This window comes from Hyperoodon ampullatus, assembly GCF_949752795.1.
Source record: "Hyperoodon ampullatus genome assembly, chromosome: X".
Lineage (NCBI taxonomy): Eukaryota > Metazoa > Chordata > Mammalia > Artiodactyla > Ziphiidae > Hyperoodon > Hyperoodon ampullatus.
In genome coordinates this window covers 70,753,283-71,041,640 of record NC_136913.1, presented here as the reverse complement: position 1 = coordinate 71,041,640, position 288,358 = coordinate 70,753,283, and the positions used below count along the sequence as shown (strand labels likewise).

The following is a 288,358-nucleotide window of genomic DNA, read 5'->3' as shown; positions in this document are numbered from 1 at the left end:
TGTTAGGCTAGAGGTTGGGTAACACGTGGGAAGTGGAGGGGTCCCTACCTTTTAAATTTAATTATTTTTATATTAAAGATTAATAAATGTCAGCACAAAAATCTTTCTGCATCATAATTTAGGAAATTTGTAATTAACTTAAAAAAAACCTAGCATGTCCTATTAAACCTGGTGAGGATTATTTCAATTATGTCTGCTCTCATATCTTTCTCCAGTTATATGTTTATTGTTTTAGCTTCTTTAATGTTCACTTAATAATTTTCTGGGCCCTTCTCTTCCAAGGCACATTTTCCTCATTTCCCTTTAAAGAAACATTGATATATATATATATATATATATATATATATATATATATATATATATATATATATATATATATAATGCAGTTTCAATGACTTCCCATAGTTCAGTGTTGACAAGACATGAAGTGTTCAAAAGGGGGGAATCTCAGTCAGCACAAACATTCAGGCTTATTGTAAGCTAGACCTTCAGGCAGAACTTTCATTTCTCTTCCTTCCTTCCTTCCTTTTCTTTCTTTCTTTCTTTCTTTCTTTCTTTCTTTCTTTCTTTCTTTCTTTCTTTCTTTCTTTCTTTCTTTCTTTCTTCTTTCATTCTTTCTTTTTTTTATTGGAGTATACTTGCTTTACACAATTGTGTTATTTTGTGCTGTATAGCAAAGTGAATCAGCCATACATATACATATATCCTTTCTTTTGGATTTCCTTCCCATTTAGGTCACCACAGAACACCAAGCAGAGTTTCCTGAGCTATAGAGTAGGTTCTCATTAGTTATCTATTTTATACATAGTAGTGTATGTATATATATATATATATATATATATATATATATATATATATATATCAATCCCAATCTTTCAATTTATCCCAATGCCCATTACCCTCTTGGTATCCATATAAGTCTGTTCTCTACATCTGTGTCTCTATTTCTGCTTTGCAAATAAGTTCATCTATACCATTTTTTCTAGATTTAACATATATGCATTAGTGTACAATATTTGTTTTTCTCTATCTGAATTACTTCACTCTGTATGACAGTCTCTATGTTCATTTAAGTTTCTACAAATGACACAGTTTCATTCCTTTTTACAGCTGAGTAATATTCCGTTGTGCATATGTACCACATCTTCATTATCCATTCCTCTGTTGATGGACATTTAGGTTGCTTCCATGCCCTGGCTATTGTAAATAGTGCTTCAATGAACACTGGGGTGCATGTGTCTTTTTGAATTACGGTTTCTCTGGGTATATGCCCAGTAGTGGGATTGCTGGGTGATATTGTAGTTCTATTTTTAGTTTTTATTTTTGTCGTTGTTGCAGAAAGTTCTTTTATTTATCTATCTATCTATCTATCTATTTATTTATTTATTTTAACATCTTTATTGGAGTATAATTGCTTTACAATGGTGTGTTAGTTTCTGCTTTATAACAAAGTGAATCAGTTATACATATACACATGTTCCCATATCTCTTCCCTCTTGCATCTCCCTCCCTCCCACCCTCCCTATCCCACCCCTCTAGGTGTTCACAAATCACTGACCTGATCTCCCTGTGCTATGCGGCTGCTTCCCACTAGCTATCTATTCTACGTTTGGTAGTGTATATATGTCCATGTCACTCTCTCACTTTGTCACAGCCTACCTTTCCCCCTCCACACATCCTCAAGTCCATTCTCTAGTAGGTTAGTGTCTTTTTTACCATCTTACCCCAGGTTCTTCATGACCATTTATTTTTTGTCTTAGATTCCATATATATGTGTTAGCATATGGTATTTGTTTTTTCTCTTTCTGAATTACTTCACTCGTATGACAGACTCTCGGTTTTAAGGAAGATTCATAGTGTTCTCCATAGTGGGCTCTATCAAATTATGTTCCCCCCAACAGTGTAAGAGGGTTCCCTTTACTCCACACCCTCTCCAGCATTTATTGTTTGTAGATTTTTTGATGAGAGCCATTCTGACCAGTGTGAGATGATACTGCATTGTAGTTTAGATTTGCATTTCTGTAGTAATTAGTGATTTTGAGCATCTTTTCATGTGTTTCTTGGCCATCTGCATGCTTTTTGACTGGGTTGTTTGTTTCTTGATATTGAGCTGCATGAGCTGTTCGTATATTTTGGAGATTATTCCCTTGTCAGTTCGTTTCATTGCAAATATTTTCTTTCATTCTGAGGGTTGTCTTTTTGTCTTATCTATGGTTTCCTTTGCTGTGCTAAAGCTTTTACGTTTCATTAGGTCCCATTTCTTGATTTTTTTTAAATTTTTATTTTCATTAACCTGGGAGGTGGGTCAAAAACAATCTTGCTGCAATTTATGTCAGAGTGTGCTGCCTATGTTTTCCTGTAAGAGTTTTATAGTATCTGGCCTTACATTTATGTCTTTAATCCATTTTGTGTTTACTTTTGTATATGGTGTTAGGGAGTGTTCTAATTTCATCTTTTACATGTAGCAGTCCAGTTTTCCCAGTACCATTTATTGAAGAGAATGTCTTTTCTCCATTGTATATTCTTGCCTTCTCCTTTGTCATAGATTAGGTGACCATAGGTGCATTAGTTTATTTCTGGGATTTCTATCCTGTTCCATTGATCTATATTTCTTGTTGTGTGCCAGTACCATACTATCTTGATGACTGTAGCTTTGTAGTATATTCTGAAGTCAGGGAGCCTGATGTTTCCCTTCCATTTTCCTTTCTCAAGATTGCTTTTGCTATTCAGGGTCTTTTGTGTTACCATACAAATTGTAAAATTTTTCATCTAATTCTGTAGAAAATGCCATTGGTAATTGGATATGGATTGCATTGAATCTGTGATTTCTGAGCGTAGTGTAGTCATTTTCACAATACTGATTCTTCCAACCCAAGAACAAGGTATATCTCTCCATCTGTTTGTGTCATCTTTGATTTCTGTCATCAGTATCTTATAGTTTTCTGCTCTTTCACCTCCTGACGTAGGTTTATTCCTAGGAATTTTATTCTTTTTTTGCAGTGGTAAAGGAGATTGTTTCCTTAATTTCTCTTTCTGATCCTTCATTGTTAGTGTATAGGAATGCAGGAAATTACTGTGTATTAATATCCTGTAAATTTACTAAACTCATTGATTAGTTCTAGTAATTTTCTGGTGGCATGTTTAGGATTTTCTATGTATAATATCATGTCTTCTGCACACAGTGACAGTTTTACTTCTTCTTTTCTGATTTGGATTTCTTTTATTTCTTTTTCACCTCTGATTGCCATGGTTATGACTTCCAAAACTATGTTGAATAATAGTGGCAAGGGTGGACATCCTTGTCTTCTTCCTGATATTAGAGGAAATGTTTTCAGTTTTTCACCATTGAGAATGATGGTTGCTATGTGTTTGTGTATATGGTCTTTATTATGTTGAGGTAGATTTACTTTATGCCCACATTCTGTAGATTTTTTATCAGAGATGGGTGTTGAACTTTATCAAAAGCTTTTTCTGTATCTATTGAGATGATCATAACTTTTTTATTCTTCAATTTGTTAAGATGGTGTATCACATTGATTGATTTGCATATGTTGAAGAATCCTTGCATCCCTGGGATAAATCCCACATGATTATGTTGTATGATCCTTTTAATGTGTTGTTTGATTCAGTTTTCTAATATTTTGTTGAGGATTTTTGCGTCTATGTTCATCAGTGATATTGGCCTGTAATTTTCCTTTTTTGTGATATCTTTTTCTGGTTTTGATATCAGGGTGATGGTGGCTTTGTAGAATGAAGTTGGGAGTGTTCCTCCCCTTACCATTTTTTGGAAGAGTTTGAGAAGGATAGGTGTTAACTCTTCTCTAAGTGTTTGATGGAATTCACCTGTGAAGCCATCTGGTCTTGGACTTTTGTATGTTGCAAGAATTTTAGTCACAGTTTTTAGTTCAGTACTTGTGATTGGTCTGTTCAGATTTTCTATTTCTTCCTGGTTCAGTCTTGGAAGGTTGTACTTTTCTAAGAATTTGTCCATTTCCTCCAGATTTTCCATTTTATTGGCATATAGTTTCTTGTAGTCATCTCTTATGATCCTTTGTATTTCTGTGGTGTCAGTTGTAACTTCTCCTTTTTCATTTCTAATTTTATTGATTTGAGTCCTTTCCCTTTTTTCTTTGATGAGTTTGGCTAGAGTTTTATCATTTTTTCTTTCTTTTCAAAGAACCAGCTTTTAGTTTCTTTGATCTTTGTTATTTTTTATTTGTTTCTATTTCATTTATTTCTGCTCTGATTTTTGTAATTTCTTTCCTTCTAATAACTTTGGGTCTTGTTTGTTCTTCTTTCTCTAGTTGCTTTAGATGTATGGTTAGGTTGTTTATTTGAAATTTTTCTTGTTTCTTGAGGGAGGATTTTATTGCTATAAATTTCCATCTTAGAACTCTTTTTGTTGCATCACATAAGTTTTGGGTTGGTGTGTTTTCATTGTGATTTCCTTCTAGGTATTTTTTTATTTCCCCTTTGATTTACTCAGTGATCAACTGGTTATTTAGTAGCCTCCATGTGCTTTTGTTTTTTACAGTATATTTTTCCTGTAATTGATTTCTAGTCTCATAGTTTGTGGTCAGAAAAGATGTTTGATACAATCCCCTTTTTCTTAAATTTACCGAGGCTTAATTTTTGACCCAAGATATGATCTATCCTGGAGAATGTTCCGTGTGCACTTTAGAGGAAAGATTATTCTGCTGCTTTCAGATGGAATGTCCTATAAATATCAATTAAGTCTATCTCACCTAATGTGTAATTTAAGGCTTCTGTTTCCTTATTAATTTTCTGTCTGGATGATCTATCCTTTAGTGTAAGTGGAGTATTAAAGCCCCGCACTATTATTGTGTTACTGTCAATTTCCTCTTTTATGGCTGTTAGCTTTTGCCTTATGTATTGAGGTGCTTTTATGTTGGGTGCATAAATTTTTACAATTTTTATATCTTCTTCTTGAATTGATCCCTTGATCATTATGTAGTGCTCTTGTCTCTTGTAATAGTCTTTATTTTAAAATATATTTTGTCTAATATGAGTATTGCTACTCCAGCTTTCTTTTGATTTCCATTTGCATGGAATGCCTTTTTCCATCCCCTCAGTTTCAGGCTGTATGCATCCCCAGGTCTGAAGTGGGTCTCTTGTAGACAGCATACATATGGGTGCTGTTTCTGTGTCCATTTAGCCAGTTTGTGTCTTTTGGTTGGAGCATTTAACCCATTTACATTTAAGATAATTATCAATATGTGTGTTCCTATTACCATTTCTTAATTGTTTACAGTTTGTTTTTGTAGGTCTTTTTCTTCTCTTGTGTTTCCCCACTAGAGAAATTCCTTTAGCATTTGTTTGAGAGCTGGTTTCTTGTGCTGAATTCTCTTAGCTTTTGATTGTCTGTAAAGCTTTAGATTTCTCCATCAAATCTGAATGAGAGCCTTGTTGTGTAGGGTAATCTTGGTTGTAGGTTTTTCCATTTCATCACTTTAAATATATCCTGACACTCCTTTTTGGCCTGTAGAGTTTCTGCTGTAAAATCAGCTGATATCTTTATGGGGATTCCCTTGTATGTTATTTGTTACTTTTCCCTTGCTGTTCTTAATATTTTTTTGTGTTTAATTTTGATTGTGTGATTAATATGTGTCTCTGGATATTTCTCCTTGGGTTTATCCTGTATGGGACTCTGCACTTCCTGGCTTTGATTGACTATTTCTTTTCCCAAGTTAGTGAAGTTTTCAACCATAATCTCTTCAAATAATTTTTCAAACCCTTTTCCTTTTTCTTCTTCTTCTTGGGCTTCTATAATTTGAATGTTAGTGCATTTAATTTTGTCCCAGAGGTCTCTGAGACTGTCCTCAATTATTTTTATTCCTTTTTCTTTATTCTCCTCCATGGCAGTTATTTCCTCCATTCCATCTTCCTGCTCACTTATCTGTTCTTTTGCCTCAGTTATTCTGCTATTGATTCCTTCTTGTGTCTTCTTAATTTCAGTTATTGTGTTTTTCATCACTGTTTGTTCATTCTTAATTCTTCTAAGTCTCTGCTAAATACATTTGTTTTTGTATCTTCTCAATCAGTTTCTCCATATTTTCCAAGGTGTTGGATCATCTTTACTATCATTACTTTAAATTCTTTTTCAGGTAGATTGCCTATTTCCTCTTCATTTATTTGGTCCTGTGGGTTTTACTTTGCTCCTTCATCTGCAACATATTTCTCTGTCATCTCATTTTTTTTTCTAACTTACTGTTTTTGTGGTCTCTTTTCCACAGGCTGCAGGGTCATACTTCCTCTTACTTCTGTTCTCTGCCCCTTGGTGGTTGAGGTTGGTGAATGTTCTTGTGCTGGCCTCCTGGTTGAAGGGACTGGTGCCTGGGCTCTGTTGGGTGGGGCTGTGTCTTTTCCCTCTGATGGGCAGAGCTGCATCAAGTCATGTGTTTTGGGGTGTCTGTGATTCTAGTATTACTTTAAGCAGCCTCTCTGTTGAAGAGTGGGGCTGTGTTATTGTCTTGCTGGTTGTTTGGCATGAGGTGTCCAGCACTGGCAGGCAGTTTGGTGGAGCCAGGTCTTGGTGTTGAGATGGATACATTATAAGTCAACAACCTTCACTATCAGACTTTCCATCTGATTTCCATCTAAATTAGTCTTGAGGGAGACTTGTCTTGGGCTGAGGCAAGATGAGTAGATCTCCACACACATCCACCAGAATCTTAAATACTCTTATATGGGTTAAGTCATGTATTTAGTTCAGATGATTTCAACACCACCTTACTTTCTCAAGGCTGCATCCCTGAAGCAGCTCTGGTTCTGGAATGTTTCAGTTATGCTACTTTTTGTAATGGTTCTTAATCTCTCAGGGCTTCAGTTTCCACCTGCTTTGATGTGGACATTTTTTCCTTCACCCAAGAGGTTTTTGAACCAGTTTTCAGATTTCTTTCATAGCAAGTTGTTCCACATGTAGCTGGAGATTTGGTGTGTCTGTGGGAGGAGAGTCAGGGGTCCTCTTCCATCCAGGCAGAGCTTTTAAAATATGTGATTATATGTAGCCCTATTGGACCACAAGTGTAAGCTCTGTTGGCCACCAGAGCCAGGTGATCTGGAGTTGTTCCCTGGGTGACAGTAATAAAAATAGGGTCTCCAGATGAGTATACAATCTCCTTTCTGGGAGACAGCAGTGAGCTATAGAAAAGCAGAGAGAGAGAGAGAGAGAGAGAGAGTTCAAAGACAACATTCATAAGTCTATGTTTCCAGAGAGAACCTTTGTAGTCTCTAGATATATGTAAAACCTGAAACCTGCCTCAGAGGTTGAAGCTCCAAGACAAACAAAAGGGGATCTTTCATAGATAGACGGGGAGTGTATTTCAGTCTGCTGTCTGTACAGGGTCCTAGATGTGGTAGTCTGCCAGGAATGGTCTCTCTAATTATTACAGTCGCATGGGATCAAGGTACACAAGCCCTTCTGTCCTCCAGAATCAGATGATCAAGGAATCTCCCCTGAGTGCCAGCCATAAAAACTGAGACACCAAATGTAAATACCAGAACACCAGATGTAAAAGCTCCCCTCTAGGAGATATTGACACTACAGTGTGGCAGAGGGTGAGTACACCTGATGACTGGAGAGAGGTAGAAGAATACTGCAAAGATAGTGCCCACCAATCAGCATGTCCCTAGATGTGTATTCAATTAGATTCCTGCCCCTCAGGCCTACGCTTTAAAATTAGAAAATGAGCCATTCTCACATAAAATCTGGGCACCTCTCAATCATCCCTTTCTGTGGGTGAGTCCGTGTATTAACCCTTTAAGAGCTGCTTCTCGGTTTGTTATACCTTGTGGGTCTCAAAGACATGAGCCCAATATATTTTCAATGCTAGAAGTTTAGGGGGCTTATTTCTCAGGATCAGGTCTCATAAGTTGGTGTTCCCAGTGTAAGGGTCAAATTCTTTTCTCCTCAGGGAGAAGCTACAGGTTTTGAGTTCTCTCTCAATTGTGAATTGCTGCTCTGGGGGTGGAGTATATGGTGAGATTGTGTCCCAGCTTTCCTACTCTCTTCAGTGTGGCCCTTCTCTCATTTGCCCAATATGTAGGAGTCACTCAGAGAGTTTTAACGTTTTTTTTTTTTTTTCAGAGGAAATTGTTCCATATGTAGTTTCAGATCTGGTGTGTCCATGGGAGGAGGTGAGTTCAGGATCCTCTTATGTCATCATCTTGAACCAGAACCATGATGTATTTTGGACAGTTTATTTTCTTCCTTTCATGACATTCCCCTGAGCTTTTATTTTTACATTGTACATAGGACTTGGACTCTGTACACATTTCTTACATATGCTGTTTCTTATTGTAGCATACTGCTTAGTGGCTATTAGAATAGCATGCTTTATCAAACCATGAAATATGCTCTACCCCTTCTAATATGTAACCACAAATGTTGCTACTAATATCATTCTTAATGTAATTTGTCTTAACTTTATGGCTTGAGTTTCTTTATAATTTTAATAAAAGCTCATTTTTGGCAAGACAGAAACTATTTCATCAATTTAATGGACATTTTCTGAGTGTCTCTTATGTACTAAGTACTGTAGAGGGATATACAGATGAGCAAAAAAAATGATCTCTGCCCTCAAGTAGAAGTGACAAAGTATACACAAAATATGTACAAAAAATTACAACACAAAGCAGAGTGTAACAATATAAGAGTGGTCTAAAAGTGTTTTTGTATCAATTAGGAAAGTATTGTTTAAATTAAATCCAGAAGAATAAGTAGGATTTCGACAAGCTGAGAGGAAAATATTTCAGGAGAAAAGGATATCATGAACAAATGCAAATTCAGGGAAGCTGGGGAAGAGTAGTCACAACATGGCAAATTATTTGATTTGACTAAAATGTAAGATAAGAATGCAATATGAAATAGGTAATAATGCTGAGAGGATAAGATGTTTGGGCCCAATCATTGATACCTTGATTTTTATGTGAAGGAGTTTAGACTTAATTCTGTAGTTAATTCAGAGATATTACATAGTTTCAAATTGTTTGGTGACATTATCAAAGAAAACATTTTAAAGAGATCACTCTGCTCATGATGAATAAGTTGTATTAGAATCATAGACCCGTTGAGGAGACATAAAAAAATCAGGTCAGAAGAAATTAAGATTGAATGGAGTGGGATAGATGACAAAGAGAATAAAGAATAAGGGATAGAAATAAGTGATATGATTCATATGCTCATCAATCATTCAATGCATTTCACATTCAAAAGTATTCTCTCAAAATAAATAAATAAATAAATAAATAAATAAATAAATAAATAAAGTATTATCTCTAGCATTGACCCTGAAAACCAGAATATGTCACATGTACTTCTTTCAATGGCAGACAGAAAATTATAGAGTAAGAGAGGTGCATGACAAGTTAGGCAGATACAAAGAAAGCAAAACCATTCTGCCCCCCCAGAAGATATGATATAAAGATGGAGGAAAGGTTATATTTATCTTTGGCTACATAATCTACTTTGACAGTGTCTCAGAGAGTATCACTAATCATAGACCCAGAGACTCTAGATTTGTTAAGGACCTTGCAGATATTTTAAGCAAATCACTTTATTTTGTTTGTCAAAAAATTTATTAAAGAAGAATGATGGTTACCAGGGGCTGAGAGATGGAGAAATAGAGAGTTTCTGTACAAGGAATATAGTGGTTCAGTCATGCAAGTTTCTAGGTATCTTCTGTGCAAGAATCAATGTGCATATACTTAACAATAGTCTTCTGTACACTTAATTTTTTTAATAGGGTAGATTTCTTTTTTTTTATTTACCACACACTCAAAAAGAAAATTAAATGTCTATTATCTGCTTAACCCTGTGCTAGGTAAAGTAGAGATTATCGAATAATTTTAAGACATGCTCATTCCTATCATCAAGTTATAGTCTGATTAAGAAAACAAAATATGTGTACTTGACTCAAAAGCAAAAAATATGATAAATAGGTGATAGCATAAGGTGAGCTGGTACTCTCTGGGGGGAGTTTTTGAAGTGTATGGAACTTGACACTGTATGTGAGGACTTGGTAAGATGTAGGTAGGTTGACCTTCAAAATTACATGTGAATAGTATTCTTACATTTTTTCAAAGTGCTTCACATCCTCTTACTCAAACGTTGTGTAAGGTAAGTTGGACAGGCATTATGATGCCCTTTTGATGATGAAATAAATATATGTATGAAGAAGTAAAGTGTTTTCTCGAAGTCCCTTACCTAACTTAAAATGAAGAAGCTTAATTGAAGAGTTAGGTCCAGAATGGAGAAAATGTTTTTGTGGTGACTAAATGGCTACTTTAGGCATTAAGACTTCAATCTGGGGTTTCACCTCAGTCAGTAACATCCTATATCTGAAAAATCTACAGGTAAAATAACTCCTTTATTATCATAGAATATGAAACGTACACCTTTGAGTTAACCTTATAATTGTAGTGATCTATGAAATCTTTTTAGGGGTAAAACTTTTCACATTTGTCAACAACTGCTTCTCAGATTTTTCATCTATGCACCTTTTAGTTTTGTTAGTGTGTCATTCACTCAAAAATCTGAACAAACGAGGTATAAAGTACAAAGTATAGTATAATTGTTAGAGGTTTGGGGAATTTATTAATTTGGATTAACTATGAAATTGAACTCTGGAATATGGCTATTTAACCATCAGTTTTTCCTTTCTTAACATACACACTTCTTAAAAGTATTTTCTCAACTTTACATAATTATGATTCATTCATCTTTGAAGGGTTTTTTTGATAATAAAAAGTGCAGGTTTAGAAGATCTATATTTTGTGGTAGAAGGAGACTGAATCACAGAGGGGTTAATCGACTGGCTCAGAGTCAAATAAAATAGTAATTTATAATGTAGAAAACTATTCATCAAGAATTGTAATGACACAAACACCTTGAGGGCAAAGTAGATTTTTACTGTTTTATTTTTGCATTACTTTATGAACCATAACTATTATATTGGATGTGCTTATTTCTCTTTTATCTCATCCATCTCACCCTATAATACTATGCAAATTCTATTTAAATACTGAGGGTTTTTTGCATATGCATAAAAAATTAAATCTTTTAACTTCATTTAAAAAAGTTGTTTCCTAAGTCAGTTCAGCAAAACAAGGACTTAATTATTATCTAGAATATTCAGAAAGTATTCTAAACTTTAAAAGCATTCAATACTTAAAATTGAATGCATCCCTTACCTCCTTAACTAAGGACTCAGCCATTACCTAAGAAACATCAAAATCAGTAATGAAAAATTGAAATTATATTTCAGATTAGAATTGGATCAAAATGAGTCAGTTAAATTCAAGTTTTGTTTGGACCAATTTCCAGTGGACTTGTATCATTGTATCATCTCAATTGTTTTACAGAATACACAAGCTTACTACGAATTTTAACCAGTTCAAAATTTTTTAGGTTGCATTTTTCTTAAATCATATCTCATTTGGAGTTCAGTAAGTAGGTTTAGTGTAAGGTTTATTTAATTATTTGCTTGATTTTTGGTATAAAATTCTGCTTGTTCAACTACTGAGGTATAAATTTATTTTAAAATATTGAGCCCTGAACTAGACTTCTTACTTAGAAGGACTGTGAATGTGGTCAAACATCTGGGCATAGACTTATTTAATTGCTTTCCTGATTGGTTTGGTCCACCAAGTCAATGAAAGTGTAGTTCCCAAAACTGGTATGTCTATGAGTGATTTAAGAAATCCATCCTACTATTTGTGTATTCTGTCAAATTTTAATTTTAATTTTAATTTTCCATAGTTTAGTTTTGTATTATCCATGGTGAATTTACAATCAGTATGAACCCCAAATACCATAAAATAAATATTTTAAAATATTTTAAAAACATGAGGGCTTTACAATGGTGTGTTCGTTTCTGCTTTATAACAAAGTGACTCAGTTATACATATACATATATCCCATATATCTTCCCTCTCACATCTCCCTCACTCCCACCCTCTCTATCCCACCCCTCTAGGTGGAGACAAACACTGAGCAGATCTCCTGTGCTATGTGGCTCCTGTCCAAGAGCTATTTATTTTATGTTTGTTAGTGTATATATGTCCATGCGACTCTCTAACTATGTCCCAGGTTATGCTTCCCCTTCCCTGTGTCTTCAAGTCTATTGTCCAGTAAATCTGCTTCTTTATTCCTGTCCTAACCCTAGGTTCTTCATGATTTTTTTTTAGATTCCATATATATGTGTTAGCATACGATACTTGTTTTTCACTTTCCGACATACTTCACTCTGTATGACAGACTCTAGGTCCATCCAGATCACTACAAATAAATCAATTTGTTTTTTTATGGCTGAGTAATATTTCATTGTATATATGTGCCACATCTTCTTTATCCATTCATCTGTCGATGGACACTTAGGTTGCTTCCATGTCCTCACTATTGTAAATAGAGTTGCAGTGAACATTGTGGGACATGACTCTTTTTGAATTATTATTTTCTCAGGGTCTTTTCCCAGTAGTGGGATTGCTGGGTCATATGGTAGTTCCATTTTTGTTTTTTAAGGACCCTCCATACTGTTCTACATAGTGGCTGTATCAATATGCATTCCCACCAGCAGTGCAAGAGGGTTCCCTTTTCTACACACCCACTGAGGCATTTATTTTTTGTAGATTTTTGATGATGGCCATTCTGACTGGTGTGAGGTGATACTTCATTGTATTTTTCATTTGCATTTCTCTAATGATTAGTTTTGTTGAGCGTCCTTTCATGTGTTTGTTGGAAATCTGTATATCTTCTATGGAGAAATCTCTATTTAGGTCTTCTGACTAGTTTTGGATTAGGTTGTTTGTTTTATTGATATTGAGCTGCAAGTGTTGTTTGTATATTTTGGATATTAGTCCTTTGTCAGTTACATTGCTTGCAAATATTGTCTCCCATTCTGAGGGTTGTCTTTTTGTCTTGTTTATGGTTTCTTTTGCTGTCAAAAATCTTTTAAGTTTCATTAGGTCCCATTTCTTTATTTTTTTTTAAATTTCCATTTCTCTAGGAGGTGGATCAAAAAAGATTTGCTGTCATTATTGTCATAGAGTGTTCTGCTTGTTTTCCTGTAAGATTTTTTTTTTTTAGTGTCTGGCCTTACATTTAGGTATTTAATCCATTTTGAGCTTATTTTTTGGTATGGAGTTAGGGAGTGTTCTAATTTCATTATTTTACATGAAGCTGTCTTGTTTTCCCAGTTTTCTAGTATTCCCACTTATTGAAGAGGCAGTCTTTTCTCCATTGTATATTTTTGACTCCTTTATCAAAAGTAAGTTGACCGTATGTGTGTGGGTTTATCTCTGGGCTTTCTATCCTGTTCCATTGATGACATTTCTCTTTTGTGTCAGTACCATAGTGTCTTCATTACTGTAGCTTTGTAGTATAGTCTGAAGTCAGGGAGCCTGATTCCTCCAGCTCCGTTTTCCTTTCTCAAGATTGCTTTGGCTATTCAGGGTCTTTTGTGTTTCCATACAAATTGTGAAATTGTTGTTCTAGTTCTATTAAAAATGCCAGTGGTAGTTTGATAGGGATTGCATTGAATCTGTCTATTGCTTTGTGTAGTATATTCATTTTCATAATGTTGATTCTTGCAATCCAAGAAAGTGGTATATCTCTCCATCAGTTTGTATCATCTTTAATTTCTTTCTTCAGTGTCTTATAGTTTTCTACATACAGTTCTTTTGTCTCCTTAGGTAGTTTTATTCCTAGGTATTTTATTCTTTTTGTTGCAGTGGTACATGGTAGTGGTTCCTTAAATTTTGTTTCAGATTTTTCATCATTAGTGTATAGGAATGCAAGAGATTTCTGTGCATTAATTTTGTATTCTGCTACTTTACCAAATTCATTGTTTAGCTCTAGTAGTTTTCTGGTAGCATCTTTAGGATTTTCTATGTAGAGTATCATGTCTTCTGCAAACAGTGACATCTTTACTTCTTTTCAGATTTGGATTCATTTTATTTCTTTTTCTTCTCTGATTGCTGTGTCTAAAGCTTCCAAAACAATGTTGAATTATAGTGGTGAGAGTGGACAACCTTGTCTTGTTCTTGTTCTTAGTGGAAATGGTTTCAATTTTTCACCATTGTGGACAATGTTGGCTGTGACTTTGTCATATATGGTCTTTATTATGTTGAGATAATTTCCCTCTATGCCTACTTTCTGGAGGGTTTTATGAGAAATATGTTTTGAATTTTATCAAATGTTTGTCTGCATCTATTGAGATGACACATGGTTTTGTTCGTCAATGTGTTAATACGGTGTATCACATTGATTGATTTTCCTATATTGAAAAATCCTTGCATTCCTGGGATAAATCCCACTTGATCTTGGTGTATGATCCTTCTAATGTTCTGTTAGATTCTGTTTGCTCATATTTTGTTGAGGAATTTTGAATCTGTGTTCATCAGTGGTATATGCTTGTAGTCTTCTTTCTTTATTACATATTTGTCTGGTTTTGCTACCTGGGTGATGGTGGCCTCATAGAATGAGTTTGTGAGTGTTCCTTCATGTGCTATATTTAGGAAGAGTTTGAGAAGGATAGGCGTTAGGTCTTCTCTAAATGTTTGATAGAATTCACCTGTGAAGCCATCTTGTCCTGGACTCCTATTTATTGGAATATTTCTAATCACAGTTTCAATTTCAGTGCTTTTGGTTGGCCTGTTTATATTTTCCATTTCTTCCTCATTCAGTCTTAATTTGTTGTACTTTTCTAAGAGTTTGTCCATTTCTTCCATTTTATCCATGTTATTGTCATATAAATGTTTGTAGTAATCTCTCTTGATGCTTTGTATTTCTGCAGTGTCATTTGTTACTTGTCCTTTTTCATTTCTAATCCTGTTGTTTTGAGTCTTCTCCCTTTTTTCTTGATGAGTCTCGCTAATTGTTTATCAATATTTTTAGTCTTCTCAAAGAACCTGGTTTTAGTGTGTGTTTTTTTCTTTTTTGGTTTGTTTCTTTTTTTTTTTTTGCAATTGTTTCCTTCATTTCTTTTTGATTTATGTCTGATCTGATGTTTATGATTTTTTTCCTTACACTAACTTTGGTGATTTTTGTTCTTCTTTCTCGAGTTGCTTTATGTGTAAGTTTAGATTGTTTATTTGAAGTTTTTCTTTTTTCATGAGGGAAGATTCTATAGATAAACTTTCCTCTTAGAACTGCTTTTTCAGCATCCCACAGGTTTTGGGTCAACATGTTTTCATTGCAATTTGTTTCTAGGTGTTTTTTGATTTCCTCTTTGATTTCTTCAGTGATCTCTTGGATATTCAGTAACGTATTGTTAGCCTCCTTGTGTCTGTAATTTTTACAGTTTGTTTTTTCCTTTAATTGATATCTAGTCACATGACATTGTGCTCAGACTAGTTACTTGATATGATTTAATTTTTGTACATTTACTCAGGCTTGATTTATGACCCAAAAGATGATCTATCCTGGAGAAAGTTCTATGAGCTCTTGAGAAGAAAGTGAATTCTGCTGTTTTTGGATTGAGCATCTTATAAATATCAGTTAAGTCCATCTTGTTTAATGTGTCATTTAAACTTGTGTTTCCTTATTTATTTTCATTTTGGATGATCTGTCCATTGGTGTAAGTGGGGTGTTAACCTCCTCTTCTATTATTGTGTTACTGTGAATTTCCCCTTTATGGCTGTTACCATTGGTCTTATGTATGGAGGTACTCCTTTATTGGGTGCATAAATATTTACAATTGTTATATCTTCTTCTTGCATTGATCACTTGATCATTATGTAGTGTCTTTCTTTGTCTCTTGGAATAGTCTTCTTTTTTAAGTCTATTTATTCTGATATGAGAATTGCTACTCCAGCTCTCCTTTGATTTCCATTTGCATGGAATATCTTTTTCCATCCCCTCACTTTCAGTCTATATGTGTCCCTAGGTCTGAAATGTGTCTCTTGTAGACAGCATATATGTGCTTCTTGTTTTTCTATCCATTCTGCCAGTCTGTGTCTTTTGGTTGGAGCAGTTAATCTATTCATGTTTAAGGTAATTATCAATATGTATGTTCCTATTACTTTTTTTGGTAAATATTTTTCTTCTTTTGTGTTTCTTGCCTAGAAAAGTTCCTTTTGCATTTGTTGTAATGTTCTTTTGGTGGTGCTGAATTCTGTGAACTTTTGCTTTCTGTAAAGGTTTTAATTTCTCCATTGAATCTGAATGAAATCCTTGCTGGGTAGAGTAATCTTGATTTTAGTTTTTTCCCTTTCATCACTTTAAATATGTCCTGCCACTTCCTTCTGGCTTGCAGAGTTTCTGCTGAAAGATCAGCTCTTAACCTTATGGAGATTCCCTTGTATGTTATTTGTTGCCTTTTCCTTGCTGCTCTTAATATTTTTTCTTTGAATTTAATATTTGATAGTTTGATTAATTTGTGTCTCAACCTGTTACTCCTTGGATTTATCCTGTTTGGGACTCATTGTGCTTCCTCAACTGGATTGACTCTTTCCTTTCCCTTGTTAGGGAAGTTTTCAACTATAATATCTTTTAATATTTTCTCAGGGCTTTTCTTTTGCTCTTCTTCTTCTGGGACCCTTATAATTCGAATGTTGCTGCATTTAAAATTGTCCCAGAGTTCTCTGAGACTGCCCTCAATTTTTTTCATTCTTTTCTCTTTATTCTGCTCTGTGGTAGTTATTCCCACTATTTTACCTTCCAGGTTACTTATCCATTTTTCTGCCTCAGTTATTCTGCTATTGATTCCTTCTAGAGAATTTTTAATTTCATTTATTGTGTTGTTCATCATTGTTTGTTTGCTCTTTATTTCTTCCAGGTCCTTGTTAAACATGTTTTATATTTTCTCCATTCTATTTCCAAGATGTTTGATCATCTTTACTCTCATTACTCTGAATTCTTATTCCAGTAGACTGCCTACTTCTTCTTCATTTTTTTATCTGGTGGGTTTTTACCTTGTTCCTTCATCTGCTACATATATCTCTGTCTTCCCATTTTAACCTACTGTGTATGTGGTCTCCTTTTCACAGGCTGCAGGTTCATAGTACCTGTTGTTTTTGGTGTCTGACCCGTGTGGGTGAGGTTGTTTCAGTGGTTTGTGTAGACTTCCTATTGGAGGGTTATGGTGTCTGTGTCCAGGTGGGTGAGGCTGTATCCTGTCTTTCTGGTGGGCATGGTTGCATCTGCTTGTGTGTTTATTTGTGTCTGTGAACTTAGTATTACTTTAGACAGCCTCTCCTAATGCGTGGTGTTGTGTTCCTGTCTTGCTCATTTTTTGGTATGGGGCATCCAGTACTGGAGCTTTCTGGCCTTTGGGTGAAGCTGGGTCTTAGCATTCAGATGGAGATCTCTGGGAGAGCCCTTGCTGTTTGATATTTTGTGGGTTGGGAGTTCTATAGTGATCCAATGTCCTGAAATTGCCTCTCCCATCTCAGAGGCTCAGACCTGACACCAGACCGTAGCACCATGACCCTGCCAGCCACATGGCTCAGAAGAAAAAGGAGAAAATATTTAATTAAAAACAAACAATAATAAAAATAAAGAGAACAACAAAAACTGTAAACAATCCACCAATGATAGCAAGTGCTAAAACTATACTAATTTAAACATATAAATCAGAAACAAGTCAGTCGCAGACAGCAAACCCCAAGTCTACCATTGTTTCCAAAGTCATCGCCTCAGTTTGGGATGATCCTTTTTCTATTCAGTTATTCCACAGATGCAGGGTACCTTAAGTTGACTGTGGAGATTTATTCCGCTGCTCCTGAGGCTGCATGGAGAAATTTCACTTTCTCTTCTTTTTTGGAACAGGTCCTGGAGTTCAGCTTCGGTTTTGGCCCCACCTCTGTGTGTAGGTCGCCCTCAGGCCTCTGTTCCCTCCCAGACAGAAAGGGGTTAAACAGTGGCTGATTAGGGAGTTCTTTCTTATTCAGGCCTTGTGGACAGAGGGGTACTGTAGTTATAATTGGAATGGAGGGCAAGTCTGGGGCAGCAGAAGCTGGCCTGATGTTGCAACAGCCTGAGGTGCACCATATGTTGTCTTGGGGAACTTGTCACTGGATCATGGGGCCCTGGAAGTGGTGTGCTGCACAGGCTCCCAAGGGGAGGGGGTGGATAGTGACCTGTGCTTGCACACAGGATTCTTGGTGGTGGCAGCTGCAGCGTTAGCATTTCATACCAGTCTCTGGGGTCTGAGCTGATAGCCACGTTGTGTGCCTGTCTCTGGAACTTGTTGATGGTGCTCTGCCTTCTGTGGGCAGACAGGGAAGGAATCCCATCTCCTTGTGCACCCCAAAACAATGGTCTCCTGCCTTTTAGGTAGTTCCAGACTTTTCCCCTGAAGCCCTCCCTGCTAGCTGTGGTTATCTAGCCCCCTTCAGGCTGTGTTCATACAGCCAACCCCAGTCCTATCCCTGGGATCTGACTTCCAAAGCCCAAACTTTAGCTCTCAGCCCCACCTGTCCTGGTGGGTGAGCAGACAAGCCCCTCGGGCTTGTGAGTGCTGGTGGACACTGATCCTCTGTCCAGGAATCTCTCCCCTTTGCCCTCTGCACCCCTGTTGCTGTGCTTTCCTCCATGGCTCCAAAGATTCCCCCACACCTTGCCCCATCTCTGCCAGTGAAGGTCCATCTTAGTGTGTGGAAACTTTTCCTCCTTCACAGCTCCCTCCCAGAGGTGCTGGTCCCATCCCTATTCTTTTTTCTCTGTTTTTTGCTTTTGCTTTGCCTTACACAGGTATGTGGGGATTTTCTTGCTATTTGGGAAGTCTGAGGTCTTCTGCCAGCATTCAGTCGGTATTCTGTAGGTGTTGTTCCACATATAGATGTATTTTTGATGTATTTGTGGGGAGGAAGACGATCTCCATGTCTTACTCCTCTGCTATTTTGAAGGTCCCCATCATTTTTTTTTGTCTCCTTTTGCTATCAAAGTGATGGTTTCCTCATAGAATGAGCTTGGGAGTGTTCTTTCCTCTGTAATTTTTCTGAAGAGTTTAAGAAGGATAAGTGTTAACTCTTCTCTAAATGTTTGATACAATTCATCAGGGAAGAAGTCATCGGTCCTAGACTTCTGTTTGTTGGAAGTTTTAAAGTTACAGTAATCAAAACAGTATAGTACTGTCACAAAAACAGAAATATAGATCAATGGAATAGGATAGAAAACACAGAAATAAACTCACTTACCTACTGTGAATTAATCTATGACAAGGGAGACAAGAATATACAATGGAGATAAGACAGTCCCTTCAATAAGTGGTGCTCGGAAAACCTGACAGCTATACATAAAAGAATGAAATTAGAATATCTTCTAACTCCATCCACAGAAAAAAAAGAAAAAATATATCTTGAAATGGATTAAGGACCTAAATATAAGGCTGGACAGTATAAGATTCTTAGAGGAAAACGTAATCAGAACCTTCTTTTACATAAATCATAGTAATATATCTTTTGATCCACCTATTAGAACAATTAAAATAAAACCAAAAAATAAACGAATGGTACTTAAACTTAAAATATTCTGGAATATTTTAAGGAAAGGAAAATATCAACAAAACAAAAAGATGACACAACCAACAAGGGATTAATCACCAAAATATACAAACAACTCATGCAGCTCAATAATAAAAAAAAATACAATAAAAAATGGGCAGAAGATATAAATAAACATTTCTCCAAAGAAGCCATACAGATGACCATCAGGAACATGAAAGCATGCTCAACATCACTAATTATCAGATAAATGCAAATCAAAACTACAATGAGATATCCCCTCATGCTGGTCAGAATGGCCATCAACAAACAATCTACAAAAAATAAATGCTGGAGAAGTTATGGAGAAAAGGGAACCCTCCTACTTTGTTGTTGGTGGAAACATAAATTGGTACAACCACTATGGAGAACAGTATGGAGGTTCCTTATAAAACTTAAAATAGAACAACCATATCATACAGCAATCTCACTACTGGGCGTATATCCAGAAAAAAACATAATCTGAAAGCATACATGCACCACAATGTTCATTGCAGCACTATTTAAAATAGCCAGGATATGGAAGCAACCTAAATGTCTATCGACAGAGGAATGGATAAAGAAGATATGGTAGATATGTACAATGGAATATTACTTGGACCTAGAAAAGAATGAAATAATGCCATTTGCAGCCACATCAGTTGACCAAGAGATTATCTTACTAAATGAAGTAAGTTAGATAAAGAAAAATATCATATAATATCACTGAAATGTAGAACCAAATTTTTAAAAATATACAAATGAACTTATTTACAAAACAAAAACAGACTTACAGAAATGTAAAACCAACTTGTTACCAAAGCAGAAACATTGTGAGGGAGGGAAAAATCAGGAACTTTGGATGAACATACACACACTACTATTTATAAGATAGACAACCAACAAGAACTTACTGTATAGCACAGGGAACTCTACTTTCTATTTTGGGGTAACCTATTTGAGAAAATAATCTAAAAAAGAATGAATATATATATATATATATATATATATATATATATATATATATGTAACTGAATCACTTTGCTGTACAGCTGAAACTAACACAACATTTTAAATCAATTATACTCCAATAAAATTAAAATATTTTTAAAAAGAGAGGGCTTCCCTGGTGGCATAGTGGTTAAGAATCTGCCTGTCAATGCAGGGGACACAGGTTCGATCCCTGGCCCAGCAAGATCCCACATGCCACGGAGCAACTAAGTCTGTGCGTCACAACTACTGAGCCTGCACTCTACAGCCTGTGTGCCACGCCTTCTGAAGTTCGTGTGCCTAGAGCCTGTGCTCCACAAAAAGAGAAGCCACTGTAATTAGAAACCCATGCACTGCAATGAAGAGTATCCCCCTCTTGCCGCAACTAGAGAAAGCCTGTGCACAGCAACAAAAACCCAGCACAGCCAAAAATAAAAACAAGTATGTATATATATATATATATATATATATATATATATATATATATATATATATATACATATGGAGAGACATTTGCACTCCTATGTTAATTGAAGCCTTTTTACAATAGCCAATATATTGAAGCAATGTAAATTTCTGTTTACAAATGAATGGACATAGAAAGTGTGATATACCATGGGATATAATTCAGCCATGGCAAAAAGGAAATCCTGCCATTTGTGACCAGACTGATGAAATTTAAAGGCATTATACTAACTGGAATAATTTACACAGAGAAAGATAAATACTATATGATTCACTTATTTGTGACATATAAAAGAATTTGAAATCATAGAAACAGATAGTAGAACGGTAGTTGCCAGGGGCTGCAGGGTGGGGGAAATGTGGATATGTCAGACTTAAGATACAAACTTCCAATCATAAGATGAATAAGTTCTGGGTATCTAATAGACAATGTGGTGACTGTAGTTAACAGTACCATATTATATACTTTAAAGTTGCTAAGAGAGTAGACCTAAAATATTCTCACCACAGAAAAGAAATAGTGATTATACTGTGTGATGTAGGTGTTAAAGTAACCCTACTGTGGTAATCATTTTGCAATATAAATGTGCAACAAATCATCAAATTGTAGACCTTAAACTTACACAATGTTATATGTTAATTGTCTCGGTAAAACTGGATAATAAAAAGAAAAAATGAAGATACAGAAGAAGGGTTAATTATAGGAGTTATACCTTAAGCAGAGAAGGCAACCCAGCATCTACGGTTGTTAGTTGACTTGTATCCCCTATAAGGATATATTCAATTCCTACCATTTGGTACCTGTGAACTTGAGCTTATTTGGAAATAGTGTCTTTACAGGTGTAATCAAGTTAAGATGAGGTCATTCTGGATTATGGTGGGCCCTAATACAATGACTGGTGTCCTTATGAGAAAAGGGAAATTTGGACACGTGCACACCCAGGCAGGAAAAATTTGCCATGTGTTCATGGAGGCTGGATGTGTCCAAGGTCTGGGTCAGTCAGCAAGGAAAAAACCTCAGGCAGTTATACAATGAACAGGCAACAGAAAGTGCTGGGAACATTCAGGGTACCAAGAAGCTCCAATTGTGTGTGTGGAATTTTGGTGAGAAACAAAGCTAAAAATGTGTAGTAAAAGATAGTTTATCAGTACCCAGTTTACATTTGATTTTTCAAATAAATTGTTCAGTGTTTCCACTTGTTTCAAACTAAGCAAATGTGATCTGCCTCTGAGAACTGCAGAGGGCAGTCTAACACTTACTACTGGAGATCAGAAACTAAAATGCAAATTCTTTTATTCTAAATAGCAACACTTTTTATGTATTACTGGGGTTGTGCTACAGATCACAGAAGCAACTAATACTTGTGCAAAATCAACAAAACCTCACCATCAAGTCACATTCTGAAAAATATAACTACAAATTTTCCTGAATATGTTTGGTCGTTGATCTGGCTATTCTCTGAAATTACAGAGAAAAGTATTCATAAGGAAATGGCTATAGATATTTTTGTTGTTATTAATAATGTGACTAATGGGGTAAATAAATAAAGGTAGGATTTTTGTTATAGTTCTAGTTTATGTTGTCTCCTAATTATAATATGGAACACTTAGCATTCACCTGCAAATTATTGGAATAAGGTGTGTCACTAGGAAAGAAAGATTGTTAAAAAGAAAGAATTATATTTTTATTGTTGGAAGTTATGATGTTTGGTTTAGTAATCCAGGTTTAGTACTGAAAATATTGTCCTTGTTAAGCACTTAAAAAAATACTGATGATAGGAATGAATGCAGCTCAAGCTGGAGTGGATACAGTTCAATTTAAATTCTCCCTCCAATAGTCTCCTTCATTCTGGGAAAGAGTCCAATTCTGACAATTTCATGTGTTCAGTGGAGTAGAATCTTTCATTTGAGAAGCATCAAAGCAGTCCTAAGGGGTTCATAAAAAAAGGACAGGACCCTGGAAAGGAGACTTCAAAATGTTGGCAAGGAGACAAATAAAATATACTTCACTTTTAAATGAATGCAAAATATTGTGAAACTGTGTCTTAGAGAATATTCCCAATGTGTAATTTAAAAAACATTGCCTTGTGTTCACAAAGAAGGGGTTATGCTTACTCATAACCTTCAAATAATAAGAATTCAAAATGTCCTTTTCATGAAGATTCTCATTCATAACTTTAGACAAACAACATTTACATATCTTGGGAAAATGGAAAAATAAAAATTTTTCTCTTCTATTTAAGTGAAATAATTGAAATGATTATCTTCCATTCATAATTTGAAAAATCTGTAGTTAATAGATTTTGGGAAAATGGGAGATGGGGTTCACATTTCTAAAGAAGCCTGTTTTAAACATGAATGTGTAGCTAATAGTTGAGAGTTTATTTTTATTCAGAGTAAAGAGAAACATAAAACTTTTTCTACTGCCTTAGTTTTCCACTAGTATTTTTCCTCTCATCATGCCCATGGGATTGTTTTACATACTAAAGAATGTGCATTGGTCAAAACTCTTCCCAGTTCATCAGTGATAATATCTCATTGGTCCAGAATGAATGTAGCTAGTTATAAAAAGTGCCTTGTTTCTCCTATCATTGACTTTTTACTAGATTTTTCCCCTTTGGGAGTTAGAACTGAATTTAGCAATGTTGATTTTAGGCAGATTCTCATAATTCCAAAGTTCTACAATAAATCTCTGCTTCTGAAAATTTCTGTGGATATAATCTCATTTACTGAAGTGAACTAGTGAGAGAAGGAAAAATAATCCTTAAAAATAGAAGGCAGAACATGTAGTACAAAAAGACCAATGAGTGAATAAAAATAAATTCTAAGGTAAGTCCTAATTGAAAAATACTAGACATAATAGTGTGGCTGGCCTGTTGTTATTAGTTTTTACTACACTAATATTATATATCTTTATCAAGCCTCCACTCTCTTCCTCTGACATAAGATGAGCTAATTTATTCATTTCAAAACTGAATTTGGCAGTATGTCAGCCTCCAAGAATCCACAGCAAAAAGGAAAGATTAAATTACATTATTTTTAGTTATATGGCCAATTAAGACACATGTATAAGATATTAGCATGGTGAAAATACTTTCAATTAGATTTTCAAGAGGCGAGAAAATATTATCTAAAGGGAAGACTTTCAAGTGTATTTCATTAAAATATGAGAGGGTTTCTATGAGGAGATTGAAATGAAATAATTTCAAAATACACCTCCATGTAGTTAAATGTTTTGACATGTTGAATGTAGTTAAGATTGATTACAAAAATTTTGGGTGAACACAAACCAAGTATAAAATAATCGTTTATGATAGGTTGATCTTTCTATTAACTGATCAACAGTTTCAAATATACCTAAGACTGCTTGTAGTACAGAAAATACAACCTGTTATCTGTACAAACTTATTAAGGTAAATATTAAAAAGAAAGTATGCTAGGATGCAATCGTTGTTAACACTGTTGAAGACTGAACTATTGACCTAATTTTATTATTGTCATGTTACTGTGAAAATGATTCCAATGAAAAATCTATAGCCTAAAATCTATTCTGAAGTTGTACAATTTGATTAGACCCATATATTTTCTTTCTCTGAAAAAAGGGATGGTAATAGATGGATCAGTGTCAAGCATAAACTAATTTTTAAAGAGTATTAGTGGGGTTTCCCTGGTGGTGCAGTGGTTGAGAGTACGCCTGCCGATGCAGGTGACATGGCTTTGTGCCCCGGTTCAGGAAGATCCCACATGCCATGGAGCGGCTGGGCCCGTGAGCCATGGCCTCTGAGCTGGCGCATCCAGAGCCTGTGCTCCACAACGGGAGAGGCCACAACAGTGAGAGGCCCGCATACAGCCAAAAAAAAAAAAAAAAGTATTAGTGATTATTTATCGATTTATTATGTATCAGGATGTGTGCTAAGCATTATAAATATATTATCTAAATTAATTCCTCTATAAATCCTATGAAGTGAGAATTGCAGTATTATAATAATATTAATTTACTAATAAGTAAAGGGAAGCATAGAGAGAGCAGTAAGATAAGAAGCAAATATATGTCTAGTAAGAGACAGTACCAAGACACAAACCCCAGTCTGTCTGGTACAAAAATTAATTTCTTCTGGAATAAGCTATAACAGACATTCACCAGTTTCTTGTAGAAAATATTAGTTTGAAAAATTTAGTGTTATTTTTTGATGAAAATTGGCATGAAGTTTTTAAGTAATCCCTAAAAATCTTAATGGTTCCTAACATAAGGGTAGAAGGAAATTTTTTTTTTTTTTATGTAGGACATCAGAGAAATGTCAGACTAGGAACACCCAGGCCTTTATTGCCACATGGAAACATTAAAAAAACACTAAAGGCTAGCTAAACTAATTTAATAAGAGTTCTGGAAAACAGTTAAAGTCTAGAATAATCAAGTGAATGTCTAAATAAGAAATAGCCACATTCAAAACTGTAGGAAATTTGGAGGAAATTTTAATTTACCTTTGCCTCATACCTCACTGATGTAGCGTGGTCTTGGTCTGGAGAAGGCAGCAACCCAGTTCGAAATTCATTCACTCCCTCAAACATGAGGGATCACAGCATACCTTATTTTCAAAGTTCTACCGGATCTGGGGGACTGCTTGAAAAACTAGTCTCCATATTGACTAAAGGAAAGATCAGGGGATGAAAGTGGTATAACTTAGATTTCAGGTTGTGAAAAGTGGCAGAAAGCAAGTGGACACTGCTAATAAAATCTTTAAGGGGTGTAAAGACTTACAGAGTACTGTGCCAAAATATTATTAGTAGAGACAAACAATAGAACTTCTAAGCTCCCGAGGAAAAGCTGGGGTGAGACTTTGGGAAATTAAGAAATACAAAACAGCCATGTGTATAGGGGAATTGCAAGAGCCACTCTCAGGCATGCAGAAACACACACAGGTGCAGGTAACACATGTTCAGAAAAGACACGAAATAAACTTAAGGCTTCACAACAGATCGATCTCAAAGCTTAAATAATATGTAGCTAATAATCAGAGAACTGTCCTTGCACAAAGCTGATATAACAATCCTGTAAGTGTTCATTTTTCAGATGCCCAATAAAAAGCACAAGGCAAACAAAGAAACAGGAAATCGTGGCCCACTCAAAGGAAGAAAATAAATTGGCAGAAACAATTGCTGAGGAAGCACAAACATCAGACTTACTGAAAATATATTTTATTATTAGTTAATTAATTTTTATTGAAGTATAGTTGATTTACAATATATTAATTTTGTGTGTACAACGTAGTGTTTCAATATTTTTATAAATCGTACTCCATATAATGTTATTATAAAATATTGGATACATTCTCAGTGCTATACAAAATATCCTTCTAGCTTATTTATTTTATATATAGTAGTTTGTACCTCGTAATCCCCTACCTCTATCTTGTCCCTCTTCCTTCTTTCCCCCAAATGGTAAACACTAGTTTGATCTCTGTATTTATGAGACTGTTTCTATTTTGTTATATTCTTTTATTTTATTTTTTAGATTTCACATATAAATGATAACATATGGTGTTTGTCTTTCTATATCTAAGTAATTTCACTAAGTATTGTATCCTCCATGTCCACTCATGCTGTTAAACATGAAAAAAATTCATTTTTAAGGCTGAATAATATTCCATTGTATATGTATACAACTTCTTCTTTAATCTGTTGAAAAACACTTAAGTTGCATCCATATATTAGCAATTGTATATAATGCTGCTATAAACATCAGGGTGTACTTATCTTCTCTAATTAGTGTATTAGTTTTCTTTGAATATATAGCAAGGGGTGAAATTGCTGGATCATGTGTAGTTTTGTTTTTTTGTTTTTTGAGGAACCTCCATACTATTGTCCACAGTGGCTACACCAATTTACTTTATCACTGATAGTGTACAAGGGTTCCCTTTACTCCACATTCTTCTCAGGAATTTTTACTTGTGATCTTTTTGATGGCAACCGTTCTGACAGGTATGATGTGATATCTCATTGTGGTTTTCATATACATTTCTCTATTGATTAGTGATGTTGAGCATTTTTTCATTTGCCTGTTGGGCATCTGTGTGTCCTTTTCGGGAAAAAAGTCTATTCAAGACTTCTGCTCATTTTTTAATTGGGTATTTTCTTTTATATTGAGTTGATGAGCTGCTTGTATATTTTGGATATTAAAAACCATATTGGGACCCGGAGGAAGATGGCGGAAGAGTAAGACGTGGAGATCGCCTTCTTCCCCACAGATACATCAGAAAGTCATCTACACGTGGAACAACTCCTACAGAACACTTCCTGAACGCTGACAGAAGACCTCAGACCCCCCAAAAGGCAAGAAACTCCCCACATACCTGGGTAGGGCAAAAGAAAAAAAGAATAAACAGAGACAATAGGATAGGGACGGGACCTGCACCAGTGGGAGGGAGCCGTGAAGGAGGAAAGGTTTCCACACACTAAAAGCCCCTTCGCGGGCGGAGACTGCAGGTGGCGGAGGGGGAAAGCTTCAGAGTAGCGGAGGAGAGCACAGCAACAGGGGTGTGGAGGGCAAAGCGGAGAGATTCTGGCAAAGAGGATCGGTGCCCTCAGGCACACACCAGCCCGAGAGGCTTGTCTGCTCGGCCGCCGGGGCGGGCGGGGCTGGGAGCTGAGGCTCGGGTATCGGCTTTCAGTCGGAGCGCAGGGAGAGGACTGGGGCTGGCGGCAGGAAGAGAGCCTGAAGGGGTTAGTGCACCACGACTAGCCCGGAGGGAGTCCGGGGAAAAGGTCTGGAGCTACCGAAGAGGCAAGAGACTTTTTTCCCTTTTGTTTCCTGGTGCGCGAGGAGAGGGCATTAAGAGAGCTGCTTGGGGAAGCACCGGAGACAGGCGCGAGCCACGGGTAAGGCGCGGACCTCGGAGACGGGCGTGGGACGCTGGGGCGGCTGCCGCCGCCACCGCCGCCGCCGCCGCCGCCGCCACGGGGCCTGTGTGCGAGCGCGGGTCACTGCCCGCCCCGCCTTCCGGGGGGCCGGTGCACCCCGCCACTGCCGGGGTCCCGGGACCCGGGGACAGCTTTCCCGGGAAAGCGCACGGAGCGCCACGGGCTGCTGCAACATCACGCTGGCCTCTGCCGCCGCAGGCCAACCCCACACTGCGCACCCCTCCCTCCCCTCTGCCTGAGTGAGCCAGAGCCCCCGAATCAGCGGCTCATTTAAACCCGTCCTGCCTGAGCGAAGAACGGACGCCCCCCGGCAACCTACGTGCAGAGGCGGGGCCAGGTCCAAGGCTGAGACCCGGGAGTTGTGAGAGCAGAGACAGGGAAATCTCTCTGTGCAGCCTCGGAGGCAGCGGATTAAAGTTCCATGGTCCATTTGGTGTGCCCTGCGTCTGTGGAGTGCATGAATGGACAGCGAATCATCCCAAATTGAGGAAGTGGACTTTGAGGACAAGATTTAAGACTTCCCCCCTTTTTCCTCTTTTGACAACGAATTATCCCAAATTAAGGAGGTGGACTTAGCAAGATTTCAGACTTCTCGCCCTTTTCCTCTTTTTACAACGAATTATCCCAAATTGAGGAAGTGGACTAGGAGAGCAAGATTTTTGATTTTTCCCTCTGCCCTCTTTTTGTGAATGTGTATGTGTAATCTTCTGTGTAAGATTCTCTCTGTATAGCTTTGCTTCCACCATATGTCTCAGGGTTCTATCGGGTGGAAGAAAGGCTCTTGGTGCTGCAGCCAGGAGTCAGTGCTGTGCCTCTGAAGTGGGAGAGCCAACTTCAGGACACGGGTCCCCAAAAGACCTCCCAGCTCCACATAATATCAAGCAGCGAAAATCTCCCAGAGATCTCCATCTCAACACCAGCACCCAGCTTCAGTCAACGACCAGCAAGCTACAGTGCTGTCACCCTAAGCCAAGCAACTAGCAAGGCAGGAACACAACCCCACCCATTAGTAGAGAGGCTACCTAAAAACATAATAAGGCCACAGGAACCCCCAAACACACCACCAGACGTGGACCTGTCCACCAGAAAGACAAGATCGAACCTCAACAACCAGAACACAGGCATTAGTCCCCCCCACCAGGAAGCCTACACAACCTACTGAAACAACCTTAGCCACGGGGGACAGACACCAAAAACAACGGGAACTACGAATCTGCAGCCTGCAAAAAGGAGACCCCAAACAGTAACATAAGCAAAATGAGAAGGCAGAAAAACACACAGCAGGTGAAGGAGCAAGATAAAAACCTACCAGACCTAACGAATGAAGAGGTAATAGGCAGTCTACCTGAAAACGAATTCAGAATAATGATAGTAAAGATGATCCAAGATTCTATTTCCAATATCCAAAATCTTGGAAATAGAATAGACAATATGCAAGAAAGAGTTAACAAGGACCTAGAAGAACTAAAGATGAATCAAGCATCTATTAAAAACAGAGTAAATGAAATTAAAAATACTCTAGATGGGATGAATAGCAGAATAACTGAGGCAGAAGACCGGATAAGTGAGGTGGAAGATAAAATAGTGGAAATAACTGCTGCAGAGCAAAATAAAGAAAAAAGAATGAAAAGAACAGAGGACAGTCTCAGAGACCTCTGGGACAACATTAAACACACCAACATTCGAATTATAGGGGTTCCAGAAGAAGAAGAGAAAAAGAAAGGGACTGAGAAAATATTTCAAGAGATTATAGTTGAAAACTTCCCTAATATGGGAAAGGAAATAGTTAATCAAGTCCAGGAGGCACAGAGAGTCCCATGCAGAATAAATCCAAGGAGAAATACGCCAAGACACATATTACTCAAACTGTCAAAAATTAAACAGAAAGAAATCATATTAAAAGCAGCAAGGGAAAAACAACAAATAACACACAAGGGAATCCCCATCAGGTTAACAGCTGATATCTCAGCAGAAACTCTACAAGCCAGAAGGGAGTGGCAGGACATAATTAAAGTGATGAAGGAGAGAAACCTGCAACCAAGATTACTCTACCCAGCAAGGATCTCATTCAGATTTGATGGAGAAATTAAAACGTTTACAGACAAGCAAAAGCTCAGAGAGTTCAGCACCACCAAACCAGCTTTACAACAAATGCTAAAGGAACTTCTCTAGGCAAGAAACACAACAGAAGGAATATACCTACAATAACGAACCCAAAGCAATTAAGGAAATGGGGATAGGAATATACATATTAATAATTACCTTAAATGTAAATGGACTAAATGCTCCCACCAAAAGACACAGAGTGGCTGAATGGATACAAAAACAAAACCCATATATATGCTGTCTACAAGAGACCCACTTCAGACCTAGAGACACATACAGATTGAAAGTAAGGGGATGGAAAAAGATATTCCATGCAAATGGAAATCAAAAGAAAGCTGGAGTAGCAATTCTTATATCAGACAAAATAAACTTTAAAATAAAGACTATTAGAAGAGACAAAGAAGGACACTACATAATGATAAAGGGATCGATTCAAGAAGAAGATATAACAATTGTAAATATTTATGCACCCAACATAGGAGCACCTCAATACATAAAGCAAATACTAACAGCCATAAAAGGGGAAATCGACAGTAACACAATCATAGTAGGAGACTTTAACACCGCACTTTCACCAATGGACAGATCATCCAAAATGAAAATAAATAAGGAAACACAAGCTTTAAATGATACATTAAACAAGACGGACTTAATTGATATTTATAGGACATTCCATCCAAAAACAACAGAATACACATTTTTCTCAAGTGCTCATGGAACATTCTCCAGGATAGATCATATCTTGGGTCACAAATCAAGCCTTGGTAAATTTAAGAAAATTGAAATTGTATCAAGTATCTTTTCCGACCACAATGCTATGAGACTAGACATCAATTACAGGAAAAGATCTCTAAAAAATACAAACACATGGAGGCTAAACAATACACTACTCAATAACGAAGTGATCACTGAAGAAATCAAAGAGGAAATTAAAAAATACCTAGAAACAAATGACAATGGAGACACGACGACCCAAAACCTATGGGACGCAGCAAAAGCAGTTCTAAGAGGGAAGTTTATAGCAATACAATCCCACCTTAAGAAACAGGAAACATTTCGAGTAAACAACCTGACCCTGCACCTAAAGCAATTAGAGAAAGAAGAACAAAAAAACCCCAAAGTTAGCAGAAGGAAAGAAATCATAAAGATCAGATCAGAAATAAATGAAAAAGAAACGAAGGAAACGATAGCAAAGATCAACCAAACTAAAAGCTGGTTCTTTGAGAAGATAAACAAAATTGACAAACCATTAGCCAGACTCATCAAGAAAAGAAGGGAGAAGACTCAAATCAATACAATTAGAAATGAAAAAGGAGAAGTAACAAATGACACTGCAGAAATACAAAAGATCATGAGAGATTACTATAAGCAACTCTATGCCAATAAAATGGACAACCTGGAAGAAATGGACAAATTCTTAGAAATGCACAACCTGCCAAGACTGACTCAGGAAGAAATAGAAAATATGAATCGAGCAATCACAAGCACTGAGATTGAAAATCTTCCAACAAACAAAAGCCCAGGACCAGATGGCTTCACAGGCGAATTCTATCAAACATTTAGAGAAGAGCTAACACCCATCCTTCTCAAACTCTTCCAAACAATATCAGAGGAAGGAACACTCCCAAACTCATTCTACGAGGCCACCATCACCTTGATACCAAAACCAGGCAAGGATGTCACAAAGAAAGAAAACTACAGCCCAATATCACTGATGAACATAGATGCAAAAATCCTCAACAAAATACTAGCAAACAGAATCCAACAGCACATTAAAAGAATCATACACCATGATCAAGTTGTGTTTATTCCAGGAATGCAAGGATTCTTCAATATACGCAAATCAATCAATGTGATACACCATATTAACAAGTTGAAGGAGAAAAACTCTATGATCATCTCGATAGATGCAGAGAAAGCTTTCGACAAAATTCAGCACCCATTTATGATAAAAACCCTGCAGAAAGTAGGCATAGAGGGAGCTTTCCTCAACATAATAAAGGCCATATATGACAAACCCACAGCCAACATTGTCCTCAGTGGTGAAAAACTGAAACCATTTCCACTAAGATCAGGAACAAGACAAGGCTGCCCACTCACACCACTCTTATTCAACACAGTTTTGGAAGTTTTAGCCACAGCAATCAGAGAAGAAAAGGAAATAAAAGGAATCCAATTTGGAAAAGAAGAAGTAAAGCTGTCACTGTTTGCAGATGACATGATACTATATATAGAGAATCCTAAAGATGCTACCGAAAAACTACTAGAGCTAATCAATGAATGTGGTAAAGTAGCAGGATACAAAATTAATGCACAGAAATCTCCGGCATTCCTGTACACTAATGATGAAAAATCTGAAAATGAAATCAAGAAAACACTCCCATTTACCATTGCAACAAAAAGAATAAAATATATAGGAATAAACCTACCTAAGGAGACAAAAGACCTGTATGCAGAAAATTATAAGACACTGATGAAAGAAATTAAAGATGATACAAATAGATGGAGAGATATACCATGCTCCTGGATTAGAACAATCAATATTGTAAAAATGACTCTACTACCCAAAGCAATCTACAGATTCAATGCAATCCCTATCAAACTACCACTGGCATTTTTTCACAGAACTAGAACAAAAAAGTTCAAAATTTCTTTGGAATAACAAAAGACCCCGAATAGCCAAAGCAATCTTGAGAACGAAAAACGGAGCTGGAGGAATCAGGCTCCCTGACTTCAGACTATACTACAAAGCTACAGTAATTAAGACAGTATGGTACTGGCATAAAAACAGAAAGATAGATCAGTGGATCAGGATAGAAAGCCCAGAGATAAACCCACACACATATGGCCAACTTATCTTTGATAAAGGAGGCAGGAATGTACAGTGGAGAAAGGACAGCCTCTTCAATAAGTGGTGCTGGGAAAACTGGACAGGGACATGTAAAAGTTTGAGATTAGATCATTCTCTAACACCATACACAAAAATAAGCTCCAAATGGATTAAAGACCTAAATGTAAGGCCAGAAACTATCAAACTCTTAGAGGAAAACATAGGTAGAACACTCTATGACATAAATCACAGCAAGATCCTTTTGGACCCACCTCCTAGAGAAATGGAAATAAAAACAAAGATAAACAAATGGGACCTAATGAAACTTCAAAGCTTTTGCATAGCAAAGGAAACCATAAACAAGACCAAAAGAGAACCCTCAGAATGGGAGAAAATATTTGCAGATGAAGCAACTGACAAAGGATTAATCTCCAAAATTTATAAAGAGCTCATGCAGCTCAATAGTAAAAAAACAAACAACTCAATCCAAAAATGGGCAGAAGACTTAAATAGGCATTTCTCCAAAGAAGATATACAGACTGCCAACAAACACATGAAAGAATGCTCAACATCATTAATCATTAGAGAAATGCAAATCAAAACTACAATGAGATATCATCTCACACCAGTCAGAATGGACATCATCAAGAAATCTAGAAACAATAAATGCTGGAGAGTGTGTGGAGAATAGGGAACTCTCTTGCACTGCTGGTGGGAATGTGAATTGGTACAGCCACTATGGAGAACAGTATGGAGGTTCCTTAAAAAACTACAAATAGAACTACCATATGACCCAGCAATCCCACTACTAGGCATATACCCTGAGAAAACCATAATTCAAAAAGAGACATGTACCAAAATGTTCATTGCAGCTGTATTCACAATAGCCCGGAGCTGGAAACAACCTAAGTGTCCATCATCGGATGAATGGATAAAGAAGATGTGGCACATATATACAATGGAATATTACTCAGCCATAAAAAGAAACGAAACTGAGCTATTTGTAATGAGGTGGATAGACCTAGAGTCTGTCATACAGAGTGAAGTAAGTCAGAAAGAGAAAGACAAATACCGTATGCTAACACATATATATGGAATTTAAAAAAAATGTCATGAAGAACCTAGGGGTAAAACAGGAATAAAGACACAGACCTACTTGAGAATGGACTTGAGGATATGGGGAGGGGGAAGGGTAAGCTGTGACAAAGCGAAAGAGACGCATGGACATATATACACTACCAAAGTTAAGGCAGATAGATAGTGGGAAGCAGCCGTAGAGCACAGGGAGATCAGCTCGGTGCTTTGTGACCGCCTGGAGGGGTGGGATGGGGAGGGTGGGAGGGAGGGAGATGCATGAGGGAAGGGATGTGGGAACAGATGTATATGTATGACTGATTCACTTTGTTATAAAGCAGAAACTATTAAAAGAAACATATTGCACATATCATTTACTAATATTTTCTCCCATTCAGTAGGTTGTTATCTCATTCTATCAATGGTTTCCCTTGTTGTGCAAAAGCTTTTAAGTTTAATTAGGTCTAATATGTTTATGTTTGCCTTTTCTTTCCTTTGCCTTAGGAGACAGATCCAAAATAATATTGCTGCAATTTATGTCAAAGAGTGTCTGCCTATGTTTTCCCTAGGAGTTTTATGGTTTCCAATCTTACATTTACGTCTTTAATTTTCTATATATATATAATATATAGTATATTGTGTGAGAAAATATTCTACTTTCATTCTCTTATATGTAGCTATCCAGTTTTCCCAGGTCCACTTATTGAAGAAACTATTTTTTCCATTGTATCTTCTTGCTTACTTTGTCATAGATTAATTGACCATAAGAGCGTGAGTTTATTTCTGAGTTCTCCATTCTGTTCCATTGACCTATGTATCTGTTTTTGTGCCAGTACCATGTTGTTTAGATTACTATAACTTTGTTGTATAGTCTGAAGTCAGGGAGCATGATACCTCTAGCTTTATTCTTTATTTCTCAAGATTACTTTGGCTATTTGGGATATTTTGTGGTTCCAAAACGTTTTAGGATTATTTGTTCCAATTTTGTAAAACAGTCATGAGCATTTTGGTAGGGATTACATTAAATCTGTAGATTTCTCTGGGTGATATGGATATTTCTACAATAATAATTCTTCTAATCTATGAACATGTATATTTTTTTCATTTTGCTGTATCATTTCCAATTACTTTCATCAATATTTTATAGTTTCCAGAGTATAGGTCTTTCACATCCTTAGTTAAGCTTATTCCTAGATATTTTTTTCATTCTGATTTAATTTTAAATGAGATTATTTTCATTCTTTCACTCTGATAATGAATTATAATTGTATAGAAGAGCACCAGATCTCTGTATATTAATACTGTGTCCTTCAACTTTACTGAGTTCATTTATTAGATCTAATAGTTTTTCTTGGAGATGGCAAGGTTCTCTCTATATAGTATTATGTCATCTGAAAATGGTAACAGTTTTACTTCTTCCCTTCCAATTTGGATACATTTTATTATTTTTTTTCTTGTCTGATTGTTATTGCTAGGATTTCCAACACTATGTTAAACAGAAGTGGCAAGAGTGGACATCCCTGTCTTGCTCCTGTTCTTAAAGGAAATGCTTTCAGCTCTTCACAGTTGAATATGATGTTAGCTGTGGGCTTGTCATATTTGAACTTTATTATGTTGAGATATGTTCCCTCTATACCAACACTGATTAGAGTTTTTATTATGATCAGGTGTTGAATTTTGTCAAATGATTTTCTGCATCTATTGAGATGAACATGTGATATTTAGCCTTCCTTTTCATAATGTGATATATCACCTTGATTGATTTGTGGATATTGAACCATCCTGGTATCCTTGAAGTAAATTCTACTTAATTATTGTGTATGATCCTTTTAATATATTGTTGAATTTGGTTTGGTAAAGTTTTGTTGAGGATTTTTGCATCTATATTCATCAGAGATACTGGACTGTAATTTTCTTTTTTTGTAGTGTCTTTTTTTCTAGTTTGGTATCAGACCAGTGATGACTTCATAAAATAAGTTTGGTAGTGTTCCTTTCTCTTCAATTATTTGGAATAGTTTGAGAAGATAGGTATTAGTTTTTCTTTATATGTTTGTTAGTGTTCCCCTGTGAAGCTGTCTGGTCCTTGACTTTTGTTTCCTGGGTGTATTTTTGTATTACAAAATCAATTTCACTACTAGTGATCAGTCTGTTCAGATTGTCTTTCTTCCTTATTCAATACTGTCAGGTTGTATGTTACTTGACATTTGTCCATTTCTTCTAGTTTGTCCAATTTGTTGGCATATAACTGTTCATAGCATTCTCTTATAACTTTTTGTTTCTCTGTGGTAACAGTTGTTATTTCTCCTCTTTTATTTCTTATTTTGTTTAAGTCTTCTCTTCTCTTTGATGAGCCTGGATAAATTTGTTTATCAAATTTGTTTATCTTTTCAAAAAAACAGTTTTTGGTTTAATTGTTTCCGGTTTCTCTATATATTTTATTTATTTTCTTTATGAACTTTATTATTTCCTTCCTTCTGCTGAGTATGGGCTTTGTTTTTTCCTTTTTCCACTTCCTTTTGATGCTAGGTTAGGTTGTTTATTTGAGATTTTTCTAGTTTCTTGAAGAAGGCCTGTATCACTATAAGCTATTATTTTATAATTGTTTTTGTTGTTATCACATAGATTTTGGTGTGTTGGGTTTACATTTCCATTTGTCTGGAGTTATTTTCTGATTTCCTCATTGATTTCCTCATTGAACCATTAGTTTTTAGTAGAATGTTGTTTAGTGTCCACATGATTCTGCTTTTCCCATTTTTCTTCTTATAATTGATTTCTAGTTTCATACCTTTGTGGTCAGAAACAAATGCTTGATATAACTTCTGTTCTCCTAAATTTGTTGAGATCTGTTTTGTGGCCTAGCATGTGATCTATCCTGGAGAATGTTCCATGTGCACTTGAAAAGAATATGTATTCTGATGTTTTTGGATGGACTATCCTGTAGATATGTATTAACTCTAACTGATCTATGGTGTCACGGCCACTGTTTCCTTATTGATGTTCTGTCTGATTATCTGTCCAGTGATGTAGGTGGGGTATTAAAGTCCCTTACTATTATTGTAATATTGTTAATTTCTGCCTCTGCCTATTAATATAGGTTTTATATACTTAAAGTCTGTATTGTGTGCATATATGTTAACAAGTGTAATATATTCTCCTTGTATTGATAATTTTATCACTGTATAATGCCCTTCTTGGTCTTTTGTTATAGACTTTGCCTTAAAGTTTATTTCATCTGATATGAATATTGCTAACCCCAGTCTCTGGTCATTTCCATTTCACTTTTAGTTTCTGTGTGTCCTTAGGTCTGAAATATGTATTTTGTAAGCAGCATATTATTTTTATCCAATCATCCACCCTATGTCATTTGGTTGGAACATTTAGTCCATTGATATATAAAGTAATTATTGACAGGTATATACTTATTGCCTTTTTGTTAATTGTTATCTGGTTGTTTTTGTAGTTCTTCTTTGTTCTTTTCTTTTTCTTTTAGTTTCTTCCTTTGTGGTTTGATGATTTTCTTTACGAGTATGCTGTGTTCCTTTCTGTCTAGGTTTTGTGTATCTATTACAGAATTTTGATTTGTGTTTATCATGAAGTTCATATATGTTGAGCTATAACTATATCTACTTGTTTTAAACTGACAATCATTCATGTTCAAACACATTCTGAAAGATCCACCTTTTTTTATCCCCCGCATGTTTTATGTTTTTGATTTTATATTTTACATCTTCATGTTTATCTCTTTACTGTTTATTGTAGTTATAGTTGATTTCACTTTTTTTGTTTTTTAATCTTCATAATAAATTAAGTGCTTGATCTACAGCCATTACAATATATTTGTCATTATTTGTGAGATTCTTTCCTTTCCTATACATTCTTACTTCTTGTTATATCCTTTTCTTTTCCACTTAGAGAAGTCATAGTAACACTTCTTGTAGTGTCAGTTTAGTTTTGTTGAATCTTTTAGTTTTTGCTTCTCTGAGAAGTTCTTTATCTCTTCTTCAGTGCTTCATGATAACCTTACTAGGTAGAGTATTTTACATTGTAAAGATTTTTTTCCCCTTTAAGCCCTTTAAATAGTTCATTTCACTCCTTTTTGGTCCACAAAGATTTTGCAGAAAAATCAACTGATAGCTTTATGGGGTTCCCTTGTATGTGAATATTTGTTTTTTCTCCTGATGCCTTTAAAATTCTCTATCTTTAACTTCACTGTTTTAATTATGATCTGTCTTGGAGTATGTCTTTTTAAGTTCATCTCCTTTGGAAACCTCTGTGCTTTCTCTACCTGGAAATGTGTTTCTTTCTTTAGCTTTGGGAATTTTTCATCCATAATTTCATCCACTTTTGACCACGTTCTCTCCTTTCTTCTTCTGGGATCCCTGTAATGCAGATGTTGGTATGCTTGATGTTGCCCCAGAGGTCCCTCAAACAGGTCTAATTTAGTAATTTTGTTTTTCTTCTGGTTGTTCCGATTGGGTGATATTCATTACTGTATCTTCCAGATCACTTATGCATTCCCCTGTATCACCTAGTTTGCTGTTAATTCCTTCTAGTGTGTTTTTCATTTCAGTTATTTGATTCTTTATCTCTTACTGGTTCTTTTATATATTTTTTAGTTTCTTGTTACAATTCTCACTGTGTAAATCTTTTTTTTGTTTTTCCTGGTTCAGTTAGTATTATTATTACTAATGCTTGGAACCCTTTATCTAGTAAATTATTTATCTCTGTTTCATTAGATTTTTTTTCAAGAGATTTTTCTTGTTCTTTTTTTTGAAACAAATCCCATGTTTTTTTTCCTTTTGTTTAACTTTTTCTGTATCTATGAAATTAGGTGTAACAGTTACCTATTCTGGTCTTGAAGGCGTGTCTTTCTGTTGGAGCATCGTTATGCAGTCTGCATTTGCCCAATGACTTTGGTGGGATAGATGAATCTGAAGTGAGTGTGAGTCATGTCTTCCCCCAGAGTGTGCTGGCAGCTATTTCCTAGGTGGGAGATGAGGCTGCAGATGGAGGGGCTAAAGCCAGATCCCGATGTGAGCTGTGTCTTCTCCTATGCTAGGTGGCCATCATCATCCTAGCAGGCTTGAGTTGTATTCAAAGTTCTAGAGCAAAAGACCAGGGTTGGGTCTGAGTTGGTTCCATTCCTTTTAAGTGTATGCTCTCTCTGCTCTTGGTATTAGCACATTTACCTCCATGGGGAGCAACACTGATGCAAGGGATGCTGGATTAGGTACCCAGTGCAGAAAGCAGTGCATGCCGGGACAGTCCCAACATGCTAGACAAAGCTTCAGACACCTCCCAATCCACCTCCCTTATGAACACCAGCAAAGGCCACGCTTGTCCTATTCAAATGCAGGGCTGGGTCCAAGTCAGCTTTTTCCCCACCATGTGTACACTATCCTCCGCAATTGTAGCCTCTTCCTTAGTGGAGAGCTGTGCCTGAGTAAGAGTGGTTGGGACAGTCCCATGCAGGGATGATCATGTGAAACTGGCCAGAGTCCCAGGAAGTTTCTACCTTCTTCCTGTGCCTTTTTCCAAGGAGTAAGCAAGCATGTGTGTATGTTCTTCATGAGTGGAGTCTCAGTTTCTTACATCACTCCTGTAAATCCCACTGGTTTTCAAACTAGCTTATGAGACTCTTCCTCCTGGGGTTGGGCCTCAGGATTGGGGAGCAACAATATGTGGCTGAAACTTCATGCTACTGGTGAGGATCTCTGAGCCCATGATATCTCCATCATCTTCTGTGTTTCCTGCAAGGGGCGCAGGTCCCAATCTGATCACATCTCCTCCCTTCTTACTGAACTCTATGTGGACTTTTCTTTACAGCCTTGGTTGCTGAAGAGTATTTCTGCCACTCTCTATTTTGTTTTCAGTAAGAGTTTCTCCACATATAGATGCATTTTTTGATGTGTTCATGGAGGGAGGTGAGATCAGTGTCCTCCTACTTCAATATTATTATCTCAGGTTTGCACCTATTTTGCCCCCACATCCATCTCCACTTTGGCAACCTTTGGTTCTCTATACCAGTGAGTTGGTTTTCATTTAGTTTTGTTTGTTTCTTTAGCTTTTTAGATTTCACATATAAGTGAGACAATAATATGGTGTTTGTTTGTTTTTCTCTGTCTGATTTATTTCACTTAAGATAATACCCACTAGATCCATCCATGTTGTGGAAAATGGCAAGATTTTATAATGGCAGAGTAATAACTAATATTCCATTTATATACACTGTATTATATATATCAATTTTTCTGTCAATGGATATTTAGGTTTTCCATATCTTGGCTATTGTAAAATATGTTGCAAAAACTTTGGTGTACATACATAATTTTAAATTACTGTTTTTGTTTTCTTCAGGTAAATACCCAGAAATTAAATTGCTCGTTCATATGGTAGTTCTATTTTTTTTATTTGAGGAAACTCCATATAGTTTTCTGTAGTGATTACACTGATTTACAATCCCACCAACAGTGCACAATGATTCTTTTTTCTCCTCATACTTGTCAGCACTTGTAATTTGTTTTCTATTGGATGAAAGCTATCCTGTCAGGTGTGAGGTTGTATCTCATTGTGGTTTTGATTTGTATTTCCCTAATGAATAATGACATTGAGAATATTTTCATGTGTCTGATGGCGATATGTATATCTTCTTTATAAAAATGTCTATTCAGGTCCTTTGTCCATTTTTAAACTGGATTTTGTTTCTTCATTTGTTTTGGTGTTTAGTTCTATGAGTACATTGTATATTTTTATATTAAACTCTTATTGGATATATTGTTTAAAATATCTTATCACATTTAATAGACTGCCTTTTCATTTTGTTGATTGCTTCCTTTGCTGTACAAATTTTTTTAGTTTGAGATAGTCCTATTTGTTTATTTTTGCTTTTGTTCCCCTAGTGTAAGGAGATATATTAAAAAAAATATTCCTGGAACAGATGTCAGAGAGCCTATATTTTCTTCTCAGAAATTTATGGATTCATATCTTACATTTAAGACTTTAATCCATTTTGAATTTCTCTTTTTATATGGTGTGAGAAATTAATCATTTTCATTCCTTAGCATGTAGTTATTAAGTTTTCCCAAACTAACTTAAGATGCTTCTTTCCCCATTGCATATTTTTACCTCCTTTGCCATAGATTAATTGATCATAAAAGGGTGGGTTTATTTCTGGGCTCTATATTCTTTTCTATTGATTTCTGCTGCTTTTTTTGCCAGTAAAAATCTTTTATGATTACTGTAGTTTTGTAGTATAGTTTGACAGCAGGGACTGTGATGCCTCCAACTTTGTTCTTTTCTCAAGGTTGCTTTGGCCTGGAGAACTTATTGTATGCCACTTATTAAAATATTCTCTTCATTGGATTGCTTAGTATGTCCAGATTATAAATCTTCGAAGATTAAGCCCAGATGTATCTGGACCATCGTGACTTTACCAAAGCAATATTACTTTGTGTAAATTCTTAATATCCAATTGGCCACATTATTAGTATGTAAAATTAATTAAGCTAAAAACAAAGAATAACTAGTACATTTGGTTACTAAGTGTATATTGGTAGAGCACCTAAATATATAAAGAAAATATTTACATACATAAAGGGAGATATTGAAAGCAATACAATAATAGTAGGAGACTTTAAATATATTGTACTGCTTGCTTTCATTTTATTTTTATTTTTGGCTGTGCCACACTACATGCAGGATCTTAGTTCTCCAACCAGAGATCGAAACTGTGCCCCCTGCAATGGAAGTGTAGAGTATTAACCATTGGACCACCAGGGAAGTCCCAGTTGGGGATTTTAATACCTCACTGACATCTTTGGATAGATCTTCAGACAAAAAATTCATCAAGATGGGTTCTCACTCTCTCTTGCAAGAGCACTGGAATCACAACGAACTGATGAACAATCATCAAGAAGAAGATAATGAAACTCACCAAAAAAGATACCCCGCATACAAAGACAAAGGAGAAGCCACAATGACATGGTAGGTGGGGTGCAATCACGATAAAATAAAATCCCATAACCGCTGGGTGGGTGACACACAAGCTGGAGAACATACAATAGAAGTCCACCCACTGGAGTGAAGGTTCTGAACTCCATGTCAGGCTTCCCATCCTGGGCCTCCAGCAATGGGAGGAGGAATCCCCAGAGAATCAAACTTTGAAGGCCAGCGGGATTTGATTGCAAGATTTCCACAGGACTAGGGGAAAAAGTGACTCCACACTTGGAGGGCACACACAAAGTAGTGTGCATGCCAGGACCAAGGGGGAAGGAGCAGTGACCCCATAGGACACTGAACCAGACCTACCTGCTAGTATTGGAGGGTGCCCTGTGTGGGGCACTCTTGTTGTGGCTCACCATAGGGACAAGGGCATTGGCAGCAGAACTCCTCTGAAGTACTCAGTGGTGTGAGCCATCACAAAGCCTACCATTAGACCCACTAAAGAGCCTGTAGTCTCCAATGCTGGTTGACTCAGGCCAAACAACCAACAGGGAGGAAACTCAGCCCCACCCATCAGCATACAAGTGGATTAAAGTTTTACTGAACTCTGCCCACCAGAGGAACATGCAGCTCTACTCACCACCAGCCCCTCCTATCAGGAAGATTTCACAAGCCTCTTAGATAGCCTAATCCACCAAAGAGCAGACAGCAGAAGCAAGAAGGACTAAAATCCTTCAGCCTTTGGAATGAAAACTGCAATAACAGAAAGACAGACAAAATGAAAAGGCAGAATCCTATGTCCTAGATGAAGGAACAAGATAAAGCACCAGAAAAACAACTAAATGAAGTGGAGGTAAGCAACCTTCCAGAAAAAGAATTCAGAATGATAGTGAAGATGACCCAGGACCTCAGAAAAAGAATGGAGGCAAGGACCAAGAAGATGCAAGAAATGTTAAACAAAGACCTAGCAGAATTAAAGAACAAACAAACAGAGATGAACAATACAATAACTGAAATGAAAAATACACTAGAAGGAATCAATAGCAGAATAACTGAGGCAGAGAACGGATAAGCGACCTGGAAGACAGAATGGTGGAAACCACTGCCATGGAACAGATTAAAGAAAAAAAGAGTGAAGATAAATGAAGACAGCCTAAGAGACCCGTGGGACAACATTAAATGCACTAACATTCACATTATACTGGTCCTGGAAGGAGAAGAGAGAGAGAAAGGACCTGAGAAAATATTTGAAGACATTATAGTCAAAAACATCCCTACCATGGGAAAGGAAATAGCCACCGAAGTTCGGGAAGCACAGAGAGTCCCAGGCAGGATAAACCCAAGGAGAAATACTCTGAGAGACATAGTAATCAAATTGACAAAAAATAGGGCAAAGAAAAATTATTAAACACAACAAGAGAAAAATGACAAATAACATACAAGGGAACCCCCGTCAGGTTAACAGCAGATTTGTCAGCAGAAACTCTGCAAGCCAGAAGGGAGTGGCAGGACATATTTAAAGTGATGAAAGGGAAGAATATGCAACCAAGAATATGCTACCCAGCAAGGATTTGATTCAGCTTTGATGGAGAAATCTAAACCTTTATACACAAGTAAAAGCTAAGTGAATTCAGCATGACCAAACCAGCTCTACAACAAATGCTAAAGGAACTTCTCTAAGTGGGAAATAAAAGAGAAGAAAAGGACCTACAAAAACAAACCCAAAACCATTATGAAAATGGTAATAGGAACATACATGTTGATAATTACCTTAAATGAGAATGGATTAAATGCTCCAACCAAAAGACACAGACTGTCTGAATGGATACAAAAACAAAACCTGTATATATGCTGTCTACAGGAGACCCACTTCAGACCTAGGGAGACATACAGGCTAAAAGTGAGGGGAAGGAAAAAGATATTCCATGATATTGGAAATCAAAAGAAAGCTGGAGTAGCAATACTCGTATCAGAAAAAATAAACTTTAAAATAAAGAATATTATGAGAGACAAGGAAGGACACTACGTAATGATCAAGGAATCAATCCAAGAAGATATAACAATTGTAAATATCTATGCACGCAATATAGGAGCACTTCAATACATAAAGAAAATGCCAACAGCTATAAAACAGGAAATCAACAGTAACGCAATAATAGTGGGGGACTTTAACACCTCACTTACACTAATGGAAAGATCATCCAGACAGAAAATTAACAAAGAAACACAAGCTTTAAATGACACAATAGACCAGATAGATTTAATTGATACTTATAGGACATTCCATCCAAAAACATCAGATTACTCTTTCTTCTAAAGTGCACACGGTACTTTCTCCAGGTTATATCACACCTTGGGCCACAAATCAAACCTCAGTAAATTTAAGATAATTGAAATCATATCAAGTATCTTTTGTGACCACAATGCTGTGAGATTAGAAATCGATTACAGGAAAAAAAAACTGTAAAAAACACAAACACATGGATGCTAAACAATACGGTATTAAATAACCAAGAAACCACTGAAGAAAGCAAACAGGAAATCAAAAATACCTAGAGACAAATGGCAATGAAAACACGATGATCCAAAACCAATGGGATGCAGTAAAAGCATTTCTAAGAGGGAAGTTTATGCAATGCAATCCTACCTCAAGGAACAAGAAAAATCTCAAATATACAACCCAAATTTACACCTAAAGGAACTAGAGAAAGAAGAACAAACAAAACCCAAAGTTAGTAGTAGGAAGGAAATCATAAAGATTAGAGCAGAAGTAAATTAAATAGAAACAACCAAAACAATAACAAAGACCAATAAAACAAACAGCTGGTTCTTTGAGAAGATAAACACAATTGATAAACTTTTAGCCAGACTCATCAAGAAAAAGAGGGAGAGGACTCAAGTCAATAAAATTAGAAATGAAAAAGAAGTTACAATGGACACCAGAGAAATACAAAGCATCATAAGAGAGTATTACAAGCAACTATATGCCAATAAAATGGACAACCTGGAAATAATGGACAAATTCTTAGAAAGGTATAAACTTCCAAAACGGAACCAGACAGAAATAGAAATAACATGACTAGAAATCAATTATAAGAATATAACCAGAAAAAAAACACAAATGTGTAGAGATTAAACAGCATGCTACTAAACAACCAATAGACCAATGAAGAAATCAGAAGGGAAATTTAAAAAAAATACCTTGAGACAAATAAAAATGGAAATACATAATTTCAATATCCATGGGATGTAGCAAAAGCAATTCTAAGAGGGAAGTTTATAGTGATACCGGCCCACCTAAAAAACAAGAAATGTCTTAAATAAGCAATCTAAGTTTTTATTTAAAGGAGCTAGTAAAAGAAGAACAAATGAAGCCCAAAGTTAGTAGAAGGTAGAAAATAATAAAGAGCTAAGTGGAAATATATGTAACACAGACAAAAAAAGAACAATGGAAAATGAAAATAAAACTATAAGTTGGTTCTTTGAAGAGATAAACAAAATTAATAATCCTTTAGCTAGACACCACGAAAAAAAGAGAGAAAGCTCCTTTCAGCAATTCTTGTAATGTAGGTCTAGTGGTAATTAATTCTCTCAGATTTGTTTCTGTAGAATTCTATTTCTCCTTCACTTTTGAAGGATAATTTTGCTATATAGAGTGTTATTGGTAGCCATTTTTTTTCTTTTTGCACTTTGAATATATCATGCCACTATCTTCTGATTTGTAAGGTTTCTGTTGAGAAATGCATTACTAAGCGTAATGAGGTTCCTTTGTAAGTCGAAATTTTTTCTCTTGCTGCCTTTAGGCTTATCTTTTGTCTTTGATTTTTGAAAATGTATTATAATTCTTGGAGAAGATCATTTTAGATTCAAATAATGGTATGAGCTATAAGCTTCATGAGCTGGGATGGCCAAGTCTCTCCCCAGGTTTGGGAAATTCTCAGCAACTGTTTTATTTAAATAAGCTCTTGACTGTTTATCCTTCTGTTCTCCTTCTGCAAATCCAAACATTCTGTAATTGGCTTTTATTTTTTCATATTTATTGGACTATATTTTCTTTACAATGGTGTGTTGGTTTCTGCTGTACAACAAAGTAAATCAGCTATATGTATACATATATTCCCAAATATCCTCCCTCTTGAGCCTCCCTCCCAAATGCCCTATACCACCCATCTAGGTCGTCACAGAGCATCAAGCTGATCTCCCTGTGCTATGGAGCAGCTTCCCACTACCCATCCATTTTATATTTGGTAGTGTATATAGGTCAATGCTACTCTCACTTTGCCCCAGCTTCCTCTTCTTCCCCGTGTCCTCAAGTCCATGCTTTGTGTCAGCGTCTTTATTCCTGTCCTGCCAATAGGTTCATCAGTAACTTGTTTTTTATTTATTTATTTATTTATTTTAGAGTCTATATATAAGCATTAGCATATGGTATTTGTTTTTCTCTTTCTGACTTACTTCAATCTATATAACAGACACTAGGTCCAGCGACCTAACTACAAATAACTCAATTTCATTTCTTTTTATGACTAGTATTCCATTGTATATATGTGCCACATCTTCTTTGTCCATTCATCTGCCCTTGGACATTTTGTTTGTATCCATGTCCTGGCTATTGCAAAGAGTGCTGCAATGAACATTGTGGTACACGTCTCTTTTTGAATTATGGTTTTCTCAGGGTATATGCCAACTAGTGGGACTGCTGGGTCATATGGTAGTTCTTTATTAAGGAAGCTCCATAGTGTTCTCTTTTGTGGCTGGATCAATTTATATCCCCACCAACACTGCAGGAGGGTTCCATTTTCTCCACAACCTCTCCAGCATTTATTGTTTGTAGATTTTTTGAGGATGGCCATTTGACCAGTGTGAGGTAATACCTCATTGCAGTTTTGATTTACATTTCTCTAATGATTAGTGATGTGGAGGATCTTTTCATGTGTATGTTGGCAATCTGTATGTCTTCTTTGGGAAATGTCTATTTAGGTCTTCCACCCATTTTTGGATTGGATTTTTTGTTTCTTTGATATTGAGCTGCATGAGACGCTTGTATATTTTAGAGATTAATCCTTTGTCAGTTGCTTCATTTGCAAGTATTTTCTCCCTTTCTGAGAGTTGTCTTTTCGTCTTGTTCATGATTTCCTTTGCTGTGAAAAAGCTTTTAAGTTTCATTAGGTCCCATTTGTTTATTTTTATTTTTATTTCCATTACTCTAGGAGGTGGGTTAAAAAGGATCTTGCTGTGATTTAATTCATAGAGTGTTCTACCCATGTTTTCCTTGAAGAGTTTTATAGTGTCTGGCCTTACATTTAGGTCTTTAATCCATTTTGAGTCTATTTTTGTGTATGCTGATAGGAAGTGTTCTAATTTCATTCTTTTACATGTAGCTGTCCAGTTTTCCTGGCACCACTTATTGAAGAGCCTGTGTTTTCTGCATTTTATATTCTTGCCTCCTTTATCATGTTAGTTGACCATAGGTGTGTGGTTTTCTCTCTGGGCTTTCTATCCTGTTCCATTGATCTGTTTCTGTTTTGGGGCCAATTCCATACAGTCTTGATTACTATAGTTTTGTAGTATACTCTGAAGTCAGGGAGCCTGATTCACCCAGATCTGTTTTTCTTTCTCAAGGTTGCTTTTGTTACTCACAGTCTTTTGTGTCTCCATAAAATTTTTAAGAATATTTGTTCAAGCTTTGTAAAAAATGCCATTGGTAATTTGATAGGGATTGCACTGAATCTGTAAATTGTTTTGGGTAATATAGTAATTTTCACAATGTTTATTCTTCCAATCCAAGAACATGGTATATCTCTCCATCTGTTTTATCACCCTTGATTTCTTTCATCAGTGTCTTAGAGTTTTGTGCATATAGGTATTTTGCCTCCTTAGGTAGGTTTATTCCTACTTATATTGTTCTTTTTGTTGCAATGGTAAATGGGTGTGTTTCCTTAATTTCTCCTTCTGATTTTTCATTGTTACTGTATAGTAATGCTAGCGATTTCTGTGCATAAATTTTGTATCCTGCTACTTTACCAAATTCATTGATTAGCTCTAGTAGTTTTCTGGTGGCATCTTTATTATTTTTTGTGTATAGTATCATATCATCTGCAAACAGTTTCAATTTTACTTCTTCTTTTCCATTTTGGATTACTTTTATTTCTTTTTCTTCTATGATTACCATGGCTAAAACTTCTAAGACTAAGTTGAATAATAGTTGTGAGAGTGGTCAGCTTAGTCTTGTTCTTGATCTTAGTGGAATGCTTTCAGTTTTCCACAGGGTGATAATGGCCTCATAGAATGAGTTTTGGAGTGTTCCTCCCTGTTGTATATTTTGGAAGATTTTGAGATATATTGGTTTTAGTTCTTCTCTAAATGTTTGATAGAATTCACCTGTGAAGCCATCAGGCCCTGGGCTTTTGATTGTTGGAAGATTTTAAATCACAGTTTCAATTTTGATGCTTCCGGTTCATCGATTAATATTTTATTTTTCTTCTTTGTTCCGTCTTGGAAGGCTGTATTTTTCTAAGAATTTGTCAATTTCTTCCAGGTTGTCCATTTTATTGGCATATCGTTGCTTGTAGTAATCTCTAATGTTCCTTTGTATTTCTGCTGTGACAGTTGTTACTTCTCTTTTTTCATTTCTAATTCTGTTGATTTGAGTCTTCTCCCTTCTTTTCTTGATCAGTCTGGTAATGGTTTATTAATTTTGTTTATCTTCTCAAAGAACCAGCTTTTATTTTTATTGATCTTTGCTATTGTTTCCTTCATTTCTTTTTCATTTATTTCTGATCTGATTTTTATGATTTCTTTCCTTCTGCTAACTTTGTTGTTTTTTTTAACATCTTAATTGGAGTATGATTGCTTCACAAAGGTTTGTTAATTTCTGCTCTATAACAAAGTGAATCAGCTTTGTTGTTCTTTCTCTTATTGCTTTATGTGTAAGTTTAGGTGCTGTATTTTTTTTGAGATTTTTCTTGTTTCTTGAAGTAGGATTTTACTGCTATAAAATTCTCTGGTAGAATTCCTTTTGCTGTATCGCATAGGTTTTCCATCATCCAGGTTTCACTGTCATTTGTTTTTTTGGTATTTTTTATTTCCTCTTTGATTATTTCAGTGACCTCTTGGTTGTTTATTAGCATATCATTTAACCTCCATGTGTTTGAATATTTTAGTTTTTTTTCCCTATAATTGGTATCTAGTCTCATAACATTGTGGTGGGAAAGGATGCCTGATACAATTTCAATTTTCTTAAATTTACCGAGGAGTTATTTCTGATGCAAGATATGATCTATCCTGGAGAATGATTTGTGTGCACTTGAGAAGAAATTACATTCTTTTGTTTTTGGATGGAGGGTCTTCTATATATCAGCTAAGTCTATCTGCTTCCCTAATGGTGCAGTTGTTAAGAATCTGACTGACAATGCAGGGGACATGGGTTCAAGCCCTCATCCAGGAAGATGCCACATGCCACATGGCAACTAAGCCCATGCACCACAACTACTGAACCTATGCTCTAAAGCCTGAGAAACACAGCAACTGAGCCTGTGTGCTACAACTACGGAAGCCCACATGCCTAGAGCCCATACTCTGCAACAAGAGAAGCCACTGCAAGGAGAAGTCCATGAACCACAACAAAGAGTAGCCTCAGGTCACCCCAACGGTAGAAAGCCCTTGCACAGCAATGAAGACCCAATGCAACCATAAATAAATAAATAAATAAATAAATAAATAAATAAAATTTTATTAAAAATATCAATTAAGTCGATCTCATCTATGGTGTTTTTAAAATTTGTGTTTCCATTTTTTATATTCTGTTTCAATGTGCTGTCCATTGGAGTAATTGCAGTGTTAAAGTCCCCTACTATTTTGTGTTACTGTCGATTTCCCCTTTTATGGCTGTTAACATTTGCCTTATGTATTGAGGTGCTCCTATGTTGGGTGCATATATACTTATTTATTTATTTATTTATTTATTTATTTATTTATTTACATCTTTATTGGGGTATAATTGCTTTACAATAGTCTGTTAGTTTCTGCTTTATAACAAAGTGAATCAGTTATACATATACATATGTCCCCATAACTCTACCCACTTGCATCTCCCTCCCTCTCACCCTCTCTATCCCACCCCTCTAAGTGGTCACAACACAGTGAGCTGATCTCCCTGCGCTATGTGACTGCTTCACACTAGCTATCTATTTTACGTTTGGTACTGTATATATGTCCATGCCACTCTCTTGCTTTGTCACAGATTACCCTTCTCCCTCCACATATCCTCAAGTCCATTCTCTAGTAAGTCTGTGTCTTTATTCCTGTCTTTACCCTAGGTTCTTCATGACATTTTTTTCTTAAATTCCATATATATGTGTTAGCATATGGTATTTGACTTTCTCTTTCTGACTTACTTCACTCTTTGTGACAGAATCTAGGGCCATCCACCTCAGTACAAATAACTCAATTTCGTTTCCTTTTATGGCTGAGTAATATTCCATTGTATATATGTGCCACATTTTCTTTATCCATTCATCTGATGATGGACACTTATGTTGTTTCCATCTGCAGGCTATTGTAAATAGAGCTGCAATGAACATTTTGGTAAATGACTCTTTTTGAATTATAGTTTCCTCAGGGTATATGCACTGTAGTGGGATTGTCAGGTCATATGGCAATTCTTTTTGTAGTTTTTTAAGGAACCTCCGTACTCTTCTCCATAGTGGCTGTACCAATTCTCATACCCACCAGCAGTGCAAGAGTGTTCCCTTATCTCCACACCCTCTCCATCATTTATTTTTTCTAGATTTTTAAATGATAGCCATTCTGACTGGTATGAGATGATATCTCATTTTAGTTTTGATTTGCATTTCTCTAATGATTAATGAGGTTGAGCATACTTTCATGTGTTTGTTGGCAGAATGTATATCTCCTTTGGAGAAATGCCTATTTAGGTCTTCTGCCCATTTTGAACTGTTTTTTTTTGTTGTTGTTGTTGTTGTTATTGAGCTGTGTGGGCTGCTTATAAATGTTGGAGATTAATCCTTTGTCAGTTGCTTCATTTTCAAATATTTTGTCCCATACTGAGGGTGGTATTTTGGTCTCATTTATGGTTTCCTTTACTATGCAAAAGCTTTGAAATTTCAATAGGTCCCATATATTTATTATTGTTTTCATTTCCATTTCTCTAGGAGGTGGTTCAGATAGGATCTTGCTGTGATTTATGTCATAGGGGGTTCTGCCTATGTTTTCCTCTAAGAGTTTGATAGTTTCTGGCCTTACATTAAGGCCTTTAATCCATTTTGAGCTTATTTTTGTGTATGGTGTTAGGGAGTGATCTAATCTCATACTTTTACATGTACCAGTCCAGTTTTCCCAGCACCACTTACTGAAGAGACTGTCCTTTCTCCACTGTGAATTCCTGCCTCCTTTTTCAAAGATAAGGTGACCATATGTGCATGGGATTATCTCTGGATTTTCTGTCCTGTTCCATTGATCTATCTTTCGGTTTTTGTGTCAGTACCATACAGTCTTGATTACTATAGCTTTGTAGTATAGTCTGAAGTCAGGGAGCCTGATTCCTCCAGCTCCATTTTTCGTTCTCAAAATTGCTTTGGCTTTTCGGGGTCTTTTCTGTTTCCATACAAATTGTGAAACATTTTGTTCTAGTTCTGTGAAAAATGCCAGTGGTAATTTGATAGGGATTGCATTGAATTTGTAGATTGCTTTGGGTAGTAGAGTCATTTCCACAATGTTGATTATTCCAATCCAAGAACATGGTATATCTCTCCATCTATTTGTATCATCTTTAATTTCTTTCATCAGTGTCTTATAATTTTCTGCATACAGGTCTTTTGTCTCCTTAGGTAGGTTTATTCCTAGATATTTTGTTCTTTTTGTTGCCATGGTAAATGGGAGTGTTTTCTTGATTTCACTTTCAGATTTTTCATCATTAGTGTATAGGAATGCCAGAGATTTCTGTGCATTAATTTTGTATCCTGCTACATTACCAAATTCATGGATTTGCTCTAGTAGTTTTCCGGTAGCATCTGTAGGATTCTCTATGAACTGTATCATGTCATTTGCAAAGAGTGACAACATTACTTATTCTTTTCTGATTTGGATTCTTTTTATTTCTTTTTGTTCTCTGATTGCTGTGGCTAAAACTTCCAGAAGTATGTTGAATAAGAGTGGTGAGAGTGGGCAACCTGTCTTATTCCTGATCTTAGTGGAAATAGTTTCAGTTTTTCACCACTGAGGACGATGTTGGCTGTGGGTTTGTCATATATGGCCTTTATTATGTGGAGGAAAGTTCTCTCTATGCGTAATTTCTGCAGTGTTTTTATCAAAAATGGGTGTTGAATTTTGTCAAAAGATTTCTCTGCATCTATTGAGATGATCATATCATTTTTCTCCTTCAGTTTGTTAATATGGTGAATCATGTTGATTGATTTGCGAATATTGAAGAATCCTTGTATTCTTGAAATAAACCCCACTTGATCATGGTGTATGATCCTTTAAATGTGCTGTTGGATTCTGTTTGCTAGTATCATGTTGAGGATTTTTGCATCTATGTTCCTCAGTGATATTGGATGTAGTTTTCTTTCTTTGTGACATCCTTGTCTGGTTGTGGTATCATGGTGATGGTGGCTTCCTAGAATGAGTTTGGGAGTCTTCCTCGCTCGGCTATATTTTGGAAGATTTTGAGAAGGATAAGTGTTAGCTCTTCTCTAAATGTTTGATAGAATACGCCTCTGAAGCCATTTGGTCCTGGGCTTTTGTTTGTTGGAAGATTTTAAATCACAGTTTCAATTTCAGTGCTTGTGATTGGTCTCTTCATATTTTCTATTTCTTCCTGATTCAGTCTTGGCAGGTTGTGCATTTCTAAGAATTTCTCTATTTCTTCCAAGTTGTCCATTTTATTGCTGTAGAGTTGCTTTTAGTAATCTCTCATGATATTTTGTATTTCTGTAGGTCCATTTGTTACTTTACTTTTTCATTTCTAATTCTATTAATTTGAGTCTTCTCCCGTATTTTGTTGATGAGTATGTCTAATGGATTATCAGTTTTGTTTATTTTCTCAAAGAACCAGTGTTTAGTTGTATTGATCTTTGCAGTCGTTTCCTTCATTTCTTTCTCTTTTATTTCTGGTCTGACCTTTATGATTACTTTCCGTCAACTAACTTTTTTTTTTTGTTCTTCTTACTCTAATTGCTTTAGGTTCATGTTTAGGTTGTTTATTTGAGATGTATCCTCTTTCTTACGGTAGGATTGTATTGCTAAAACTTCCCTCTTAGAACTGCTTTTGCTGCATCCCATAGGTTTTACATTGTCATGTCTCCACTGTCATTTTTTTCTAAGTATTTTTTGATTTTTCAGTGATCACTTCGTTATCAAGTAGTGTATTTTTCAGCCACCATGTGTTTCTACTTTTTACATGTTTTTTGCTGTAATTGACATCTCATCTCATAGCATTGTTGTCAGGAAGGATACTTGATACAATTTCAGTTTTCTTAAATTTACCAAGGCTTGATTTGTGTCCCAAGATATCATCTATCCTGTAGAATGTTCCATGAGCACTTGGGAAAAATGTGTATTCTGTTGTTTTTGGATGGAATGTCCTATAAATATCAATTAAGTCCATCTTGTTTAATGTATAATTTAAAATTTCTGTTTCCTTATTTATTTTCATTTTGAATGATCTGTCCATTGGTGAAATTGGGGAGTTAATGTCCCCTGTGATGAATGTCTTACTTTCGATTTCCCCTTTTATGGCTGTTAGTATTTGCATTATGTATTGTGGTGCTCCTATGTTGGGTGCAGAGATATTTACAAATGTTATATCTTCTTCTTCGATCCATCCCTTGATCATTATGTAGTGTCCTATTTTGTCTCTTCCAATAGTCATTATTGTAAAGTATTTTGTCTATTTTGAGAATTGCTACTCCAGCTTTCTTTTGGTTTCCATTTGCATGGATTATCTTTTTCCATCCCCTCACTTTCAGTCTTTATGTGTCTCTAGGTCTGAAGTGGGTCTCTTGTAGACAGCATGTATATGGGTCTTGATTTTGTATCCATTCCACCAGTCTGTGTGTTTTGGTTGGAGCACTTAGTTCATTTACATTTAAGGTAATTATGAATATTTATGTTCCTATTCTCATTCTTTTAATTGTTTTGGGTTTGTTATTGTAGGTCTTTTCCTTCTCTTGTGTTTCTTGCCTAGAGAAGTTCCTTTAGCATTTGTTGTAAAGCTGGTTTGGTGGTGCTGAAGTCTCTCAGTTTGCTTGTCTGTAATGTTTTTAATTTCCCCATCAAATCTGAATGAGATCCTTGCTGGGTAGAGTAATCTAGGTTTCAGGTTTCTCTCCTTCATCACCTTAAATATGTCCTGCCAGTCCCTTCTGCTTTGCAGAGTTTCTGCTGAAAGTTCAGCTGTTAATATTATGGGGATTCCCTTTGGTGTTATTTGTTTTTTTTTCCCTTGCTGCTTTTAATATATTTTATTTGTATTTAATTTTTGACAGTTTGATTGATGTGTGTCTTGGTGTATTTTTCCTTGGATTTGTCGTGTATGGGACTCTCTGTGCTTCCTGGACTTGATTAGCTATTTCCTTTCCCATATTAGGGAAGTTTTCAAATATAATATCTTCTAATATTTTCTCAGTCCCTTTCTTTTTCTCTTCTTCATCTGGATCCTCTATAATTCGAATGTTGGTGCATTTAATGTTGTCCCATAGGTCTCTGAGACTGTCCTCAGTTCTTTTCTTTCTTTTTTCTTTATTCTGCTCCGCAGTAGTTATTTCCACTATTTTATCTTCCAGGTCACTTATCCGTTCTTCTGCCTCAGTTATTCTGCTCTTTGTCCCATCTAGAGTATTTTTAATTTCATTTATTGTGTTTTTCATCATTGCTTGTTTCACCTTTAGTTCTTCTATATCCTTGTTAAATGTTTCTTGCATTTTGTCTATTTTATTTCCAAGATTTTGGATCATCTTTACTATCATTATTCTGAATTCTTTTCCAGGTATACTGCTTATTTCCTCTTCATTTGTTAGGTCTGGTGTGTTTTTATCTTGCTCCTTCATCTGTTATGTGTTTTTCTGTCTTCTCATTTTGCTTATCTTACTGTGTTTAGGGTATCCTTTTTGCAGACTGAAGGTTGGTACTTCCCTTTGTTTTTGTGTCTGTCCCCAGTGGGTAAAGTTGGTTCAGTGAATTGTGTAGGCTTCCTGGTGGAGGGGACTAGTGTCTGTGTTCTTGTGTATGAGGTTGGATCTTGTCTTTCTGGTGGGCAAGTACACGTCTTGTGCTGTGTTTTGGGGTGTCTGTGGACTTATGATTTTAGGCAGCCTCTCTTCTAATGGGTGTGGTTGTTTTCCTGTCTTGCTAGTTGTTTGGCATAGCGTGTCCAGCACTGTAGCTTGCTTGTCATTGGAAGAAGGTGGGTGCTGGTGTTGAGTTGGAGATTTCTGGGTGATTTTCACCATGTGATCTTACGTGGACCTGGGAGGTCTCTTGTGGACCAGTGTCCTGAAGTTGGCTCTCCCATATCAGAGGCACAGCACAGACTCCTGGCTGCAGCATGAAGAGTAATTCACCCACACTGCTCAGAATAAAAGGGAGAAAATTGGACAGAACACAAGGAAGAACTAATGAAATAAAGAAAGAAAAAAAGAAAGAAAGAATGAAAGAAAGAAAGAATGAAAGAAAGAAAGGAGGGAGGTAGGGAGGAAGGAAGGAATGAGGGAGGGTAGGAAAGAAAGATGATAAAGTAAAATAAAATAAAGTAAGATGAAATAAAATAGTTATTAAAATAAAATATAATTATTAAGAAAAAATTTAAAGAAATACACAACAAGAACAACAACAAAAAAATGGACGGATAGAACCCTAGGACAAATGTTGGATGTAAAGCTATGTAGACAAAATCTCACACAGAATCATAGACATACATACTCACAAAAAGAGGAAAAGGGAAAAAAATCAGAAATCTTGCTCTCAAAGTCCACCTCCCCAATTTGGGATGATTTGTAGTCTATTCATGTATTCCACAGAAGCAGGGTACATCAAGTTGATTGTGGAGCTTTAATCCACTGCTTCTGAGGTTGCTTGGAGAGATTTCCCTTTGTCTTCTTTGTTCTCACAGCTCCTGGGACTCAGCTTTGGATTTGGCCCCGCCTCTGCATGTAGGTCGCCGGAGGGTGTCTGTTTTTCACTCAGACACGACAGGGTTAAAGGAGCAGCTGCTTCAGTAACCCTGGCTCACTCAGGTCGGGGGGAAGGCAGTGGTACAGAGTGAGGGGCGAGCCTGTGGCAGCAGAGGCCAGCGTAACTTTGCACCAGCCTGAGGCGCACCCTGCATTCTCCCAGGGAAGTTGTCCCTGGATCCCAGGACCCCTGGAGTCGTGGGCTGCACAGACTCCCCGGAAGGGGGGTGTGGAGAGTGACCTGTGCTCACACACAGGCTTCTTGGTGGCGGCAGCAGCGCCCTTACCGTCTCATGCCCATCTCTGTGGTCCCCGCTTTTAGCCGCGGCTCGCGCGCATCTCTGGAGCTCTTTTAAGCAGCATTCTTAATACCCTCTCCTTGTGTACCAGGAATCAAAGAGGGAAGAAAAAGTCTCTTACCTCTTCGGCATGTCCAGACTTTTCACCGGACTCCCTCCTGGCTAGCCGTGGTGCACTATCCCCCAGCAGGCTGTGTTCATGCCGCCAACCACAGTCCTCTCCCTGCACTCCAACCAAAGCCAGAGCCTCAGCTCCCATCCCCTCCTGCCCCAGCTGGTTAGCAGACAAGCCTCTCGGGCTGGTGAGTGTCAGTCGGCACCGATCCTCTGTACGGGAATCTCTCTGCTTTGCTCTCTGCACCCCTGTTGCTCTGCTTTCCTCTGTGACTCAAAAGATTTCCCCCTCTGCCACCTGCAGTATCCACCCGTGAATGGGCTTCCTAGTGTGTGGAAACTTTTCCTCCTTCACAGCTCCCTCCCAGCGATGCAGTTCCCGTCCCTATTCTTTTGTCTCTGTTTTTTTTCTTTTTTCTTTTGCCCTACCCAGCTACATGGGGAGTTTCTTGCCTTTTGGGAAGTCTGAGGTCTTCTGCCAGCGTTCAGTAGGTGTTCTGTAGGAGTTGTTCCACGTGTAGATATATTTCTGGTGTTTCTGTGGGGAGGAAGTTGATCTCCGTGTCTTACTCTTTGCCATCTTCCCCTCGTCCTGCCCCATCTTCCCCTCGTCCTGCCCATATATATTTATAATTGTGATATCTTCTTCTTGGATTAATCCCTTGATCATTATGTAGTGCTCTCTCTTGTCGCTTGTAACAGTCTTTATTTTTAATTCTGTTTTTTTCTGGTATGAGTATTGGTACTCTGGCTCTTTTTATTTCCATTTGCATGGAATATATTTTTCCATCCCCTCACTTTCAGTCTGTATATGTCCGTAGGGTTGAAGTGCATCTCTTGTAGACAGCATATATACAGGTTTTTTTAATTTTATTTATTCATTCAGCCAGTCTGTGTCTTTTGGTTGGGGCATTTAATTGATTTACATTTAAGATAATTATTGATATGTATGTTCCTATTACCCTTTTCTTAATTATTTTGGGTTTATTTTTGTAGGTCTTTTCCTTCTCTTGTGTTACCTGCTTAGAGAAATTCCTTTAACATTTGTTGTAAAGCTGGTTTGGTGGTGATGAATTGTCTTAACTTTTGCTTGTCTGTAAAGCTTTTGATCTCTCTGTCAAATCTAAATGAGATCCTTGCTGGGTAGAGTACTTTTGGTTCTAGGCGTTTCCCTTTAATCACTTTAAATATATCTTGCCCGTCCCTTCTGGCTTGTAGAGTTTTGCTGAAAAATCAGCTTTTAACCTTATTGGAATTCCCTTGTATGTTGTTTGTTGGTTTTCCCTTGCTGCTTTTAGTATTTTTTCTTTGTGTTTAATTTTTGTTAATTTGATTAATATATGTCTCAGTGTGGTTCTTCTTGGCTTTATCCTGTTTGAGACTCCCTGTGCTTCCTGGACTTGATTGACTCTTTCATTTCCCATGTTGGGGAATTTTCCACTATAATCTATTCAAATATTTTCTCAGACTTTATTTTTTTCTTCTTCTTCTATAATAATTCTTCTGTATTTCGAATGTTGGCACTCTTAATGTTGTCCCAGAAGTCTCTGAGTTTGTCCTCAAATCTTTCATTCTTTTCTTCGTTATTCTGCTCTGTGGTAGTTATTTCCACCATTCTATCTTCCAGCTCACTTATCTGTTCTTCTGCCTCAGTTATTCTGATACTGATTACTTCTAGAGTATTTTTAATTTCAGTTAATGTATTGTTCATTACAGTTTTTCTCTTTAGTTCTTCTAGGTCCTTTTTAAAAGTTTCTTGTATTTTCTCTATTCTGTTTCTGAGGTTTTGTATCATCTTTACTATCATTACTCTGAATTCTTTTTCAGGTAGGTATTTGGCTTATTTTTTTTTTATTGGAGTATGGTAGAAAGGAACTCATTTACAAAACAGAAGTAGAATCATGGATGTAGAAAACAAACTTATCTTTACCAGGGTATAAGGGTGGGGAGGGATAAACTGAGAGATTGGAACTTACATATACAGAATACTATATATAACGTTGATAACAAATTAGAACCAGCTGTACTGGACAGGGAGCTCTACTCAATAATCTGTAATTGGCTTTTATTTATGGTTTACCATAGATCACATAGTGTTCACTCTTTTTCATTCTCTCTCTTTTTTTTCTTATTTCTACCCCACCTATTCTTTCTTCTATTTTGTCTATGCTGATATTGATATTCTCTTTTGCATTCTTCATTTCATTCATTGAATTCCTCAGCTCCGGAATTTCCCTTCAGTTCTATTTTATGATTTTTATCTCTTTGTTAGATTTCTCATTGTGATCATGTACTGATTTCCTGATTTTATTAAATTGTCTTTGTGTTCTTGTAGCTCATTGAGTTTCCTTAAAATACTCTTTGGAATTATTTACTATGTAAAACATAGATGTCTATGTTTTTGGATTTGTTTAGTGGAAGGTGATTGTGATTTTTGGTGTTGTCATATTTACTTGATATTTCATGCTTCTTGGAATTTTGGATGACTGTCTTTACATTTGATGTAGCAGTCTTCTCTTTCAATTTTTCCTGTTTTCAGCATAGAAATATCTTTTGTCCATCCTGATATACAGTGTTAGGGTTTCTCTAACCTTATATAGATACAACTACTGCACTTTCCTTGCTCTTTCTTGTGCTAGAATTCTTAAGTTTGTATGTCTTTTCTCTATCCTATAACACACCAGGCTAGCTGTTGATAGTCTTTCTTTTGTTTTCCTGAAGGTGGTTCTACAGTTTGAGTTTGTGATTTCTCCTTGCCTGCTTTCTGCATGTGCTCCTATCTATCAGAACTTTCTCTCACTACCACCCTTGGAAGTGAGCACTAGAAGCCGGCTGCAGAAAAGGGGAAAGTGTGGACTTGGCATGTGATGCACTAGAGATGCCCACAGGCCAGTTGAGGGGAGCCACAGATGAAGCTTTCCCTGTGGTTCATAGTCAGGCTTCTTGCTGGAGTCCAGAATGCAATCAGCAGGAAATGTTAATGCCCTCCAATAATATATGTGCTCTCCTGATTGCTACCTTACCTCAGCCTTTTTTTTTTTTTTTTTTTTTTTTTGTGGTACATGGGCCTCTCACTGTTGTGGCCTCTCCCATTGCAGAGCACAGGCTCTGGATGCGCAGGCTCAGCGGCCATAGCTCACGAGTCCAGCCGCTCTGTGGCATGTGGTATCTTCCCGGACTGGGGCACAAACCCATGTCACCAGCATCAGCAGGAGGACTCTCAACCACTGCACCACTGGGTAAGACCCTTAGCTCAGTCTTGAAGCTCCCAATTTTATACTCTGGAGGCTGTAAGAGAGGGAAATAAATTTCTATGACAGTGTCCAGCACAGGTGAGTACGTCAATGGTTTACTCACTTACTCTCTTTCTCCCATGAAGATGTCATCTCATTTAGCCTTAAGCTGATCTGCCTTTGGCCAGGGGTGATGCTGGCAAAGTCAAGCTTGTCACTTTTACCCACTCTAATGCATCAAAACTTTATATATAAATAAATAAATAAATAAATAAATAAATAAATAAATAAATAAATAAATATATCCAATGGAGTGCTGAAACTTTTACTCTGGAAAACTGGACCTTTGAATAAGCTTTTCCATCTATAGATGACTGCCCATGTCATTTGCTGCAGACACTCCCATACACACTCAAGAGAGCCCAGAATGAATTCATAGTTTCCTATAGATTCAATAGCTGCTAATGAAGTCTGTCTGCATATTACCCAATACTCAGGAGAGTGAGACTCCTCCCAGTCCATTGGTATATGATGCTGGTTCCCATAACTCCCACAGAGGCAATTCCACTCATGGGTGGATGTCAATTTTATGTTGTTGAAGGGGAGACAGAAACAAGGGATGTTTTATGCCACCATGATGCTGACATCAACCCTGCCAAGATCATTACTATGTGTTCCCACTTCTCCTTCTCATTGTCACTACATTAGTTTAAGCTTTTTGTTTGGAATTCTGCAACAGCCTCCTAAATAAACCCTTATGCCCAGTTTTCCTCATCTTTAGTTCACTCTTAGAATTGCAGTCTGAGTGATGTATCTAATCCAATCATGGAATTCTCCTCCAGTGTCTCTTTAATAATCTAGAGGATAAAGTCTAAACTCCTTAGAATGGCACACAAAGCCATTCATGTTCTGTAAGCATGCTTCCATTTTAGGATCATGTTAAGACACTGCATTCACACTTCAGGCACCAGCTACTATGAATTATTTAACAGTCTCCACACACCATGCCCTCTCTCTGATTCATGCTTCTGCACAAGCCAATATAATGCTTCACCCACCTAATATACATCTTTAATGCTTTCTTTAAGATATTCAAGGTTCCTTCTGGGAAACCATCCCTGAAGTATTCCCTTACACTGCACTCTCTTAATCTGAGTTAGATGCTCCTCCTCTGTGCTTTCTTCTAATATAGCACTTATAACAATAAATTATAAATAGCTCTCCCTTGCAGTAGATTTTGAGTTTTTGGGGTGAACTGACTTGTTATCTTTGTTTTTATATTTCCAAGGCAAAGCATAATAGTTGGCAAATAGTTGATACTGAATATATTTTTGTTGAGTAAATGTATGTTCAAGATATTGGAAAGTGAAGAGAAAAATTTTAATCCAAATGCCAATGTCCTCATGAAATTTGGAGAAATATTCTGGAATTTAACAGTTAAGATTAAGATTATGCTAAGAGTGATATAACTAACTAGAATGACACTTAAAAGTGAATCATACTTAATTGTCTAAAAACATTCACATTGAGAAATGGTATGCACAGTTCCTTGGGCATTAGATCACTTGAAATGTAGGTTTTAAAAATATAGCTTCCTGGGCTTTAGTCACAGAGATTCAGTTTCATATGTTCTGGAATGAGACCCAGATATCAGTATTTTGTGAAGTTTCTGAGTAATTTTAAGACAGTGTATTTGTTTGCTAGGTCTGCCATAACAAAGGACTATAGGATTGGTGGCTTAAATAACAGGAAATATTTTTTGTGCAATTACAAAGCTACAAGTCCAAGGTCAAGGTACAAGCAAGTATGGTTTATTCCGAGGACTCTCTTCTTCTATAGTAAAAGATATCTCTCCTTGTGCCTTCACATGGTCTTTTCTCTGTGTTTGCACAAAGTGTCTCTTTATATGTACAAATTTCCTCTTACTGTAAGAACACCAGTCAAGTAGAATTAGGGCCATCCCAATGGCCTAATTTTAACTTAATCACATCTTTAAAGACCTTATGTCTAAATATAGTCACATTCTGAAATACTGGGTTATGGCTTCAACAGTTTAATTATTTAGAGACATAGTTCAGCCCATAACAGGCACCCAATCAAGAGGGTAATCATTATTCTCTTTTTTGTTTTTATTTAACAGATTTATTGAGATTTAATTAACATGCAACATAATGCACATATTGAAATTGTACAATTTAATGAATTTTGAGGTAAGCATATGTTTGTTAAATCATCATCTGAATCAAGATAATGAATGTATTGATCACTCCCAACAGTTTCATTTTGTCACTTTGTAATCTATCCCTTCTCTGCTCCTCCATACTTCCAGGCAACCACTGATCGGCATTCTATTACTATAAGTTACTTTGCATATTCTAGAATTGCATTTAAAGTTTGTCAAACATTATGCACGTATTATCTGATGTTACACATATGAATAGTTCATTCCATTCTAAAATGAGAAAGAGTCAAAATAGACATTTTCCAAAGAAGGCATGAAAATGGTCAACAGACACATGAAAAGATGCTCAACATCACTAATCATCAGAGAAGTGCAAATAAAACCAAAATGAGATATCACTTCACACCTGTTAGTATGGCTATCATCAAGAAGACAAGAAACTACAGGTGGGGGAGCTGGGAAGATGGCGAAAAAGAAAGACACGGAGATCACCTTCCTCCCCACAGATACATTAGAAATACATCTACACATGGAACAACTCCTACAGAACACCCACTGAACGCTGGCAAAATACCTCAGACCCCCCAAAAGGCAAGAAACTCCCCACGTACCTGGGTAGGGCAAAAGAAAAAAGAATAAACAGAGAAAAAATAATTGGGATGGGACCCGCAGCATTGGGAGAGAGCCGTGAAGGAGGGAAGGTGTCCACACACTAGGAAGCCCCGTCATGGGTGGAGATCATGAGTGGCAGAGGGGGGAAACTTTGGTGCCTCGTAGGACAGCGCAGCAACAGGGGTGCAGAGGGCAAAGCGGAGAGATTCCCACACAGAGGATCACTGCCGACTGGCACTCACTATCCCGAGAGGCTTGTCTGCTCACCCACCAGGATGGGCAGGTGCTGGGAGCTGAGGCTTGGGGTTTGGTCAGATCATAGGGAGCAGACTGGTGGTGTGAACACAGCCTGAAGGGGTTAGTGCACCACGGCTAGCCGGGAGGGAGTCTGGGGAAAAGTCTGGCCCTGCTGAAGAGGCAAGATACATTTCTTCCCTTTTTGTTTCCTGGTGTGTGAGGAGAGGGGATTAAGAGCACTGCTTAAAGGAGCTTCCGAGACGGGTGCGAGCTGCAGCTATCAGCACAAAACCCAGAGACAGGCATGAGACACTAAGGCTGCTGCTGCCACCACCAAGAAGCCTGTGTGTGAGCACAAATCACTCACCACAACACCCCTCCCAGGAGCCTGTGCAGCCCGCCACTGCCAGGGTCCAATGATCCAGGGACAACTTAACTGGGAAAATGCAGAGTAAGCCCCAGGCTGGTACAATGTCCTGCTGGGCTCTTCCGCCACAGACTCGGCCAGCACTCCATGTCCCTCCCTCCCACGGGCCTGAGTGAGCCAGAGAACCCGAATCAGCTTCTCCTTACACCTGTCCTCTCTGAGCGAAGAACAGACTCCCTCCAGTGACCTATATGCAGAGGCGGGACCAAATCCAAAACTGAACCTCGGGAGCTGTGCAAACAAATAAGAGAAAGGGAAATTTCTCCCAGCAACCTCAGGAGCACTGGATTAAATCTCCACAATTAACTTTATGTACCCTGCATTGGTGGAAAATCTGAATAGACAACAAAACATCCCAAATTGAGGAGGTGGACTTTGAGAGCAAGATATGTTATTTTTTACACTTTTCCTCTTTTTGTGAGTGTGTATGTGTATGCTTCTGGGGGACATTTCATCTGTATAGCTTTGCTTACACCATTTTCCTAGGGTTCTGTCCATCCTTTTTTTTTTCACTTAAATAATTTTTATTAATTAATTTTTATTTTAATTATTTTATTTTATTTATCTTTATTTTATTTTACCGTCTTTCTTTCTACTCTTTCTCCCTTTTATTCTGAGCTGTGTGGATGAAATGCTCTTGGTGCACCAGGCAGGAGAAAGTGCTGTGTCTCTGAGGTGGGAGAGCCAACTTCAGGACACTGGTCCACAAGAGACATCCCAGATCCACATAATATCAAATGGCGAAAATCTCCCAGAGATCTCTATCTAAACACAAACACACAGCTTCACTCAACGACCAGCAAGCTACAGTGCTGACACCCTATGCCAAACAACTAGCAAGACAGTAACACAATCCCACCCATTATCAGGGAGGTGGTCTAACATCACAATAAGGCCACAGACACCCCAAAACATACCACCAAATGTTGGCCTGCCCCCCTAGAAATGCAAGATCCAGCCTCATCCACCAGAACACAGGCACTAGTCCCCTCCACCAGGAAGCATAAACAATCCACTGAACCAAATTAAACCACTGGGGTCAGACACCAAAAACAACGGAAACTATGAACCAACAGCCAGCAAAAAGAAGACCCCTAACACAGTAAGATAAGCAAAATGAGAAGAGAGAAAAACACACAGCAGAATAAGGAACAAGATAAAAACCCACCTGACCTAAAAAATTAAGAGGAAATAAGAAGTCTACCTGAAAAATAATTCAGAATATTGATAGTAAAGATGATACAAAATCTTGGAAATAGAATACAGAAAATTCAAGAAACATTTAACAAGGACCTAGAAGAGTTAAAGAGGAAACAAGCAATGATTAACAACACAGTATATGAAATTAAAAATACTCTATATGAGATCAATAGCAGAATAACGGAGGCAGAAGAACTGATAAGTGACCTGGAATATGAAATAGTGGAAAAAACTATTGCAGAATAGAATAAAGAAAAAATAATGAAAAGAACTGAGGACTGTCTCAGAGACTCCTGGAACAACATTAAAGGCACCAACATTCGACTTATAGGGGTCCCAGAAGAAGAAGAGAAAAAGAAACAGACTGAGAATATAGTTCAAGACATTATAGTTGAAAACTTCCATAATATGCAAAAGGAAATAGTTAATCAAGTCCAGGAAGCACAGAGAGTCCCATACAGGCTAAATCCAAGGAGAAACATGCCAACACTCATATTAATCAAACTGTCAAACATTTAATACAAAGAAAACTTATTAAAATCAACAAGGGAAAAACAACAAATAACACACAAAGGAATCCACCTAAGGTTAACAGCTGATCTTTCAGAAGAAACTATACAAGCCAGAAGGGAGTGGCAGCACATATATAAAGTGATGAAGGAGAAAAATATACAACCAAGATTACTCTACCCAGCAAGGATCTCATTCAGATTTGATGGAGAAATTAAAACCTTTACAGACAAGCAAAAGCTGAGAGATTTCAGCAACACCAAACAAGCTTTACAACAAATGCTAAAGGAACTTCTCTGGGCAAGAAACACAAGAGAAGGAAAAGACCCACAATAGCAAATGCAAAACAAATAAGAAAATGGGAATAGGAACATACATATAGATAATTACCTTAAATGTAAATGTATTAAATGCCCCCACCAAAAGACGCAGACTGGCTGAATGGATACAAAAAGAAGACCCATATATATGCTGTCTACTAGAGACTCACTTCAGACCAAGAGACATATACAGACTGAAAGTGAGGGGATGGATAAAGATATTCCATGCAAATGGAACCAAAAGAAAGCTGGAGTAGCACTTCTCATATCAGGCAAAATAGACTTTAAAATAAAGACTATTAGAAGAGACAAAGAAAGACACTACATAATGATCAAGGGATGGATCCTAGAAGAAAATATAACAATTGTAAATATCTATGCACCCAATATAGGAGCACCTCAATACATAAGGCAAATACTAACAGCCATAAAAGGGGAAATTGACAGTAACTCTTTCATAGTAGGGGAGGTTAACACCCCACTTTCACCAATGGACAGATCATCCAAAATGAAAATCAATAAGGAAACACAAGCTTTAAATGACACATTAAACAAGATGGACTTTTAGTTGATATTTATAGGACATTCCACCCCAAAACAATGGAATACATATTTTTCTCAAGTGCTCATGGAACATTCTTCAGGATAGATCATATCTTGGGTCACAAATCAAGCCTTGGTAAATTTAACAAAATTGAAATTGTATCAAGTATCTTTTCCGACAACAATGCTATGAGACTAGATATCACTTACAGGAAAATATCTGTAAAAAATACAAACACATGGAGGCTAAACAATACACTACATAATAACGAAGTGATCACTGAAGAAATCAAAGAGGAAATCAAAAAATGCCTAGAAACAAATGACAATTGAGACATGACAACCCAAAACATATGGGATGCATAAAAGCAGTTCGAAGAGGTAGGTTTATAGCAATACAATCTTACCTTAAAAAACAGGAAACATCTCTAAAAAAAACCTAACCTTGCACCTAAAGCAATAAGAGAAAGAAGAACAAAAAATCCCCAAAGTTAGCAGAAGGAAAGACATCATAAAAATTAGATTAGAAATAAATGAAAAAGAATGAAGGAAATGATAGCTAAGATCAATAAAACTAAAAGCTGGTACTTTGAGAAGTTAAAAAAAAATTGATAAACCATTAGCCAGACTCATCAAGAAAATAAGGGAGAAGACTCAAACCAATAGAATTAGAAATGAAAAAGGAGAAGAAACAACTGACACTGCAGAAATACAAAGATCATGAGATATTACTACAAGCAACTCTATGCCAATAAAGTGGACAAACTGGAAGAAAAGGACAAATTCTTAGAAATGCTTAACCTGCCAACACTGAATCAGGAAGAAAGAGAAAATATGAACAGACCAATTACAAGCACTGAAATTGAAACTGTGATGAAATATCTTCCAAGAAACAAAAGCCCAGGACCAGAAGGCTTTGCAGGCAAATTTTATCAAACATTTGGAGAAGAGCTAACACCTATCCTTCTCAAACTCTTCCAAAATATAGCAGAGGGAGGAACACTCCCAAACTCATTCTACGAGGCCACCATCACCCTGATACCAAAACCAGACAAAGATGTCACAATGAAAGAAAACTACTGGCCAATATCACTGATGAACATAGACACAAAAATCCTCAACAAAATAATAGCAAACAGAATCCAACAGCACGTTAAAAGTATCATAAACCATGGTGAAGTGGGGTTTATTCCAGGAATGCAAGGATTCTTCAATATATGAAAATCAATCAACGTGATTCACCATATTAACAAATTGAAGGAGAAAAACCATATGATCATCTCCATAGATGCAGAGAAAGCTTTCAAAAAAATTCAACACACAATTATAATAAAAATACTACAGAAAGTAGGCATAGAGGGAACTTTCCTCAACATAATAAAGGCCATATATGAAAAACCCACAGCCCTCATCATCCTCAGTGGTGAAAAACTGAAACTATTTCCACTAAGATCAGGAACAAGATAAGATTGCCCACTCTCACCACTCTTATTCAAAATAGTTTCGGTAGTTTTAGCCACAGCAATCAGAGAAGAAAAAAGAAACAAAGGGAAACCAAAATGGAAAAGAAGATGCAAAGCTGTCACTGTTATCAGATGATATGATACTGTACACAGAGAATCCTAAACATGCTACCAGAAAACTACTAGAGCTAATCAATGAATTTGGTAAAGTAGCAGTATACAACATTAATGCATGAAATCTCTGACATTCCTATACAGTAATGATCAAAAATCTGAAAGTGAAATTAGGAAAACACTCTCATTTACCTTTGCAACAAAAATTAAAATATCTAGGAATAAACCTACCTAAGGAGACAAAAGACCTGTATGCAGAAAATTCTAAGACACTGATGAAAGAAATTAAAGATGATACAAATAGATGGAGAAATATACCATGTTCATGGATTGGAAGAATCAACATTGTGAAAATGACTCTACTACCCAAAGCAATCTACAGATTCAATGCAATCCCTATCAAACTACCACTGGTATTTTTCACAGAACTAGAACAAAAAATTTCAAAATATGTATGGAAACAGAAAAGACCCCGAATATCCAAAGCAATCTTTAGAACGAAAAATGGAGTTGGTGGAATAAGACTCCCTGACTTCAGACTATACTACAAAGCTAAAGTAATATACCAGTATGGTACTGGCACAAAAACATATATATATATATATATATATATATATATATATATATATATATATCTCAATGGGACAGGACAGAAAGCCCAGAGATAAACCCACGCACATGTGGTCACCTTATCTTTGATAAAGGAGGCAAGAATATACAGTGGAAAAAAGACCGCCTCTTCAATAAGTTGCGCTGGGAAAACCGGACAGGTACATATAAAAGTATGGGATTAGAACACTCCCTAACACCATACACAAAAATAAACTCAAAATGGATTAAAGTCCTAAATGTAAGGTCAGAAACTCTCAAACTCTTAGAGGAAAACATAGGCAGAACACTCTATGACATAAATCACAGCAAGATCCTTTTTGACCCACCTCCTAGAGAAATGGAAATAAAAACAAAATAAACAAAAGAGACCTAATGAAACTTCAAAGCTTTTGCACAGCAAAGGAAACCATAAAGGAGACCAAAAGACAACCCTCAGAATGGGAGAAAATATTTATAAATGAAGCTACTGACAAAGGATTAATCTCCAAAATTTACAAGCTGCAAATGCAGCTCAATATCAAAAAAACAGACAACACAATACAAAAATGGGCAGAAGACCTAAATAGACATTTCTCCAAAGAAGATATACAGACTGTCAACCAACACATGAAAGAATGCTCAATATCATTAATCATTAGAGAAATGCAAATCAAAACTACAATGAGGTATCATCTCACACCGGTCAGAATGGCCATCATCAAAAAATCTAGAAACAATAAATGCTGGAGAGGGTGTGGAGAAAAGGGAACACTCTTGCACTGCTGGTGGGAACGTAAATTGATACAACCACTATGGAGAACAGTATGGAGGTTCATTAAAAAACTACAAATTGAGCTACCATATGATCCAGCAATCCCACTGCTGGGCATATACCCTGAGAAAACCATAATTCAAAAAGGGTCATATATCAAAATATTAATTCCAGCTCTAATTACAATAGCCAGGACATGGAACCCACCTAAGTGTCCATCATCGGATAAATGGATAAAGATGATGTGGCACATATATACAATGGAATATTACCAGCCATAAAAAGAAATGAAATTGAGTTATTTGTGCTGAGGTGGATGGACCTAGATTCTGTCATACAGAGTGAAGTAAGTCAGAAAGAGAAAAACACATACCATTTGCTAACACATATATATGGAATCTAAGAAAAAAAAAGGTCATGAAGAACCTAGGGGTAAGACGGGAATGGCGACGCAGACCTAGTAGAGAACGGACTTGAGGATGTGGGTGGGGGAAGGGTAAGCTGTGACAAAATGAGAGAATGGCATGGACGTATATACACTACCAAGCATAGAATACATAGCTGGTGGGAAACAGACACATAACACAGGTAGATCAGCTAGGTGCTTTGTGACCACCTCGGCGGGTGGGATGGAAAGTGTGGGAGGGAGGCAGATGCAAGAAGGAGGAGTTGTGGGAACATGTGTAAATGTATGATTGATTCACTTTGTTATAAAGCAGAAACTAAGAAACCACTGTGAAGCAATTATATTCCAATAAAGAAGTTAAAAAGAAAAGAATGAAATCATACTTTGTATATTGTTTTGAAGCTCTGCACTTAGTGTATCTTAGACATCTTTCTATGCAGTAAATAGAGATTTATGTAGTCATTGTTAAAAAAAAAAGGAAAGAAACTACTTGTTTTGGTAAGGATGTGGTAAAAAGGAGATCCTCTACATTGTTGGGAATGAAAATTGGGCCAACCACTATGGAAAACAATATTTCATAAAATTAAATATAGAATTACCATACAATCCAGCAATTCCACTTCTGGGTATATACAAAAAGAAATGAAAACTGAATTTTGACAAAATATATAAATAAATAAACTCTCATGTTTACTGTAGCATTATTCACATTAGACAAAATATGGAAATAACCCAAATACCCATCAGAAAATGAATGGATAAAAATGTTGTGGTGTATATATATATATATATATATATATATATATTCATATATTATTATATATATTATATTATTATTCAGCCATGAGAAAGGAGGATATCCTTTCATTTGTAACAACATGGATTGCCCTTGAGAACATTATGCTAAATGAAATAAGTCAGAGAAAGTCAAGTGCTGTGTAAGGTAGCTTATATGTAAAACCTAAAAAGTTAAACTTGAAAAAAACAGAGTAAAATGCTCATTATCAGGGGAGGAACAGGATAAGAGTGATGTTGTTTAAGTGTACAAACTTGTAATAAGTAGTAAATAAGCCATAGAGATCTAATACACAGTATAAAGAATATAGACAATAATATTGTACTATAATTATGTAATATGATAAATAACACTACATCAGCAATATTACAAAAAGTAACACACTTTACACCTTAAACATACACAATGTTACATGTCAAATTTATTTAATCAAAAAATGGTTCATTTATTTTTATTGACAAGTAGATTTCATTGTATGAATATTCCACGAATTGTTTACCCATTCACATGTTGATGGATATTTGGATAATTCCCAATTTCAATTATTACAAATAAAGCTAGTATGAACATTCTCACACAACTCTTTGTATGGACATATACATATGTTTTTTTTTCTCCTGGGCAATACTTAAGAATGAAACAATCAGATCATATGACAGTGTTTGTTTAACTTTATAAGTGTATAATTATTTTGCAATACTTGCCAAGTTCAATGCCAATAAGATATTTTCCTAGGTTTTCCTCTGGAAATTTTATAATTTTAGTCCTTACATTTAGTTTTGTGGTCCTTTTTGTTTTTTGAATGTGGTCTGAGATAAAGGTTTAGGTTGTTTTATTTATTTTTTGTTTTATTTTGTTTTCATATGCATAGTCCATTGTTTCAGCACTATTTCTTGAACAGATTATCCTTTGCCACTTGAATTGCCTTAGGACCATTACTGAAACTCAATTTACTATATATATGTGTCTCTGTTAACGGATTCTCTGTTTCATTGATCAGTATGTCTATATTTACATCATTAAGACACTATTCAAAATTACTGTAGCCTTGATATTAGGGAGGTAGTCTAAATCCTCTAACTTTGTTCCTTTTTTTTCAAAATTGTTTAACCTTTTTAGGTTCTTTGCATTTCCATATAAAATTTAAAACCAGTTTCCTGATTTCTGCAAAAAATAAGTGCCTCTGACGTTTTAATTGAGATTGCATTGACTCTGTAGATCATTTGGGGGGGCAATTAATATCCTAACAACACTGAGTTGTCCAATTCATGACCACACACTATTGTTCCACTTATTTTAGTCTCCTTTAATTTCTCTCAGCAAAGTTTTCTAGTCATCATTCCATCATTCATGCCTATCTTTTATCAAATTTTATTTTACACTTGCAAAACTCACATATTAACTCTGGTAGCTTTTCTGAAGAGTCTTTAAAAGTCCCTACATAGACAAACATGACTTAGGTGCGAAAAAAGTTTTACTGTCTTCTAATCTATATGTCCTTTATTTACTTTTCTTACCTTCTTGCAGTGGCTATGACATCCACTACAATATGAAATAAAAGTAAACAGACAGGAATTTTGTGCCTTGTTTCTGATTTTAGGGAGAAGTTATTCAGTCTCTTACAATGAAATATGATGTTAGTTGTAGATTTTTCATAGTTGGCCCTTTTCATGTTGAGACAATTCCTTTCTATACCTATTTTGCTTAGAAATGTTGATATGAATGGGTGTTTAATTTTGTCAAGTGATTTTTCTGCATTTATCATATCGTTTTTCTCTTTCAATCTGTTAATATGAATTATATTGTTTGATTTTCTTGTATGTGAAGTTAATTTTGCTTTCATAAGACAAGCCCTGCATGGTCATGGTGTGTTACCATTTTTATGTGTAGTTGGTTTTAATTTACTAGAATTTGTTATGAATTTTTGGGTCCATATTCATTATGGATATTGGCCTTCAGTTTTAATTTTTTGTACTATCTTTTTCTAGGTTTTTTGTTTGTTTGTTTGTTTGTTTTTTATGAAGGCAATGCTAGCCTGCTAGCTTAATAAAAATAAGTTGGGGATTTCCCACTTCTATTTTCTGGGAGAATTTGTATAGCATTTTTTGATCCCTAAATGTTTGACAGAATTCTACAGTGAAACCATATGATCTTGCAGTTTTCTTAACAAGAGGATTTTAACTAATAGTTCCATTTAAAAAATGAGATATAGGGCTCTTTATGTTATTTCTTCTTGAGTGAGCATTGGTAGTTTGTTTCTTTCAAGGAATTTCTCCAATGTCCTATATGCTGTTTAAAGTTATTAGCATTAGGTTTTCAATCTATTAGCTTTTTAATTTCTGTGTGGTGTATAGTGTCATACTTTCTCATTCCTAGTACTGGTAAATTTTATCTATCCAATGAACCAGCTTTTGATATCATTTTCTCATCTTTTTCTGTTTTCTATTTCATCAATTTCTCTCTTTTTTTGCTTTTTTCCAGCTTTATTGAGATATTGTTGACATATAACATATGTATGGTTAAGGTGTACAACATGATTAATTGATACACATATATACACATATATATCACAAAACAATTATCACAATAATGTTGGTTAACACCTCCATCACCTCACATAATTATCATTTTTTGTGTGTAGTAATAACATTTAAGAGCTACTCTCTTAACATCTTTCAAGTATGTAATACAAAGTGTTAATTATATTCACCATGCTATATATTAAAGGACCTAAGTTTTCATTTGGAGATCTGCAATGAGAGTAAGTTTGGACATCTTTAAGGTAATTCACAGGTGAGGAGACTCTGAATTAGTTGTCTCTGACTAGGATTAAATTTGCTCAGTTGGAGAGACAACTTACCATCTGTCCTTTCGTCCTTTTTGCTAAAGCAAAACTAAAGTTAAGTAGTCAATTTATTATCTTTTTTTTAATTTCTTAGTTTTACATATTCTGAGAAAGAATTTTCTTGGAAATAAATGTCTACCTCTAACAGGTATTTGATTTTATAATTTATTTTGCCAAGCTGATTTTAATTGCAGCACACAAAATATGAATATTAATGAAAATAACTGTAATATCTTTTTGTTTGTTTCATTTGCTGTTTTTGTTTTGGTTTGTCATTTTGTATGATGCCTTTGGTATTTCCTAGTTTTCTTTGGTTGGTCATGTAAAATACGCATCTAGAATTATCTCTTGATCCTGTATAAAACTACTCAATTTAAAATGAAAGTAGGAGCCTTTGGGAGTACTTTACTGTCCATCCTTTAGAGTCTAATATATATTTCTTAGTCACCACATTCCATGTGGCTTAATAGTATGGAAATAACTGGCATGAAATATTCTTCATAGTACACTTCCTGGTGATATTTTCCTTCTTCACTTTTAATCAAGCAAAAGCCTGAAAAAGGCCTTAACTCATAATAAAATACAATAGTAAAATAATTATTAAAATAACTATATTAAATAAACCATTTTGAATGTTAAAATAGTTTTAATGTATGTTTGAAACAATTGTATGCTTCTGAGGAAACATAACTCGTTAAAGTTAGTAAAAGGACAGACTTAATTAGTTACAAAACAATGACAGAGGAATTGGACAGCTGGGAATGTTCTTGTAACTTAAGAAAGCTGCTCATATATGTCTTGTTGTTTATATCCTTGCAGATTTTGAGAGCGTTAATATGGAAGAAAAGATAATTTCCTGAGGTATATCTAACTTTATACCAACAAACTATTGGACAACTCAGAGGAGGGTTATTCAACTTTTCCTCTGAATATATTTTACATACATTCATATTTAAAGCTAAATTAAACTGATAAATAGAAAGTCTACTTACAGTTCTAGTATAAATTGCTGTGGTTTGCCAAGTGATAATGTGTCATAGAAAGTGTACTTTGTAGAAAATCAAGGAATGAAACTCAGGGAATTATCCTAAACTACCCCTACTAAAATAACATAGAAAATGGGACTTCCCTGGTGATCCAGTGGTTAAGAATCCACATTTCCACTGCAGGAGGCATAGGTTTGATCCCCAATTGGGGAACTAGGATCCCACATGCTGCATGGTGCAGCCAAAACAAAAACAACATAGAAAAGAAAGCATTTTGAAATTAGATTTTTAAAATAAATCATATAGTAGAGGAGATGTATCTTCTTAAGTGCCTATATGTACACAAATCTCTCTTAAGAAATAACTCAAGTGAGAGAAACACAATTTCTAAAGACTCCCTTTAAAGGGCAAAACATTGAGCAAATACAAAGAAACATATATATATATATGTGTGTATATATATATATATATATATATATATATATATATATATATATATAGTTTGTGGGTAATATTTTTACTCCATTTCCTAGTACTTGTATGTGTATTATTTTCACTTGGTTGTTCATCCACTCATTAAATATATATTTGCTACGTATACAGAATCTCATATTTGTTGAATAATATTTGTTGAGAAAATATTTGATGAGTAAATAATTAATATGAAAAACGCTGCCAGAGGCTGGAAATAAAATTGTGAATAAGGGATGGCCTCTCTCTTAACTATTAAGACAAGATGACTGTAAACACAAAATTAACACAAATGCACAACTATAAGACAGTGTTGAAATACATGTATGCACAAATTGCTGTGAAGATTCATAGGAGGTGACCCGTTTTGGTGTGGACAACTGATGATGGCTGAGAGAAATTATATAAGGTAGTGAAGAGAAACTAAACTTTAAAGTCCCTGACATCCATATTTGCATCTTATTTCTGACACTGGCTTTAAAATTTTGGTCAAGGACTTAAAATTCTGATAATGTTCTTTTTCATCTGTAAGATGGAGGTGAAAAAAAATCTAGTATAGAAGGATTTTGTTTGCAGAGTGGAGTAAGAAAGTCCTTAGTACAATACTTGACACATGATCAATCAAATATTTCTTTCTTTCTTCCCAGAAGTAAGAGTATATTGGTTATCTATTGCTGAATAACAAGTTACCCCTAAAACTTAGCTGCTTACCAGGCACTTTTACTATCTCCAAATTTCTGTGTATCAAACATCTGGACTTGGCTTTGCTTGATATTCTACTTTATGGTCTATCATGAGGTTGCAATAAAGATGCTAGCCAGGAAGGGAGTCTTATTTGAAGTTCTGACTAGAGAAGAATCTGATTCAAACTCATTGATGTGGTCTTGGGCAGGATTCATTTCCTTGAGGGGTATTAAATTGAGGGCCTTGATTCCTCACTGTCTGTTGGTTAAGACTTTACTCATTTTCTTTCCATGTGGGTTTCTACGATATGGAAGCTTACTTCATCAAAGCCAGAAAGAGACAGAGTGTGCTAGCAAGACAGAAGTCACCATCTTATGTAACCTAATCACAGAACTGATATATTAAGGATGCCATATTCCATTGTTAAGAATCAAGTTATTAGGTTCAGCTTTTACTCATGGGAGAGGATTATACAAGGGTGTGAATGCTAAAGGCAGGGATTACCAGAGGTAATCCTAGAGGTTACCTACCACAGATTGCATTTAAAAGTTACCTTTTATTGTGTATTTGCTGTATGTCAGGCAATGTGTCAGTTAATTTATAGGAATAATCTCATTTCCCTCATTCTTTATTTAAAATTAATTAATTTTTTTTTATTTTTGGCTGTGTTGGGTCTTCATTACTGAACATAGGCTTTCTCATTGCGGTGGCTTCTCTTGTTGTGGAGCACAGGTTCTAAGCATGCAAGCTTCAGTAGTTGTGGCATGCCACCTCAGTAGTTGAGGCTCGCAGGCTCTAGAGTGAAGGCTCAGTAGTTGTGGCACATGGGCTTATATGCTCCATGACATGTGGGATCTTCCTTGACCAGTGCTCGAACACATGTCCCCTATGTTGGCAGGTGGATTCTTAACAACTGTGCCACCAGGGAAGTCCCATTTCACTCTTTCAACAACCCAATGAAGAACATATTACAGATATCGTTTAAACTGTTCTCAGTTTTAAATTTGTCTTTCTTTTTGCTGCTCTGATTGAGTGATTTCTGTCATTTTATCTTCCAGTTCATTTATGTGTTCTTTATCACCTAGTCTGCTGTTAATTTCTTCTATTGTGTTTTTCATTTCACTTATTGTATTTTTCAGTTCTGACTGATTATATATATATATATATATATATATATATATATATATATATATATATATATATATATATTCTAGGTCCTTGTTAGAATTCTTACTGTGCTCATCTATACTTTCCCCTACTTCAAGTAGCATTATTATTACTCATGCTTTGAATTCTCTATCTGGTACGTTGCTTATTTCTGTTTCATTAGTTGTTTTTTCCAGGGTTTTTCTCTTGCTCTTTCAATTGAGAAAAATTCCTCTGTCTTCTCATTTTGTTTAACATTCTATGTCTCTGTTAAAGGTAGGTGAAACAGCTACCTAATGCGTTCTTGAAGGGTTGTCCTTATGTGGTATTATCCCTATATAGTCCATGTGTGCCTAGTGGTTTTCGTGGTAGAGGTGGATTTGACATGAATTAAAGCAACATATTTCCTCAGGGTGTGCTTGCAGTGATCACTTTTGTAGGAGATGGGCATGGAGATGGTGGGGCTAGGGCTGGAATCAGTTGTGAGCTTTTCTTCTGCTCAGTGGCCCTCACCAGTCTATTTAGGGTGAGGTCAGTTCCTATGTTGCTGGAGCAGAAGCCCTGAGTATTGGGTTCAAACTGCCTCTGTTTCTTATAAGTGTGTGCTCTCTCCCCCTCCCAGCACTGCCATCCACATACCAGAGGGGAGCACCTCTGGGACAAGTGGGGCTGGCCTAGCCACTCAACATGGGTCAGGGTTCAGACTGGCAATCTAGCCAGGGTTAGAGACCCAGACTACTTCTAACACACTGCCTGTGTTAGCTCCAGTAAATGATGACCCTACTCTGCTCAGACACTGCTTGGGGCCTGAGTCTCCTTTGTCCCTCTCAGCTGGACTCTTCCCTCAGCCTCTGCTGCCCTCTGGAGCTGTGCTGCAGGACAGGCAGGGTCTGTGCTGGCTTTTTGGATGTGTCAGGGTGAGTGCTGTGGTGGTCCAGCTGCCATCAATCTGGACTGCTTCTGGTGTGTTGCCTGTGTAAGCATCAATAATGGCTGTCCCCACCCTACTCAGACTGCTTCATGTCTGAGCTGCCTCTGTGTCTCATGGGTAATCTTGTTCTGGGTTGTGGTATCCCTTTCTCCAGTGTGAAGTTGCACTGTGAAGCAAGCGGGTCTTCAGGTTTTGCTGAGCTCAAGCTGAGGTTCATGCCAGAGATGTTGTGGGAAACTAGCCAGCCACTCATGCATTCTCAATCTGCCCTCTCTGCTCTGCTTCAGGAGCAAGAAAGCATCCGTGTGCTCCTCAAGAACAGATCCCAGGCTTCCCACAGCCATCCTGTTTGTCCCACTGGCTGTCCAACCAGAAAAGGGTGCTCATTTTCACTGTGTAGGAGCTCAGTGCTGGCGTACCAATATGTGGCTCAAACCACTCACTCTCCAAGGAGGATCTCCACCCATGTAATCTCCCTTTTCCTCTGAGTTCCCCCCCCAAAGGCACAGGCTCTAATCTGATCACTTCTCTTCCCTTCCTACCTGACTCCATGTGGATCTTTCTTACATCCTTGTTTGTACAAGAGTCATTCTGCCAGTTTTTGGCTAGATTTCAGTGAGAATTTTCCACATGTAGATGTATTTTTGATATGTTCATGGGAGGTGGTGAGTTACGTGTCCTCCTACACCACCATCTTGATCTGACTCCCCTATGATGAATTTTTTTTCCTTCATTAATCTCTTTTTTGAAATGAATTAATAGACCAGTAGGGACAAAATCAAATTATCCAGAAAATGAATGTAAGCATAGTTTTTATTTTTCATAATTATAGAATATGTTGAAATAAGAACTATATAGTTATTTTGTATAGCTCCAGTGGGCAAAGATAGTATTAATTAGTGGAGTTACTCAGCCCAAGTTTATACTTCCTAATAAAATATATTTTCTTCAGAAGAAACTGACCTTTCCATGATGAGTCCAAGCAGACCCTGGATAACCAATTGTTAGAGATGTAGAATTGATTCATAAATCAATGTTCTCAGTCTGTGAGAAAGTTTTTATTAGAATTCAGTAAAATGAAAATCTTAAGGGGAGATTTATGATTTTATTATAGAATTACATATATTAAATTTCAAACTATCTTTTATTTAGATATTTGGAAATTAATTAACATTTATTTTATAAAATGATGATAACAATACAATTATTGTTGTGATTTTGCTTGCTAACATAAAATATTGTAGACTATATACTTGTTTTTCAAATTTTAATTTTTCAGTCTCACCTTTCTGTAAAATTGAAAAGTCTGCAAGCTTTGTGCTAAATGATTGCGAAGATCTCTGAAAATACTGAGATTCCTTGATTCCCTGATTTATTGGATTGGATTATTATCTCAAACGACATAGTCCAACTTCTAAACATAACAATAGATATTTTTTGTACATAATATGTAATAATAGAATTGATATTTATTATTGCCACAATTTTACAATAGATAAAGCAGAGACAGTGGAATTATGTAAATTGCATTCACAATTGATAAGAACTATAGCAATGATGCAAGAACAGATTTGCCTAATACTGATCTGTTCCATTCCCTTGATATACGGTTTCTCTTCAGTTGTATTTAAACTGCAAAACTCTGTTCCATGGCAGAGATTGCCACCATTCGGTCTTCCAGATCACTTATCCGTTCTTCTGCCTCAGTTATTCTGCTACTGATTCCTTCTAGTGTATTTTTATTTTCAGTTATTGTATTGTTCATTTCTGTCTGTTTGTTCTTTAGTTCTTCCAGGTGTATGTTAAAAATTCCTTGTATCATCTTGATCCATGCCTCCATTCTTTTACTGAGTTCTGGGGGAAAATAGCACAGAAATATAGATCAGTGCAGGAGGATAGCAAGTCCAGAGATAAACCCACACACCTGTGGTCACCTAATCTATGACAAAGAAAGCAAGAATATACAGTGGAGAAAAGACAATCTCTACAATAACTGGTGCTGAGAAAACTGGAAAGCTACATGTAGAAGAATGAAATTAGAGCACTTCCTAACACCATACAAAAAATAAACACAGAATGGATTAAAGACCAAAATGTAAGGCTGCATAATATAAAAATATTAGAGGAAAACATAGGCAGAACATTATTTGACATAAATCACAGCAATATCTGTTTTGATCTACTTTCTAGAGTAATGAAAATAAAAATAAACAAATAGTACCTAATGAAACTTCAAAGCTTTTGCACAGCAAATGAAACTATAAACAAGATGAAAAGGCAACCCCCAGAATGGGAGAAAATACTTGCAAACAAAGGAATCAACAAGGGATTAATATACAAAATATACAAAATGTTCATGAAGCTCAATATCAAAAACATAAACAACCCAATAAAATATGGGCAGAAGATCTAAATAGACATTTCTCCAAAGAAGACATACAGATGGCTAAAAAGCACATGAAAAGGTGCTCAACTTCACTAAGTATTACAGAAATGCAAATCAAAACTACAATGTGGAATCACCTCACAATTGTCAGAAAGGGTATCAGAAAATCTACATACAATAAATGCTGGAAAGTGTGTAAAGAAAGGGAACACTCCTACATTGCTGGTGGGAATGTAATCTGGTACAGCCACTATGGAGAACAGTATGGAGGTTCCTTAAAAATCTAAAAATATAGCTACCATATGATCCAGCAATCCCACTCCTGGGAATATATCTGGAAAAAAGCATAATTAGAAGAGATACATGCACTCCAATCTTTTTTGCAGCACTATTTACAATAGCCATGACACGGAAGCAACCTAAATGTCCATCAACAGAGGAGCGGATAAAGAAGATGTGGTGTGGTGGGACCTTCAAGATGGTGGAGGAGTAAGGCTTGGAGATCACCTTTCTCCCAACAAATACATAATAAATACATCCACATGTGGAGCAACTCCTACAGAACACCTATTGAAAGCTGGCAGAAGACCTCAGACTTCCCCAAAGATAAGAAAAACCCCGCGCACCTGGGTAGGGCAAACGAAAAAAAGAAAAAAAAAACAGAGACAGAAGAATAGGGACAAAACCTGCACCTCTGGGAGGGAGCTGTGAAGGAGGAAATGTTTCCACACAATAGGAAGCCCCTTCACTGGTGGAGACGTGGGGTGGGCAGGGGGAAGGCTTTGAAGCCATGGAGGAGAGCAGAGCAACAGGGGTTCAGAGGGCAAAGGGTAGAGATTCCTGCATAGAGAATCAGTGCTGATCAGCACTCACCAGCTTGAGAGGCTTTTCTGCTCACTCACCAGGGATGGTAGGGGCTGGGAACTGAGGCTCGGGCATTGGAGGTCAGATCCCAGGGAGAGGACTGGGGTCGGCTGCGTGAACACAGACTGAAGGAGGCTAGTGTGCCACAGCTAGCTGCGACGGAATCTGTGAAAATCTGGATTTGCCTAAGAGGAAAGAGACCATTGTTTCAGGGTGCATGAGGGGAGGGTATTCCTTTCCTATCTCCTCACAGAAGGCAAAGAACTACCTAAACAAGCTCCAGAGAACGGCGTGAGCCAGACTTATCAGCTCGGACCACAGAGTTGGATAAGAAATGCTAACGCTGATGCTGCAGCCACCAAGAAGCCTGAGGCAAGCACAGGTTACTATTCACAACCACCTGCAGGCCTGTGCAGAATCATGCCACTCCCAGGGTCGCATGATGCAGTGACAACTTACCCAGAAGAACACAGAGCATGCCTCAGGCTGTTGCAACATCACGCATACCAATTATAACTGCTCTACCCCTGCTTCTGTCTGCCCTGAATGAGCAAGAGCCCCTAATCATCCTCTGCATTAACCCCATCCTGTTTGTGTAAGAACAGATGCCTGAGGGCAACCTACACACAAAGTTGGGGCAAAAACCAAAGCTGAACACCAGGAGCAGTGTGAACAAAGAAGAGAAAGAGAAATTTCTATGTGCAGCCTAAGGAGCAGCAGATTAAAACCCCACAATCAACTATATCTACCTTCCATCTGTGGAAAACCTGAACATAAAATGAATCATCACAAAATTGAGACAGTGGACTTGGGGATAAACTGTACACTTGGGGTTTGCTGGCTGTAACTGATTTCTTTCTGATTTTTATGTTTATATTATTATAGATTTTATCACATATTATCATTGGTGGATTTGTGCATTGGTTTGGTCGTTCTATTCTTTTACTTTATATTGATATTTTCTAATTTTTTACTTTAATTTTTATTTTTTATTTCTTTAATTTTTTAACATATTTATTGGAGCATAATTGCTTTACAATGGTGTGTTAGTTTCTGCTTTATAACAAAGTGAATCAGGTATACATATACATATGTTCCCATATCTCTTCCCTCTTGCAACTACCTCCCTCCCACACTCCCTATCCCAACCCTCTAGGAGGTCACAAAGCACGAGCTGATCTCCCTGTGCCATGCGGCTGCTTCCCACTAGCAATCTATTTTACATTTGGTAGTGTATGTATGTCCATGCCACTCTCTCACTTTGTCACAGATTACACTTCCCTCTTCCCATATCCTCAAGTCCATTCCCTAGTAGGTCTGTGACTTTATTCCTGTTTTACCCGTAGATTTTTCATGACCTTTTTTTTTCTTAGATTCCATATATATATATGTTAGCATACGGTATTTTTTTTTCTCTTTCTGACTTACTTCACTCTGTATGACAGAATCTAGGTACATCCAACTCACTAGAAATGACTCAATTTCATTTCTTTTTTCGGCTGAGTAATATTCCATTGTATATATGTGACACATCTTCTTAATCTATTCATCCAATGTGGACACTTAGGTTGCTTCCATCTCCTGGCTATTGTAAATAGAGCTGCAATGAACATTTTGTTACATGACACATTTCGAATTATGGTTTTCTCAGGGTATATGCCAGTAGTGGGAATGCTAGGTCGTATGGTAGTTCTATTTGTAGTTTTGCTAAGGAACCTCCATCCTGTTCTCCACAGTGCCTGTATCAAGTTTCATTCCCACCAGCAGTGCAAGACTGTTCCCTTTTCTCCACATCCTCTCCAGCATTTATTGTTTCTAGATATTTTGATGATGGCCATTCTGACAGGTGTGAGATGATATCTCATTGTAGTTTAGATTTGCATTTCTCTAATGATTAATGATACTGACATTCTTTCCTGTGTTTGTTGGCAATCTATATACCTTCTTTGGATAAATGTCTATTTAAGTCTTTGGCCCATTTTTTGAATGGGTGATTGCTTTTCTGATATTAAGCTGCATGAGCTACTTGTAAATTTTAGAGATTAATCCCTTGTCAGTTGCTTCATTTGTAAATATTTTCTCCCATTCTGATGGTTCTCATTTGGTCTTTTTATTTCTTTTTTCTTTTTTTTTTTTTTTTTTTTTTTTGCAGCAGGGTTCCCTTTTCTCCACACCCTCTCCAGCATTTATTGTTTGTAGATTTTTTTATTAGTTTCTGCTTTATAACAAAGTGAATCAGTTATACATATACATATGTTCCCATATCCCTTCCCTCTTGCATCTCCTTCCCTCCCACCCTCCCTATCCACCCCTCCAGGTGGTCACAAAGCACGGAGCTGATCTTCCTGGGCAATGCAGCTGCTTCCCACTATCTATCACACGTACGTTTGGTAGTATATATATGTCCATGGCTCTCTCTCACTTTGTCACAGCTTACCCTTCCCCATCCCCTTATCCTCAAGTCCATTCTCAAGTAGGTCTGTGTCTTTATTCCTGTTTTACTCCTAGGTTCTTCATGACATTATTTTTCTTTAATTCCATATATATGTGTTAGCATACGGTATTTGTCTTTCTCTTTCTGACTTACTTCACTCTGTATGACAGACTATAAGTCTATCCACCTCATTACAAATAGCTCAATTTCGTTTATTTTTATGGCTAATATTCCACTGTATATATATGCCACATCTTCTTTATCCATTCATCTGATGATGGACACTTAGGTTGATTCCATCTCCGGGTTATTGAGAATAGAGCTGCAATGAATATTTTGGTACATGTCTCTTTTTGAATTATGGTTTTCTCACGGTATATACCTAGTAGTGGGATTGCTGGGTCCTATGGTAGTTCTATTTGTTCTTTTTTAAGGAACCTCCATACTGTTATCCATAGTGGCTGTACCAATTCACATTCCCACCAGCAGTGCAAGAATGTTCCCTTTTCTCCACACCCTCTCCAGCGTTTATTGTTTCTAGATTTTTTGATGATGGCCATTCTGACTGGTGTGAGATGATATCTCATTGTAGTTTTGATTTGCATTTCTCTAATGATTAATGATGTTGAGCATTCTTTCATGTGTTTGTTGGCAGTCTGTGTATCTTCTTTGGAGAAATGTCTATTTAAGCCTTCAGCCCACTTTTGGATTAGGTTGTTTGTTTTCTTGATATTGAGCTGCATGAGCTGTTTATAAATGTTGGAGATTAATCCTTTGTCAGTTGCTTCATTTGCAAATATTTTCTCCCATTCTGAGGGTTGTCTTTTGGTCTTGTTTACGGTTTCCTTTGCCGTGCAAAAGCTTTGAAGTTTCATTAGGTCCCATTTGTTTATCTTTGTTTTTATTTCCATTTCTCTAGGAGGTGGGTCCAAAAGGACCTTGATGTGATTTATGTCATAGAGTGTTCTGCTTATGTTTTCCTCTAAGAGTTTGATACTTTCTGGCCTTGCATTTAGGTTTTTAATTCATTTTGAGCTTATTTTTGTGTGTGGTGTTAGGGATTGATCTAATATCATACTCTTAAATGTCCCTGTCCTGTCTTCCCAGCACCACTTATTGAAGAGGCTGTCCTTTCTCCACTGTACATTCCTGCCTCCTTTATCAAAGATAAGGTGACCATATGTGTGTGGGTTTATCTCTGGTCTTTCTATCCTGTTCCATTGATCTATCTTTCTGTTTTTGTGCGAGTACCACACTGTCTTGATTACTGTAGCTTTGTAGTATAGTCTGAAGTCAGGGAGCCTGATTCCTCCAGCTCCGTTTTTCGTTCTCAAGATTGCTTTGGCTATTCGGGGTCTTTTGTGTTTCCAAACAAATTTTGAAATTTTTTGTTCTAGTTCTGTGAAAAATGCCAGTGGTAGTTTGATAGGGATTGCATTGAATCTGTAGATTGCTTTGGGTAGTAGAGTCATTTTCACAATATTGATTCTTCCAATCCAGGAGCATGGTATATCTCTCCATCTATTTGTATCATCTTTAATTTCTTTCATCAGTGTCTTATAGTTTACTCATACAGGTCTTTTGTCTCCTCAGGTAGGTTTTTTTCCTAGGTATTTTATTCTTTTTATTGCAATGGTAAATGGGAGTGTTTTCTTGATTTCACTTTCAGATTTTTCATTATTAGTGTACAGGAATGCAAGAAATTTCTGTGCATTAACTTTGTATCCTGCTACTTTACCAAATTCATTGATTAGCTCTAGTAGTTTTCTGGTATCATCTTTAGGATTCTCTATGTATAGTATCATGTCATCTGCAAACAGTGACAGCTTTACTTCTTCTTTTCCAATTTGGATTCCTTTTATTTCCTTTTCTTCTATGATTGCTGTGGCTAAATCTTCCAAAACTATGTTGAATAAGAGTGGTGAGGGTGGGCAGCTTTGTCTTGTTACTAATCTTAGTTGAAATGCTTTCAGTATTTCACCATTGAGGATGATGTTGGCTGTGGGTTTGTCATATATGGCCTTTATTATGATGAGGAAAGTTCCCTCTGTTCCCACTTTCTGGAGGGATTTAATCATAAATTGGTGTTGAATTTTGTCAAAAGCTTTCTCTGCATCTATTGAGATGATCATATGCTTTTTCTCCTTCAATTTGTAAATATGGTGTATCACGTTGATTGATTTGTGTATATTGAAGAATCCTTGCATTCCTGGAATAAACCCCACTTGATCATGGTGTATGATCCTTTTAATGTGCTGTTGGATTCTGTTTGCTAGTATTTTGTTGAGGATTTTTGCATCTATGTTCATCAGTGATATTGGCCTGTAGTTTTCTTTCTTTGTGACATCCTTGTCTGATTTTGGTATCAAGGTAATGGTGGCCTCATAGAATGAGTTTGTGAATGTTACTGCCTCTGCTATATTTTGGAAGAGTTTGAGAAAGATAGGTGTTAGCTCTTTTCTAAATGTTTGATAGAATTCGCCTGTGAAGCCATCTGGTCCTGGGCTTTTGTTTGTTGGAAGATTTTTAATCACAGTTTCAATTTCAGTGCTTGTGATTGGTCTACTTATATTGTCTATTTCTTCCTGATTCAGTCTTGGCAGGTTGTGCATTTCTAAGAATTTGTCCATTTCTTCCAGGTTGTCCATTTTATTGGCCTAGAGTTGCTTGTTGTAATCTCTCATGATCTTTTGTATTTCTTCAGTTTCAGTTGTTACTTCTCCTTTTTCATTTCTAATTCTATTGATTTGAGTCTTCTCCCTTTTTTTCTTGATGAGTCTGGCTAATGGTTTATCAATTTTGTTTATCTTCTCAAAAAACCAGCTTCTAGTTTTATTGATATTTGCCATCATTTCCTTAATTTCTTTTTCATTTATTTCTGATCTGATCATTATGATTTCTTTCCTTCTGCTAATTTTGGGATTTTTTTGTTCTTGTTTCTCTAATTGCTTTAGGTGCAGGGTCAGGTTGTTTACTCGAGATGTTTCCTGTTTCTTAAGGTGGGATTTTATTGCTATAAACTTTCCCCTTAGAACTGCGTTTACTGCATCCTATAAGTTTTGGGTTATTGTGTCTCCATCATCATTTGTTTCTAGGTATTTTTTAATTTCCTCTTTGCTTTCTTCAGTGATCACTTCGTTATTAAGTAGTGTATTGTTTAGCTTCCATGTGTTTGTATTTTTTACAGATCTTTTCTTGTAATTGATATGTAGTTCCATAGCATTGTGGTCAGAAAAGATATTTGGTAAAATTTCAATTTTCTTAAATTTACCAAGGCTTGATTTGTGACCCAAGATATGATCTATCCTGGAGAATGTTCCATGAGCATTTGAGAAAAATGTGTATTCTGTTGTTTCTGGATGGAATGTTCTATAAATATCAATTAAGTCCATCGTGTTTAATGTGTCATTTAAAGCTTGTGTTTCCTTATTTATTTTCATTTTGCATGATCTGTCCATTGGGAAAGTGGGGTGTTGAAGTCCCCTACTATGTGTGTGTTACTGTCGATTTCCCCTTTTATGGCTGTTATTTGCCTTATGTATTGAGGTGCTCCTATGTTGGGTGCATAAATATTTACAGTTGTTATAACTTCTTCTTGGATCGATCTCTTGATCATTATGTAGTGTCCTTCTTGGTCTCTTCTAATAGTCTTTATGTTAAAGTCTATTTTGTCTGATATGAGAATTGCTATTCCAGCTTTCTTTTAATTTCCATTTTTATGGAATATTTTTTCCATCCCCTTACTTTCAATCTGTATGTGTCTCAAGGTCTGAAGTGGGTCTCTTGTAGACAGCATATATATGGGTCTTGTTTTTGTCTTCATTCTGCCAATATGTGTCTTTTGGCGGGAACATTTAGTCCATTTACCTTTAAGGTAATTATAGATATGTATGTTCCTATTCCCATTTTCTTAATTGTTTTGTGTTCGTTATTGTAGGTATTTTCTTCTTTTTTGTTTCTTGCCTAGAGAAGTTCCTTTAGCATTTGTTGTAAAACTGGTTTGGTGGTGCTGAACTCTCACAGCTTTTGCTTGTCTGTAAAGGTTTAATTTTTCCATCAAATCTGAATGAGATCCTTGCTGGGTAGAGTAATCTTGGTTGCAGGATTTTCTCCTTCATCACTTTAAATTTGTCCTGCCACTCCCTTCTGGCTTGCAGAGTTTCTGCTGAAAGATCAGCTGTTATCCTGATGGGGATTCCCTTGTGTGTTATTTTTTTTTCCCTTGCTGCTTTAATATGTTTTCTTTGTGTTTAATTTTTGACATTTTGATTAATATGCTTCTTGCCGTATTTCTCCTTGCATTTATTTTGTATGGGACTCGCTGTGCCTCCTGAACTTGATTAACTATTTATTTTCCCATATTAGGGAAATGTTGAACTATAACCTCTTCAAATATTTTCTCAGTCCTTTTCTTTTTCTTTTCTTCTTCTGGAACCCCTATAATTCGAATGTTGGTGCATTTAATGTTGCCCCAGAGGTCTCTGAGACGGTCCTCTGTTCTTTTCATTCTTTTTTCTTTATTCTGCTCTACAGCAGTTATTTCCACGATTTTATCCTCCATGTCACTTATCCGTTCTTCTGCCTCAGTTATTCTGCTATTGATCCCATCTAGAGTATTTTTAATTTCATTTATTGTGTTTCTCATCATTGCTTGATTCATCTTTAGTTCTTCTAGCTCCTTGTTAACTGTTTCTTGCATTTTGTCTATTCTATTTCCAATATTTTGGATCATCTTTACTATCATTATTCTGAATTATTTTTCATGTAGACTGCCTATTTCCTCTTCATTTGTTAGGCCTGGTGCATTTTTATCTTGCTCCTTCACCTGTTGTATGTTTCTCTGTCTTCTCATTTTGCTTATCTTACTGTTTTTGGGGTCTCTTATTTGCAGGCTGCAGATTCATAGTTCCCATTGTGTTTGGTGTCTGTCTCCAGTGGCTAAGGTTGTTTCAGTGTGTTTTGTAGGCTTCCTGTTGGAGGGGACTGGTGCCTGTGTTCTGGTGGATGAGGCTCAATGTTGTCTTTCTGGTGGACCGGTCCAAGTCTGGTGTTGTGTTTTTGGGTGTCTGTGGCCTTTTTATGTTTTTGGGCAGCCTCTCTGCTAATGGGTGGGATTGTGTTCCTGTCTTGCTAGTTGCTTTGCATAGGGTGACCAGCACTGTAGCTTGCTTGTCGTTGAGTGAAGCTGGGTGCTGGTGTTGAGATGGAGATCTCTAGGAGATTTTTGCCATTTGATATTATGTGGAGCTGGAAGATCTCTTGTGGACCAGTGTCCTGAAGTTTGCTCTCCCACCTCAGAAGCACAGCACTGACTCCTGGCTGCAGCAGCAAGAGACTTTCATCCACCCAGCTCAGAATAAAAGGGAGAAAATGTAGAAAGAATTAATTAGTTGAAGAAAGAAAGAAAGAAAGAAAGAAAGCAGGAAGGAAAGGAAGGAATGAAGGAAGGAAGAAGGAAGGAAGGAAGGAAGGAAAGATAGAAATCAGGGAGGGAGGGATGGAGGGAGGGAGGAAGGAGGGAAGGTAAGAAAAAGAGAAAAAGAGAAGATGAAGTAAAATAGAATAATGTATGATAAAATATAACAGCGTTATTAAAATTAAAAATAATATTCAAAAATTTTTTAAGTAATTTAAAAAAAAGGTAGGATAGAGCCCTATGACAAATGGTGGAAGCACAGCTCTACAGACAAAACCTCACACAGAAGCATACACATACACATTCACAAAAAGAGAAAAATGGGAAAAATCATAAATCTTGCTCTCAAATTCCACCTCCTCAATTTGGGATAATTTGTTGTAAAAATAGGAAAAAGGGAAACTATCATATATCTTGTTATCAAAGTCCACCTCCTCCATTTGGGATGATTTGTTGTCTATTCATGTATTCCACAGATGCAGGGTACATCAACTTGATTGTGTAGCTTTAATCCACTGTTCCTGAGACTGCTGGGAGAGATCTCCCTTTCTCTTCTTTATTCTCACAGCTCCCGGGTCTCAGCTTTGGATTTGGCTCCGCCTCTGCGTGTAGGTCGCCGAAGGGTGTCTGTTCTTCACTCAGACAGGACGGGTTTAAAGAGCAGCTGCTTCTGGGACTCTGGCTCTCTCAGGCCGTGGGGAGGGAGGGGTACGGAGTGCAGGGGGAGCCTGTGGTGGAATAGGCCGGCGTGACGTTGCACCAGCCTGAGGCACGCCGTGTGTTCTCCTGGGGAAGCTATCCCTGGATCCCAGTACCCCAGCAGTGGTGGGCTGCACAGGCTCCCCAGAAGGTGGGCGAGGACTGTGACCTGCGCTCACACACAGGCCTCTTGGCGGGGCAGCAGAAGCCCCAGCATCCCATGCCCTTCTGTGTGGTCCGCGCTTTTAGCTGTGGCTTGCGCCTGTCTTTGGAGCTCCTTTTAGCAGTGCTCTTAATCCCCTCTCCTCGTGCACCAGTAATCAAACAGGGAAGCAAAAGTCTCTTGTCTCTTCGGCAGCTCCAGACATTTTCCCAGACTCCCGCCCAGCTAGCCCTGGTGCACTAGGCTGTGTTCACGTTGCGAACCCCAGTCCTCTCTCTTCTGACCTTGTTTATCGTTTCCTTTGCTGTGCAAATGCCTTTAAGTTTCATTACGTCCCATTTGTTTATTTTTGTTTTTATTTCCATTTCTCTAGGAGGTGTGTCAAAAAGGATCATGCTGTGGTTTATGTCATAGAGCTTTCTGACTAAGTTTTCCTCTAAGAGTTTGATAGTTTCAGGCCTTACATTTAGGTCTTTAATACATTCTGAACTTATTTTTGTGTATGGTGTTAGGGAGTGTTCTAATCGCATACTTCTACATATACCTGTCAAGTTTTCCCAGCACCACTTATTGAAGAGGCTGTCTTTTCTTCACTGTATATTCTTGCCTCCTTTATCAAGGAAAAGGTTACCATATGTGCGTGGGTTTATCTCTGGGCTTTCTATCTTGTTACATTGATCTATATTTCTGTTTTTGTACCACTACCATACTGTCTTGATTACTGTATCTTTGTAGTATAGTCTGAAATGAGGGAGCCTGATTCCTCCAGCTTCATTTTCCGCTCTCAAGTTTGCTTTGGCTATTCAGGATCTTTTGTGTTTCCATACAAATTGTGACATTTTTTGTTCTAGTTCTGTGAAAAGTGTCTGTGGTATTTTGATAGGGATTGCATTGAATCTGTAGATTGCTTTGGGTAGTGAAGTCATTTTCACAATGTTAATTCTTCCTCTCCAAGAACATGGTATACCTCTCCATCTATTTGTAACATCTTTAATTTCCTTCATCAGTGTCTAATAATTATCTGCATACAGGTCTTTTGTCTCCTTAGGTAGGTTTATTCCTAGATATTTTATTATTTTTGTTACAACAATAAATGGGAGTGTTTTCTTAATATCACTTTCAGAGTTTTCATCATTAGTGTATAGGAATGCCAGAGTTTTCTGTGCATTAATTTTGTATCTTGCTACTTTTCAAAATTCATTGTTTAGCTCTAATAGTTTTCTGGTAGCATCTGTAGGATACTCTATGTATAGTATCATGTCATTTGCAAACAGTGACGGCTTTACTTCTTCTTTTCCTATTTGGATTATTTTATTTCGTTTTCTTCTCTGATTGCTGTGGCCAAGACTTCCAAATCTATGTTGAATAAGAGTGGTGAGAGAGGGCAACCTTTTCTTGTCCCTTATCTTAGTGGAAATGGTTTCAGTTTTTCACCATTGAGGATGATGTTTGCTGTAGGTTTGTCATATATGACCATTATTATGTTGAGGAAAGTTCCCCCATGCCTACTTCCTGCAGGGTATTTATCATTAATGGCTGTTGTGTTTTATCAAAAGCTTTCCCTGCATCTATTGAGATGATCATATGGTTTTCCTCCTTCAATTTGTTAATATGGTGCATCACGTTAATTTATTTGCATATATTGAAGAATGTTTGCATTCCTGGAATAAATCCCACTTGACCATGGTGTATGATCCTTTTAATGTGCTGTTGGATTTTGTTTGCTCGTACTTTGTTGAGGATTTTTGCATCTATGTTCATCAGTGATAAGGGCCTGTAGTTTTCTTTCTTTGTTCCATCTTTGTCCGGTTTTTGTGTCAGGGTGATGGTGACCTCATAGAATGAGTTTGGGCGAGTTCCTCTCTGTGCTGTATTTTGAAAGAGTTTGAGAGGCATAGTTGTTAGCTCTTCTCTAAATGTTTGACAGAATTTGCCTGTAAAGTCATCTGGTCCTGATCTTTTGCTTTCTGGATGATTTTTAATCACAGTCTCAATTTCAGTGCTTTTGATTTGTCCGTTTTTATTTTCTATTTCTTCCTGATTCAGTCTTGGCAGGTTGTGCATTTCTAAGAATTTGTCCATTTCTTCCAGGTTGTCCAATTTATTGGCATAGAGTTGCTTGTCATAATCTCTCGTGATACATTGTATTTCTGAAATGTCAGTTGTTACTTCCCGTTTTTGATTTCTAATTCTATTGATTTGGGTCTTCTCCCTTATTTTCTTGATGAGTCTTGCTAATGGTTTATCAATTTTGTTAATCTTCTCAAAGAAGCAGGTTTTAGTTTTGTTGATCTTTGCTATTGTTTCCTTAATTTCTTTTTCATTTATTTCTGATCTGATCTTTATGATTTCTTTCCTTCTGCTAACTTTGGGGTATTTTTGTTCTCCTTTCTCTAATTGCTTTAGGTGCAAGGTTAGGTTGTTTATTTGAGCTGTTTCCTGTTTCTTAAGGTAGGATTCTATGACTATAAACTTCTCTCTTAGGACTCCTTTTGCTGCATCATATAGGTTTTGGGTCATCGTGTCTCCATTGTCATTTGTTTTTAGGTATTTTTTAATTTCCTCTTTGCTTTCTTCAGTGATCACTTCATTATTAAGTAGTGTATTGTTTATCCTCCATGTGTTTGTATTTTTTAAAGATCTTTTCCTGTAATTGATATCTAGTCTTATAGCGTTGTTGTCAGAAAAGATACTTGATACGATGTCAATTTTCTTAAATTTGCCAAGGATTGATTTGTGCCCCAATGTATGATCTATCATGGAGAATGTTCCATGAGCACTTGAGAAAGATGTGTAATCTTCTGTTTTTGGATGGAATGTCCTATAATATCAATTAAGTACATCTTGTTTAATGTGTCATTTAAAACTTGTGTTTTTTTATTTATTTTCACTTGAATGATCTGTCCTTTGGAGAAAATGGGGTGGTAACGTCCCCTATTGTGAATGTGATACTGTCGATTTCCCCCTTTAAGGCTGTTAGTATTTGCCTGATGTATAGAGGTGCTCCTATGTTGGGTGCATAAATATTTACAGTTGCTACATCTTCTTCTTGGATCGATCCCTTGATCATTATGTAGTGTCCTTGTTTGTCTCTTGTAATAGACTTTATTTTAAAGCCTATTTTTTTCTGACATGAGAATTGCTACTCCAGCTTTCTTTTAATTTCCATTTGCATAGAATATCTTTTTCCATCACCTCACTTTCAGTGTGTATGTGCCCCTATGTCTGAAGTGGGTCTGTTGTAGACAGCATATATATGGGTCTTGTTTTTGTCTTCATTCAGCCTTCTGTGTCTTTTGGTGGGAGCATTTCATCCATTTACACTTAAGTTAATTATTGATATGTATGTTCCTATTCCCATTTTCTTAATTGTTTTGGGTTTGCTATTGCCATTCTTTTCCTTCTCTTGTGTTTCTTCCTAGAGAAGTTCCTTTAGCATTTGTTGTAAAGCTGGTTTGGTGGTGCTGAACTCTCACAGCTTTTGCTTGTCTGTAAAGGTTTTAATTTCTCCATCAAATCTGAATGAGATCCTTGCTTGGTAGAGTAATCATGGTTGTAGATTTTTCTCCTTCATCACTTTAAATATGTCCTGCCACTCCCTTCTGGCTTGCAGAGTTTCTGCTGAAAGATCAGCTGTTAACGATGTGGGGATTCCCTTCTGTGTTATTTGTGGGGTTTTCCTCGCTGCTTTTAATATGTTTTCTTTGTGTTTAATTTTTGACATTTTGTTTAATATGTGTCTTGGCGTATTTCTCCTTGCATTTATTCTGTATGGGACTCGCTGTGCCTCCTGGAGTTGATTAACTATTTCTTTTCCCATATTAGGGAAGTTTTCAACTATAATCACTTCAAATATTTTCTCAGTCTCTTTCTTTTTCTCTTCTTTTTCTGGGACCCCCATAATTCGAATGTTGGTGCTTTTAATGTTGTCACAGAGGGCTCTGAGGCTGTCCTCATTTCTTTTCATTCTTTTTTTCTGTATTCTGCTCTGCAGTAGTTATGTCCACTATTTTATCTTCAAGGTCACTTATCCGTTCTTCTGCTTTAGTTATTCTGCTATTGATCCCTTCTAGAGTATTTTTAATTTCATTTATTTTGATGTTCATCATTGCTTGTTGCCTCTTTAGTTCTTCTAGGTGTTTGTTAAATGTTTCTTTCATTTTCTCTATTCTATTTCCAAGATTTTGGATCATCTTTACTATCATTATTCTGAATTATTTTTCATGTTGACTGCCTATTTCCTCTTTATTTGTTATGTCTGGTGGGTTTTTATCTTGCTCCTTCATCTGCTGTGTGTTTTTCTGTCTTCTCATTTTGGTCATCTTAATGTGTTTGGGGTCTCCTTTTTGCAGGCTGCAGGTTCGTATTTCCCATTGTTTTTGCTGTCTGTCCCCAGTGGCTAAAGTTGTTTCAGTGGGTTTTGTAGGCTTTCTGGGGGTGGTGCCTAGTGCCTGTGTTCTGTTGGATGAACCTGGATCCTGTCTTTCTCTTGGGCAAGTCCATGTCTGGTGGTGTGTTTTGTGGTGTCTGTGGCCTTATTATGTTTTTAGGCAGCCTCTCTGCTAATTGGTGGAGTTGTGTTCCTGTCCTGCTAGTTGTTTGGCATAGGGTGTCCAGCACTGTAGCTTGCTGGTCTTGAGTGAAGCTGGGTCTTGGTGTTGAGATGGAGATCTCTGGGAGATTTTTGCCATTTGGTATTACATGGAGCTGGGAGGTCTCTTGTCAACCAGTGTCCTGAAGTTGGCTCTCCCACCTCAGAGTCACAGTATTGACTCCTGGCTGCAGGCCCAAGAGCCTTTAATCCACACAGCTCAGAATAAAAGGGAGAAACTATAGAAAGAAAGAATGAAAGAAAGGAAGAAAGAAAGAAAGAGAATAAAATAAAATAAAGTAAGATAAAATAAAGTTATTGAAATAAAAAGTAATTATTAAGAAAAAAATAATTAAAGTAAAAGAAAAAAAAAAAAAAAAACGGACAGACAGATCCCTAGGACAAATGGTGAAAGCAAAGCTATGCTGACAAAGTATCATGCAGAAGCATATACATACACACTCACAAAAAGAACAAAAGAGTAAAAAATAATATATCTTTCTACCAAAGTCCACCTCCTCAATTTGGGATGATTCATTCTCTATTCAGGTATTCCACAGATGCAGGGTATATCAAGTTGGTTGTGGAGGTTTCTCCATTGCTCCTGAGGCTGCTGGGAGAAATTTCCATTTCTCTTCTTTGTTCACACATCTCCCTGAATTCAGCTTTGGATTTGTACCCGCCTCTGCATGTAAGTTGCCTGAGGGCATCTGTTCTTCGCTCAGACAGGACGGGGTTAGAGGAGCAGCTGATTGGGGGGCACTGGCTCACTCTGGCCGGGGGGACAGAGGGGTGCGGGGTGAGCCTGCAGTGGCAGTGGCCAGTGTGACATTACATCAGCCTGAGGCGCACCATACATTCTCCCAGGGAAGTTGTCCCTGGCTCATGGGACCCTGCCAGTGGTGGACTGCACAGGCTCCCAGGAGGGGAGGTATGTATAGTGACCTGTGCTTGCACACAGGCTTCTTGTTGGTGACAGCAACAGCTTTAGCATCTCACGCCCATCTCTGTGATCTGCGCTGTTAGCCACGGTTCACCCCCATCTCTGGAGCTCCTTCAAGCAGCACTCTTAATCCCCTCTCCTCGTGCACCAGTAAACAAAAGGGAAGCAAAAGGCTCTTGCCTCTTTGGCAGGTCCAGACTTTATCCCGGACTCCCTCCAGGCTACCAGTGGTGTACTAACCCCTTCAGGCTCTGTTCTCACTGCCAGTCCTCTCCCTGTGATCCAACCAAAGCCCGAGCCTCAGCTCCCAGACCCTGCTCTCCCCAGCTGGTGAGCACACAAGCCTCTTGGACTGGTGAGTGACGCTCGGCACAGATCCTCTGTGCAGGAATCTCTCAGCTTTGCCCTCCGCACCCCTGTTGCTGCAGTCTCCTCTGGGGCTCCGAAGATTCCCCCCTCCACCAACCGCAGTCTCCACCCACCTCTCCCATTCTGTTGATTTACCTTTTCACTTTGTTGATGCTTTCCTTTTCTGTGCAGAAAAATTTTAGTTTGATGTAGTTCCAGTTGCTAATATTTTCATTTGGTGTCAAATCTAAAAATCATTGCTAATATGGATGTGAAGGAGTTTACCACTGATGTTTTCTTCTAGGAATATTATTATTATTATTTTTATTTTTATTTTTTTTTTGCTGTACACGGGCCTCCCACCGCCGTGGCCTCTCCCATTGTGGAGCACAGGCTCTGGACATGCAGGCTCAGCAGCCATGGCTCACGGGCCCAGCTGCTCCGTGGCATGTGGGATCTTCCCAAACTGGGGCATGAACCCGTGTTCCTTGCATCAACAGGCAGACTCTCAACCACTGCGCCAGCAGAGAAGACCTAGGATTATTTTTTTAAGGTTTCATGTCTTATTTCAAAGCTTTGTTCCTTTTTCAGTTAGTTTTTGTGTAAGGTGTAAGATAGTGGTCCAATTTCATTCTTTTGCGGTGGCTATCCGTTTCTCCCAACACCATTTATTGAAGAGACTGCCTTGTCCCCATTATGTACTGTTGGCTCCTTTGTTGTAAATTAACTGATCAAATATGGATGGATTTATTTCTGGGGTCTCTATTATGTTTCATTGATCTATGTGTCTGTTTTTATGCCAATACCATACTATTTTGGTTACTCTAATTTGAACACAAGGATTGTGGTACCTCTAGCTTTGTCCTTCTTTCTCACGAGTGCTCTGACTATGTGAGGTATTTTAAGGTTTTATAAAATAGCTCCTTTCAGCATTTCTTGTGAGGCAAATATAGTGGTGATGAACTCCCATGGCTTTTCTTTGGGGAAGTCTTTATCTCATTTATGAAGAATGAGTTTGGTGGGCAAAGTGTTTTTGATTGGTAAGGTTTTTTCTTTTGGCATTTCACTATACCAGCTCACTTTTTCCTGACCTGCAAGGTTTTTGTTGAGAAATCCACTGATAGACTTATGGGAATTCCCTTGTATAATACAGCTCTTTTTTCTCATGCTGCATTCGAAATTTACCTTTGTCTTTAATATGAGACATTTTTTTATAGTGTGTCTTGGAGAATATTGTTTTGGATTGAAATTATGTTATGACCTCTTAGCTTCATGATCTTAGATGTCCAAATTTCTCCCCACATTGGGAAGTTCTCAGTCACTTTTTCTTAAGTAATCTTTCTGTCCCTTTATCCGTTCTTCTTCTTCTGGGATTGCAATAATATGTAGATTTTTCTCTTAAAGTAAGCCATAGGCCTTATTCATTCTTTTTCACTATTTTCTTGTTGTTGTTGTTCCTTTGTCTCTTTAACTTCAAATGGTCTGTCCTTGTGCCCACTGATTCTTTCTTCTGATGTTGCAAGCTGCTATTTACTCTCCTTGTTAAACTCTTCAGCTCAATCTTTATTCTCTTCAGTTCTAAGCTTCCTTTTTTTATGTTTTCTATCTTTTTGTTGGGCTTCTAATTGTATTCTTCTACTGTTTTTTTAATTTTGTTAAAGTGTTTATCTGTGTTCTGTTATAGGTGCTTGAACCTCTTTAGAATAATTATTTTGAATTATTTGTTGCACAACTCCTGTAGTTCCATTTCTTTGGAGTCAGTTACTGGATATTTACTTTGGTTCCTGGTGGTGTCATGTATTTTTTTTTTTTTGGATACTTTGTGACTCCAGTGGCTTTGTGTAGGTATCTGCATATTTGAAACAGCAATCACCTCTTCCAGACTTTATGGACAGACTTCAGTAGGAAAGATCTGTTGATGGAGGTATGCCGGAGCACCCTATGACCCCATGTCTATTAGTCTATTAGTAAATGGAGTCAAGTGTAGGGACATATGGGAGGCAACATAATGTCTCATCAGCAAGGCCACTGCAGTCCATAGCATTTCCAACTGTGTGGTTCTTGTCAAGTTCTATAGGGTTCCGTAATGGTGACTAGGACTGTTGGTGTCCTCAGAGTCACGTCCTTGTCCAATGGCAAGGCACCAATGCATACAGCATTGGTGGTTGAGACCAGTGGTGGTCAGACTCTCAGCTGTGGGTGTGTTATGACTTTGTTAAATTAACATTTGTTCAGTAGAGCACAGAATGTTCAACAGTGAGCCATGGTTCAACAATAGACTACAAAAAAAATGGAAATTGAGAAATTTGTTACTCACAGGTCCTGGTGGAAATACATAACATGCCTTGTTGGACTACATAAGAAGGTCAAGGCAGAATGTAGACAGAGAAATATGGGACCTGGGCCTCATGTGTTTATTAAGTTCCATAGGTGGAGTACATTGTGGTTTCCCAGCTATCCTGGGATGGTCAATAAAAGCCAAAAGAGAGGAGTTTGATAAGGTCCATAAGGGTCTTATTTAAGAAGTGTATAAGGCATACAGGCCCTAGGAAGCAGGGAAGACTGTTGATAACAAGGGCTGTTGGGGAAGTCATATCAGAAACTTAAATTTGCTTATGGTTCTGCGGCTGCTATCTAGGGAATGCACTTGCACGAGGGAGCTATCGTCAGTCTAAAGTGAACAGTTGGGGGTGATATCTGTAGGTGCACGCATTGGTATTGGCCAGTGACAGGAGATAAACCAAATCCAGGCCCACAAACAGCTGGTATCTTGGCTGTCAGCATGCACTTCCATAGTTATAGGGTCTCACCACTGGCATAGCACATGGCAGTAGAGGCTGATGATGAGAGTTAGAACAGCAGAATGTATGTGCACAGCTGGAGGGTTTATCCCCAAGTAAACTTTTGTTTGAAGGGGTCAGCCGAGGGTGGTCTAGGCTGGTGATTTGCACTCACGCATCTTCAGATGCTGCCTGCATGGATCATGTGCTCCAGCAGGGGTGAAAGGGAAAGGAAGTGAGAAGGGACTCAGGATGCTGGTGTCTGTGGTCAGGAGTAGTTCTTGAATAAAAGCAAACAAAGGGCTTCCCTGGTGGCACAGTGGTTGAGAGTCCACCTGCCGATGCAGGGGACATGGGTTCGTGCCCCGGTCCGGGAAGAACCCACATACCGCAGAGCGGCTGGGCCCATGAGCCATGGCTGCTGAGGCTGCACGTACAGAGCCTGCACTCCGCAATGGGAGAGGCCACAACAGTGAGAGGCCCACGTACCGCAAAAAAAAAAAAAAAAAAAAAAACAATAAAATCTGCAGTGGATCCATGGTGGCTGTGCTGGTCTTTGCTTAGTTCAGTGGTGACAATTGCTGGAGTCTTCTCCAAGACTGGAAACTTCTGCAAGAACAACCAACTGGAAACTGTGCTTGCTCCCACTGCATGGCTACTACTGGTAGTCTCTGCTATTCTTCCTTGTTCATATCTGTTTCTTTAAGTCACAGATTTGCCATTGTCTGGGTGAGGTGAAACCAAAGTAGGTCCTTCATGCTGTGCTCTAAAAGGTGGGCAAAGCTAGACACTCATCCCACTCTCCTTTTCTCAGTGAGGGTAATTCTTTCTAGCTGAGGAGTTCCGCCTAGGTGCTGAGACATGCTGGCCTGGGAGATGAAGTGATGCAGGCAAAATGAAACCGTTCCATCTTCCCTTTTTGTTCATTTATTCTCAGAGTTTTTTGTTCCACTGTGTTGCTGAAGTTTCTTAAATGGACGCCTGTGCTCTCACGGAGCTGTTTTGTTCATGGATAGCTGTCTAACTGTTGATATTTGCAGTGGAATAGAGGCTGGGGTCTCCTACTTTGCCATCTTGGTGACATCAAATTTTTTAATACTGACTTGCACTTATTCTAGTCTGCCTTTTATTCTTTATATGCTAAGTGTCTGTCTCCTTCCATTAAACCATAATCCCCTAGATGGAAGGGTTAATGAAACATTCCTTTCTGTGAGTTATATAGTGCCTCACATAATAGGGATTCAATAAATATACATTGAATTCAATTAAGTCAATGATTAGATAGGGAGACTGGGTGGGTTTTCCTATCAATGCTATTTAAACAAGAGTCTCTGTTTCTTTTGTGTAATCTAGTGTGATACATAAATATGTGGTTTCAATTATTTTATTATGGTCTCTATATTATTTTTCCCCAAAGCACATTCTTTCCAATTTGAAGCCAACAAAGTGATCAGAGTTGTTATGAGATTCCTCCTGCTTGTGGTTAAATTCATAAGGTTATGTTCCTTACATCCCTTTCTTAATGGAGATTATTTTTAAATTGATATGTTAACAGTATTCTTCAGAGTGTGGTATCAATGTCCCATTACCAAGAATTATTTAGAATCATTGCTTTTGAGAATGGAAGAAACCACAAAAGATAAATTCATTCTGAATCCTTCCCTCAAGGACACAAGGTTTTATTATCTCAATTTTACAGAAAAGGCAATTAATGCCTGGAGATGTTAAGTTACTTCAGATCATACTGCTGGTCAGTAGCAGATTCAGTTGCAGAATTCTCAATCAAAATTTCTTTCCCTAATAACACTTTACTTCCCTCTTGGGACAACAGAAAATCACTATTAAAATTTATGTTTCAGTGCACCAAATGATAGTGTTGGTCTGATGGGGCAATTGAGGTGCATTAAATGATACAATGGTTTGTTAGAAGAAAGAGCTACTTAAGGTTAAAGTATACTTGCTAAAAAAAAAAAGAAAGAAGAAAAAACTAACGAATAATACTCACCATAGTGTTAAATTCTGAAAAGGAAACCTAGTTTTTAGCTTTATATGATTGCTTTATATGATTTTATTTTAAAAAATATGAAATGTAAAATGTTCTTTTACTCTCATCTTATGGATAGTAAATATGTATAAATTTCAATCATTTATTCAATATTCAACATACAGGTATATGTCCTGTACAAGATATAAAATTGTAGAAGGCAATTTAAGGAGATGTGAACAAGAGGACTCACCATCAAATGCACATGAGACTAGACTACTTGTAAATGTCATTTTTAACTCTGATACCCTGTGAGCTTATGCATGTATAAACTCACTTCTGCTTTTCTGCTGTGTTTTTCTTTTTTTTTTTTTTGTTCTCTCCCAATACTGCCTGCTCAAATCTAGGTTACTGCATTTGCCAGCTTAACAATTTCTAGACTTTTCATACACTTTTTAAAAAACGGAAATATAGTTGTCTTATAATACTGTGTTAGTTTCAAGTATATAGCAAAGTAATTCAGCTATATATTTTTCAGATTGTATTCCATTATAGGTTATTACAAGGTATTTAACATAATTCACTGTCCTATATCATAAATCATTATTGTTTATCTATTTTATGTATGGTAGTTTGTATCTGTTAATCCCATACTGCTAATTCATACCACCTTCCCTCTCTCTCCCCTTTGGTAACCATAAGTTTGTTTTCTATGTCTGTGAGTTTGTTTCCATTATGTATATAGATTCATTTGTATTATTCTTTAGATTTCACATATAAGTGATATCATATAGTGTTTGTCATTGTCTGAATTACATCACTAAGTATAATATTCTCTAGACCCATCCATATAGCTGCAAAGGCAATATTTTATGCATTTTATGGATGGGATATATATATATATATATATATATATATATATATATATATATATATATACATATATATATATATATATATATATATGCCTCACATCTTCTTAAGCCAGTCGTCTGTTGATGGGCACTTGGGTTGTTTCCATGTTTTGGTTATTGTAAGTAGTGCAGCTGTGAACATTGGGATGCATGTATATTTTTGAATAAGAGTTTTCATTCTTTCCAGATATATGCCCAGGAGTGTGATAGCTGGATCATATTGTAGCTCTATTTTTAGTTTCTTAAGGAACCTCCATACTGCTCTCCATAGTGTCTGTATGAATGTATATTCCCACCAACAGTGTAGGAGGGAATCTTTTTTCTCCACATTCTTTCTAGCATTTATTGTTTGTAGACTTTTTGATAGTAGCCATTCTGACTGATGTGATGTGATACCTCATTGTGGTTTTGATTTGCATTTCTCTAATAATTAGCAGTGCTGAGCATCTTTTCATGTGCCTTCTGGCCATCTGTATATCTTATTTGGAGAAATGTCTATTTAGTCCTCCTGTTCAATTTTTGGTTGGGTGTTTGTTCTTTCAATATTGAGTTGTATGAGCTGTTTGTATATTTGGATATTAACCCCTTGCTGGTCACATCATTTGCAAATATTTTCTCCAAATGTATAGGTATCTTTTCATTTTGTTGATAGTTTGCTTTGATGTACAAAGGCTTTTAGGTTTGATTAGGCCCTGTTGATTTATTTATTTATTTTTTCTTCTATTTCTTTTGCCTTGGGAGACTGACATAATAAAATATTGGTATAATTAATGGCAGAGAAAGTTTTACCTATGTTCTCTTCTAGGAGTTTTATGGTGTCATGTCTTATATTTAAGCCTTTAAACCATTTTGAGTTTATTTTTGTATATGGTGTGAGAGATTGTTCTAATTTCATTAATTTACATATAGCTACCCAGCTCTCGCAACACCACCTGTTGAACAGTCTCTCTTTTCTCCATTGTATATTCTTGCCTCCTTTGTAGTAGATTAATTGAATGTAGGAGTGTGGGTTTATTTCTGGTCTTTCTATTCTGTTCCCTTGATCTATATGTCTGTTTTTGTGTCAATACCACATTGTTTTGATTACTATAGCTTTGTAATATATTCAGAAGTCTGGAAGAGTTATGACTCCAGCTTTGTTTTTATTTTGTTATGCTTTTCCCCCTTCAGGATTGCTTTGGCAATTCTGGGTATTTTTAGGATAAATTTTAGGATTATTTGTTCTAGTTCTGTGAAAAATTTCCTGGGCATTTTGATGTGGATTGCAATGAACCTGTGTTTGCTTTGGGTAGTATGGCCATTTTAACAACATTAATTCTTCCAATCCAAGAGCATGTGATACCTTTTCTATATTTTTTATATTTTTGAGGTGATTTTAACTGGGATTTTTTTTAACATTCTGATATTTCATTATTCGTGTAAAAAATGCCACAGACATATACACACACACACACACACATATATATATATATATATTAATCGTGTTTGCTGCTACCTTACTGAGTTCATTTATTAGTTCTAATAGTTTTTGTTTGGAGACTTTAGGGCTCTCTATATAGAGTATCATGTCCTCTGCAAATACAAGTTTTACCTCTTTCCTTCAAATTTGGATACATTTTATTTCTTTTTCTTTTCTGATTGCTATGGCTAGGACAGCCAATGCTATGTTGAATAGAAGTCATGAGAGTTGGCCTCCTTATCTTGTTCTTGATATTAGTGGGAAGGCTTTTGGCTTTTCACCACTATTTATTATTTGTGGGTTTGTTGTAAATGGCTTTTATTATGTGGAGATATATTCTCCTTATACCCACATTGGTAAGACTTTTTACCATGAACGCATGTTGAATTTTGTCAAATGATTTTTCTGTGTCTATTGAGATGATCATGTGGTTTTTGTTTTTCTTTCATTAATATGATGTATCACCTTGATTAATTTGCATATATTGAACCATTCTTGAAATCCCAGAATGAATCTGACTTGATCATGGATCATGGTGTATGATCCTTTTTATGTATTGTTGGATTCACTTTTCTAATACTTTGTTGAGGATTTTTGGATGTATATTCATCAAAGATTGACCTGTAATTTTTTCTGTTTTGCAGTCTCTTTGTCTGGTTTTGTTATCAGGCTGGTGGTGACTTCATAGAATGAATATGGAAGTCTCTTCTCTTTAATTTTTTAGAATAATTTAAGAAGGATGCATATAAGTTCTTCTTTGCATGTTTCCTATAATTCTCCGGTGAAGCTGTCTGGTACTGTACTTTTGTTTGCAGGAAGTTTTATTATTACTATTATTACAGATTCTATTTCACTCCTAGTGATTGATCTATTTAAATTATCTGTTTCTTCTTGACTCAGTTTTTGCAGGCTGTATATTTCTTCAAACTTGTCCATTTCTTCTAGGTTATCCAATTTATTGGCATATAACTGTTCATGGTATTCACTTATGATTTATTTTTACTTACGTAGTATCAGTTTTTATTTCTCCTTTTTCATTTTTTATTTTCTTTATTTGGGTCGTCTCTCTTTTCTTCTTGGTGAGCATGTTAGAGGTTTGATGATTTTGTTTATCTTTTCAAAAACCAGCTCTTGGTTTTATTGATAATTTTTATTGTCTTTTATCTCTGCTTGATTTAGTTCCTCTCTGATCTTCATTATTTCATTCCTTCTGCTGACTTTTTTTTCTGTTTATTTTAGATAGTAGGTCTGGTTGTTTATTTGGTTTTTTTTTTGTTTGTTTCTTGAGGAAGGCCTTATTGCTATGAACTTCCATCTTAGAACTGCCTTTGCTTTATCCCATGGATTTTGTTAGGTTGTGTTTTTACTTTCATTTCTCTTGAGGTATTTTCTGATTTCTTGTTTGATCTCAACTTTGACCCATTGGTTTTTCAATAGCATATTTCCTAGTCTCCATGTGTTTGTTTTTTTTCCCATTTTTTCTTTCTGTGCTTGATTTCTAATTTCATTCTGTTGTGGTCAGAAAAAAATGATTGAAATAATTTCTGTCCTCTTAAATTTCTTGAGAATTGATTTGTGACCTAGTGTGTGGTCTATCCTAGAGAACATTCCATGCATGCTTGAAAAGAATGTGTACTCTGTTTTGTGGGGGGATGTAGTGTCCTGTAGACATCAATTAATTCCAACTGGTCTATTGTTCCATTTAGGACTGCTTTTGCCTTACTGATTTTCTGTCCAGGTAATCTGCCCTTTGATTTCAGTAGGGTTTTAAAGTCTCCTAATTCTATTGTGTTATTGTCCATTTCTCCCTTTATGTCTGTTAACACTTGTTTTATATACTTAGGAGCTCCTCTATTGAGTGCACATATGTTAATGAGTGTAATATCCTCTTCTTGTATTGATCCCTTTTTCATTATATAATGTATTTCTTTGTGTTTCCTTATAGCCTTTGTTTTAAGGTCTATTTTGGCTATGAGTTTTGCTACCTCCACTTTCTGGTCATTTCCATGTGCATGAAATATCTTTCTCCATCTCCTCACTTTTTGTCTGTGTATGTCTTTCACCCTGAAGTGAGCCTATTGTAGGTAGCATATTATAGGTTCTTTTTTTTTTAATCTAATGTGCCATCCTATGTCTTTTGATCAGAACATTTAGTCCATTGAGAATGTGTAGTTTTGACATTAAATTTGTATCTTCATGCTTATCTTTTTACTGTTAATTGTCGTTGTAATCACTTTTAAAATATTTTTACTATTTTTTAGTCTATATATTTTTTTATTTAGGAGACCTTCAATCCTTTTATCAATTTCCTACTGTGATTTTCCCGTTTCTATAGATTGATGCTTCTTTTATATTTAGGGAAAACTCTTAAATATTTTTTTAGGGTAGGTTTAGCATTGTTGTATTCTTTTAGTTTTTGCTTGTTTAAGAAATTCTTTATCTGTCCTTTTATTCTAAATTATAATCTTGCTGGTTAGGCTATCCTAGGTTGCAGGGTTTTCCCTCTCAGGACTTTGAATATATCATTCCATTTCTTTCTGACCTGTGAAGTTACTGCAGGTAAATCAGCTGATAAACCTTATGGGGACCCTTGTAAGTGACTGTTTTCTCTTGCTGTCTTTAGAATCTTCTCTTTATCAAGTTTTGCCATTTTATTATGATGTATCTGGTATGGGTCTGTTTGAGTTATTCTTGTTTTGGACCCTCTGTCCTTCCTGTATGTGGATATCTGTTTCCTTCTTTAGTTTGGGGAAATTTTCAGGCATAATTCATTCAGAAGCATTTTTGATTTCTTCTCTCTATATTCTACTCCTGGAATCCCTTTTATGCATAAATTGGCACACTTTATATTACCCCATAGATTTCGTATGTTGCTTTAATTTTTTTTTTGTCTTTCTGTCTGCTGTACTTGTTGGGTGATTTCCATTATTCTATCTACTTATCACTTAATTGTTATTTTGTGCTGTTTAGTCTGCTGTTTGTTGTTTTTAGATTAGTTTTTATCTTGGAAATTTAATGTCTATTTTTGATTGGTCCATCTTAATAGTTTCTAGTTTCTTGTTAAAGTGATCTGCATTTCTATTGATATTTTTTCTTAATTTCTGTGGCATTTATATTACCTCCTTTTTGAACTCAGGTTTTAGTAGATTGTTGAAGTCTGTTTTGTTATTTGTTTTTCAGGGGGGTTCTCTTTTTCTTTTTTTTTTTTTTTTGTTTTTGTTTTGTGGTATGCGGGCCTCTCACTGCTGTGGCCTCTCCCCTTGCGGAGCACAGGCTCTGAACGCGCAGGCTCAGCAGCCATGGCTCACGGGCCCAGCCGCTCAGCGGCATGTGGGATCTTCCCGGACCGGGGCACGAACCCGCGTCCTCTGCATCGGCAGGCGGACTCTCAACCACTGCGCCACCTGGGAAGCCCTCCTCTTTTTCTTTTAATTGTGAATAATTCCTCTGTCTTTTTTCATTTTACTGAACTCTCTGTCTCTATGAATTTAGTTGAATTAGTTACCTATTTACAATGGAGAAAATACACTCTCTTCAGTAAATGAAGAGAATAAATGATGCTGGGAAAACTGGACAGCTACATGTAAAAGAATGGAATTAGGGCTTCCCTGGTGGCGCAGTGGTTGAGAGTCCGCCTGCCGATGCAGGGGACACGGGTTCGTGCCCCGGTCTGGGAAGATCCCACATGCCGCAGAGCGGCTAGGCCCGTGAGCCATGGCCACTGAGCCTGTGCTCCGGAGCCTGTGCTCCGCAAGGGGAGAGGCCACAACAGTGAGAGGCCCGCCTACCGCAAAAAAAAAAAAAAAAAAAAAAAAAAAAAAAAAAAAAAAAAAAAAAAAAAGAATGGAATTAGAACATTCTCTAACAACATACACAAAAATATATACACAAAATGAGTTAAAGACCTAAATGTAAGACAGGATACTATAAAATTCTTAGAGGAAAACTTAGGCAGAACACACTTTGACATAAATCACAGCAAGATCTTTTGTGATCCACTTCCTTAGAGTAAGGAAAATAAAAACAAAAATTAAAAAATGGGATTTAATTAAACTCAAAAGCTTCTGAACAGCAAAGGAAACCATAAACAAAATGAAAACCCGCATAATGGGAAAAAAATATTTGCAATTGATGTGATTGACAAGGGATTAATTTCCAAAATTTACAAAGAGCTCATTCAGTCAATATAAAAAAAAAAGAAAACAAAGAACCCAATCAAAAATGGACAGAAGACCTAAATAGACATAACTACAAAAAGACATACAGGGAGAGGAGAAGATGGCAGAAGAGTAAGACACGGACATCACCTTCCTCCATACAGATACAACAGAAATACATATACACGTGGAAATGCTCCTATAGAACACCCAATGAACACTGGCAGAAGATCTCAGACCTCACAAAAGGCAAGAAACTCCCCACATACCTGGGTAGGGCAAAAGAAGAAAGAAAAAACAGAGACAAAAGTTTAGGGATAGGACCTTCACCAGTGGGAGGGAGCTGTGAAGATGGAAAGGTTTCCACACACTATTAAGCCACTTTGCGGTGGAGACTGTGGGTGGCGGAGGCGGGAAGCTCCAGAGCCACAGAGGAGAGCGCAGCAAAAGGAGTGTGGAGGGTAAAGAAGAGAGATTCCCGCAGAGAAGGGGCAGCACCGAACAGCACTCACCATCCCGAGAGGCTTGTCTGCTCACCCGCCGGGGCTGGCAAGGGCTGGGAGCTAAGGCTCGGGCTTCAGTAGGATGGCAAGGAGAGGACTGGGGTTGGTGGCATGAACACAGCCTGAATGGGGCTACTGCACCATGGCTAGCCAGGAGGGAGTCTGGGAAAAAGTCAGCACCTGCCAAAGAGGCAAGAGACTTTTTCTTCCCTTTTTGTTTCCTGGTGTGCGAGGAGAGGGGATTAAGAGTTGTTGCACTGCTGGTGGGAATGTGAATTGGTACAGCCACTATGGAGAAGAGTATGGAGGTTCCTTATCAAAACTACCAATGGAACTACCGTATGACCCAGCAATCCTACTACTGGGCATATAACCTGAGAAAACCATAATTCAAAAAGAGTCATGTAACAAAATATTCATTGCAGCTCTATTTACAATAGTCCGGAGATGGAAACAACCTAAGTGTCCATCTTCAGATGAATGGATAAAGAAGATGTGGCAAATATATACGATGGAATATTACTCAGCCATATAAAGAAACCAAATTGAACTATTTGTAATGAGGTGGATGGATGTAGAGTCTGTCATACAGAGTGAAGTAAGTCAGAAGGAGAAAGACAAATACCATATGCTAACACATATATATGGAATTTAAGAAAAAAATAATGTCATGAAGAACCTAGGGGTAAGACAGGAATAAAGACACAGACTTACTAGAGAATGGACTTGAGGATATGGGGAGAGGGAAGGATAAGCTGTGACAAAGTGAGAGAGTAACATGGACATATATACACTACCAAACGTAATATAGATAGCTAGTGGGAAGCAACCACATAGAACAGGGAGATCAGCTCGGTGCTTTGTGACCACCTAGAGGGGTGGGATAGGGAGGTTGTGAGGGAGAGAGATGCAAGAGTGAGTACCTATGGGAACATATGTATATGTATAACTGATTCAGTTTGTTATAAAGCTGAAACTAACACACCATTGTAAAGCAATTATACTCCAATAAAGATGTAAAAACAAAAGAAGAATAGGAACTCTCATAAATTGTTGGTGGGAATGTACAGTGATGCAGCCACTGTGAAAACCACTTTAGTGTTTCCTTGAAAAGTCAAATAGAGTTACAATATGGCCCAGCAATTTCATCTGTAGGGATATACACAAGAGAATTGATCACTTACGTCCACACAAAAATTATACATGAATGTACATAGCATTATTATTCACAATAGTCAGCAAGTGAAATAACCCAAATATCTATCAACAGATGGATAGATAAAATGTGGTATATCCATACAAATGGATATTACTTAGCCATAAAAAGGAATGAAGTAAATATGCATGCTACAACATAGATGAACCTTGAAAACAGTATGCTAAGTAAAAGAACCTAGGAACAAAAAACTATATTTTATTATTCCATTTTTATGCAATGTCCAGAATAGGCAAATTCATTGAGACAGAAAGTAGACTATTAGTTGCCATGGGATAGAGGAATAAAGAATGGGGAGCTACTGCTAATGCATACAGTTTCTTTTGGGGGTGATGAAAATGTCTGGAATTATATAGTAGTAATTGTTATACAATTTTGTGAATTGTATGCTTTAAAGTGTAGATTTTATGGTATGTGAATTATGCCTCAATAGTAAAAAAAAAGTACATGTGTTGGAAACAAAAGTGTCAGCTATATGCTTAAGAGCCATTATTATATTATAATCAAAACAAGAAAGCCTTTAATATCTCTTCCCAAAGGGTGTATATATATATATATATATATATATATATATATATATATATGTATGTAATTTATACTCTTATCTACTTTCATATTTCATAGAAGGTTTGAAATGATTTACAATAATGACACATATTAAAATGGACATTTAAGACTAAATTTAAGGGACTGAAAACATAAAGAAAATGGAAATTTTTGGCAATTTTTCATCAGTTTCAGTTCTGAGATTTCTAGCAACCAAGACACAAAGGGAAATATTAAAGGCTATTATAGTTATTGTATTCAATACAAAGCATCATACTACTCATTAAAAGTGAGGAAATATCTCCTGGGTCCTCCTAAGACAAATAATGGATCCTTGTATTAGGATCACAGAGTGTTACAATAAATAGCTCATGTTATGGAGATTTTCAATTGAGTTGCAAAATTTTTCAAGTAACTATTTTTTTTCTTTTGCATTGATCCTTGATAAAAGCAGTTTTAATGAGTGAAATCAGATCAGCACATGAGTGGGTATTAGGCAGTAAAACAGTTGAATTGGGAAGTTCAGTTTGTACAGAAAGTGTCAGGTTGGGTATCACGTGTATACAGCTGGGACCCAGGCTGGGAATGCTGGTCAGTTTGTTCTGCCAGGTCCACTAGAGCCTTGAAGCATTGGTCTCCTATTTATTCATGGCATGAAGGGTGTGCCAGGGAGAGTAAGGCGTTCAGCAAACAGGCACCCTGCCTTTGGGAGGTGTCAGTTACAAGCTCCAAGTCTGTTATAAAGAGAGACGACAGGGTAAACACTTCTCTCCCAGAAACCCTCTTAGTTCTGATAATTAGGAAAGCAAGGGAGCTAGAAAGACCTGCCTATGAGGAAAACTGTGTCCTTTGAAGTTTGTCTTGAGGAGAGGAGAGATCGTTGAATCCAGGTTACTTTAATTCTTCATTAAAGTTAAACTAATATCACTAAAGGGACCTTCTCACTAACTTTCTGAAGTAGCCTCCCACTGACTTCCTTCTCCTGCAACAAGCTGAGCTATTTGTCCCCCTTAGTAACATCTAGATGTTGGATAAAAATAATTTGTGCACAGATAACTTCTTCTGGAGACTGATTTCTCCTAAAAATCAAGGTAACCACATTGTTCCAGAAGTTATCTGGAGTGGTTACTGAGGAAGACTTAATAGTTTATTGAGAACTAGGCTTGGCCCATCATTCTTCCAAAATTACCCAGCTTGGTGGGTTATAGTGGAAAGATGATAGCCTTTTCCAGTGAGCTGACATGAATAGCAAAATTTTCTTCTGGGACTGGAATGGGAGCTCTGTTTGGCAACTCCCAGAAGGGCCTTTGCAAAGTTGATAAAAGAAAAAAACTCAATACTCCTGAGGTTTTTTTTTTTAATGTCTGAATAGATATGCATTTTCTACTCTATATATGCATACCCAGCTGAATATAGACAATTATCAAACTTTAACCAGTTGCATACAGACTAGACTAAGCCTGTATTATTTTTACAACAGGTAACAGTGGTGATTTCAAAAACTTTAATATATCTCAATAATTTCATCAAAAGTTATCCGTGGGTGGTGTTAGAGGTTTATATGCAAGTTGGTCTCATTCTGCTGCTTGGATTCCTAGTGATAGTGTCATCAACAAGTGGTCACTGAGATCCATGAAGCAGATTTCGTCCCAGGTGTTGTTCTTCAATGGCTGACAAGGTGTCATTTTTCATGTGAAAATTCTCTAAAAGCCAAGTTGACATGTGAACCTGGAGTAGCTATCTGAAAACCCTCCTTCGTGCATCTCTCTTGCTCTTGCTCATCACATTGTACATGTGAATACAAGGCTCTGACCCCTTTATTTCTCAGAATTGAAAAATGCAGTGAGGAACTTGGAAAGAAGAGATCATCTCTCCCATTGAGACAACAAACAAGCTTGGTTCATACCTCAAATAAACTGAAATAAATTCCACAACCTCAGCATTCCTCTCCTGTAAGAAGACCCAGCATATGTGAAGACTCCACGTGGGCCCACGGATTCACCCCCGAGAGACTCAGGAACAAAGGGAACCAATACAAACAGGCTAACATTCCTTGAAGAAGGGAGTAATCAAGTCACAGGTCCAACAGGTTTGATGATGGAAATGTGCCTTTCTGGAAGAGGTAGAACAGTAGTGGCCAGGCTGGGTGGAAAGACAGAAAAGCATCTGGAATCCAGTAATGAAAACTCTTCCCCTAGATATTTGCAAGAAGAGGGAACAAGGATCCCTGCTGTCCTACTTATATTTTTCTTTTTTTTTTTAACATCTTTATTGGAATATAATTGCTTTACAATGGAGTGTTAGTTTCTGCTTTATAACCAAGTGAATCAGTTATACATATACATATGTCCCCATATCTATTCCTTCTGGTATCTCCCTCCCTCCCGTCCTCCCTATCCCACCCCTCTAGGTGGTCACAAACACTGAGCTGATCTCCCTCTGCTATGAGGCTGCTTTCCACTAGCTAAATATTTTACGTTTGGTACTGTATATATGTCCATGTCACTCTCTCACTTTGTCCCAGCTTACCCTTCCCCCTCCCCGTGTCCTCAAGTCCATTCTCTAGTAGGTCTGCATCTTTATTCCCATCTTGCACCTAGGTTCTTCATGACCATTTTTTTTTTAGATTCCACATATATGTGTTAGCATACGGTACTTGTTTTTCTCTTTCTGACTTACTTCACTCTGTATGACAGTCTCTAAGTCCATCCACCTCACTACAGATAACTCAGTTTTGTTCCTTTTTATGGCTGAGTAATATTCCATTGTATATATGTGCCACATCTTCTTTATCCATTCATCTGTTGAGGGACATTTAGGTTGCTTCCATGTCGTTGCTACTGTAAATACAGCTGTAATGAATATTTGGTACATGATTCTTTTTGAATTATGGTTTTCTCAGGGTATATGCCCAGTAGTGGGATTGCTGGGTCATATGGTAGTTCTATTTTTATTTTTTTAAGGAACCTCCATACTGTTCTCCATAGTGGCTCTGTCAATTTACATTCCCACCAACAAGGCAAGAGGGTTCCCTTTTCCCACACCCTCTCCAGGATTTATTGTTGGTAGATTTTTTTTTTTTTTTTGCAGTACGTGGGCCTCTCACTGTTGTGGCCTCTCCCATTATGGTGCACAGGCTCTTGATGCGCAGGCTCAGTGGCCATGGCTCATGGGCTTAGCTGCTCCGTGGAATGTGGGATCTTCTCAGACTGGGGCATGAACCCATGTCCCCTGCATCGGCAGGTGGACTCTCCACCACTTTGGCACCAGGAAAGCCCTGTTTGTAGATTTTTTGATGATGGCCATTCTGACCAGTGTGAGATGATATCTCCTAGTAGTTTTGATTTGCATTTCTCTAATGATTAATGATGTTGAGCATTCTTTCACGTGTCTATTGGCAATCTGTGTATCTTCTTTGGATAAATGTCTAGGTCTTCTGCTCATTTTTGGATTGGGCTGCTTGTTTTTTTAATGTTGAGCTGCATGAGCTGCTTGTAAATTTTGGAGATTATTCCTTTGTCAGTTGCTTCATTTGCAAATATTTTCTTCCATTCTGAGGGTTATCTTTTGGTCTTGTTTATGGTTTCCTTTTCTGTGCAAAAGCTTTTAAGTTTCATTAGGTCCCATTTGTTTATTTTTGTTTTTATTTCCATTTCTCTAGGAGGTGGGTCCAAAAGGATCTTGCTGTGATTTATGTCATAAAGTGTTCTGCCTATGCTTTCCTCTAAAAGTTTGATGGTTTCTGGCCTTACAGTTAGGTCTTTAATCCATTTTGAGTTTATTTTTGTGTATGGTGTTAGGGAATGTTCTAATTTCATTGTCTTACATGTAGCCGCCCAGTTTTACCGGCACCACTTATTGAAGAGGTTGTCTAAGGCTCATCAGTAAGTGTATCAGTAGTTATGTCAGTTTGCTTTTCCTGAATTTCTCAACCTTATACAACCCTTACTTTTTTAGTGTCACTTTATACACAGTGGACATTATGTGGAGTTTTAAAATACCGAAGTTTTTGCTATCCAATATTAAAATTATTTTTTCTTACTTAGAACATGTACTCTATAATATAATAGATTACTAATAAGTTTGAAAAAGAAAGTTATTTGTGGTAATAGCCTAAAATCATGATGTTTTGATAAAAAACAGATAAAATAACTGCATTATCTATGCCAAACTCAGCAGAGTGATGATACCCAACTCTGCTTAATTATGGTATAAGTATCTCAACACAGCAGAGCAGACAGGCAACCAGCAAAGGACATTTAACATATGCCCATGCTTATCAATCCTGTTAACATTAGTGTTTCAAATTTTCAAATCTAAATATAGAGGGGCATTTATAAATTTGCAGAATATAATATAAGAATTATAATTATATACAATCCTGTTTGAGGACAACTTGCTTTAGCTGGCATATGTAGTGGGGTTTTTCAGTAGAGTATTGATAATGATAACAATGACAATAAACTGTGTGTTTTAATAGTCTTTACAGTATAAAAGTGATGGGAAGCAACATGTGAACATTTGTTCATCTTTATTGCCATACACACACACACACACACACACACATATCTTCAGCAAGACTGAAGGGCTTGTGGTAGGCTAAATAATGGTCCCCAAACGTTATCCACTTCCTAATACCTGGAACCTGTGAATGTTACTTTATATAGAAAAAAGGACATTTAGATGTGATTAAGGATCATGAGATGAGGGGATTATCCTGGAGTATCTGGGTGGGCCCGAGGTAATCACAAGAGGCTATGAGAAGGATTCAGAAGGAGATTTGAGTACAAGAGATGAGAAAACAAAATGAACACAGAAACAGAGATTGGGATAATGCAGCCAGTAGAAGAGGCAAGGAACAGACTCACCCTGAAGCTGCCAGACTTTACTTTACCCTCATTAACACTCATTTTTTTACTTGTTCCCTTTAGAACTATAAGAGAATAAACTTTTACTGTTTAAAGCCACTAAGTTTATGGTAATTTGTTATAGCTTCAACAGGAAACTGATAGGGGGCTCAAGGTCACAGTGCCTATATTGCTACTTGCCCTTCAATGCTTTAACTTCAAATTCTGACTTCTGCATTATCCATCACACCAGACACTTGACAGAAAGCAAGCCAATATAATAACCCTAATAGATCAATCTGCACAAATTTAAAATTCACTTCTAATCTATTGGTAAGTATTGTTTAAGGAATAGCTATTTGGTCTTCAAAAATTTTAGAATTAATGGGTTAAAAACATGTTCATCCCTTGAAACATTGTAGCGTTTGAAATTAAGAAGCAGAGCAACTTTAATTTGATTTGCTCATACATGCTGAAGTGTATATGCTTTTAAACACAGCTTAGAATTAAGAGTTAACTTCTAATAAGTAGTGGTAAGGGCTATCCAACCAGTTTTCTATGGTACCACATATCAAAGTCTCTAAAATATGACAGTCTCATTTAGCACTCAGCACTTTAGGATGAGGGAGAGAGGCATGGCTAAAAGCAGTTGCAAGTTAATTTTTAAGAGCAGAAAATCTTTAAAGACCTATACAATTTTTCATCATCTCATATTCTATTCCAGAATACTTGGAACAAAGTCTTATTTCAATCAACTCAATCTATGCAAGCTATAAAATGCAAAAACAGTCCAAACCCTATAGTGTACAGAATATGCACTATTTAACACTCATTAAATGAAGTGCAGTCAATGAAGATTATTAAATAAGAAGCACACACAGCATTCTGAATTTTTAAATCACCTTAGGGCCACTAACTGGAGATTGTACAAATTACATGTGCAAGACAAAAAAAAAAAAAAAAGAAAAAAACAAAGAAACAAACTTCTCAGGGCATCACACCAATCAGGATAAAATGTATGACATTTTTATGATACTAATATTACATTATAACTGTCAATTTTAACTGGGAATGACAAAGAAATGAAATTCATATAAGAGCAAGAACCAGCCAATTAAAATGCTAAAATAAAACAGATCACATGTTTTCTTTGTAATAAACACTGAAAATGTAATGTGTGCAGGTAACTCACTAAAAATGTTCTCATTCATTTGCCCCCTAATAAAAGTGCCTTAACTTTTTTCCTGTAAATATTCTACCTGTTATAACAGTCTGATCTTAAGGCTTGTGTAAACTCTAATATGTTATTGAAACATAATATTTTTTGGCTTGATAAGAATGTCTTTATGAATAAAAAACATATCTGGTTATAAACCATAGAATAAAGCCCCCAAAACAAAAATGTGACATTTTCTAAGCTAGTGATAAATAAATTAAACCATGATGTATCAGTTTAAAATTATATCAATATTAAATGACATTTCTATGTTCGATTTTTTCCCATAAAATTAAACAGTGCAGAATAGGGCTTGGGCTACTATTAATCACTTTTGATTCTCTTAAAAACAAAATTTTATTTGCTATAAACAATTAAAAGACAATTATCTTCCTTCACAACACACGTGGACATTAAATGTAAGGTTTTAAAAATATCCACAACCTAAAAGAAAACTACTTTTAAATGGCTAAAAGGAATCAAAATACCAAAGTTTAGTGTACAGAAGAGTAGATATAAACAACACCAACATCATTGGTGTTGAATTTTGAGTAGCTCAAAATAACTTCCAAAGTTTTTCTACCTGTACAAATAAAAAAAAAGTGTCCTTTCCAAAGTTTGAGGCTATGCACTGCACATCACCCCCCAACAAGTGTATGAATAAGGTTTTAAAAATGTTGCCAGTATTTAGTTCTTCTGTACATAAAATTAGAGGACAGCAATAGTACAGTGATTAGGGTGCATGAATTCTCAAAACGTAGTTATGATCCAACATGAGTTGTGGTGGTTCTTTCAACAGAGAAAAACTTTTCAGAAGAAATACCAGCCCTATGATAACCACCAGAAGAATGCGGGCTTCTACTGACCAAGGACACTCTTATATTTAGATCCTTGGCTGGCTTAGGCCTTGAGCTTCTTTCAAACGGAAATGAGTCTGAAAGTTGATGACAGGCTTCAGAGTTACGTGAATTGAAACACAGGCATATTCCATCTGGGTAAGAACCCTGACTCAGTTCTCACTAGGAAACAATGGTGGGTCTTCTCCAACTTCAAAATTAAAACATACGATTTTATGGATTTTATGTGTCAAAGCAGAATATTCATTGTTGACACAAAATTTGTATCTCCCAGTTTTGGAGGCTGTTTCTTCATCTTTTTGTATAACACATTGCCATCAGGACCGTCAGATCGACAATCTACATCATAGTGACTGCCAGTAGTAGCCTGGAACTCGAGGGTGTACTTGGTGACAGGCGTAATGTCCTAGTAGAAGCACTGCTAGGCATAGTTGGGCAGTTTGAAGCTGATCTCAGTGCCAACAGGTGGGCACCATTAGCAGCAGTGGCCCAGTGACCTGCGGCACCCGCCCAGCTCTGTGCTGACACCATCCACGGCATCTGGAGAGGCTGTGGCAGCTGCCTCTACAGAGTTGTGGGGAGACTAGGGTCAGGTCTGCACCGACTCAGGGCACTCACTGCAGAGTCTCTCTGAGCCTAGGAGAGATTAAGGATGAGCAGTGATCCACTGGGTGTGGGTGAGGGGTGCTGAGCAACCAGGGTCTAGTGCTGGGAACAATCCGGGAACCAAGACTCCTGAGTTTTTAAAATGGATAACGTCCACAAATTTATGCTGACAATATGTACTCCATTTAAGAACCTAAAGGAAAACCATTTGTCAGTGAAGTCTGCTGAAACACAGAATACTGCAAGGGATTATATATATAAATTGTTAAAAAATAAACACGGAGCATTTTACAAAATAGGTCACAAATCTAAATCCAATCACTTATAATATACTGGATATGAAATAACACAGCTTTGAATCCAAAGTGGTTGGGTTTGAATCCAAGCTACATATAACTTTACCCTTATACCTGCAGTGTCTTTGTAAAATGAAAACAATAACATCTACCTTGTAGAGCTGTTTTAAAGATTAAATATGAAATGCTTATAATATTACCTGGTACTCAATATATGAAAATTATTAATATTACTAGAAGATGAAAAGATTAACTTCTTACTGCAACCAGGTAAGGTACAGAAAATTCTATATACAAACAGACACATCCACAATTGTCAAATGAAGTTTCTGGTCTTGGCTAGAGCATATTTGCAAGGAAACTTATCAGAGGGCAACATTGCAAAGAGAAGCTTATGATTAAGTCCAGAAAACTCTAAACAACTTTAAACTACTTCAATTATTTGAAGTCCTCCCTACCCAGCACCAAGAAGCCAGACAAATCAACTCCAACAATGTTCTTTCTGGTGCTTTCTGCAGGAGTGTACCTAGAGAGAAGCAAGAGAAGTCAATGTGTGTTCTGACTATTGAGTGATAGATTATCTGGAATTCACCAACTTGCTCAGTATCCTTTGACCTGTATTCTCCTTTTCAGGAATGTTCTTAGATAAATAGTTTGTCATCAGACTTTGTCCTACATCCTAATTTGCCTTCAACCCATTCCAAACTTCTCATTCCCAAGTCTATTCAGCTTAAAGGTTTACTAACAATTTCGGTGGTTGCTGATTAAGGACGTAAAACGTGAAGTATTTGTATTTCTACAGTGGACAATATAAGACTCTCCCTCTCTCTCTCTCTCACGCACACACACACACACACACACACACACACACACACACAATGTCAACATTTAACAGAATGATATTATACTAATGAAATGGCATATAATATGTATGGGTATATGTAGGCATATGAAATTTTATAGATATGTCTATTTGCATTTCTGCTTTATAAATATACCTGATATTTGCATTATTGCTTAGAAATGTACCTGAATTTTGATAGAAAAAATAAAAAAGAATTTCTAACCTGAGTTCTGTCTCAAAGAATCGCCCCTGAATAACTCAGAAGTCATTTAATCTATAGTAATGTCATTTTTTTTTTTTTTTTTTTTGCTGTCAAATGTATCCTTTCCTCCTCTCCTTAACCTTAAGGAGCAGCTGGGGTTCAAATTGCACACTTGCTTGCTTACTGGAATTTTGCTGTTAAAAATTTCATGCTCCCATGCATGGATTACACACGGTCCGGAGAAGAACATAGCCATGAGAATGCTATTCCCAAACCAGCCAGCGCTGCGTGTCTGTTGGAGCATTTGTCCATTTTCATTTGTTCTTCATAATGCTGTGTTTTTTGTCATTCACATACAACTTCAGTAACTGTCCAGAGTGATTTGGCACTGATAATACAAACCATTTCTCGACCTGCTTTAACATAGTTGTTTTTTATCCCTTTATAAAATTAGATTCATTGTTAAATTTTGCTGAAAAATAAAATGGTAGTGTTAATTTTTAGAAACATACTAATTAGTTCTGCCTTGAGTTACCTCAAGGTGTATTTATGTGTGTGTGTGCATATACACATGTTGTGTACATACTTCTAGGTAGGTTGAAAACTTAGGCTTCCATATAATTATGAATTGTTAAATTGACTGTATCACTTTACTAGGATTTCTGTAACAAAGTACCATAAACTGGGTGACTTAAACAACAATTTATTGTATCAACAGTTCTGGAGATTAGAAGTCTGAACAAAAGGTGTCAGCAGGGTTGGTTCCTTCTGAGGGATGTGAGGGAAGGATCTGTTCCATGACTCTCTCCTTGGCTTATAGATGGCTGTTTATATGTCCACCTAATATTCTCGCTGTGTATTTAATCCTGTCTCCAAATTTCACCTTTTTATAAGGACACAAGTCATATTAAATTGGGGCCAACTGCAATGGCCGCATTTTAACATGGTAAAGACCTATCTCTGAATAAGGTTGTATTATGAGGAACTGCAGGTTAGGACTTGAACATATAAATTTTAGAGGAATACAGTTTGGCTCATAACATTGAGTGAGATCTTCTTTTCAAAGATTATTTCAATGTCTTTAAGAAAAATTGAATAAACAGTTAGCCAGATTATTTAAGTATGAGTTCCATTTTTACTTTTAGGAGGTAGAGATTATGAACTCAGTCACCTGATCAGTGTTTTGAATACAATAAATATTCAATAAATATTTGGAGAAGGAATGAAAGCATCATAGTCCAGGAGAAGTAAATGGTGACATCATGAGCTTCCTTGATTTGTTTTATTTATTTATTTATTTTTTGAACCTGAGGGTATGGGTTGTTGATATTCTGCTATGGGGGCTTAAGATAGGAACCATATTCAATTACCAAAACTCTTATTTGGAATCATTTTTCCACAGAGTTTCCTGGTGTAAGGCTTAGAACAAGAAGCTCAACAGTTTTCCCTGGACTTATGGGTAAATTGGGTTTTGAAATGCTTTATTTTAGCTTCTTTCTTGGTTTTGTCTTTGACTGAAAGTCAATGTAAGAGGGTCTTGAGACTTATGGAGAAAAGGTTGGCAATTTGGCTGAAAAACTGAGGCAGCCAATTTTTGATTCCTGATCTTACAAATGGTAGATGGAGGCACTGCTCTAATTATGAGCCAGGAACAATTTGAAGATAGAGCTCACATTCAACTAATTAAAGTTTAATTTTGACTGAGAGTAAACCCAAGTAGTCATTCACTCCTCCCTATGAAATTTGTTAAAGTTACTCAATCAATCCAAAGGGAATGGGAGTACAGTGATCACTTCTACTATAGCCTCTCCTTGCCTGCTTGCTAAAATATGGAATATCCTTTGGAAAGTATGAGGCTTATGTGTTTGCCTGCAGATCTATTCTATGTCTTCTAAAGAGAAAACCCTCTTCTCTAAGATCTGCTTTCATCTGAAGTGAAACTATTATATCACTAAAGTTAATATATATATACATATTTATTTTATATTTTTTATTTTTTATAAATGTATTTATTTTATTTATTTATTTTTGGCCGTGTTGGGTCTTTGCTGCTGCGTGTGATCTTTCTCTAGTTGCAGTGAATGGGGACTACTCTTCATTGTAGTGCATGGACTTCTCATTGTGGTGGCTTCTCTTGTTGCAGAGCACAGGCTCTAGGCACACAGGCTTCAGTAGTTGTGGCATGCAGGCTCAGCAGTTGTGGTTCGTAGGCTCTAGAGTGAAAGCTCAGTAGTTGTGGCACACAGCCTTAGTTGTTCCGTGGCATGTGGGATCTTCCTGGACCAGAGATCGAACCCGTGTCTCCTGCATTTGCAGGCAGATTCTTAACCACTGCACCACCAGGGAAGCCCTATATTTTTATTTTAATATTTAGACATTCATGTGTTTTCCAAAACCCTCCAAATCTTCCTCTGCATTCTCATGTTTCTGTCATTCAAGATGATTATTGTCAGGCAGTATTTTAGATTAAGCAAATTAAAGAAAATAGTATTGGTGGTGGTGGTACATGCATGTTAGAAGTACATGTTTATTTGACATTAAACTTTTAAATATCTTCTCGATTTGAAATGAAACTTTAAAACAAAGAACCAAAAATGTTAGATCTAACTCAATACAATCCTTTCATTAGAATCCCTTAAAACTCTTAAGAAAGTTTGTAGGTACAGGCCAAATTAAAATTTTCCTTATGCTGTATTTGCTGTTTAAAGTTAGAATAACAAGTCTGATGAAATGGCCTACCTAGCATATTTACATATAATATTTGGATGTCACATGCTGCTCCCACCTCACTAACCTAGTACAAAATGGGATTGCACCTGTCTCTATTTAGAGGTGGAAAGGTAGCCTTGCATGAAAGTTTTAGAAAGTTGTCTGACAGCCTGAAGTTTTATGCACCCACCTTCTTCTGTAGAAACAGAGACAGGGAAATAGGCAAAATCCAATTTTTTTCCAGTAAAACTCTGCTTTATGAGCATGTGTTAGCAATAACAAAGCTAACATATATATGGCATCCACTCTGTGTCAGCAGAGCCGCCGTACTGTCCAAATCAAGGAGTTACCATTCACACTACATTCTATGTAAATAGCATCCACTGGAGTTATACAATGCAGAGGTACTGAATTTCAGGCTCTGTTCTAAGCACTTTACATATATTACTGCAATATAATACTCATAACAACTCTAAGAGGTAAGTACTATTATGTCGACTCAACAAATGCAGAAACTGAGGTACAGAGTATGTAAATACTTTGTTCATGATCACATAGTAAGTGACAGAAAGTAGATTCAAACTCAGACAATCTAATTGTAGAAGCCATGGTTTGTAACCACCACACATACTGACTCTGTGAAGCTTGGAAAGAGTACATGGCTTTGGAAATGAGGAGATAGCAGTGACTGAATAAAGAATGTCTGAATGCAGTTAGCATGCAAACTGCATGCTTGAAAATTTCTTCACATTTGCTAAACATGAGCTACAAATTTGATTCTGAACTTTTAAGCTTTCAATGCAAAGAAGGAAACCTTATCAGTTGTATGATTCACATTATCTAAATGACAAATATAGAAGCAGAGTTATTGCTACTGAGATCAGAAAACTATTGCTACGAAGATCAGAAAACTAGTCATTTTATGAGCAGTCTTGAAGAGTATGTTATGAACGATATCATCAACAGCACCTCCATAGTAAACACAGTAACATGTTTCTTAAGGCGTATTTCTATTAATATTGCTTACTGTAAATTGATGCCATAAAGCCAAAGTTATCTTCCCCCTAAATTATTATTGAGCTATACTTGGTCAAAGTAAAGTAACCCTGTCGTCCATATTCACATTTCTCTGGTGGTCTTGCTTAAGCCAACAGTAGACTGCAAAGCATCCAAGGAAAAGAAAGGGACTTCTGTGTAAGTATAAGCTCTTTCCATTCAGAATTTGAAAATGTTGAGCAACACAAATTTCCAGGTTATGCTCTGTGATGAGAAACTGATATGCAGGTAAAACATGTTAATTATATGCAGGTCCACCTGCTTTAAAAGTTGATGACCACTTTGTCATGGACTAGTTCTGCTACCAAGAACTCTGAGTGTGTAATCCAAGGAGAATCAGTGCAGTGTGAGTTAAGGTTAAGCATCTGAACTTTTGAGCAACTCATTCCTGATCCCAAGCGACTTAGTTACTATGTGACCTGGGATAAGCTACCAATCTCTTTAAATTTCCTTCTTCACTGGTAAAATAAAGATAATAATACCTATCAATACCTACCATTAAGTACTTAAAATTGTAGGGATATAAATATTTTTGTGTCAGAAATATATGATTATTGATTACTTTTTCGATATTCTGCACAAACTTTATATATAACAGGTAGAATCAGGCTTAGGAAAAATAGAAAAAAAGATCATTACCTTCAGTTCCCCACCCTCCTTCTTTCTAGTTCTAATTATAGTAATCCTCCTTGCTTCTACCAGTAAAAAGCAGAACAAAAATCATTAATACTGAGGCATTAGTGAGTAAGTGTGGCAGTATAGAAGAGAGATTTTTCTTTACTCCAACAGACACATTCTCAAACTCTGAAACTTACTTTTGTATTGTAAGCCCCAAATTTCTCATTTAGTAAACAAAGGCAATAAATCCTTCCCCACAGGTTTGTTGAAAGGATGGGAGGCAACCAATGTGAAAGTATTAAAACAGTGGTGCCACATATAAGGTGTTCAATAAATGGTAGTTATTACTGGTATTGTTATTACGCTGCTATAATATTTAGCCTTGGAGACATGAACTTTAGACACAATTGTTATCCTAACTCATGGCGTGTCCTTGGGTGATATATAAATGTACTTAATAAATTACAAAGAATCATTTAAGTAGTATAGTAGGTAGGATTTAGTTTTTAATAGTAGTAGTATTTGTATACATTCATTTTTTAATATTATTTTCTGTTATGGTTTATCACAGGCTATTCAATATAGTTCCCTGTGCTATACATTAGGACCTTGTTTATCCATTCTAAATGTAAAAACTTGCATCAACCAATACCAAATTCCCAAATCATCCCTCCCCCTCCTCCCCTCACCCTTGGCAACCACAAGTTTGTTCTCTATGTCTATGAGTCTGTTTCTGTTTTGTAGACAGGTTCATTTGTGTCATATTTTAGATACCATATATAAGTGGTATCATATGATATTTGTCCTCTTTCTGACTTTTGCATCCATGTTGCTGTAAATGGCATTATTTCATTCTTTATTATGGCTGAGTGGTATCCCATTGTATATATGTACCACATCTTCTTTATCCATTCATCTGCCAATGGACATTTAGGTTATTTCCATGTTTTGGCTATTGTGAACAGTGCTGCTATAAAAATAGGGTTGCATATATCTTTTTGAATTATAGTTTTTTCTGTGTATATTCCCAGGAATGGGATTGCTGGAACATATAGTAATTCCATTTTTAGTTTTCTGAGGAAACTCTATACTGTTTTCCATAGTGGCTGTACCAACTTACATTCCCACCAATGCTGTAGGAGAGTTACCTTTCCTCCATATCCTCTCCAGCTTTTTCTATTTGTAGACTTTTTAATAATGGCCATTCTGACCCATGTGAGGTGGTACCTCATTGTAGTTTTGATTTACATTTCTCTAATAATTAGTGATGTTGAGCATCTTTTCATGTGCCTACTGGCCATCTGCATGTTTTCTCTGGATAAATGTATTAAGGTCTTCTGCCCATTCTTCGATTGGGTTATTTGTTTTTTTGTTGTTGTTGAGTTGTATGAGTTATTTGTATATTTTGGAGATTAAGCCCTTGTGTGTTGCCACATTTGCAAATATTTTCTCCCATTCAATAGGTTGTCTTTTCATTTTTTTAAGTTGTTTCCTTTGTTGTGCAGAAGCTTGTAAATTTGAGCAGGTCCCCTTTGTTTACTTTTGTTTTATCTTTATTGCCTTAGGAGACTGACCTAAGAAAACATTGGTACTATCTATGTCAGAGAATATTTTGCCTATGTTCTCTTCTAGGAGTTTTACAGTGTCTTGGCTTAAGTTTCAGTCTTAAAGCAATTTGAATTTATTTTTATGCATGGTGTGGGGGTGTGTTCTAACTTCATTGATTGACATACAGCTGTCCAACTTTCGCAGCACCACATGCTGAAGAGATTATCTTTTACCCATTTTATATTCTTGCTTCCTTTGTTGAAGATTAATTGACCATAAGGGTGTGGGTTTACTTCTGGGCTCTCTATTGTGTTCCATTGACCTATATGTCTGTTTTTGTACAAATGCCACACTGTTATGATTACTGTAGCTTTGCACTATTGTCTGAAGTCTGTGTGAGTTATGCCTACTGCTTTTTTTTCCCCTCAGTATTGCTCTAGCAATTCTGGGTCTTTTATGGTTCCATATAAATTTTTGGAATATTTTTTCTACTTCGGTGAAAAATTTCATGGGAAATTTGATAAGAATCACATTAAATTTGTAGACTGCTTTGGGTATTATGGCCATTTGAACAATATTAATTATTCCAATACAAGAACATGGGATACCTTTCTATTTTCTTGAATTCTGTTTTATTTCCTTTATTAATGTTTTATAGTTCTTAGTGTATAAGTCTTTCACCACCTTGGTAAGTTTTATTCTTACTTATTTTAAATTTTGGAGTGCAATTTTAAAAGGTATTGCTAATTTACATTCCCTCCAACAGTTCAAGAGGGTTCCCTTTTCTCCACACCCTCTCCAGCATTTATTGTTTGTAGATATTTTTTAACATCTTTATTGGAGTATAATTGCCTTACATTGTTATGTTAGTTTCTGTGTATAACAAAGTGAATCAGCTATACGTATACATATATCCCCATATCCCCTCCCTCATGCATCTCACTCCCACCCTCCCTATCCCATCCTTCTAGGTGGTCACAAAGCACTGAGCTGAGCTGATCTCCCTGTGCTATGAGGCTGCTTCCCACTAGCTATCTATATTATATTTGGTAGTGTATATATGTCCATGCCACTCTCTCACTTCATCTCAGGTTACACTTCCCCTTCCCTGTGTCCTCAAGTCCATTCACTACATCTGTGGCTTTATACCTGTCCTGCCCCTAGGATCTTCAGAACAATTTTATTTTTTTAGATTCAATATGTATGTGTTAGAATGGTATTTGTTTTTCTCTTTCTGAATTACTTCACTCTGTATGACACACTCAATGTCCATCCACCTCACTACAGATAACTCAATTTCATTTCTTTTTATGGCTGAGTAATATTCCATTGTATATATGGGCCACATCTTTTTTTTTTAACATCTTTATTGGAGTATAATGGCTTTACAATTGTGTGTTAGTATCTGCTTTATAACAAAGTGAATCAGTTATACATATACATATGTTCCCATATCTCTTCCCTCTCACATCTCCCTCCCTCCTACACTCCATATCCCACCCCTCTATGTGGTCACAAGCCACCAAGCTGATCTCCCTGTGCTATGCAGCTGTTTCCAACTAGCTCTCTATTTTACATTTGGTAGTGTATATATGTCCATGCCACTCTCTCACTTTGTCACAGCTTCCCCTTCCACTTCCCCATATCTTCAAGTCCATTCTCTAGTAGGTCCGTGTCTTTATTACCATCTTACCCCTAGGTTCTTCATAACCTTTTTTTTTTATTTTCTTAGATTCCATATATATGTGTTAGCATACGGTATTTGTTTTTCTCTTTCTGACTCACTTCACTCTGTATGACAGACTCTAGGTCGATCCACAGCACTAGAAATATCTCAATTTCGTTTCTTTTTATGGCTGAGTAATATTCCCTTGTATATATGTGCCACATCTTCTTTATCCATTCATCTGTCAATCGACACTTAGGCTTCTTCCATGTCCTGGCTATTGTAAATAGAGCTGCAATGAACCTTTTGGTACATGAGTCTTTTTGAATTGTGGTTTTCTCAGGGTATATGCCCAGTAGTGGGATTGCTGGGTCAGAAGCAAGAATATATAGTGGAGAGAAGACAACCTCTTCAATAAGTGGTGCTGGGAAAACTGGACAGGTACATGTAAAAGTATGAAATTAGAACACTCCCTAACACCATACACAAAAATAAACTCAAAATGGATTAAAGACCTAAATATAAGGCCAGACACTATCAAAGTCTTAGAGAAAAACATAGGCAGAACACTCTCTGACATAAATCACAGCAAGATCCATTTTGACCCATCTCCTAGAGAAATGGAAATAAAAACAAAAGTAAACAAATGGGACCTAATGAAACTTCAAAGCTTTTGCACAGCAAAGGAAACCATAAACAAGACCAAAAGACAACCCTCAGAATGGGAGAATATGTTTGCAAATTAAGCAACTGACAAAGAATTAATCTCCAATATTTACAAGCAGCTCATGCAGCTCAATATCAAAAAAAAAAAAATCCAAAAATGGTCAGAAGACCTAAATAGACATTTCTCCAAAGAAGATATACAGATTGCCATCGAACACATGAAAGGATGCTCAACATTATTAATCAGTAGAGAAATGCAAATCAAAACTACAATGAGATATCATCTCACACCGGTCAGAATGGCCATCATCAAAAAATCTAGAAAGAATAAATGCTGGAGTGGGTGTGGAGAAAAGGCAACCCTCTTGCACTGTTGGTGGGAATGCAAATTTATACAGCCACTATGGAGCACAGTATGGAGGTTCCTTAAAAAGTGTTTGCCGATTTTTTTATAGAGGTTCCCTAAAAAAACAAAAATGGCACTACCATATGACCCAGCAATACCACTACTCAGCATATACCGTGAGAAAATCATAGTTCAAAAAGAGTCAGGTACCACAGTGTTTATTTCAGCACTATTTACAATAGCCAGCACATGGAAGCAACGTAAGTGTCCATTGACAGATGAATGGATAAAGAAGATGTGGCACATATATACAATGGAATATTACTCGGCCATAAAAATAAATGAAATTGAGTTTTTTGTAGTGAGGTGGATGGACCTAGAGTCTGTCATACAGAGCGAAGTGTGTCAGAAAGAGAAAAACAAATACTGTTTGCTAACACATATATGTAAAAGCTAAAAAAAAAAGTTCTGATGAACCTAGGGTCCTGACAGGAATAAAGACAGTGACATAGAAAATGGGATTGAGGACACGGGGAGGGGAAGGGTAAGCTGGGGCAAAGTGAGAGAGTAGCATTGTCATATATACACTACCATGTGTAAAATAGATAGCTAGTGGGAAGCAGCTGTGTAGCATAGAGAGATCAGCTCAGTGCTTTGTGACCACATAGAGGGGTGCGATAGGGAGGGTGGAAGGGAGGTGCAAGAGGGAGAGTATATAGGTATATATGTATACATATAGCTGATTCACTTTGTTATACAGCAGAAGCTAACACAACACTCTAAAAGAATCATACTCCAATAAAGGTGTTAAAAATAATAATTTATTTAAAAAAGGTATTTTTTTTTACATTCCCTTTCTGATATTCCATTGTTAGTGTAAAGGAATGCAACTGATTTCTGAATGTAAATCTTGTATCTTGCTACTTTGCTGAATTCATTTATTAGATCTCATAGATTTCGTGTGGAGTCCTTAGGGTTTTCTCTATATGGTATGATGTCATCTGCATATAATGACAATTTTACATCGTCCCTTCCAATGTGGATAGATTTTATTTCTTTTTCTTGTCTGATTGCTGTGGCTAGGACTTCCAATCTATGTTGAAGTGAAGTTGTGAGAGTGGGCATTCTTGCCTTGTTCCAGATCCTAGTGAGAAGGCTTTCTGTTTTACACCTTTGAGTATTATATTTGCTGTGGGTTTGTCATAAATTACTTTTATTATTTTGAGATATGTTCCCTCTATTCCCACTTTGGTAAGAGTTTTTATCATGAATGGATGTTGAATTTTGTCAAATTCTTTTTCTGCATCTATTGAGAAGATCATGTGGTTTTTGACTTTTGTTAATGTGGTTTATTATATTGATTGATTTGCATATGTTGAACCATCCTTTTGAACCTGGGATTTATCCCACTTGCTCGTGGTGTATGATCTGTTTTATGCATTGTTGGATTCTGTTTGCAGATATTTTGTTGAGAATTATTTGCATCTATATTCATCAAAGATATTGGCCTGTAGTTTTCTTGTTTGGTGGTCTCTTTGTCTGATTTTGGTATCTGGGTGATGGTGGCTACATAGAATGTCTTTGGTAGTGTTCCCTTCTCTTCAATCTTTGGGAAGAGTTTGAGAAGATTCGGTATACCTTCTTATTTGTATGTTTGGTAGAATTTACCTTTGAAGTCATCTGGTCCTGGATTTTTGTTTGTAGGAAGTTTTTTGTTTTATTACAGATTCTATTTCACTTCTTGTGATCGATCTGTTCAAATTATCAGTTTCTTCTTGATTCAATTTTGGTGGTATGTATGTTTCTAGAAAGTTGTCCATTTCTTCTAGGTTGTCAAATTTGTTGGCATATAATTTTTTATAGTATTCTCTTTAATTTTTTTTGTATTTCTGTGGTATCAGTTGAGATTTCTCCTTTTTCATTTCTTATTTTGTTTATTTAGGTTCTCTCTCTGTTCTTCTTGGTGAGCCTGGGCAGAGGTTTGTCAGTTTTGTTTACCTTTTCAAAGAACCAACCCTTGGTTTTGTTAATTTGGTTATTATTTTTTAATCTCAGTTTTATTTATTTCCTCCCGATTCTTTAGTATTTCCTCCCTTCTGCTGACTTTAGGCTTTGTTTGTTCTTCTTTTTAAATTATTTTAGATGATAGGTTAGGTTGTTTACTTGAGATTTTTCTTGTTTTTTGATGAAGGTGTGTATCGCTATGAACTTCCCTCTAAGAACTACTTTGGCTGCATCCCATAGATTTTGTATTGTTGTGTTTTCATTGTCATTTGTCTCAATGCATTTTTTAATTTCCTTTTGGACTTCCTCTTTGACCCATTGGTTCTTTAGTGGCAAGTTATTTAGTATCCAGGTAAATTTTTTTTTTCATTTATTTTCCTGTTTTTGATTTCTAGTTTCATGCCATTGTGGTCAGAGAAGATGCTTGAAACAATTTATATACTCTTAAATTTGTTGAGGTTAGTTTCATGCCTTATGATGTGGTCAATCATAGAGAATGTTCCGTGTGCACTTGAAAATAATGTATATCCTGCTATTTTTTGGATATGGTGTCCTGAAAATATCAATTAAGTCTCAATGTTCTATTGCATCATTTAAGACCTCTGTTGCTATATTGATTCTTGGTCTGAAAGATCTGTCCATTGATGTGACTGGGGTGTGAAAATCTACTATTATTGTATTCCATCAATTTCTCACTTTATGCCTGTTAGTATTTGTTTTATGTATTTGTGTGCTCCTATATTAGGTGCATGTATATTGATGAGTGTAAAATCCTCTCCTTGTATTGATCCTTTTATCATTATATACTGTCCTTTTTAAAATTTATTTTTATTGTGGTAAAAGTCACATAATATAAAACATACTATTTTAATCATATTTAACTGTACAGTTCAGTGGCACTAAGTATATTCACATTATTGTGCAACTCTCACCATCATCCCCCAATTTTTCACCTTCCTAAGCTGAAACTTTGTCCCCATTAAACACTAACTCCCAATTCCCCCTCCCCACACCCTCTGGCCCTTGGCATGTACCAATGTCCTTTCTGACTATGAATCTGACTATTCTAGGTACCTCACATAAGTGGAATCAAATGGTATTTGTCTGTGCCTACTGTATATTGGAATTCATTTTTAAGGTTAACTTAATATATCTCCTACAAACAGATTGTACCTTCTTTTTTTCCCCTGTGCTATACAGTAGGTTCTCATTAGTTATCTATTTTATACATAGTAATGTACACATATCCATCCCAATCCCCCAATTTATCCCACCCCCCTTTACCCCTTTGGTGTCCATACGTTTTTTCTCTACATCTGTGTCTCTGCTTTGCAAATAGGTTCATCTGTACTATTTTTCTAGATTCCACATGTATGCATTAATGTACGACATTTGTTTTTTTTTCTCTTTCTGTCTTACTTTACTCTGTATAACTGTCTCTAGGTCCATTCACGTCTCTGCAAATAGCATAATTTCATTCCTTTTTATGGCTGAGATTAGTGTCCTTTTTATCTTTCTTTATAGCCTTTGTTTTAACATCTGTTTTGTCTGAATGAGTATTGCAATTCCCACTTTCTTGTCATTTCTGTTTGCATGAAATTTATTTTCCAATCCCCTCACTTTCAATCTATATGTGTCCTTTGCACTAATGTAGGTCTCTTGTAGGAAGCATATTGTAGGCTTCTGTTTTTTTATCCAGTCTGCCACTCTATGTCTTTTGATTGGAGCATTCAGTCCTTTGACACTTAAGGTAATTATTGATATATATATTTATTGCTGTTTTGAACATTGTTTTCCAGTTGATTCCTTGTTTCTTCTTTGTTCCTTTCTTTTTCTGGTTTGATGATCTCTTTTTATTTTATGCTTCTCTTCTCTTTTTTAGGTTTTTGTGAATCTATTGTAGGTTTTTGATTTGTGGTTGCCCTCTTTTTCAAGTATGTTAACCATTTTCTATATCTGCTTGCTTTAGACTGATAGTCATATAGGCTCAAACACATTCTAAAAAAAAGAAAAAAATCTGCATTTTCTTACTCTCCTTCCCCACATTTTATGACTGTGTTGTCACTTTTTATATATTTGTGTTTATCCCTTTGCTGTTCCTTGTGTTTTTCATTGCTTTTACAAATAGTTTTTTTTTCTTTTTGATCTGTATGCTGGATAACTTAAGTGATTTATTTTCCAATTGTGATTTCCTCCTTCATATTTCTTCTTGATTCTTTTCTATTTGGAGATGACCTTTAAATATTTTTTTTAGGATAGGTTTAGTATTGCTTTATTTTTATTTATTTTATTTTATTTTATTTTATTTTATTTTATTTTTGGCTTGTCTGAGAAGTTATTTCTCCTCTTATTCTTAGTGATAATCTTGTTGGGTAGAGTATCCTAGGCTGCAGATTTTTCTCTTTCAAGACTTTGAATATATTTTGCCACTTGCTTCTGGCCTGCAGTCTTCTGTAGAGAAATCAGCTGATAGCCTTATGGGGGTTCCTTTGTAAAGAACTCTTTCTTTTTCTCTTGCTACTTTTTAAATCTTCTCTAACTTTTTTTTCCCATTTTTATTATAATATGTCTTGGTGTAGGTCCATTTGAGTTCATTTTGTTTGGTACCCTCTGTGCTTCCTGTATCTGAATATCTGTTTCCTTCTTTAGATTTAGGAAAATTTCAGCCACAGTTTCTTCAAATACATTTTCAATCCCCTTTGCTCTTTCTTCTCCTTCTGGAATCCTTATTATGCATAGATTGGCCCACTTTATATTATCCCATCAGTCTCTTATATTGCTTTCTTTTTTTTTTTTCATTTGGCTTTCTGTCTGCTGTTTTGATTGGGTAATTTTCATTAGCCTATCTTCCATGTCACTTATATTTTCTTCTTCATTATTCATTCTGCTATTCATTGCCTTAAGCTCAGCTTTCATCTCAGAAAATGAACTTTTCTCATTTTGCTTGGCTTCTCCTTATAGTTTCTAGTTCCTTTTTTCAGTAATCTGTATTTCTTTTGATAGCCTTTCTTAATTCCTTTAGTATTTTCATTACCTCCTTTTTGAACTCAGTGACTATTAGACTGAAGAGGTCTGTTTCATTATTTGTTCCTTCAGGGGAATTTTCTTGGTCTTTTAAATGAGAGTGGTTCCTCTGCTTCTTCCTTTTGCTTATATTTATCTTACTCTGTGAGTTTAGGAGAAACAATTATCTACTGTAGTCTTGGAGGGCTATTTAAAAGTGGGAGCATCCCTGTGTAGCTTATGTGGGTTTGATATTTTTTTTTTGACATGAGAGCTGTTTTTGGTTTGGATGCTTGCTGTCAATTTCCTCAGTGTGTGTTTGCTCTTATCCCCTTGATAAGGGGTGTGCAGGTGCACAGGTACATGCTCCCAGGAAGGCAGGTGCAGTGGTTGGCTCCAGTAGTGTGTCCCTATACAGCTACAGCAGCGAGGGTGGTGCACCCCTGGGGAAGTTGGTCTCAGATTGTAGGACCCTAGGGAGTGACAGCATGTTGCACACCCTGCAGGGAGGTGGGGGAAGTGGTTGGCACCATGTTGTGGGGCCCTCACAGCAGAAGTGGTCTGTTCACTCCTACAGAAATTGGGTCTGGATCATGGGACACTTGTCATTGGTGGGCTGTGCCGGCTCCCTGGAAGGTTGGGGTATTGACCTTTACCCACATTCACAGGGGTGGTGGCAGCAGCAGTCATCTGCATCAGCCTCTGGAGTCTGAGATGGCAGTCCACAGCTTGCACCTGCCCCTGGAGCTCATGTAAGTGTTGCCCTGACACCTGTGAGCATGCAGAGAAAGAAGCTTCTATGGCAGGCCTGCCCTTCTCCTTGCATGCCCCCTAAAATTATACCTTATTTTACTGGCAGGCCCAGGCTTCTTCCTGGACTCCCTCAGTTGTGGCACACTACACTCTAGCCCACTCAGGAGCTCAAAAACCTCAGTACCCTACCCCACCCGCTCCAGCAGGTGAGTGGACAAACATCTCAGGCTGGGGAGTGCCAGTCAGCCCTGATCCTCAGTGCAGGTCTCTCTCTGCTTTGCCCTCTGCACACCTGTTGCTGCACTCTCCTCTAAGGCTCTGAAGCTCTCTCTATCCCCGTTATTAAGAGGACTTCCTAGTGTCTGGAAACCTTTCTTCTTTCACAGCTCCCTGCCAGAAGTGCACATCCTGTCCTGATTCCTTTTTCTCTTTTTTTTTTTTCTTTTGCCATAACCAGTTATGTGGGTATTTTCTTGCCCTGGTGTCTTCTGTCAGGGTTCAGTAGATGTTCTGTGAGAGTCGTTCCACATGTAGATGTATTTTTGATGTATCTGTGGGGAGAAGGTGAGCTCTGCATCCTACTTCTCTGCCATCTTGATCTGGTCTTGTAGTAGTAGTATTTGGTAAAAAGTGAGTGAATGGGAAAACCAGCAACTACTGTATGCTGATAACTTTAATGTAAATTATCTTATTTAATACTTACAATAAGTGAAGTTGAGGTGATTTACTGCATATCTGTTGCGAAACCCCACACAGTTTCTCTATTGCATAGCCTCAGGACTCAAACTTAGATTAAAAGTCACTGTTCCCCTTCCTATCCTTCTTCTTTTCTTGTATGAGGCTTTAGGATGCTACATGGGGCCTACTTTCTGCTCCTTTAGGGGCTAGTACTTACCACTCTACCCAGTGATGTCCTTCTCTTATTTTCTCAAGCTTAGCTCTGAAGTGGAATTCATGTCTGAGTCAGTGGAGTTTGAAGAGATAGAGGTTGTGGTTCCATCTTGGAGAAACTGAGTTTCACCTAGGAACACAGTTCATCCCAGTTCAGGGAACCACGTTCTAGAAGGAGGGAATTCACTCGTCTATATGATGAGAAGATATAAGGTTCCTCCCTTCCTCTATTCTTTGCGTGTGCTCTAAACTTAGAAATGTTGAGGGTGGGAAAAGGGGAGCAGGGGGGATTCTCATATTTTTATGGTGCATATTGATCCTCTGGCCCCTTTATTCTATTCTCATGGAACAGTACATAGACATTTTATTTTAAGGAATTTACTACAGCTGGCACAGGGGAAACCGATGAAATAACAAAAAAGAAATAATTATGAGGAAGACTATTTAGTTTTTAAAATTACTTTTGTATAACAAGTCACCACAAATTTAGTATCTTAAAATAAAATCCATTTATCACTTCATAGTTTTTTAAGGTAGAAGACTGGATGGACCTGACTGAGTTTTGTTCACAGGATGAGATCGAGGTGTTGTGCAGACTGAGTTTTTATATGGGAGACTTAGGGGAAAACCATTTCCAAGCTCATTTTCATTGTTGACAGAGTTCATTTATCTGCAGTTGTAGAACTGAGGTTCCTATTTCTTTGCTGGCTATTAGCCAGAAACTGCTTTTATTTCCTAGAAGCCACCCATATTCTTTGACACATACCCCCTTCAAAGTTCAAGCCAGCAAACATGCATCAAATCTTTCTCATTCTTCAAAGTTTTCAATTGCTCTAAGACATATAGACTCAGAATTAAAGTGATAATATGAATAGATCAGGTCCATCCAGATAATCTCCTTATTTTAAAATCAATTGTGCCTTCTGCGCATTATTGGATTGGGTTGTTTGGTTTTTTTTGTTGTTGTTATTGAGCTGCATGAGTTGCTTATATGTTTTGGAGATTAATCCTTTGACAGTTGCTTCATTTGCAAATATTTTCTCCCATTCTGAGGGTTGTCTTTTCGTTTTGTTTATGGTTTCCTTTGCTATGCAAAAGCTTTTAAGTTTCATTACGTCCCATTTGTTTATTTTTGTTTTTATTTCCATTTCTCTAGGACGTGGGTCCAAAAGGATCTTGCTGTGATTTATGTCATAGAGTGTTCTGCCTATGTTTTCCTCTAAGAGGTTGATGGTGTCTGGCTTTACATTCATGTCTTTAATCCATTTTGTGTTTATTTTTGTGTATGGTGTTAGGGAGTGTTCTAATTTCATTATTTTCCATGTAGCTGTCCAGTTTTCCCAGCATCACTTATTGAAGAGGCTGTATTTTCTCCACTGTATATTCTTGCCTCCTTTATCAAAGGTAAGTTGACCATATGTGGGTGGGTTTATCTCTGGACTTTCTATCCTGTTGCATTGATCTATATTTCTATTTTTGTGCCAGTACCATACTGTCTTGATTACTGTAACTTTGTAGTATATTCTGAAGTCAGGGAGCCTGATTCCTACAGCTCCACTTTTCTTTCTCAAGATTGCTTTTGCTATTCGGGGTCTTCTGTGCTTCCATACAAATTTTGAAATTTGTATTTCTAGTTCTGTGAAAAATGCCACTGGTAGTGTGATAGGAATTGCATTGTATGTTTTGATTGCTTTTGGGTAGTAGAGTCATTTTCACAACTTTGATTCTTCCTCTCAAAGAATATGGTATATCTCTCCGTCTATTTTTATCATCTTTACTTTCTTTCATCAGTGTCTTATAGTTTTCTGCGTACAGTTATTTGTCTCCTTAGGTAGGTTTACTCTGAGATATTTTATTCTTTTTGTTGCAATGGTAAATGAGAGTGTTTTCTTAATTTCACTTTCACATTTTTCATAAATAGTGTAAAGGAATGCAAAGATTTCTGTGCATTAATTTTGTATCCTGCTACTTTACCAAATTCATTGATTAGCTCTAGTAGTTTTCTGGTAGCATCTTTAGTATTCTCTGTGTATAGTATCATGTCATCTGCAAACAGTGACAGCTTTACTTCTTCTTTTCCAATTTGTATTTCTTTTATTTCTTTTCCTTCTCTGATTGCTGTGTCTAAAGCTTCCAAAACAATGTTGAATTATAGTGGTGAGAGGGGGCAAACTTTCTTGTTCCTATTCTTAGTGGAAATGGTTTCAACTTTTAACCATTGAGGACAATGTTGGCTGTGAGTATGTCATATATGGCCTTCATTATGTTGAGGAAAGTTCCCTCTATGCCTTCATTCTGCAGGGTTTTTATCATAAATGGGTGTTGAATTTTGTCAAAATATTTCTCTGCATCTATTGAGATGATCATATGTTTTTCTCCTTCAATTTTTTTTAAATGATGTGTCACATTGATTGATTTGCATATATTGAAGAATCATTGCATTCCTGGGATAAATCCCACTTGATCATAATGTATGATCCTTTTAATGTGCTGTTGGATTCTGTTTGCTAGTATTTTGTTGAGGATTTTTGCATCTATGCTCATCAGCGATATTGGCCTGTAGTTTTCTTTCTTTGTGACATCTTTGTCTGGTTTTGGTATCATAGTGATGGTGGCCTCGTAGAATGTGTTTGGGAGTGTTTCTCCCTCTGCTATGGAAGAGTTTGAGAAGGATAGGTGTTAGCTCTTCTCTAAATGTTTGATAGAATTAGCCTGTGAAGCCATTTCTCCAAAGAAGATATACAGATTGCCAACAAACGCATGAAAGAATGCTCAACATCATTAATCAGTAGAGAAATGCAAATCAAAACTACAATGAGATATCATTTCTCACTGATCAGAATGGCCATCAGAAAAAATCTACAAACAATAAATGCTGGAGGAGTTGTGGAGAAAATGGAACACTCTTGTACTGTTGGTGGGAATGTAAATTTATACAGCCACTATGGAGAACAGTATGGAGGTTCCTTCAATAACTCAAAATAGAGCTACCATACGACCCAGCAATCCCAGTACTCAGCATATAACCTGAGAAGCCATAATTCAAAAAGTGTCACACACCAAAATATTTATTGCAGCTCTATTTACAAGAGCCAGGACATGGAAGCAACTTAAGTGTCCCTCGACAGATGAATGGATAAAGAAGAGGTGGCACATATATACAATGGAATATTACTCAGCCATAGAAAGGAACAAAACTGAGTTATTTGTAGTGAGATGGATGGACCTAGAGACTGTCATACAGAGTGAAGTATGTCAGAAAGAGAAAAACAAATACTGTTTGCTAACACATATATATGGGATCTAAAAAAAAAAAAAAGAAAATTGTCAGAAGAACCTAGGGGCAAGATAGGAATAAAGTTGTAGACCTACTAGAGAATGGACTTAAGGATACGGGGAGGTGGAAAGGTAAGGTGTGACAAAGTGAGAAAGTGGCATGGACATAAATACACTACCAAATGTAAAATAGATAGCTAGTGGGAAGCAGCCATATAGCGCAGGGAGATCAGCTCAGTGCAGTGTGACCACATAGATGGGTGGAATAAGGAGGATAGGAGGAAAGGATATGCAAGAGGGAAGAGATATGGGAACATATGTATATGTATAACTGATTCACTTTGTTAGAAAGCAGAAACTGACACACCATTGTAAAGCAATTATAGTCTAATAAAGGTGTTAAAAAAAAAAGACCTGGCACAACCAAATAAAAAAAAAATACAAAGGCATTCTGGAGATGGTTAGTTGTGATGGTTGCACAATAATGTGAGTGTACTTAATGTCACTGAATTGTTCAATTAATATGCTTAAAATGATAAAATTTTGTTATGTATATTTTACCACAATAAAAAAAAAGTTTCAGAAAAATCAATTTTGCCATATAACACAACCTAATCATAGGAGCAAGATATATAATATTCCCAGGTATTATTCAGGACCTTACATAAAGAAGCAAGGATCTTGCAGCCCATCTTAGAATTCTACCTAGAATAAAATGTTAATACATCATTATAGGTGTGTCTCTTATTTACTACTACTACTACTACTACCTTTCTTCCTTCTTCTTCACCTCCTCATAGTACAAACAATACCATGCCGTTGTGATAACAACAACGACAACTAACTTTTTTTGAGTGTTTACTACGGGTTCAGGCACAGTTGTAAGCACTTGGCATGTATTAACTTTTGCAACTCTCACATGACCTTATGAACAGTGAGGTGCTGTTCTTAACTACCAGCGGTCTGGGAGAGAAAAAGACCCCTGATGTGTAATGTTTCTGGTTTCTGTGGTACAAATATTCCACTATGGTCAATTTCAATCTAGCAGCATGATGTCGTTTAATTCAGATTTGGGAAGACATGTGCAGTAGCACACCATCATATAGTATTTCCATCATACGGAAAGAAGACCTTAAGAACATAGATAATAGTAAAATAATTAAGAAGTGTAGAAAATAAAAATTAACTTGGAATATAAAAATTCACCCTGCTATTCATCATGCTGGAATAAAAGACAGAGATAAAGCCAGCTGCAATGTTAAGAGAAATCAATGCTTTTCCCACCAACATCTGCAACTGTAAAATGTCATATCATCCCCCTTCTTTCTGTGTCTCCTGCTGTCTTACTCACTAGAGAACACTGTTCCCTAAAAGACTTTAGAAACTTGGTTGTTTGTAATTATATCATTAATAATGAAATATCCTACTCTTGCCTATGAAATCTAAGTCACTTTGACCCAGAGAAGCATCCTTGATTTTCCAGCTCAGATAAAGAGATTCAGATGAAGACTTTCTAGCATAACATCCCATATCTATCTTAGCATTATATTTCTAAGGAAACAGGACCCTGAGTCCACTTTGCTGTCCATACATGATGTTGGTCCCTTTACATGCAACTCTGCTTTGCTTTGAGACTATCAAAACACTCTTTCATTTAAATTTCACTTAAGCTCCATAAATCTATCTCCAAAATTCTGTAACTCCATCTTGTCCTCTGTTTGGGAGATGCCCCATGATTCCTCTGGTTTGTGATCTCTTTCATTGCAATGGGCCAGTAAGTCTGATTTTGTCAGACTGCAGATTTATTCATGGTGTCCATAGGCTTATTATACTGTGAAAAAGTGATGAGTTTTAAGTATTTATTCACTTTTTCTTAAATACTACTTATTTTATATTAAGTTTATATGATTCAGTTTTTAATAATGGCTATGTTTAACCTCCAGTTCACAAAATAACTGAAAATCAAATATTGATTCTTTATGAGCAGGTGTTATCCAGCTATATCACACTATGAGGTAGATTTTATCATCTCTATTTTACCGGTGAAGGAACTGACACTCAGACAAGTTATGTAATATGAACTGTGACCTGGGTCACACAGCTAGTAAATAGCAGAGCTGGAATTTCAACCCCAAATTTTAGCTCCCGACTCTGTGCTTTTAATCACCTGCTTCCTCTAATATGTTAAGTTAAAGTTGCATGAGGATTTTGTCCTTTGTTTTCATCTGTGAGAATGGAGCCTGTCAACTTTGTGGCCTCCTTTCTCCAGGAAGACTTTACTGTAGACTGGATAGTCTACAGATGAAATTCTTCCAAAATATCAGATATCATCTTTGCCCCAAGTGGGTGATTTGCTGCCATTAGGTTTCTGTCAAGTTCAAAACAGTGCTCTCTAGGAATTTACTGTCACTTTAAGCATCAATTTATTTATCTTTAAAAGGTAGCCTGTAATGCTAAGCCCAGAAAGAACCTTAATTCTAAAATGGTGCATTTTTTAAGGCCCACTAAGTGCCATGTGTTTTGTGTACATTATATCAGGGAAGGAGATATCATATCCCAATTTAACATTAGAAAATTCAGCATCTTGCTCAATATCAACCATTTAGCAAAATGGGGAAATTAGGATTCAAGCTTGGGTCTAATTAACTCCAAAGCTCATGTTCTTTAACTAGTTCAGATTTGGGAATATCTGACTGATTTCCCTCTCAGAAAAGCATACTGTAAAGAAAAACATAAGGAAAAAAAATAATGTGAACCTTCCTGAAAGGCTTGGAGTTTTCTGCAAATGTAAACTGTGTCTACAGGGGAGTTAGTCCCCGGTTAAACTTTTTAACACTGGTCCACTATAGTCACACTCATCAGTCAACCGATTCCTTTTTTACCTACAGCCTGAGCTTTAGCCTTGAGAAAGGAAAGGGTAAAATCAGACTCTGACTTTTGCTGCAATGTGAACTTGAACATGGATTAGTCATACTCATCTCTCCAATACATTTAGTCGCCTGAAGAGGAAGCAATTACCTTTTAAGTTGAACACTTACCCTGTGTACAAAGTTCTGGCCCAAGGAGGGAAAAACAGAATCTTAGTTTTTGAATGCTGACTACTTCACTGAGGTGCTTTTTCATTATATGCTTTTGTTTGTACACTTTGGAATGGTTTTCGGCTGCTAGTTAAATTCAGCCTTCTCTAGCCAGATTTTAGAGCAGAACCCTCTTTAAAATAAATGATTGCTTTTAAAATTTAGTATCAAAGTACCCAGACCTCAGCCACGATAATCTCAGCCTGGTAGAATTCTGGGAACATGCTGTCATCACTGCCTTCCATTTCTCCTGAAAGGTTGATTGCTCAAAGATTCCAGTAATAACACACTGCTGCCTGGAGACTTAAGTAATAACATATTTTAAATTTTGGTCTGAAAGCTTAGTAATATTAGTGATTTCACTCATTACTCAGCATTGTGATATATTAGAAGATGAGGTTAGCATAATCCAAAAGGTGGTGAATTGTGGTTTCTCACCATTGCATTTTAATAAGGAAGAAATATAAAAGTGAGCTTTTGCATTGTTTCATCTGCTCCATGAGTCACCTCAAAATGATTCTTTTAGTGTTTATCTCCTTTGAAAATCCAAAGGTCTATTAATGAAATGAGTTCTACTTCCAGTTTTAGATGTTGGTCTATTTAACATCCATTCCTCTTTAAGTCAGTACCCAGTTACTGTGATCAATGTTTTCAAATAAGGAAGGATGCATAATTGAATGATTAGAAGTTTGATTGAGAAACCTAAGATTGAAGTCCCTGGTTGTAGCTCTGATTGATAGAAGCAAAGTTTGGGAAGCCTTGTTTCCCATTTTTCTAAAATAAAAATAATTTCTATGCACCTACATTGTCAGAAATATTTTTAGGATGTTATTGAGTGGGCTTACAAGATGCACTGATATCCTACATTGCTAAGAATGTTCTATGTGTGAAATATTTTTAAATGGTCTGATGGAGAAAATCCAAGCCACAGATAGATTTTATTTGAAACCCAAGTATTTTGTCTTGAGCCGTTTCATAACTCATGTGTAGTTGAAGCTTTGATTGAGGTAATGTGTCATGAGAACAAGACCATGAGGCCCCAAATTCTCCTAGCTTCATGCTATTCTGAAATTCTGGAACCAAATTTTTTTTAAGTCTGAGAGTCCTGGTAAGGTTTCTAAGCTTTGTGTTAAAACAAATGTGTTACTGATCTTTAGAAATGAAAAACAACAACAACAACAACAAAACTCAGTCTTGTAAATAAGGCCCCTAAATCTACCTAAGTCATAAATTTGCAACCCAAATGCAAATATGAATAATGATAAATGTCTACAGAAGGGTGAACTATGAGTCAACATTAAGAGGAGGGAAAACTGAATGTATTACTCCCAGATAGGACTTCTATGAGCAAGAGGTCAACTACAACAAAGTTTCCCAACATTGGTACTACTAACATCTTAGATTGGATAATTCTTTGCTGTAGGGGCTGTCCTGTGCATGGCAGCATATAGCAGCATTCCTAGATCTCTACCAACTAGACACTAGTACCACCACCCCTGTGAGTTGTAACAACCAAAATGTCTCCAGATATTACCAAATATCCCCAGTGTGTGTGCAGTCACTCCAGGTTGAGAACTACTGATTTATAGCATATGAATAAGATGTTCTTTCTTCCCCGCCCCACTGTCTTAAATTTCAGCTAGTAGAGATTCCTTTCTTCAGAATAAAGCATTGCTTCAGAATAAAGCATTGTTTCATGTTTCATTTAAAATACAGATAATACAGACACACTTAGCAAAATCAGCAAATTAAGCTCTAAGTGGCCATTGGCGCATAGCAATGATCCATTCATAAAAATTATAATAGCTAACACCTTTTCATATATATTATCTTATATAGTTAAGAGTTTGAGTCATAGGAGCAGACAAACCTGAATTCCAGTTTGAGATCTAAAACTACCTAACTGACTTGGGACAAAATTCACTTAAGCTCTTCTTCAGTTTCTTCATTTGTAAAGTGAGACACTAACAGTATTAATCTTGTTTTTTACAGTTATAAATATTACACAATTAACTTAAGGTGTTTTGCACAATGTATGGATTAATACATTTTAGTTCTGATGTTATTAGTTTCATTTTTTTGTTTAATAGGGACCTTGTGAGGAAAATACTAGTATTATTTCCATTTGATATATAGGACATATATGATGATATATCTGAAAACAATTTGCATGTAGTAGGTTTTTACTTAGAGAGGTAAAACTTATTCAAGGATACAATTAACTATGAACCTGGGCTCAAATGTAGTTCTTCTGATTTCAAATCATTTTCTCTTACTTAACAGAACTTACAAATTTTAGGGAATGTAAACTTTGACTCAGAGAGGTGAAGGAAGATGGAGGCATAATTTGTAGATCTGAGAAAGACCTAGATAAATCAGCCCTGTTAGGAGCCCTGTGTATTGGGTAGCCAAGAGGAAGCACAGAGGAACCTAGTTAGGTATCCTAAGAAGGTAAGGTGAATAACACATTGCAGTTAAGCCAGGTCCATTCTCTGCCCTCTGACTGACTAGCAAAACTACATTGGCTCCTGAAGGTCCATCTTTAACATTGTCCAGGTCTAGCAAAGGAGTATAAATGGAGGCGTTTTGAGACACACAGTCCACCTTCCTTCTTTTCCCACCTCTATCTCTGCCCTGTACCACAAATATCTCTTTGGTTTGTGTGTATACACAACTTCCATATATTCAAGTCCATCCATCTCTTACAACATGCTGCCTCTTGGCTATCTCCAGGTCTAAGGTTAAACACACTTGTGGATCGGTCTGTTCTTGGAAAGATGGGCATAAGCAAGAGATGGTTTTGGTCCTTGACAGAAGATTCTGGACCGTTTGAGTAGGAAATTTTGTGTAATTGAAGCCTGATTCAGAAAAGAGAGTTAAATCTTCAATTGGAGTACATACCAGTGGACTTGTAGAGGGAAGTAACTGGAGAAGAACTAAAAGCAGGACATTTTAAAGCACAAGGGGAATACTGAACTTCTGTGTCTGGAGTTCTGTCTGTCTTTAATTTTTCCTCAGCAAATGTTGTACGTCTTTCAAGGTCTTACATTCTCTTGTGATATCTAGCTAAACTGAATAATAAACCTCTATTTTTGGGGGAAAGGGAAGTTGGACACAGAATTGCTAAAGGTTTACTGACTCTCAGTTGTCAGGAACTGTATTAGAACAGCAACCTTCTGGGGCCCAAATGAGTGCTTCAGATAGTGGACATTTAAATTCCTTAATGTCCACTATCAGGAGAAACACATTACTGGGAAGAAGAGAGCAGTTAATAATTCACAGATCTGGAGAGATTAGTTCAAGATGGCAGAGTAGAAGGATATGTGCTCACTTCCTCTTGCAAGAGCACTAGAATCACAACTAACTGCTGAACAATTATCAACAGGAAGACACTGGAGCTCAACAAAAAAAGATACCCCACATCCAAAGGCGAAGGAAAAACTGAAATGAGATGGTAGGGGGAGTGTAATCACGATAAAACCAAATCCCATAACTACTGGGTGGGTGACTCAGAAACTGGTAACAATTATACCACAGAAGTCCACCCACTTGAGTGAAGGTTCTGAGCCCCACGTCAGGTTTCCCAACCTGAGAGTCTGGCAATGGGAGGAGGAATCCTTAGAGAATCAGACTTGGAAGACCAGTGGGATTTGATTTCAGGACTTCAGGAGGACTGGGGAAAACAGAGACTCCACTCTTGGAGGAGACACACAACGTCTTGTGCAGGACCCAAGGGGGAGAAGCAGTGACCACATAGGAGACTGAACCAGAAACACCTGATAGTGTTGGATGGTCTCCTGCACAGGGGGTGAGGAAGTGGCTCACCATGGGGGCAAGGACACTGGAAGCAGAAGTTCTGGGAAGTACCCATTGGTGTGAACCCTCATGGAATATACTATTAACCCCACCAAAGAGCTCGTAGGCTCCAGTGCTGGTCGCCTCAGGCCAAAGAACCAACATGGAGGCAACTCAGCCCCACCCATCAGCAGAGAGGTGGATTAAAGTTTTGCTGAGCTCTGCCCTCCAGAACAACATCCAGCTCTACCCACCACCAGGTCCTCCCATCAGAAGGCTCGCACAAGCCTTTAGATAGCCTCATCCACCAAAAGGGCAGACAGCAGAAGGAAGAAGAATTACAATTTGCAACCTTCAGAATGAAAACCACAATCACAGAAAGACAGAAAAAATGAAAAGGCAGAGGATTTTGTCCCAGATGAGGTCACAATGTAAAACCCCAGAAAAAGAACTAAATGAAATGGAGATAGGCATCCTCCTAGAACAAGAATTCAGAATAGTGATAGTGAATATGATCCAGCACCTCAGAAAAAGAATGGAGGCAAGGTAGGAGAAGATGTAAGAAATGTTTAACAAAGACCTAGAAGAATTAAAAAAACAAACAAACAGAGATGAATAACACAATAACTTAATTAAAAAATACACTAGAAGGAATCAATAACAGAATAACTGAGGCAGAAGAATGGATAAGTGACCTGGAAGACACCAGGAAGAATGGTGGAATTCACTGGCTCAGAATAGAATAAAGAAAAGAGAATGAAAAGAAATGAAGACTGCCTAAGAAACCACTGGGACAATTTTAAAGGCATTAACATTTGCATTATAAGGGTGCCAGTAGGAGAAGAGATAGAGAAAAGACCCAAGAAAATATTTTAAAAGATGTTATAGTCAATAAATTCCCTGACATGAGAAAGGAAATAGGCACCCAAGTCCAGGAAGTGCAGAGACTCCCAGTCAGGATAAACCCAAGGAGAAACACGCCAAAACACATAAAAATCAAACTGACAAAAAATAAAGACAAAGAAAAATTGTTACAAGCAACAGGGAAAAATGACAAATAACATACAAGGGAACTCCCATCAGGTTAACAGCTGATTTCTCAGCAGAAACTCTGCAAGCCAGAAAGGGGTGGAATGATATATCTAAAGTGATGAAAGGGAACAACCTACAACAAAGAATACTCTACCGAGCAAGGATCTCATTCAGATTTGATCAAGAAATCAAAAGCTTTACAGACAAGCAAAAGTTAACAGAATTCAGCAGGACCAAACAAGCTCCACAACAAATGCTAAGGGAACTTTTCTAAGTGGGAAACACAAAAGAAGGAAAGGACCTACAAAAACAAACCCCAAACAATTAAGAAAATGGTAATAGGAACATACATATCACTAATTACCTTAAATGTAAATGGATTAAATATTCTAACCAAAAGACACAGACTGGCTGAATGGATACAAAAACAGGATCCATATACATGCTGTCTACAAAAGACCCACTTCCGACCTAGAGACACACACAGACTGAAAGTGAGGGGATGGAAAAAGATATCCCATGCAAATGGAAATCAAAAGAAGCTGGCGTAGCAATTCTTTATTTTTATTTTTATTTATTATTTTTTTTTGCAGTATGCGGGCCTCTCACTGTTGTGCCTTCTCCCATTGCAGAGCACAGGTTTGGCGGCCATGGCTCACGGGCCTAGCTGCTCTGTGGCATGTGGGATCTTCCTGGACCGGGGTATGAACCCATGTCCACTGCAACGGCAGGTGGACTCTCAACTACTGCACCACCAGGGAAGCCCCTGGAGTAGCAATTCTTGTATCAGACAAGATAGACTTTAAGAGAGACTATTACAAGAGATAAAGAAGGACACTACATAATGATAAAGGGATCAATCCAATAAGAAGATAACAAAATTCTAAATATTTATGCACCCACCATAGGAGCACCTCAATACCTAAGGCAAATGTTAAGAGCTATAAAAGAGGAAGTACACAATAATACAATAATACTAGAGGACTTTAAAATCTCATTTACACCAATGGACAGATCATCCAGGCAGAAAATTAATACAGAAACACAAGCTTTAAATAACACAATAGACCAGATAGATTTAATTTATATTTATAGAACATTCCATTCCAAAAGAGCAGATTACACTTTTTTATCAAGTGCACACCAAACAATCTCCAGGATAGATCATATCTTGGGTCACAAATCAAGCCTCAGAAAATTTAAGGAAACTGAAATCATATCAAGTATCTTTTGCAACCACAATGCTATGAGATTAGAAATAATTTACAGGAAAAAAATAAAAACAAAAACACATGGAGGCTAAACAATATGCTCCTGAATAACCAAGAGATAACTGAGGAAATCATAAAATACCTAGAGACAAATGACAACAAAATCATGATGTTACAAAACATATGGGATTCAGTAAAAGCAGTTCTAAAAGGGAAGTTTATAGCAATCCAATCCTACCTCAAGAAACAAGAAAAATCTCAATTAAACTATCTAACCTTACACTAAAAGGAACTAGAGAAAGAAGAACAAACAAAGCTCAAAGTTAGTAGAGGGAAATAAACCATAAAATTCAGAGCAGAAATAAATGAAATAGAAACAAAAAAAAAACAGTAGCAAAGATAAATAAAACAAAAAGCTTGTTCTTTGAGAAGATAAACACAATTGATAAACCATTAGCCAGACTCATCAAGAAAAAGAGGGAAAGAACTCAAATCAATAAAATTAGAAATGAAGAAGTTACAGTGGATTCTACAGAAATATAAAGCATCATAAGAGACAATTACAAGCATCTATATGCCAATAAAATGGAAAGCTGGAAGAAATGGACAAATTCTTAGAAATGTATAACCTTCCAAGACTGAACCAACAAGAAATAGAAAAGATGAACAGACAAATCACAAGTAATAAGTTGAAGCTGTGATTAAAACTCCTCCCAAAAACAAAAGTCCAGGATAAATGGCTTGACAGGTGAATTATATGTAACATATAGAGAAGAGCTAACACCCACCCTTATCAAACTGTTCTAAAAAATTACAGAGGAAGAAACATTCCCAAACTCATTCTACAAAGCCACCATCACCCTGACACCAAAACCAGACAAAGATACTGCAAAAATAGAAAATCACAGATGAGTATCATTGATGAATATAGATGCAAAAATCCTCAACAAAATACTAGCAGACAGAATCCATCAGCATACTAAAAGGATCATACAACATGATTAAGTGGGATAATTCTGAAGGATGCAAGGATTCTTCAATATATGTAAGTCAATCAATGTGATACACCATATTAACAAATTGAAGAATAAATACCATATGATCATCTCAATAGATGCAGAAAATGCTTTTGATAAGTTTGAACACCAATTTATTATAAAAACTCTCAGAATGTGGGCATAGAAGGAACCTACCTCAACCTAATAGAGCTCATATATGACAAACCCACAGCAAGCATCATTCACAGTGATGAAAAACTGAAAACATTTCCTCTAAGATCAGGAAAAAGACAAGGATGTCCACTCTCCCCACTATTATTCAACATAGTATTGGAAGTCCTAACCACAACAATCAGGGAAGAAAAAGAAATAAAAGGAATACATATTGGAAAAAAAAAAGAAGTAAAACTCTCACTGTTCGCAGATGACATGATACTATACATAGAAAATCCTAAAGATGTCACCAGAAACCTACTGGAGCTAATCAATGAATTTGGTAAAGTTGCAGGATACAAAATTTATGCACAGAAATCCTTTGCATTCTTATACACTAGCAATGAAAAATCAGAAACCAAAATTAAAGAAAGAATACCATAAAACAGTGCAACAAAAAGAATAAAATACCTAGGAATAAACCTACCTAAGGAGGCAAAAGACCTGTACTCAGAAAACTATAAGACACTGATGAAAGAAATAAAAGATGACACAAAGAGATGGAGAGATACATCACGTTCTTGGATGGGAAGAAATAATATTGTGAAAATGACTACACTACCCAAAGAAATCTACAGATTCAATGCAGTCCTTATCAAATTACCAATGGCATTTTTTACGGAACTATAACAAAAAAAATCTTAAAATTTGTATTGAGACACAAAAGACCCAAAATAGCCAAAACAATCTTAAAATAAAAACTGAGCTGGAAGAATCATACTCCCTGACTTCAGACTATAATACAAAGCTACAGTAATGAAGACAATATGGTATTGACCCCCAAACAGAAATATATATCAGTGGAACAGGATAGAAATCCCAGAGATAAACCCACACACATATGGTCACCTAATCTATGACAAAGAGATAAGAATACTCAATGGAGAAAAGACAGTCTCTTCAATAAGTGGTGCTGCAAAAATTGGACAGCTACATATAAAAGAATAAAATTAGAACACTCCCTAATACCATACAGAAAAATAAACTCAGAATGGATTAAAGATATAAATGTAAGGCAAGACACTATAAACCTCTTAGAGGAAAACATAGGAAGAACACACTATGACATAAATCACAGCAAGATCTTTTTTCACCCACCTCCTAGAGAAATGGAAATAAAAACAAAAATAAACAAATGGGACCTAATGAATCTTAAAAGCTTTTGCACAGCAAAGGAAACCATAAACAAGATGAAAAGACACCCCTCAGAATGGGAGAATATATTTGCAATGAAGCAACTGACAAAGGATTAATCTCCAAAATATACAAACAGCTCATGCAGCTCAATATCAAAAACAAACAAACAAACAAACAAACAACCCAATCCAAAAACGGGTAGAAGACCTAAATAGACATTTCTCCAAAGAAGACATACAAGTGGCCAAGAATCACGTGAAAAGCTGCTCAAGATCACTAATTATTAGAGAAATGCAAATCAAAATGACAATGAGGTGTCACCTCACACTGGACATCATCAGAAAATCTACAACCAATAAATTCTGGAGAGGTTGTCGAGTAAAGGGAACCCTCCTGCGCTGTTGGTAGGAATGTAAATTGATCCAGCCACATGGAGAATGGTATGGAGGTTCCTTAAAAACCTAAAAATAGAACTACCATATGACCCAGCAATCCCATTGGACATATACCAATAGAAAACCATAATTCAAAAATACACATGCACCCCAATGTTCATTGCAGCACTACTTACAATAGCCAGGTCATGAAAGGAACCTAAATGTCCATCGACAGACGAATGGATACAGAAGATGTGGTACATATATACAATGGAATATTACTCAACCATAAAAAGGAATGAAATTGGGTCATTTGTAGAGACGTGGATGGACCTAGGGACTGTCATACAGGGTGAAGTAAGTCAGAAAGAGAAAAACAAATATCGTATATTAATACATATATGTGGAATCTAGAAAAATGGTATAGGTGAACCAGTTTTCAAGGCAGAATTACAGACACTAATGTAGAGAACAAACATATGGACACCAAGGGGAGAAAGCGGGTGGAAGTTGATTGGCTGAATTGGGAGATAGGGATTGACATATATACACTAACACGTATAAAGTAGGTAACTCATAAGAACCTTCTATATAGCACAGGGAACTATGCTTTGCAGTAGAAACTAACACAACATTGTAAAACATCTATTTCCGAATAATAAAAAAAATAAGTATAATTCTCAGATCTGCCTAAATTAAAAAAAACAGATATTAATTTATAGGAAGCCTACTCAATTAATTCAACACACATTTAAGAAGCTTATACTTTATCAAGCACTGTTCTAGATGTTGGTCCTGCATGGAATAACAGAAGATGTTTAAGTGGAGTGGGGGAATGAGGATCACAGATTTCAGAGGATATGATGTTTAAAATGATATTTTAATAAATGAGCTAACCAATGGGAGTATTTGTGTGTGTATGTATGTGTGTGTGTGTATGTGTGTGTGTGTGTGTGTATGCATTCCTATTAACTAAGGGAAAGGATAAGACATTCCAGGTAAGTGGACCTCAACTTCAAATATTGATATTAATAGAAATACTTTTAATTCCATTTTCCAGATGCAGAAACCAAGGCTGAAGTGATTATTGGACTTTCCCAAGGCCACATAGCCACTACATTTTGGTGCCCCAAATCAAACCAAACAGGTCTATATAACTCCAAATTTGATCTTTCTACATTATACATTGTTCTTCCTCCAGCCAAGTCTTGTTATTCAAGGATCCTAAGCTAAAAATATATATTTCTGGGAATTTTTTGGTGGTATTTTCATGTTGGATTAAATCTTATCCTGTTAAGAACACACACATACATACATACACACAGAGCCACTTAATTCATGTTTATTAAATTAATGAATGAACAAATGAATAAATAAAATATTTGAGTTAGCAAACATTTATTAAAGTCTGCTGTCTGCAAATCAATATGCTTCTGATACATGCTGTGAGGGAAGCAGGCACTGTTCCTACTATTAATTCACTTACTATCTAATTAAGGAAATTACATATTTTCAAAATAACTGAAATATAAGGTAGAATATTATAAACTACACAAGAAAAGTTTAAAACACTCACACGATTAAAATATAAATAATAAATAAAGGTACAGGGTAAAATTTTTCTAGAAAATGTGCAATTTAAACTGGACTGAGAAGGTTATATAGACCTTCTCTAGTCAGATATTGAGAAATGGACAATCCAGAGAGAAGGAACAGTCTGGTGGCAATTATAAAAGTGGGAAAATAAGAAAGTAGCATAGAATAATAACTAAGCCCTCAAGGACTGAAGTTAGATCGGGCATGTGTTAAATTTCTAGTTCTGTCATTTACTAGCTACATGACCAGTGGATAATTACTTAACCTTTCAACATTTTACCTTTTTTATCATTAGCAATATAAGAATGAATTTTATAATAACTGAAAGGCACTTAACATGATGTCTGGCACCTGGCAGTTGGTAAAAAATTAGATAGTTTATTATAAAACATAAAGCATATAGAACATAAAGTATTTTATTTGGGATAGAAATAGTATTAAAAAGATGGAGATGAGAAGAGTACATATATTTAATTTGGTCTTATAAGTTATTTGTAGTTTGTCACCTAACCTAATGTTAATTACATTCTGAGTACACCCTGAAATTGAAGGCCTGGGCTACGAGATAAACTGTTTTACACAGGATAGTTAGTTATGAGGTGCCAGACAGAAGGAAAGATCCCTAAGGTCTGTCTTAAGCATTGAAGAGAAACAATAATTGCTTACTGCTTTGAAACCAAAGTGTTTTGTGTATTAGAAGTGGAGATAAAAACTTTATTTTATATTTCAGTCACGAAGGTTCATGAAATCCTTTGGCCCACAAAACCCAGGCAACATGCAAGCACCAGCTCTTCTGAAGTGTCAGAAAGAGATGTGTCATAAATAGCTTGAGGATACATTTTGCATTTTTATCAAACTGACTAGACTCTAACCAGGCTACTCTTCTGGACATGGGCCAACATTCATTGACAACTGGTTCCAGCCGTTGGCAGCAGTAAGTTATTCATCTCTTTAATTCTCTTACTTCTTGTTTCAAACTATCTCTCCCTTTCCTGGATGACATCACCACCACTCTTCTAAATCTAATTTCCCTCCTTTAAGCAATATCATGTTGTGATATTACCACATCCAGAGGCCTTTATAATTAAAAAAAATAAAGAAAAGAAGAAAGAAAAAGACAAACTATTTTTGCAATGAACAAACTCTTTAAAATCTAAAGAAAGAATCTTATATAGTAGATCTTCAGGGGCCTTTGCAGTGTCTTTTTAATTACACCATTTAGATGTAGTTCTCTACACCTTGCTAGATTATATAAAGTCACAACATTGTTTGTAGGGGCAAACTTGTTCATAAAATGGTAGGTGTGTTGCACAGACTTTATTTGCTTTCTAATCCACCAATATCTATGTTCCACCCTCCTCTACACTGCTCTATGCCACAGGAGAGTGATCTGTATGGACTGTATAACCAAGAGTCCCTTGACTTCTGATTTCAGTTGGATTAAGCAATAAGAGGCAAGGGATTGGGGTACAGGAAGAGAGAGAGATGTCATGACGTATCTTTACCTCTCTGCAACAACTGTGTGACCAGAGTTCCTGTTGGTCAGCTCCTTTTTGATAGCTTTAGTTCTTGCTATATTCTAGTAACACAGTTCTTTCTGAGGTCACTTCAAGCCTGCAAGTACTAAAAGCTTATTACTGCTTCTAGACACTATATATCTCATCATTCCTTATTGGTTCTTTAATCCTGTTCACAACTTTGCAAAAAGTACCTTCATTAAATCTCTTAAACCATTTTGTGTATGTTATTTGTTTCCTACTGAGATACTGAATGATACAGTAAAAATCATCTTGGCTTCTCTATCTACTAGGAATATGGGCTTGGATAACAAGAAAAAAAATAACAAAATTCAAAAGGCCTATACATGTTTTATATTTTTTTCTAAATATCACAAGTCTCAATCTGCCTGTTTAAGGCAGGATAAGCTCACACATGTGAAAGTGCTCTATAACCTACAAAGTATTGTGCAAGTCTAAAAGGATAATGATGATGATGATGATGCCCCCTCATATTTAATTATATTTTTAAATTTTAAACCATGATTAGATTTAGTCCCAAGATGGAGAAGTAGAAAGACCTTCAGCGCCCTTCTTTTCATGAGCACACCTAAATCACAACTATTTACAAAACAGTTATTGATAAAGAGTATTGGAACCTACCAGAAAATATCTTCTATGATTAAAAATATAAAGAAGGGAACTCAACTGAGATAGGTAGGAGGGGTAGAGTTGCAGTATAGTCAAGACCCATACCTCCAAGTGGGAAGATCCCAAATAGGAGAATAATTACATTGCAGAAGTTCTCCCCAAACAGTAAGCAGTCTGAGCCACACAAAAGCCTCCCCAATCCGGGGTTTCTATGCCAGGAATATGAATCCCCAGGATGTTTGGCATTGAAGGTCATCAGGGCTTACTTTTGGGAGACCCAGAGAGCTGTGGGAAATAGAGACTCCACTCTTAAAGGGCACATACAAATTATCACATGTTCTGGGACACAGAGCAGAAGCAGTAATTTGAAAGGAACCTGAGTCAGACCTACCTGCTGATCTTGGAGAGTCTCCTGGAGAGGCAGGAGGAAACTGAACATTATCCTGGGGACATAGACACTGGTGACAGCCATCATGGGGGCTCTTTCTACCATGTGGACAGTGTTGCTTGCAAACACCAGTTTTAAATTCTTCCTCTAGCTTATTTACCTCAGGACCAGCCCTGCCCATGCCCACCATCCTGTAGGCATTAGTGCTAGGATACCTACACATAGCTCCACCCAGCAGCGGACAGGCTGCCTTAACACCTCCTGAACCCAGAGCCACTCCTGGACATGGCCTGCCCGCCAAAGGGCCCAAGACCCAGCTCTAAACACTAATGCACAGGCACTATAATTGTTACACCCAGGGCTATACAGCCAGAGACACTGGGATCCAACTCTAACCACAAATGGGCAGTCAAAAGCCCCAAAATTCTCTGGACTCCATTCTCACAGACCAGAGAATCTGCTTTAGCCTGGTGACCAGCCTCACCCAACACTGGGCAGACACCAACACCAGGACAACCACAGCCCAGTAAAGTGCAATGGCAGGAGCCAAGTCATCTAACAGCAGGCCAGCACCAGCCCTGGTACCAGCTGGGCCACATTTGGATCATCACAGACACTACAGCTAGCTGTGTCAGGAATTGTCCACACCACCCCCAGCAGACTGACAACAGCTCTGAGACCCCTGGGACCTGCAGTCAGACCCCAGAACCAGATTCTTCCCACCAGTGAGCCAAAACAACCATAGGAACTGGCTTCACTCGCCAATGGGTGGACACCAGCCCCAGGATCTCCTGGACCATGATTCTGTCCATGAGTGAGCCAGAATTAAACCTGGCATACCCTGGGATACCTCTGCCAGCTGACTTGTAAAACACTTCCACCAACCAGTGGATGGCAACCTCCACAGAAAGCAGGGCTTGACAATCAACCAGACCCAGGGCCAGCCATAACTATGGGACAACCCACAGGAGTCAGACCACCAAAACAGAAGGACCCACACACCCACATAGGGAGCCCACCTATAGCATATAGCTCTGATGATGAGAGGGGCCTGTGCTGCTGGGACTCATATGACGTCACCAACAAAGGCCACTTCTCCAAGGTTGGGATATGTATCTACCAGGTACATTGAAATAAAAGCAGCAAGTTAGGCAAAACAAGGCAACAGAGAAATATGTTTGAAATGAAGGAACAAGATAAAATCTCAGAAGAGCTAAGTGAAGTGGAGATGGACAATCTACCTGAGAAAGAGTTAAAGGTAATGATCATAAAGATGATCAAAGAACTGAATGGATGAATAGAGTGAGATATTAGAAGTTTTAGACAAAGACTATGAAAAAATGAAGAACAACCAAACAGACATGAAGAATACAATAACTGAAATGAAAAATACATTAGAAGGAAACAACAGTAGACTAAATGATTCAGAGAAACAAATCAGTGAGCTTAAAGATGGAGAAGTGGAAATCACTGAAGCTGAATAGAAAAAAAGAAAAAAAGAATAAAGAGAAATGAGGACAGACTAAGAAACTTCTGAGACATCATCAAGTATATTAACATTCACATTATATGGGTACCAGAAGGAAAAGAGTGAGAGAAAGGGGCAGAGAACATATTTAAAGACATAATAGATAAAAACTTCCCTAACCTGGGAATGGAAACAGACATCCAAGTCAAGAAAGCACAGAGTCCCAAACAGGATCAGCTCAAAGAGGACCACACCAAGAGACATTGTAATTAAAATGGCAAAAATAAAGATAAAAAGATATTTTTTGGGGGGTGGGCTGAACTGTATGGATTGAGGGATCTTAGTTCCCTGACCAGGAATTGAACCTGGGCTCACAGAAGTGAAAGTGCCAAGTCCTAACCACTGGAACACCAGGAAACTCCCCATGTGAAGGAACAAGATAAAACCCCAGAGGAGATTGATTCAAGATGGAGGAGTAGAAGGATGTGTACTCATTCCTTCTTGCAAGAGCACTGGAATTACAATGAACTGCTGAACAATCATTGACAGGAAGACACTGGAACACACCAAAAATGTTACCCCATATCGAAAGACAAAGGAAAATGTGTGATGAGGTGGTAGGAGGGGCACAATCATGATAAAATCAAATCCCATAACTGTTGGGTGGGTGACTCACAAACTGGAGAACAATTATACCATGGAAGCCCACCCACTGGAGTGAAGGTTCCGAGCCCCACATCAGGTTTCCCAACCTGGGGGTCTGGCAATAGGAGGAGGAATCCCCAGAGAATCGGACTTTGAAGGTCAGCAGGATTTGATCGCAGGACTATGGGAAACAGAGATTCCACTCTTGGAGGGCACACACAAAGCCCTGTGCACACCATGCTCTGGGGGAAGAAGCAATGACCCCATAGGGGACTGAACCAGACCTACCTGCTAGTGTTCGAGGGTCTCCTGTAGAGGCAGGTGTGGCTATGCCACACCACGGGTACAAGGACACTGGCAGAAGAAGTTCTGGGAAGTACGCATTAGCGTTAGCCCTCCCTGAGTCAACCATTAGCCCTGCCAAAGAGCCTGTAGGTTCCAGTGCTGGGTGACCTCAGGCTAAACAACCAACAGGGAGGGAACACAGCCCCACCGAACAGCAGACAAGCAGATTAAAGTTTTGCTGAGCTCTGCTCACCAGAGCAACACCCAGCTCTACCCACCACAAGTCTCTCCATCAGGAAGCTTGCACAAGCCTTTGATAGCCTCATCCACCAGACGGCAGACAGCAGAATCAAGAAGAACAACAATCTTTCAGCCTGAGCGAAAAAAAAAACACACAATCACAGAAATATAGACAAAATGAAAAGGTGGAGGATTATGTCTCATATGAAGGAACAAGATAAAACCCCAGAAAAACAACTAAATGAAGTGGAGACAGGCAAACTTCCAGAAAAATAATTCAGAATAATGATAGTGAAGATGATCCAGAACCTCGGAAAAAGAATGGAGGCAGGATGGAGAAGATGCAAGAAATGTTTAACAAAGACCTAGAAAAATTAAAGAACAAACAAACAGAGATGAACAATACAATAATTGAAATGAAAAATACACTAGAATGTATCAACAGCAGAAAAACTGAGGAAGAAGAATGGGTAAGTGATCTGGAAGACACTGATGGAAAACAATGACATGGAACAGAATAAAGAAAAAAGAATGAAAAGAAATGAAGACAGCCTGAGACCTCTGGGACAACATTAAATGCACCAACATCCAGATTAGAGGGGTCCCGAAGGAGAAGAGAGAGAGTATGGACCCAAGAAAATATTTTAAGAGATTATAGTAGAAAACTTCCCTAACATGAGAAAGGAAATAGACATCCAAGTCCAGGAAGTGAAGAGAGTGCCAGGCAGGATAATCCCAAGGAGAAACACACCAAGACACATAGTAACCAAATTGACAAAAATTAAAGACAAATAAAAATTATTAAAAGCAACAAGGGAAAAACAACAAATAACATACAAGGGAACTCCTATAAGTTTAACAGCTGATTTCTCAGCAGAAACTCTGCAAGCCAGAAGGGACTGGCACAATATATTTAAAGTGATGAAAGTGAAAAACCTACAACAAAGAATACTCTACCTAGGAAGGCTCTCATTCAGATTTGACAGAGAACTCAAAAGCATTACAGACAAGCAAAATCTAAAAGAATTCAGCACCAACAGAACACCTACCTTTGCAACAAATGCTAAAGGAACTCCTATAGGCAGGAAAGAGAGTAGCAACTTAAAACAACGTTGTATATATACAGACTGCTATATGAAAACCTTATGGGAACAGCAAACACCAAAACTACAAAAGATACACCTACAAAAAAGAAAAAGCAACCCCAACACAACACTGAACATGGTCATCAAACCACAAGGGAAGAGAATAAGAGGAAGGGAAGAAAAAAGACCTACAAAAACAAACCCAAAACAATTAAGAAAATGGCAATAGGAACACACATATTGATAATTACCTTAAATGTAAATAAATTAAATGCACCAACCAAAGACATATACTGGCTGAATGGATATGAAAACAATACCATATATATGTTGTCTACAAGAGACCTACCTCAGCTCTACAGACACATACAGACTGAAAGTGAGGGAACAGAAGTTATTCCATACAAATGGAAACCAAAATAAAGCAGGAGTACCAATATTCATATCAGACAATATAGACTTTAAAATTAAGATTGTTATAAGAATCAAAGAAGGATACTATATAACAACCAAGGGATCGATCCAAGAAGAAGATATAACAATTGTAAACATATATGGACCCAATATAGGAGCACCTCAATATATAAGGCAAATACTAAGAACCATAAAGGGAGTAATCAACAGTAACACACTAGTAGTGGGGAAAGTTAACAGCCTAGTTTTGTCAATGGACAGATCATCCAGACAGAAAATCAAGAAGGAAACACAGACCTTAAATGACACATTAGACCAGATAGACTTAATTGATATTTATAGAGCACTCCATCCAAAAAGAGAAGAATACACAGTCTTCTCAAGTGTGCATGGAGCATTCTCCAGGATTGATCATATACTGGATCACAAAGAAAGCCTCAATAAATTTAAGAAATTTAAAATCATACCAAATATGTTTTCTGACCACAAGGCTATGAGATGAGAAATGAAATACAAGCAAAAAAACTATAAAAAATAAATATGTGGAAGCTAAACAATAGGATACTAAAGAACAAATGTATCACTGAAAATATCAGAGACGAAATAAAAAATACCTAGAGAAAAACGAAAATGAAAGCACAACGATCCAAAACCTATGGGATACAGCAGAAGCTGCTCTATGAAGAAAGTTTATAGCAATACAATCTTACATCAGGAACCAAAATAATCTCAAAGAAACAAGCTAAGCCTACACTTAAAGCAAATAGAGTAGGAACAACAAACAAAACTGAAAGTTAGTAGAAAGAAATCATAAAGATTAGAGCAGAAATAAATGAAATAGAGACAGAGAAAACAATAGCAAAGATCAATAAAACTAAAAGCTGATTCTTTGAAAAGATTAACAAATTTGATAAATCTTTAGCTAGACTCATCAAGAAAAAGACAGAGAGGACTCAAATCAATAAAATTAGAAATGACAAAGGAGAAATTACAGCTGACACACAGAAATACAAAGGATCATACTATATGCAACAGTATGCCAATAAAATGGACAACTTGGAAGAAATGGAGAAATTCTTAGAAAGGTACAATCTACCAAGACTGAACCAAGACGAATTAGAAAATATGAACAGTCCAATCACAAGCACTGAAATTTAAATTATAATTAAAAAACTCCCAACAAAATAAATGTCAAAGACCTGAGGGCTTCACAGTAGAATTCTCTCAAACATTTAGAGACAGCTAACACTTATCCTTCTGAAACTGTTGCAAAAAATTGCAGAGGAAGGAAAACTCTCAAACTAATTTTATGAGGCCACTATCACCTTGATACCAAAACCAGACAAAGATACCACTCAAAAAGAAAATCACGGGCCAATATTGCCAATGAACATACACACAAAAATCCTCAACAGAATACTAGCAATTTGAATCCAACAATACATTAAAGGAATTATACACCATGATCAAGCAGGATTTATCCCAGGGATGCAAGGATTTTTCAATATCTGCAAATTAAGCAGTGTGATACACCATATCAACAAACTGAAGAATAAAATCCATATGATTATCTCAATAGATACAGTAAAAGCTTTTGACCTAATTCAACATCCATTTATGACAAAAACTCTCCAGAAAGTGGGCAAAGATAGAACCTACCTCAACATAATACAGGCCATATATGACAAACCTACAGGTAGCATCATACTCAATGGTGAAAAGCTGAAAGCACTTCCTCTAAGACATGGAAGAGGGCAAGGATGCCCACTCTCACCATTTTTATTCAACATAGTTTTGGAAGTCTTAGCTATGGCAATCAGAGAAGAAAAATATATATAATGAATCTAAATTGGAAAAGAAGTTAAACTGTCACTGTTTACAGATGGCATGATACTATACATAGAAAGTCTTAAAGACACTACCAGAAAACTACTAGAGTTCATCAAAGAATTTGGTAAAGTTGCAGGCTACAAAATTAATATACAGAAATGTGTTGCATTTCTATACACTAACAATGAAAGATCAGAAAGAGAAATTCAAGAAACAATCCCACTTACCATTGCATCAAAAATAATAAAATACCTAGGAATAAACCTACCTTAGGAGACAAAAGACCTGTACTCTGAAAACTATAAGACGTTGATGAAATAAATAGAAGAAGACAGAAACAGATGGAAGGATATACCATGTTCTTGAATTGGAAGAATGACTCTACGACCCAAGGCAATCTACAGATTCAATGCAATCCCTATCAAATTACCAATGCTATTCTTCACAGAACTAGACCAAAAATCTTAAAATTTGTACAGAGACACAAAAGACCCCAAATAGCTAAAGCAATATTGAGAAAGAAAAATGGAGGAATCAGGCTCCCTGAGTTCAGAGTGTACTACAAAGCTATAGTCATCAAAACAGTATGGTATGGGCACAAAAATTGAACTATAAATCAATTTCACATGATGCAAATCCCAGAAATAAACCCATGCACCTATGGTAAAAAAAATCTGTGAAAAAAGATGCAAGACTATACAATGGTGGAAAGACAGTCTCTTCAACAAATGACACTGGAAAAACTGGACAGCTACATGTTAAAAAAGGAAATTACATCATTCTTTAACACCATACACAAAAATAAGTTCAAAATGGATTAAAGACCTAAATGTAAGGCTGGACACTACAAAACTCCTAGGCTAAAACTTAGGCAGAACACTCTGTGACATAAATCGCAGCAATATCTATTACAATCAGTCTCATATAGTAATGGAAATAAAAACAAAATAAACAAATGGAACTTAATTAAACTCAAAACTTCTGCACAAAAAGGAAACCATAAACAAAGTGAAAAGATGACCCACAGACTGGGAGAAAATATCTGCAAAATATGTGACTGACAGGGATTAGTCTCCAAAATTTACAAACAACTCATGCAGCTTAATATCATCAAAACAAACAACCCAGGCAAAAAATAGCCAGAAGACATAAATAGACATTTTTCCAAGGAAGACATATGGATGGTCACAAGGCACACAAAAAGATGTTAAACGTTGCTAATGATTAGAGAATTTCAAATCAAAACTACAATGAGATATCAACTCACACCAATCAAAATGGCTATCATAAAAACATCCACAAACAGTAAATGCTGGAGAGGGTGGGGAGAGAAGGGAACCCTCTAACACTGTTGGTGGGAATGTAACTTGGTACAGCCACTATGGAGAACAGTATGGAAGTTCCTTAAACTAAAACGTGAGCTAACATATGACCCTGCAATCCCACTGTTGGGCATATATCTGGAGAAAAACATTGTCCAAAAGGATATATGCACCCCAGTGTTCATTGCAGCACTGTTTACAATAGCCAAGACATGGAAGCAACCTAAATGTCCATAGACAGAGGAATGGATAAACAATATGTGGTATATATATAAAATGTAATATTACTCAGCCTTAAAAAATGAAATAATGCCATTTGCAGCATCATGGATGGACATAGAGATTGTCATACTGTGTGAAGTAAGTAAGACAGAGAAAGAGAAATATCATATGATATTGCATACATGGAGAATCTAAAAAGAAATGGTACAATGAATATATTTACAAAACAGAAGCTGTCCTTCAGACTTAGAGAATGAACTTATGGTTACCAGTGGGGGAAGGGTGGAGTGAAGGGATAGTTAGGGAGTTTGGGATTGACATGTACACACTGCTATATTTTAAAAGGATAATAAACAAGGACCTACTGTATAGCAATGGGAACTCTCCTCAGTGTTATTTGGTAGCCTAAATGGGAGGGGCTTCTTGGGGAGAATGGATACATGTATATATATGCCTGAATCTCTTTGCTGTGCAGCTGAAACTATCACATTATTAATTGGCTATATTCCAACACAAAATAAAAAGTTAAGAAAACACAAAAACAGAAAAACAACTAAGTGAGGTGGAGATGGACAATCAACTGGAAAAAGAATTCAAAGTAATGATAGTGAAGATCGTCCACGGTCACATAGAAAGAATACAGGCACAGATTGAGAAGATACAAGAAATGTTTAACAAAGACCTAGAAGAACTAAAGAACAAACAAACTGAGATGAACAACACAATAAGTGAAGGAAACACTAGAAGTAATCAAAAGCAGAGTTACTGAGGCAGAAGAATGGATAAGTGAACTGGAAGACAGAATGGTAAACGTCACTGCCCTGGAGCAGAATAAAGAAAAATGAATGAAAAGAAATGAAGACAGTCTAAGACACCTGTGGGATATTAAATGCACCAGCATTCACATTATAAGCATCCCAGAAATTGAACAGTGAGAGAACAGACCCGAGAAAATATTTGAAGAGATAATAGCTGAAAACTACCTTAACACAGGAAAGGAAACAGGCACCCAAGTTTAGGAAGAGCAGAGAGGCCCATACAGGGTTCACCCAAGGAGGAACACGTTGAGACACATGGTAATCAAAGTGACAAAAATTAATAACAAAGAGAAAATATTAAAAGCAATGAGCAAAAAACAGCAAACAATATACAAGGGAATTCCCATAAGGTTAACAGCTGGTCTTTCAGCAGAAACTCTACAGACCAGAAGGGAGTGGCAAAATATATTTAAAGTGATGAAAGGGAAAAACCTACAACCAAGATTACTCTACCCAGCAAAGATTTCATTCAGATTTGATGGAGAAATCAAAGGCTTTACAGACAAATGAAAGTTAAGAGAATTCAGCACCACCAAACCAGCTTTACAACAAATGCTAAAGGAATTTCTCTAGGTGGAAAATAAAAGGCCACTTCTAGAAACAAGAAAATTACAAATGGAAAAGCTCACTAGTAAAGGCAAACATAAAGTAAAGGTAGGAAACCATCTGCACACAGATATGATATCAAAGCCAGCAATTGTGAGAAGAAGAGAACACAAGTGCAGAATATTGGAAATACATTTGAAATTAAAAGACCAGCAACATAAAACAATCTTGTTTACATATAGACTGTTATATCAAAACCTCATCATAACAGCAAATGAAAAATATACAACAGATACACACACACAAAAGAAAAAGGAATCCAAACACAGCACTAAAGTTAGTGATCAAATCACAAGAGAAGAGAACAAAAATGGAAGGAAAGAAAAAAGACCTACAAAAACAATTCAAGACAATTAAGAAAATGGCAATAGAAATATACATATAGATAATTACCTTAAATGTAAATGGACTAAACTATACAATCAAAAGACTTAGACTGACTGAATGGATATAAAAACAAGACCCATATATATATATATATATATATATATATATATATATATATATATATATATATATATATATATATATATATATATATATATATATATATATATGCTGTCTACAAGAGACCCACTTCAGACCTAGGGATACACACAGACTGAAAGTGAGGGGATGGAAAAAGAAATGTTATGCAAATGGAAATCAAAAGAAAGCTCTAGTAGCAATATTCATATCAGACAAACTAAACTTTAAAATAAAGACTGTTGGAAGAGACAAAGAAGAATACTACATGATCATCAAGGTATCAATCCAAGAAGGAGATATAACAATTTTAAGTATACATGCGTGTAACATAGGAGCACCACATTATATAAGGCAAATACTAACAGTCTTTAAAGGATAAATTGATACAAACACAGTAATAGTGGGGGACTTTTACACCTCACTTACATCAATGGACAGATTATCCAGACAGAAGATCAATAAGGAAACACAGGGCTTAAACATCACATTAGACCAGATGGACTTAATTGTTATTTATAGAGCATTCAATTCAAAAGCAGCAGAGTACACATTCTTCTCAAGTGCCCATGGAATAATCTCCAGGCTTGATCACATGCTGAGCCACAAAGCAAGCCTCAGTTAATTTAAGAAAATTGTAATAATATCAAGCATCTTTTCTGATCACAACTCTCTGAGATTAGAAATCAACTACAAGAAAAAAATTGTAGAAAACACAAACACCTGGAAGCTATACAACATGCTACTAAATAACCAAAGTCTATTCCAACACACACAAAAATATTTAATCTATGAAAATTTACCTTATTAATTAAATGTGCTTCATGTGATCTGAATTTAATGTGTCCTACAGGGTGTGTGTCCATACTCCTTCGAGCAGTAAAAAAAAAAAAAAAAAAAGAATATAAATATCTGTTACTTGATGTAAAGGCGAGAATATTAAAGGTGACATGGGAAAAGAAATAAGTTACATACAAGGGCACTCCCATAATGCTATCTGACTACAAAGTGAAAACTATGCAGGGCATAATGGAATGGCCCAATGTATGGAAAGTGATAAAAGGGGAAAACTTAAAACCAAGAATATTCTACCCATCAAGGCTCTCATTCTGATTCAAAGGAGAGATCAACGTTTTAGAGAAAAGCAAAAGCTAAGAGTTCAGCAACACCAAAACAGCTTCATAAGAAATGTTAAAGGGACTTCTTTAAGCTAGAAAGAAAAGGCCACAACTGGAAACATGAAAAGTATGAAAGGAAAATCTTATGAGTGAAATCATATACAAAACCAATTTAGTACATTACCCACATTCAGAGCTACTAGGAAGGTTAAAGAACAAAAGTAGTAAAACTGTCTATATCTACAATAAGCAATTAAGGAATACACAATACAAATAGCTGAAAAATATGTCAAAAACAGTCATCGTGAGGGGAGGAGAGATAAAATGCAGGGTTGTTAAAATGCATTTGAAATTAAGAGGTCAGCAACTTAAAAAGTCATGTATACATATATAGATACCTATATATAAACTTCATGGTAACCACAAACCAAAAATTTATAACAGATATATATATATATATATATGTGTATATATATATATATATATATATATATATATATATATATATATATATACATATATATATATATATATATATATATACCCACAAAAAAGAGAAAGAAATTCTAACATAACACTAATGATAGTCATTAAATCACAAGGGAAGAGGAAAAAAGAAGGAGAAAGGAGCAAAAAAATAATAATAATAATTGCAAAAACAACCACAAAACAGCTAACAAAATGGCAATAAGTACATACATATGAGTAATTACTTTAAATGTAAATAGAGTAAATTTTACAATCAAAACACATAGGATGGCTGAATTGACAATAAAACAAGACGTGTATAATATTGCCTACAGGAGATTCACTTCAGTTCTAAAGACACACAGACTGAAAATGCAGGGGTGGAAAAAGTTATGTCATGCAGTTGGAAATTAAAAGAAAGCTGGGGGAGCAATATTTATATCATTTTATACCAAATGGACTTAACAGACTTATAGAGAAAATCCATCTAACAACAGTAGAATACACATTCTTCTGGAGCACACATGGAACTTTCTACAGTATGGATTATATGTTAGTTGACAAACAATGCTTAGCAGGCTTAAAGTTATTGAAATCATCCAAACTATCATTACCAACCACAAAACTATGAAGCTAGAAGTCAGTAAGAGGAGAAAAAGTGAAATTTTACTAATATATGAAAAATGAATAACATTTCTGAGCAACAAATGGGTCAATGTATCAAAGAAAAAATCAAAAGGAAATTTAAAAAATCTTGAAATAAACAAAAATTGAAACACAGTATACCAAAAACTATGGAATGCAGCAAAAACAAGTATAACAAGGAAATTTATAACAATAAACATCTACATTAAGAAAAATGAAAGACCTCAAATTAACAGCATAGTTTAATAATTCAAGGAATGAGAGAAAGAAAATGAAACTAATCTAAAAGGTAGCAGAAGAAAGGAAATAACAAATATCAAACAGAAATAAATGAAATACATACCAGTAAAACAATATAAATGATGAATAAGACTAAGAGCTTGTTATTGAAAAGATAAACACAATTGACAAACATTTAGTGGACTAAGAAAAAAAGACTCAAAAAATTATCACTACTAGAGGAGATATTATGATTGATATCAGAAAATTACAAAGGATTATATGAGACTTCCATGAACAGTAATGCTCTAACAAATTGAATATGCTATGAGAAATGGATTAATCCCTAGAAACAGAACCAACTAACACTGAATCATAAAGAAATATAAATTCTGGACAAATCAATAACAAATGAGGAGATGAAATTTTAAAATATATATATAAATTCTGCAACAAAGAAATGCCCAGTACAACATGGCTTTAAAGCTTAATGCTACCAATTAAAAATGAATTAATACCAATCCTTATCAATCTCTTCCAAAAAATTGAGTAGTAAAGAACATGTACAAACTAATTTTATGAGGCCAGGGTTACACTGAGAACAAAGCTTGAGAAAGACACTACAAGAAAAGGAAATTTCAAACCACTATCTCTGATAAATTTATATGCAAAAATTCCCAATATGATAGTAGAAAATATTATTCAACAGAACATTAAAATGATTCATACTCCATGATCAAGTAAGATAATCCTGGAACGCAAGGATGTTTCAATATATGCAAAACAATCAGTGCAGTATGCCACATTAACAGAATGAAGGATAAAAATCGTATGTTCATCTCAATAGATGCAGAAAAAGTATTTGACAAATTCAACATCCTTTCACGGTAAAACCTCTCAACAGATTAGGTATAGAAGAAATGTACTTCAATATAATAAAGTCCATATATGGCAAACCCACAACTAACATCATACTTACAGGTGGAAAGCTGAAATATTTTCCTTAAGATAAGGGGCAAGTCAAAGCTGTCCACACTAGGCACTTTTATTCCCCATAGTACTGAAAGTCCTATCTAGAGTAATTAGGCAAGAAATAGAATTAAAATCTATCCAAATAAGAAAGGAAATAGTAAAATTGTCTCTGTTTCAAAATAACATGATCTTATATATAGAAAACCCTACATATGGCAATAAAAAATGTTAAAGCTAATAAATTCAGTAAAGTTGCAGGATACAAAACTCAACATACACATATCAGTTGCATTTCATTACATTAAAAATGAACTATTTGAAATAGAAATTATGAAATCAATCACATTTAAAATATGATCAAAACAAATTAAAATTAGAAATAAATGTAACCAAAGAGGTAAAATTTCTGTTCACTGAAATCTGTAAGACTTTGAATAGTAAGTTGAATATGAACCAAGTAAGTGGAAAGACATACCATACTCATGAATTGGAAGTATCAATATTGTTAAAATATCCATTCTACACAAAGAAATCTACAGATTCAATGCAATCCTTATCAAAATACCAATGGCATTTTTCCCCGAAGTAGAAAAATACAATCAGAAAATTCCCTTAAAATTAGAAAGGCTCCAAATAGTCAAAGCAATCTTGAGAAAGAACAAAGCTGGAAGCATCACAATTTCTGATTTCAACATATATTAAAAATCTATAGTAATTAAAACATTATAGTACTGGCATAAGAAAAGACACATAGACAAAATGAACAGAATTGAAACCAGAAATAAACTCATGCATATAAGGTCAAACAATCATTGACAATGACATCAAGAACACACAATGAGGAAATATTGTCCCTTCAATAAATGGTGTTAAGAAAAATGAGTATTCACATGCAAAAGAATAAATTTTCCCCCTATTTTACATCACTAACAAAAATTAACTTAGAGACTTCAATATATAAATTAAAACCTTAAGTTTTTAGAAGAAAATATAAGGGAAAAGATTTTTGTCTTTGGTCTTGGCAATGACTTCTTTGGATATGACACGAAAAGTACAAACAACAAAAACAAAAATAAACCAGTCAGACTATATCAAATTAAAATCTTCTGCACAGCACAAAAAAAATAATCAACAAATAAAGAGGTTATCTACGGAATGGGTAAAAATATTTGCAAACAATATATATGTAGACTGCAAAAAAAATGCACAAACTAAAAGTTGAAAATTATGTTTTATTTGGTGGACAGAACTGAAAATTTAAGCCTGGGACACAGCCTCTCAGATATCTCTGAGGGATTGCTCCAAAGAGGTAAGAGGAGATCCAGGGTATATAGGGCTTTTTGCAAAGAATACCAGGTAGTCAAAACATCAAAAGATTACTGTTAAATAAGAAAATCAGGAAGTCTTCAAGATGACGGAAGAGTAAGACATAGAGATCAGCTTCCTCCCCACAAATACATCAGAAATAGATCGACATGTGGAGCAACTCCTAGAGAACACCTACTGAATGCTGGTAGAAGACCTCAGACCTCCCAAAGGGCAAGAAACTCCCCACGTAATCAGTAATCAAGACAGTATGGTACTGGCACAAAGACAGAAATATAGATCAATGGAACAGGATAGAGAGACCAGAGATAAACCCAAACACATATGGTCACCTTACCATTGATAAAGGAGGCAAGAACATTCAGTGGGGAAAAGACATCCTCTTCAATAAGTGGTGCTGGGAAAACTGGACAGCTAAATGTAAACAAAAATGAAATTAGAACAGTCCCAAACACCATACACAAAAATAAACTAAAATGGATTTAAGACCTAGATATAAGGCCAGACATTATCAAACTCATAGAGGAAAACATAGGCAGAAAACTCTATGACATAAATCACAGTAGGTACTTTTTGATCCACCTCCTAGAGAAATGGAAATACAAACAAACAAGCAAAAAAAAAAAAAAGGGACTTAATGAAACTTAAAAGCTTTTTCACAACAAAGCAAACCATAAACAAGATGAAAAGCAAACCCTCAGAATGGGAGAAAATATTTGCAAATGAAGCCACTGACAAAGGATTAATCTCCAAAATTTGCAAGCAGCTCATGCAGCTCAATAACAAAAAAACAAACAACCCAATCCAAAAAATGGGCAGAAGACCTAAATAGACATTTCTCCAAAGAAGATACACAGATTGCCAACAAACACATGAAAGAATGCTCAACATCATTAATCATTAGAGAAATGCTAATCAAAACTACAGTAAGATATCATCTCACATCAGTCAGAATGGCCATCAGCAAAACATCTACAAATAACAAGTGCTGGAGAGGGTGTGAAGAAAAGGGAACACTCTTGCACTGCTGGTGGGAATGTGAATTGGTACAGCCACTATGGGGAACAGTATGGAGGTTCCTTAAAAAAGTGCAAATAGTACTACCATATGACCCAGCAATCCCACTACTGGGAATATACCCTGAGAAAACCATAATTCAAAAAGTGTCATGTACCAAAATCTTCATTGCAGCTCTATTTACAATAGCCAGGAGATGGATGCAACATAAGTGTCCATCATCGGATGAATGGATAACGAAGATGTGGCACATATATACAATGGAATATTAGCCATAAAAAGAAACGAAATTGAGTTATTTGTAGTGAGGTGGATGAACCTAGAGTCTATCATACAGAGTGAAGTAAGTCAGAAATAGAAAGACAAATACCATATACTAACACATATATATGGAATCTAAAAAAAAAAGTCATGAAGAACCAAGGGGTAAGACAGGAATAAAGACACAGACCTACTAGGGAATGGACTTGAGGATATGGGGACGGGGAAGGGTAAGCTGAGGCAAAGTGAGAGAGTGGTATGAACATACATACACTACCAAACGTAAAATAGATAGCTAGTGGGAAGCAGCTGCATAGCATGGGGAAATCACCTTGGTGCTTTGTGACCACCTGCAGGGGTTGGATAGGGAGGGTGAGAGGGAGGGAGACACAAGAGGGAAGAGATATGGGGGCATATGTATATGTATAACCGATTCACTTTGTTATAAAGCAGAAACTAACACAACATTGTAAAGCAATTATACTCCAATAAAGATGTTAAAAAAAAAGAAAGCCAGGTATCTCAAGTTAATAAATTTAGCACTTTTCTATGTATGTGAGGATGCAAGAGTATGGGCTCATTTAAATCATTCCTTTGATATGCACCTTAGCACTCTAGGGCTAGTATCCCATGCTTTACCATCTTGAGTTCCCTCAGAGTGCACCATTGTGGTGCCACTGTGGTAGCAGTGGCTTAGAGCTTGGCAGTGGGCAGCTTGTTTGTCTCCATGCTGAGTTTTCCTCAGGGCTCAGAGTCGGGGGTGGCTATAGTGGCTTGATGGCTGTAACAACCTTTGTTTACTGATATAGCAGGCAATATGTTTCATTCAGATATATGATAAGGGGTTAATATCCAAAATATATATGAAATATTTGATTTAATAGCAAAAATATATACCCTCATCTAAAAACGGGCAAAGGACTTGAATAGACATTTTTCCAAAGAACACATACAAATGGCCAACAGATGCATGAAAAGATGCTCAACATCACGAATCATCAGGGTAATGTAAATTAAAACCATAATGAGATAGTCTCTCACACATGTATAATGGCTATCATCAAAAAGACAAGAGATAAGTGCTATGAGGATGTGAGGAAAAAGAACCTTTGTACACTGTTGGTGGAAAAGTAAATTGTTCACCCATTATGGAAAACAATATTAAATTTCCTCAAAACATTTGTAAATGAACTACGTTATTATCTTGCATTTCCACTTCTTGGTGTATATGCAAAGGAATCAAAATGAGTATCTTGAAGATATATCTACCCTCTCACTTTTATTGCAACATTATTCACAATAACCAAGATATGGAAACAACATATACATATATATGTATATATATGGGTATATACATATATATATATATATATATATATATATATATATATATATATATGCAGTGAAATATTTTTCAGCCAAGAGAAGGAGGTAAATCATGCCAGTTTCAACAACTTGGGTGAACCTAGAGGACATTATGCTAAATGAAATAATCCAGACACAGAAAGGCAAATGCTGTATGATCACTCTATCATGTGGAATCTAGTTCTTGGGCAGGTGGGAGTTAAGTGGGGAGCTGATAGTCAATGACTACAGACCTTCAGTTATAAGATGAATAAGTTCTTGTGATCTAATGTACAGCATGATGGCTATAGTTAATAATTTATTTTATACTTGAAATTTGCCAAGAGAATAGATCTTAAGTGTCCTCACTGCAATAAAAAGGAAATTGTAACTATGTGAATTGATAGATGCATTAGTTAATCCGATTGTGGTAATTGTTTCAGAAAAAAAACATGTAGATCAAGTCATCATATTTTACCCCTTAAATACATACAATTTTATTTTTAATTGTACTTCAATTAATTGAAGAAGAAATAAACCACTAGAGCCCTTTAAAATATGTGTTCTGCTTGACTTATTGTTGCATGAATATAATACTCCTTTATATTTTTAGCTGATAATTCCAACATATTTAACATCTCAGGATTCAAAGTTGTTGGTTTTCTTTTCCTTTGTGAGTTAAGATTTTCCTTGTTTTGGACTTCCCTGGTGGTCCAGTGACTCCAAACTCCCAACGCAGGCGGCCCAGGTTCTATCCCTGGTCAGGGAACTAGATCCCACATGCTGCAACTAAGAGTTCTCATTCCGCAACTAAAAAGGGACAAGTCATATTGGGTTGTATAGTATGCATTTCGAATATTATGTTAAGTGATTCTGAGTCTTGTTTAAATTCTTTGGCAAATGTCGGCATTTTTGTTCTAATAGACAACCAACTCTTTCAGTTCAGACTGTAAGTTATGCTTTGTCTTCTTTTGAGAGTGGTTCTAATGTTTGTTAGTTTTCAAAGCCTTTGCCAATTTGTTTGGATGTCATTTATGTGTGCACCACCTAGTGATCAGTCTGGGATGTAAGTGTTTGTCTTCCTGAAGAGGTCAGTTTCTTGATATGAAGTTTAGGATCAGATCCTTGTTTCCATTGTTCAAGCAAGAGCCCAAGAATCCTATACAACATGATTGGATTACTTTCTTGAGCTACTTATTTTCTGCAATCTCCATAAATTTTGCCAGTTCCCAGGGACCTTCCCTCCTTGGAACATTGTCTGGGATGCTGAATGTTTTGTTTCACTATTCTGTGTTGCACAATTTCTGTGGATTCTTCTGCCTCCAGGATGAAATAGCTAGAAAATGAAAAAGAAGAAAAAAAGTAGGGATTCTACCTATGCTCTTGGAAACACAATTTATCTGATCAGATATGAGTTCCCATTCCTCAGAGTTTTAGGCCTATGCCTGGTCACCACTGGTGTCATTGATGCCAATACAGGAACTGCTTGGAGGCTGGGGCAGGAAGGAATATTTAAAAAATAAAATAAAAGGGGAATTTCCTCCATGCTAACTGACCTCTTTTGTGCCTTTTGGAACAGAAATAAAAGGTTTTTTTGGTGTTATTTCTGTCAACACCTGATAAATGACTGTAGGTTTCAGGCTACCTTGGAGTCCAACCAAGAAGAAACTAGAGGGGAAAAAAACAGGACACTCATTTTGTTTCCATGGTACTTTGAGATTTGTTTTTCTTCCTCCCATCAACATGATACCATTTACTTTTCAAAGAATTCAAATAGCTCTTCCATGTATTCAATTTATTTACCGTGAGAGAGGAGGTTAAAGTGTTCTTACCTAGTCTTATCTGGAACCAGAACCCTCAAATTTAATTTTTGTTTTTTTAATTAATATAATTTAATTTTGTAATTATTTTAGATTTACAGAATAGTTGCAATTATAGTACATATAATTCCAGCGTACCCCTCTCCTAGCTTTTCTTAACCACTTTACTGAGAAAGTATTTATATATAAAATACTGTGCGCATTTACTGTGTACATGTTAATGAGTTTGGAGGTAACTGCACACACATGAAACCATCACTACAATCTATGCCATAAACATATAGATAACCTTCAAAACTTTCCTTTTTATTATTTTTTGTGAGTGATAAGAACACTTAACATATGTTATAACCTCTAGCAAACGTTTAAGTGTACAATACAGTGCTATTAGCTATAGGTATTATGCTATACAGTACATCTCTAGAACTTATTAATCTTGTACAAATAAAGTGTACTCAGATAAATATTTTCCCTTTACCCCTCCACCAATCCCTGGCAACCACCATTCTACTCTCTGATTCTATGAGTTTGACTATTTTAGACAACTTTATAGGTGGAATCATGTATTATTTGTTCTTCTGTGTCTGGCTTATTTCACATAACATAATGTCCTCCAGGTTTATCTACAATGTATCATATTGCAGTATCTTTTTTATTTTTAAGGCTGAATAAATTTCCATTGTATGTATATACCACATTTTCTTTATTCATGCATCCACTATGGGTTATATAGATTGTATTCAGGTTTTGGCTTTTGTGAATAATGCTACAATGAATATGACAGTGCAGATCTATTCTAAAGACAATAATTTTAAAACCTTTTGATACATACCAAGACATGATATTTCTAGATCATATGACACTTATATTTTAAATTTTATTTTAATTTAATATTTATTTTACAATTTTACTGGATTATAGTTGATTCACAATGTTTTGATAGTTTCAGGTGCACTGAAAAGTGAATCAGCTATACAAATACATATATCCACTCTTTTTTAGATTCTTCTCCCATATAGGCCATCACAGAGTATAGAGTTCCCTGTTCTATACAGTAGCGCCTTATTAGTTATCCATTTTATATATATATTAGTTATCCATTTTATATATAGTATTGTGTATATGTCAATCACAATCTTCCAATTTATCCTTACCCCTGTTTACCAACTGGCAATCATAAGTTAGTTCTCTACATCTGTAAATCTATTTCTGTTTTGTAGATACAGACTATACTACAAAGTTGCAGTAATCAAAACAGTATGATACTGGCAAAAAACAAAAACATAGATCAATGGAACAGGATAGAAACACCAGAGATAAACCCATGCACTTCTGTTAACCTAATTTATGACAAAAGAGGTAAGAATATACAAAGGAGAAAAGACAGTCTCTTCAATAAGTGATGCTGGGAAAACTGGACAGCCATAGGTAAAAGAATGAAATTAGAACACTCCCTAACACCATGTATAAAATGTACTCAAAATGGATTAAAGACCTAAATGTAAAGCCAGACACTATAAAAATCTTAGAGGAAAACATAGGCAGGATACTCTTTGACATAAATAGTAGTAAGCTTTTATTTGATCCACCTCCTAGAGTAATGAAAATAAAAACAAAAGTAAACAAATAAGACTTAATTAAATTTCAAAACTTTTGCACAGCAAAGGAAACCATAAATAAAATGAAAAGAGAACTCTCAGAATGGGGAAAAAAAAACATTTGCAAGGGATTAATCTCCAAAATGTACAAACAGCTCGTACAGCTCTCTCTCTCTCTCTCTCTCTATATATATATATATACAATAAAAAAATTGGCAAAAGATCAAAATAGACACTTCATAAAAAGGACATACAGGTGGTCAACAGGCACAGGAAAAGATGCCCAACTTCCTTAATTATTAGAGAAATGCAAATCAAAACTAAAATGAGGTATCACCTCACACTGATCAGAATGGCTAGCACCAAAAATATCTAAAAACAATAAATGCTGGAGAGGGTGTGGAGAAAGGGGAACCCTCCTACACTGTTGGTGGGAATGTAAATTGGTACAGCCACTATGGAGAAGAGTGTGGAGATTCCTTAGGGAAAAAAAAAGAAACTAAAAAAAACCCTAAAAAATAGAGCTACTATATGATCCAGCAATCCTTCACACTGCTTTCCATAGAGGTTACAACAAGTTACATTCCCACAAAGAATGCACAGAAGTTCCCATCTTTTAACATCTATGCCAACTCGTTATCTTTTTCACTTTTTGATAAAAGCATCTTAACATATGTGAGGTGATATTTCATTGTGGTGTTGATTTGCATTTCCCTGGTGATTAGTGATGCTGAACACCTTTTCATATTCCTGTTTGGCCATTTGTAGCTTTTCCTTTGAGAAATGTCTATTCAGGTCCTTTTCCCACTTTTTGATCAAGTTATTTCTATTTTTGTTATTGAGTTTGTATGTTTTATCTATATATTTTAGATTTTAACTCCTTATCTAATATATGGTTTGTAAATATTTTCACCCATTCTGTAGATTGACCTTTCATACTGTTGATTGTTTGCTGTTCAGAAAGCTTTTTATTTTGATGAAATCTCACTTGTTTATCTTTGCCTTTGTTGCCTGTGCTTTTGGTGGCATATCTAAAAAAAATCATTGCCAAGACCATCTCAAGAATTCTCCCTGTTCTCTTTTAAGAGTTTTACAGTTTCAGGTCTTGTGTTTAAGTCTTTAATTTCTTTTGAGTTGATTTTAGATTGTAGTGTGTTGTAAGAATTCAATTTCATTTTTACTCCTTTGGATTTTCCGTTTACCTACTATTTGTTAAAGTGACCATTCTTTCCCCAATCTGTATTATTCACATTCTTGTCAAATATCAGTTTATTGTAGGGTGATGTCAACATCATGGGAGCATAATACATTTCTCCCTTATGTTTCCATTTTAAAATAATCAATTAGACATACAAACATAAACAAAAAGTTCCTCTGTGGGAACTATGGGATTCAGCAACATATAGCAAGGAATCTGGAATAAGTTTTTCCAATTTGTCCATCTGGTAATAGACAGACAGCCCTGGGATGCAACACAGAGGGAAAAGGAACTTTGCCAGTGTCACCACTCTTCAAGGCAACAGAGTGCATGGGTGTTTTAGCTGGAGGCAACTAATCCTGTGGAGGAAAAGTAGAGTAGTGTGTGAAAAGATGCCTCAGCTATATTGGATACTGCTGGAGTAATCAGTTTATTTCCAACAACTAGAGTACTGATGTGGAACCTTCATGACTGGGGAGAAGAAAGAGATTGGGAAAGAAGAGGATAAGAAAATTAAATGGCATTAACAGTTCATACTGATGGGACTCAGGACTTCAGCAGGAAGTCTGCCCACAAGCACATGGGATAACTTCACAGGAGGATCTCTCCACCAGTTCCATGGACATCCTCAATGCTCAGAGTGCTAAACCCACACCTCCTCCCACTCTGCAGCCAACTCCTTGAGCATGCTCCTAAGTATGATGGCAAGACTGGGTCCAGTAGAGAGACTGGTATCAAAAAAGAGACCAGGATCTGTGTCAAGGGAGAAACTACAAACTTGAACTATAGCTCCACTTTCTTAAAAACAAATCAGAGGTTTACAGTAGCCAGCATAGTGAGTTGTAGGAATCAGAAAGGATATACAAACTTAAGAATTCTGCAAAAAGAGGGACAAGATGAATGCAGCAGTGTATCCATAAAAGTTTAGAGAATACTCCCGATATAACATGCCAAGGACCTGTGCTCCACACATGAAGGTGAAAGGAAAAGATTTGAGGATTTTTCTGCTGCTTTAAATATGAAATCAGCAACACAAAACTCAAAGGAATAGAAAGAATCATGGAAACACGTCATCACCAAAGATAATAATCTTCCAATAAACAGGCTCAAAGGCATGGAATTTTGTGAGGTAGACAATAAATACTTCAAAATGGCTCTTTTGAGGAACCTCAATAAGCTACAAAAAACACAGAAAGACAATTCAAAAAATTTAAGGAAACAATACAAAACAAAATGAGAAAATTTCAATAATATAGAAATAATAAACAAGAACCAAACAGAAATTCTGGAGCTGAAGACTTCAATGAATTATATGAAAAAATGCAATATAGAGCATCTACAGCAGAGCAGTACAAAGGGAAGACAGAATATGTTATGAAAAGGAAAGGAATTTTGACATAACTCAATCAAAGGACAACATCAAAAAAGAAAAATAAAAAAGATTAAAGAAAGCTTAAATGATTGGGTTCATATAGACATACAAATATTAGAATAATTGGGATTCCAGAAGAAGGAGAGATGGAGAAGTGGGCAGAAAGTTTACTTAAAGAAATAATATCTGAGAACTTTCCAAAACTTGGGAGAGACTTGGACATACAAGTTAACAAAGCTAATAAATCATCCCATTAGCTCAATGCAAATAGACCAGGACACATTATAATAAAACTATCAAAAATCAATGACAAAGGGAGAACCCTAAAAAGCAGCCAGAGGAAAAATATTGTAACCTACCAAAGAACCCCCATTAAGCTGTCAGCAATTTTCTCAGCAAAAACACTACAGGCCAAGAGAGAATGATATAACATATTCGAAGTGTTGAAAAAATTGCCAGACAAGATTCTCTATCTGGCAAATGTATCCTTCAGGTAAAAAGGAGAAATAAATACATTCTTTGAAAAAAAGAAAAAACAAACAAAAACAAACAAAAAAAAAACACTGAGGGTGTTCATAACTGCTAGACATGTCTTACAAGAAATGCTGAAATGAGAATTCAAACAGAAATGAGAAAAATGAAATGAAAATATATAAAAGTAAACAACAAAACAATAAATGTAAATATACAGTCAGATGTAGAAAACTCTAATTCTGTAATAGCGTGGTGTGTTATTTCCATGGAAACCCCCCCTCCAATGTGGCAAATTTCAGTAGGGAAGATATTGCTGAGGGGTTAAAGTGCAGACTCACTCACCCAACAAAAGCAATAGTTTAAAGGGCACCTTAACTGTATGGGAAGAAAATCCACTAACTAAAACTAGAGCTTCTGCAAAATGAGCAGGGAACTGCTGGAGCCCTCTCTGGGATCAGAGGAACTGGGAAATATCATTGATTGAGTCCCCTTGGGTCTCCCCATCCTCATGCCCACACATACTCCAGCCCCAGGTGCCCTGCTGAGGCAGTCTTGGGCACAGTGCTCCTCAGGAACAAGCAGTCTACACATAGGATGCTCCCAAACAAGAACACTACTTCAAGACCAGAAGAGGTAGCTGTTTTGCCTGATTCATAGAAAAAAATGTCAAACAAAATGATGAGACAGAGGAATATGTTTAAAAAAAAAGAACAAAATAACCCCCCCAGGGAAAACCCTAATGAAATAAAGGTAAGTACTTAACTTGGTAATGAGTTCAAAGAAGCTATCATAAGGAAGCTCACTGAACTCAGGAAAAGAATGGAGGAACTCAATGAGAACTTCAACAAAGACTTAGAAAATATAAGAAATAATCATTCAGAGCCAAATAATATAACTAAAATTTTAAAAATACACAAGAAAGAATCAACAGCATATTAGATATTACAGAAGAATGGATAAGCGATCTGGAATGTAGAATTGTGCAAATCACCCAATCAGAAGAGCAAAAAGAAGAAATAATCTTTTTTAAATGAAGAGAGTTTAAGAGACATCTGGGACAACATCAAGGATACTAACATTCCTATTATAGGCGGTCCCAGAAGGAGAAGAGAGAGAGAAAGGGACAGAAAACATATTTGAAGAAATAATAGTTGAAAATTTCCCTAACCTGGGGAAGGAAGTAAACATCCAGGCACAGGAAGCACAAAGAGTCCCAAATAAAATGCACCCAGAGAAATCCACAATAAGACATATTATAATTAAAATAGCAAATTTAAAGATAAAGGGAGCATCTTAAGGCCAACAAGAGAAAACAGCTAATCACATATGGGGTAATCCTCATAAGATAATCAGCTTAATTCTCACAGAAGCTTTACAGGATAGAAGGGAGTGGCAGGATATATGTAAAGTGCTCTAAGGAAAAAAACTTACAAGTTGGAGTACTCTACCCATCAAGATTATCATTTAGAATTGAAAGAGAGATAAAGAGTTTCCAGATAAGTAATAAGTAAAGGAGTTCACCAACATTAAACTAACCACACTAGAAATGTTAAAGGATATTCTTTAAGTGGAAAAGAAAAACCCACAAATAGAAGTAACAAAATATGTGAAAAGAAAAATCTTACTGGAAAAGGGAAATAAATAGTAAAGGCAGTGATTCAGTCACTTAAAAAGCTAATATGAAGGTTAAAAAGACAAAAGTAATTCAATCAACTATAACTATAATAAGTAGTTAAGGAATGCACAAAATAAAAAGATGTCAACTATGAAAACAAAATATAAAACATAGGGATGGGGAGTAAAAATATAATGCTTTTAGAATTCCCTCAAACTTAAGCTTCTACCAACTTAAAATAGATAGCTATATATGCAGGTTGATATATATAAACCTCATGGTAACCACAAACCAAAAACCTACAATGGATACACAAAAAAATAAATTGAAAGAAATTCAAATATAACACTAAAGATATCTATGGAACCATAAGGGAGAGAAAGAGAGAGAGAGGGAAAAGGAGGAGGAGGAGGAGGAGAAGAAGAAGAAAAAGAAGAAGAAGAAGAAGAAGAAGAAGAAGAAGAAGAAGAAGAAGAAGAAGAAGAAGAAGAAGAAGAAGGAAGAAGAAGAAGAAGAGGAGGAGGAGGAGGAGGAGGAGGAGGAGGAGGAGGAGGAGGAGGAGGAGGAGGAGGAGGAGAAGACGAAGACAGGAATGGAGAACTACAAAAACAATGAGAAAACAACCAACAAAATGGAAATAAGTACATACCTATAAACAATTATTTTAAATGTAAATTGAGTAAATGCTCCAATAAAAAGACATAGGGTAGAGGCAAGTATTAAAAAAATCAAAAAAGACCAATTCATATGCTGCCTACAGAGAGTCACTTAAATTCTAAAGACACACATAGATTGAGTGTAAAGGGATGGAAAAATATATTACAGGTAAGTGGAGAAGAAAAGTAGGGTAGTAATATTCATATCAGATAAAATAGACTTTCAAATCAATCTATAACAAAATACTAAGAACACCATTACAATAAGTCCCCTACATACAAATAAAAAGTTCTGTTTGGAGAGCATGTTTATAAGTCCAATTGGTTCATAAGTCCAACAAAGTTAGCCTAGGTACCTAACTAACACAATTGGCTACAGAGTACTGTACTGTCATAGGTTTATAATACTTTTCACACAAATAATATATAACAAACAAACACAAAAAAGTAAATAAAACATTTCTAATCTTACAGTACCGTACCTTGCAAAGTACGGTAGTACAGTACAACAGCTGGCATACAGGGGCTGGCATCGAGTGAACAGGCAAGAAAAGCTACTGACTGGAGGAGGGAGAAGAGGTGGGAGATGATAGAGCTGAAGGATCATCAGCAATAGGAGACAGAGGGCAAGCTACACCTGAAGTTGATGGCACAGGTTCTGGTTCCCTGCTGGAACCAGATGCTAGTTCATACCTTTGAAAGTTTGCAACTTGAAGGTTCGTATATAGGGGACTTACTGTACATAATAATAAAGTGGTCAATACAACAAGTGGATATAACATTTGTAAACATTTATGCACCAAACATTGGAGCATCTAAATGTATAAAGCAAGTATTAACAGAAATAAAGGGAGAAATGGACAGTGATACAATAATAGTAGGTTTCTTTAATATATATATTATATATATACATATAACATTAATCTAGCATTAATTAATGTTATATAACATTATATATATGTGTATATATATATATATATATACACATATATATATATAATATTCCATCCAAAACTAGCAGAATACATACACATTATTTTTAATTTTTCATGGGACATTCTCTAGGATAGATCACATATTAGGCCACAAAACCAAGTCTCAATAAATTTAAGAAGACTGATATCATATCAAGCATTATTTTCAACCATGATATGAACCTAGAAATTATGTACGAGAGGAAAAGTGGGAAAAAAAACACAAACAAATGGAGACTAAACAAGTTACTCAACAAGCAATGGACCAATGAAGAAATCAAAGAAGAAATTTTAAAATATCTTGTGACAAATGAAAATGGAAACCCAAATTTCCAAAATCTATGGGATGCAGCAAAAGCAGTTCTAAGAGGGATGCTCATAACAATAAAAGCCTACCTCAAGAAATAAGAAAAGTTTCAAATAAGCAATCTAAATGTACACTTAAAGGAACTATAAAAAGAAGAACAGCAAAGACCAAAGTTAGTAGAAGGAAGAAAATAATAAGCACAGAGGAAAAAATTGAAATAAAGACAAAAGAATAGAAAAGATCCATGAAACTAAGAGTTGGTTATTTGAAAAGTTAAAAAAAATGGCAAATGTTTAGCCAGACTCATCAAGAAGAAATGAGAGACCCCAAATAAATAAAATCAGAAATGAAAGGGGAGAAATTACAACTGACATCACAGAAATACAAAGCATCATAAGAGAACACTATGAGCAACTATATATAGAACACTATGAACACTATATATCAGCAAATTAGAAAACCTGGAGTAAATGGATAAATTTCTAGAAGTATACACTCTTCTAAGTATGAATCATGAAGAAATAGAAAATCTGAATAGACAGATTACTAGTAACAAAATTCATTCAGTAATTTAAAAAACATCCCAACATATAAGTCAATGTACAGATGGCTTCACCTGTAAATTCTACCAAACATGTAAAAAAGAGTTAATATCCATCCTTCTCAAAGTATTCCAAATAATTTAAGAGGAAGGAACATTTCCAAACAAATTTTAAAGGGCTAGCATTACCCTACTACCAAAACCAGACAAGGACAATACACACACACACACACACACACACACACACACAGGAAAATTGTAATACAAGCTAATATCCCTGATGAATATAGATGCAAAAGTTCTCAACAAAATATTATGCAATCCAAATTCAAGAGTACATTAAAGGGGTCATACACCATGAACAAATGGTGTTCATTTCAGGGATGTAAGGATGACTTAACATCCATACCTCAATCAATGTGATACACCACATTAACAAAACAAATGATAATCACATATTATCTCAACAGATGTAGAAAATGCATTTGACAAAAATCAACATCCATTTTTGATAAAAACTTTCAACAATAGAGGGAGTTTACCTGAACATAATAAAGACCTTATATGTTAAACCAATAGCTAACATTATACTCAAAGGTGAAAAGCTGAAAGCTTTTTCTCTAAGATCAGGAAGAAGACAAGGATGTCTACACTTGTCACTTTTATTCAGCATAGTGTTGGAAGTTATAACCACAGAAATTAGGCAAGAAAAAGAAATAAAGTAATCTAGGGAGGAAAAGAAGAATTAAAACTGTCACTATTTGCAGGTGACATGATACTATATATATAGAAAAACCCAAAGCCTGCCCCTGCAAAAAAACTCTTAAAGAACTAGTAAGTGAATTCAGTAAATTTGCAAGATACAAATTTTGTGTACAGAAATCTGTTTTGTTTCTATGCACTAATAATGAACTATCAGAAAGAGAAATTTAGAAAATGATCCCACTTACATTGCAGAAAGAATGAAATACCTCAGAAAAAATTTAACCAAGGAGGTGAAAGAACCTGTATTCTGAAAACAAGACATTGAAGAAAGAAATTAAAGATGACACAAATAAATGGAAACATATACTATGCTGATGCATTGGAATAATTAATATCATTAAAATGTCCATACTACCCTAAAAAGCCTACAGATTCAATGCAATTCCCATCAAAATAGCAATGGAATTTTTTTCCACAGAAATAAAACAAATCATCCTAAAATTTTTATGGAACCACAAGAGACCTCGAATAGCCAAAGCAAACTTGAGAAAGGACAAAGGTGGAGGTATCATGCTCCCTGATTTCAAAATATACTACAAAGCAATAGTAATGAAAACAATATTGTACTGTCACAGACAGACACATGGATCAATAGAAACAAATAGAGAACCCAGAAATTATCTCACACTTACATAGGCAATTAATCTACAACAAAAGAGACAAGAATATACAATGGGGGAAAAGACAGTATCTTCAAAAAACGGTTTGGAGAAAAAAGAATAACTACTTGCAAAGGAATCAAACTGGGCTAATTTCTCACACCATGTAAAATTAAACTAAAAATAAAGACTTAAATGCAAGATGTCAAACCATAAAACTTCTAGAAGAAAACAAGAAAGAAGTTCCTTGAAATTAGTCTGGCAATGATTTTGTGCATATGACACCAAAAGCAAAGGCAATAAATTAAAAACAAATCAACAATTGGGACTACATAAAACTGAAAATATTCTGCACATCAAAGGAAATATTCAACAATATGAAAAGGCAACATACAGAAAAGGTAAAATATTTGCAATTCTTACATTATATAAGGAATTAATAACCAAAATTTATAAAGAGCTCATTCAACTCAATATACAAATAGGTTTGACCATTATGGATAAAGTATGAAAATTCCTCAAAAAATTAAAAATAAAACTCCTACGTCTGAGTATATATCCAAAGGAAATGAAAACATGATGTCAAAATGATATCTACACTCCCATGTTTATTATGGCATTGGTCACAATAGCCAAGATATGGAAACAACCTGGGTGTCTATCAACATATGAATGCATAAAGATATGTGATATATATTTAAACACACAATGGAATATTATTCAGTCATGAGAAATAAAGAAATCCCACCATTTGGGACAACATGAATGGAACTTTTGGACATTATGCTAAAGTAAGTGAGATAGTGTAAGACAAATATTGTATGATATCACATATAGGTGGAATGTAAAAATGCCGAATTACTATAAAGTGAGAATAGAATGGTGATGACCAGGGGCTGAGGAAGAGATAATTGGAGATATATATTTAAGGATACAAAATTACAACTAGAAGATAAATAAGTCCTGGAGTTCGAATGCACAGCATAGTGATTATAGTCAACAATACTATATTACAGACTTCAAAGTTGCTAAAAGAGTAGATCTTAATCATTCTCACCACAAAGAAAGGAAATTATAATTATGTGACCTGATAGATATGTTAGCCAACACTGTGACGGTACTCATTGCAATATATAAAAGTGTCAAATCAACAAGCTTAAACTTAGAAAATACCATTATCTAATCTATATGTCACTTAAGAAAAAGAGATCAGTTGACTATAGGTGAGTGGTTTCACTTCTGGGCTGTCTATTCTGTTCCACAGGTAGATATGTCTTTATACCACCACCATACTGATAGTTTTGTAATATACTTGACATATTGGATATGCATATACATTGTGAAATGCTTGTGAAATGATTACCATGAGCAAGCTAATTAGCACATCCATCTCATCACATACTTTTCAATTATTTTGTCATGACAAGACGAGATTTGCTCTCTTAGCAAATTTCAAGTATACAATACTGTATTATTAACTGTAACCACATGGTGTTCCATATGTGAATAGACGATAGATAGATAGATAGATAGATAGATAGATAGATAGATGATAAGTAAATAAATAGATGATAGATATATCCCTTAAATATTTTGGATAAGATCCTTTTATCAGATATATAGCTTGCAAATATTTTCTTCCATTTTGTAGATTGCCATTTCATTTCGCTGTTTGTTTTGTTTGCTTTTAAATTTGATGTAATCCCACTTGTCTATTTTGACTTTTGGTGCCTGTGTTTTAGACGTCTCAGCCAATAAATCATTTCCAAAGCTAATGCTAAGAATCCTTTCCCCTATGTTTTTTTCTACAAATTTGACGTTTCTGGTCTTTCATTTAACCCTTTAATCTACTTTGAGTTTTTTTTTTTATGTTGTAAGTGTCCAATTTCATTCTTTTACAGTTTTCCAACACCAATTATTGAAAACATTATGACTTCCCCATTTTGTGTTCTTGGCATCCTTATTGAAGATAAGTGCCTTATTTGCATGGTTTTATTTGGGGACTTTCTATTCTGTTCCACTGGTCTAAAGATCTGTTATATACCAGTCCCATGCTCTTTTGATTACTGATGCCTTGAAATATATTTGGAAATCAGGAAATATGAGGTCTCTAGCTTTATTCTTCTTGCTCGAATATACTTTGACTATTCAGAGTCTTTTCTGGTTCCATATAAATTTTAGGATTATTTGTTCTAGTTCTGTGGAAAATGTTATGTGTATTTTGATAAGGATGGCATTAAATCAGTAGATTGCTTTGGGTAGTATGGATATTTCAACAATAGTAATTATTCCAATTCATGAACACAGTATATCTTTCTATCTGATGCTGTCATCTTTAATTTTTTTCAACAGTGTCATAGTTTCCTGAGTGAAAGTCTTTTTTCCAACTTAGGGAGTTATATTACTAGGTATTTTATTCATTTGGTGGTGATTGTAAATGGGATTATTTCCTTAATTTCTTATGTGGATAGTTGATTGTTAGCATATAGAAATTCAACAGGATACTGTACTTTACTTTTTCTTTATTAGTTTCTGCTTTATAAAAAAGTGAATCAGTTATACATATACATCTGTTCCCATATCCCTTCCCTCCGGCGTCTCCCTCACTCCCACCCTCTCTATCCCACCCCTCCAGGCAGTCACAAAGCACCAGGCTGATCTCCCTGTGTTATGAACCTGCTTCCCACTAGATATCTACCTTATATTTGGTAGTGTATATATATCCATGTCTCTCTCTCGCTTTGTCACAGCTTACCCTTCCCCCTCCCCATACCCTCAAGTCCATTCTCAAGGTCTGTGTCTTTATTCCTATTTTACTCCTAGGTTCTTCATGACATTTTTTTTCTTAAATTCCATATATATGTGTTAGCATACAGTATTTGTCTTTCTCTTTCTGACTTACTTCACCCTGTATGACAGACTCTAGGTCTGTCCACCTCATTAAAAATAGCTCAATTTCGTTTCTTTTTTATGGCTGAGTAATATTCCATTGTATATATGTTCCACATCTTCTTTGTCCATTCATCTGATGATGGACACTTAGGTTGTTTCCATCTCTGGGCTATTGCAAATAGAGCTGCAATGAAAATTTTGGTATATGTCTCTTTTTGAATTACAGTTTTCTCAGGGTATATGCCCAATACTGAGATTGGTGGGTCATATGGTAGTACTATTTGCACTTTTTTAAGGAACCTCCATACAGTTCTCCATAGTGGCTGTACCAATTCACATTCCCACCAGCAGTGTAAGAGTGTTCCCTTTTCTCCACACCCTCTCCAGCATTTATTGTTTCTAGATTTTTTGATGATGGCCATTCTATCTGGTGTGAGATGATATCTCACTGTAGTTTTGATTAGCATTTCTCTAATGATCAATGATGTTGAGCATTCTTTCATGTGTTTGTTGGCAGTCTATATAACTTTTTGGGGAAATGTCTATTTAGGTCTTCTGCCCATTTTTGGATTGGGTTGTTTGTATTTTTGCTACTGAGCTGTATGAGCTGCTTATAAATGTTGGAGATTAATCCTTTGTCAGTTGCTTCATTTGCAAATATTTTCTCCCATTCTGAGGGTTGTCTTTTGGTCTTGGTCTTGTTTATGGGTTCCTTTCCTTTGAAGTTTCATTAGGTCCCATTTGTTTATTTTTGTTTTTATTTCCATTTCTCTAAGACGTGGGTCCAAAAGGATCTTGCTGTGATTTATGTCATAGAGTGTTCTGCCTATGTTTTCCTCTAAGAATTTGATAGTTTCTCGGCTTACATTTAGGTCTTTAATCCATTTTGAGCTTATTTTTGTGTATGGTGTTAGGGAGTGATCTAATCTCTTACTTTTACATGTAACTGTCCAGTTTTCCCAACACTACTTATTGAAGAAGCTGCCCTTTCTCCACTGTACATTCCTGCCTCCTTTATCAAAGATAAAGTAACCATATGTGTGTGGATTTATCTCTGGGCTTTCTATCCTGTTCCATTGATCTATCTTTCTGTTTTTGTGCCAGTACCATACTGTCTTGATTGCTGTAGCTTTGTAATACAGTGCGAAGTCAGGGAACCTGATTCCTCCAACTCCATATTTCGTTCTCAAGATTGCTTTGGCTATTAGGGGTCTTTTGTTTTTCCAAACAAATTTTGAAATTTTTTGTTCTAGTTTTGTGAAAAATTCCAGTGGTAGTTTGATAGGGATTGCATTGAATCTGTAGATTGCTTTGGGTAGTAGAGTCATTTTCACAATATTGATTCTTCCAATCCAGGTACATTGTATATCTCTCCATCTATTTGTATCATCTTTAATTTCTTTCATCAGTGTCTTATAATTTTCTGCATATAGGTCTTTTTTCTCCTTAGGTAGGTTTATTCCTAGATATTTTATTCTTTTTTGTGGCAACGTTAATTGGGAGTGTTTTCTTGATTTCCTTTTCAGATTTTTCATCATTAGTGTATAGGAATGCCAGATATTTCTGTGCCTTAATTTTGTATCCTGCTACTTTACGAAATTCATTCACTAGCTCTAGAAGTTTTCTGGTAGCATCTTTAGGATTCTCCATGTATAGTATCATGTCATCTGCATACAGTGACAGCTTTACTTCTTCTTTTCTGATTTGGATTCCTTTTATTTCGTTTCCTTCTATGATTGCTGTGGCTAAAACTTTCAAAACTATGTTGAGTAAGAATGGTGAGAGTGGGCAGCCTTGCCTTTTTCCTTATCTTAGTGGAAATGGTTTCAGTTTTTCACCACTGGGGACGATGTTGGCTGTGGGTTTGTCATATATGACCTTTATTATGTTGAGGAAAGTTCCCTCTATGCCTACTTTCTGCAGGGTTTTTATCATAAATCGGTGTTGAATTTTGTCAAAAGTTTTCCCTGCACCTATTGAGATGATCATATGGTTTTTCTCCTTCAATTTTTTAAGATGGGGTATCACGTTGATTGATTTGTGTATATTGAAGACTCCTTGCATTCCTGGAATAAACCCCACTTGATCATGGTGTATGATCCTTTTAATGTGCTGTTAGATTCTGTTGGCTAGTATTTTGTTTAGGATTTTTGTTTGTATGTTCATTAATGATATTGGCCTGTAGTTTTCTTTCTTTGTGACATCCTTGTCCGGTTTTGGTATCAAGGTGATGGTGGCCTCGTAGAATGAGTTTGGGGGTGTTCCTCCCTCTGCTATATTTTGGAAGAGTTTGAGAAGGATAGGCTCTTCTCTAAATGTTTGATAGAATTCACCTGTGAAGCCATCTGGTCCTGGGCTTTTGTTTGTTGCAAGGTTTTTTAATCACAGTTTCAATTTCAGTGCTTCTGATTGGTCTCTTCATATTTTCTATTTCTTTCTGATTCAGTCTTGGCCGGGTGTGAATTTCTAAGAATTTGTCCATTTCTTGCAGGTTGTCCATTTTTTTTTGGCATATAGTTGCTTGTAGTAATCTCTCATGATCTTTTGTATTTCTGCAGTGTCTGTTGTGACTTCTCCTTTTCCATTTCTAATTCTATTGATTTGATTTGTCTCCCTTTTTTCTTGATGAGTCTGACTAATGGTTTATCAATTTTGTATATCTTCTCAAAGAAGCAGCTTTTATTTTTATTGATCTTTCTATCATTTCCTTCATTTCTTTTTCATTTATTTCTGATCTGACCTTTATGATTTCTTTCCTTCTGCTAACTTTGGATTTTATTTTGTTCTTGTTCTTCTTTCTCCAATTGCTTTACGTGGAAGGTCAGGTTGTTTATCCGAGATATTTCCTGTTTCTTAAGGTGGGAATGTATTGCTATAAACTTCCCTCTTAGAATTGCTTTTGCTGCATCCCGTAGGTTTTGGGTCGTCGTGTCTACATTGTCATTTGTTTCTCGTTTTTTTTTTTTTTATTTCCTCTTTGCTTGCTTTACTGATCACTTCGTTATTAAGTAGTGTATTGTTTAGCCTTCATGTGTTTGTATTTTTTACAGATCTTGTCCTGTAATTGATATTTAGTCCCACAGCATTGTGTTCAGAAAAGATACTTGATAGAATTTCAAATTTCTTAAATTTACCAAGGCTTGATTTGTGACCCAAGATACAATCTATCCTGGAGAATGCTCCATGAGCACTTGAGAAAAATGTGTATTCTGTTGTTTTTGGATGGAATGTCCGATAAATATCAATTACGTCCATCTTGTTTAATGTATCATTTAAGGCTTGTGTTTCCAGATTTATTTTCATTTTGGATGATCTGTCTATTGGTGAAAGTGGGGTGTTGAAGTCCCGTTTTATGAGTGTGTTACTGTCGATTTCCCCTTTTATGGCTGTTAGTTTTTGCCTTATGTATTGAGGTGCTCCTATGTTGGGTGCATAAATATTTACAATTGTTATATCTTCTTTTTGGATCAATCCCTTGATCATTATGTAGTGTCCTTCTTTGTCTCTTGTAATAGTCTTTATTTTAAAGTCTATTTTGTCTGATATGAGGATTGCTACTCCAGCTTTCTTTTGATTTCCATTTGCAAGGATGATCTTTTTCCATCCCACTCCTTTCAGTCTGTATGTGTCTCTAGGTCTCTTGTAGACAGCATACATATGGGTCTTGTTTTTGTATCCATTCAGCCAATCTGTGTCTTTTGGTGATAGCGTTTAGTCCATTTACATTTAACGTAATTATCGATATGTATGTTCCTATTCCCATTTTCTTAATTGTTTTGTGTTTGCTATTGTCAGTCTTTTCCTTCTCTTGTGTTTCTTGCCTAGAAAACTTCCTTTAGCATTTGTTGTAAAGCTGGTTTGGTGGTGCTGAACTCTCTCAGGTTTTGCTTGTCTGTAAGTATTTTAATTTCTCCATCAAATCTGAATGAGATCCTTGCTGGGTAGAGTAATCTTGGTTTCAGGTTTTTCTCCTTCATCACTTTAAATATGTCCTGCCACTCCCTTCTGGCTTGTAGTGTTTCTGCTGAAAGTTCAGGTGTTAACCTGATGGGGATTCCCTTGTGTGTTATTTGTTGTTTTTGCCTTGCTGCTTTTAATATGATTTCTTTGTGTTTAAATTTTGACAGTTTGATTAATATGTGTCTTGTCCTGTTTCTCCTTGGATTTATTCTGTATGGGACTCTCTGTGCCTCTTGGACTTGATTAACTATTTCCTTTCCCATATTAGGGAAGTTTTCAATTATAATCTCTTCAAATATTTTCTCAGTCCCTTTCCTTTTCTCTTCTTCTTCTGGAACTCTATAATTCGAATGTTGGTGCGTTTAATGTTGTCCCAGACGCCTCTGGGACTGTCCTCAGTTCTTTTCATTCTTTTTTCTTTATTCTGCTCTGCAGCAGTTATTTTCACTATTTTATCTTCCACGTCACATATCCGTTCTTCTACCTCAGTTATTCTGCTATTGATCCCATCTAGAGTATTTTTCATTTCATTTATTGTGTTTTTAATTGATGCTTGATTCATCTTTAGTTCTTCTAGGTCCTTGTTAACTGTTTCTTGCATTTTGTCTATTCTATTTCCAAGATTTTGGATCATCTTTACTATCATTATTCTGAATTCTTTTTCAGGTAGACTGCCTATTTCCTCTTCATTTGTTAGGTCTGGTGGGTTTTTTATCTTGCTCCTTCACCTGCTGTGTGTTTTTCTGTCTTCTCATTGTGCTTATCTTATTGGGTTTGGGGTCTCCTTTTTGCAGTCTGCAGGTTCGTAGTTCCCATTGTTTTTGGTGTCTGTCCCCTGTGGCTAAGGTTGTTTCAGTGGGTTTTGTAGGCTTCCTGTTGGAGGGGATTGGTACCTGTGTTCTGGGGGATGAGGCAGGATCTTGTCTTTCTGGTGGACCGGTCCACCTCTGGTGGTGTGTTTTGGCGTGTCTGTGGCCTTATTATGATTTTAGTCAGCCTCTCTGCTCACGGGTGTGTTTGTGCTCCTGTCTTCCTAGTTGTTTGGCATAGGGTGTCCAGCACTCTAGCTTGCTGGCCTTTGAGTGAAGCTGGGTGCTGGTGTTTAGATGGAGATCTCTGGGAGATTTGCGCCATTTGATATTATGTGGCACTGGGAAGTCTCTTGTGGACAAGTGTCCTGAAGTTGGCTCTCCCACTTCAGAGGCACAGCACTGACTCCTGGCTGCAGCAGCAAGTGCCTTTCATCCACCCGGCTCAAAATAATATGGAGAAAAATTAGAAATAATGAATTAATAGAAGTAAAAAGAAAGAAAGAAAGAAAGAAAGAAGGGAGGAAGGGAGGGAGGAATGAGTGTAGGTAGGAAAAAAAGAAAGAGAGAAGATGAAGTAAAATATAATAATGTATAATAAAATATAATAGAGTTATTAAAATTAAAAAAAAAAGTAATTCTTATAAAAAACCGGACGGATAGAATCCTGGGACAAATGGTGGCAGCAAAGCTATACAGACAAAATCTCACACAGAAGCATACACATACACATTCATGAAAAGTGGAAAAGGGGAAAAATCATAAATCTTGCCGTCAAAGTCCACCCCCTCAATTTGGGATGATTCGTTGTCTATTCATGTATTCCACTGATGCAGTGTACATCAAGTTGAATGTGGATCTTTAATCCGCTAGTTCTGAGACTGCTCAGAGAGATTTCCCTTTCTCATCTTTATTCTCAGAGCTCCTGGGTCTCAACTTTGGATTTGGCCCCGCCTCTGCCTGTAGGTCGCCAGAGGGCATCTGTTCTTTGCTCAGACGTGACGGTGTTAAAGGAGCAGCTGCTTCGGGGACTCTGGCTCACTCAGGCCGGGGGGAAGGAGGGTTATGGAGTGTAGGGCGAGCCTGCAGTGGCAGAGGCCGGCGTGACGTTGCACCAGCCAGAGGTGCACCATGCACTCTCCCGGGGTAGTCATCCCTGGATGCCCGGATCCCGGCAGTGGCAGGCTGCACAGGCTCCCCAGAAAGGGGGCATGGACAGTGACCTGCACTCGCACACAGGCCTCTTGGCGGCAGGGGCAGCAGCCCCAGCTTCTCGCGCCCATCTCTGAGGTCCGCGCTTTTAGCTGCAGCTCCCGCCCGTGTCTAGAGCTCCTTTAAGCAGTGCTCTTAATCCCCTCTCCTTGCGCTACAGGAAACCAAGAGGGAAGAAAAAGTCTCTTGCCTCTTCAGCAGGTCCAGACTTTTTCCCGGACTCCCTCCCAGCCAGCCGTGGTGCACTAACCCCTTCAGGCTGTGTTAACACCACCAACCCCAGTCCTCTCCCTGCGCTCCGACCAAAGCCCGATCCTCAGCTCCCAGCCCCGCCTGCCCCGGTGGCCGAGCAGACAAGCCTCTTGTGCTGGTGAGTGACAGTCGGCACCGATCCTCTGTGTGGGAATCTCTCCACTTTGCCTTCCTCTCCCCTGTTGCTGTGCTCTTCGCCACTACTCCGAAGCTCCACCCTCCACCATCCGCAATCTCTGTCCACGAAGGGGCTTCCTAGTGTGTGGAAACCTTTCCTTCTTCATGGCTCCCTCCCACTGGTGCAGGTCCCGTCCCTATCCTTTTGTCTCTGTTTATTCTTTTTTCTTTTGCCTTACCCAGGTATGTGGGGACTTTCTTGCCTTTTAGGAGGTCTGAGGTCTTCTGCCAGCGTTCAGTAGGTGTTCTGTAGGAGTTGTTCCAAGTGTAGATGAATTTCTGGTGTATCTGTGGGGAGGATCGTTATCTCCGCATCTTACTCTTCCGCCATCTTCCCCTCTGTTCCTGTGTTTTACTTTTGTTTCCTGCGACTTTACCAATCATGGATGAGATCTAGTATTTCTCTGGTGACATCTTTAGGATTTTCTATATATAATATTATGTCATCTGCAAAGAGTGACACTTTTAATTCTTCTTTTCCAATTTGGATTCTTTTTGTTTGTCTGATTACTGTAGCTAGGACTTCTAATACTATGTTGAATAAAAGTGGCACGAGTGAACATCCTTGTCTTGTTCCTGAATATAAAGAAAACACTTTCAGTTTTTACAGTTGAGTATGACGTTAGCTATGCATTTGTCATATATGGCCTTTATTATGTTGAGATATGATCCTTCTATATCAAGTTTGATAATAATTTTTTATAATGAATGGATGTTGAATTTTGTCAAATGCTCTTTCTCTATTAAAATTAGCATGGGATTTTTATTCTTTTTTAAAAATTGAAGTATAGTTGATGTACCATATTATATGTTATGGGTATACAATATAGTGATTCACAATTTTTAAATGTTATACTCCATGTATAGTTACTATAAATTAATGGCTATATTCCCTGTGTTGTATAATATATCCTTGTAGCATAATTTAAACATAATAGTTTCTACCTTTTAATACCCTGCCTCTATATTTCGCCTCACCCTTTCCCTCTCTCCACTGGTTAACACTAGTTTGTTCTCTATATCTGTGAGGCTGTTTCTTTTTGTTATATTCACTATTTTATTTTATTTTTTAGATTGCACATATAAGTGATATCATATGGTATTTGTCTTTGTCTGACTTATTAACTTAGCATAATACCTTTAAGCCCATTTGGCTTCAAATGGCAAAATTTCATTCTTTCTCATGGTTGAGTAGTATTCCATTGTGTGTGTGTGTGTGTGTGTGTGTGTATATACACATACATATATATATACACACACATATATATGTATATATATATACACACATATATGTATATATATATACATATATATGTGAATATATATACATATATATGTGTATATATATATATATATATATATATATATTATGTTTTCTAACTCTTTGTTAAAAATTTCTATCTTCTAACTCTATGCATCCATTCTTCCCCCAAGTTCTTTCATCATCTGTACAGTCACTATCCTGAACATATTCTCTATTAGATTGCCTATCTTCACTTCAGTTAGTTCTTCCTTTGGGGTTTTATCTTGTTCCTTTATCTGGAACATGTTACTCTGTCACTTTATTTTGCCAAAGTTGCAGTTTGTATTTTTATGTATCTGGTAGGATAGTTATACTTCCCAACCTTGGAGAAGTGACCCTCTGTAAGAGACACCTTATGCATCCCAGCAATGTACTCCCTTCTCATCACTCAAGTTATATGCTCTAGTGTTTCCCCCTGTGCAGGCTGTGTAGGTCCTTCTCTTGTCTCAGGATGACTATGTAGGCTTGGCTAGCCCATGGCCTGGTTGGTTGCCAGGACCTGCCTTGTTCAAGGGCTGCTGGCTGCTGGTTGGCAGGGCCAGAGAGTCCCAGGGGGCCCTGGGGCTACTGCTGTCTCACTGGTCAGCAGAGTCACGATCCAGAAGACTCTATGTCTTTTACCTGCCCTGTGGTGAGTAAAGATATTCTGGAGTTTGTTTGTAGGGCCCTTATTTTATATTCCTTGTATATCATATTCTTTGTACATTATATTCTTTGTATATTATATATAATGTATATGTATATATATATAAAGTATATATGTATTATTTTTATATTATATTCATTATATATTCCCCATTGTATATTCTTGCTTCCTTTGTTGTAGATTAAATGACCATATGTGTGTAGCTTTCTTTCTGGTTCTCTATTCTGTGCCATTGATTTATGGTCTGTTTCTGTTCCAGAACCATATTGTTTTGAATACTGTAACTTTGTAGTATAGTTGGAAATCAGGAACCATGATACCTTCAGCTCTGTTCTTACTTCTCAAGATTGCTTTGGCTGTTTGGGGTCTTTTGTGTTTCCACACAAATTTTAAAATTATTTGATCTATTTCTGTGAAAAATGCATTGATATTTTGATAGGAATTGCATTGAATTACTAGATTACCTTGAGTATTATGGTCATTTTAACATCATTATTTCTTCCAGTCAATAAATACAATAAATATTTACATCTGTTCATGTAATCTTCATTTTTTTTTTTCTCATCAGTGTCTTCTGAGTACATGTATTTTACCTACTTTCTTAGATTTATTCTTAGGTGTTTTATTGTTTTTGAAGTGATTGTAGATAAGATTGTTTCCTTAATTTCCCTTTCTGATAGCTCATTGCTTTGTGTATAAGATTTCAACAGATTTCTTTATGTTAATTTTCTATCCTGCAACATTGCCAAATTCATTGATGAGCTCTAGTAGGTTTTGCTGGCATCTTTTGGATATTCTATGTATAGTGTCATGTCAACTGCAAATAGTGACTTTTTAAATTCTTCCTTTCCAGTTTGGATTCATTTTATTTCTTTTACTTTTCTGATTGCTGTGCCTTGGACTTTTCAAAACTATGTTAAGTAAAAGTGGCAGGAGTGGGCATCTTTGTCTTTTTCCTGATCTTACAGGAGATGCCTTCAGCTTTTAACCACTGAGTGTTATGTTAGTTGTGGGCTTGTTGTATATGGCCTTTATTATGTTGAGATATGTTCCGTTTATACCCACATTTTGAGAGATTTTATTTTTAATGTATCTTGAAGTTTTCAAAAGCTTTTTCTGCATCTATTGAGATTATCATGTTTCTAGTTGTGGCCTTTTCTTTTGCAGTTAGATAAGTCCTTTTAAATATCTTGTAAAGCTGATTTGGTAGTGCTGAACTATGAGTTTTTCTTGTTTGTAAAACTTTTGATTTTTCCATTAAATATGAATGAGAACTTAGCCAGTTAAAGCACTCTTGATTCTAAATGTCCCTTCTAGCCTGCAGAGTTTCTGCTGAAAAATCAGTGAAAGTTTTATGGGAGTTCCCTTGTATGTAACCTATAACCTGTTGCTATTCCCTTGCTGCCTTTTTTTTTTTTTTTTTTTTTTTGGCTGCACTGTGTGGCATGTGGAATCTTCATTACATGGGTTGTGAGATCTTAGTTCCCCAACCAGGATCAAATCTGTGCCACCTTCATTGGAAGCACAAAGTCTTAACCACTGGACCACCAGGGAAGTCCCCTTGCTGCTCTTAAAATTTTCTCTTTATCTCTTATTTTTGCCATTTTAATTACAATGTGTCTTGGTGTGGTCCTCTTTTGGTTGATCCTGTTGGAAATTTTGTGCTTCCTGGACTTGGAACACTGTTTCTGTTCCCATGTTATGGAAGTTTTCATTTATTATGTCTTCAAATATGTTCTCTGCCCCCTTTCTCTCTCACTTCTCCTTCTGCTACCCATATAATGTGAATGTTAGTATGCTTGATATTGTTTCCAATATCTCTATAACTGGTCTCATTTTTTTAATTATTTTTTTCTATTAATCATCAGTGACTTCCGTTATTCTATCTACTGAATCACTGATCTCTTTTCTGTATCACTTTATCTACTGTTGATTTCTTCTACTGTATTTTTCATTTATTATTGTATTCTTCGTCCCTGGTTCTTTTTTATATTTTCTAACTGTTAAATTTCTCACTGTTTTCATCTGTTCTTCTCCTGAGTTCTTTGATATTTTTTTGATCATTACCTCGAATTTTTTCAAGTGGATTGCCTATCTCCTTTCCAGTTAGTTCTTCTTATGAGCTTACATCTTGTTCCTTAGATTGGAGCATGTTCCTCTGTCACTTAATTTTGCCTAATTTGCTGCTTTATTTCTAAGTGTCTGTAGGTTGCCTACGTTTCCCTATATTGAAGAAGTGACATTTTGTAGGTAACATCCTATACATCCAAGCAATTCATACTCTTCTGGTCACCAGAGCTATATGCTCTAGGTGTTCCCCCTATGTGAGCTGCATGGGTCCTTCTGTTGTGGTAGGCTGACTACTGTGGGTGGTATGTTAGGTGTGACTGGACCCTGGCCTGGTTGCTTGCCAGGCCCTGCTTTGTGCAGAGTCTGCTGGCTACGTTGGTGGGGCTGATTCATAAGGTGACAGGGTGTGGAACCCTGGGAAGTCCCAGGTCTCATGATGGATAACTTGTTGGCAGAGCCAGGTTCTTTGGTCAGTGGTTGTGGGTCAAGTGTTTCTGGATTTAGTGTCAGCCTGATGATGTGTTGGGCGGATTTCTGACATGGCTGGCTGCAGGTTCTGATATGTCACAAAGCTGCTGTTGGCCTGCTGGTGATTGGGGCTGGATCCTGAAGCTGTTCGTTGAGGGCAAGATTTCCCAGAGATGGAGTTGGACTCCTGGTGGTCAGTGTTGTGGCCTGGAGCATTCTGGGGCTGGTGTTGGCCTGCTGATATCTTGAATGGGTCCTGACAGACAAGCTATGGGGCTGCAGTGGTTCTGGAGCTGGTGTTCATCAACTGGTTAGCAGGGTTGTGATCCAGGAGACCCTGGGTCAGGTGCCCATTCACAGTAGGTGAAATTGGTACCTGATGCTAGTGCCAGGCCACTGACAGGCAGATCCAGGTCCTGGATTCCCTGGCTGTAGTTCCCAAGTGTTCCAGAACAGGAGTTGAAATGCTGTTCATTGGAGATGGACTCTGGGGTGGTTGGCTGAGGGATTCATGGGGTCTCAGAGCTGGTGGTGGGATGCTGGTAGGCAGGACCATGGCCCAGCATGTTCTAAGGCTACTGTCTGCCTGTTGGTGAGTGTGGCTGTTCCCAAAGCTGGTGGTTGGCATTCTGGAGGGTAGGGTTGGGGCCCAAGTTGTCTTGGGGCTGCTGCCTTTGCACCAGTGGGTGAGGATGGTTCTGAGGCTACAGCTGTCTCACTGTCAGGTAAGGTTGGGACCAGGACTTCCTGGGGCTGATGCCTGCCCACTGGTGGGTGTATCTTTCTCACAGAGTCTCTGGATGCAGGGCCATAGAGGTCCAAGTTTTAATACCTACACACTGGTGTGTGGGGCCAGATCTTGGGCCCCCTTACTGGACAGAACTCTGTCCATGGGTGACTGTGCACTCAGGGAGTCTTAAAGCAGCCTGACTTCTGGTGGGTGGGGCTTCCCCACATGGTTATTTGCTTTGCCTGAGGCATCCCAGTACTTGTGTCTACAGGCTGGTGGGCAAGGGAAGAGCTCGGTCCTGGGCTAATAAACTCGATGGAGGATTCCAAAATGGCACTTGCTAGCACCAGTGTCCTCGTGGTAGAATGAGCTCCCCAAAATGGCTGCTGCCAGTGTCCATGTCTCCAGGGTGAGTTTCACTTACCTCCTCCCTCTCAGGGAGACTCTCCAAGATCAGCAGCTGGGTGTGACCCTGGTTCCTTTCAAATTACTGCTTCTGCCCTGTGTTCTGCAGTGTGTGAGGTTTTCTTTGTACCTTTAAAGAATGGAGTCTCTATTTCCCTTAGCCCTCTGGATCTCCAAAAAGAAAGTACCACTGGCCTTCAAAATCAAACTTTCTGGGGGCTCGTATTCCCAGTGAAGGACCCCAGGCTGTGGAGCTCGATGCTTGGTTCAGATCCCTCACTCCTTGATGGGAACCTTTGCAATTATAATTATCCTCCCATTTGTGGATCACCCATCAGGGAGTATGGGTCTTGACTATATCGCAACCCCACCCCTCCTATCAGCCTCATTGTGGTTCCTTCTTTATACCTTTAGTTGTAAAAGATCTCTTTTGGTTGATTCTGATCTTTCTCATTAATAGTTGCTCTGTAAATAATTGTAATTTTGTTGTTCCTGAGGGAGGAGATGAGCTCAAGATCATCTGATCATCCTACTCCACCACCTTGCAGCAATCTATGACTTGTTTTCAGTAAATCTCTGTAAAATTATTCTGGAACACAAAGTACAGTCTTTAGATTTACAGCTTTAGTTCTTCCATTACTTTGGGAATTTTCTGCTGTTATATTATCCAATAGTTTCCCTGTTCCATTTGTAGAGAAGAAGTTGTTCTACTTCAGGATTATTTTTACTACATCATCTGTGATCTCTGTCTCTATTATTTTATTTCTAACTGCTTTAATTTTTAAAACTCATTTTCTCTGCATTCACTGTGATTATATTAGAATTTCTCTCAATTTCTTTCATTTGATTTTCAGCATTTCTATGGAGTTCTGTGCATTTTGTAGTTTATTTATCAAATGGAGTTTTATTGTTTTGTTTCCTTAGCCCTAAATCCTTCCTTTAAATTTATATTTTGATATTTACCTGTTCACTGAGTACCTTTTATATGTAATTCATATTTTTTAATAAGCTCTTTTCTTCACCAAACATTCATGGGTAATTTGAATTGCTTTTTTCCCTTGCATTGTGCATTCTTCCTGAGTGGATTCTTCATCAGTCTTTTGCCTCCTATGCTCAATTTTCTTTCTTCTTTTACCTCCCATTTTTTTTCCTGTGGTATATTTTTATTACTGTAATGCAGTTTTATTTTGTCTTATCTTGCTTATGGTTAATAGAGTCAAGTTTTGTAACTCTTATATTTACCTTTATATAGTATAGTTATGTTTTCCTGACACTATTTATTTATTTATTTTCTGATACCCTTCCACTTCCCTTCTCTTTTAAGGTATATTTTAAGGGTATATTATGGAAATTCTGTTCAATACTTTTGTAACGTACTGACTGGAGAGTGAGGAGTAGGTGTGAGCTACTCTGAAGTTGTCTGAAACTTGTGTTTCAGAAATTGGTCTCTGCAAATCTTTCTGAGATATTAAAAAAATGTCCTGAATCATGATACACTCCACTTGTGTCCTTTTCCCATGAGATATTCTTCTTCACTTTGGCTTATTTCTCAAATTCAGCATTGAAAAATAATAGTTTCTAGATTGTCCTACCTCTCCTGCTCTCCTAAAAAGCTGTCCCTGTAACTGAAATCTTGTCAAATAATTTTCATTACTTTTGTGACTCTACGTCTTCCTCAGTTTCCTTCTTTTTAAATTATTCATGAAAATTCTCAAGATTCTGAGATGCACACTCTCCTCAGTACAGTTTCTCAGTGTAAATGATTTGTATAAGAAACACTCATGACTGAGGTCACAGCTGTAGTGTCAATGACTGAGACCAGATGTGAGAGGCCAAGAAATGCACCAAAACTCAGCCAAGTGGACACAAGGAATAAACGTCAAGCATATTTCCTAAACCATTTCAGCAACCCACACACTGCACATAAGGGGACATAAAATTATTGTTCATCCAACACTAAATTAATATTTTAACAACAACATAAATGAATTACAAAAATGACTCTGAGAATGATGTCACATAAGATTGCAGATTGGAAGCTCCAGGATCCTATAACTCCACTGAAACAATTTTATTGTCAAATAAATAAACAAATAAATAAATAAATCTCAAAATGAACTATATTAGAACTCTGGAATTCAATCAAACAATCATCCATGAATGTGCTAGATGAATTAAGATGCTGGTTAATTGCAGTAAGTTTTGCATTTTGCATAACAGCTACCATTCCACATCACCATAGTGGGCACACATGGAAAGGATAGACCAAATTTCTGGTGTGGCTTTCTGGTTCAAAGGCAGGCAAAAGAACTTTGTGCTACAAAAAGTCAGAGCTGTGTGTTTTTATGGGCCTGCTGGATTACTGAGGGACAAGCACAGGGTGACCATTATTTTAATTCCCTCAGACTGAAGTTATTTTTCCAGATAATATCTTTTGAAAGAATTTAGCGTGATCAAATATCTTTTTCTTCTTATCTGATCCAGGCTTTCAAGGAAATTTCTGTAAGGTCACAGGTTGAGTGTGGGGATAATCAAACAGAGACTTCAATAACCACACACAACAAAGATTATAATCTTTGCAAAAATAGTTCGATGATGTCACTAACAAAATAGAAGACTACAACACTCAATAAGGATAAAGAGCAATCCTGGGAAAGATGAGAGAATCTGATTTCCTGAGTTACCACATTGCAATATTCAAAACATCCAACTCTCTGAAAAAAATATGAAGCATAAAAAGAAACAGGAAACTGTGATCATTTTATAAGATAAAAGAAATAAGCAGGAACCATCATTAAGGAAACTCAGACTTTGGACTTACAAGAAAAAAACTATAAATTAACTGCCTTAAATATGCTCAGAGATAAAGAAACCATGGACAAGTAATTAAAAACAATCAGGAAAATGATGTGTGTACAAGTAGTGAAAATCAAAACAGAGATAAAAATTATAGAAAAAACCAAATACAAATTATGGAGCTGAAAAATATAACAGGTGACATGAAAAAAAATCACTACAGAGGTTCAAAAGCATATTTCAGCAGGTAAAGGAAAATAAACTTTAAAAAGGTTAATAAAAATTACCCTGGGATGGGGGTCAGAAAGAATAAAGAAAAATGAACAAAGCCTAAGCTACAAATTTGACACATTCAGGTAAATCAATGCATATATTATGGGAATCCTAGAAGGAGAAAAGTAAAAAGGGTCAAAAAATTTGAAGAAACAATAGCTGCAAATTTTTCAAATTTAATTTAAAGACACAAATTCATACATCCAGGAAGCCCAATAAACACCAAATAAGATAAACTAAAGAGATTTACATTGAGACACATTATAATCAAACTGTTGAAGGCCAAAATGAAAGCAAGTTTTTTTGAAAGCAGCAAGAGAGATGCAACTTGTCATATACATGGACTCCTCAATAAGATTAAAAGAAAATTTCTCATCAAAAAACACAGAGGTCAGAAGGCAGTGGGATGATATATTTAAGGTGCATAAATAAAATTAAAAGAAAAACTTCTCAAAAGTGCAATATGGCAATACTATCCTTCAAAAATGAAGAGAAATTAAGATCTTCACAGATAAACAAAAGCTAAGTGCTCTTGTTGCTAGTACCCCTGTCCTACAAGAAAAGCTAAAGGGAGTTCTTAATGCTTAAGCAAAAGGACAATAAATGGCATTCCAAAGCCACATAAATATCTCTGTTAAAAATAACATAGATTAATATAAAATTTAGTGTTTTGGATATTGGGTTTGTAATGTCTCTTTTTACTTACTATGTGAGTTAAAAAGAAAAATGCATAAGATAATAATTATAAATCTCTATTAATGGGCACACAATGTATAAAGATGTAGTTGTTAACAATAATGACATAAAGGGGAGAATAGAGATGCATAGCAGCATAGGAGCTAACTTATGCTATTGAAGCTAAATTGGTATAGTTCAACTAGATTCCTAGAAAATTTAGGATACTAATGGTAATTCTCATGATAACTACTAAGAACATAAATTTAAAATAGAAATAAAGAGGAAACAAAAATGGTACACCAGAAAAAATCAAACACAAAACAAAGAGGTACAGGAGGAACTGAACAAAAAAAAGACATGTAGAAAAAAAACAGAAAAATGGCAGAACTAAGTTCTTCATTAATGATAATCACTTTAAATGTAAATAGATTAAACTCAATAATTAAAAGAGAAAATTGGTAGACTGGATTAAAGAATAAAAACGTGATCTACCTATATGTTCTTTAAAAGAGACTAACTTTACATGAAAATACACAAATATGTTGAAAGTGAAAGAATATAAAAATATCCCATGCAAATAATAAGCAAAATAGTGCTACAGTGAATATACTAATATAAAACATTACAAGAGACAAAGAGAACATTGTATGTTTATTAAAGGGTGAATTAATCAAGAAGATACAACTATAAACATTTATAAATCAAACAATAAACCCCATTATATATGAAGATAATATTGGCATAATTGAAGGGATAAATAGAAAATTCTACAATAATATTTGGAGACATCCACACATCACTTTCCATGATGGCTAGAATATCTAGAGAGAAGATTAATAAAGAAGTAACTTGAACACTATTATAAAATAAGTAGACCTAATGTATATGTATAGTACACTCCACTTAACAATAGTAGAATAAATATTCATTTCAGAAGGAAATTTATAGCATCTAATCACTACGTTAGATAATATAATCTCAAACCAAAAAATTAAATTTACAATTTTAGGAACTAGGGAAAAAATTGCAAACTGAACTCAAATGCAACAGAAGAAAGGGAATGAAAAAGATTAGAGCAGAGATTTTAAAATCAAAGAGAGAATAGAAAAAAAATCAAGAGAATCCACAAAACTAAAATTTGATCCTCTGAAAAGATAAAACTAGCTAGATGAAGAAAAAGAGAGAGAAGACACAAACCACTAAAATCAGAAATGAAAGTGGGAACATTACCACTTACATTAAATTAAGTGTAGTATAAAAGAATAGCATAAACAATTGTACACCAGGTAATAAGATAATCTATAGGAAATGAGAGAATTCCTAGAATCAAACAAATTACAAAAACTGATGCAGAAAGAAATAGAAAATATAAACAGATATTAACCAAATGCAATTTTCCCAGGAATATGAGTGTATTTCAACATAAGAAACATAAGAAAATCAATGTAATATACCATAAAAATAGAATGAAGGGGAATAAAGAGTATGAACATCTCAACAGATGCAGAAAGCTTTGTGACACAATTTAACACTCTTATTCTTTCAGTGATAAAATCACTCAGAAAACTAGGAATAGAAGGAACTTCCTCAGCCTAGTAAATGACATATATGAAAAACCCACAGTTCACATGACACTCAAGTGTGAAAAATGGAAACTTTTCCCCAAATATCTGGAACAGACAAAGATGTTCACTTTAACCAGTGCTATCTAACACTGCATTGGAAGTCCTAGTCAGAGAAATTAGATGGGTTTGGGGGAAGGAAGTAAAATGCATACAAATTAGAAAAGAAGAAATAAACTACTTGTATTTGCAGATGACAGGATTCTGTATATAGAAAAAATCCCCCAAGACAAATCCACAATAATACTAGAGATAATTAAAAAATTCAATGAACACACATGGTAAAAAATTAACTTATAAAAATCAATTATGCTTCAATACACCACCCACAAACAATCTGAAAAAGAAAATTATTCTGTTTACAATAGCATCAAAAAAGATAAACTATCTACAAATAAATCAAACTAAGAAGGTAAAAATTTATGCTCTAAAACTAAAAAAGCAGCCCTGCAGGCAGTTGGCTCTCACCAGAAGGCTGTGCCAGTGCTCACCTGAGCAACACCTGGCAACCTATGGTCCACTGACCACTCAGTAGTGGTGCCTTCATGACCCTCCAATGAACGGGCAACCATGCCCTCTCCACAGTTTATGGGTGGTGAGCAGCTTTGAGAGAGAACAGCGTCTGAACCCTTCTTTGCACCAAGATGTTGAGCCCTGGCTCTGACCTTCTGTGAGGACTTCCAATACCATGTTGAATGAAAGTGGCAATGACTGATCACAGACAAGATGGCAGGGTAAAAGGATGTGAGCTCACCTCTTCGTATGGAAACACCAAAACACAATTAACTTGAACAACCATTGACAGGAGAAAAAAAAAAGCCAGAATCTACCAAAAAAAGATACCATATATCCAAAGATAAAAAAGAAGCCACACCAAGACAAGAGCAGACAGCAGAGGCAAGCAGAACTACAACCCTGAAGCTTGTGGAATGGAAACCACAATCACAGAATGTAAGACAAAATGAGATGGCAGAGGAATACATCCCAGATAAACAAACAAGACAAAATGCCAAAAGAACTATGTGAAGTGGAGACAGGCAATCTACCTGAAAAATAACTCAGAGTAATGATAGTAAAGATGAGGCAATATCTCAGAAAAATAATGGAGGCACAGATGAGAAGATACAAGAAATGTTTAACAAAGACTTAGAAGAACTAAAGAACAAAGGAACAAGGAAAAAGGAAGAAATAATGTATGAGGGAAATCCCGTAAGTTTATCAGGAAGAATCCTGTTATACTGATTTATGTCTGTCTTTGTGCCACTACCATACTCTTTTGATTACTGTAGGTTTGTAGTATAGTCTGAAGTCAGGGATCCCTATTCCTCCAGCTACATTTTTATTTCTCAAGATTGCTCTGGATATTTGGCGTCTTGTGTGTTTCCATATTTGTTTTAATTTATTCCAATTCTGTGAAAAATGTCAATGGTAATTTGACAGGGATTGCATTGAAACTGTAGATTACCTTTGGTAGTATAGTCATTTGATAATACAGATTCTTCTAATCCAATAACATGGTATATCTTCCCATCACTTTGTGTCATCTTCTATTTATTTCATTCGTGTCTAATAATTTTTTGAAGTGCAGGATTTTGCCTCCTTAGGTGATTTGATTACTTGACATTTTATTATTTTTGATGAGATGGGATATGGGGTTATAACTTTAATTTCACTTTCTGATATATCTTTGTTAGTGTATAAAAAAACAACCAATTTCTATGTACTAATTTTGTATCTGGCAAAATTACCAATTTCATTGATGAACTCTAATAGTTTTCTGGTAGCATCTTGAGGATTTTCTCTGTATAGTATCATGTCATATGCAAGCAGTACCAATTTTACTTCTTCTTTTCCAATATGGATTTCTTATATTTAATCATCTTCCTGATTGGCATGACTAGGACTTTCAAAACTATCTTGAATAGGAATAGTGAGAGTGAACATCCTTTCCTTGTTCCTGATCTTAGGGAAAATGTTTTCAGCTTTTCACTGTTGAGTAGGATGCTAGCTGTGGGTTTGTCAAATATGGCCTTTATTATGTTGAAGTAGGTTCCTTCCATGCCCACTTTCTGGAGGGGTTTTATCATAAATGGGTGTGGCATTTTGTCAAAAGATTTTTCTGCATCTATTAAGATGATCATATGTTTATGTTTTATTTTTTTTTCACGTGGATAGATTTTTTTAATGTATTTTAGGGAGTTGTACAAGAGTACGGCCTTCTGCTTCTTTGTTTTTCCCCATTAACACTAGTCTCTGGGAATGATTTCTTTTCACTCTAAAGGTCTTTGATGCTTGTATACATTTATTTATTTATTTATTTATTTATTTATCTATTTATTTATTTTACATCTTTATTGGAGTATCATTACTTTACAATAGTGTGTTAGTTTCTGCTTTATAACAAAGTGAATCAGTTATACATATACATAGGTTCCCATGTCTCTTCTCTCTTGCATTTCCTGCCCTCGCACACTCCCTGTCCCACCCCTCTAGGTGGTCACAAAGCACCAAGCTGATCTCCTTGTGCTGTGTGGCTGCTTCCCACTAGCTACCTATTTTAAGTTTGGTAGTGTATATTTGTCCATGCCACTCTGTCACTTTGTCCCAGTTTACCCTTCCCCCTCCCCATATCCTCAAGTCCATTCTCTAGTAGGTCTGGATCATTATTCCTGTCTTATCCCTAGGTTCTTCATGAAATTTTTAAAATTCCATATATAGGTGTTAGCATATGGGATTTCTCTTTCTATTTCTGACTTACTTCACTCTGTATGAAAGACTCTAATTCCATCCACCTCATTACAAATAGCTCAATTTCGTTTCCTTTTATGGCTGATTAATATTGCATTGTATATATGGGCTACATCTTCTTTATCCATTCATTTGATGATGGACACTTTTGTTGTCTCCATCTCCGATCTATTGTAAATAGAGCTGCAATGAACATTTAGGTACATGACTCTTTTCGAATTATGGTTTTCTCGGGGTGTATTCCCAGTAGTGGGATTGCTGGGTCATATGGTTGTTCTATTTGTAGTTTTTTAAGGAACCTCCATACTGTTCTCCATAATGGGTGTACCAATACACATTCCCACCAGCAGTGCAAGAGTGTTCCCTTTTCTCCATACCCTCTCCAGCATTTATTGTTTCTAGATTTTTTGATGATGGCCATTCTGACTGGAGTGGGATGATATCACATTGTAGTTTTGATTTGCATTTCCCTAATGATTAATGATGTTGAGCATCCTTTCATGTGTTTATTGGCAGTCTGTATATCTTCATGGGAGAAATGTCTATTTAGGTCTTCTGGCAATTTTTGGATTGGGTTGTTTGTTGTTTTGTTATTGAGCTGCATGTGCTCCTTGTAAATTTTGGAGATTAATCCTTTGTCAGTTGCTTCATTTGTAAATATTTTCTCCCATTCTGAGGTTTGCCTTTTGGTCTTGTTTATGGTTTCCATTGTTGTGCAAAAGCTTTGAAGTTTAATTAGGTCCCATTTGTTTATCTTTGTTTTTATTTCCATTTCTCTAGGAGGTGGGTCTAAAAGGATCTTGCTGTGATTTATGTCATAGAGTGTTCTGCCTATGTTTTGCTCTAAGAGTTTGATAGTTTCTGGCCTTACATTTAGGCATTTAATCCACTCTGAGCTTATTTTTGTGTATGGTGTTAGAGAGTGCTCTTATCTCATACTTTTACATGCACGTGTCCAGTTTTCCCAGCACTAATTATTGAGGGGGCAGTCATTTCTCCACTGTACATTGCTGCCTACTTTATCAAAGATAAGGTAACCATATGTGAGTGGGTTTATCTCTGGGCTTTCTACCCTGTTCCATTGATCTATATTTCTGTTTTTGTGCCATTACCATACTGTATTGCTTACTGTAGCTTTGTAATATAGTCTGAAGTCAGGGAGCCTGATTCCTCTAGCTCCGTTTTTTGTTCTCAAGATTTCTTTGGCTATTCGTGTTCTTTAGTGTTTCCATAAAAAATTGTGAAATGTTAGTTCTACTTCTGTGAAAAATACCAGTGGTAGTTTGATAAGGATTGCATTGAATCTGTAGATTGCTTTGGGTAGTAGAGTTATTTTCACAATGTTGATTTTTCCAATCAAAGAAAATGTTATATTTCTACTTCTATTTGTATCATCTTTAATTTCTTTCTTCAGTGTCTTATAATTTTCTGAACACAGGTCTATTGTCTGTTTACGTAGGTTTATCCCTAGATATTTATTCTATTTGTTGCAATGGTAAATGTGAGTGTTTTATTGATTTCACTTTCAGATTTCCATCATTAGAGTATAGGAATGCCAGGGATTTCTGTGCATTAATTTTGTATCCTGCTACTTTACCAAATTCATTGATTAACTCTCGTAGTTTTCTGGTAGCATCTTTAGGATTCTCTATGTATAGTTTCATGTCATCTGCAATCCATGACAGCTTTATTTCTTCTTTCCGATTTGGATTCCATTTATTTCCTTTTCTTCTCTGATTGCTGTGGCTAAAACTTCCAAAACTATGTTGAATAATTTTGGTGAGCGTGGGCAACCTTGTCTTGTTCCTGATCTTAGTGGAAATGCTTTCAGTTTTTCACCATTGAGGATGATGACGGCTGTGGGTTTGTATTATTATGTTGAGGAAAGTTCCCTCTATGCATACTTTCTGTTATGTTTTTTATCATAACTGTGTGTTGAATTTTGTTGAAAGCTTTCTCTGCACCTATTGAGAGGACCATATGATTTTTCTCCTTCAATTTGTTAATATGGTGTATCGAATTGATTGATTTGTGTATATTGAAGAATTCTTGCATTCCTGGGATAAATCTCCTAGATCATGCTGTATAAATCTTTTAATGTGCTGTTGGATTCTGTTTGCTAGTATTTTGTTGAAGATTTCTGCATCTATGTTCATCAGTGATTTTTGCATGTAGTTTTCTTTCTTTGTGATATCCTTTTTGGTTTCTGTATCAGGGTGATGGTGTCCTCATAGAATGAGTTTGGGAGTGTTCCTCCCTCTGCTATATTTTGGAAGAGTTTGAGAAGGATGGGTGTTAGCTCTTCTCTAAATGTTTGATAGAATTCGCCTGTGAAGCCATTTGGTCCTGGGCTTTTGTTTGTTGGAAGATTTTAAATCACAGTTTCAGTTTCAGTGCTTGTGATTGGTCTTTTCTTATTTTCTATTTCTTCCTGATTCAGTCTTGGCAGGTTGTGCATTTCTAAGAATTTGTCCATTTCTTCCAGGTTGTCCATTTTATTGGCATAGTGTTGCTTGTAGTTATCTCTCATGATCTTTTGTATTTCTGCAGTGTCAGTTGTTTCTTCTCCTTTTTCATTTCTAATTCTATTAATTTGAGTATTCTCTCTTTTTCTCTATATTAATCTGGCTAATGGTTTATCAATTTTTTTTCATCTTCTCAAAGAACCAGCTTTTACTTTTATTGATCTTTGCTATCGTTTTCTTCATTTCTTTTTCATTTATTGCTGATCTGATTTTATGAATTCTTTCCTTCTGATAACTTTTGGGTTTTTTTTGTTCTTCTTTCTCTAATTGCTTTAGGTGCAAGTTTAGGTTGTTTATTCGAGATGTTTCCTGTTTCTTACGATAGGATTGTATTGCTATAAACTTCTTGCTTAGAACTGCTTTTGCTGCATCCCATAGGTTTTGGGTCGTCATGTATCCATTGTCATTTGTTTCTAGGTATTTTTTGATTTCCTCTTTGATTTCTTTGGTGATCACTTCGTGATTAAGTATTGTATTGTTTAGCCCCCATGTCTTTGTAATTTTTACAGATCTTTTCCTGTAATTGAGATCTAGGCTCATAGCTTTGTGGTCAGAAAATATATTTGATACAATTTCAATTTTCTTAAATTTACCAAGGCTTGACTTGTGACAAAGATATGATCTATCCTGTAGAATGTTCCATGAACACTTGAGAAAAATGTGTATTCTGTTGTTTTCAGATGGAATGTCCTATAAATGTCAATTGAGTCCATCTTGTTTAATGTATCATTTAAAGCTTGTGTTTCCTTATTTATTTTCATTTTGGATGGTCTGTTCATTGGTGAAAGTGGAGTGTTAAAGTACCTTACTATGAATGTGTTACTGTAGATTTCCCCTTTTATGGCTGTTAGTACATGCCTTATATATTGAGGTGCTCCTATGTTGGGTGCAGAAATATTTACACTTGTTATATCTTCTTGTTGGATTGATCCCTGGATCATTATGTAGTGTCCTTCTTTGTCTTTTCTAATAGTCTTTATTTGAAACCCTACTTTGTCTGAAATGAGAATTGTTTCTCCAGCTTTCTTTTGTTTCTGTTTGCATGGAATACCTTTTTCTAGCCCTCACTTTCAGTCTGTATGTGTCTCTCGTTCTGAAGTGAGTCTCTAGTAGACTGCATATATATGGTTCTTGTTTTTGTATCCATTCAGTCAGTCTGTGTCTTTTGTGGGAGCATTTAATCCATTTACATTTAAGGTAATTATCGATATGTATGTTCCTATTCCCATTTTCTTAATTGTTTTGGGTTTGTTATTGTAGGTCTTTCCCTCTCTTGTGTTTCTTCCCTATAAAAGATCCTTTAGCATTTGTTGTAAGGCAGTTTTGGTGGTGCTGAACACTCTCAACTTTTGATTGTCTTTAATTATTTTATTTCTCCTTCAAATCTGAATGAGATCACTGCTGTGTAGTGTAATCTCAGTTGTAGATTTTTTTTTCGTTCATCACTTTAAATATGTCCTGCCAATCCCTTCTGGCTTGCAGAGTTTCTGCTGAAAAATCAGCTGATAACCTGGGTATTCGCTTGTATGTTATTTGTTGATTTTCCCTGGCTGTTTTTAATATTTTTTTTGTATTTAATTATTGACAGTTTGATTAATATGATGTGTCTTGACATGTTTCTCCTTTGACTTATCCTGTATGGGACTCTCTGTGCTTTCTGGACTTGAATAACTATTTCCTTTCCCATATTAGGGTAGTTTTCAGCTATAACCTCCTCAAATATATTCTCAGTCCCTTTCTTTTTCTCCTCTTCATCCAAAACCCCTATAATTTGAATGCTGGTGCGTTTAATGTTGTCCCAGAAGTATCTGAGACTGTCCTCATATTTTTCATTCTATTTTTCTTTATTCTGCTCTTCAGTAATTATTTCCACTATGTTATCTTCCAGGTCACATATCCATTTTTCTGTCTCAGTTATTCTGCTATTGATCCCTTCTAGAGTATTTTTAATTTCATTTATTTTGCGCTTCATCGTTGCTTGTTTCATCATTATTTCTTCTAGGTACTTGTTAAATGTTTCTTGCATTTTCTCTATTCTATGTGCAACATTTTGGATCATCTTCACTGTCATTATTCAGAATTATTTTCAGGTAAACTGCCTATTTCCTCTTAATTTGTTAGGTCTGGTGTTTTTTTTATCATGCTCCTTCATCTGCTGTGTGTCTTTCTGTCTTCTCATTTTGCTTATCTTACTGTGTTTGGGGTCTCCTTTTTGCAGGCTGCAGGTTCGTAGTTCTGTTGTTTTTGAGTCTGTCCCCAGTGGGTAAAATTGGCTCAGTGGGTTGGGTAGGCTTCTTGGTGGAGGTGACTAGTGCGTCTCTTCTGGTGGATGAAGCTGTATCTTGTCTTTCTGGTGGGCTGGTCCACGTCTGGTGGTGTGTTTTGGTGTGTCTGTGGCCTTATAATGATTTTAGGAAGCCTCTCTGCTAATGGGTGAGGTTGTGTTCCTGTCTTGCTAGTTGTTTGGCATAGGGTGTTCAGCACTGTAGCTTGCTGGTCATTGAGTGAAGGTGGGTGCTGCTGTTGAGATGGAGATCTCTGGGAGATTTTGGCCATTTGATATTCGTGGAGCTGGGAGGTCTTTTGTGGACCAGTGTCCTGAAGTTGGCTCTCCCACCTCAGAGGCACAGCACTGACCCCTCTCTGCAGCACCAGTAGACTTTTATCCACATGGCTCAGAATAAAAGGGAGAAAAAGTAGAAAGAAAGAAAGAAAGAAAGAAAGAAAGAAAGAAAGAAAGAAGCTAAAAGAAAATTAAATAAAGTAAGATAAAATAAAATAAATTTATTAAAATAAAAAAACAATTATTAAGAAAACCTTTTTTTTACAAATTAAAAAAAAAAAGACGGATAGAACACTAGGACAAATGGTGAAAGCAAAGCTATTGAGACAAATTCTCACACAGAAGCACACTCACAAAAAGAGGAAAAGGGGAAAAATAATAAATCATGCTCTCAAAGTCCACCTCCTCAATTTGGGATGATTCATTGTCTCTTCAGTTGTTCCACAGATGCAGCGTACATCAAGTTCATTGTGGAGATTTAATCCGCTGCTCCTGAGGTTGCTGAGAGAGTTTTCCCTTTCTCTTCGTTCACACTGCTCCAGGTGTTCAGCTTTGGATTTGGACCCGCCTCTGCATGTAGGTCACCTGAGGGTGATGGTTCTTCACTCAGAGAGGACGGGGTTAAAGTGGCAGCTGATTTGGGGGCTCTGGCTCACTCAGGCCGGGGGGAGGGAGGGGCATGATGCGGGGCAAACCTGCAGTGGCAGAGGCCAGTGGGACGTTGCACCAGCCTGAGGTGCGCCGTGTGTTCTCCTGGGAAACTTGTCCCTGGATCCCGGGACCCTGGCAGTGATGGGCTGCACAGGCTCCCTGGAAGGGGGGTGTGGAGAGTCACCTGTGCTTGCACACAGGCTTCTTGGTGGTGGCAGCAGCAACCTTAGAATCTCATGCCCATCTCTGTGGTCCGCACTGTTAGCCACGGTTCACCACCGTCTCTGGAACTCCTTTAAGCAGCACTCTTAATCCTCTCTCCTCGCACACCAGGAAACAAAGAGGGAAGAAAAAGTCTCTTGCTTCTTCGGCAGGTCCAGACTTTTCCCCGGACTCTCTCCTGTCTAGTCTTGGTGCACTAACCTCCTGCAGGCTGTGTTCACGCTACCAGCCTCAGTACTCTCCTTGTGCTCTGACCGAAGCCCGAGCCTCAGCTCCCAGCCCCGCCCAAACCAGTGGGTGCTCAGACAAGCCTCTCGGGCTGGGCAGTGCTGGTCAGCATTGATCTTCTGTGCGGGAATCTCTTCGCTTTGCCTTCTGCACCACTGTTGCTGTGCTCTCCTCCACGGCTCCGAAGCTTCCCCCCTCTGCCACCCGCAGTCTCCGCCTGCGAAGGGGCTTCCTAGTGTGTGGAAACCTTTCCTCTTTCACAGCTCTCTCCCATTGGTACAGGTCCAGTCCCTATTCTTTTGTCTCTGTTAACTCTTTTTTTCTTTTTCCCTACCCGTGTACGTGGGGATTTTCTTGCCTTTTGGGAGGAGTCGTTCCATGTATTTTTTAGGAGTTGTTCCATATGCAGATGTATTTCTGATTTATCTGTGGGAAGGAAGGTGATCTCTGCGCCTTATTCTTCCACAATCTCCCCCCTCTCTCAATCATATGGTTTTATTCTCAATTTTTTAAAGAGGTGTATAACACTGATTCATTGGCAGATATTGAAAAATACTTTCATCCCTAGGATATATCAAACTAGATCATGTTGTATGTTTCTTTTAGTGAATGGTTGCATTCAGATTGCTAATATTTTCTTGAAGATTTTTGCAACTATGTTCACCAGTGATATTAGTCTGTAATTTAATTTTTTGTGGTATCTTTGATTTTGGTATCAGGGTGATGGTGGCCTCATAAAATGAGTTCTGAGAATTTCCTTCCTCTGTTATTTTTTAGAAGTGTTTCAGAAGGGTACATGTTAACTCTTCTCTAAAAGTTTCATAGAGCTTGGCTGTGAAGCCTCTAGGTACTGGGCTTTTGTTTGTTGGAAATTTTTAAATGAAAGTTTTATTTTCAGTGCCTGTGATTAGTCTGTTCATATTTTCTATTTCTTCCTGGTTCAGTCTTACAAGGTTGTATCTTTCTAAGTATTTGTCCATTTCTTCTAGGTTGTACATTTTATTGGAATATAGTTTTTTGTAGTAGTCTCTTATGATCCTTTGTATTTCTGTGGTGTCTGTTGTAATTTCTTTTTCATTTATAAATTTATTTTATTTTAATTGTTTTAACATCTTTATTGGAGTACAATTGCTTTATGATGGTGTGTTAGTTTCTGCTTTATAACAAAGTGAATTAGCTATACATATACATATATCCCCACGTCTCCTCCCTCTCACACTCCCAATCCCACCTCTCTAGGTGGTCAGAAAACACCAAGCTGATCTCCCTGTGCTATGTGACTGCTTCCCACTAGCTATCTATTTTACATTTGATAGTGTATATATGTACATGCCACTCTCTCACTTTGTCCCATGTTACCCTACCCCTCCCCATGTCCGCAGGTCCTTTCTCTATGTCTGCATCTTTATTCCTGTTCTGAACATAGGTCCTTCAGAAAGGTTTTATTTTATTATATTAAATTCTATATATATATGTGTTAGCATATGGTATTTGTTTTACTCTTCTTGACTTACTTCACTCTGTGTGACAGTCTCTAAGTCCATCCACCTCACTACTAATAACCCAGTTTCATTTCTTTTTATGGCTGAGTAGTATTCCATTGTATATATAGGCCACATGTTCTTTATCCATTCATCTGTCGATGGACACTTAGGTTGCTTCCATATTCTGCCTATTGTAAATAGAGCTGCAATGAACATTTTGTTACATAAATCTTGTTGAATGATGGTTTTCTCAGGGTATATATCTAGTAGTGGGATTCCTGGGTAATATGGTAGTTCTATTTTTAGTTTTTTTAAGGAACCTCCATACTGTTCTCCATAGTGGCTTATCAAGTTACATTCCCACCAACAGTGCAAGAGGGTTCCGTTTTCTCCACACCCTATCCAGCATTTATTGTTTGTAGATATTTTCATGATGGCCATTCTGACTGGTGTGAGGTGATACATCAGTGTAGTTTTGATTTGCATTTCTCTAATGATTAGTGATGTTGAGCATCCTTTCATGTGTCTGTTGGCAATCTGCATATCATCATAGGGGAAATGTCTATTTAGGTCTTTTGCCCATTTTTGCATTGGGTTTTATGGGGTTTTGATATTGAGCTGCATGTGCTGCTTGTAAATTTTGAAGATTAATGCTTTGTCAGTTGCTTTATTTGCAAATATTTTCTCCCATTCTGATGGTTGTTTCTGTCTTCTTTATGTTTTCCTTTGCTGTGCAAAAGATTTAAGTTTTATTAGGTCAATTTGTTTACTTTTTTTTTCGTTTCCATTTCCCTAGGAGGTGGGTCAAAAACGATCTTGCTGTGATTTATGTCGGATAGTGTTCTGCCTAATATATCCTCTTAGAGTTTTATAGTGTCTTGCCTTACATTTAGGTCTTTAATCCATTTTGAATTTATTTATGTGTATGGTGTTAAGGAGTGTTCTAATTTCATTATTTTACATGTAGCTATCCAGTTTTCCCAGCATCACTTATTAAAGAGACTGTCTTTTCTCCATGGTATATTCTAGCCTCCCTTTTAAAAGTTAAGGTAGAGGGAGTTGAGGAAGATGGCAGAAGAGAAAGACGGGATCACCTTCCTCCCCACAGATACATCAGAAATACATCTATACGTGGAACTGCTCCTCTAGAACACCCACTGAATGCTGGCAGAAGACCTCAGACCTCCCAAAAGGCAAGAAACTCCACACGTACATGAGTAGGGCAAAAGAAAAAAAGGAAAAACAGAAACAAAGAATAAGGATGGGACCGGCACCCGTGGGAGGGAGCTGTGAAGGAGGAAAGGTTTCACACACTAGCAAGCCCGAGACCTTGGGTGGCAGAGGGGAGAAGCTTTGGAGCAATGGAGGATAGTGCAGCAACAGGGGTTTGGTGGGCAAACCATAGAGATTCCCACATGGAGGATCGGTGCTGACCAGCACTCCCCAGCCCGAGAGGCTTGTCTGCTCACCTGCTGTGGCGGGCGGTGGCTGGAAGCTGAGGCTCGAGCTCTGATCGGATCCCAGGGAGAGGACTGGGGGTGGCAGCGTGAACACAGCCTGAAGTGGTTCGTGCACCACGGCTAGCCAGGAGGGAGTCCAGGAAAATATCTGGACCTGCCGAAAAGGAAAGAGACTTTTTTTCCCTCTTTGTTTCCTGGTGCTGAAGGAGAGGGGATTAAGAGTGCTGCTTAAAGAAGCTCCAGAGATGAGCACAAGCTGCAGCTAACAACACAGACCACAGAGACGGGCATGAGACGCTCAGGCTGCTGCCACCACCACCAAGAATCCTATGTGCAAGCACAGGTCACTCTCCACACCTCCCTTCTGGGAGCTTGTGGAGCACACGACTGCCAGTGTCGGCATCCAGGGACAACTTCCCTGGGAAAATGCACGGCTCGACTCAGCATGCTGCAATGTCATGCCGTCCTCTGCTGCCGCAGGTTCACACTGCATCCATACCCCATCCACCTCTGGCCTGAGTGAGCCAAAAACTCGAATCAGCTGCTCCTTTGACCCCGTCCTGTCTGAGCAAAGAACAGACGGCCTGAGGCGACCTACACGCAGAGGCGGGATGAAATTTATAGCTGAACCCTGGGAGCTGTGCGAGCAAAGAAGAGAAAGGGAAATCCTAACCAGCAGCTTCAGGGTCAGTGGATTAAATCTCCTCAATCAACTTGATGCACACTGCGTTTGTGAAATATCTGAATAGACAAGGAGTCATCCCAAAGTGAGGAGGTAGACTTTGAGAGCAAGATATATTATTTTTCCCCTTTTCCTATTTTTGAGAGTGTGAATGTGTATGCTTCTGTGTGAGGATTTGTCTGTATAGCTTTGCTTTCACCATTTGTCCTAGGGTTCTGTCTGTCCGTTTATATAAAAATATATATATATTATTATTTTTTTTACTCTTAAAAATTTTTTTTCTGGATAATCATTTTTTATTTTTATTTTAATAACTTAACTATATTTTATCTTACTTTATTTTATTTTGAACTCCTACTTTCATTCTTTCTATTTTTTTTCTCCATTTTATTCTGAGCCGTGTGTATGAAAGGCTCCTGGTGTTCCAGTAAGGAGTCAGTGCTGTGCTTCTGAAGTGGGAGAGCCAACTTCAAGACACTGGTTCACAAGAGACCTCCCAGCTCCATGTAATATCAAATGGTAAAAATCTCCCAGAGATCTCCATCTCAAAGCCAAGATCCAGCTTCACTAAATGACCAGCAAGTTACAGTGCTGGACATCCTATGCCAAACAACTAGCAAGACAGTAACACAACCCCACCCATTAGCAGAGAGGCTGCCTAACATAATAACAAGGCTACAGACGACCAAAAACACAACAACAGATGTGGGTTTTCCCACCAGAAAGACAAAATCCAGCCTCATTCACCAGGATTCAGGCATTAGTCCCCTCCATCAGAAAACGTACACAACACACTGAACCAACTTTAGCCACTGGGGAGAAACACCAAAAACAATGGGAACAAAGAACCTGCAGCCTGCAAAAAGGACACCCAAAACAGAGAAAGTTAAGCAAAATGAGAAGACAGAAAAATACACAGCAGATGAAGTAGCAAGGTAAAAACCCACCAGACCTAATAAATGAAGAGAAAATAGGCAGACTACCTGAAAAGGAATTCAATATAATAATAGTAAAGATGATCCAAAACCTTGGAAATAGGAGAGAGAAAATACAGGAAAGGTTTAACAAGGATGTAGAAGAACTAAATATCAAACAAACAGTGATGAACAACACAATTAACGAAATTAAAAATTCTCTAGAAGGAGTCAATAGCAGAATAACTGAGGCTTAGGGAAGGATAAGTGACCTGGAAGATAAAATAGTGGAAATAATTATTGCAGAGCAGAATAAAGAAAAAAGAATGAAAAAGAACTGAGGGCAGTCTCAGAGACTTCTGGGACAACACTAAATGCACCAACATTAGACTTATAGGTGTCCCAGAAGAAGAAGAGAAAAAGAAAGGGACTGAGAAAATATTTGAAGATGTTATATATGAAAACTTCGCTAACATTGGAAAGGAAATAGTTAATCATGTCCAGGAAGCACAGAGAGTCCCGTACAGGATAAATCCAAAGATAACCATGCCAAGACACATAAATATCAAACTAACAAAAATTAAATACAAAGAAAACATATTTAATGCAGAAAGGGAAAAAAACAACAAATAACACACAGGAGAATCCCCATAAGGTTACCTGAAGATCTTTCAGCAGAAACTTTGCAAGCTAGAAGGGAGTGGCAGGATATGTTTAAAGAGATGAAGGAGAAAAAACCTACAACCAAGATTACTCTATGCAGCAAGGATCTCATTCATATTTGATGGAGAAATTAAAACCTCCACAGACAAGCAAAAGCTGAGAGAGTTCAGCAACACCAAACCAGCTTTACAACAAAGGCTAAAGGAACTTCTCTAGGCAAGAAACACAAGAGAAAGAGAAGACCTACAATAACAAACCCAAAACAATTAAGAAAATGGAAATAGGTACATACATATCGATAATTACCTTAAATTTAAATGGATTAAATGCTGCCACCGAAAGACACAGACTGGTTAAATGGATACAAAACAAGACTCATATATTTGCTGTCTACAAGAGACCCACTTCAGACATAGAGACACAAACAGACTGAAAGTGAGGGGATGGAAAAAGATATTCCATGCACATGGAAATCAGAAGAAAGCTGGTGTAGCAATTCTCATATCAGACATAATAGACTTAAAATAAAGACTATTAGAAGAGACAAAGGAGAGCACTACATAATTATCAAGGGATCCATACAAGAAGAAGATAAAACAATTGTAAATATTTATGCACCCAACATAGGAGCACCTCAATACATAAGCAAATACTAACAGCCATAAAAGGGTAAATCGACAGTAACACATTCATATTAGGGGACTTTAAAACCCCACTTTCACGAATGGACAGATCATCCAAAATGAAAATAAATAAGGAAACACAAGCTTTAAATTATACATTAAACAAAATGGACTTAATTGATATTTATAGGACATTCCATCCGAGAAAAACAGAATACACATTTTTCTTAAGGGCTCATGGAACATTCTCCAGGATAGATCATACCTTGTGTCAAAAATCAAGCCTTGGGAAATTTAATAAATTTGAAATATTATCAACTATCCTTTCCGACCACAACGCTATGAGTCTATATAACAATTACAGGAAAATATCTGTAAAAAATACAAACACATGGAGGCTAAACAATACACTGCTTAATCACGAAATGATCACTGAAGAAATCAAAGAAGAAATCAAAAAATACCTAGAAACAAATGACAATGGAGACACGATGACCTAAAACCTATGAGATGCAGCAAAAGCAGTTCTAAGAGGGAAGATTATAGCAATACAATCCTACGCTAAGAAACAGGAAACATCTTGAATAAACAACCTAACCTTGCACCTAAAGCAATTAGAGAAAGGACAAAAAAAATAAGCAGAAGGAAAGAAATCATAATGATGAGATCAGTAATAAATGAAAAGGAAATATAGGAAACTATAGCAAAGATCAATAAAACTTAAAGCTAGTTCTTTGAGAAGATAAACAAAATTGATAAACCATTACCCAGATTCATTAAGAAAAAAAGGGAGAAGACTCAAATCAATAGAATTAGAAATGAAAAAGGAGAATTAACAACTGACACTGCAGAAATACAAAACATCATGAGAGATTACGATAAGCAACTCTATGCCGATGAAATGGACAACCTTGAAGAAATGGACAAATTCGTAGAAATACACACCCTGCAAAGACTGAACTGGAAAGAAATAGAAAATATGAACAGACCAATCATAAGCACTGAAATTGAAACTGTAATTAAAAATCTTCCAACAAACAAAAGCCCAGGACCAGATGGCTTCACAGGCGAATTGTATCAAATATTTAGAGAAGAGCAAACACCTATCCTTCTCAAACTGCTCCAAAATATAGCAGAGGGAGGAACACTCCCAAACACATTCTCCAAGGCCACCATCAGCCTGATACCAAAACCAGATAAGGATGTCACTAAGAAAGAAAACTACAAGCCAATATCACTGATGAACATAGATTCAAAAATCCTCAACAAAATACTAGCAAACAAAACCCAACAGCACGTTAAGAGGATCATACACCATGATCAAGTGGGGTTTATGCCAGGAATGCAAGGATTCTTCAATATACGCAAATCAATCAAGGTGATGCACCATATCACAAATTGAAGGAGAAAAACCATATAATCATCTCAATAGATGCAGAGGAAGTTTCCGACAAAATTCAACACCGGTATATGATAAAAACCCTGGAGAAAGTAGGCACAGAGGAAACTTTCCTCAACATATTAAAAGCCACGTATGGCAAACCCACAGCCCACAGCATCCTCAATAGTGAAAAATTGAAACCATTTCCACTAATATCAGGAACAAGGCAAGGCTGCCCACTCTCATCACACTTATTCAACATAGTTTTGGAAGTTTTAGTCACAACACTCAGAGAAGAAAAAGAAATACAAGGATCCATATCAGAAAAGAAGAAGTAAAGCTGTCACTGTGTGTAGATTACATGATATTCTACACAGAGAATCCTAAAGATGCTACCAGAAAACTACTAGAGCTAATCTATGAATTTGGTAAATTAGCAGGAAACAAAACTAATGCACAGAAATCTCTGACATTCCTATACACTACTTATGAAAAATCTGAAAATGAAATTAAGGAAACACTCCCATTTACCATTGCAACAAAAAGAATAAAATATCTAGGAATAAACCTACCTAAGGAGACAAAAGACCTATATGCAGAAAATTATAAGACACTGATGAAAGAAATTAAAAATGATATAAAGAGATGTAGCAATATACCATATTCTTGTATTGGAAGAATCAACACTGTGAAAATGACTCTACTACCTAAAGCAATCTACATATTTTAATGCAATCCCTATCAAATTACCACTGGCAGTTTTCTCAGAAGTAGAACAAAAAATTTCAAATTTGTATGGAAAAACATCAGACCCCGAATAGCCAAAGTAATCTTGAGAATGAAAAATGGAGCTGGAGGAATCAGGCTCCCTGACTTCAGACTATACTACAAAGCTACAGTAATCAAGACAGTATGGTACTGAGAGAAAAACAGAAATATAGATCAATGGAACATGATAGAAAGCCCAGAGATAAACCCCCCCACACATGGTCACCTTAACTTTGATAAATGTGGCAAGAATATAAAGTGGAGAAAAGACAGCCTTTTCAATATGTTATGCTTGGAAAACTGGGCAGGTACATGTAAAACTATGGAATTAAAACACTCCCTAACACATACACAAAAATAAACTCAAAATGGATTAACGACCTAAATATAAGGCCAGAGAGTATCAGACTCTTAGAGGAAAACATAGGTAACACACTCTATGACACAAATCACAGCAAGACCCTTTTTGACTCACCTCCTGGAGAAATGGAAATAAAAACAAAAATAAACAAAATGGATCTAATGAACCTTAAAAGCTTTTGGGCAGCAAAGGAAACCATAAACAAGACCAAAAGACAGCCCTCAGAATGGGAGAAAATATTTTTAAATGAAGCAAATGACAATGGATTAATCTCCAAGATTTACAAGCAGTTCATGCAGCTCAATAACAAAAAACAAATAACCCAATACAAAACTGGGCAGAAGACCTAAATAGACATTTCTCCCAAGAAGATATACAGATTGCCAACAAAAAAAAATGAAAGACTGCTCAACATCATTAATCATTAGAGAAACTCAGATCAAAACTACAATGAGATATCATCTCACACTGGTCAGAATGGCCAACATCAAAAAATCTGGAAACAATAAATGCTGGAGAGAGTGTGGAGAAAAGAGAACACTCTTGCGGTGTGGGTGGGAATGTAAATAGATACAGCCACTATTTAGAATATTATGGAGGTTCCTTAAAAAACTAAAAATAGAATTACCATATAACCCAGCAATCCCACTACTGGGCATATACCCTGAGGAAACGACAATTCAAAAAGAGTCATGTACCAAAATCTTCTTTGAACTCTATTTACAATAGCCAGGACATGGAAGCCACTTAAGTGTTCATCAACAGATTAATGGATAAAGAAGATGTGGGAGAGAGGGGTAAGATGTGGGATAGAAGGAGAAGATGGGGAAGAGTAAGATGTGGAGATCATCTTCCTCCCCACAAATACATCAGAAATACATCTGTACGTGGAACAACTCCTACAGAACACCTATTGAACGCTGGCAGAAAACCTCAGACCTCCCAAAAGGCAAGAAACTCCCCGTATACCTGGGTAGGGCAAAAGATAAAAGAATAAATAGAGACAAAAATAGAGATGGGACCTCAACAGTGGGAGGGAGCCGTGAAGGAAGAAAGGTTTCCACACACTAGGAAGCCCCTTCACGGGTGGAGACTGCGGGTGGTGGAGGGGGGAACCTTCAGAGCCATGGAGGAGAGCACAGCAACAGGGTTGCAGAAGGAAAGTGGAGAGATTCCCACACAGAAGTTCAGTGCTGACTGGCACTGACCAGCCCAAGAGGATTGTCTCTCACCTGCCAGGGCAGGCGGGGATGGGAGCTGAGGTTCGGGCTTCGGTTGGAGTGCAGGGAGAGGACTGGCGGGGTGTATACAGCCTGAAGGGTTTAGTACACCACAGCTAGCCATGAGGAAGTCAGGGAAATAGTCCGGACCTGCCGAAGAGGCAAGAGACTTTGTCTTCCCTCTTTGATTCCTGCTGTGTGAGGAGAGGGGATTAAGAGCGCTGCTTAAAGGAGTTACAGAGACGGGCGCGAGCTGCGGCTAACATTGCGGACCCCAGACACAGGCATGAGATACTAAGGCTGCTGCTTCCGCCACCAAAAAGCCTGTGTGCTAGCACATGTCACTCTCCACACCTCCCTTCCGGGGAGCCTGTGCAGCCCGCCACTGCCAGGGTCCCGTGATCCAGGGACAACTTCCTTGGAAGAATGCATGGTGCGCCTCAGGCTGGTGCATAGTCACGCCAGCCTCTGCTACCGCAGGCTGGCCCTGCAATCTGTACCCCTCCCTGCCCCCGGACTGAGTGAGCCAGAGACCCCGAATCCACTGCTCCTTTAACCCCGTCCTGTCTGAGCAATGAAAAGCCACCCTCAGGTGAGGTACATGCAGAGGCAGGACCAAATCCAAAGCTGAAGTCTGTGAGCTGTGTGAACAAAGAAGAGAAAGGGAAGTCTCTCCCAGCAGCCTCAGTAACAGTGTATTAAATCTTCACAATGAACTTGAGGTACCCTGCATCTGTAGAACACCTGAATAGACAATGAATCATCCCAAATTGAGGAGGTGGACTTAGAGAGCAAGATTTATTATTTTTTCCCCTTTTCCTCTTTTACTGAGTGTGTATGTGTCTGCTTCTGTGTGAGATTTTGTCTGTATAGCTTTGCTTTTACCATTTGTCCTAGGGTTCTATCTGTCCATTTTTTTTGTCTTTGTTTTTTACTTTTTTTAAAAAAAATTCTTAATAATTATTTTTTTATTTTAATAAATTTATTTTATTTTATCTTATTTTATTTTATCTTATCCTCTTTCTTTCTTTCTTTCTACTTATTCTCCCTTTTATTATGAGCCATGTGGATTAAAGGCTCTTGGTGCTGCAGCTAAGATACAGTACTCTGCCAGTAAGTTGGGAGAGGCAACTTCAGGACACTGGTCCACAAGAGACCTCACAGCTCCACACAATATCAAATGGCGAAAATGCCCCAGAGAACTCCATCTCAACACCAACACACTGCTTCAATAAATGACCAGCAAGCTAGAGTGCAGGCCACCCTATGTCAAACAACTAGCAAGTCTGAAACACAAACACACCCATTAGCAGAGGGGCTGCCTAAAATGATAATAAGGCCACAGACACCCCAAAACACACGACCAGATGTGGACTTGCCCAACAGAAAGACAAGATACAGCCTCATCCACCAGAACACAGGCACTAGTCCCCTCAACCAGGAAGCCTACACAACCCACTGAACCAACTTTAGCCACTGGGGACAGACAACAAAAACAACAGGAAGTACGAACATGCAGCCTACAAAAACGAGACCCCAAACACAGTAAGATAAGCAAAATGAGAAGACAGAAAAACACACAGCAGATGAAGGAGCAAGATAAAAACCCACCAAACCTAACAAATGAAGAGGAAATAGGCAGTCTACCTGAAATATAACTCAGAATAATGTTAGTAAATATGATCCCAAAACTTGGAAATAGAATAGAGAAAAGGCAAGAAATATTTGACAAGGACCTAGAAGAACTAAAGATGAAACAAACAACAATGAACAACACAATAAATAAAATTAAAAATACTCTAGAAGGGAACAATGGCAGAATAACTGAGGCCGAAGAATGGACAAGTAACCTGGAAGACAAAAGAGTGGAAATAAATACTGCACATCAGAATAAAAAAAAAAAGAATGAGAAGAACTGAGGACAGTCTCAGAGACCTCTGGGACAACATTAAATGCAACAACATTTGAAGTATAGGGGTTCCAGAAGAAGAAGAGAAAAAGAAAAGGACTGAGAAAATATTTTAGGAGATTACAGTTGAAAATTTCCCTAATATGGGAAAGGAAATAGTTAATCAAATCCAGAAAGCACAGAGAGACCCATACAGGATAAATCCAAGGAGAAACAAGCCAAGACACTTATTAGTCAAACTGTCGAAAATTAAATACAAAGAAAACATACTAAAAGCAGCAAGGGAAAAACAACAAATAACACACAAGGGAATCCCCATAAGGTCAACAGCTGATGTTTCAGCAGAAACTCTGCAAGCCAGAAGGGAGTGGCAGGAAATATTTAAAGTAATGAAGGAGAAAACCTAGAACTAATATTACTGTATACAGCAAGGATCTCATTCAGATTTGATGGAGAAATTAAAACTTTTACAGACAAGCAAAAGCTTAGAGAGTTCATCACCACCAAACCAGCTTTACAACAAATGCTAAAGGAACTTCTCTAGGCCAGAAACACAAGAGAAGGAAAAGACCTATAGTAACAAACCCAAAACAATTAAGAAAATGGGAATAGGAACATACATATCAATAATTTCCTTAACTGTAAATAGATTAAATGCTCCCCCCAAAAGACACAGACTGGCTGAAAGGATACAAAAACAAGACTCATATATATGCTGTCTATAAGAGAACCAATTCAGACCTAGAGACACATACAGACTGAAAGTGAGGGGATGGAAAAAGTTATTCCATGCAAATGGAAACCAAAAGAAAGCTGAAGTAGCAATTCTCATATCAGAAAAAAATATACTTTAAAATAAAGACTATTAGAAGAGACAAAGAAGGACACTACATAATGATCAAGGGATTGATTCAAGAAGAAGATATAACAATTGTAAAAATGTATGCACCTAATATAGGAGCACCTCATTACATAAGGCAAGTACTATCAGCCATAAAAGGGGAAATCGACAGTAACACATTCATAGTAAGGGACTTTTAGCCCTGACTTTTACCAATGAACAGATCATCCAAAATGAAAATAAATAAGGAAACAAAAGCTTTAAATGACACATTAAACAAGATGGATTTAATTGATATTTATAGGACTTTCCATCCAGAAACAACAGAATACACATTTTTCTCAACTGCTCATGGAACATTCTACAGGACATACCATATCTTGGGTCACAAATCAAGCCTTGGTAAATTTAAGAAATTGAAATTGTATCAAGTATCGTTTCCGAGCACAACACTATGAGACTAGATATCAATTACAGGAAAAGATCTGTAAAAAATATAAACAAATGTAGGAGAAAAAATACACTACTTAATAATGAAGTGATCACTGAAAAAATCAATGAGGAAATCAAAAAAAAAACACCTAGAAACAAAAGATTACTGAGACACGATGACCAAAAACCTATGGGATGCAGCAAAAGCAGTTCTAAGAGGGAAGTTTATAGCAATACACTCCTACATTAAGTAATAGGAAACATCTTGAATAAACAACCTTACCTTGCACCTAAAGCAATTAGAGAAAGAAGAACAAAAAAAACCCAAAGTTAGTGGACTGAAAGAAATCATAAAGATCAGATCAGAAATAAATGAAATCGAAATGAAGGAAGCAGTAGCAAAGATCAATAACACTAAAAGCTGGTTCTTTGAGAAGATAAACAAAATTGATAAACCATTAGCCACACTCATCAAGAAAAAAAGGGAGAAGACTCAAATTAATAGAAATAGAAATGAAAAAGAAGAAGTCACAACTGACACAGCAGGAATACAAAGGATCATGAGAGATTACTACAAGAAACTTTCTGCCAATAAAGTGGACAGCCTAGAAGAAATGAACAAATTCTTAGAAATGCACAACGTGCCAAGACTGCATCAGGAAGAAAGAAAAAATATGAACAGACCAATCACAAGCACTGAAATTGAAACTGTGATTAAAAATGTTCTAACAAATAAAAGCCCAGGACCAGAAGCCTTCACAGGCGAATTCTATCAAACATTTAGTGAAGAGCTAACACCTCTCCTTCTCAAACTCTTCCAACATATAACAGAGGGAAAAACACTCCCAAACTCATTTTATGAGGCCACAATCACCCTGATAACAAAACCAGACAAGGGTGGCACAAAAAAAGAAAATTACAGGCGAATAACACTGATGAACATAGATGTAAAAATCCTAAACAAAATAATAGCAAACAGAATCCAACAGCACATTAAAAGGATCATACACCAAGATCAAGTGGGGTCTATTCCAGGAATGCAAGGATTCTTCAATAAATGCATATTAATCAATGTGACACACCATATTAACAAATTGAAAGAGAAAAACCATATTGTCTTCTGAATAGATGCAGTGAAAACTTTTGACAAAATTCAACACCGATTTATGATAAAAACCCTTCAGAAAGTAGGCATAGAGGGAAATTTTCTCAACATAATAAAGGCCATATATGACAAACCCACAGCCAAAATCACCCTCAAAGGTGAGAAATTGAAAGCATTTCCACTAAGATCAGGAAAAAGACAAGGTTGCCCCCTCTTGCCACTCTTATTCAACATAGTTTTGTAAGTTTTGCCCACAGCAATCAGAGAAGAAAAGGAAATAAAATGAATCCAAATCAGAAAAGAAGGAAAGCTGTCACTCTTTGCAGATGAAATGGTACTATACATAGAGAATCCTAAAGATGCTACCAGAAAACTACTAGAGCTAATCAATGAATTTCTTAAAGTAGCAGGATACAAAATTAATACCCAGAAATTTCTGGCATTCCTATACACTAATTATGAAAAACCTGAAAGTGAAATTAAGAAAACACTCCCATTTAGAACTGTAACAAAAAGAATAAAATATCTAGGAATAATCCAACCTAAGGAGACAAAACACCTGTATGCAGAAAATTATAAGACACAGATGAAAGAAATTAAAGTTGATACATATAGATGGAGAGATATACCATATACTTGGATTGGAAAAATCAGCACTGTGAAAATGACTCTACTACCCAAAGCATTCTACAGATTCATTGCAATCCCTATCAAACTACCACTGGCAGTTTTCTCAGAAGTAGAACCAAAAATTTCACAATTTGTATTGAAACACATAAGACCCCAAATAGCCAAAACAATCTTGAGAATGAAAAACGGAACTGGAGGAATCAGGCTCCCTGACTTCAGACAATACTACAAAGCTACAGTATTCAAGACAGTATAGTACTGACACACAAACAGAAATATAGATCAAAGGAACAGGATACAGAGCCCAGAGATAAACCCACACACACATATGGTCACCTTATCTTTGATAAAGGTGGCAAGAATGTCAGTGGAGAAAAGACAACCTATTCAATAAGTTGTGCTTGCAAAACTAGACAGGTACATGTAAAAGTATGAAATTAGAACACTCCCTAACACCATACAAAAAAATAAAATCAAACTGCATTAAAGACCTAAATGTAAGGCGAGAAACTATGAAACTCTTAGAGGAAAACATAGGCAGAACACTCTATGACATAAATCACAGCAAGATCCTTTTTGACCCACCTCCTAGTGAAATGCAAATAAAAACAAAAATAAAAAAATGGAACCTAATGAAACTTAAAAGATTTTGCACAGCAAAGGAAACCATAAACAAGACCAAAAGACAGCCCTCAGAATGGGAGAAAAATTTTTCAAATGAAGCAACTGACAAAGGATTAATCTCCAAAATTTACAAGCAGCTCATGCAGCTCCATAACAAAAATAAAACAAACAACCCAATCCAAAAATGGGCAGAAGACGTAAATAGACATTTCTCCAAAGAAGATACACAGACTGCCAACAAACACATGAAAGAATGCTCAACACTATTAATCATTAGAGAAATGCAAATCTAAACTACAATGAGATATCATCTCATATCAGTCAGAATGGCCATCATCAAAAAATCTAGAAACAATAAATGCTGGAGAGGGTGTGGAGAAAAGGGAACATTCTTGCATTGGTGGTGGGAACATGCATTGGGACAGCCACTATGGAGAACAGTATGGAGGTTACTTAAGAATCTACAAATAGAACTACCATATGACCCAGCAATCCCACTACTGGGCATATACCCTGAGAAAATCATAATTCAAAAAGAGTCATGTACCAAAATATTCATTGCAGCTCTATTTACAATAGCCATGAGATGGAAACAACCTAAGTGTCCATCATCGGATGAATGGATAAAGAATGTGTGGCACATATATACAAAAAGCCATAAAAAGAAACGAAATTGAGCTATTTGTAATGAGGTGGATGGACCTAGAATCTGTAATACAGAGTGAAGTATGTCAGAAAGAGAAAGACAAATACCGTATGCTAACACATATATATGGAATTTAAGAAAAAAATGTCATGAAGAACCTAGGATTAAGACAGGAATAAAGACACAGACCTACTAGAGAATGGACTTGAGGATATGGGGAGGGGGAAGTGTAAGCTGGGACAAAGTGAGAGAGTGTCCTGGACATATATACACTACCAAACGTAAAATAGATAGCTTGTGGGAAGCAGCCACATAGCACAGGGAGATCAGCTTGGTGTTTTGTGACCACCTAGAGTGGTGGGATATGGTTGGTGAGAGGGAGGGAGATGCACAAGGGAAGAGATATGGGAACATATGTATATGTATAACTGATTCAATTTGTTATTAAACAGAAACTAACACACCATTGGAAAGCAATTATACTCCAATAAAGATGTTAAAAAAAAAGGTAAGTTGAGCATAAGTGTGTGACTTTATCTCTGGGATTCTGAGATTCTATCCTGTTCCATTTATCTATATTTCTGTTTTTGTGCCAGTACCAAACTGTCTTGATTACTGTAGTTTTATAGTAGAGTCTGAAGTCTAGGAGCCTGACTCGTCCAGCTCCATTTTTCTGTCTCAAGTTTGCTTTGGCTATTCGGGGTCTTTTGTGTATCCATACAAATTCTGAAATTTTTTGTTGTAGTTCTGTGAAAAATGCCATTGGGAGTTTGGTAGGGATTACAATGAATCTGTAGATTGCTTTGGGTTGTACAGTCATTTTACACAATGTTGATACTTCCAATCCAAGAACATGGTATATCTCTCAATCAGTTTTTATCATCTTTAATTATTTCATCAGTGTCTTATAGCTTTCTGCATGCAGGTATTTTGTGTCCTTAGGTAAGTTAATTCCTAGGTATTTTATTATTTTTGTGGCAATGGAAATTGGGAGTGTTTCCTTAATTTCTCTTTCAGATTTTTCATAATTAGTGTATAGGAATGCAAAAGATTTCTGTGCATTAATTTTGTATCCTGTACTTTACGAAATTCATTGATTCACTCTACTAGTTTTCTGGTAGAGTCTTTAGGATTATCCATGTATTTTATCATGTTATCTGCCAAAAGTGACAACTTTACTTCTTTTCTGATTTGGATTCCATTTATTTCTTTTTATTCTCTGATTGCTGTGGCTAAAAATTCCAAAAATATGTTGAATAATAGTGGTGAGAGTGGACAACCTTGTCTTGTTCCTGAAATTTTAGGAAGTGTTTTCAGTTTTTCACCATTGAGAATGATGTTTCCTGTGGGTTTGTAATATATGACATTATTATGTTGAGGTAAGTTCCCTCTATGCCTGCTTCTGGAGGGTTTTTACCATAAATCGGTGTTGCATTTTGTCAACAACTTTTTCTGGATCTACAGAGGTGATCAAATGTTTTTTCTCTTTCAATTTGATAATATGGTGTATCACATTGATTGATTTGCATATATTGAAGAATTCTTGCATTTCTGGGAAAACCCCACTTGATCATGGTGTATGATTCCTTTAATGTGCTGTTGGCATCTGTTTGATAGTATTTTTTTGAGGATTTTTGCATCTATGTTCATCAGTGATATTGGTCTGTAGTTTTTGTTCATTTTGACATATTTTCTGGTTTTGGTATCAGGGTGATGGAGGACTCGTTGAATGAGTTTGGAGTGTTCCTCTCTCTGATATATTTTGGAAGAGTTTGAGAAGGATAAGTGTTAGCTCTTCACGAAATGTTTGATAGAATTCGCCTTTGAAGCCTTCTGGTCCTGGGTTTTTGTTTGTTGGAAGATTTTTAATCACAGTTTCAATTTCAGTGCTTGTGATTGGTCTGTTCATATTTTCTCTTTCTTCCTGATGCAGTTTTGGCAGGTTGTGCATTTCTAAGAATTTGTCCATTTCTTCCAGGCTGTCCATTTTATTGGCATAGAGTTGCTTGTAGTAATCTCTCATGATCCTTTGTTTTTCTGCAGTGTCAGTTGTTATTTCTCCGTTTTCATTTCTAATTCTGTTGATTTGAGTCTTTTCTCTTTCTTTCCTGGTGAGTCTGACTAATGGTTTATCAATTTTGTTTATATTCTCCAAGAAACAGATTTCAGTTTTATTGATCTTTGCTATCATTTCCTTCATTTATTTCTTATCTGATCTTTATGATTTCTTTCCTTCTGCTGACTTTGTTTTTTTGTTGCTGTTCTTTCGGTAATTGCTTTTGGTGTAAGTTTAGGTTATTTATTTGAGATGTTTCTTATTTCTTAAGTTAGGATTGTATTGCTATAAACTTCCCTCTTAGAACTGCTTTTGATGTAAACCATAGGTTTTGGATTGTCATGTTTTCATTGTCATTTTTTCCTAGATTGTTTTTGTTTTTGTTTTTGCTTTTGCTTTCCTGTTTCATTTGTACAGTGATGTCTTGCATATTTAGTAGTGTATTGTTTAGACTCCATGTGTTTGTATTTTTTCAGTTTTCTTTTTCTGTAATTGATATTGATTCTCATAACATTGTGTTCTGGAAAGTTACTTGATATGAATTCAATTTTCTTAAATTTACCAAGGTTGATTTGTGACCCAAGATATGATCTCTCCTGGAGAATGTTCCATGAGCACTTGAGAAGAATGAGTAATCTGTTGTTTTTGGATAGAATGTCCTATAAATATCAATTAAGTCCACCTTGTTTAATATATCATTTAAAGTTTGTGTTTCCTTATTTATTTTCATTTTGGATGATCTGTCCATTGGTTAAAATGGGGTTTTACAGTCCCCTACTATGATTTTGTTACTGTTGATTTCCCCTTTTGTGGCTGTTACCATTTGCCTTAAGTATTGAGGTGTCCTATGATGGGTACATAAATATTTACCACTGTTATATCTTCTTCTTGGATTGTTCCCTTGATCAGTATGCAGTGTCTTTCTTTGTTTCTTGTAATAGCCTTTATTTTAAATCTATTTTGTCTGATATGAGAATTGCTACTCTAGCTTTCTTTTGATTTCCATTTGTATGGAATATCTTTGTTCATCCCCTAACTTTCCCTCTGTATGTGTCCCTAGTTCTGAAGTGAGTCTCCTGTAGACAGCATATATATGGGTCTTATTTTTGTATTCATTCAGCCAGTCTATGTCTTTTGGTTGGAGCTTTAATCCATTGACATTTAAGGTAATTATTGATATGTATGCTCCTATTACCGTTTTCCTGTTTGTTTTGGGTTTGTTATTGTAGGTCTCCTTCTGTTGTGTTTCCTGCTTAGAGAAGTTCCTTTAGCATTTGTTTTAAAGCTGGTCTGTTGGTGCTGAAGTTTCTTAGCTTTTGCTTGTCTGTAAAGTTTTTTACTTACTGTTTTGGGGATCTCCTTTTAGCAGACTGCATGTTAGTAATTCCCGTTTTTTTTTTTTTTTTTTTTTTTTTTTTTGGTCTCTGCCCCCAGTGGCTAATGTTGGTTCATTAGGTGGTGTAGGCTTCCTGGTGGACGGGACCAGTGCCTGTGTTCTGTTGGATGAGGCTGGACCTTGTCTTTCTGGTGGGCAGGTCCACATCCTGTGGTGCTGTTTTGGGGTGTCTGTGGCCTTATTATGATTTTAGGCAGCCTCTCTGCTAATGTGGGGATGTGTTCCTGTCTTGCTAGTTGTTTGGCATAGGGTGTACTGCACTGTAGCTTGCTGCTCATTGAATGGAGCTTGGGCTTAGCATTGAGATGGAGATCTCTGTGAGATCTTTCACCATTTAATATTACATGGAGCCTGGAGGTCTCTGGCACACCAATATCCTGAACTCAGCTCTCCCACCTCAGAGGTACAGGCCTGACACATGGCCAGTACCAAAACCCTGTCAGTCATACAGCTCAGAAGGAAAAGAAGCAAAAAAGGAAAGAAAGAAAGAATAAAATAAAATAAAATTTATTAAAATTAAAAAGTAAATAATACTAAATTTTTTTTTAAATTTAAAAAAAGAAAAAAAAAAAGAATGAAAGAAGAGAGGAACCAAACCAAAAACAAATTCACCAATGATAATGAGCACTAAAAACTATACTAAAAGGAAAAGAAAAGTATAGACAGACCCTAGGACATGTAGTAGAAGCACAGCTATACAGACAAAATCACAGAAAGAAGCATACACATACACCCTCGCAAAAATAGAAAAATGAAATATATATATATCATTGCTCCTAAGTCCAGTTCCTCAATTTTGGGATGATTCATTTTCTATTCAAGTATTCCACAGATGCAGGGTAGTTCACGTTGATTGAAGAGATTTAATCTGCTGCCTCTGAGGCTGCTGGGAGAGATTTCCCTTTCTTTTCTTTGTTTGCACAGCTCCTGGGGTTCAGCTTTGGATTTGGCCCCACCTCTACGTGTAGGTCACCTGAGGGCATTTGTTCTTTACTCAGACAGGACGGGGTTAAAGAAGCAGCTGACTAGGGGTCTCTGGCTCACTCAGGCCAAGGGGAGGAAGCGGTACGGAATGTGGGGCGAGCCTGCAGCAGCAGTGGCCTGTGTGACGTTGCAACAGCCTAAGGCATGCTGAGTGTTCTCCTGAGGAATTTGTCCCTGGATCACTGGACCCTGGCAGTGGTGGGCTGCACAGGGTCCTGGGAGGGGAGTAGTGGATAGTGACCTGTGCTTGCTCACAGGCTTCTTGTTAGCTGCAGTAGCAGCCTTAGCATTTCATGCATGTCTCTGGGGTCTGCGCTGATAGCCGTGGCTTGCACCCAACTCGGGAGTTCATTTAGGCAGTGGTCTGAATCCCCTCTCCTCACACACACAAAACAATGGTCTCTAAACTCTTAGGCAGGTCCAGACCCTTTCCCGGACTCCCTCCCCTCTCTCTGTGGTGCCTTTGACCCCTTCAGTCTGTGTTCACGAAGCCAACCCCTGCCCTCTCCCTGGGATGTGACCTGTGAAGAGGCAGCCTCAGCTCCCAGGTCCCACCTTTCATGGAAGTTGAGCAGACAAGCCTCTCAGGCTGGTGAGTGCTGGTAGGCAGAGATCCTCTTTACGGGGATCTCTCTACTTTGCCCTCTGCACCCCTGTTGCTGCAATCTCCTCTGTGCCTCTGGAGCTTCTGTTCTCATCACCCCCCCACTCCGTCTCTGCCACTGAAGGGGGTTCCTAGTATTGCATATTTTCCTCCTTCACAGCTCCCTCCCAGTGGTGCTGGTCCCATCCCTATTCTTTTGTCTCTGTTTCTTCTTTTTTACTTTGCCATACCCAAGTATGAGTGGAGTTTCTTGCCTTTTGGAAAGTCTGAGGTCTTCTGCCAGTGTTCAGTAGGTGTTCTGTGAGAGTTGTTCCACATGTAGATGTATTTCTGATGTATTTGTGGGTAGGAAGGTGATCTTCACCTCTTACTCTTCCACCATCTTGAAGGTCTCTCTAACCAGTTTTTAAAAACTTTGTTAAGATTCAATAATATATTTTTTAAACATCTTTATTGGAGTATAATTGTTTTACAATGGATATATACAATGGAAGATTCAGTAACATAAAAACAGTTTTCATAGGTTATAGAGAAATTTCCCAGCACCACAGGTGATAAAACACTGCTGTTATATTTGGAGAAATAAGAAAAATTGTAAATTAATATAGAACTACCATACAACCCAGCAATCCCACAACTGAGCATATACCCTGAGAAAACCATAATTCGAAAAGAGTCATGTACAAATATGTTCATTGCAGGTCTATTTACAATATCCAGGACATGGAAGCAACCTAAGTGTCCATCAACAGATGAATGGATAGAGAAGATGTGGTGCATATATACAATGGAATATTACTCAGCCATAAAGAGAAACAAGATTGTTATTTGTAGTGAGGTGGATGGACCTAGAGTCTTTCATACAGAGTGAAGTAAGTCAGAAAGAGAAAAACAAATACCGTATGCTAACACATATATATATGGAATCTAAGATAAATAAATGTCATGAAGAGCCTATGGGTACCACAGGAATAAAGACACAGACCTACTAGAGAATGGACTTGAGGATATGGGGAGGGGGAAGGGTAAGCTGTGACAAAGTGAGAGAGTGGCATGGACATATATACACTACCAAACGTAAAATAGATAGCTAGTGGGAAGGAGTCGCATAGCACAGGGAGATCAGCTCGGTGCTCTGTGACCACCTAAAGGGGTGGGATAGGGAGGTTGGGAGGGAGAGAGACGCAAGAGGGAAGGGATATGGGAATATATATATATATATATATATATATATATATATATATATAAATGATTCACTTTGTTATAAAGCAGAAACTAACACACTATTGTAAAGCAATTATACTCCAATAAAGATGTTAAAAATAAAAAAAAGACAAGAAAAAAATAAAGCTTTCAAATACAATGAAAACAATCAACAAGATATGAGCTCTTTCCTTGACCACTTAGAAAATAATTTAACTTTACTTTTTTCAAAAAATATTAGACTTATTTTCATTTTTTAATTAAAAAGGAGTATTGATTAAAGAAAGCCATTGTTTTGATAAGTCAATACAATATTCACTTACTTTTCTCCATGCATGAGGTGTTTCAATTATATAAGGCAAATGTTGCCTAAATATTTGGAAATTTTCTGATTTTAATAGTTGTCCCCTAACCAATTTCTTCTTCTTCATATATAAATGGTCCATGGCTATTTCCCTATCATTACAACTTCTGGACATTATTCCTATAAAGGAATATATAGCTTGATGGATTTCATCTCTGATTATCACTGTGAAAACATAAATTTAATAAATATATTTTGATTAAGTAGAAAAAGTCTCATAAGCCTCTGAGTCTACTCTCCCAATGTAAGGATATCTGCTACAGATTCTCTGACAGATTGTTCTGGCCTCTGCTTGAACACCTCAGTGAATTTTAGTGTATTCAGTTCATTGCAGCCCTTCAGTCAGTTAAACACTTACTAAGTATCCACTCTTGGAGGATATAAAAATTAATAAACAGAAACCTCAATTAAAATAGAGTCAGGAGGACAGAAAAGGGAGCTCTCAAGATTTACAATAATAGCTGAGCCCAATAGGAAAAAAGAAAGTCTTCCTCTTCTTGCCAGGCAAGAGCTCAGATAATGAGAGAATGTCACAGCTCAGCAAATGTAAAAGCCACTATACTTTGAACTCTCAACTCTCCCAATGAACTCTTTGTTCAATATAGCCTTTCCAACTCTCTTTTCCGCTCTTTAAAAGAGTTCTCCTCTCTTGGCTGTGTGGGTACTTGCACATTGCTCACCATGGTTACAGACCCCTAATCGCCATTCTTTGTCTATCCGGAGTAAAACTATTTTTTTTTTCCTGGAGAAGTAACTCACTATTTTTTTTAAGTGAACAAACAGCATGATGTGAGTAAAAGCCTATCTAAATCTAGTCAGAGAGACTGACACACGTGTCAGTTTCATGCAAAGGTGAGTAGGATTAATGATATTTCAGAATTAAACAATGTAATTGGGGAGCTGTTTTAGAAGGAAAGATTCAATCTGACCAAAAAATCTGGGTTAGATTTTGAGGGAGGTGGGATTGAAATGGGGTGTTTGTTAAAAGGAATGGAGATATTTAAACTAAGTCAAGAATTAAGGGAGTATGACTGAATGTGGATTAAAATGGAGAAGTCATCCGAACAGAAGCAGCTCTAGGATCTAGCTACAGGCATACATCGGAGATTTTGCAGGTTCACTTCCAGACCCAGCAATAAAGTGAATATCATAATAAAGAGAGTGACATGGATTTTTTGAATTTCCAAACATATAAAAGTTATGTTTATACTATATTGTAGTCTATTAAGTGTGCAATAGTATTATGTCTAAAAAATGTACATACTTAATTAAAAATGCTCTATGCTGAAAATTATCTGAGCCTTCAGCCAGTTGTAATCTTTTTTCTGGTGGAGGTTCTTGCCTCAATGTTGACAGCTGCTCACTGATCAGGGTGGTGGTTGCTAAAGGTTGAGGTGGCTGTGGCCATTTCTTAAAGCAAGACAACAATAAAGTTTGCCATATTGATCAACTCTTCCTTTCATGAATGATTTCTCTGAGCATGAAATTGTATTTGATAGCATTTTACTCACAGTAGAACTTTCAAAATTGGAGTCAATCCGCTCAAACCCTGTCACTGTTTTATCAACCAAGTTTCTAAAATATCCTAAATCCTTTGTTGCCATTTCAACAATCTTCACAGCATGCTTTCCAGGAGTAGTTTCCATTTCCAGGAACCACTTTGCTCATTTATAAGAAGCAATTCTTCATCCATTAGTTTGATATTGCAACAATTCAGTCACAGCTTCATGCTACACTTCTAATTCTAGTTCTCTTGCTATTTCTACCACATCTGTAGTTACTTCCTCCACTGACATAACCTCTTCCCATGAATCAGAAGTGTTCTTAGTGGTATCTAGAATGGTGATTCTTTTCCAGAAACTTTTGTATTTGCTTTGCCCAGATCCACCAAAGGAATCACTATCTATGGCAGCTATAGCCTTATAAAAGGTATTTCTTAAATAACAATACTTGAAGTTGAAATTACTCTTTGATCTATGAGCTGCATAATGGATGTTGTGTTAGCAGATATGAAAACAACATTAATCTCATTTTATATCTCCATCAGAGCTCTTGGGTGACCAGGTCCTTTGTCAATGAGCAGTACATAATATTTGTAAAGAACTATTTTCTTTTCTGAGCAGTAGATCTCAACAGTGGGCTTAAAATATTCAGTAAACTAAGCTGTAAACAGATGTGCTGTCATCCAAACTTTGTTGTTCCATTTATAGAGCATAGCAGAGTAGATTTAGTATAATTCTTGAAGGCCTTAGGATTTTCCGAAAATAAAATGAATATTAGCTTTAACATTAAATCACCAGCTGCATTATTAGCCTGTACCAAGAGAGTCAGTCTGTCCTTTGAAGCTTTGAAGCCAGGCATTGACTTCTGCTCTCTAGCTATGAAAGTCCTAAACAGCATCTTCTGCCAATAGGGGATGTTTGTCTACATTTAAAATCTGTTGTTTAGTGTAGCCACTTTGTTAATTATCTTAGCTTGATCTTCTGGATAACTTGCTGCAGCTTCTACATCATCATTTGCTGCTTATCCTTGCACTTTTATGTTATTGAGATGGCTTCTTTCCTTAAACCCCATAAGCCAACCTCTGCTAGCTTCAGATTGTTTTTCTACAGCATTCTCTCTTCTCTCAGCCTTTATAGAATTGAAGAGAGTTGGGGTCTTGCTCTGGATTTGGCTTAAAAGCATGTTGTGGCTGGTTTGATCTTCTCTCCAGACCACTAAAACTTTATATCAGCAATAAGGCTGTTTCGCTTTCTTATCATTCATGTGTTCATTAGAGTAGCACTTTTAATATTCTTCAAAAACTTTTCCTTTGCATTTACAACTTGGATAACTATCTGGTGCAAGAGAACTAGCTTTCAGCCTATCTTAGCTTTTGAATATTTTGCTCACTAAACTTAATCATTTCTAGCTTTTGATTTATAATGAGAAACATGGCACTACTCTTTTTACTTGAACACTTAGAGGCCATTGTAAGGTTATTAACTGGATTAATTTCAATATTGTTTTGTCTCAGGAAATAGGGAGGCTTGAGGAAAGGGAGAGAAACTGGTGAATGGCATGTGAGTAGAGCAGTCAGAACACAGAAAATATTTATTAAGTTCACCATCTTATATGGATGTGATTTTTGACCCCCAAAACAATTACAGGAGTAACATCAAAGATCACTGATAACAGATCACCATAACAAATATAATAATAATAAAAATGTTTGAAATGTTGTAAGAATTACCAAAAGGTGACACAGAGACAAGAAATGAGTAAATGATGTTGGAATAATGGCATTGATATGCTTTCAAGTTTGCCACAAACCTTTAATTTGTAAAAAGCACAATATCTTTGAAGAACAATAAAATGAAGCAAAAGAAAACAAGTTATTCCTGTGCTGTTTAAAATTCTCTAAGGAACCAGTTGGTCCTGGTTTCTTATGGCATATCTCCTCTCAGTATAAATGGTCTTTTCTTTGCTTTCCATCACAATCAACTAATTTTTCTTCTGCTTAGTTTTTGCCCACATCTAACTTCATCTTTCATATGGCTCATCATGGCTACTCATGTTTATTTCTCCCTTCAGTATCAATTTTTCCCCTTCTTACTGCCAGCTGGGAAATTCTCCACCATTTTATTAGTTAAAATTCTTAATAAAATTAAATTATATTTTGTACCAATTTATTTTTTTTGTGATAGGTCATAAGATATAATTGATAGCCCTACTGGATGCTCTAAAATATTATGGATATATAACCATCATACAAATAACTACGGTATGGTGGGAAATAGATGAGGAGTATAGGGTCACTTGACATGAATAAAATAGTCGCCACAGACTGGATAATTTCCCCTTAAAATGGATATGTGTGAAAATAAGGCAATTAAATATTTTCCTGTCCAGTGAGATATTATACATAATACAACTGGACAGATAAGATGATATCAAACTGTAATGATTATTAAATGCTAATCTAAGAAACATAGACTTTTTCTCTGTATATCAAAGGAAGTTTTCAAAGTTATTTGTGAAGGGGAATCATAATAATAGCCAACAGTTATATAGTGCTTAATTGTGCTACAGGAACAATTTTAAGTGCTTTATGAGTTGTAATTCACCAAACATCATTAAGCTTACATCAAAAGAAGTTAGTTCTAGCTGCACCAAGGCATGGCTTGAAAGAAAGAGCTAGAGATCTGGGGTGGGAGTGGGGCGAAGGGTGGAGAGTAGAAAACTGTTTTAATAATTTTGAACACTAGTACTTAAGCATGAGTAACTAAACCAGATCACTGACAAAACAGTAATCTTATGAATACAAGAAACTTTCATAGTTAAACCTGATATAATTATTATTTAACGTTATGTGAAAAGAGAATGGAAGATAGTGCTGAGTTGTAGACCTTAAGAGTCTTGACCTGGAGAAAATTATGATATTACTAAAGACACAAAGGGATGTGGGAAGAAGAGTAAGTTTACAGATAAGATGAGTTTATTTGAGGTGTCTATGGGACATCAGGTGGAGAGGTTTGCATAAAGAGCTCTGGTATTTGGGAGAAAAGGTGACAGACAGAGTTTTGAAAGTCATACCTTGTTACCAAATGAAAGCTTTCAGTGTGAGCTAAGAAATCCCAGTAATAAATGCTGATTTAAGGTTGGGAAAATTATCATTAAAGGAAGTGATTATAGAATCATGGTTCTCTAGAACTGGAAAGGGCCTTAAATATGCACTTTGACATTCTAATTTTGAAGAATTCATTTCAGAGAAAAATTACTAGTCCAAGGTCATAGCATAAGTTATAGATAAAACTAAGGCAAGTGTCCTTATACACTGAAGAAGAAGAGCCAGAAAAATTCCATATCACAGAAAAGTAGGGAGAACAAGATTAATTACAAGGATACTGAGCAAATTTGAAAAGGACTTCTGCTTGATGAAAACTCAGAAAAGGCCACTGAATTAGGCAATTAGGAGTATACTGTTAGAAACTTTTCATTACTGAAATATTCTTTCTTGAACAAAAGTCACCCTCCACCCAGTAACTTCAAACCACCTGTTCTAGTTTTTCGTCCTTGAGCCAATATTGCTCCCTTTTTTTTCTCTTCTTACCTTATATTTTTTATCTTTTCCTCCTCTCCCCTGTTTCCAACCCACATCTTTCTTTATCTTTTTTACAACATAAAAGTGAGTGCAGTTTCGTGTTTTTCAATGCCTTATACTTTTAAAAGATGTTATTAATATATTATTTTTCTTTGTATTTCATCCAAAGCCCGAACTGCAGATCTTATTGCTCCTTTTGATTTCTGTTGATGATGTTATGCATAGTTATTCTATTGCAACAGGTTTTTTTCATTTTGCCATTTAATATAATTTGCCTTGTTTTATTTTATTGATTATCTTCCTCTATTAGGCAGAATGGTTTAAATGCAAATAACACAGAACATTTATACTGAGTCCTGACCGTATCAACTGTATCTCTGTGAGATCTTTAGTAGGTCACTTGACTTCTCTATCTCTTACGTTCCTAATCTGTCAATTGAGGATATTGACTTCCATGCCTATTTTTAGGAATAAATTGTTGGGAAGGTTTGGGGGTGGTTCAGATAACATTTGTATATAAAATTATATGAAAATAGTTTGGAAAATAAAACAGTACTGTACAAAAAGTAGTTCTTACATTTACATAGAATAATATAATGGGTAAAACATGGTATTTGGAGTCACATAGAGCCTAGTTTGAATCCTAATTCTAGCAACTAGCTTTATGATCTAGTGAAAGTTACCTAACTTTTGTAGTTTTCAGTTACCTTATCTGAATAAAGGGGGTAATAAGAGTATTAACCTCCTAAAACGTTGTTGTAAGGATTACAAATTGTATACAAAGTGGGCAAAGTGCTAGGTACATAGTAACTCTTCCATAAATATACTATTGTTTTTTTTTTTTTCTTTGCGTTCCACACCAAGATGTTTTGCTTACACATAAAAGCTTTATGTCAAATCTTCTTGCAATTATCCCTCTTGGAAAGTAGCATAATCAAAGAGACCAGTATATCCTGGAGTCTAATGAGTGTTCCATTAAAAAGGTTTGATACAGATAATTGACTCCGCAAAAGTTAGGATGAAAGCTTTTTTTAAATGTGTTTAATCTACAGAGGGTAGACCCTGCCACTCCTGATGCACTTTTTTTTAATAGTTCATGTTTTGTTTTTCTTTTTCTAATATCTTTATTGTACTAAAATTGCTTTACAATGTTGTATTAGTTTCTGCTGTATAACAAAGTGAATCAGCTATATGTATACATATATCCCCAATATTCCCTCCCTGTTGCGTCTCCCTCCCACTCTCTCTATCCCACCCTTTTAGATGGACACAAAGCACCGAGCTGATCTCCCTGTGGTATACGGCTGCTTCCCACTAGATATCTATTTAACATTTGATAGTATATATATATATATATATATATATATATATATATATATATATGTCAATGCCGCTCTCTCACATTGTCCCTGCTTACACTTCCCCTTCCCCATGTCCTCAAGTCCATTTTGTACATCTTCATTTTTATTCCTATCCTGCCCCTAGGTTCTTCAGAACCATTTTTTTTAGATTCCATATATATATGTATATATATATATATATATATATATATATATATATATATATATATATATATTACCATATGGTATTTGTTTATATCTTTCTGACTTACTTCACTCTGAATGACAGACTCCAGGTCCATCCACCTCGCTACAAATAACTCAATTTCGTTTCTTTTTATGGCTGAGTAATATTCCATTGTATATATGTGCCACATCATCTTCAGCCATTCATCTGTTGATGGACACGTAGGTTGCTTCCATGTCCTGGCTATTGTAAATAGTGCTGCAATGAACATTGTGGTACATGTCACTTTTTTTAATTAAGTTTTAGTTTTGTTTTTAAATTTTTAATATTTTCTTCCAGTTTTATTGACATATAATTGGTGTACAGCACTGTGTACGTTTAAGACATACAACATAATGATTTGACTTAGATAAATCATTTAATGATGATCACAGTAAGTTTAGTGAACATCCAACATCTCATAGAGAGACAAAATTAAAGAAGTAGAAAACACATCCTTTTCCTTGTGATGAGAATTTAGGGTTTACTCTCTTAACAGCTTTCATATGTAACACACAGCAGTGTTAATTATCTTTCTCAGGCTGTACATTACATCCCCATTACTTATTTATCTTATAACTGGAAGTTTGTACCTTTTGACCACCTTCATCCAATTTCCTCTCCCCGCAGATAGGCTGTTTCTTTTTGAATATCTAAATGAAGGGCATAATTCTTTATCTCCCAAAATAAATTGAATAATTTGCCCAAGAAGAGGTAGACATTAATTTTAGAAAACATTGAGGCGTTTTTCAAACACCTACCTCCTCCCAAAGAACCTAATAAAAGACAGTTTTCAAGCAGTTTCTTTATAAGCTTTTTTTTTTTTTTGAAACTGATAATCCTATGTCAAGGAGATACACAGATGTGGAATACTTTTCCAATTATTCTCTGAGTTAGCATGACTGTAATATTGCAAGTGGACTGGAGTAGTCCTCAAAACAACCTAGGACCCTTACAGATTAGAAAGGCTCACCTCTATTCCTTGAACCCCAAATTTCATGGCCTTTTAAAGTGAAGTGAAGATAAAGGGTAAATATTTAGTCAATCTTGTAATTGGTATGGCTGGGAATTTGGATAAGTACTAGACAAGTGGTAGCTGCCAAAATTAATAACAGAAACCAGGAGCAGCCCACCCAAATGTAAGGCACATACACAAGGACACATCACCCTAGGGAAAAACCAGGATCGCAAAAATAACCATGTGTAAGGTATCACACTTGTCTCTGCCCAGGATATCATATCTTCCACTCCCATGAAAAATAATATTCTTCACGTCCCTCATTATTTCTTGCATCACACAGGCATCTCATGAGGGATCACAGTCACCACTGAACTCTCCGTGATTAACAAGTGTCTGGTATACACTTAGTATCCAATACATGTTTACCCAAACGAATGAGTGATATGAACAAGGATTGTTCACCAGTCACATGGTACTTGCTGTTTGCTCTTTTCTGGCTTTGGTGCGCCCTCTGGTGAGGACATTCGGTAATTTCTGAAGCCCTGAAAACTGCTGCTTTTATTTATTTATTTTTAACATCTTTATTGGAGTATGATTGCTTTACACTGGTGTGTTAATTTCTGCTTTATAAAAAAGTGAAGTAGCTATACATATACATATATAACCATATCTCTTCACTCTTGCATCTTCCTCCCACTATCCCTATCCCACCACTTTATGTGGTCACAAAGCACAGAGCTGATCTCCCTGTGCTATGTGGCTACTTCCCACTAGCTATCTATTTTACATTTGTTGGTATACATAAGACCATGCCACTCTCTCACTTCATCCCAGCTTACCTTTCCCCTCCCCATGTCTTCAAATCCATTCTCTACATCTGTGTCTTTATTCCTGTCCTGGCACTAGGTTCTTCAAAATTTTTTATTTTTTAAGTTTCCATATATATGGGTTGGCATACAGTATTCATTTGTCTCTTTCTGACTTACTTCACTCTGTATGACAGTCTCTAGGTCCATCCACCTCAGTACAAACAACTAAATTTCATTTCTTTATATGGATGAGTAATATTCCATTGTATATATGTGCCATATCTTCCTTATCCATTCATCTGTCCATGGACACTTAAGTTGCTTCCATGTCCTGGCAATTGTAAATAGAGCTGCAATGAACATTTTGGTACATGACTCTTTTCGAATTATGGTTTTCTCAGGGTATACGCCCAGTAGTGGGATTGCTGGGTGGTATGGTAATTCTACTTTTAGTTTTTTAAGGAACCTATATACTTTTCTCCATACTGGCTGTATAAATTTACATTCTCACCAATAGGGAAAGAGGTCCCCTTTGCTTCACACCTTCCCCAGCATTTATTGTTTGTAGATGTTTTGATGATGGCCATGCTGACCTGTGTGAGGTGATACCTTTTTGTAGTTCTTATTTGTATTTCTCTAATGATTAAGGATGCTGAGCATTCTTTCATGTTTTTGTTGGCAATCTGTATATCTTCTTTGGAGAAATATTTATTAGGTCTTCTGACCATTTTTGGATTGGGTTGTTTGTTTTTTTGATAATGAGCTGCATGAGCTGCTTGTATATTTTGGAGATTAATCCTCCATCAGTTGCTTTGTTTGCAAATACTTTCTCCCATTCTGAGAGTTGTCTTTTCGTCTTGTACATGGTTTCCTTTGCTGTGCAAAAGATTTGTTTCATTAGTTCTAATTTGTTTATTTTTGTTTTTATTTCCATTTCTCTAGAAGGTGGGTCAAAAAGGATCTTGCTGTGATTTATGTCATAGAGTGTTCTGCCTATGTTTTCCTCTAAGAGTTTTATAGTGTCTGGCCTTACATTTAGGTCTTTAATCCATTTTGAGTTTATATTTGTATACAGTGTTAGGGAGTGTTCTAATTTCATTCTTTTATATGTAGCTGTCCAGTTTTCCCAGCACCACTTATTGAAGAGGCTGTCTTTTATGCATTTAATTTTCTTGCCTACTTTATCAAACATAAGGTTACCATATGTGCATGGGTTTATCTCTGGTCTTTCTGTCCTGTTCTATTGATCTATATTTCTGATTTTGTGCCAGTACAATACTGTCTTGATTACTGTAGCTTTGTATTATAGTCTGAAGTCAGGGAGCCTGATTCCTACAGCTCTGTTTTTTTTCCGTGTGTTTTTGGTTTTGTTTTTCTTTGTTTTGTTGTTGTTTTCTTTTTCTCTCAAGATTGCTTTGGCTATTAGGGGTCTTTTTTATTTCCATACAAATTGTGAAATTTCTGATTCTAGTTCTGTGAAAAATGCCATTGGTAATTTGATAGAGATTGCATTGAATCTGTAGATTGCTTTGGATAGTGTATTCCTTATCACAATGTTGATTCTTCCAATTCAAGAACATGGTATATCTCTCCATCTCTTTAATTTCTTTCACCAGTGTCTTATAGTTTTCTACATACAGGTATTTTGTCTCCTTAGGTCGATTTATTCCTAGGTATTTTATTCTTTTTGTTGCAGTAGTAAAAGGGAGTATTTCCTTAATTTATCTTTCAGATTTTTCATTATTAGTGTATAGGAATGATAGAGATTTCTGTGTATTAATTTTGTATCCTGCTACTTTATCAAATTCATTGATTAGCTCTAGTAGTTTTCTGGTAGCATCTTTAGTATTCTCTATTTATAGTATTGTGTCATCTGCAAAGAGTGACAGTTTTACTTCTTCTTTCCCAATTTGGATTCCTTTTATTTCTTTTTCTTCTTTGATTCCTATGGCTAAAACTTCCAAAGCTATGTTGAATAATAGTGGTGAGAGTGGGCAACCTTGTCTTTTTTTCTGATCTTAGTGGAAATGGTTTCAGTTTTTCACCATTGAGAATGATGTTGGTTGTCGGTTTGTCATATATGGCCTTTATTATGTTGAGGTCAGTTCCCTCTATGCCTACTTTCTGGAGGTTTTTTTTTGCATAAATTGGTGTTGAATTTTGTCAAAATCTTTTTCTGCATCTATTGAGATTATTATATGGTTTTTATCCTTCAGTTTGTTAATATGGTGTATCACATTGATTGATTTGCATATATTGAAGATTCCTGCAATTCTGGGATAAACTCCACTTGATCATGATTTATGATCATTTTAATTTGCTGTTGGATCCTGTTTGATAGTATTTTGTTGAAGATTTTTTGCATTTATGTTCACCTTCTCCTGATACATTTTTTGACTATTTGCAGATCCTCTGATTCACCTCACACTCCTCTGTAGTGAAATAAATGGAGCACAGGCATGTTATCATAAAGCCTGGATTTTAATCTTCATTTTACCATTTAACACAGGTTTCCTTGAGAAAGCCATGAGGACTTTCTCAGGCTTAATTTCTTTATTATGAAATTAGGGTAATCCCTCTTTATATCTCTAACTTGTAGAGTTGTGCAGAAAGTATAGAGAAATATTGGTCAATGTGTCTTGGTAAAATGTAAAATATAATAATGTTAAGTAGTGTTATTATTCAGGGGTCTTTATAGTGGTTTGGGATACTTTTTCAGTTTGAGGATCTAAGTAATCTGGATTACCTGAGGCCCATATTTGAGGTTTCCATGGGTAAAATCAGAATCAGGTCTTATAAGGTCTGTGAGGTGTGTTACAGTGAGGCTCTGGAGTTCCAGCATTTTCCTCATTTTTGCCACATATTCCTCATTTTTCCCTTTGTTTATAAACATGGCTTCTGAGAAAACCAGCGACCCTGGCAGCCACTTGCAGTCCAATTTATCTTCAATGATTCATCTTGTGAATCATCCACACTAATATTTCAATAAAACTGATCACTCTTCTTTTTTTCCTGATTTTAAGCTTTGAGGTATATTGTTCCAAAAAAAACTAAAAAGCGTAGGGAACATTAATGCTTTTTTCATTTATACTTTCAGCTTTTGAGGCAGGTAATGTGTATTAGTAAGAATAGAGAGTATTGCTGAAACAGAACTGCAGATGATTCCCTTATAATTGAATATTTTTGTTAAGTAAATCACTTCTTGTCTTGCCCTTTTTAAAAGAAGTGGTTTCTTTGGTGTCACTAAGCAGGGGAATAGATACTCAAATTCCCTTATAATCCCTCTCCTTGGTATGATTTCTTCTCCAATTAAGAGAAAAAAAACAGAAAGAAAGAAGCATATTACAAGATTATTTTCTTTGTAAGGAATTATACTGTATATGCCTGAAAATATGTTTGTAAAATATGGCCCTATAATTACTATAACCTCACTCTACCTCACCCAAGATTACTGTATTAGAAACTATGTGTATTGAGGAGAACTTTTAAAAGCCTCATTACATAGTACGACTCCATGTTTACAATTGCTTCAGTTTTACTTTTATTTTTTAAAATAATAATTCTTACTATAAAATTAATACCTGTACACACTACAAAGATTGAAGTAAAATTAAGAAATGTATTAAGGTATAATATAGAAAACAAAAATAAGTTATAATCTGATCACATACTGTGCATATTTTTCTGAGATTTTTTTTAGATATCAACCATTACACAGAATTTCAAACTCAGTCAAAATTATTCTCAGACCACAACAGAATAAGGCAAGTAAAGGCCATTTAATAATTTTGCCTGAGAAAAGACAGACTCAAGTTCATTCTGCCACACACAAGATACTAACTACCCACTTATCAGCTAAAATAATTGACTACCACTTCTTTACCAATTACAGCTTTGTCTTCATATTGGTCTCTCTGTTCCCTATAGGTAAGACTTACTGAGATACCTCATCATAGAATGGCCCTCTTCTGTTTTCTGCCAGCATCTAATCTGGAGCAAAATTCCTTAAATACTCCCCCAAATTACCCAACCAAAGCCCAAACCCTATAATATGTTTTTTTTTAATACCCTCTTCCTGAGACACTCCATGATTCTTCATGATGTATGTTCTCTCTTGCTGCAATGAGAAATAAATCCAACATGTTTAATTGCAGACATATATATTATCTATGTTTTTCTGATGCTTTGACATCTGGAGCCTTACTGATCTTGGAGGAATTACCCCCCAAATGTTAGTCAATTTGTAGAGATAGTGAACAACTCAGCTGTGAGTGTGCATTTCAGATGCAAACCAAATAATCTGAAGCCTATATCCTAACCACCTCCTTTATTGGGTTTTCACACTCTAGGTCTCTATTCAACTGCCCTAAACACATCAGGGACAGGTACCAGACAGCTAGGGACAGCTCATAAACCCCCCTATACTCCAGAGCCTGCTGAAATTATTCTAACTGATCCTTAAGCTGCTTACTCTGCCTTGCCCATTCCTTCCTACAGAAAGCATAATAAAGGTTCTTGCCCATGTTTCCCCATTACATTTGTCTCCTGACTGACCCAGGTGCTTACCTGGGTGTCCACCCCTGGTGGCATACCATGTCACCTGTTACTAGGAATTTGTAAATATAAAAACTTCTTCCTTCATGACAGTTATTTCTGTGCCTGTAATGTCTTACCATACCTGATTAAAATAAATCTCATGTATATTTTAAAACACTGTGTCCCTTTAGATGGAGGACAATATATATTTTTTTGTTTGTTATTTCTGCCCGATGGACTTCCTCAAGTGTCAGGGCAAACCTAGGGGGAACGATGACTACATGGGTTGCTAAGTTCGAACTCAAGTGGCTGGACTTATTTGGATGGACTGCACTTCCTAGTGGCTAAAAACACAAAAACATTGGTAATTTGATGCGAATTGCATTGAACCTGTAGATTTCTTTGGGTAGTACAGTCATTTTCATAATATTGGTTCTTCCAATCCAGAAACATGGTATATCTCTCCATCTGTTTCTGTCATCTTTGGTTTCTTTCATCAGTGTTTTACAGTTTTCTGAGTACAGGTCTTTTGCCTCCTTAGGTAGGTTTATTCCTAGCTATTTTATACTTTTTGTTGCAATGGTAAATGGGAGTGTTTCCTTAATTTCTCTTTCTGATCTTTCATTTTTAGTGTATAGGAATGCAAGATATTTCTATTAATTAATTTTGTATCCTGCAACCTTGCCAAATTCATTGATTAGTTCTAGTAGTTTTCTGGTGGAATCTTTAGGATTTTCTATGTATAGTATCATGTCATATGCAAACACTGACAGATTTACAACTTATTTTCCAATTTGGATTCCTTTTATTTCTTTTTCTTCTCTGATCACCATGGCTGGGACTTCCAATAGTATGTTGAATTACAGTGGTGAGAGTGGACATCCTTGTCTTGTTCCTGATCTTAGAGGAAATGCTTTCATTTTTTCACCATTGAGAATTATGTTTGCTGTGGGTTTGTCCTATATGGCCTTTATTATGCTGAGTTAGGTTTCCTCTATGCCCACTAAATGTACATCAATAGATGGATGGATAAAGAAGATGTGGTACGTATATATAATGGAATATTATTCAGCCATAAAAAGAAATGAGATTGGGTCATTCGTAGAGATATGAATGGACCTAGAGTCTATCATACAGAGTGAAGTAAGTCAGAAAGAGGAAAACAAATATCGTATATTAATGCATATATGTGGAATCTAGAAAAATGGTACAGATGAACCTGTTTGTAGGGCAGGAATAGAAAGGCAAATGTGGAGAACGGATGTGTGGACACGGGAGGAAGGGGAGGGTGGGATGAATTGGGAGATTAGGTTTGACATAAATACACTACCATGTGTAAAACAGATAGCTAGTGGGAGCCTGCTATATAGCACAGGGAGCTCAGCTTGGTGATATGTGATGGCCTAGGGTATGCATATATTTGATTCACTTTGCTGTGTGACAGAAATTAACACAACATCATAAAGCAATTATACTCCAATAAAAAATAAAAACATCAAAACATAGTTAGCTATGGGCGTCAAATTCAAGTCAAGAAAGAGAGTCAAGGTCAGTCTCAGAAGAACAGTGTCAGGTTCGGAAATAAGGGGGAAATGCTAGTGATGGAGCACTCAGGGTTCAGGAATGGACTGAAAAAAAAAAGAGAGAGAGGAACCAAAATGGTTCAGAAAATTAACCATGAGTAAAGCAGCAGTGCTCATTATCTGGGGTGGGAGCTAAGGAAGTGTGAATAATCTACATCAATTTAAAAATATTAGTATGCTTTAACATATAGTGTATACTTATTGTTTGAGTTTGTAGATTTCATAGCTTTACTTTAGGATGAGTTATTTTATTTCCTAATAAGTTAAATATAAAATGATCTAACTTTTAATTTAAAAATTTGCTTCTACTAATAAAGTGAGAATACTGAACTGTCTACATTAATACTGAATACATGACAAACCTGATGGTATGAGATTGGGGGGTCTGTCATAAAAGTGTAGAACTGAGCCAGATCAGATACCCTCAGAAAGAAATGGTTCAGGTAACTTATTCTCCCCATACTGGCTAGAACAGGAAACTCTGAGGCTCAAGAAATATTTGATTACAAATGAAATCATTTCCAAGCAATAGTCTATATATGAACACATTGAGTATTGCTTCTACATACACAAGACTCAAAAGTGAACTGTTACTCATACTTCTATTTGGGACTATTGGAAATAGTGGGTTCTGCTAAGATATTTGAATTCATGAGTTTTATGAATCTTGATTTTCAAGTTACTGAAAGTGTTTTTTCTTACAAATAATATGGATATATCATTTTCAGGTTAGGAATTTTGTCTATAAAATCCTGAATAACATTGCCAAGCTTTTTTTCCATTAGTCCCTTAGCAATCCTTCTGTTAATGGTGACTGTGTTGAGATATCATATACAGTAATTAATCTAAGGTCATTATTGTATCTCTTACATGAAAAATGGTAGAGAATGCCATGTCAGTTGATTTGAATGAAATATAAGCTCTTTTGTAATGAAGTATAGTAGATTTACAACATTGTGTGTTTCTGGTGTACAGCAAAGTGATTCAGTTATACATATATACATATTATTTTTCATATTATTTTCCATTATGACTTATTGCAGGATATTTAATATGGTTCTCTGTGCTATACAGTAGGACCTTGTTGTTTATCTGTTTTATATATAGTAGTTTGTATCTGCTAATAGCAAACTCCTAATTTATCCCTCTCCCACCATTTTCCCCTTGGTAACCATACGTGTGTTTGCTATGTCTGTGAGTCTGTTTCTGTTCCATAAATAAGTTCATTTGTGACATATTTGAGATTCCACATATAAGTGATATCATATGGTATTTGTCTTTCTCTGACTTAATTCACTTAGTATAATAATCTCTAGGTCCATCCATGTTGCTGCAAATGGCATTATTTCATTCTTTTTTATGGCTGAGTAGTATTCCAATGTGTATATATACACATCTTCTTTACCCAAAATATAGGCTGTTAATAATTAAAAGCATGTTCCACAAATTTTTTATTTGCTCCCCAGAAATCTGTAGTGAGAAAGACGTTCTCTAAGACCCCTTTTTTTCTTTAATATTGGGTTAGCCAAAATGTTCGTTTGGGTTTTTCCATAAGATTTTACAGAATAACCTGAATGAAATTTTCGGCCAACCCAATATATTAAAATAAAATAAAACTACCTCTCTCTTTTCTTCTCGTCATCTCTCACTTGCACTCTTTCAACTGTAAATACTTTTAGATGTCATGGAACTGAGCGTATTTCTTTAGGATATTTACACAGATAGATGGTCTTAATAAATATCCTAAACGCCAAGAGGAAATATCATGTGAGGACAGTCCCACTATATATTTGCTTAACATATAGGATCGTTGGCTCCCTGAGTCAGAAGGAAGGCCGAAAAATTAGTGGAACATGCTGTATATCATCTAGTCTAGTTCATATTTACATCCCAGTCCCTTCTGCACAAGACAGTCTTTCAAAATTTGAAGACAGTTTTCACAGTCCCTCAGGCAATTTAGGTACAGATTATTTTTTTGACCAACCCAGCTACCTATCTTTGGTTGTTTCAGTTTTTTTTAATTGATTTATTTATTTTTGGCTGTGTTGGGTCTTCATTGTTGTGCACAGGCTTTCTCTAGTTGTGGCGAGCAGGGGGTACTCTTTGTTCTGGTGCATTGGCTTCTCACTGTGGTGACTTCTCTTGTTGAGGAGCACGGGCTCTAGGTGCCTGAGCTTCAGTAGTTGTGACATGCGGGCTCAGTAGTTGTGGGTTGCAGGCTCTAGCGCCCAGGCTCAGTAGTTGTGGCACACAGGCTTCGTTGCTCCGCAGCATATGGGATCTTCCCAGACAAGGGATCAAATCCATGTCCCCTGCATTGGCAGGCAGATTCTTAACCACTGTGCCACCAGGGAAGTCCGGTCGCAGTTTATTAATGTTCTTTTAAAAATGTGGCACAACATTCCAGATTTGATCTGAGCTATATACTTCTATTTATGTACCCTAAGATAGCATGAGCTTTGTAGAAAGCCATGATATGCTGCTTGGTTCATATGAAACTTGCTGTCAGCTAAACTCCCCAATGGTTTTATAATGTCACTTCAATTCTGTTCTTGTAAAATTAATCTTTTTGAATTTAAATGCATGACTTAATTCCATTAAGTGTCATATTTTTAGCCCAGTATTTATTATAAATAATACAATAATAATAATCTGATAATTATCTTCTTTTAGTCAGTAAACATTTTCTGGGGCCAGATGGTAAATATCTTTAACTCTACCACCTATAGGGTCTGTGTTGCAACCACTCTGCTAGCATAGTGCAAAAGTAGCCATATACAATTCATAAACTATTGGGTGTGACTGTGTCCCAGTAAAATTTTGCTTACAAAAACCAATGAACAACATTGGACCCATGGAGTTTAGTTTGTCACCCCCTATTCTAACATGTACATATAATCCTGTCTTCAGTCTTCTGAGAGGAAGGTCTATGGCTTTCCTCAGATTCTTAATGGAATTGAGGTCTTCAGTTATGATGATGAACATATACTCTGGAAACTCTGTCTAACTATGCTCTTGCTAAGTTTATATTCATTTACATATAAAACAACAGTCCCAGTTTATGCCTATTGTCTCAGTGTTCTGTCTGGTTAGTGCTATCTTTCACTCTCAAAAGTCTCCTAGTTTGGTTAAGAACTATATGGTTACTCTACTAATATGCCATATGGATATGATCTCTATTAGGTCCAGAGACATTTCTAAAACTTGGAATCACTTCAATATCTTTCTTCTAACCATTCAAGCAAGTAATCTTCCAAAGACAAGTACTTTGTTATTTTTTCTCTATTCAGTTTTAAAATGGCAGATTAAACAGATGAAAAACAAAGGGCTATTTTGCTGAACTGAAGATGGTTTAAGTTAGTAATATATTGAGAATAATTTAGGGGCAGACAATAGCTCCATAAAGAGGAAAACAGGCACTGTGGTCAGAAAAATAATACTGAGGCAGGAATAGAGAAGAGCATGCACACATGGTCCCTGTTTGTGAACACTACCACAAAATTCATGATTTTTTAGTCTCCTGATTTTGTGTGCTAGAGAAGAAAATGCTTAAAATTTTTGAGATCCTCCTGAGAACTTTAGAAATTAAAAACAGAAGATTGCCAAGACTTTGAGGTGCAACTGTGGTAGAAGGTTGGACTACTTGGGCCTTTGCACTTTTTTCAACACTACAACTCAATAATTCCTCTAGAAATTTGTTTTCTAAATAGAAGTTGAGATAAATTTGCTTCTAAGATTAATAGTGTTCTAGATCTGTTCTTCCATTAGCTAGCTATGTTGATTTCAAGTCATTTACCCTCTCTGGGCATTTTCTGTCCCTTTTTTATTTTTCAAGTGGGATAATAATCTGTGTTTTGCCAGTAGAGATTTTGGGGAAAATATATATATATATATATATATATATATATATATATATATATATATATATATATATATATATATATATATATATATATATATATTATTTTAACCTCTATTTATCTATTTTCCTGAGTTTTGTGGGACTAAACTTATGGCAATGTCCTTAATTGCATATCTGACATAACTGCTGTTATTCTTTTTTATCCCCAGAAAGTAATGCTCAGTAAAATCTGTTTGAGTCCCTCCCTTATTTCAAATTGTAGGACAGTCTGGCCCCCAACTTCATGGAGCCATTCAAGACTATGAATCTTCCACTTTATGATGAAGAGACATTTTAAAGACTTGAGTAGGTCCCTTACTCTCTTTTACAAAAGGAAATAAATGCAGTATGCCCAAGAATGCAGGGACAATTTCTTTTCTTCTACCAGGTACTTGTGAATGTGAACTTGATATAAGCAGCTCTTTCCAGGTGGAGCTTAGGTGCGATTTTTTAAAGCATGCATGCAGGGGCTCTTCATCCCAATATAACTGTTCCTTGTCTGATATCTATCTGAACTTTAAAAACTAGATATTCCCCTAAAGACTTGAAATATTAAAGATGGGTTTAATGAAGAAATAACGTTAATCCCTTCTGTGTGTACTATGCTTTATCATTTACAAAGCCCTCTGAATCAGGCAGGGCAGGTGGTAACATTCTCTCTTTACAGGTGGAGAAACTGAGGCTTTAAAAATTGAATAAGATTTGTCTAAATCTAAACAGATTAATGGAATGACTAACACTGAATCCAAGATGAATTTTAAGGTATTTTAAAATGTCTTTTCTTTCTTTGGCCTGATTCAGATAAACTTTACCCTCATGGCAACTTGGTGATGTAAATAAGAGTAATTTAAAGATAAAACTGTTAATTGTTACTATAATTAAAAATAGATACCCACATTCACCTGATATTCTGCATAAAAAAAGATGGAATTTTTGCCTTAAAAAAAGTACCTGCTAAAACGTCCAAGTTAAAGAGTTAGTTATACATATCTTAATCAACTCAATACTTCATGACTTGACAGTAGTGAAACTATACTTCAAGGCCCAAAACTCAATAAAATACAGAGGCTTGCATTAGGGAATCAGTGTTTAAAAAAATATATTTAAGTATTAACAATAACATTCTGATAATTGCTGCCACCGATTTAGTCTTCTATGGAGATTTTTAAAAGAAGCTTTGTACCCATTGAAAAGAAATCAGTCATGACAGTTTGTTTCTTGGCATACTTCTCTCAACAACTAGTTATTGAGAATCAACACTGTGCTAGTCTCTGTGCGGTATAGAAAACAATTAGAAGTCACAATCCCTGACCTAGAGAAGCATATATCTTAGTTGGAAATTTATATAACCCCTAGGGTGCAAAACAAAATATTACAAAGCAGAATATTATCACTTTTTAGTATGTACTCTAAGGAACATCATCTTTGGATAATATAGCCATTGTCCTGGTATGCATTGAGTAGCATGGATTTCTGGAGGTAGAAATGCACATTCCATTGCATCAGAGTCCAAAAGGAATGTACACCATTAGGTTTTCAGAAGGATATAATGGTTAATAATAGAGGCTCTGGTAACTTTACCCAGGTTTCAATCTTGGATCAGTTACTTGCTAATTTGGGTTCAACCTATTTGAGTCTCAGTACTTCATTTATAAGAAGTGACAATTAATAATACCTTATAATGGTTTTTACAAATTAAATAAGATACTCCATAGAAATGTTTTAGCATAGGGCTTGGGGCATAGTAAATGCATGGTAACTATTATTACTATTTCCTAAGGTTACATATTGAATTTGCTATGTTACTTTTAATTCCTTCCACAAATTTAATTCCCCTTAAAATTTGACTATCGAACTTCAAACCCACAGTATTTAGAATATGACAATTTAGAAATACGGTCATTGAGATATAATTAGTTAACTTAAGATGAGGTTATAAGGGGTAGGATGGGGCCCTAGTTCATTATGACTGGTGTCTTTACAAAAGGGAAGATTTGGACTCAGACTTGCAAAGAGGAGAATGCCATGTGACTATTGGGGTTGTGTTGCCATAAAACAAGAAGCTACCAGAAGGTAGGAGACAGGCCTGGAATAGAAATTTCCCTAGTGCCTCCAGAGGAAGTATGGCCATCACAACACTTTGATCTTTGACTTCTAGCCTCCAGAAGTATGACACAATACATTTCTTTTGTTAAGCCACTCAGTTTGTGGCACTTTGTTACAGAAAACCTACAATATGAATATACTACCTTATAGTGCTAGAACATTCATGAGTCAGGTCTATTACTCCTTGTAACGTGTAAAATACATATGAACACCTCATCTCTGGATAGTAGGAATGAGGTAAACGCAGGAAGAAAAAAAATTCTTTCCATTTCTGTTCTCCAGATCCAGGTTTTTTCTCAAAGAATATGAGTCTCTTATAGTTAAAGGACACATAGCAGTATCCTCAGGCCAAGACCAGAAACAATCTGTGCTCCTGAAGGACAAGGGTAACAGGAAAGCAGAGAGAATGGTCATTCAAGGTATGCAAGTGGTCATTCAAGGTATGGCAAGGTATGCTCATAAATAGGAGCAAGAAAGCGTGTTATATAATGGTGCATTCTTTTTGGCATGGCATTTGGTATAAGGATACCTTAATGCCTGTATACCAAGTACTTGCCTGCTGAGTGTCAGTGCCCTAGGCCAAATAAAGTGTGCTTACTCACACTTTAATTCTGTGAAATGGCATCATGTAATCTGACAAAATCTTCATATACAACTGTAAATTGAAGACCATGCAATTAATAAATTTTTTAATTCAAATACTAATTTCATATACAATATTTGAAAAATGATGAAGGCAAGTAATCTTTATTTCAATGTTTATCATTGAAACAATATGTAGTGGCTATTTATAATTGATTGATTAAATTAGCATTTAAATTCTCAAGAAAAGTGAAAACAACTAAAATATATATTCCCTTCTTTGTGTTTTATATTTATTCTTGTTTTCTACTTGGAATTTAACATGTTCTTTTAACTAAAATCTTAGCATTTATTCCGAAAATTATTCATAGTAAAAACTTCAAACTTTTAAACACGTACACATTTTAAAGTTCATTTATACGAAGGGGCAATGATTCATGTTTTAAAAATGACTTATAGGGTATATATGATTTTAATGTTCACAATTTTTATTTTGACTGGTTTATATTTTTTATTTATTTTATTACATCTTTATTGGAGTATAATTGCTTTACAATGGTGTGTTAGTTTCTGCTTTATAATAAAGTGAATCAGTTATACATACACAAATGTTCCCATATCTCCTCCCATTTGTGTCTCCCTCCCTCCCACACTCCTCTCCCACCCCTCTAGGTGGTAACAAAGCACCAAGTTAATCTCCCTGTGCTATGCAGCTGCTTCCTACTAGCTATCTATTTTACGTCTGGTAGTGTATATATGTCCATGTCACTCTCTCGCTTTGTGAAATCTTACCCTTCCACCTCCCCATATCCTCAAGTCCATTCTCTAGTACGTCTGTGTCTTTATTCCTGTCTTACCCCTAGGTTCTTCATGACATTTTTTTTTTCTTAAATTTCATATATATGTGTTAGCATTTGGTATTTGTCTTTCTCTTTCTGGCTTACTTCACTATGTGTGACAGATTCTAGGTCCATCCACCTCATTACAAATAGCTCAATTTCGTTTCTTTTTATGGCTGAGTAATATCCCATTGTATATATGTGCCATATTTTCTTTATCCATTCATCTGATGATGGGCATTTAGGTTGTTTCCATCTCTGGGCTATTGTAAATAGAGCTGCAATGAATATTTTGGTACATGACTCTTTTTGAATTTTGGTCTTCCCAGGGCATATGCCCAGTAGAGGGATTGCTGTGTCATATGGTAGTTCTATTTGTAGTTTTTTTAAGAACCTCCATACTGTTCTCCATAGTGGCTGTACCAATTCACATTCCCACCAGCAGTGCAAGAGTTTTCCCTTTTCTGCAAGAGTGTCCCCTTTTCTCCACACCCTCTCCAGCATTTATTGTTTCTAGATTTTTTGATGATGGCCATTCTGACTGGTGTGAGATGATATCTCATTGTAGTTTTGATTTGCATTTCTCTAATGATTAATGATTCTGAGCATTTTTTCATGTGTTTGTTGGCAGTCTGTATATCTTCTTTGGAGAAATGTCAATTTAAGTCTTCTGCCCATTTTTGGATTGGGTTGTTTGTTTTTCTGATATTGAGCTGCATGAGCTGCTTATAAATTTTGGACACAAATCCTTTGTCAATTGCTTCATTTGAAAATATTTTCTCCCATTCTGATGGTTGTCTTTTGGTCTTGTTTATGGTTTCCTTTGCTGTGCAAAAGCTTTGAAGTTTCATTAGGTCCCATTAGTTTATTTTTGTTTTTATTTCCATTTCTCAAGGAGGTGGGTCAAAAAGGTTCTTGCTGTGATTTATGTCATAGAGCGTTCTGCCTATAGTTTCCTCTAAGAGTTTGATAGTTTCTAGCCTTACATTTAGGTCTTTAAACCATTTTGAGCTTATTTTTTTGTATGGTGTTAGGGAGTGATCTTCTCTCATACTTTTACATGTACCTGTCCAATTTTCCCAGCACCACTTATTGAAGAGGCTGTCCTTTCTCCAATGTACATTCCAGCCGCCTTTTTCAAAGATAATGTGACCATACGCATGTGGGTTTATCTCTGGGCTTTCTATCCTGTTCCATTGTTCCATCATTCTGTTTTTGTTCCAGTACCATACTGTCTTGATTACTATACCTTTGTACTATATTCTGAAGTCAGGGAACATGATTTCTCTAGCTCCGTTTTTCGTTCTCAAGATTGCTTTGGCTATTCGGGGTCTTCTGTGTTTCCATACAAATTTTGAAAATTTTTGTTCTAGTTCTATGAAAAATGCCAGTGGTAGTTTGATAGGGATTGCATTGAATCTTTAGATTGCTTTGGGTAGTAGAGTCATATTCACAATGTTGATTCTTCCAACCCAAGAACATAGTATATCTCTCATCTATTTATATTATCTTTAATTTCTTTCAACAGTGTCTTATAATTTTCTGCATACAGGTCTTTTGTCTCCTTAGGTAGGTTTATTCCTAGATATTTTATTCTTTTTGTTGCAATGGTAAATTGGAGTGTTTTCTTAATTTCACTTTCAGATTTTTCATCATTAGTGTATAGGAGTGCCAGAGATATCTGGCATTAATTTTGTATGCTGTTACTTTACCAAATTCATTGATTAGCTCTAGTAGTTTTCTGGTAGCATCTTTAGGATTCTCTATGTATAGTATCATGTCATCTGTAAACAGTGACAGCTTTACTTCATCTTTTCCGATTTGGATTCCTTTTATATCCTTTTCTTCTCTGATTGTTGTGGTTAAAACTTCCAAAACTATGTTGAATAAGAGTGGAGAGAGTGGACAACCTTGTCTTGTTCCTGATCTTAGTGGAAATGCTTTCAGTTTTTCACTATTGAGGACGTTGTTGGCTGTGGGTTTGTAATATATAGCCTTTGTTATATTGAGTAAAGTTCCCTCTATGCCTACTTTCTTCAGGGGTTTTATCATAAATGGGTGTTGAATTCTGATGAAAGCCTTCTCTGCATCTATTGAGATGATCATATGTTTTTTCTACTTCAATTTATTAATATGGTGTGTCACGTTGATTGATTTGTGTATATTGAAGAATCCTTGCATTCCTGGAATAAACCCCACTTGTACATTTTTTATGATCCTTTTAATGTGCTGTTGGATTCTATTTGCTAGTATTTTGTTGAGGATTTTTTCATCTATGTTCATCAGACATATTGGCCTGTAGTTTCCTTTCTTTGTGACACCCTTGTCTGGTTATGGGTTCAGTGTGATTGTGGCCTTATAGAATGAGTTTGGGCGTGTTCCTCCCTCTGCTATATTTCAGAAGAGTTTGAGAATGATGCATATTAGCTCTTCTCTAAATGTTTGATGGAATATGCCTGTGAATCCATATGGTCCTGGGCTTTAGTTTGTTGGAAGACTTTTAATATCAGTTTCAATTTCAGTGCTTGTGATTGTTCTGTTCATATTTTCAATTTCTTCCTGATTCAGTCTTGGCAGGTTGTGCATTTCTAAGAATTTGTCCAATTTTTTCCAGGTTGTCCATTATATTGTCACAGAGTTGCTTGTAGTAATCTCTCATGATCTTTTGTATTTCTTCAGTGTCAGTTGTTACTTCTCCTTTTTCATTTCTAATTCTATTGATTTGATTCTTCTCCCTGTTTCCTTGATGAGTCTGGCTAGTGGTTTATCAATTTTGTTTATCTTCTCAAAGAACCAGTTTTAAGTTTTATTGATCTTTGCTATCGTTTCCTATATTTCTTTTTCATTTATTTCTGATCTAATTTTTATGATTTCTTTCCTTCTGCTAACTCTGGGTTTGTTGTTGTTGTTGTTGTTGTTGTTGTACTTCTTTCACTAATTGCTTTAGATGCAAGTTTAGGTTGTTTATTTGAGGTGTTTCCTGTTCCTTAATGTAGGATTTTATTGCTATAAACTTCACTCTTATAACTGCTTTTACTGCTTCCCATAGGTTTTGGGTCGTCGTGTCTCCATTGTCATTTGTTTGTAGGTATTTTTTGATTTCCTGTTTGATTTCTTCACTGATCACTTCGTTATTAAGTAATGTATTGTTTAGCATCTGTGTGTTTGTATTTTTTACAGATATTTTCCTGTAATTAATATCTAGTCTCATAGTGTTTTGGTCGGAAAAGATACTTGATACAATTTCAATTTTCTTAAATTTACCAAGTCTTGATTTGTGTCCCAGGATATGATCTATCCCAGAGAATGTTCCATGAGCACTTGGGAAAAATGTGTATTCTGTTGTTTTGAGATGGAATGTCCTATAAATATCAATAAAGTCGATCTTGTTTAATGTATCATTTAAAGCTTGTGTTTCCTTTTTCATTTTCATTTTGGATGATCTGTCCATTGGTGAAAGTGGGGTGTTAAAGTCCCCTACTATGAATGTGTTACTGTTGATTTCCTTTTTTATGGTTGTTCACATTTTCCTGATGTATTGAGGTGCTCCTATGTTTGGTGCATAAATATTTACAATTGTTATATCTTCTTCTTGGATTGATCCCTTGATCATTATGTAGCGTCCTTCTTTGTCTCTTCTAATAGTGTTTATTTTAAAGTCTATTTTTTCTGATATGAGAATTGCTATTCCAGCTTTCTTTTGGTTTCCATTTGTGTGGGATATCTTTTTCCATCCCCTTACTATCAGTCTGTATGTGTCTCTAGTTCTGAAGTGTGTCTCTTGTAGACAGCACATATATGGGTCTTGTTTTTGTATCCATTCAGGCAGTCTGTGTCTTTGGTGGGAGGTTTTAATTCATTTACCTTTAAGGTAATTACTGATATGTATGTTCCTATGCCCATTTTCTTAAGTGTTTTTGGTTTGTTATTGTAGGTCTTTTCTGCCTCTTGTGTTTCTTGCCTAGAGAAGTTCCTTTAGCATTTTTTGTAAAGTTGGTTTGGTGGTGCAGAACTCTCTCAGCTTTTGATTGTCTGTAAAGGGTTTAATTTCTCCATCAAATCTGAATGAGATCCTTGCTGTGTAGAGAAATCTTGGCTGTAGGTATCTCTCCTTCTTCAGGTTAAATATGTCCTGCCAGTCCCTTCTGGCTTGCAGAGTTTCTGCAGAAAGTTCAGCAGTTAACCATATGGGGATTCCGTTATGTGCTATGTGTTATTTTTCCCTTGCTGATTTTAATATGGTTTCTTTGTATTTAATTTTTGACAGTTTGATTAATACGTGTCTTGGCATGTTTCTCCTTGGATTTTTCCTGTATGGGACTCTCTGTGCTTCCTGGACATGATTAACTATTTCCTTTCCCTTATTAGGGAAGTTTTCAACTATAATCTCTTCAAATATTTTCTCAGTCCCTTTCTTTTTCTCTTCTTCTTCTGGAACCCCTATAATTCGAACGTTGGTGAGTTTATTGTTGTCCCAGATGTCTCTGAGACCGTCCGCAGTTCTTTTCATTCTTTTGTTCTTTATTCTGCTCTGCAGTAGTTATTTCCACTATTTTATCTTCCAGGTAACTTATCCGTTCTTCTGCCTCAGTTATTCTGCTAGTGATCCCTTCTAGGATATTTTTAATTTCACTTATTGTGTTGTTCATCATTGCTTGTTTCATCATTATTTCTTCTAGGTCCTCGTTAAATGTTTCTTGCATTTTCTGTATTCTATTTCCAAGATTTTGGATCATCTTTACTATCATTATTCTGAATGCTTTTTCAGGTAGACTGCCTATTTCCTCTTCAGTTGTTAGGTCTAGTGTGTTTTTATCTTGCTCCTTTATCTCCTCTGTGTTTTTCTGTCTTCTCATTTTGCTTATCTTACTGTGTTTTGTGTCTCCTTTTGCAGGCTGCAGTTTTGTAGTTCCCGTTGTTTTTAGTGTCTGTCCCCAGTGGCTAAAGTTGGTTCAGTGGGTTTTGAGGGCTCCCTGGTGGAGGGGAGTAGTGCCTGTGTTCTTGTGGATGAGGGTGGATCTTGTCTTTCTGGAGGGCATGTCCACGTCTGGTGGTGTGTTTTGGGGTGTCTGTGGACTTATTATGATTTTAGCATCCTCCTGCTAATGGGTGGGGTTGTTTTCCTGACTTGCTAGTTTTTTGGCATAGGGTGTACAGCATTGTAACTTGCTGGTCGTTGAGTGAAGCTGGGTGCTGGTGTTGAGATGGAGATCTGTGGGAGATTTGATATTATGTGGAGTTGGGTGGTGTTTTGTGGACCAGTGTCCTGAAGTTGTCTCTCCCAACTCAGAGGCACAGCACTGACTCCTTGCTGCAGAACCAATAGGTTTTTATCCACATGGCTCAGAATAAAAGGGAGAAAAATTAGAAAGAATGAAAGAAAGAGGATAAAATGAAATAAAATAAAGGAAGATAAAGTTATTAAAATAAAAATAATTATTATTAAGAAAAAAAAATTTTAAGTAAAAAAAAAAAAATGGGCGGATGTGTCCGTAGGACAAATGATGAAAGCAAAGCTATACAGACAAAATCTCACACAAAAGCATACACATACACACTCACCAAAATAGGAAAAGTGGAAAAAATAATAAATCTTGCTCTCAAAGTCTACTTCCTCAATTTGGGATGATTTGTTTTCTATTTAGGTATTCCACAGATGCAAGGTACATCAAGTTGATTGTGGAGCTTTAATCTGCTGCTTCTGAGGCTGCTGGGAGAGATTTCCCTTTCTGTTCTTTGCTCTCACAGCTCCTGGGTCTCAGCTTTGGATTTGGCCCCGCCTCTGCGTTTAGGTCACCAAAGGGCGTCTATTCTTCACTCAGACATGACGGGGTTAAAGGAGCAGCTGTTTCGGGGTCTCTGGCTCACTCAGGCTGGGGAGAGGGAGGGTGAGGATGCAGTGCGAGCCTGCAGTGGCAGAGGCCAGCGGGAGGTTGCACCAGCCTGAGGCACACCATTAGTTCTCCCGGGGAAGTTGTCCCTGGATCCCGGGACCCAGGCAGTGGCAGGCTGTACAGGCTCCCAGGAAGGGAGGTGTGGATAGTGCCCTGTGATCGCACACAGGCTTCTTGTTGGCGAAGACAGCAGCCTTAGCATCTCATGCCCGTCTCTGTGGCCCGCACTGTTAGCCGTGGCTCGTGCCCTTCTCTGGAGCTCTTTAAGCAGTGCTCTTAATCCCCTCTCCTCACGAACCAGGAAACAAATAGGAAAGAAAAAGTCTCTTGCCTCTTCGGCAGGTCCAGACTTTTCCCCTGACTCTCTCCCGGCTAGCCGTGGTGCACTACCCCCCTGCAGCCGGTGTTCACGCCACCAACACCAATCCTCTCCCTTAGCTCCTACCTAAGCCTGAGCCTCAGCTCCCAGCCCCGCCCTCCCCGGCGGTAAGCAGACAAGACTCTCGGGCTTGTGAGTGCCAGTCAGCACCGATCCTCTGTGCATGGATCTCTCCTTTTTACCCTCTGCTCCACTTTTGCTGTGCTCTCTTCTGTGGCTCTGAAGCTTCTGCACTCTGCCACCCAGTCTCCACCCAAGAAGGGACTTCCTAGTGTGTGGAAACATTTCCTCCTTCACAGGTCCCTCCCACTGGTGCAGGTCCCATCCCTATCCTTTTGTCTCTGTTTATTATTTTTTTATTTTGCCCTACCCAGGTACATGGGGATTTTCTTGCCTTTTGGGAGGTCTGAGGACTTCTGCCAGCATTCATTAGGTGTTCTGTAAGAGTTGCTCCATGTGTAGATGTATTTCTGGTGTATCTTTGGGGAGGAAGGTGATCTCCATGTCTTACTCTTCCGCCATCTTCCCCCTCCTCAACCCTATCTTCCCCTTTACAACCCATCTTTCCCCTCCTCAACCTTATTTTTAACATTAATGTAACATCAACACAGTGCCAACTTTTTTTTTTTTTTTGCAATACGCGGGCCTCTCACCATTGTGGCCCCTCCCGCTGTGGAGCACAGGCTCCGGACGCGCAGGCTCAGCAGCCACGACTCACAGGCCCAGCCGCTCCGCGGCATGTGGGATCTTCCCGGACAGGGACACGAACCCGTGTACCCTGCATCGGCACGCGGACTCTCAACCACTGCGCCACCAGGGAAGCCCCAGTGCCAACTTTTATATAAATCAGAACCAATACGGTGTCAAATTTACCAATTCATTCATTGGAAAATGAAATTAGAAAATACCAAATTGGTATTAATGTCACATATCCAAAATCAGTTGTAATTTTCAATTTTTCCCTATAATAAATAAATGTCATATAGTATAAAAACTATATTGTGAGTGGCTGATTGCATTCTGACACTTATTCTCACATACCATCTGGGTGTCCTATAATTTAATTCATTGCTGACACTATCTGAGTATCAGATCCCAAAGGTGAAAGGGCAAGATCCCCAATAAGGCTGACTTTACTTCAAATGCCAGCCATATGGAGGGTCCCCACAATACCATTAGTTCTGACCAGCTGACTACAAAGTTGCAGTTTCCAACAAGTTTGATAATTTGTTTGATAATTCACTAGAAAGGTGCATAGAACTCAGGAAAGCACTATATTTGTGATTACCATTTCATTATAAAGATTACAAATGAATAATCAGATGAAGAGATACATAGAGCAAGGTCTAGGAGGGTCCCGAGTACAGAAGTTTATGTTTTCTTGGAATCAGGCTGTCACCCTTTCAGTATATTCACATATTCACCAACCAGGAAGCTTCCCTGAACTTCAATGTCCAGATATTTTACATGGGGTGTCATTACATAAGCATGATTGATTAAATAACTGACCATGTAAGTGAACTCAATATCCAGCCCTTCTCCCCTCCTTCAATGTTGGGCAGCTGAAAGTTCCAACACTCTAATTATGCATTTGGCTTTTCTGATGACCAGCTCCCATCTTGAAGCTATGTAGGGGCTGCTATACATCATTTCATTAACATAGAAGACATAATCCTATCACTCTGAAAATTCCAAGGGTTTTTGAAGCTCTGTGTCAAGAACCAGGGACTAGAAAATCAGATATAGTCTTTACTACTTCACATTGATTTTCTAGTGCCCAAAGTAGGATATAGTGGTAGTGTCTCTTCAACACCAAACTTCTGCTTCCTCTTGAGTATAACCCCTCAACCCACCCAGACTCAAACTTTTTCCTTCTTACTGTCCCTAAATTCTCTATCCATTCTACCATCTTGAAGTAGATATGACTAATATCAGCTTCAAGTATGATAATCTCCCTTGGTGTTCATTGATTCATTTGTTAACCCAAAATAATTATTTAAAAAGTGATATATGTATATAATAGGATATTACCCAGAAATAAAAAAGAAGGAAATCTTGCCATTTGCTACAACATAGATGAACTTTTAGGACATTATATAAGTAAAATAGGTTAGACAGAGAAACTCAAATACTGTTTAATCTCATTTTCATGTGGAATCTAAAAAAACTGAGCTCATAGAAATGAAGTAGTATATTCTAGGGGCTGGAGGGTGGGGAAAATGGGGAGATGTTTGTCAAAAGTACAAATATCCAGTTAGAAGATGAATAAGTTCTAAGGGTCCAATGTACATCATGGTGACTATTGTTAAAAATACTGTATTATAATTGAAAATTGCTAAGAGAGTTCATCTTAAATGTTCTCACTACACACAAAAGTAACTCTGTGAAGTGATGGATGTGTTAACTAACCTTACTGTGGAAATAATTTTACTGTATATACATATACCAAATTATCACACTGCACACCTTAAACGTACACATCATATGTCAATTATATATCAATAATGCTGAAAAAAAATAATAATTGTTATATTATAATGCTTACTATGTATTAGACATTATTCTTTGTGTCTCACAGCACTGTTCACTCTCTGCCTTATAAGATAACATTTTATGCATATCTTAATCTATCTTTGTATATTTATTTAATTTGAAGCTTGGTAATTATTTGTTATTGAATGTTGCCATCTACGTACTAGAGGTTGCCATCTACCTATGAATTAATATATTAATTAAACAAATACTTATTGCTTATCTATAATATGCTGTGGGTCATGGCAGTGAATAAAGTACATGCCTTTTGGAGCTTATAATCTACAGGATATACAGACATTTAACAAATAAATATAAAATATTAGGTTAAAATATAGGAAAAGTACAAGTGATAATGTGTGTCATTTTATGAAGGAGGGTCATAAGAAGAAGCTCTGAAAAGATAAAATTATAGCAAATGAAGGAAGCCACTGGATCAGGGAATGAGACATGAAACAATCTGGGAGAAGAATGTTATAGCAAGGGCAAAGACCTAGAAGTAAGAATAAGTTTGTGGGTTTTAGCAACAGCAAGGTTAATGTAGTTAAGTCATAGTGAGTTTGAAAATGGTAGGACATGAGGTCAGTGAGCTAAAGAAGGGCCATATCATGTAGGACCTTGTAAGCCATGACAAGGAGTTTATATATTTTTTCTCAGTACAGTAGATAACCACTTGGATTGATCTTTGAAGAATTTTGAGCATGGGAGTGACACAATTTAATGTATATTTTTAAAAATCCCTCTACCAGGACTGTGAAAGACTGACTATATGGGGGCAAGAATGGAGCCATGTAGGCCACTTAAGATACTATTATTGTAGTTTAGACCAGAGATCAGTGGCTTGGATAATGTAGCAGTTGTAGAGGTGAGAGAATATACTTGAGATATATTTTTTAAAAGAAGAGTGAATAGAATTTGATAATGGATTAGATGTAGAGTGGAAAGGAAAGAAAAAAATAAAATATGACCTCTGGGGTTTTGACCAAAGCAACCAAGTGAATGGTTTACTGACATGAGGAACGCTTGGTAAAGAGCAAGATAGATGGAGAGTGGTGATGTAGTCAAGTGCTGTATTTTACACATGTTAAATTTGATATGTTATTAGGCAACAAGTAGTGTAGTCCCAAGGCAGTTGGACTTAGGAGTCTATAGCTTATAGAAGTTCAAAGGATGGACAAATTTGGGGTCATCAGAATATAAATCCTATTTAAAACCATTAAAAATTAAATCACCAAGAATATGAAATTAAATAGAGATAAACAGAAAATGTACAGTATTTAATAAATGGGAAAGAAGAGTAGGAAAACTAAAATAAAGCTGAGAAGGAGCTTCTAATGAGGTATGATGAAAACAAAGAGAATATCCTGCCCTAGATGAAACCAAGTCACAACAGTGCTTCAACAACAGAAAAGTGATCAACTGTGTTAAATACTGCTGAAAGATCAAATAAAATACAGATGAAAACTGACCATAGATTTGAAAAATATGGAGGGAACTGGGAATCACAATACAAGGTTTCAGTGGAGTTATGAGAACAAAATCTAATTAGAGTGTGTTTGGAAGACAATGAGATGTGGAAAATTTGAGAGAGTAAATATAGACAACACTTTTGAATGGAGGTTTGCTGCAAATATTGTCATAGAAAAGGAGTGAGATGTAGTAAATTATAAGGGATTTGGGACCTATGGAAATTGTTTTTGTTGTTGTTAGTGTTGTTGTTTAAGATGCGAAATATTTCAACATGTTTGTTGGTTGAGAACCTAGTGTACAGGGATAAATTGATGATGCAGGAAATAAGCTATTTTCACGAGCAAAGCACATAATTGGAGTAAAGCAGATTATGTGGTTGCGGATACAGTGAGATGAGTAAATGTTTTGGTAGGAGCTTGTGATAATCCTCTTCAGATACCCTCTATTTTATCAGTGAAATAATAGGCCAGTTAATCAGTTAAGGTGAGGAGAGGGAAGGCAATATTGGATGTTTGAGAAGAGGAGGTGTGAAATAGTTGCTGGGGCCAGAGGAACAGAGGATAAAAATGGACTTGGAATTAAAGTAGGAACATCTGGAAGTACTGAAATATCACTTCAAATTTTAGTCATAAACTTAAAATGAGACCACACTTGGAAGTCTTAAACAAATAAGATGTAAACTATATTTGGAAATACTTGACTTCAGCAAACAGAAGATTTGGTATCAAAGAGCTACCTTCCAGTCATAATATTATGGCAAAATGGTCAATAAAATATACAGAGGCCAATGGGCACAAAAGGGTCACTATTCGGGAAATTAGCTCTTGACACGAGCTTACTGCTTTTGGATACAGAGCTGGTGCTGTTGAAGGCAATAGTGATGGTGATGGTGATGATGCTGATGCTTGTGTTTCAAGATATAGGTCCAGGGCCTCCAACCTCCTTCACAGAAGTAGAGAATATGCAGAGACAAGTTATTATGAGTGTCTCCATTTCATAGCATACAGTTTTTGAGCTTCAAAGATGATAAATTCCATCTATTTCCACATTATCCGTTTTTCCCCACAAAAGACACTCTATTTTGTTTAGCTAAATCCACTACTCACAAAAGAAAGAGGAACATTCTTTTATTTTATTCATAGATTTACTCTGAATGTGAGTGGAAGTGCATATCAAATTTTGTATTAGGCCTTATTTTTATTAGTATCAACTCTGTTGCCTTCACAGTATCACTGAAACGATGCCATGCAGATAAAGCCTCATAATGAGATCAGTTGTCAGCAAACTGCTCTACTTGATATTTTAGGAAGGATTCTGGTGGAACTCTATGTGTTGCTTTGCTGATGCAACTAGACTATCCTCATTAGATCTCAGTAAACCAGAAAAATGCTTGCCTTGATGCCATTTCTACATGAGGCACCTATGATAACACTCAGCAGGGCTTGTTATTCCTAGGCACTATATATTGTATCTGGTTTTAGCTTTAACACACAGCAGGGAATTTAAAGCCAGAGATTTGTTGCAAAAAAGTGGTCAAGAAGAGGGAGATCAAGATGGTAGAGCAGGAGGATGCTGAGCTCACCTCCTCCCTTAAACACATAAGAAATAAATCTACATTTGGAGCAACTCTCATTGAAAACAAAGTGGAGGCTGGAAGAAAGATTCACACAGAGTTGGGTAGGAAGGGAAGCGAAGCAATCAGGTAGGGACCTGCATGCCTAGCAGGGGAGACAGAAGAGAAGGGGCTATCACAGACTTGGAGATCCACTCTGGGGGGTGAGAGGCTGGAGCCAAATATCAGCACACCAGCTCTGGGGTCTGACAACAAGAAAACAAGTCCCCTTAGCTGGTTTGAAAACCAGTGGGACTTACAGGAAGGCTGTAAGAAACTGAGACTCCACTCATGAAGAGCACACACACACACCCACACACACACACACACACACACACGCTTGCTTACTCCCTGGAACAAGAGGAAGAAGGATGAAAATGGCCCGGGGCTCTGGCCAGATTCCTTCAATTGCTCCAACATTCACCCCAGCCCACACCAAGTGTTTGCTCCAGCCCCTCTAGCTTAAGCACAGCTCTCCACTAGGATGAAAGCTGCCTTTGCCAAGGAGAATGTGCACATGGGTGGAATGGAGCCAGCTTGGATTTGACCTGCATCTGAACACAGCGAAAACAGCCATTATCAGAGTACACACAGAGGGGGCAGATAAAGAGCTACCTGAGGGTCTGACTGGAGTGCCAGGACGATCCCAGTGGGTACCCTGGCTTGCACTAGGCATCTGCTTTATCCCTATTGCTCTGGAACTGATTTTTAGTAGAGCAGAAGTGCCATTGCTGGGAGGAGAGCACACACTTAGAGGGAGTGGAACCAGCTTGGGCTGGAACCTTAGGGCTTCTGCTCTGGCAACATGAACCCAATCTCACTGTTGATAGGGCAGTGATGGCTTCTGAGCATAGGAGAAACCATGGATTCTACCTGGTTCTGGCTCTAACCCCTCCATATCCAGCCCAACCTCTCACTGAAGTGGTAGATGCTAGCATACAAATTGGGAAGATGTGACCCATGCTCACTTTAGATACAACTCTCCCACCAAAGCCACTGGGCACATGCAGACTGCATAGGAGCACTCCCCCACAAAGACACACCTTCAAGACAGGGATAGGTAATTGTATCACACAATTCCATAGAGACAAAGAAAATTAAACAAAATGGGAAGACAGAGAAATTTGTTTCAAATTAAAGAATAATAATAACAAAAAAAACCCTGAAAAAGTCCCTAATGAAACAGAGATAAATAATTTACTATATCAGGGGTCCAAAGCATCAGTAATTAAAATACTAACTGAACTTGGGGCAAGAATAGATTAGCATAGTGAGAATTTTAGCAAGGAACTATAAAATTAAAAAAAGAATCAGTCAGAATAGAATACAAAAAATAAATGAAAAATACATTAGAAGGCATTAGTAGCAGACCAGGTGATACTTAAGAAGGCATAAGTGATCTGAAAGACAGAATAATGGAATTCATCCAATCAGAGCAGCAAAAACAAAAACAAATTAAATAAATTAAAATAGTGTAAGGGTCCTCTGGGACAATGATAAGCATAATCACATTCTTATTATAGGACTTCCAGAAGGAGAAGAGTGAGAGAAAAGAGTTGAAAATTCATTTGATGAAATTATAGCTGAAAACTTCCCAAAGATGAAGAAGGAAATGGATTTCCCATCCAAGAATCACAGAGAGTTCCAAATACGGTGAACCCCAAAAGAACCACACCAAGACATATCATCATTAGAATGGCAAAATATAAAAAGAGAATTTTAGGGTTTCCCTGGTGGCGCAGTGGTTGAGAATCTGCCTGCCGATGCAGGGGACACGGGATCGTGCCCTGGTCTGGGAAGATCCCACATGTCAAGGAGTGGCTAGGACCGTGAGCCACGGCTGCTGAGCCTGTGCATCCAGAGCCTGTGATCCACAACGGGAGAGGCCACAACAATGAGAGGCCCACGTACTGAAAAAAAAAAAAAAAGAATTTTAAAAGAAGCAAGAGAAAATCACAGAGTTATATACAAAGGAACCCCCATAAGGCTATCAGCTGAATTTTGTGCAGAAACTTTGAATGCCAGTAGGGAGAGGCATAATATATTTAAAGTGCTGAAAGGGAAAACCTACAATGTAGAATACTCTACCCAGCAAGATTATCATTCAGAGTTGAAGGAGAGATAAATAACATAGACAAGCAAAAACTAGGAGTGTATCAATACTAAACCAACCCTACAATAGGCATTAAAGGTTCTTCTTTAAGTGGAAAAGAAAAGGGTACAACAAGTAAAGAATTTATGGAAAAGGAAAATCCTACTAACAGAGGTAACTATTTAGTAACGTCTGTGGCTCAATCAATTAAATAAGCTAGTACAAAGATTAAAAGACAGAAAATTATAAAATCAAGCATAGCTACAATAAACAGTTAAGGGTTAGACAAGGAGATGTAATATATGACATCAAAAACACAAAATGTAGGGTAAGAGAGTAAAAAATATAGATCTTTTAGAATGTTTTTGAAAGATTATCAGTTTAAAATAAGTTGATATAGTTATAGATTAATATATATGAACCCCATGGTAATCATACAAAAAACCTACAATAGATACACAAAAACTAGAGAGAAAGGAAAACAAGCATACCACCAAAGAAAATCAGCAAACCACAAAGGAAGAAACTAAAAGAAGAAGAAATGAATAGAGAAGAAAAAAAAAACAGAAAACAAGTAACACAAAGGTAATGCATACATGTCTCTCAGTAATCACTTTAAATGTCAATGAATTAAATGCTCCAATCAAAAGATATATGGTGGCTGATTGAATAAAAAAACAAGACCCATTCATGTGTTGTCTACAAGCGACTCACTTCAGAGCTAAAGACACACACAGACTGAAAGTGAGGGAGTGGAAAAAGACATTTCATGCAAATGGACATGACGGGAAAGCTGGGGTAGCAATACTCACATCAGACAAAGTAGACTTTAAAACAACATCTATTACAAAAGACAAAGGTGGGCACTTTATAATGATATAGGGATAAACACAAGAAGAAGATAAAATATTTGTTAACATAGGCACACCTAATATAGGAGTACCTAAATATATAAAGCAAATATTAACAGACTTAAAGGGAAAATGCAATATTACAGTAATAGTAGGGATTTTAACACCACACTCGCATCAATGGACAGATCACCAAGACAGAAAATTAATAAGGCAGTAGTGGTCTTAAATGACATATTGGACCAGTTGGACTTAATAGATATCTACAGATATTCCATCCAAAACCAGCAGAATACATATGTTTTCAATTGCACATGGAAAAATCTCCAGGATAGAACACATACTAGGTCACAAACCAAGTCTCAACAAATTTAAGAAGATAGAAATTATATCAAGCATTTTTTTTCCTAATCACCATGACATGAAACTAGAAATCAGTGATAGGAATAAAAATGGGAAAAACACAAATTTGTGATGAGTAAAAAACATGCTACTAAAAAAAAAAAAAAACGAATGGGTCAATGAAGAAATCAGAAAATACCTTGAGACAAATGAAAATAAAAATACAACTTTATAAAATCCCTTGGATGCAGCAAAAGCATGCTAGGAGGAAGTTTGTAGCTATGCAAGCCTAACTCAAGGAGCTGGGAATATCTCAAATAAACACCTAACTTACCAACTAAGGAAATTAGAAGTAGAAAAAAAAAAAGGCCATAGTTAGCAGAAGGAAGGAAATAATAAAAATCACAGAGTAAATAAATAAGATAAAAATAGAAAAGATTAAGAAAACCAAGAGCTGTTTTTTAATATAAACAAAATTAATAAGCCTTTAGCCAGGATCATTAAGATAGAAAGAGAAAGGACACAAATAAACTAAATAAGACATGAAATAGGAGAAACCACAGCTGATATCATAAACAAAAAATAAGAGAATATAATGAACAGTTATATTCCAACAAATTTGACAACCTAGAAGAAATGGATAAGCAAGTAGAGACATACAATCTTCCAAGACTGAATCAGGAATAAAAAGATAAACTGAGAAGACTGGTCACTAGTAGTGAAATTGAAGCAATAATCAAAAAACTTCCATCAAGGAAAAGTTTAGGACTGGAGAGCTTCACAGGGGTATTTTACCAAACATACAAAGAAGACCTAATACCCATCCTTCTCAAACTATTCTGAAAAGCTGAAGAAGAGGGAACACTTATAAATGCATTCTATGATGCCACCATTACCATGATACCAAAACCAGACAAAGAAACTAAAAAATAAAAATAAAAGAACATTGCATGTCCTCTACAAACAGTGTCAGTTTTCCTTCTTCCTTTCCAATTGGATTCATTTTATTTCTTTTTCTTCTTTGATTGCTGTGGCTAGGAATTCCAAAATTATGTTGAACTAAAGTGGAGAGAGAGGGCATCCTTATCTTGCTCCTGATCTTGGAGGAAATGCTTTCAGCTATTCACTGTTGGGTATGATGTTAGACATGGGTTTGTCATATATGGCCATTATTTTGTTTAAGTATGTTCCTTCTATGCTGACTTTCTGGAGAGTGTTTTTGTTTTTAATCATAATTTGGTGTTGAATTTTATCAAAGGTATTTTCTGCATCTATTGAGATCATTATATTGGTTTTTATTCTTCAGTTTGTTAATGTGGTGTATCACATTGATTGATTTGCAGATATTGAAAAATCTCTGCATCCCTGGGATAAATCCCACTTAATCATTGTGTACGATCCTTTTAATGTATTGTTGCATTCTCTTTGCTGGTATTTTGTTGAGGATTTTTGCACCTATTTTCATCAATGATATTGGCCTGTAATTTTCTTTTCTGTGATATCTTCATTTGGTTTTGGTATCTGGGTGGTGCTGGCCTCATAGAATGAGTTTGGGAGTCTACTTTCCCCTGCAAATTTTTGGAATAGTTTTAGAAGAATTGATGTTCAGAAAGATAGATTTTCTGCCTATGTTCCTAGAGGAAACAGGCAGAACATACTTTGACATAAATTGCAGCAATATTTTTTTGGATCTGTCTCCTAAAGTAAAAGAAATAAAACTAAAAATGATTAAATGGGACCTAATTAAACTTAAAAGGTGTTTCACAGCAAAGGAAACCATGAACAACATGAAAAAAACAAGCTACTGAAAGGGAGAAAATATTTCCAAATGATATGACTGATAAAGGATTAATATCCAACCTATATAAACAGCCACTGTGGAAAACAGTATGGAGGTTTCTCAAAAAAAAAAAAAAAAAAAAAAAAAAAACTAAAAATAGAGCTACCATATACGCAGTGATTCCACTCCTGGGTATATATCCTAAAAAGACAAAGACACTAATTTGAAAAGATATGTGCACCCTAATGTTCATAGCAGCATTATTTACAATTGCCAAGATATAAAAACAACCTAAGTGTCCATCAACAGATGAATGGATAAAGAAGATGTGATATATATATATATATATATATATATATATATGTGTGTGTGTGTGTGTGTGTGTGTGTGTGTGTGTGTGTGCGTGTGTGTGTGTTATATAACATATATATGTTATATATATAAAACAAATGAATATCACTCAGCCATATAAAAGAACAAAATTTTGCCATTTACAGCAACATGGATAGACTTGGAGAGCATTATGTTAAGTAAAATAAGTCAGACAGAGAAAGACAAATACTGTGTGATATCACTTATATGTGGAATCTAAAAAATACAACACAATGATCTAGTGAATATAAGAAAAAGAAACAGATTCTCAGATATAGAGCACAAAGTGGTGGTTACCAGTGGGAGCAGAGAGGCAATTTAGGGCTGGAGGAGCAGTAGACAGAAACTATTTGGTGTAAGATATGCTCAAGGAATATTGTACAACATGGGGATTGTAGCCGATATTTTTTTAGTAACTGTAAATGGACAGCAACCTTTAAAATTGTATAAAAGTAAAAAAAAATAAGTAAAATAAAATAAACATAACAAAGAATATGTGGGAAAAATTACAAAAAAATATTACAGGCCAATATCTCTGATAAATATAGATGAAAACAACCTCAAATAATAGTAGCAAACAGAATCCAACAATATGTAAAAAGGATAATACAGCATGATGAAGTGGAATTTATTCCAGGCATGCAAGAGTGGTTTAATATCCACAAATCTATCAATGTGGTACACCACAGTAACAAAAGAAGGAATAAAAATCACAAGATCATCTCAATAGATGCCAAAAAAAACATTTAACAAAGTTAAGCATCCATTTGTGATAAAATCTCTTATCAAAGTTTGTGTAGAGGAAACATAAAACATATCTCAACATATCTCAATATAATAAAGACTATTAATGAGAAAACCACACCAAACAGTATACTCAATGGTGAAAGGCTAAAATCTTTCCCTCTAAAATCAAGAAAAAGAAAAGGAGCCCACTCTTGCATCTTCTATTTAACACAATATTAGATGTCTTAGCCACAGCATTTAGAGATGAAAAAAATTAAAACCATACAAATTAGAAAGAAAAAGTAAAACTGTCACTATTTGCAGATGTCATACTACATATAGAAAATCCTAAAGTCTCTACCAAAAAAAACTATTGGAAGTAATAAAAAAATCAGTAAAATTGCAGGATACAGGATTAACATACAGATATCTCTGCTTTTCTATACACTAATAATGAGCTATCAGAAAGATAAAGCAATAAAAAAATCACATTTAAGATCACATCTAAAAGAATAAAATAACTAGAAATAAAATTACCAAAGAGATGAAAGACCTATACTCTTAAAACTATAAAAAAAATGATGTAGGAAATTGAGGATGATGATAAAAATGAATTAAATAGATTCTGTGTTCATGAATTGCAAGATTTAATATTGCTAAAATGTCCATACTTCACAAAGCCATCTACAGATTTAATGCAATCTGTATCAAAACATCCATGACATTTTCCACAGTACTAAAACATATAATCAAAAATTACAAAGAACAATAAAAGACCTTGAACACCCAAAGCAAAAGAGAAAAAAGAACAAAGCTGGAAGTATCCCACTCCCTGATTTCAGAATGTACTACAAAGCTACAGTAATCAAAGAATTATTTTACTGGCAGAAAAAGTAGTCACATAGATCAGTGGAACAAAATAGAGAGTCCAGAAAAAAATCCATGCAGTTATGGTCAATTAAATTATGACAAAGGAGGCAAGAATATACAATGGAGAAAAGAGAGTCTGTTCAATAAGTGGTGCTGGGAAAAGTGGACACCTATATGTAAAAGAATAAAATTAGTACATTTTCTTAAACCATTCAGGAAAATTAACTCAAAATGGATTAAAGACCTAAATGTAAGACTGGAAAATATAAAACGTCTAGAAGAAATCATAATTAGGACAATCTTTGACATAAATTGTAGCAATATTTCTTTGGATCTGTCTCCTAAAGCAAAGGAACAAAAGAAAAATAAATTGATGTTACCTAATTAAACTTAAAAGGTTTTGCAGAGCAAAAGAATCCATCATCAAAAGAAAAGCACAACTTAATGAATGGAAGAAAATATTTGTGAATGATATGACCAATAAGATGTTAATATCCAAAAATATATACACAGCTCATGCAAATCAATATCAAAAAAGTCCAAGTTTTAAAAGAGCAGAAGGCCTGAATAGACATTTTTCAAAAAAGACATGCAGATAGCTAATCATCACATGGAATAATTCCCACTAATCATCAGAGAACTGTAAATCAAAACCACAATGACCTAGGGGCAGGACAGGAATAAAGATGTAGACGTAGAGAATGGAATTGAGGACATGGGGAGAGGGAAGGGTAAGGTGAGACAAAGTGAGAGGATGGCATGGGCATATATACACTACCAAACGTAAAATAGACAGCTAGTGAGAAGTAGCTGCATAGCACAGGGAGATCAGCTCAGTGCTTTGTGACCACCTAGAGACCTGGTATAGGGAGGGCGAGAGAGGGATGCAAGAGGGAGGAGATATGGGGATATATGCATATATAAAATTGATTCACTTTGTTATAAGGCAGAAACTAACACACTATTGTAAAGCAATTATACTCCAATAAAGATGTTAAGAAAAAAAAAATACAGTATCACCTCACACCTGTCAGAAGGCTACAGTCCAAACAAACAAACAAACAAACAAAGAATAAATATAAAAAATAAAACCAGACACACATATATAGGAAAACAAATAAAACTAGTGCTATCCAGGTGGAAGAAGAATTGGGGGAGAGGCAAAATAAGGGTAGATTATTCTTTTTTAATTTTTTTAACATCTTTATTGGAGTATAATTGCTTTAATGGTGTGTTAGTTAATGCATTATAATAAAGTGAATCAGTTATACATATACATATGTCCCTATATTTCTTCCCTCTTTTGTCTCCCTCCTTCCCACCCTCCCTATCCCACCTCTCTAAGTGGTCACAATTCACTGAGCTGATCTCCCTGTGCTATGGGGCTGCTTCCCCTTAGAAATCTATTTTACGTTTGGTAGTGTATATATGTCCATGCCACTCTCTCACTTTGTACCAGTTTACCCTTCCCCCTCCCCATATACTCAAATCCATTCTATAGTAGGTCTGTGTCTTTTCCCCCATCTGTCAGCTAGGATCTTCATGATCATTTTATTTTTTTATATTCCATATATATGTGTTAGCATACAGTATTTGTTTTACTCTTTCTGACTTACTTCACTCTGTATGACAGATCTATGTCCATCCACCTCACTACAAATAACTCAATTTCGTTTCTTTTTTTGGCTGATTAATATTCCATTGTATATATGTGCCACATCTTCCTTATCCATTCATCTGTTGATGGACACTTAGGTTGCTTCCATATTCTGGCTTTTGAAAATAGAGCTTTAATGAACATTTTAGTACATGGCTCTTTTTGAATGATGGTTTTCTCACGGTATATACCCAGTAATGGGATTGCTGGGTCTTATGGTAGTTCTATTTTTAGTTTTTAAGGAACTTCCATACTGTTCTCCATAGTGGCTGTATCAGTTTATATACACAACAACAGTGCAAGAGGGTTCCCTTTTCTCCACACCCTCTCCAGCATTTATTGTTTGTAGATATTTTAATGATGGACATTCTGATCCATATGAGATGATATCTCATTGTAGTTCTGATTTTCATTTGTCTAATGATTAATGATTTGGAGCATTCTTTCATGTGTTTGTTGGCAATCTGTATATCTTCTTTGGAGAAATGTCTATTTAGGTCTTCTGCCCATTATTGCATTGTGTTTTTTTGTTTGTCTGTTTTTTTTTATTGAGATGCATGAGCTGCTTGTAAATATTGCAGATTAATCCTTTGTCAGTTGCTTTATTTGCAATTATTTTCTCCCATTTTGAGGGTTCACTTTTCATCTTGTTTATGGCTTCCTTTGCAGTGCAACAGCTCTTAAGTTCCATTAGGTCCCATTTATTTATTTTTGTTTTCATTTCCATTTCTCTAGGAGCTGAGTGAAAAACAATCTTGCTGTGATTTATATCATAGACGGTTCTGTCTATGTTTTCCTCTAAGATAGTGTCTGGCCATACATGTAAGTCTTTAATCCACTTTGAGTTTATTTTTGTGTATTGTGTTAGGGAGTGTTCTAACTTCATTCTTTTACATGTAGCTGTCCAGTTTTCCGAGCACCACTTATTGAAGAGACTGTCTTTTCTCCACCGTATATTCTTGCCTTCTTTATCAAAAGTAAGGTGACCATATGTGTGTGGGTTTATCTCTGGGCTTTCTATCCTGTTACATTGATCTATATTTCTGTTGCAGTGCTAGTACAATAAACTCTTGATTACTGTAGCTTTGTAGTATAGTCTGAAGTCCAGGATCCTGATTCAACCAGCTCGGCTTTTCTTTCTCAAGATTGCTTTGGCTAATCAGGGTCTTTTGTGTTTCCATACAAATTATATTTTTTTTTGTTCTAGTTCTGTGAAAAATGTCAGTGGTATTTTGATAGGGATTGCATTGAATCTATAGATTGCTTTGCGTAGAAGAGTCATTTTCACAATGTTGATTCCTGCAATCCAAGAAAATGGCATATCTCTCCATCCATTTGAATCATCTTTAATTACTTTCATCAGTATCTTATAATTTTCTGCATATAGGTTTTTGTCTCCTTAGGTAGGTTTATTCCTAGATATTTTATTATTTTTGTTCCAATGGTAAATGGAAGTGTTTTCTTAATTTCACTTTCACTTATTTCATAATTAGTGTATAGGAATGCAAGAGATTTCTGTGCTTTGATATTGTACCCTGCTACCTTATGAAATTCATTTATTAGCTCTAGTAGTTTTCTGGTAACATCTTTAGGATTCTCTATATATAGTATTATGTCATATGCAAACAGTGACAGCTTTACTTCCTCTTTTCTGATTTGGATTCCTTTTATTTCTCTTCCTTCTCTGATTGCTGTGGCTAAAACTTCCAAAACTATGTTGAATAAGAGTGGTGAGAGTGGGCAACCTTGTCTTGTTCCTGATCTTAGTGGAAATGGTTTCAGTTTTTCACCATTGAGGATGATGTTGGCTGTGGGTTTTCCATATATGGCCTTTATTAAGTTGAGTAAAGTTCTCTCTAAGCCTACTTTCTGGAGGGTTTTTATCATAAATGGGTGTTGAATTTTGTCAGAAGCTTTTTCTGCATCTATTGGGATCATCATATGGTTTTTCTCCCTCAGTTTGTTAATATTGTGTATCACAGAGCTTGATTTGTGTATATTGAACAATCCTTGCATTCCTGGGATAAACCACACTTGATCATGTTTCATGATCATTTTAATGTGCTGTTGAATTCTGTTTGCTAGTATTTTGTTAAGGATTTGTGAATCTATGTTCATTAGGGATATTGCCCTGTATTTTTCTTTCCTTGTGAAATATTTTTCTGATTTTGGTAACAGGGTGATGGTGGCCTTGTAGAATGAGTTGGGAGTGTTCCTCCCTCTGCTATATTTTGGAAGAGTTTGAGAAGTATAGGTGTTAGTTCTTCTCTAAATATTTGATAGAAGTCTGCTGTTAAGCCATCTGCTCCTGGGCTTTTGTTTGTTGGATGACTTTTAATTGCAGTTTCAATTGCAATGCTTGTGATTTGTCTCTTCATATTTTCTATTTCTTCCTGGTTCACTCTCATAAGGTTGGGCATTTCTAAGAATTTGTCCATTTCTTCCAGGTGGTCCATTTTCTTGGCATAGAGTACCTTGTAGTAATCACTCATCCTCCTTTGTACTTCTGCAGTGTCAGTTGTTACTTCTCCTTTTTCATTTCTAATTCTACTGATTTGAGTCTTCTCCCTTTTTTTTTCTTGTTGAGTCTTACTAATGGTTTATCAATTTTGCTTATCTTCTCAAAGAACCAGCTTTTAGTTTTGTGATTTTTGCTATCATTTCCTTCATTTCTTTTTCATTTATTTCTCATCTGATCTTTATGATTTCTTTCCTTCTGCTAACTTTGGGGTTGTTTTGTTCTTCTTTCTCTAATTGCTTTAGGTGTAAGTTTAGGTTGTTTATTTGAGATGATTTTTGTTTCATAAGTTAGGATTTCATTTCTATAAACTTCCCTCTTAGAACTGTTTTTGTGAATCCCATAGGTTTTCGGTCATGATGTTTTCATTTTCATTTGTTTCTAGGTATTTTTTCAATTCCCTGTTTGATTTCTTCAGTGAGCTCTTGGTTATTAAGTAGTGTATTGTTTATCCTCCCTGTGTGTGTATTTTTTACAGATTTTTTCCCCTATAATTCATATCTAGTCTCCTAGAGTTGTGGTCGGAAAAGATACTTAATATGATTAAAATTTCTTATATTTATCATGGCTTGATTTGTGAACCAAGATATGATCTATCCTGCAAAATGTTCCATGAGCACTTGAGAAGAATGTGTATTTTGTTGTTTGGGAATAGAATGTCCTAAAATATCAATTAAGTCCATCTTGTTTAATGTATCATTTAATGCTTGTGTTTCCTTATTTATTTTCATTTAGGATGATCTGTCCATTGGTGAAAGTGGGGTGTTAAAGTCCCCTACTATGATTGTGTTACTGTCCATTTCCCCTTTTATTGCTGTTAGTATTTCCCTTACATATTGAGGTGCTCCTATGTTGGGTGCATAAACATTGACAATTATTATATCTTCTTCTTGGATTGGTCCCTTGATCATTATGCAGTGTCCTTCTTTGTCTCTTGTAGTAATATTTGTTTTAATGTCTATTTTGTCTGATATGCAAATTGCTACTCCAGCTTTCTTTTGATTTCCAGTTGCAGGCAATATCTTTTTCCATCCCCTCAGTTTCCCTCTGTATGTATCCCTAGGTCTGAAGTGGGTCTCCTGTAGACAGCATACATATAGGTCTTGTTTTTATATCCAGTCAGCCAGTCTATATCTTTTGGTTGGATCTCTTAATCCATTTACATTTAAGGTAATTTTCAATATGTGTGTTCCTGTTTCCATTTTCTTAATTGTTTCGGCTTTGTTATTGTAGCACTTTTCCTTGTCTTGTGTTTCCTGTTTAGAGAAGTTCTTTTAGCATTTGTTGTAAAGCTGGTTTGGTGGTGCTGAATTTTCTTAGCATTTGCTTGTCTGTAAACATTTTAATTTATCCGTCAAATCTGAATGAGATCCTGACTGGTTAGTATAATCTAGGTTTTATGTTTTTCTCCTTCATCACTTTAAATATGTCCTTCCACTCCCTTCTGGCTTTCAGAGTTTCTGTTGAAAGATCAACTGTTAACCATATAGGGAATCCCTTGTGTGTTATTTTTTTTCCCTCACTCTTTTAATATTTTTTCTTTGTATTTAATTTTTGATAGTTTGATTTCTTTGTGTCTTGGCCAGTTTATCCTTGAAATTATCCTGTAGGGGATACTCTGTGCTTCCTGGACTTGATTAACTACTTCCTTTCCCATACTGTGGAAGTTTTCAACTATTATCACTTCAAATATTTTCTCAGTCCCTTTCTTTTTCTCTTCTTTTTCTGGGACCCCTATAATTCAAATGTTGGTGCATTTAATGTTTTCCCAGTGGTCTCTGTAAGTGTCCTCAATTCTTTTCATTCTTTTTTTTTTTTTTACTCTGCTCTGCAGTAGTTATTTCAACTATTTTATCTTCCAGGTCACTTATCCGTTCTTCTGCCTCAGTTATTCTGCTACTGATCCCTTCTTGAGAATTTTTAAGTTCATTCATTGTGTTGGTCATCACTCTTTGTTTGCTCTTTAGTTCTTCTAGGTCCTTGTTAAACGTTTCTTGTATTTTCTCCATTCTGTTTCCAAGATTTTGGATCATCTTTACTATCATTATTCTGAATTTTTTTTCAGGCAGACTGCCTACTTCTTCATTTGTTAGGTCTGGTGGGTTTTTGCCTTGCTCTTTCATCTGCTGTGTCTTTCTCTGTCTTCTCATTTTGCTTAAGTTAATGTGTCTGCAGTGTCCTTTTCGCAGGCTGCAGGGCCTAGTTCCCGTTTTTTTGTTTTGTTTTGTTTTGGTTTTTTTTGGTGTTTGCCCACAGTGTCTAAGGTTGGTTCAGTGGATTGTGTAGGCTTCCTGGTGGAGGCGACTTTTTCCTTTGTTTTGGTGGATGAAGCTGGATCTTGTCTTTCTGGTGGGCAGGTCCACATCTGGTGGTGTGTTTTGGGGTGTCTGTGGCCTTATTATTATTTTAGGCTGACTCTCTACCTATGCATGGATTTGTGTTCCTGTCTTGCTAGTTGTTTGGTATAGGTTGTCCAGCACTGTAGCTTGCTGGTCTTGGCATTGAAATGGAGATCTCTGGGAGATTTTTGCCATTTGATATTACATGGAGGTGGGAGGTCTCTTGTGGACCAGTGTCCTGAACTTGGCTCTCCCACTTCAAAAGCACAGCCCTGATTCCTGGCTGGAGGACAAAGAGCCTTTCATCCATATGGGTCAGAATAAAAGTGCGAAAAGGAAGAAAGAATAAAATAAAATAAAAGTTATTAAAATAAAAAAATAGAAAATAATTATTAGAAAAAAATTTTCTTTGTAATTCTATTTTATTTATTTTTCTTCCAGTTTTATTGATTTAATTGACATACAGCACTGTTTGTTTGAGTACAGTATAAAGATTTGACTTAAATACATCATGAAATGATTATCATAGTAAGTTTAGTGAACATCTATCATCTCATACAGACACAAAATTTAAGAAATAGAAAAAATATATTTTCCTTGTAATGTGAACACTTAGGATTTACTCTCTTAATCGCTTTCATGTATAAAAAAGAATGAAAGAAAAAAGAGATCAACCAAATCAAATAACAAATCCACCAATGATAACAAGTGTTAAAAGCTGTACTAAAAAAAAAAAAGAAAAGAAAAGAGAAAAAAGGAGAAACAGAACCCAGGAGAAATGGTAAAAACAAAGCTATACACAGAAAATCACACAGAGAAGAATACACATACACACTCACAAAAATAGAAAAAGGGAAAAAAAAAAATATATATATATATATATCATTTCTCCCAAAGTCCACCTCTTCAACTTGGGATGGTTGTTGTCTATTCAGGTATTCCACAGATGCAGGGTACATCAAGTTGATTGTGGAGATTTAATCTACTGCTCCTGAGGCTTCTGGGAGAAATTTCCCTTTCTCTTCTTTATTTGCACAGCTCCAGGGGTTCAGCTTTGGATTTGGACCCGCCTCTGTGTGTAGGTCACCTGAGGGTGTCTGTTCTTCATTCAGAGAAGATGGAGTTAAAAGAGTAGCTGATTCAGGGGCTCTGGCTCACTCAGGACAGGTGTAAGGATGGTTATGGCATGCAGGGCGAGCGTGCAGCAGCAAAGGTTGGTGGGACGTTGCACCAGCCTGAGGCGCACTGTGCCTTCTCCCAGGGAAGTTGTTCTTGGATCATGGGACCCTGGCACGGGTGGGCTGCACAGGTTCCCAGGAGGGGAGGTGTGGATAGTGACCTGTGCTTGCACACAGGCTTCCTGTTGGCTGCAGCAGCAGTCTTTGCATCTCGTGCTTGTCTTTGTAGTCCGCCCTGGTAGCCACAGCTTGCACCTGTCTCTGGAGCTCTTTTAATTGTCACTCTTAATCCCGTCTCCTCGCCCACCCAGAAACAAAGAGGCAAGGAAAAGTCTCTTGGCTGTTCAGCCTCTCCAGACATTTTCCTGAACTCCCTTCCAGATAGCTGTGGTGCACTAGCCCCTTCAGGTTGTGTTCACACAGCCAACTCCAGTCCTCTCCCTGGGATCTGACCTCTGAAATCCGAGCCTCAGCTCCCAGCCCACACCCATCCCAGTGGGTGAGCAGACTAGCCTCTCAGGCTGCTGAGTGCTGGTCCTCTGTGTGCGAAACTCTCTGCTTTGCCCTCTCCACCCCTGTTGCTGCACTCTCCTCCATGGCTCTGAAGCTTTCCCCGTCTGCCACCCACAGTCTCCACCCATGAAGGGACTTCCTAGTGTGTGGAAACCTTTCCTCCTTCACAGCTCACTCCCACAGGTGCAGATCCCATCCCTATTCTTTTGTCTCTGTTTTTTCTTTTGCCCTACCGAGTTACGTGGGGAGTTTCTTGCCTTTTGGGAGGTCTGAGGTCTTCTGCCAGAGTTCAGTACGTGTTCTGTAGGAGTTGTTCCACATATAGATGTATTTCTGAAGTATTTGTCAGGAGGAAGGTGATCTCCACGTCTTCCTCTTCTGCCATCTAGAAGCTCCGCCCCCTTTTTTTCCCTCTCTTTTTCTTTGTGCTTCCTCTAGTTTAACTTGCTGTCAGGATGCCACATGCAGAGGCCTTGCACCAGGCTGGCCCTTCAGACCCGAGTTCTCCAAGCCAGATGGGTACTCTGGTCACCTGTGGGGTAGAGGATTAAGAGGTATGATCTGCTATGTATAAAATAAATAAGGTACAAAGATATATCATAGAGTGCAGGAAATATAGTCAATATTTTATAACATTAAATGGAGTATAATCTTTGAAAATATTGAATTACTAATTTGTACACCTGAAAGTAGTATAAATTTGTAAATCAGCTATGCTTTATTTTTAAAAGTGGGCAAGATGACAAGAAGACGAATGAACTACTATGCAACTGGGTATACTTTTAATATTATACTACATTTTCTATTATTTTATTGTTTCCCAAGCATGTTTGTATACATTCGATTTTCACAGTCTTATAAGTTTGCCAGGAAAGTTTATCATTTATATTTTTCAGTAAGAAAATTGTAGCTTAAACTGAATTTCTGAAAACTACATAAATAGTAGTTAGCAGAGCCGTAGTAAACTCTCTTCTCCCAAAAGAGTGTTTTATCCACCACTATACAGTTTTTTTTCAAATGACCCCAATTATATTTCAACCAGTTTTTCATAAATGCCTAATCTGTGCCAAGCAATATATTATATGTTAGGGATACAATTATTTTTACTTTTAATTCATTTGTTAAAAGTTTATTAGTTCATTTTTATTATATAAAAATGAATAATATGTATGAAATACAGGAGATTTGGGAAATACCAAAGTTATGGAAAAAATAATATGCAACAGTTCCATCATAATTTCTAGTACCATATAGCAGCTGTCCCCAACTTTTTGGCACCAGGGACTGGTTTTTTGGAAGGTAATTTTTCCACAGACCAGGACGGGGGGATGGTTTCAGGATGATTCAAGTGCATTATATTTATTATGCACTTTATTTTTATTATTATTACATTATAATATATAATGAAATAATTATACAACTCACCATAATGTAGACAGGAGGCAGAGCTCAGGCAGCAATGCAAGTGATGAGGAATAGTTGTAAATACAGATGAAGTTTCTCTTGCTCACCCACCCCTCACCTCCTGCTGTGTGGCCTGGTTCCTAACAGGCTACAGACAGGTACTGGTCGGTGGCCCAGGGGTTGGTGATCCCTGTCATATAGTTCAATCTTCTTTTTCTTAAACCTTAAAAATTTGGCATGCCTACTTGAATGATGTAAGCAAAATCAAATGGAAAATCATAGAAAAGCTTTAGGATGGGTTATTGAAGAAGAGGTGTTAAAATATACCACTATGATTATGGGTTGTCATACTCTCCTTGTAATTATTTCAATCTGCTCTAGATACTTTGAGGCTATGTTATTAAGTGCACTCAACTTTAGAACTGTTATCTTCTTGGAAATTGTTTATTTTATCATTCTGTACTGACCCTCTTTATTACTAATAATATTTTTGCCTTATAATCTGTTTTGTCTGATATTAACATAAACACATTAGATTTCTGTTCCCATCTCTTTGCTTTGAATCTTTCTGTGTGCTTATGTTTTAGATGTACTTCTCACAAATAATTTATAATTATTTTTTTAAAGTTTTCTATCTAGTCTATCTTTGCCATTTAATTGGAAAGATTAGTCCACTTATATGTGTTGTGATGACTGACACGTTTAGATTTTTCTACTGTCTTATCTTGCATTTTTAATAATTCTGCCTTTTCTATGCTTTCCTTAACTTCTTTCTCTGGCTTATATTACGTTTATTTCTCTACTCATGTTGATATACATTCTATTTATATTTTTCTTTTGATTACCCTTAAAAATTGGCATACCTACTTCACTTAACAATATCTAAAGTCATTCCATATCTTTATTTTCTACTATCCTTCTGAATATTATGAGTACCTTATAATAATTTAACTCCAGTCTTCCTTTACCATTTTACCATATTTTCCAGTACTTTTGTTTTGTCTTGTTTTTATACTATCTAACAAGTTGTTTTCTTGCTCTTGTTTCTGTTCTTTTTGGTTTTGCTCTTGTTGTTATATAGTTAATTCTTGTCCTCACTCTTTTTTGTGTGTGTGATTTTATTTTATTTATTTATTATTTTTTTGTCCTCACTCTTGAATAATGATTTACCTGGACATAAAATTCTACATAGGAAGTTATTTTCTCTGAAAGCTGAAAATGATTTTTTGTTGTTGTTATTTTTTTGTTTGTTTTTTTTTGTTACACGGGCCTCTCACTGTTGTGGCCTCTCCTGCTGCGGAGCACAGGCTCCAGACATGCAGGCTCAGCATCCATGGCTCATGGACCTAGCCACTCAACGGCATGTGGGATCTTCCCGGACCGGGGCATGAACCCATGTCCCCTGCATCGGCAGGCAGACTCTCAACCACGGCACCACCAGGGAAGCCCGCTAAAAATGATTTATTGATTAATGTCTATTATTGCTACTAATAAAGCCCCTTGTCTATTTTTATTTGTGAGTACTCTGTCTTTTCTCTCTGATTACTTTTAGGATCTTTTTATATTTTATGTGGTTTCTCTGTAATGTGTATAGCATTGAGTTAGTTCTATTTATCCTTCTCCGTTTCAACTCTAATTTTTTTCCTGTGTATATTTGTCTTTCTTCAATTCTGGAAAACTCTAAGTCACTCTTTTCTTTGAATATTGCTTCTCCCTTATTTTCTCTATTCTCTCCTCTGTAACTCAGAACACATATATGCTAGACTTTTTAGTTCAATTTTCTATGTATCTGAACTTCTCTTTCATATTTTCCTTCTCTTTTACCTATACTACACTATGGATAAATTTATTAGATTTACCACTGAGATCATTAATATTCTCCTCAGTGGTTGTGATGCAAGGAACAGGATTTTATGGCACAGCATTATAAAATCTCTCTTAGCAATGCACTAGAGGTTTCTATTATATAAAATCTCTGAGGACTCTCACTGTTTCATGATTGTAATTTGATTTATTTTTCTTCCTCCTACTCTTTCACTTCCTCTCTCTTTCCTCTATTTTATTTTTTTAGATTTTTAAAAATTATTTATTTTATAAAATAAACACTGGTTTGGAGGAAAAACTTGGAATCATGTTTTTGTCAGTTGTCAGATTTCAATTTGATTTGAAATTCAATTTTCCTGTAGAAAAAAGTGAATAAATTGAGTGAAAACAACTCTGCTTTGACAAACAGCTCATTGGAACCAGAGACTTCCTCTATTCCCAGAAAGGGAGTTTGCATCCAAGCCCAGCTTCCCCCTGGACCTGTGCTTCCTTCCACCAAACAGGGATCCCATTGACACCAAGTTCTTCATATTCTGGGAATATAGCATTACAAACAGCTCTTGCATACAAAAGATCCCCTAAATCAAGACTGCCTAGTTTCTAGCAGTCTATGTAGTTAGTTCTCCACTAACAAGACTGCTTTTTTCACACTGGTCCCACAGGAGAACTATGTTCATTTACTGGGTCACAGACCCATACTATTGGATAATATGTGCAGGCCCTACTAAATTTTCTAGGTTATGCTAGATCAAAGAGACATATTACTTTAGTTCTCTTGCATATGTAAATGTCCTTTGTTCATATAAGTCCTCTTAATAAAATCTATTCTTTAGCTCATGCAGTGGGAAATTATGTTTTTCCCAAATCCTGATGTACATCTGATGGATTTGAGTTGCTTATCATATATTGTTTTCTGGAAAGCTTTATGACTTTGAATTGTAGGGTTTTTGAGGCTAAATCCAGGTTTACTGTGAGAAATATTTATATTTTTCATAATAACAGCTAACATTTTTATGTTTACAATGTGCCAGTCACTGTGATACGTGCTTTACATACATTATATTTCATCTTCACAACAACCCTGTGAGATCAATATTATAATTACTCCCACTACACAGATGAGGAAACTGTGGATTATAAATGTTAAGTAAGTTGTCAAAGGTCACACAACAAGTTAGTGGTAAAACAATGATTAGAGCTCAAATCTATATGACTCTATACCTCAAACTATTAACTGCCATGCCAAGATTTCTCAAACTTTGCAAATGGTCCTTTTCAAAATCTAACATTACAGTCCCCCAATGTTTATTTAAATGATTTTCCCTTTACTTTAGTACTTAAATGAACAAAAACATAAAGTATAAATTCCTTATTTTTATAACTTATACAAATAATGCAAAATTGCAGACAAATTTTAAAATTAATTACAAAGAAAACTATGAAATAAATTGTATAAATTATTAGTATTAATTTAATGTCATAGATCATACTATTATCTTAAACTAAAAAAATAAACTTGTTTTTAACAATCAACCCTCTTTATTGAAGAATTAATTGATTAGTATCATAAGATGTAATACTAAAAACTATAAAAAATAACATTTAATGAAGCATTCTTTATTGAATAATTTCTAAGTAGTTAATGCTTCATTACTTATTGCAAGTGAAGAATGGCTAGTTGCTATAGACAAAAATGAGTGTATAATTTGAATATGTTAGTAAAAGATACTGCCCAGCATTATTCAATTTTAGCATTCCAATATTATTATGTGCTGTGAGATTATTCAGTCCTCCCATAAATTTTCTTTAATTGAGCTACAATAAAACCTTCATTTGCCATGAGGTCATTGGACATTCACTTGTGTAAATACATCATTTATGTGTGAAGTTCTCTCTATTATTAATCTCATTACCTCCAGCAATTTTTATTGCTCCATTAGTTCATTTTTAGGGCATTGAATCAAAGTCTTATTTTACTGATAAATAAAACAATTGAAGCTCATGTTTTATGAAAATGTCCCTCAGTAGTGACACATCATACCAAAAAGAAAGGTTTTATTTAAACAATACTTGAAACAAAACCTCAAATTCTCTTGGAAATTTAAAGCACACCAGTGATTTCAAGATTCAGTTTGAGGGGGACCTTCAAGATGGTGAAGGAGTAAGAGTTTGAGATCACCTTCCTCCCCACAAATACATCAAAAATACATGTACATGTGGAACGACTCCTACAGAACACCTACTGGACCTGGCAGAAGAACTCAGACTTCCCAAAAGACAAGAAAATCCCCACGTACATGTGTAGGACAAAAGAAAAAAAAGAGGCAAAAGAATAGGGACAAGACGTGCACCTCAGGGAGAGAGCTGTGAAGGAGGAAAAGTTTCCACAACTAGGAAGCGCCTTCACTGGCAGAGACAGGGAGTGGGCAGGGGGAAGCTTCAGAACCACGGAGGAAAGCACAGCAACAGGGGTGTAGAGGGCAAATCAGAGAGATTCCCGCACAGAGGATCAGTGCAGGCCAACACTCACCAGCCTGAGAAGCTTGTCTGCTCACCCGCTGGGACAGGTTGGGGCTGAGAGCTGAGGCTCGGGCTTCAGAGATCAGATCCCAGGGAGAGGACTGGTGTTGGCTGTGAGAACACAGCCTGAAGGGGGCTTTTGGATCACAGCTAGTTGGAAGGGAATCTGGGAGACCAGCAAGTCTGGAGCTGCCTAATAGGCAAGAGACCATTGTTTCAGGGTGTGTGAGAAGAGGGGATTCCTTCGCTGTCTGCCAACAGAAGGCAGAGCACCACTTAAATGAGTCCATAGATGGGCATGAGCCACGGCTATCAGCTCGGACCCCAGAGATGGGCATGAAATTCTAATACTGTTGTTACAGCCACCAAGAATCCTGTGTTCAAGCACAGGGCACTATCCACACACCCCTGGGAACCTGTGTAACACACCACTGCCAGAGTCCCAAGATCCAGGTACAAGTTCCCCAGGAGAACACATAGTGCACCTCAGGCTCTTGTAACGTCACACCAGGTTCTGCTGCCATAGGTTCCCCCCGCTTTCCAATTATAACTACCATACCCCTCCCACATCCAGGCAGGAGTGAGAAAGAGCCTCCTAATCAGCAGCTTCTTTAACCCCGTCCTGGATGGGTGGGAACAGATGCCTGAGGACGACCTACAAACGGAGATGGGGCTAAAACAAAAGCTGAATCCCAGGAGCTGTGCAAACAAATAAGAGAAAGTGAAATTTCCCTGTGCAGCCTCTGGACAAGTGGATTAAATCTCGCAATCAACTTGATGCACTCTGCAAATGTGGAATACCCTGAATAGACAATGAATCATCCCAATATTGAGGTGATGGACTTTGAGGGCAACTGTAGACTTGGGGTCTGCTGGCTGCTATGGATTTGTTTCTGATTTTTATGTTTATATGAGTATAGATTTTAGCACTTGTTATCATTGTTGGAATTGTTTATTGGTTTCGTTGAACTCTCCTTCTTTAATATTTTTTAATAATTTTGTATTATTTTTTTTCTTTCTTCTTTTTCTCACTTTTCTTCTGACCACATGGCTGACTGGGTCTTTGTGCTCCGGTCTAGTGTCAGTCTGAGTCTCTGAGGTGAGAGAGATTAGTTCAGGACATTGGATGACCAGAGACCTCTGAGCCCTATGGTGTATCAGTTGGCAAGAGTTCTCCTAGAGATATCCATCTCAAGGCTAAGACCCAGCTGCATCCAATGGCCAGCAAGCTCCAGTGCTGAACACCCATGCCAAACAACTAAAAAGACAGGAACACAACCACACATTAGAAGAGAAGCCACCTAAAACCATACTAAGCTCACAGACACCCAAAAAGGCACCACCGGGGGTGACTCTGCCTACCAGAAAGAAAAGATGAAGTCCAACCCACCAGAACACAGGCACTAGTCCTCTCTACTAGGAAGCCTAAACAAGTCACTGAACCAAACTCACCCACTGGGGGCAGAAACAAAAAACAATGGGAACTATGAACATGCAGCCTGAGAAAAGGAGACACCAAACACAAAAAGCTAAGAAAATGAGACCATAGAAAAATATGCAGTAGATGATGTAGCAAGGTAAAAACCCACTGACCA

General features: G+C 36.5%; 1 pseudogene across 1 annotated transcript; it reads right to left on the bottom strand.

The window, feature by feature from the left end:
- Positions 1-115,104: 115,104 nt before the first annotated feature.
- On the bottom strand, positions 115,105-233,570 carry LOC307069731 (transmembrane emp24 domain-containing protein 7-like; annotated as a pseudogene). The gene is made up of 2 exons: positions 233,436-233,570; positions 115,105-115,606 (listed from the first exon to the last, which is right to left on the bottom strand). The product of its transcript is annotated as a transmembrane emp24 domain-containing protein 7-like (transcript).
- Positions 233,571-288,358: the final 54,788 nt, after the last annotated feature.